Raw genomic sequence first — 267,277 nt, forward strand, 5'->3', positions numbered from 1 at the left:
AGGGGAGGTTCATGTTTGATGATTAAAATTAGAAATGACTTAAAATTTTTAAATGAACAATATTGTTTTGAAGGATCATTCATTGAAGTTAAGGACTGGAATTCAATCTTTATATCAGTATACAGGATTCCAGGCAATGACATAGATAACATATTTTTAGAAAAGTTTGAAATGTTATTAGACAAAATTGCATTGGAAGCAATGTCAAAAAATGTTTTTATAATGGCAGATACAAATATAGACTTATTAACTGATAAAGTAAGTACTGATAATTTACTGGAAATTTGTGATTGTTTTGGATTTAAACCTAATGTTTTTGTACCAACTAGGGTAAACAGTATCTCAAGTACGTGTATTGACAATATTATTTCTAACTTACAGACAAAAAATACAAGCAGTTTAGTCACAGACATTGGTGCATCAGACCACAAAGTTTTACTTTTGTCATTTGAGAAAATGTCCTCTTTAAGACTTGAGGGCGTGAATCAAAAGTTTATTCGGAAGTTTACAGAGACAAATTTTCAAACCTTTGAAAACACACTACACAACATGAATTGGAACCTTTTTGAAAACTTTAACGTCGATACCAATTATAATACATTTCTTACACTTTTTCTAAATTTATTCAATGAGGCATTCCCTAAAAAAATTGACTGTCCAAAGAATAAACGGAAGAAAAATAACTGGGTAACAACAGGAATAAAGATTTCTGCAGATAATAAAAGTAAGTTGCACCAAGAATCAAAATGGAATCGAAACCCTCAGTTTTTAACTTATTACAAAAACTACAGAAAGGTTTTCAAAAAAGTAGTTGCACTAGCAAAACTTAAAGCTAATGATGACTTTATTAATAAGTCTAAAAATAAAAGTAAAGCATCTTGGGTAGTAGTGAAAAATGAAACAGGACTTAATAAGCAAATATCTGATACCCCAGTAGAAATTAAATTCCAACATGAATGGAATACACAAAATTCTGCAGTAGCGGTAGCAAATAACTTCAATAATTTTTTTATTAATATTTCTCAGTATGCTAACCAGTCAACAGATAAATCTAAAGCCATTCAGCTACTAACTAAAAATCATCCACCTTCCAAATTCACATTTAAATTTAGAAAGGTTTCAATTAACGAATTAAGAAAAGTTTTTGCATCTCTCAGTAACACTAAGTCCTCAGGTTGGGACGATATTCCTCTTTTTGTCGTTAAAAGAGTCTTTAAATTTATCGAACATCCATTATGCCAAATAGTAAATCAGTCCCTTGACGAGGGTGTTTTTCCTGATAAGCTTAAGTTTGCTGAGATTAAACCGCTATTCAAAAAGGGTGATGTCAACGATCCTTCTAACTACCGTCCTATAGCAATTTTGCCATGTTTTTCAAAGATTTTTGAAAAAATTGTTAAGATTCAGCTAACAGAATTTTTGGAAAGTAATAATCTAATAAATCCGTCACAGTTTGGTTTCCGCCCAGGGCTTAATACTGAAAAATCCATAACAAAAATAATTGACTGCATTGCGAAAGCCTTGGATGGTTCGCAGAAGACTGTGGGTGTGCTGTGTGACTTATCCAAGGCTTTTGGCTGTGTGGATCATGATATACTTTTAGAAAAACTAAGTAAGCATGGAATAAAAAACACTGAATTAAAGTGGTTTGGATCCTATTTAAAAAACCGAAAACAAAGACTTATTGTACAAAAAATGCAGAGAAATTATAAATCAGAGTGGAACATAAACCCCTGTGGAGTTCCTCAAGGCTCCATTCTTGGCCCTTGTTTATTTATTATATATGTTAATGATCTATGTAAAGCTACTAAGATGTCTACCTTTCAATATGCAGATGATACAGCTCTAATTTGTACAGGACAGAACAATGATATCATACAAGCCTCAATAACTCAGGAATTTCAACTTCTCGGGGACTGGTTTGCAGTAAATGGTCTGTCCATGAATGTAGAAAAAACCCAACTAATTCAGTTTTCTGCATCCAATATTAACCAAGAAATCTGTTTAAATACAAACTTTAATTCAATTCACTCACAAAAATCAATAAATTATCTGGGAATTGATATTGATTCACAATTAAATTGGCAAAATCACATTAAAAACCTATCAAAAAGACTACGTTCAGCAACATTTGTTCTTACAATAATCAGGGATACTACTAATTTAAAAACACAAATAGCAGTATATCATGCATATTTTTCATCGATTATGAATTATGGAATTACTGTATGGGGCTCATCAAGTCAGGCCAAAAAAATATTTGTCCTTCAAAAAAGAGCAGTAAGAATAATGGCCAGAGTTCCCAATAGAACACATTGTAAAGATTTATTTATTCAGTTTAAAATTTTGACCTTTTTTAGCTCTTATATATACAAATTGGCATTAATGGTTAAAAGTGATTTCGATACATTCATGGACTGTCAACCATCTCATACACATAACACAAGATTCAAAAATATTATAAAACCAATTCAACATAGGCTTAAAATATTTCATTTATCTCCTCCAGTATATAGGGTCAAAAGTTTTACAATAAACTACCTGCTGAGATAAAAAACATTGCCTCAGTTTCTAAATTAAATCATCTTTAAAAAGTTTCCTTTTGGAGAGGGCATTTTACTCACTAGAAGAATATCTTGGAGATGTGATTACAATTTGAAAGGTATTACTTCTCCCATAGGTTTGTATTGATTGCTTTATTTGTTTTGTATTTTATAATGTAGATTTTTCAATGTATAATTTTATTAGACTTAATGACAAATCACCTGTCAAGAGAATTGATGTAATGTGACGATGTTAAAAAAAAAAAAAAAAAAATACCAAAGTACCCAAAATTTAGCTCAACTTAGAAAAGACTTAACTTAAGACAACTCAAAGCATTATAACAGCACTGTATTTGTATTGCAATTTGAGTTGTAATAATAAAGTGTTAACATTTTAATATACAATACTGTTGCAACAATATCCTCAAATATTAAATTATAAGATCAAGTATGGACAGATTGTATTGAACTAAATACAAACTTAATCATAAATGAGTTTATTAGAAGGGAAAGTTTTGTATGACTAATCAACCAACATCCTACAACAAAAAAGAAAAAGATTAATTATTTAAAATAATCCAAGCACAATTTAAGACAATAGAATTGTCTTACATTTGTGAAAAATACTGAAGAAATACTACACAATAGTTGGGGTTACGGCGTGCCGAGTAGAGCTTTGAAAAGTCCCCTCAAATCCATCATTGGGGATTTTCATGACTTTTTGCCTATTTCCATGATTTTCAATGACCAGAATTTTTTTCCATGACTATCCCTAACTTTCCAGAATGTGAACACCCTGCTATTTACCAAACTATATTATTCAAGTGTTACCATTAGATAAATTTTAAATAGTCATTAATAATTTGTTATTGAAACACTGTTTTTAGGACATAAAAGAATATTTTGACTTGTAAAACGTTTTATTAATTGTTTATTGTTTACTATATTGACCCAGCCTATACAGCATTGTATGTTTTCTGTACATTGGTGTTCTGGAATCCTATAGACAAATGATAGTATCCCACATAGTATGTCAAACAAACAAGATAAAACATTGATCAATTTAGTTGAAGCAATGTTGTAATGCACATTTAAAAAATAACATTTATTGTTTTTCCAATAATTTGTGCATTGAATTTGATAAAAATACACAATTTCAAAATTTATCTAAAGGATTTTGGTGTTAGTAAAAAAAAAAAACATTGGGTTCTGACTAGAAAAAATTCAGTTTTATTTCACAACTGGCAGTCTATTTGTACCGATCACTCGGTAAAAAAAACTTAACAATACATACAAATATATACAACATGTAAATTATTAATAAATAATCTTTGTGGTAGTCAACAGTCTTATAAACTATATAGTTGCATATGTGAAACAACAGACCCTCCACGGTTTAGCATTGGCTACAAAATGATACTATCTGGCACGATACAATTCAATTGAATATTTTGCTATTTTAACTAGTTTGTATATTATTAGAGTCATTATTTTCTTGCTTTGCTTCGGTTTTCTTTTTCATTTCAGACCTTGGAGTATAGACAGACTCTGACCTTTCATCTTTTTTTGCAGCATATCTAGCCCATGTGAACAGCAGATCTGCCAATCTGTAATAATTGGTAAATAACTTAGGGAAAAAACAACTACATTCAAAAGGCAAACAAAATTGGCAATTTGTTGCAGAATACCCATCAGCAATGACATAATTTATCTTATCTTTAAGGTCCGACAACTTTCAAGAATGAATATGCCTTAGTTACAACTACTCTCATAATTTTTACGACTGATATTGATCAATATTAAGAGTTGTTGATTTAGGCAGTTCAGTTATAAAACAACCAAAAATCTTTATGCATGGTCCTTAATTTTTTAGGGAAAATTAATAAACTAGACAATCTTTTAACTTACATCCATTTCACTGCTTTCAGTCAATGCAAGAATAGTATTTTTATCACATTTTTGTCAACCATTAATAATCATAACTAAAAACAATTTATTACATTTAAATTTGTTAATTTCTATTTAATGCTCTACATTAAACTTTAGTTCATTCTAATGGGAATAAGTATTATTTTTTCTTGTCTTCGGTTTTTATTTTTAACAGTTTATTTTAAAACTGATTTAAACTGATAACTTATTACCTTACTAGCTACACCCGCGGTCTTTGCCCCGTTTAACTTCATAAGTGAGCTCGTTCGCATGGCTCAATCACATCCTGGTTGAAGTTCGCTACGCTCACTCACCTTTAGGTTGGAGCTCGTTCGCTGCGCTCACTTGCCTTCAGGTTAGCTCGTTCGCTACGTTAACTCGCCTCCAGGTTAAAGTTCGTTCGCTACGCTCACTCACCTTTTGGTTGCAAGCTGTTGTCATAAATATAAAAAAATAATAGTGGTGCACCCTGTTGGTAAACCTAAAATCACGTCCTGATTGAAGTTTGTTTGCTGCGCTTACTCACCTTTTGGTTGCAAGCTGTTGTCATAAATGTAAAAAAATAATAGTGCTGCACCCTGTTGGTAATCCTATTAACTCTTTAATGCTATTGAACATCACACAATTAACTTGTTTAGTTGAACCAGCTGTTAAGATTCTTTAATTCCATATAAATATGAGTACTCATAAGGTTAACATGGGAAACTCCAGAGCCACTGGGGCGGAGCCCGAAAACCCAATCAGAATAAAAACTACTTAGTTTTCCTATTTAATGCCCAAAGAATCGGTGTACCCAATTTCAGCCTCCTAGGTAAATGGGAAGTGGGAGAATTAGTGATGAGATTAAGTGAGTGAGTCAGTGAGGGCTTTGTCTTTTATAAGTTTAGATTACCGATTCTTCATCTTTTACCCCATGGGGGATTTATGGCGTCTTTTACCCCATGGGGGATTGATGGTGTCATTAAAAACATAAAATCACTTATTTACACATATACAACATACAATTAACATATAATTAAAATTGAGGCTGTGGACAGACATACTTCAGCCTAGGCCTAATAGAGGGTCTTCAAAGTACTCCTTCAGCGAATAGTAGGCTTTGTCTTTGAGATACGCTGTAACCATCTTAAGGAGTTTTCTTTTTTCAAGGTGCAGGATGGAGTTTGGCAATTTGTTGTATATATTTATTGCTCCATTACTGAAGGCCTTCTGAGTCCTTGACAGCCTAACTCTAGGGACATCTGGTCGGGTACGATGCCTAGTAAGATGTTGATGTGTTGCTGCTCTGGTAGGAAACTCCTCGATATTGTCTAATACCTTGTATTTTATGCAGGCGAGGATATAGTGACTAAACACTGTAAGTATGCCTAGCCCAGCAAATATAGGCTTGCAGTGAGCCAAACCATCGCTGTGTGCTGTGTGTACGTGCTCAACGCTCAACGGCACAGTTTAATTTGTTGCGTGGTTGGTACTCACTGGCTGTGTCTCCCGTTTCTCAGATTTTTGGGTTCTGCCGAATGTTCTTCAGAGGCCGTTTTCACATCGCTCAGCATGGAGCACTTTTCTAGCTAGAGTTTTTCATCCACGGGGCGCAAGGGCGGTCCCGGGGGGGGGGGGGGGGGGTCAGGGGGGTCATGACCCCCCCAAAATATTTTTTATATACATAAACTATTATACCAGGGAAACATTAATAATTTTTATTGCAAATCGTTTTACCAAATTGAAATTCGTTGTAGTCTTTACACTTGTAGCGAACAAAAGGACTAATTACAAAGTCTAACCTAAAACTTGGGATCGTTCAAGTCTGATTATGTTTTTGTACGTTATGAAAAGTAGGGAAGATCGGCAGACAACGGACGCTTTCAGCCATATATGGCAACTGCAGTGTCCGATGCTGACGTTCGACGTTCGGCTGCATTCTTCTTATTTAATTTTTCGGCATTTAATGTTATAATTCATTTTAACCCAGATGATTGAAAACTTGAATTGGGTATTGGATAAAGAAAATAAGTTGTATCAATAGTCAAAGTTTGAAAGGTAGTTGAATATTAATTTATCTGAGTTCAGCGTTAGGAATTTGTAATTACAGTAATGTAATTCAATGATTACCGTAGCAAATTTCAAAACTTTCAATATTAAATAGTATTCATATTTAGAGCACCTGATATCATATTTAAGAATAACACAACCCAATTGGCATGTTGCTAGCCACAAAACAACAACAAAATGGTATTGTCTCAGACTTAGATGCGGAAGGGACGGATTTAATTCCTGGCACAATTACAAAAACGTTGCACAAATGCCACTGGCACTAGCATAGAAAAAAATAAGAACACTGAGAACCAATTCTTCAGGCGGTAGCAGTGACGGGACGCCGACGCAACGTTAGTTGGGTAGTGTACTTTGTGTAGGTTAACTGTTGCTTACTGGGCAGGTATAATGCAGTCGTGTTTGGTGCAAGTTCTTAAACACTTCTTAGATAAAATAAGTTCTCTTTTTCGAAATCTTGGTCTGATTTTGGATATTTTCTGTTTAGCATGCACATCGGCACCAGTTGAAAGGGTGTTTTCGCAAATCAATAATGCTTGAATTTGTTGTAATGTTGCGGTATTCCTTTGATATTAAAACCACAAGTCTCAATAATGCAAAAACATGACATTATACAAGTTTATTTTTAGACATTTCTTTGACCTTTAAATAAACTGGGAAGCTTGAACACATTAAACTAGGTCCTCAAAATAGCTTAAAAACCACTCATTTTAGCATGTTATTTCCAAATTTTTTCCGGGAGGGAACCCCCAGACCCCCCTCCTTTGCTGGGGGGTATTCCATACCCCCTGGTGATCGCCCCCAAAATATATGTCTAGGACCGCCCTTGCCACGGGGTCAGTGACTCCATCTGAAGCCTGCCACCATTAGAATGCTAACAAACTGCACCACGACGAGCATTCTCCCAGACTGATGGGACTGCGCCACACCACTGCCTGTGCACCACCTGCTGTTGGCGATACCTACACAACTAGGCCTACATCTACTAAACCAGAAATCAGAAATCCTTTATTGTCCTTCAGCAAAACAATCTTGCAATAGACATAGTCACATATTATGGTAAAATAGGGTTACACAGTAACCCAGTCAGACTAGATTAATAAACTAATATCACAGACAATAACAGGTAAAAATTTAAAAGTTTAAAAGTAAAAAGAAGGCTGTAGGCTGGGTGGAGAATATACTAGATAAACTATTAACCCTTCCCGGACGGGTGACGGATATATCCGCATAAGTCATTAGCGATTAAGGACGGGTGACGGATATATCAGCCTATGGTTTTTTATGTTCCGGACGGGAAGCGGTTATATCTGCCTTCTTTTCAGACAGACTGGCAGGTACTTAAACAGTAACCAGATGTTTTGCGGTACCAAGGCGCCACTTTCCTGCTCTATCCATGGCTGCGCTCTCTCTCGCACTCCCCCTCTCTCAGGCGCTGCCCCTCTCTCCCGCGCTGCCCCTCTCTCCCGCGCCGCCCCTTTCTCCCTCACACCAACCACCTCTCCTACACCCCCCACGACGTTTCGCGCTCAACACCACGTTGTCTGTGTGTTGGCGCCAAACGTTACAGTTGTCTGTCTAGCAGAATGAGATAGTGATGCACGATGGCTTATAACGTAAATAGTACTAGTTTTTCTGGTGATATTATTGAGTTATTGAACAAGAGTTTTTCGGAGGGTGATGTTGCTGTTGATGGAATGGAAGTGGACGAAGATGACAACATATCTGTGCGTAGTTGTGATGTAAATAATGCAAATATCGATGGAACTGATATTGATATAGTAAATGGTTTTGTATCCGAAAATGACAAAGACGCTGATGTTCCTCAAGATGAATGTAATGTGGTTCAAGTGGAAAGTATTAGTGATGAACAAGTTAGTGAGGACGATATTGGGAATGCCTCAAGTTTTATTGACTCGGAAAAAGAAAGCCTTCATAGTTCAACCAATGAATCTACAATGGCGTCCAAAAAGTCATTTGCAAAGAACTCTAAAAAGCCATCTAAAAAGAGGTCTACAGAGGCACAACAACCAAATCTAACTAAAGCTAAACTCCTTCGTATGAAGTGGGATAAGGAGTATGCTTTTGTGACCGACAGTGACAGTGGACCTGTAAGTACTATTCCTATTTATAACTGCAATTACGGTCGTAATCTGCCTACAGAATTTGATCTCACTTCAAAACCAATTGATTTCTTTTCACTTTACTTTCATAGTAATCTAATACAATTGATTTGTGATGAAACCAACCTATATGCTCAAAGTTTGCCTATTCAAAACCAAAGGAAACAAAAGGTTTGGGCTGATACAACAACCACAGAGATCCGAGCTCTTCTCGGGGTTGTACTGAATATGGGACTTCACCCGTTGCCTGATATAAAGGACTACTTTTCATTGTCCTGGGTAAACAAGATGCCCTTTTTTTCCGATATTTTTACTCGAGATAGGTTTTTGATGCTGTTTTGGAGATTACACTTTAGTCATGAACAGGGAAGCGCACGTGACCTCAAAATAAGAAATATTGTAAACACAATTCAAGAGCAATGTAAACTATTCTATACGCCAAGCTCGTATGTGTCAGTGGATGAGAGCACTATTTCATTCAAGGGCAAGATTTCATTCAGAGTTTACAACCCCGACAAGCCTGTAAAATTTGGGCTAAAAGTGTTTGTTCTTTCTGATGCTCTGAATGGGTATATTTACAGTTTTAGCCCATATTACGGTAAAAGTGATGGTAACGAGGATGAGCTTTTGAAAACAACAAATACTGTTCTACAACTCTGCGATTCTTTAGTAAAAGATCCCCTGGACCCTCCATCTGGTCACCATGTATACGTCGACCGTTACTACAATAGCCCTGAACTGGCTAAAGAGTTGCTGAAGAAAAATATGTTTGTTACGGGAACGGTTATGAATAATAGAAAGGAAATGCCAACACTAAGCAAACCGCTCAATTGTGGTGATGTAGAAGCACGAAGAAACAAAGACTTGGGTGTTATTTATTGGAAGGACAAAAGAGTGGTAACTATGCTTACAACCAAACACAAAATAAGCCGGAATGAGATGACAGAGAAGCCCAGCAAGTGGCCAAATAAACCTCCTGTTCTAAAGCCTGATGTTGTCTTAGATTACACTAAACACATGGGTGGAGTTGATCGTGCTGACCACGTGATATCTAGTTATCAGTTTATGAGGCGTACAAAAAAATGGTATCGCAAACTTTTCTTTTGGCTCCTTGAAGTGTCTACTATAAACTCTTACATTTCATATAAATCCTTGCAAGAAGACAACAACAGAGTAGCAATGTCTCACAAACAGTTTAGACTTAGCCTTGTGGAAGATTTAGTAAGAGACTACGTTCAGGAGACCTGCAATTATGCAAGAAGACGACCAGGACGACCGAAAAATGATATTCAACGGCTGAACGGAAAACTCCATGTTATGGGCAAATCACCGAAGGGGTCCTTCAGATGTCATGTTTGTGCAAAGAAAAAAGTACGTAAGGAAACTGTGTACTTTTGTAAAACATGTGACGAAAAACCGTACTTACATCCAGACACATGTTTTGAGGTGTACCACACCCAAAAAGACTATTTTTAGAAGAATGGACTATTTACAGGCACCTTGTAAACTCCGTAAAATGATTTTGTAACCTTTTGAAAACTGAAATTATTGTTATTTATTCTTGTTTTATAAGAATGGACTATTTACAGGCACCTTGTAAACCCCGTAAAATGATTTTGTAACTTTTGGAAAACTGAAATTGTAGTTCAACTTTTTCTTGAAGTGTTATTTTCTTGAAACAGTTTTATATAATAAACAACGCAACAACATATTGTTCTTTATTTATTACCTAACGTTGTCATAGTCATATCTTCAAAGAGGGGTGGCGGATATATCCGCAGCTTTTCTACTCATCTGCGGACGGGGAGCGGATATATCCGCATAATTTTTTTTCAAATAAAAACGAGTAAAAAATTATTTGGACAGTATGAAGTGTTCCATTGTGTTTATTTTATGTATATTCGTATAATAAAACACAAAAAAGGAAAATTAATTTTTATTTTTTCCTATGATTTTTGCCCGTCCTATGTCACGATTTCGCCCGTCCGGGAAGGGTTAAACATCAAAACTTAACAACTTTTACATAAAAAAACTCTTTAATCACATAATACCCCTGCCGCAGCAAACCTGCAGACTAAGCGAATTTCAACTTGTCTGGTTACATTTTTACTAAAATATTTCCATAAATAAGACATAGGTATATATTTCCAATTTAAATAACATTAGATTTTCCGAGTGCTTAGGTTTGCTGCTATGGGGAAGGTAAAAAGTGTTTTTTGACCATTATGTCAATAGTATAAGATGAAATAAATAAATTTGCCAAATTTTATCAACATTATATCCATAAACAAGTAAATTACAACAGTTTTCATTTTCTCCATAAGAATAACATGGGAATTTTAAATTAAACTTTTTTTTAATTTTCTCCGTGACCGTTGGGCATACAACAGCGCTTCAATATACTAAATTATTTCTTTTTTTTAAGCTCTACAAAATGTGTGAGAAAGAAATTACAAAATTTTTTGTTTTTAGGGTAAAAAATGGGAAAACCCCATTTTTACCACATAAAACCCCCCATAAGCCCCAATTTCCATGGTCCGATTATGCTGGTTCGCGAACTTGTTTGAATAAACGTAGGTTTACACGTTTGCACCAAATATCATCAAAATCGGATCATTTTTGCTCAAGTTAACGCGCTAACGGACACATATATAAATATATATATATAGATATAAATATATGTATATGAATTTGAAAGGATGGTGTTTTTGGCCTCTGAGGACCTCAAAACGAAAAAGTCAATCGGTCCCGGGTCTAGGTCTTACCATGAGACCTACGGTAATAGCTTATTCCCTATATGGGAAATTCGCTAAAAAAGGATGTTCAACAAGCCAGTTGTATAGCCTATCTTTAAAAACCAACTAAGGCAACGCTCTTTTATTTATTTATTTATTTCCTCTCAACGGTTACACCATTTTCTCTTGACCTTCACCATGCACTCTTGACTCAGAGTGCAATACATTGAATAACTTTAACACTTAAAGTGCCGTTGACATGTTTGAACATGAAAATTGCATTTATTTCAATGTTAAGCAATGGCGGGAATTCCCATCATCAGCACCCAACGTGTTAAGCTCATGATTGAATGGTTACTGGCACATTTACTTAGTCTATGGGACGGAATTTCAAGTAGAGAGTTAGATCTAGTGTAATGAGAATGGAAATCTTTTCTAACAGCCAAGTCTCCTAATTTTAATTTAACATCAAGTAAACACACATAGGTACATGTTAATGACAGTCAATATCCTAGTTTTTATAAACGAAGGTCTACAATGGGCTTTGAGAGCTGATTTGGTTACTATTCTAAGTGCCTTTTTCTGAAGTAACAAAACATCACTTATAACAAAACATCACTTATATTATTACCGTTACCCCAGAGAATCAGACCATAGCTTAACACTGCCTCAAAAAATGCAAAATAGGCTGCTCGGATATATTTCTCAGAAACAACAGTTTTTAACCTATTCACTAAATAAATAACTCTTGACAGTTTTTAACATACTAAATCAATGTGAGCTGACCAAGAAAGGCTGCTGTCAATCAACACACTCAGGACTTTTATGGGCCTAAGAACCTCTTTACAAATTACACCTGAGCCCAAATCTTTGTTTTTAGTATGGCAAACTAGGTGTTGTGTCTTATCTACATTAAGAAGGAGTTTTTTGGCACTAAACCAATCCCCAGCTTGTTTCATTGTATGTTCTACAGATAACTTTAATCTATGGAGATCAGGGTGAACAGTTGGGAACGTTGTATCATCTGCAAACATTGTGGTTTGAGAACCCTCAATACTAAGTGGCAAATCATTGATAGAAATCAAAAAGAATAGGGGACCAAGGACCGAGCCTTGGGGAACCCCAGTTTTAACTTCAATGCACCTGGAATGCACACCCTTTGCATCAACAAGCTGTGAACGACCACTTAAATAAGACTTAAAAAATTGGAGAGGACAACCACGGATGCCATAGTGCTCCAATTTACACAGCAAGAGACCATGATGGACACAATCAAAAGCCTTGCTCAAATCACACACAGTCACCTGAGCAAGACTCCTTCCTTCAAAAGCTTCCAAAATCCCAGAAACAAAGCAATCAATGGCATCCGTAGTTGACCTTCCACTCAGAAAACCAAACTGACATGCAGAAATCTATCAAAGTGTGTACATACCTGGTGCTTTACAATCCGTTCAATTCATTTACCTACAATATGCACTAATGACACTGGTCAATAATTCTTGACATTACTTTTGCAACCCTTTTTGTGAATAGGAACCACTCGTGCTATTTTCAGTGCTTCTGGGAAAACTCCCTCCCTAAAAATCGCATTGATACACAACACCAATGGAAGCAATATTGCACTCAGAATATACCGGATTATGTAACCCGATAGGCCGAACACATCTTTACTTTTTGAGAGCAAAAATGATCCGATTTTGATGAAATTTGGTACAAACGTGTAAACCTACGTCTATTCGAACGAGTTCGCGATCCAGCATGATCGGACCATGGGAACGGGTGTTTACGGGGGGTTTTATGGGGTAAAAATAGGTTTTTCCCAATTTTGACCCAAAAAACATAAAATTTAGCAATTAATTTCCAAACCATTTTGTAGAGCTTCAAAAAACAAATAATTTAGTATATTGAAGCGTTATTATGCGCCTAATGGTTACGGAGAAAATTCCAAAAAATTGTAAATTTAAAATTCCCATGTTATTCTTATGGAGAATGAGTAAACTGTTGTAGTTTGCTTGTTTACGAACATATTTTGATCAAATTTGGAAAATGTTTTTATTTCTTACTAACTATTAACATTTTACAAAAAAAAACAGTTTTACCCTCCCTAATGCAGCAAACCTAAGTACTTGTTAAACTAATTCTATTTAAATCGGGAATAAATGTTATATTTTTAAGTAGACATTTCAGTGTAAATCCAATCAGTCAAATGGAAATTCGCTTAGTCTGCAGGTTTGCTGCGGCGGGGGTATTTGAAGCTTTCATGGCCCGCACTTCACTTATAACCTCCTCACTGGACACATTTCCATTCAAGGTGAGCTTCACAACGACCGGACCTACGAAGCAGTTCCTCTGAAGACACATCGGGTTGATCGATGGTACTGGTTCTGGCTTCCTCTACTGAGCTGATGAAGAAGTTGTTAAACTCCTCAGGGGAAATTCCCACCTCGACATCCGGAACATTGTTGGTTGTGCTCTTCTTGATGATGTTCCAAGCTGTTCGGCATTTGTTGGAAGCGGACTCGATGGATCTGTCGTTTGCATCTAGTTTTGCCTGGTTGACTGCCGATTTGTAAATCTTCCGACTGCAATTGTATGCCTTAAGTGCCACCTCGCTAGGAGAAGCTTGAAGTATTGTACGATAGGCCATAGTCCTTTCTTTCATTTTTCTCAAGTCCGGTGTGTACCAAGATTTTCCTGCACCACTCAAAGTTTTGTTCTTTCTTAAGATTTTCTCCGGGCAACTTGAGTAAAAAACATCCAGAAGAGTGTAGAAAAAAACATTAAATAAGTCCTCAGCAGGTAAATTACCAAAGTTTAACAGAGGCAGCCAGTCAATTTGTAGTTAATTAGATTTAAACTCTTGTAAACGCTTCAAAGAGACGTCTCTATTGACAACTGTAGGTATTTCTGGTCGAGTAGAAGATTGGACCAACTCCACTGTAGGCTCCAGCCCATCATGGTCAGACATAGCAAGGTAGACCACTTTAGAAGAATATAACTCTTCCGAGATGTTGGTAAAGATGTTGTCGAGACAGGCGTTGAACCTAGTTGGCGCTCTGTTAATATAATATAATGACAGTTAAATTGTTCCAGAGTGTAGACAAGCTGTTTCACGCTTTGTAGTTTATTATTTACATCAAATTTGGCATTGAAGTCACCACCAATTATTATATTACTCTTGAAACGATCTAAGAATATTAATAACAGTTCCAAATTAGTGAGAAAGATGTTGCTGTCCCCAGATGTTGAATGGTACACCGATACTATAGCCAAATTAAAAGCCTTGATAAATACACCAGAACATTCAAAATTCTTTTCAACACAGAGCCAATCCAGTTTTAAATTCTTAAAACTTATCAGGCTGGATACAAAGATACCAGTACCACCCCTAATGAAATTCTTCCGACAAAAAAACGCTGCACTTCTGAAGCCGCCTAGGTTAAGGAACTCCACTTCTTCTTCAACGAGGCAATGTTCATTTAAACAGATAATACTATACTCATTTTCAGTAGATTCCATTACTAACATATTTAGCATGCCTTGTAATCCTTGAACATTTAAGAATAAACATTTCCTTTACGCTGTAGGCCTACGACATTTGACTTACAATGCAGTGATGTTGAGGTAGGTAGGCCTAGGCCTAGTTACATATGAACTTTAGGAGGTGTTAGTTCTTTTTGCGTTGCGGTCTCGCATTCCATAAAAAACTCTTCCTGTCATTGTAGAACGGTTTAGGTCTACGTGATGTGTACTCACACACAAGTACACCTTCAGGCCACAGTTCCGGCTTTATAATATTGTCTACGTCTTCCGGGTTGACTCCTACCTTATAGGACTTGTAGCCAGGGAATTTAGTCCTAACTTCTTCACAAATCACGTCACTAGTATTAATGCCCACCTGTTCTAAATGTTCCTTGATGTCCTCGGGTTTGCATTGTAGTGACAATCGAGATACAAACGAAACACCCACTCCTTCTTCTGAGTCAAAATCAAATTGGAATTCTCCACACTAGGCTTAGAACCCACGACAGTTTTCTTACTGTGGTTAACTGATAACCTCTTCTCTTTTTCGCTAAGTTTATTTAACTTTCCACGGGGGTTAGGCTTAGGCCTACCCAGAGCCTTGGTATCTTGATTGGTAGTCTTATTTAGGGCTGCTATTTGTGCATATATTTCGATATCATTTGTAACATTTATGTAGAGAATCTGTGTGACTGGGTGATACTACTTGAATTGGTTCAGCATGTCTGTGGAATAAGTTAAGGGAAGAGTGGTATGGATGAGTGAGGATTGTGACAAGAAAATATATATTAATAATAACTATGAGGTTGAGAAATTAAGAAGGACTGTTGACTGTCTATTATAAAAGAAGGATTTTACCATGAGGTTGATCGTGCCCATCGCCGTTAACACCTTAAGCCAGCTTTTGATGAGCTGTGACTTTGGTAATTTATAACAAGTAAATCTTATAACTAACCCACTACCTAAATATGTAAGAATTGCATCTACAAGATTACTAATTAATGAACTAACAGTGTAAAATGGAAACTGATAGAAGTAAGGTAATTTAGCAATGAATTAATCGAATTGACAGCACATAATTATTGAACAATTTAGAACATGAAACAATTAACAACAACGTTGAACAATTGAACAATTGAACATTTTAAGTTGGAAAACCTACATCACAAAGCCCCCTGATTTCTCCCCGGCAACCCCTAACTGAACTTAAACTACTTCATGATTGAAATTGGTTTCCCTGATAAATTAATGCAATTACTTAGATACTAATACTTATGTTTTAATTTGGAGCTGTCAGCAAGCATTCAGGCGCGTTCAAGAGACGAAAACGTACGAGAGAGATTTCTCGTATGCTCATCGCTTTTTTCCTCTATTCCATTGGCTGCTGATATGCTTCGGCCAGTAAGCTGTTGCCCGCGCGCTGAGTATATATATATAAAATGACGCGCACGGCACACATTGGAACCATCAGATTTTTTTTAACACTAGAAACATTTAATACTTCGATATTAACATTTTCATTGTTTATAACATTTGAATCGGATGTGCAACAATCACTTTCGTCTGTAGTGGTAGGCCTATTCACAATAATGTTTGGGGTTGAAATCGATTTGCTAGAGCTTTCAACTTGTTTCAGCCGCTCATCTATTTTAACGTAATTAGTTTGAATCAAGTCTAATTTATCCCACATCAATTTTAAGCTGGTATTGTCATTGGTATTTCCACTCAAATGTTAATTTTTCAAACGGTCTATGAAACGTTTAACCTCACTTTCACATGCAGAGCAGAACCACATAGCTTTACCCTTCAATTCTTCAAATTGTTTGCATTCTTCTTTAGTTATTTTGCTACATTTGAGGTGAAACCACTTTTCACATATACCTCTGCAAAAAATACCTCCCGTTTTATTAGTAACTTTAAAATTACATTCACCACAATGCTCGTTGTCTTTACTTCCACCCGCCATTTTTACAATGATAAATTTTACTCCGGCCTAATACCGTGCTGCAGTGTCTAGGGAGCGGCCACCATGCCCTCGGTCCAACTTCTACTTCCTGCTACCTGGACGACAGCAAGGTTTTACGGTCAGGTCAGTCCAGTCCATTTGGAGAGTCTCATCCATCATGAAGAAATCTAACTCAACATCACCGTTTTGATTTAACTTATATAACAACCCCTGTAATCTTTTTACCTGCAATTTAATTAATTAGGCTTTCAGCTCAAAACTTAATTTGACTTTAATATTTTATTCCATTCTTTTAATTCTGCTTCACACCCCTTGATTGAGGGTAAAGCCTTTTTTTTCCCTTGACAGTTAATTTTACCGCTTGGAATATATTTTAAAGGCTTTGCGAGGCGACCACATTTGTTGATAGTGTAAATGTTTTTCATGTTTGTAAATGTAAAAATTATTTATTTTAATGTAGGCAAAGGTCTTAATTTAATTGTTTTTAAATAATTTTTATAAGGTGGCCACCTAACCTAACTTAAGTTAAATTTGTTTGAAATAGTACATTTAAATGTTTTCGCTTTATGGCAATTTTAGCCCTAACCAAAATATAGCGTTTCTATTTTTAAATTAAAATGTTTTTATTAAAGAAATTTTTAAATATTTTAAAAACTTTAATTATTATCTTGGCTAGGGCAATGCCTATTCATTATGGCTATTTATTATTGTATTGTTATATCTTTATATATATTTTGAATAAATGAAATTATATTTGTGTCCAGCCAGCTCTTGTGTTGTTATTGTTGGTCCTCCACCTCAGCAATATTGTGCCGGAATCCCACCATTGATTTTGCGCTTCCAAGGGCTTCACCCTTTTGATCAATGGAGTTGGCAATTCGGTTACAGCTGTTTAAAGGTCATTATTCTCAGAGCTCTCTTTTGCAGGATCAATATTTCTTCGGTCATGGGTGCGTGTCCCCACAGCAAAATACCATAGCTCACATGGCAATGAAACATTGCGTGATACACGCTCAGCAGGTATTTACTGCTCTGTGACCAGATATCTTAGTTTTAGAAGCAGGAAGCATACCCTCGATAGTTTACTGTAAACTTGGTCTATATGGTCACTCCAGGTTAGTTTTTGGTCGAGTGTGAATCCCAACAACTCACCGGATCATTCGGAGGAGCACGTTTGGCTAGACTGCAGACAAGAGTCTGTGTTTTAGTTTGGTTCAGCTGAAAGCCATTGGCCTCAAACCAGTTCGAAGCTTCTAGTAAGTGTTGCTCCGCTCCCGCTACAGACTGATCAACATGCAGTCCTCGTGACACAAGGGTGGTATCGACAGCAAACAATACAACATTTCCAGTCTTGTCAAGATCATTAATCATGACTAGGAAGAGAAGTGGCCCAATGACAGATCCTTGCGGGACTCCATAAGCTACCTCTAGAGGTGCTGAAATCGCCCCCTCAATGGAGACCAACTGCTGCCTACCCGAAAGATACGACTCAATTGTCTTGAGACACCTACTCCGTGTCTTTCCAACTTCCTAACAAGTAGAGTATGGTTGACGCAATCGAATGTGCGGCTTAGATCGCACAATGTGAGGGTGACTGTGTTACAAGCCTCAAATGCCTCGCCAACCAAACCTGCCAGCCTCATTACCGCCCCTGTTGTGGATCGGCCCTTACAGAATCCAAATTGACCATCCGTCAGCAAGTTGTTTGACTCCAGGTGTTCGCAGAGCTGCTTAGTCATCAGAGCCTCCACGACTTTACCAAAGACTGGTAAGATAGAAACGGGCCTGTAGCTGTCCAGTCTATCTCTCTCTTCCTTCTTGTAGATGGGGCAGCGATAGAGGTTGAGAAAGTTTTCCTTTCACCCGCTTCAACCAAGTTGTAGACATACCGTAAAAATCAGGGCTATTTGGATTCTTAAAGCTCGCGACAATTTTCTCTATCTCGGTTGGAGTAGTAGACTGCCACGATACAATTATTTGGGTACTCACCTCAATATTCAGCAATACCTCATTAGGATCTGAAGATTTCAAACAGGCTACAATACTATCCACAGAATCAATAAAAAATCTATTAAATTGGTCTGGATTATGTGGGGGTTTTTGTATCGCCCGACTGCTTCTTGTGGCCGTTATTGACCACATCCCAAGTTGCCTTACTTTGATTTTTGGCTGATAAATTCATCTTTCTTGGCTTCCACAATCTTTTGCTTGTAGACCTTTTTGGAGTTTAGGTAAGCTGCCTTGTCCGCCGCTTGGTTGGTCTCGCAATCCTTCAGGACTAGCATGTCCTGTTTTAGCCTAGACAACTCGGGACTATACCAGTCAAGGCCAGACTTTGACCTCTGCTCTCACATTTTTTGTTAGACTTCCAATGGGGGCCCACCTTAGTCTTGGATGGAAAAAAACATCAAACAATTCCCTTGCTTTGTTGAAAAACACGTCAAAATCTTTTCATTGCCTTTTAGGATGTTTAACCACTTGACTTCACCTAAAGGAACTAAAAATAAGTCTATCAAGCTTAAGTCAAGTTTTCTAATGTTAAAAACATATCTGCTATGCCATGAATTCAAAGGAGGACTCACCACATTAGAAGAAGTATTCCATTTCATTACCACTGCTGAGTGAGTATAATCTGACTGATTTAAAAAGGTCAAGATGGTATCTAGTTTTATTTCTTCGTCTGAAACTACTCTTTGCTGTTCCTTGTTAATTTGCTTTGGTTTGCATTTATAAAAAATATATACGATATTTACAATATATACGAATATTTTTACGACTTGTAAAAAAAGTAATTAAAATAGTTTCAAATTTTTAGGCTTTTGGGTAGGGGTAGTCAAAACCATTCAAGTTTTTATGTTTTGCAGCAATATTATTTTCATAATAAATCTAACAATAATTTTCAAAGAAAAATCAGTATTCAAAAAATAGTTTTTTATCTTTTTAGTGGCAATTACTTACTAAGGAAATTAAAATGATCATTACCTGTTAAAATACACCTGGATTTCTTTGTCTAACCGGCCGTCTTGAACCAGAGGCTGAACTGATCGCTCTGCCCGACGACAGATAGACCTTGCCACATGAAGTGATGTAGAGGTCTTGCCTCCTCCCTTCAACAAAAATATTACAGTAGTTAGGTTCAATGCCTCCATACAGTACAAGTGTTATCTAATCATCAAAAGATGGGATTTTCATCAACAGTGAGAATGAGGTGAGGACATCCAACAAGGGGGGGGGGGGTTCTAAACTTTCAGGGTGACTAAAGTTGATTGATACAGTGTTCAAGATAGAATGTCAGTTAATTAATGACAATAGATTTACAACAAACAGTTATTATATAGTTATTGAATTTCAATTAGCTAAAATAGCTACTGTATGTTTAGGATTCGTGCAGGAAGTTATTATTCAAGCTCAGCAAGACATGAGATCCAAGAGGAGGTCACGGAATGGCTCCACTAATGCGATAGATAAAGATAATAACACGTGGCACAGACACAAGCTACACCCCGACTCAACACAGTATGCTTTGTCGACATAAACCTCATTAAAATACAATTAAGTAGCATAAGCTACAATACTTTAAGTAGACACTTGATTACCTGAGTTTGAAGGGGGGGGGGGATCATAAAAACTACGGTTAACCCAATATAGTATAAAACACATGACAAACCCATTAAAACGCTGTAATACTGTGTAAACAGCCATTAACAATTTGCACATTGTCATTATTGCACAATCATTATTATTGCTTAACTAGCAACAGAGCCCGTTGTGGTTAAATACAACGGTCATTAGAATCACATACTTAAAACATAAGGAACTCACTTTAAACACAAATGCAAACTGTTAACAACATTTAATCAACGAAAAATCAATTAAATAACAATATAACAATAAGCTGTAAAAATTATTAACACATGTTTTGTATGATTAGATTATGCATAGGCCTACTGGTAAACCAATTATTGCCATCTATAAAAATTATTGGTTTTTCTTTTCCGAGTCGGGTTAGCTCTTCTACCCGACCGATTTTCAGCATTTTGGCCTTAAACTAAAGGTATGGACACACCACAGATTTGCCATCAAGCATCAGCATTCATTTTGACCTATATTTCGAGTTATGCACAAAATGATACTTAACACTACTTTTTTCAAGTTATTTTATATATCTTTGTCTTAAAATACTTCAAAGGCTTTCACTTGAGCTTGAGATATTGATAGTTTTAATCAGTTAAGTTAAAGATACTGTGCTCAATCAGAAAATATAATTTTGATTATATCTTGGATATGGAATTTAGTTTAAGATATATTTACTCAATTCTAATTAGGTTATTCTATTTGATTTGACCTAAGAACCTTCAGTGAAATACCATATATGAGGCGTTGAGAGGCCAAGGGAGATATGTGACTTTTAAAAAAATGTTGTCATGGTAACGGGTTTTGTTAAAAAAGGGTGGAATTTCAACAAATAATTCACTTATATCCCTTGGCCTCCAAACTAAACACCTAAGAGTTGGAAGCCAAGGGGTATAAGTGAATTTATTTTTATTTTTATATTTTTTTTATGACCATGAAAAAAATACAATGACATTTTTTTAAAAGTCACATATCTCCCTTGGCCTCTCGACGCTTCATATATATTTGAAAAATATATATTTGAATATATATATACAGTATTTGAAATATATATTTGAATATATTTGAATTATTGATTACTAAGATCGGACGTACCTAAAGCACCCTGGTAAATCACGAACAACCTAAATTGCTAAAAAAATGGAGTTATTTATCATCGATTTATAGTCAAACGATCTTGCTTGCAACCTTAACAGTAACTGTCGACGTGATAGGCTTAACCTAGTAAATCTTAACCTCTTACTGCCCGAATTTTTAAAATACCTTAGAAAAAAGTTTTTCTTAAAAAATTGTGGTTATTTATGTCTTAAAATGACTTGGAATTTTTTGCAGATTTTTCCAATGCTGATTTGACATATTTTGGGGTTTGTTACTAAAACGCAACATTGGGCAACAAGCGATTTCAAGCACCACAGGGGTTTGTAATGAAAATGCAACATTGGGTTCTAAAACATTTTTATTGTAGACAAATTGAAAAAACAAGGTAGACTTAGATTTTAGTCTTATAGTTAACAACAGTCTTTGATTTCAATGGTACTAACTTATGTATGAAAGGATGATGAGAAGCAATTTCTGTTTTTTGTTAGACATAGATGCACATTGCATTTAGAGCACTTTACAACGGTGATTCCTTTGCAGGAAGGCTTGTTGCATCTCTGGCGGTCTTCTGTGATCAGGGGCCAATGACCAACACCATCATGTCTAATGTTGTACTCAGGGATGGGTTTCGTTGGCCCACGTTTTTTCTTTTGTTGAAACTCAGCATCAGTTTGGTCACTCGATGGTCGACCCCTTTTCCTCTCATTGTCTTTACCTTGCCTTAGCAGACTTTCGGCAACATTTGATTTGAAATCTAGCAGGTCAAGAGTATGCTTTTTGGGAAAGTTGTTATTCCTACAGTCCCTCCTGTACAACAACCAGGCATTCACAACAGTTAAGTCTAGGAAGTGGAAAATGAATTTGAGGTAATACTTCTTGGACCTTATTTTAGTTCTATAGTGTGCAATTAGTCCGTCTAATAGGTCCACGCCTCCCATGAACTTATTGTAAGTTACAATAGCCTTTGGACATGGGACTTCAACTTCCTTGGAGAGCTTTCTGTCAAACCGCTTTACATTAGTAATGGGCAAACTGCTTTCAAACGAACTCACCACAACAACACCACGGTTGTCAAACCATTTTATTGCTCTTATTTCGACATCAACTGGTTCATAATTGGGAAAATAAGAGGTGATGTATCTCTTTTCTTCAAAGGTTCCTCTCCCTAAGGCCTTCATTTCTTTATCTCCCGTGAAGTTCATTCCAGGAAATCTGTCGATTCTGACTGTTGATAGAGCTCCTATTCCTAACTTCCACAATTCAAAGAATAATTTCAGGGAAGAGAACCAGTTATAAAAAAATAATAGATAGTTCCTGTCTCTCGGTATCGTTTCTGCCATTCTCAAAACTATATTGGAACTAGCACCCAAATCAGGGAAGCCTGGTACTGGCTCAATTTGGCCTACATACACTTCAAAGTCGTAGATAAGACCCTTGGTATCACACAGAGCAAAGATTTTGTATCCCCACTTCCGGGGCTTTTTTGGGTTATACTGCTAAAGTAAATGATAAAAATCAATAGTTGTATGGAATTAAAAGTTGTATTGAAAACAATGTAAAAAACTAAACTGTTTACAAAACAAAAATAAACAATAATAATTCAACATATGTAAAATTATTAAGTTATTAAAACAAAACAGACTTGATGCTAAAGACCAGAAGGAAGAGTAGACTACACACTCCCCCCTAGAATGAGTCCCTCACTTTAAGTGAGGAATTATTCACCACACGAACAAATCTTGATCTTTGAGCCTTGTGTGGTTTGTCTGCTGTGGGAATGGACTTATTTACATTGTCGGATTGTCTTGTGACATCTCTTTTTTGTTTTCCTTTTTCGGGGATGTAGTCTTCAAGAAGGAACGCTGGTTTTAAACGATCAATTGAAACTTTTGTTTTTTTTCCGTTCACTTCAATTTCAAAACATTTTTCATATCTTGTCAAGACCTTGTGGGGTCCTGAAAAATTAGGGTTAAGCGAACCAAACGACATATCTTGCCGGAGAAACACATGAGAAACAGTAAATAGTTCTTGTGGAACAAAAGTCTTAGGTGAACCATGAGTAGAAGTTTGTCTTGGCTGTAGTTTACTAATCACACTTTTAAGGTTAAGCATAAACTCTTGCTGACTAATGCATTTGCTTGTATCTTCATTAAAGAAAACGCCAGGGAGTGTTAGAGGTGATCCATAAACCAGTTCAGCAGCAGAACATTGTAGGTCATCTTTTAATGCAGTACGCATACCCAAAAGAACTAAAGGTAAGGCTTCCACCCATTTTGTGTTGTAGAAGATGACATTTTAGTGCTGTTTTCATAGTCCTGTGTTGTCTTTCAACTAATCCATTTGATTGAGGATGATAAGCTGAGGTACTAGCATGTTTAAATCCAAAATACTTTCCTAGGGATTGAAAAAGTTGACTTTCAAACTGTCTTCCTTGGTCAGTAGTTATCTGAGAAGGTATGCCAAAACGAGAAAACCAAGTGTTTACCAACGCTTTAGCCACAGTATCAGCAGATTGATCTTCAATAGGAACAGCCTCTAACCAACGAGAGAACCTATCAATTGCTGTCAACACATAACGAAATCCTTTGCACAAAGGCAATGGACCCACGATGTCGATGTTGATGGACTTAAACCGTTGATCCGGAACAAGGAAGTTTGTAAGAGGTGATTTAGTATGCCGTTGGATTTTTGTTTTTTGACAGTTTACACAAGTTTGAGTCCACAGCTTACAATCTCTCTTTGACTCTCTCTCTTTGATCTCTCTTTGAATGACTTGACATTTGGCCATATAAACCTTTGAGTCACCAACTTAGTTGTGCTTCTTACTCCCGGGTGGGACAGAGAATGTATAGCGGAGAATATTGATTTTCTATAAGGAAAAGGGATGTAAGGGCGAGTAAATTTTGTAGATACATCACAGTATAGCTCTGTAGATGAATTTGGAAGTTGAACTTTAACTATTTTCAAACTAGAACTTTGCTTTAGATCCAACAACTCAGGATCGTCTTTTTGACTGTCCGCCAGAGTTTTATAGTCTACAGGGCAAGGAAATGTAATGGACTCTATTCGGGACAAGGTATCTGCAACGATATTGTCATTACCCAAAATGTAACGAATATCTGTTGTGAATTCACTAATAAAGTTCAGTTGTCTAGTTTGACGAGGTGAAGTTTTATTTAAGTCCTGTTTAAATGCAAATATTAAAGGTTTGTGATCTGTAAAAACCGTAAAGTTTCGTCCTTCGAGAATATATCTAAAGTGTTTTATTGCACTGTAAATTGCTAGCAGTTCTCGGTCATAAGCACTGTATTTAGTCTGACAGTTAGTGAGAGATCTTGAGAAGAAACATAATGGAGTCTTAACACTATCGATCTCCTGATGAAGGACTGCGCCGATTGAAGTATCAGAGGCATCTGTTGTTAATGTCAAATTGGCATTTGGATCAGGATGAGCCAACATTGTTGCTTTGCATAAGGCGTCTTTTAAATTATCAAAACTTTTTGAAGCCTCCTCACACCAAGCTAAAGGTTTAGAACTGTTCTTCTTGTGACCATTTAATATCTGATTCAATGGTTTTTGGAGTTGGGCACAGTGAGGAATGAAACGGTTGTAAAAGTTGACCATGCCTAAAAATCTCCTTAATGCAGATGCTGAAGTAGGGACAGGAAAATCTACTATTGACTTAACCTTTGCTTGGAGTGGTTTTAGACCGCTAACACTGACTTCATGGCCTAGAAATTCCAAAGACTTGACGCCAAAAATACATTTTATTTAACATTGATGCATAGACCATAGTGATCGAGTCTTTTGAAAAGTGTCATAAGGTGAATTTTGTGCTCTGATTCATCCTTTGATGCAATTAAAACGTCATCAAGATAACAAAATACAAAATCTAAACCTAATAGTACCTGATTCATGAACCTTTGGAATGTTTGAGCGGCATTTCGTAAGCCAAATGTCATATATGGGAACTCAAATAATCCAAATGGAGTGGTGATAGCTGTTTTTTCAATGTCTTCTTGACGGACAGGTATCTGTTGGTATGCTCGGACTAAATCAATTCTGGAAAATATGTTTGTGCCATGTAAAAAATTAGTGCAATCAGTTAGAAATGGCAAAGGATACTTATCAGGAATTGTAGCTTGATTTAATTTTCTGTAATCACCACATGGTCTCCAGTCTCCATTTTTCATTTGAACGAGATGAAGAGGACTTGCCCAGCGACTGCTAGAAGGCCGACATAGTCCTTCTTGCAACATGAACTGGAATTCATGTTTTGCAGCTTGGAGTTTATCTGGAGGTAAGCGACGGGGTCGGGCTGTGACTGGAGGACCTGTAGTTTCAATAAAATGTTCGACTTTATGTTCAACAATCTTTTTGTTTATAGGACTAGGTCTTAATAAATCAGGAAATTGTGCCAATAAGGAATTGAATGGATTACTTGTATTCAAAGAGAAGACTGAAGGGTTACGGTTTGAAGACATTTTCTGGGGAATGTTTCGAAGTGCACCATCAATGAGCCTGTTTTTCTTGGCATCAATAATAAGATTAAAATGTGATAAAAAATCCATACCTAATATAGGTTTGTTAACATCAGCTACTATAAAATTCCATTTCAAAAGCTTGTTTAGTCCTAAATCAATCATAAGTTGTTTTTGGCCATAAGTTTTAATTTTTGTACTATTAGCAGCAACAAGTTCAAGTTTCTGTGGGTGATTTTTATCCTTATTGGTAGCTGGAATCACAGAAAAATCAGCTCCAGTGTCCACGAGAAATTTGGACAATGATTGTCTATCATGGACAAATAGGCGACTCACTTCTGCCCCCTTCGGTCGTGTCGCCGAAGAACCTGGGGGCTGGAGTTTTCCTGTTCCAAAGGTAACTGAGATAACAAACAGGGAGGTGTGCATTTGCGAGCATGTCCACCAAAATTAAAGTGATAGTAACACAAAGACTGTTGTGGAGAAGATTTCCTTGTGTCTGTGTTGTGAGAAACACATTTGGATTGACTTAGATTGTTTTTGTAGATGGATTGAATTTCATTAGACAATTCTGATAATTGATTTTGAAGATTAGTTATACGTGAATCCTGTGTTTCTATGGAAGAAACAGAGGTAGTGGAATTTAGATGATTAGTTGTGATGTCAATAATTTTGTCAGCCATCTCCGATAGTTTAGATAAGTTTTCATCACAAATTGAAAGAGTAGTTTAAGCACTGATTGGTAGTTGTTTCAACCAAAGCGCTTTTAGAAAATCGTCACTCACCTTATTCAGAGCCGGTGACCTCATTCTACTCAGAAGTTGCGAGGGTTTTTAGTCCCCAAGTTCCATACCTGTCAGAAGGGTTTGTATTTTCTTTGTATCACTTTCTTCATACAAGGATATTAATTTAGTTTTTATAGCTATGTATTTGTTCTCTGCTGGTGGATCTGTGACAATCTCAGAGACTTGAGATAGAATATCAGCGTCAATAGAACTTACCACCGTGTCGAACTTGGCTTGATCTGAGACGATTCTTGATCTTCGAAATTGAGCTTCAATTTGAACGAACCAAATTTTTGGGTCAGGTTTCCAAAATTGAGGAACTTTTATAGACAAGTTGGCTATTTCTTGGGTATCCAAATCTTCATTAATGTTCATGTTGTCTTATAAGGGGTCACCAATAAAGTAAATGATAAAAATCAATAGTTGTATGGAATTAAAAGTGGTATTGAAAACAATGTAAAAAACTGAACTGTTTACAAAACAAAAATAAACAATAATAATTCAACATATGTAAAATTATTAAGTTATTAAAACAAAACAGACTTGATGCTAAAGACCAGAAGGAAGAGTAGACTACACTGCCTTAATTTTGATTTACCTTTGAAGGGAACTATCTGCTCATCAATAGATAGATATTGTTCTTTAGGAATAGCCCTGAATTTGGCTTGCAAGTGGTCCACCAACGGTCAAATTTTGAACAGCCTATCACGCTGTGGATCATTCATGTTGTAATGGGCATTATAATTACAATGGAGGTTCGATTTGATTTCTTCCCACCTGTTTCGGCTCGTTGTATCAGCAATCTTATCAATTCTTGTTAGAGCAGACAAATAGTTATTTTATATATCTTTGTCTTAAAATACTTCAAAGGCTTTCACTTGAGATTGAGATATTGATAGTTTTAATCAGTTAAGTTAAAGATACTGTATTGCTCAATCAGAAAATATAATTTTGATTATATCTTAGATATAGAATTTAGTTTTAGATATATTTACTCAATTCTAATTAGGTTACTCTATTTGTTTTGACCTAAGAACCTTCAGTGAAATACCATATATATATTTGAATATATATATTTGAAAAATATATATTTGAATATATATATTTGAAATATATATTTGAATATATATATTTGAAATATATATTTGAATATATTTGAATTATTGATTATTAAGATCGGACGTACCTAAAGCACCCTGGTAAATCACGAACAACCCAAATTGCTAAAAAAATGGAGTTATTTATCATCGATTTATAGTCAAACGATCTTGCTTGCAACCTTAACAGTAACTGTCGACGTGATAGGCTTAACCTAGTAAATCTTAAAAAATCAAACTTTCATAATTATTTGCAAATATACACGAATTAGGCTTTCCAATGACCTATTAATTAATAAAATTGGTTCAGTAGAACTGTAGATTTGATTGTAGAAAGTTTAACAACAACATCTTTAATTCAGTATTTTGGCGCCTCTATAAATTGGGAGGTTGCTTAACATTTTTGCAAATATCTTTGAAATGGTGAGGAAATCGACCAAAGTGGAAGGTGATATTCTGTTAGAGAATAAAATTTCATACAAATTATTGTTATGCATTTCTTAAAAATACTCAATAAAGGCAGCCAAAAGCTGGCTGGCTACAAATAGAAACTTGAAAACAGAAACTTGAAAAAGCAGTTTTTAATTTATTTTTTGTAATTTTTACTTTTTCACCACAAATATTTAATAAAATTACACTTTCATAATTATTTGCAAATCTACATGAATTAGGCTTTCCAATGACCCATTAATTAACAAAATCGGTCCAGTATAAGTCTAGATTTAGTTGTACAAAGTTTAACAAAAATATCCCTAACTCAGTATTTTCTCTTTACTATAAATTCAGAGGTTGCTTAGCTTTTTTGCAAATAACTTTTGAATGGTTAGAAAATCAACCTAAGTGGAAGGCAATATTCTGAAAGAGAGTAAAATTTCCTACAAATTGATACCATGCACTTCTTGGAAATACTCCAAATAAGCAGCCAAAAGTCGCACCCAAATAAAAAGTGTGAAAAACACAATTTTCAATGTATTTCTTATGGAAAACATGTTTTTTTAATCTTTTCACCATAAATCATAACAAAAACAAACTTTCATAATTATTTGCAAATCTACACAAATTAAGCTTTCTTACGACCTATTAATTAATAGAACTCTAAATTTAGTTGTACAAAGATTTATAAAACTGAATTATATATAGAATGTTTAGATTATGCATACTGGTAAACCAATTATTGCCATCTATAAAAATTATTGGTTTTTCTTTTCTGAGTCCGGTTAAAGGTCTTCTACCCGACCGATTTTCATAATTTTGGCCTTAAACTAAAGGTCCGACGCACCACAGACTTGCCATCAATCGTCGGCATTCATTTTGACGTATATTTTGAGTTATGCAAAAAATGCGTCCCTGTGCATTTCTTATAAGAGTTAAATTTGTTTTTTTTTAGTTCGTTTGGCTCTTCTACCAGCCTGATTTTCATAATTTTGGTCTGAAAATAAAGCTATGCAAGCATATATTTGTCATCAAGCATCATTAATTTATCTAAAGTATTACTCAACGAAAAAATATAAATTTGATTTTTTTTTTACTTCAATTAAAGATGTATTCCAGCAGTTCTAATTACATTACCCTATATGTTTTCGTCTAATAACCTTTAGTGAAATACCAGCTTTCATTTGAGCTATTCCAATCTTAATAATCCTACCTAAAGCACACTGCTGAATCACAAATCAACAATAATTATAATCGTTTAGGTACTTATCTGCAATCAATGATACCTAACTCAAATTTTATTTCAGTTATTTTATAGGTCTTGGTCTTAAAATACTTCAAAGGCTTTCACTTGAGATATTGATAGTTTTAATCAGTTATGTTAAAGATATCCTGAATCGCTCAATCAGAAAACATAAATTTAATTATATCTTGGATATGGAATTTAGTTTTAGATATATTTACTCAATTCTAATTACATTATTCTTTTTGTTTTGACCTAAGAACCTTCGGTGAAATACCAGCTTCCGTTTGAATTATTGAATTATGTTAGCACACTGCTAAATCACGAACAACCCAATTTAAAAAAAAAAAAGGAGTTCTTTATCATCGATTTATAGTCAAACGGTCTTGCAACAGCAACTTTGACGGGTTTCACCTAGTAAATCTAAAAAAATCAAACTTTTATAATTATTTGCAAATCTACACGAATAGGCTTTCTAGTGACCTATTAATTAATAAAATCGTTTCAGTATTAACTGTAGATTTAATTGTACAAAATCTTTAGTTCAGTATTTTCTCACCATTATAAATTGGGAGGTTGCTTAACGTTTTTGAAATGGTAAGGAAATCGACCAAAGTGGAAGGTAATATTCTGATAGAGAATAAAATTTTCTACAAATTACTATTATGTATTTCTGGAAAATACTCAATAAAGGCAGCCTAAAGTTTGCTACAAATGTGTAACTTGGAAATATAAACTTGGAAAAAAGGTATTTTAAATGTAACTAGTATACATGTTGTTCGAAATCGAGCAATTGCAAAGAAGTACAGGAGTTGTTTATAAACAAATGACTTGTTTAAAAACTAATAACAGTCATAATTGTCGATGATTTTGAAAGAGTCGACTAAAAGATTATTAACTACAGTCATAATTGTCGATGATTTTGAAAGAATCGACTAAAAGATTATTAACTAACGGAAATACTCACAATTTACATAACAGTCCTATTCCAGTTTAAAGAGGGTTAATTTTTAACTATCAAACTGCACATGGACGGGAAAAGGTAAGCTTACATTTTAAGTCAATGTAAAAAGGCTGTCAGCTAAAAAAAGTCTCTCGGGAATCCGCCCTACTGGGTCTCAAAGTTTCAATGTAATCCTTATGGAAGCAGTATTTGACACACAAATCCTACTAATATTATAAATGAGAAAGTTTGGATGTATGTATGGATGTATGTTTGTGACAAGTGAACGCGAAAAATACTGGTTGGATTGGGCCCCAGTGGCTCTGGAGTTTCCCATGTTAACCTTATGAGAAATGGAATTATTGAATCTTAACAGCTGTTTCAATTAAACAAGTTGGTTCTGTTCTATGATGTTCAATAGCATTAAAGTTACAAGGATTACCAACAGGATGCAGCACTATTATTTCTTTTACATTTATGACAACAGCTAATTTGCAACCAAAAGGTGAGTGAGCGTAGCGAACGAACTTCAACCTTGAGGCGAGTTAGCTTAGCGAACGAGCTAACCTGAAGGCAAGTGAGCGCAGCGAACGAGCTCCAACCTAAAGGTGAGTGAGCGTAGCAAACGAGCTCCAACCTAAAGGTGAGTGAGCGTAGCGAACGAGCTCCAACCTAAAGGTGAGTGAGCGTAGCGAACAAACTTCAACCAGGACGTGATTGAGCCATGCGAACGAGATAATCTTGAAAATTAAGAAGTTAAACGGGGCAAAGCCCGCGGGTTACAGCTAGTAAAGACATATGTTTAGCTGTTGACTTTTGAATGCAGTAAATAAAGAAATAGCTTATAGCATTATTCCACAGATATTAGAACAGAAACGGTATGGATCATAAATATAATCAAATGACGACACTAGCTTGAGGTCCGTGATGTAGGATGTGGTGAAGGAAGTAGTAAAGGTTAGCAGTCTGGAGTGTGGAAACTGTTTATGACGATTAGATTAAGGTATCTGCATTCCTAAAATTCTATGGGAAAGGATGAAAACAGGTCCACGAAGTAGGAAGTGGTGAAGGAAGTAGTCAAGGCGAGGGGTCGCCGGAATTGTACCCCCCTGGAATTGTACCCTCCGGCGATCGTTGACGCCATTTTGACGTCACGCCTAGGGGGGGTACAATTCCACCCCATACACTTTGATTTGAACAAAATCTAATCTATTTAATGTGGGCAGGCCGCTCGCGCCGATGTACCAGCGCTACGTCACTGAGGAGGGGCGGGAGAGGGGAATTAGGATCAGGCGGTGACCGCTAACATCAAAGGAGTGAGCCAGCCCTTGTATATCTGTAGCCCTGATGGGAAGGGAGGAAAACAGGTCCGCGACGTAGGAAGTGGTGAAGGAAGTAGTAAAGTCGAGCAGTTCGGAATGTGGAAACTGTTTATGACGATTAGATTAAGGTATCTGCAATCCTAAAATGCCATGAGAAGGGATGGAAGCATACCCACGACATAGGAAATGGTGAAAGAAGTAGTAAAGGCTAGCAGTGCGGAGTGTGGGGGATGTTTGTGGCAATTAGATTAACGTAAACGTACGTACGTACGAGCCACAGGCGACTGTGGAGAGATTCTCGTGTGCAGCAAAGGCACTTGGCGCTCGTGTTACACAATACACATTATATTTTTCCAACATATACTCTGATTAACATAATCTGAATAATCTGTAATACGAGGTCATCTTGGAGAGTGGTGGGGGTTAAAGGGGAGCCTCTGATTCCAGTTGAAGAGTGTATACATTATGTTGTGAGGGAAACGGACACGGACCTCGGTTCCCGCGGAGAATGTCATTTTATGCCACATATGTCACACCGTGTGCAATTATTCTCTAGCATCGAACACAACGTTTTCGGTTGTATTTGGATCCGAGGTCCCGCACCAGGACCTCGAAACCAGCGGGGACCTCGGACCCATTGTGGAAAATCACATCGATCGCCTCGGAAACGGCCTTATACGCACGCACAAACTTTTAGTATTATTAGTAAGATGAAACTATTGATTGGCTAAGTTAAGCTGAAATAAACAATCAGAATCCTGAACACCAAGGTGGTTTTTTTTTAAATTTAAACTGATGTAATTGTTTATTCTGAGCTATAGCAACTGTTATGGCCCAGCAACTATGCCAGTAACAAAAATTAAAGTTTCCAATAGTCAATGATATAATATAAATGGAGATTTTTTTTATATCTCCATCGTACTCGTAATAACAAGCTAGCCAAAAAATTGACGTGAGAGTTATTAAAACTAGCACTAAGAATATCTATATAAATAAAATTAGAGTTTTGTCTGTACATTGCTCAGAATCATAAACTTTTAGGTTATTTTTACGTTTTATACATTAGAGAAACCGAAACAAAACTCATCTAAATTTCTGTCTGTCTTCATGTCTGTTACGACCCAAGAGCCATTTTACGCGGCCTACTCCTAAAAAACGAGAGTACCTATCAAGTTCCAAATCATTTTAATGTATTCACTGGATTGGCGAAATTGTCTTTAGCCATTGAAATATGGCGTCACCACTTTGTAAATAAAATGACGGACGTTTAAAAACCCAATTTTGTGCGATTTTTTGTAAAGTTTTTTCCCAATGTTTAGCACATATTCTTCTATGAAATAACGAACAGCTGTTCAAATCAAGATTATTTCTTCTAGCTGTCACTGATATGTTTACATTGAATTTTGTTTACAAATACCGCAACCATTTCCGATCACGTTTTGAAAGCAAATCCAAACCAACTAAGATTAAAAACGTTTTTCCTTACATAACGGATTTAATTAATCGCAAGTGCAATAATATGTAGGGTAACAGTAAATGAAAATAGAGATTCTTTGTGTATAAAATTGTTCTTGAGTTTTGATAACCGGGAAATAGACCTTGAATCAGTGTTGTATATTGCTGGGAAACTTACATTTTTTAAATGAGCGTTTTCAGTCGAGACTCGGCACACGACCGACGCGTGTCTACTTGTCTATAGTAAAAATAAAAGTAGGCCTACTGTGTATTTATGTTTTATTCGTCATGTGTATAAGTGTACAGTTCGTGTATGTGTTTCAAAAACTCCAAGACAAACTGTACAAGGGAAACCTAATGGGGAAGCTCAAGACCTTTAGGACTGATGATGGCGATTTAATTTCGCTTTATGCATCTCCTGTAATAGGATACATTAGGATCGACCAGCGGACACAGGTAATTTAGCCTTTTATTTATTGTCATACCGATCCGGAACAACAACAAACGACATAAAATGAAGTTATGTATAATAAATAGTTTGGCCAGCATATCTGAAAATATGCAAACCAACTGCTGTTCTTTATATAAGAAGGTTTCAACTGATTACTATAAGATCCCCGTGTGTAGAACGGGTACACAGCTAGTTACAACTCTAAAAGTTGTTGCGTTATTGCCTGTCTGTATAGTGTATAGCCTTTATTAAATACAAAATAATACAAATTTATATGAACACAACTCTTGATACATGTTTATTTCTTAATAATAAAAGGTAAACATTGAATTATTTACAATATGAAAATTATTCCAGTCATATGATTAATATTAAAGTAAACGATAGATTCTTTGAATATATAACAATTCCTCCCTACTTATTTAAGAAGATCATTCATTTATAAGTTCATCCTTTTAATCGGTTTTCTGATTCTCATTGAACGGCGAATTTTAGGGACATCTGGTTGTGAGTTTGCATTGGACCCTTCAGCGTCTTGTTGTATGATTGTCCTCTTGTTGGCTGCTTGTACGATGGCTTGTACCTGACGCTTCATTGTTAGTTATAGGGCTTTTTGCCTCACTATCAGGCATTGAGTTTGCTGTAGGACTCGATGTTTCAGTGTCCGTAGTTCCTTCCCAGCTCGGGGTGCTACTTGAGACATTTTCTGTATCATGTGACCTTTTTGAATTGCCTTTTGATTTTCTTAACATGCCGTACCTTGTATGTCCCACGAATGAAGGTTGTCTTGAACAATTTTGATTGGTATTTTGGAATATTAAAGTTCGATGAGTTTGCGTAGGTGGTACTTTGGCTATTGGGTCGCATCGGTTGTTTGAACTTTCTTGCCTTGTTTGCTTCAATGAGCTAGGTAGAGGGCTTTTGTAATGAGTAGGATCTTTTGGCACTTCACAAGCTCGAAGCTGATTGAAGTGACGTTTTATAACATACCCATCATCAAGTTCCACGAGGTAGTGAAGTTACCCCAGCCTTTCCACCACAGTTCCAAATTTCCACAGAATGGATCCTACGTAATTTCTTGATTGTACTCTCTCCCCAATATTGAAATGTTTGTTAAATATTGGTTGTTGGGCCTCATTTTTGTCATCTTCACCAGGCCTTAAGAGATCTAGCTTGGTTCTCAAGTTCCTGCCAAACATTAATTGTGCTGGGGATGCACCAGTACTCAGTGGTGTAGCTCGGTACCGAAATAATAGTGCACATAGTTTTTCATGCAAAGTGCCCTGTTCAAACTGCATGCACCTCGGTTTTGTCTTGAGTGTTTGGCAAAATCTTTCCGCCTGACCATTAGTAGAGGGGTTTCCTGGTGCAATGAATTGTTGTCTTATTCCTTGGCGTTTTCAGAATGCTTGAAACTCTGCTGATTTGAAAATTGTAGCATTGTCACTGACCAATATTTCTGGTAGGCCATGGTGACTGAATATTTCTCTCAGGTGATGAATAGTACTGGCAGTTGTTGGTTTATTGGATATATTTCTGGCCACTTTGATCTGGCATCTACAACAATCAAGAAGTTGTGATTTAGAAAAGGTCCTGCATAATCCATGTGGACTCGCTGCCAATTGCGTTTTGGTATTTCCCAAACATGGGTAGGGGCCTTCTCTGGGTTTTTCTTACTCTCACAACATGCCTTACAACTTGCCACCATACTCTCAATATCTGTATCAATGTTTTTCCAGTAACAGTAGAACGTTGCCGTTTACCGTTTAGAGATACGTTCATCATCATTCTGTCATCTCCTTCGTCATTCTTCAATACATTTATGATCCACTAGCTGTAACCCGCGGGCTTTGCCCCGTTTAACTTCTTAATTTTCAAGATTATCTCGTTCGCATGGCTCAATCACGTCCTGGTTGAAGTTTGTTCGCTACGCTCACTCACCTTTAGGTTGGAGCTCGTTCGCTACGCTCACTCACCTTTAGGTTGGAGCTCGTTCGCTACGCTCACTCACCTTTAGGTTGGAGCTCGTTCGCTGCGCTCACTTGCCTTCAGGTTAGCTCGTTCGCTACGCTAACTCGCCTCCAGGTTGAAGTTTGTTCGCTACGCTCACTCACCTTTTGGTTGCAAATTAGCTGTTGTCATAAATGTAAAAGAAATAATAGTGCTGCACCCTGTTGGTAATCCTTGTAACTTTAATGCTATTGAACATCATAGAACAGAACCAACTTGTTTAATTGAAACAGCTGTTAAGATTCAATAATTCCATTTCTCATAAGGTTAACATGGGAAACTCCAGAGCCACTGGGGCGGAGCCCGAAAGGATTTTTGAAATAAGAATATGCCTATATGTTAATCGGGAATGTGAGCTATCATCATGCCAAATTTCAGCCCAATCCGACCAGTATTTTTCGAGTTTACTTTTCCCATACACACATACACACATACAGCAACCACCTCTTTTTTATAATCTATACAGGGTGAATTTTAAATGAGTTCCCCCACTACTTTTTTCTACATTTCTTAAGATATCAACTTCGGACCACGTCAGATCATTGTAGTGTAGTAAGTACTTCATTTTGACTGGGTAAACATTTTTGGCCGCCATCTTGGATCCGCCATATTGGATACAACATTTTTTTTTTAAATGTAAAGGTAGGGTTGTGACCCATTGTTTCAAGCTAGAATTTTACGCTGATTACAATGCCGCAATTAGTTTTTAAAAATCTTGATTCGTTCTAAAGTTATGAGGACTTTTTATAACTTTATTTTTAGCCCATTTTAACATTGTGCATTTACAAATTAAGACCATAATCCCAAAATAGTGCTAGATAAAGACCATAAGTAATAAGTATACACCACCATTCATTGTCGACCTATTATCACTTGGTTATGACGGATTTATTTTTTTCGGCCGCCATCTTGGATCTGCCATTTTGAAATGTGATAAATTAATTTAAATATGAAGGTGGTGTTGTGACCCATCATTTCAGACTACTTTTTTATGCTGAATTTAATGCCGCAATCCGTTTTTGTTTCTCAGGCTTTCTTGATGAGATATTAAAATTATCTTACTTGAATTACCAATATTTCAAAAAACAAATATGAAAATGCAAAGAATTGCGGCATTAAATTCAGCATAAAAAAGTAGTCTGAAATGATGGGTCACAACACCACCTTCATATTTTAAATTAATTTATCACATTTCAAAATGGCAGATCCAAGATGGCGGCCGAAAAAAATAAATCCGTCATAACCAAGTGATAATAGGTCGACAATGAATGGTGGTGTATACTTATCTTTATCTAGCAATATTTTGGGATTATGGTCTTAATTTGTAAATGCACAATGTTAAAATGGGCTAAAAATAAAGTTATAAAAAGTCCCCATAACTTTAGAACGGATCAAGATTTTTAAAAACTAATTGCGGCATTGTAATCAGCGTAAAATTCTAGCTTGAAACAATGGGTCACAACCCTACCTTTACATTTAAAAAAAAAAATGTTGTATCCAATATGGCGGATCCAAGATGGCGGCCAAAAATGTTTACCCAGTCAAAATGAAGTACTTACTACACTACAATGATCTGACGTGGTCCGAAGTTGATATCTTAAGAAATGTAGAAAAAAGTAGGGGGGGAACTCATTTAAAATTCACCCTGTATATATAATACGTGAAGCCGTATTTTGTTAACGCAACTCCTCCCTTATTTGTGGACCAATTTCAACGTTTAAGGTGTCAAAAGATTCTTCTCAATATGTAGTTTTGCAATAAGGTTTTAGAACTTTAAAATGTCTACTCTTAAGGGCGCGAGACCCTCTAAAAGGTCGGGTTTTCCCCATAAGAAATACACAGAACAAATTTAAAAACAAAAAACAGCTGTTTATAAAAAGAAACTCATTAGCTTTTTGGGTGTAAATATTGATGTTTTCATATTCAGTAGGTTAAGACCAAGTTAAACAGTTAATCAGTTTTGTTGGAAGAACGGAAAATGCCTGAAGTTCACAGAAGAAATATTGAAAACGGGAGGAGGAGACAATAAGGTATCTTATGCGTATTAGGAGAATAGAGAAAGAGAGGCCTGGTCTAACAGATACACATCCATATACACATTCACTTGGTGAGATGAATAATATTTGCCAGTTCTGCTATGCAACTTACTTTGGAAGTGAAAAAATATACGAAGCACATAGTGTTGTCACGATGGTAAAATAAACTTGCCTAATGTCAGATCAAATGAATGCACGAAAGACATGTTTACTTCTGACACTGACAGATCTCAAAAAATTTAGTACAAACAATAATAATGCCTTGACTATGATAAGTTCAATTAGTAAGATTATACCAAATCTTGGTAGACCTTATGTTTTTATTGTAAACTTTTGTATTACTCGCTCTACTTTATTGAGGAAAAACACAAATGGATTGTTTACTTCTAGGTTATGTTGCCAGTTCCTCGGACAAACTTATACAAAGTTTTTTGACTGAATTTTAGTGGTAATATTAGACATAAGTGAAGGAATTAGTATTTATGTATTCAACGATCGAGTAGTTACAGTCAAGTTTATTTTTATGATTCAGGAGAGGCAAATAATATACGCTGTTCAAAAAGAGAAAATGAAAATTGCTATCCAAATCTTATAGCTACAAGAGTTATCCAACCTATTTCGACAAATGAATCCATACTTTCAAAACTTTGGGACAGGTAGCCTATTAAGAGAGAACGTTCTGATGCGGGTCATATACTGTGACTAACACACAACACGTTAAAATACGTTAACAAACTATCAATGGTGTTGCTGCTTTAGCCTATTCAAAGCAGATTATGGCTTTCCAGTTGATAACCCAGAGTTTGTGGGTAAAAAATGGAGCACATTAAATGGTTCATACATATCATTCCAATTTTCAGGATTCTCTACGGAGAAAATTCGTTTGATTAGGGGGATGTCTAGGCAACAGTTTTCTTAAATTCTCAATGCTGGAAAAACTTTGTTGCAACATGTTAGCTCGAATTGAAGCAGATCGTTTAGCATTCATTAGAAGTTATCAGTTAAAACTGAGAGCAGAAATAATGTAGGTGAACCTTGACGACACAAAAAGAGATATTTAAAATTAGTTTTCTAACAAGTGTGTTCTAAGAGGTGTTTAAACAACTCTAATATGTAACTAGAATTACTCAAATTTAAGCATAACGTTTTCCTCGGCGTTATGTTTCATACTATGCGGCTCATTGAGCCGCACGGGTTCTCTAGTAGTATAGATTGAACGTTGTATTCATTTTCAGAATCAATTTCATCAATTCTTTTTACATTTTTCCTTGAATACTGTAATTCCAGTATTCGTTTCGCGATACAAACCTTTTCTATGTGTCCATCTTTATGACAATACCTGCAATTTAGCTCATCTATCAATCGGCAATTTTGTGTTTCATGGTTATTCCTTCCACAGTGCAAACAGACGTCTGAAAATCCCAGTCTTTGTAGCCTTTTGTTTTTGTTGTCTTTCTTTTTGCTTGAGTCATTGTTGAAATAGTTTATGGTTGATAAATTTTTGTTTTTAGGTAGGGATGGACGAGATTGGATTTTTAGTTCGAGACGAGACGACATTTTTTATTTCTCATAAAATTTCGAGATGGGATTTCCCTTCTCATACACAACGGGAAATGCACGTTCAAAATTTTTACCTGATTTTGTAACATTGTTAGATGACTGTTTAAATACAAAAATAATGATAATAGGCAAGAATATTTACAATCTTTTATTAAAAAACATCAGCATAAAATCTTTTTATTAATCACGCCTAACTAATTAAAAATGCCTACGATTAGGAAACATAGTAATATCAGTTAGGATAGAGTTCAACTTATCCTAAAATAAAATAAATCATAAAATAAAAGCAATATTAATTTTTATAAAATAGTTACTTGTTTGGACTTTTTATAGTAATAAAACATTCCTCACACTGCTTACACTTAACAAAACTTCTTAAATGTTATTTAAGTAATATTTACATTTAAAGAATTAATTAAATAAGAACGCCTTCGTAAAGGAAACGCAACTACAACACGCTCCTGTATTGCGGGTATTGCATTGACTTTCTGCAGGCGTTTTTAATTTTTTTTTTTTTTTTTTTATTCTCGTCTCGATAAAAATTTCGGCCAAAAAGAAATCTCGTCTCGTGTAACGAGACTTAAAATTTCCCGAAATTTCAAGACTTGACCATCCCTATTTTTAGGTCCAATTTTGTTCTTTGTTGTTTTACAGATTTTGTGAATGTCATTTTGATTATTATTAGTATTTAAAATCTGGTTGTCAAGTTTTGATGCCCCTATAGCCAGGGCGATTTCTAAGGCTTTTTCAAATGATATTTCACCCAGTTGTAAGAGTTTTTCTCTTATGTCTGAGTCATATAAACCTCTGATGAATTGAGCCCTGAGCATAAGATTTATAACTGATTTTGTACATTTTCCTTCATTACACCCAGATTTGAAATCTGCTGAACAAGCCAGTTGTTTGAAGTCTGTAACATAATTTGTGATTGATTCATTTCCATCTTGTAAACGTGATAAGAATTTGTGCTGTTCTGTAAGTATTTTCTTCTTTGGGCTTAGGTGCTCATTTAGTAATATCAGTTAACTCTTGATATGTTTTTGAGTCTGGTTTGTCTGGAGATGTTAGACTACAGATCAGATTGTAGTGCTTAGCCCCTAAGCAATTGATTTAAAATAAACCTTTCAATTGTTCTGTCTCTGAATCATTGTCTGTCAATCCTTTTATTTAAAAAAATATATCTAAACGCTGAGTGTAGCTTTCAAACGTTTCCTTACTTTCATCATAAGCATCAAACATCAAGGCATTGCTCTTTAGTAGTTCCTTGGTACTATGTTTTGATCTAGGCTGTTCTGTCTGTTGAATTGAATGTTGTGTCATAAATGTCATAAAATTGTTCAAAGTAGGTATAAGGTCTTGTATTTCAGTCATTTTCTTCCTCGTCGCCAAATTATTAAATACAAAATAATACAAATTTATATGAACACAACTCTTGATACATGTTTATTTCTTAATAATAAAAGGTAAACATTGAATTATTTACAATATGTAAATTATTCCAGTCATATGATTAATATTAAAGTAAAAGATAGATTCTTTGAATATATAACAGCCTTCATCTCTGGCGACGCAATGCCCGCCCGCATCTTAGACCTTCCGGGACTCAAAAATCTTAGACCTTCCGGGACTTGAATCTTAGACCTTCCGGGACTCGAATTTTAGACCTTCCGGGACTCGAATCTTAGACTTTCAGAAACTCTCATTTTATAAATATTTATTTACAAAATTTACATTGTGCGCCCAAGGTCTAATCCCGCAAGGTCTAAAACAGTATCAGTGGATGAGTTTTTTGCATTGACTGTACTCTTAGACCTTCCGGGACTTAGACCTTCGACATACTCTCAGATTAGACCCTGAGCTAACAAGTATCAAAGTGTGTCGAAGGTCTAATTAGACCTTCCGGGACTTAGACCTTCAGCATTACTCCCGATACAACAACGCTTCAATATACAAAATTATTTCTTTTTTAAGCTCGACAAAATTGTTTGAAGATAAATGATGAAATTTTGTGTTTTTAGGGTCAAAAATGGGAAAAAAATAATTTTTACCCTATAAAACCCCATAAACCCCCGTTCCAATAGTCCTATTATGCTGGTTTGCGACCTCGTTTGAATAAACAGAGGTTTACACGTTTGTACCGAATTTCATCAAAATCAGATAATTTTTGTTCGAGTTATCACGCTAACGGACACACATATGGGAAATTATTGCCATATATATGGGAAACTCGCTAAAAGCAAGATGTAAACAGGTGTTTGACACAGTTTGTTGTTCTACTTTGGTAAATTTAAATAAAACATTACTAAGTTTACATAATAACTTCTAACAAGATAACATTTTTTAAGCGGAGTAGAGGCCCCCCGCAATCGTGGACTTGGCCAGTCTGGGTCTGACTGGAGTCACTACTCTTTGGTAAACATTAAAGAAAAGTATGCCATCAAGATGGCTGCTTGTTGCTGGTTTGTTGGTCACACTGTCTCGACATGGTTGGACTCGTTAAATAACCCCATCTGATTTGATATAATTTTACAGCTAACCAACCAATCAATCATATGACCAACATAACAACACAAAAAACTGCAAAAACCAGTTAAAACAGAGGCATAATTTTAAAAAACAGATTGGTGACTCCAGTTATAATCCATTTATCTCTATGGAAGGGGTCGTTATATCGAGATAAAAACGAAGACAATTCGTTAAGCCGAGGTTACGTAGGTACGCTATGTAGTTGCTGGCAATAATAAATTCCTTATAATGAGGTGACTTATATTAGAACAGAATATAAGTTTATTGTCACAATAAATATACGTTTCAAATGTTGAAAAAAATATCTAAAAATGGATCGAAATAGATCTATAAGTTACCAAACAATAAACAGTAATATTAACAGTAGTACTTACCGGCAGTAGGTAGTTTTCAGCAGGTGTTAGATCCTTGGAATATAATACAATCCACTCCTCCAGTTCTTTGGTATTCTGGGAGGAAAATGTTGCTTTGTTTGTTTGTTTGCTGATCGCTAGCACTATGTCTACCAACATGGTTTGTATCCTCGTCAACTTGTCTGTGTACGGGTGCTGACTGACAATAGCATTCTCTCGAGCCAATCTATAAATAAATACATGTTGATATGAAGTAGTACCATTGACTATTCCTTCATCATCCGAAAGACCATTCAAATTAGTTAATTAGAGTAACCATTAGTGAATTTGAGAAAGCTTAAGTTTCTGCAAAATGTTAACACCAATTTGTTGCCACTTCCCAGTACATTTTGTTTGAAGTTAATTTTTGGTTATGGTGAGTATACACTACCTAATTAAGCCGTTATTGTGGACATTTTCTGTCATGACTATAATAACTATCTTTGGGTTATACTACTGTCATTGAGATGGCGAATGTCCTCACTAATGTCTTAGGTAACGTTGCTAGTACACTAGTAACTGAAGAGAGTGAATGTGTCCCCCCCTCCACCAGTGCCAGCATTCAAGTCTGGTTAAGGGCTGTTGGAAGAACCCCTTACACCAACGTTGCAGTCCGAGCTCAGGAATAGTGCTTCTGCGTCAGGAATATCTTGATGCAGAGTAGCATCGGAACCTGGCTCCGAGACATGGAGGAGACGATTAAAGCTATGCTGGGCACCTTCCGGATACAGAAAGCTGTAAACCAAGTGGTAAAAAACGGCATGGCCAAACTAGGGGATGACCTTGGTTTCGTCTTTGCCTGCTGGCTGGTGAACAAGGCGGCCATGGAGAAGATGATAGTGAAGGTAGTGTCCATGCCTGACGACAGGGTGCTGCCTTCCAAAAAACGCATAAGGTCATCCACTTCTGAAAGCCCTCCAAAAAAGGAAGAGGTTGTCCAGACCACAAGGCCTAAAGTTAAGGCTAAAGCGATCTGGATAGACAGCGTCTCCCGCGCCCAGGTCTTTCTCGAATGTAGTTGCTTTCTCAACAAAGCGTCTGCACCCTCAGCAACCCGTGACCCTTCCTTGAGTAAGTTCCCGTAAGGGGTCAGTCATTGAGACACCATCTGGGGCTGTATGTATCGGCTGTACCATCGGCTTCTTACTCGAAAGGACCAACATTGCCCAAACTGGGCCCGGATTGGCCCCCGCTCTTAAAAAGTCGCGGCCAAAAAAGCCCAGGATGGTAGCAATCTTGGTTAAACCCTCATGGGAGAGATCATTGCCAAAGTCTTGGTTGTAATAAGAGATACCAGTGACCTTTGCATTTCAGCAAATCGGCACCCACTATTTGCCAAGGTCTGTCCGGATAAGGAGTTGGTATCAGCGGCTCAGCTCTCGTAGCGCGATTTTCTGCACATATCTTGCAATTTTCTACTAGTTCTTTGATTTGTTGAGAAAGACGAGGCCACCACACAGTCAGTTTTGCAAAAGTAAAAGATCTACATTTTGTTATGCCTTGATGTCCTTCATGAATACTTCTTAGTACATTAGCTCTTAAAGAATTTGGTATTATAATACGACTTCCAAAAAGAAGTATACCATTTTGCTCACTTATATCTTCTCTATGATACCAGTAGGGCAATACATCCTCTGAAATCTTAGATTTTTCTGGCCAACCTTTCACACAATACTGTGACACATGTTTTAGAGTTTCATCTTTCATAGTTTCTTGATTTATTTCTCTCAACCTTTCATCCGATACTGATGGTCGAGTAGTGTCAATATTTTGTATATATGCAAGGATTTCCTCTGTAAGTTCCCATTCCTCTTCTTCAGAGTTCTCTGTGTCTCGAGACAGTGCATCAGCCAAAATCAACTGTTTACCGGGCGTGTAGGTAATATCATATGTATATCTCATCAGTCGGAGTCGTATTCTCTGAAGCCTAGGTGTGGCAAAGCCATAACATTTCCCAAAAGACTGTTTGTAACATATGTAATTAATACCAGATATTGTGAATATAAATACCCCCGCCGCAGCAAACCTGCAGACTAAGCAAATTTCCATTTGCCTGATTGGATTTACACTAAAATGTCTACTTAAAAATTTAACATTTATTTCCTATTTAAATACAGTATTAGCCATAATAAACAGTACTAAAATGGAAACAGCTGATTCAGTTTCAGTACTGTTTATTTTGGCTAATACTGTAGAATTAGTTTAACAGGTACTTAGGTTTGCTGCATCAGGGAGGGTAAAACTTATTTTTTTTGTAAAATGTTAATAGTTAGTAAGAAATAAAAATATTTTCCAAATTTGATCAAAATATGTTCATAAACAAGCAAACTACAACAGTTTACTTGTTCTCCATAAGAATAACATGGGAATTTAAAATTTAAATGTTTTTGTAATTTTCTCCGTAACCATTAGGCGCATAGTAACACTTCAATATACTAAATTATTCGTTTTTTTAAGCTCTACAAAATGGTTTGGAAAGAAATTGCTAAATTTGATGTTTTTTGGGTCAAAAATGGGAAAAACCTATTTTTACCCCATAAAACCCTCCGTAAACCCCCGTTCCCATAGTCCGATCATGCTGGTTCGCGAACTCGTTCAAGTTTATCCCGCCTTACACCTTCAAACCAAATTTGATCAAAATCGGACAAAAATTACTCAAGTTATCGTGCGGATGGACATATATATATATATATATATATAGATATATAAAAATTTGAACGAATGGTGTTTTTGGCCTCTGGGGACATCAAAATGAAAAAGTAAATCGGTCCCGGGCCTAGGTCTTACCATGAGACCTACGGTAATAGCTACTTCCCTATAGGGAAATTCGCTAAAAGAAAACAATTGAGTGGTACTAGTTGAACAAATAGCAAGAAGATGATGTTAACTGAAACTTAAACTACTTTAATTGTCAAAAATAAAACTTATTTCACGCTTCTACATTTATATACTTACTTAATTTAGAACAAAACTTATAAATCCGCGACAATTGGTAGCAGAGCTGGAAAATGACCTCAAGACTACTGAAGAAGATTGATACCTTGAGCAAGAGATTGGGCAATACCATTACCAAGGCCAATTTACTTCTACAAGGGGAGGACTCTTCCAAACGTGACCTCCTAGGGACACTGACGACTTTAGACGGATATCGTAGGCGTCTGGAAGACTTACTTGAACAACTTGATCAGATCGAAATCGATGACTCAACGAATGGAGGGACAAGTACGTCAGTGGGAGATCCATTTGAACTAGTTCTGAATTGCGAAGAAGTAGTTGCAAAACTACAGGTAAGAATAGATTCCTTCACACCTCATTATGCAGACAAACAATGTAACTCCCATGATCAAACTGTAGTTTCAGAACCTAAACGTTGTTTGGTCAAACTACCTAAACTTGTCATCCCAACCTTTGATGGCGACGTCCTCAAATGGCAGGAGTTTTGGGATTCCTTTTCCTCCTCCATTCATAGCAATGATGCTCTTACTGTGATTGACAAATTTAACTACAGTATTTGAATTCATTACTTGAAGGGGAAGCTAAACGTTGTATATCCGGACTCCCACTAACATCATTAAACTATGATACAGCAATTTCTTTACTGAAGAGTAGGTTTGCAAACAAACCGATAATTGTAAACTCACACTACAAGTCACTAATAGAAATTCCTCCTGTTAAGTCTAATGACACAAAATTCTTGCGTCGTACCTTCGACATAATTGAAAAACATATGAGATGCTTACAAGCCTTAGGGGAGGATACAAATTCAAACTACTTCCTCACACTTATTACTAGTAAGTTACCTCTCAATGTTCTACTGAAGGTTGAAGAACTAAACTTAGGCGAAGAATTAAACGTAAATCGACTTTGTAATACAATTCAAAACATTCTAATCGTTAGAGAGAAATCAGAGATGCTGTTGGGAATTTCTACTAAGTCTAGGGATGTGACTGTGGAGCATATCATTCATAAACCTACCTCAACTGCCGAGACCCTGTTAACTGGTGGTGTGATAGGTCCTGCAATCTAAGACGATGTATATTTTGTGAGAAAGACCATTGGAGTGATTAATGCACAGCATTCAGCACAGTAAGTGAGCGTAAGGACAAAATAAAGGGGTTATGTTTTATTTGTTTAAAAAGGGGACATAGCCTTAAAAATTGTAAAACTTTCAAGGCTTGTGTTTTTTGTAAGCAAAGCAAAAATCACCACAGGAGCCTTTGCCCTAAACAGTTTCCACCAGGTATCACCAAAGATGCTGTGAATTCCCAGACTGTTCCTACGGGACGAGAGTTACAAGTACCAAAACCAATTGGAGGCTTGTCACACTTGACCACAACTCAACTAAAATCAACTAAGTTATCGTCTCTTCTTGCAGTTAACGAACAGGTAATTTTACAAACTGCAATTGTAAATGTTACAAATGAAGTTAACAAACTAACTCACACTGCTAGACTTTTATTCGATTCAGGTACTGTAGTCAAAAGTCATACATGTCAAAGATATTAGCTTCTAAGTTACAATTAAAATCCGAACAACATCAGATTTTAAATGTGTTCACTTTCGGAAACAAAAGTTGTAAAACACTTGAGACACCTGTTGTTTGTGTTGGTATATCGCTTTTAAATAAAGACACAATCAACCTACAAGCAAATGTTGTGCCTCACATAACTGGACAAGTCCACTCAAGCGGGATGATAGATATTATTGATCAAATAAAATCAATATATCCGAACTTAACTTTGGCTCAAGGTCAACACCTGAACTCCGAAATTGACCTTCTTATTGGAAATGACTATTACTTGGACTTTATAAATGACGACAAAATTGAGGTAAGCAATGGACTTTTCCTTTTAAACACTAAATTAGGCTGGGTCATCAGCGGAAGGAGCTTAATAAACTCTATTGAAACTGACTCTTACTCAACTTCATTCTTAACTACGGTCCAGCCATCTAACTTGTTTGTTCCTAAAGCTTACTTTCATTCTGCAGATTCTGAACTTGTAGAACAACTTGACGTCAAAGACCTCTGGAGTCTTGAAACTTTAGGTATACATGATAATCCATTTGAAATTGATGATGATATTGCTCTAAAGCAGTTTAATAATACTATCCAATTAGTCGAGAATAGGTATTCGGTTTCTTGGCCATGGAAAGAATACCCCCCAAACTTGCCGGATAATTATTTTCTCTCATTAGCTCGACTGAAATCGCTTGTGAAAAGGTTATCAAGTCAACCAGATTTGCTTCAAAAGTATGATAACATAATCAAGGAGCAGAGATTAGCGGGAATCATTGAACAAGTTCCGGAAAATGGAAATGCCATTGTTAAGCATTATATTCCACATCATCCCATAATTAACGAAGCAAAATCCACAACAAAGGTAAGAATAGTGTACGATGCTTCAGCCAAGTCAAAGAAATCTTCTAATAGTTTGAACGACTGCCTTTATCGTGGCCCAGTAATACTAGAGGACTTATGCGGATTGCTCATACGTTTTCAACTCAACCCTATAGGGATAATAGCTGATATAGAAAAAGCTTTCCTTCAACTGAACTTAAACATACCTGATAGAGACGTTACTAGGTTTTTATGGTTTAAAGATTTGTCAATGCCAGTGAATCAAAACAACATTGAGGAACTAAGATTTTCCAGAGTTCCGTTTGGTGTTATCTCTAGTCCTTTCTTATTAAGTGCTACTATAAAGCACCACCTGTCCAATAGTGAACTAACAGAAGACACCAAGAAATTGAAAACTTCATTCTATGTTGATAATATGGTAACTGGAGCCAAAACTGATGAAGAGGCTCTTGGTTTGTACGACTTTGTAACTGATTTGTTTTCACAAGCAAACATGAACCTCCAAGGATGGTGCTCCAACTCTCAGGCGCTCAAAGAGAACATACCTCATGGTAAGCTCACAAAAGAAGATGAATCAAATGTAAATGTCTTAGGTGTAAAGTGGGATACTACAGAGGACACTTTAAGCATAAAACCAATTAACTGTATAGAAGATATTTGTACAAAGAGGACTGTTTTGAAACTCGTATCCTCAATATTTGACCCTTCTGTTCTATTTATCCTAGTAACATTGAAAGCGAAGCTTTTTATTCAAAGTTTGTGGGAAGAAAATTTGGACTGGGACGTGCCCCTAACCGAGTACAAATGCAAGGAGTGGCAAGAAATAAAACGTGATATTGTCAGCATTTCTAATGTTTCAATACCAAGATATGTTGGTTTAGAACCAACCTCAATCGAGTTACACTGTTTCATCGATGCTTCGAACATTTGCTATGCAACTACAGTATATGTTCGTGTGCAAAACGGATCAGTTTCAAAATCTAAACTTGTATTTTCCAAAAGCCATTTAACTCCTAAAACTAAAAAAAACATCTCTGTGCCTCGTCTGGAACTACTTGGGGTTTTAATAGGTTCGCGTGCCTTAAACTTTGTGGAGAAGAATTTAGAACAGCCAGTTTCAAGAAAGTTTCTTTGGACCGACTCCCAGTGTGTCTTACATTGGATTAACACAACTAAGATTTTACCTAAATTCACTGAAAGAAGAGTTTCTGAAATAAAGGCAAATAAAGATGTTATATTTAAATATGTTCCATCTGAAAATAATCCATCAGATGTAGCAACTCGTGGTTGAATGTTAACAAACTTTGCAGCTGTCAAATGTGGTGGTCAGGACCTCAGTGGTTTAATCTGCCTGAAAACCAATGGCCGAACTGGAACTTTAATCCCACTGAAGAAATTCATGAAGTTAAAGAAGAATTAACAGCGTTTAATGAGACAGCTGAAGAAAGGATCTTAGAACCTCCATATGGAATTGATGTCAAACGATTTTTGACTCTGAATAAACTACTACGAGTAACAGCGTTCTGCGAAAGATTTATTTCTAAGTGTAGAAGACAATCCATTGTTCATACCACAACTAACGTGACTGCTGAAGAAATCCAGTTGGCTAAACTAAGATGGGAAAAATATGTTCAAAGGAAACACTTTTCCGAAACTATAAGTAACATCGAAACCAATAAAGGAGATCCACTTCAAAAACAATTGAAACTGTTTCTTGACTATGACGGCCTGCTTAAATGTTCTGGAAGGCTTTCATATGCTGAACTTTCAATACTCCAGAAACACCCTAAACTTCTACCAAAAAATGAATACTTCTCAACTCTAGTAATACAACACTACCATAATGCTTCATTTCCTGCAGTATGTTGGAGTTCAACATACTCTGGCAGAAATAAGAAAAGAATACTGGATTTTGTGTGGAAGATCTCAAGTCTACAAAACTATCAAGAAATGTTTAACTTGTATTCGTTGGGAGGGTGGTCCATACAAATTGCCACCCATGCCTCCACTTCCAAAAGAGAGGGTTACAGAGCAGATCCCATTTAGCAACACTGGACTCGATTACTTCGGCCCATTATACGTTAAAGACTATCACAACAATGACTCTGGAGATTTAAGGAAAGTTTATGGCTGCATATTTACTTGTCTTACAACAAGAGCCATTCATCTAGAGCTAGTTATCGATTTAACAACTGAAGAATTTCTTCTATGTCTCAAACGGTTCATAAGCAGAAGAGGTAAACCAAAACAAATATTTCTAGACAATGCTCCTCAATTCAAACTCGCCGCTTCATTTACTGAAGATATTTGGAGAAAAAACTTCAACGACTCTAGTGTTTTATCTTACATACATAATGAGGGATGTGAGTTCTGTTTTATTCCTGAACTATCACCTTGGATGGGCGGTTTCTATGAGCGACTTATATCCCTAGTAAAGAGGTGTTTAAGAAAGACAATTGGTCCGACAGTACTTACATTTACTCAGTTGGAAACTACTTTAACTGAAATTGAAGCGGTATTGAATTCAAGACCTTTAGTGTACGTCTCTTCTAGTAAAGCCAGTTTATCAGATTGTATCTTAACTCCCGGTCATTTCCTGAATTTTCACGGGAAAAATGGAATTGAAATGAGTGGAAAGACAACTAATCCAGACCATAAAGCTATCCAACACTGAACATTTACTTCAAACTTGGAAAAAAGGACAGAACCTCATAAACACATTTTGGGTTCTTTGGAAGAAAGACTACTTAACTAGTTTGAGAGAAAGGACTCAATCTGAAATCAAGCAGAAACGTTGCCGGTCTTCACAATTCCCCAGTATTGGAGATATTGTCCTTATTCACGATAATTTACCCAGAGGATGTTGGAGACTTGGTCGAATTAATAAACTACGCTCAAAGCAGAGATGGAAATATCAGAAGCGTAACAGTCACTACAAGCAACAAAAAGAAAATAATTCGACCTTTAAAATTACTCTACCCTCTTGAAATTAACCGTGATGAGACTAACCAGGTGTGTTGAAGAAATTTCTCAAGTGGCCGGAGTGTGGCAAAGCCATAACATTTCCCAAAAGACTGTTTGTAACATATGTAATTAATACCAGATGTTGTGAATATAAAAAGAAAACAATTGAGTGGTACTAGTTGAACAAATAGCAAGAAGATGATGTTAACTGAAACTTAAACTACTTTAATTGTCAAAAATAAAACTTATTTCACGCTTCCACATTTATATACTTACTTAATTTAGAACAAAACTTATAAATCCGCGACACTGGGAGTAATATTGTCCAAGTCTTTTATCTTGAATATGGAGAGCAAGGGCTTATGGTCTGTCTCAATATGCAAATGCAGCCCTAAAATGAGGTGTTCAAATCGTTCACACCCCCATGCAATCGCTAGAGCTTCTTTTTCTATTTGAGCCCAATTACGTTCGGCTGATGACAAACTTCTCAAAGCATAGGCCACAGGACGTTTAGTTCCATCTTCTTGAAGCTGAAGTAGTGCAACTCCAATACCGTATGATGAGGAATCCGCTAAAGGAAGGTTTCTTTAGACATGCTGTATAAAGCGAGACACGGTTCGGACATCAATGACAGTTTAATCTTTTCCAAAGCTTGGTCTTGATCAGGCCCCCAAACAAATTCTGTATTTCTTTAAATCATGTAGTGGATTTATTCGTCTGCAGTGAGTGGAATTGTCCATGGTTCAGTTATAAGGATTCAATATTTTAAAGTATCTAGTGAATTACAAGGTTAAGTTTTACATGTATGCAGTAAAAACATTGGGGAAGTACTATTCTAGTAACTGAATAATCAATCTTTTATTTTATTTTTGTAAATAGTTTGATATTTAAGAATTAAAGTACTCACTTTTCAGTATGTAGAAAAGCACATGTTTTGAAGATCATATTTAACTGTATAGAACACCATTATGGGCACTGCACCAGTAAAGTTAGAGTAAAATATAAAATTTTTACTTGTAAATAAATAAGTTGAAAACTTAAGTGATATTATTTTACTCAGAAAGACTCTATAAAAACAATAAATATCAGTCAGTTTGGTTAGAGTAGTAATTTCCTGGAGAAACATTAAAAACAAACTGATCTTTTTCACGGCAACTACATCTTATCAGTTGTGGCAACTACAGACTACAAAGTTCAGGTCTGTTATCAGAGCTGGACTACATAAACTGTCAACAATAGATTATAGCTTATCGTTACTGACTACCTGTGAAGTCGAGTTATTTATGATTATAGTAATTAATTGTTGAGCTGGAGCTCAACATTGTTGCCATTTTCAAAACAAGGATATTTAGTTTTTCTGAGAGTAAACCAATCAATACAAATCAAAGAAAATTAATTCAAATGCATAACAAAAATTAAAATAAGCTTATTCAACAGACAAAAATGACCAAAAACCCGTGTGGAATTTGTAAAAGAGGGGCAGGGTCAGGCTCCGTTTTTTGCAAAGGTTTCTGTGGTTATTGGTACCATAAAAGATGTATGAAGGATATGACGGATGTGCAATTCCGTGAAATCTGCAAAGAGGGTACTCAACATAAATGGAAATGTTATAACTGTAAGAAATCTGAAACTAATCAGGAAAACATGACAATAGATGTTGTAAAAGAAACAATCAAAAATCTTGATATAAACAGCAACTCAAATGAGGACCTGGAACGCTCACTTACAATTGCAGCAGAGGCTGGCAATTTGTTGTTAACGGAGAATGAAAAGTTAAAACAAGAACTACACAGCATGAAGTTATCCAAAACTTAGTATCTGAATAGATTAGAAGATAGACTACAAAGCTATGAAGATCAAATAAATAAATCTAAGTTAGAAAAAATAAAGGCAGTTAATGAACTAACAGATGAGATAAAATTTTTGAAAGATAAATTATCAAAGAGTGATGAATTTAGAAATAACTTGGCTTCACAGTTGGATAGTGAAAGAACTGTTGACTTAAGTGAAAGTAAATTACTAACACCTAAGGTTTTACTGTTACAATAATTATCTTTTATTTTACTGAAGTACACACACACACAACATTTTTACTCAAACATAACTTATTCAACAATTCTCATTACAATAAAAACAATCCTAACTATTTACACATGATCAGCTGTTACCAACATAAATTAAATTAAATACAGGACAAGTAACAGCAAACATATTATATAAAAATAAAATTACATTCAACACCTTCCCTTAATTTTAATTTTATATAAGAAACAAAAAATAAATATCTCGATTATCGTCTTCTGTTCAAGATTTTGGATAGTTGATCAAAGCTTTGCTAAATTGATGAAACTTGACATTGTTCAAGGGTTTTGTAAACATATCCGCAACATTCTCGGATGTAGAAACAAAAGAAATGTTTATTTTACCTTGCCTTACATTTTCAGTCAAAAAATGGTAGCGAACATCAATGTGTTTGCTTCGCTTATTAAAAATTCCATTTTTACAAAGCTTAATAGCACTTTGATTGTCCATGTTTAGGTTTGTTTCAACATTAGTTCCACTCAACTCTTGCAAGAAAGTTTTTAAATATAACACTTCTTTGACACATTCCGCCGCTGCAATGTATTCTGCTTCAGTGCTGGACAAAGCTACAATCGGTTGTCTTCTTGTACACCAGCTTATTGGGTCTTCTCCATACATTATGACAAATCCAGTAGTACTTCTTCTTGTATGCTTGCAATTTGCATAGTCTGCGTCACAATATACATTTAGGCAATTTTCTCCTGATGCTGAAAATAATATTCCTGCGTCTTGAGTACCTTTAATATATCTTAAGGTTCGTTTGACATTTACAACATCTTCATTGATTGGATTCTCAACACATCTACTTTCTAATCCCACAGCAAGTGTAAGATCAGGTCTGGTTTTATTGGATAAGTACAGCAAACTTCCTACAACTTCTCTGTAAGGATAATCTTTTGTCAGGCAGCTTACTTCTTCATCAGGTTTGCTCGTTTTCACTGGACAAATGGGAGTGTCTACAGGTTTACAATCTATCATTCCATATTTTTCGAGAATACTGTTTGAATAGTTCTTTTGTGTTAACAATATCCCTTCCCTTGAATATAAAATTTCCATTCCAAGAAAGTTTGATGGGTTTTCGTCTGTTTTTATTTTAAAATCTCTAGACAGCTCGTTCAAAAGTTTCTTCATCTCTCTTTCATCTGAACCAGCAAGAATCCCATCATCAACAAATATAGCTAGATGAATACTGCCATTTGTAAAAACACAACGGTCAGACTGAGTTTGTTTTAAGCCATATTTTAGTAAGCAGTTTGTAAACAACTGGTTCCATTTTAATGGAGCTTGTTTAAGTCCATATAAAGTCTTTCTTAATTTCAAAACTTTATCTTTATGATCAAACCCTTCAGGTACACACATATAAATTTCTTCATCTAAATTTCCATAGAGAAAAGCAGTTTTAACGTCAAATTGCATTAATTTGAGATTTTGTTTGGCAGCTACTGAAAATAACAAACGTAAAGTTGAATTACTTACAACTGGGCTGTAGGTTTTTTCATAGTCTATACCTTTTTCTTGGGCAAAACCTCTTACAACTAGTCTCGCGTTGTATTTTCCGTTATCCTTTCTTGTTACACTTGTTACTTAGGATCTTCTTGTTTAGGCTTGCTTTTTGTCAACCACTTCCCACGTTTCATTCTCAATAAGGGAGTTTTTCTCATCCTCAATTGCTTGTAGCCAATTTTTTTTTATCTGGTCCTTTGATTGCTTCTTCATATGTCAACATCACAAAATCCTTATATCTTTCAGGTAGTTTATTTTTTCTTCTTAGTTTGATGCTTTGTGTAGTATCAGTATTACTTGAACTTGGCTGTTCTTCATTGATTTCATTTTTGTCTGAAACCAACTCAAACTCTATTTCATTATTACTTATCTCACTTAGATTATCTGCACTCTCAATATCTTCATTTTCAGTTTTGTCTTCTTTCTGGTCATTTTCATTTTCATTTTTGTCTTCTTTCTTGTCATTTTCATTTTTGTCTCCTTTCTGGTCATTCTCTGTTGTATTTTCAGAGAAAGTAACCTCATCACCATTATTAGTTATTGCAGAAACAGACAACAAGTTTTTACTGAGTTCAGGAACATATAGCACATTATTCAGGATACATTCTTTGGATTTTACAGTTCCACTCGTTGAAGCTAACATGGTTTGATTTTTCTTTGCAACATATATTTCAGAAGAAATATTTTGTTTATTACTTAACAAATCTTCACAATTTGTCATATGTGAAGATGTGCCTGAATCAACAACCCATTCAGATACAAAGTTTACAGTCCCACTATTACCCCAAACATTTTGTCCATCATCATACGACAAAAAAGACACAGTTTTACTAGCGACATTTAGGTTCTGGTTTTTTCTAAAGTAACAATCTTTTTCATTATGATTTGACTTTTTACATATATTACAAAATAAATTTGGCTTTACATTTCTTTTTTCAAACTTGTTAACAAAATTTTTTACATTTCCACAGGTGTTTGCTAAATGACCAACAGCATTGCATTTAAAACATCGCCTTTCATTATCAGAGTTAGCCCAATTGTGTGTAGGTTTCTTGCAGTATTTTGCTTTATGGCCTGGAATTTTACAGTTGTGACAAACAACTTGGAATGCAAGATTTTTCTCTAGGCTTACCTCCTTTAACTCACTTCTTGACTCTTCTGCTAACAGTCTCGCTGTTAGATTTGCCAATGTCTTTTCTTCATTGGGCATTGATTCCCAGGCAGTTACAAAATACTTAAATCTATCTGGCAGACTGACAAGAATTTTTGATATTATCATTTTGTCATCAATATCTTGTTTTAAAGTTTTTAGTCTGTGTGCTATGTTTTCAATTCTACTTAGGCCTATGTGAGAACTTATATCAGAATTAGGCTCATACCTGAGGTTAAAGAATTCTTGTAATAACGAGTACTTCTGCTGCTCCGAGTCTCTTTCATAAATATTACAAAGCTTCAAAAACATTTCTCTTGAGTTCTCACAGTTAATAATATGTAACATCGGTCCCTTCTCAATAGAACTAACTATACACTCCTGAGCCTTGGCATCTCTTTTAATCCAATCAGCCTTCTTCTTTCCATCGCCCATATCTTCAAGTTTCTCAGAACCGTCAACAATACTCATCAAATCACTGGATTGAAATATTATTTTAATCTGAAATTTCCACAATGGAAAAGTTTCAACTCCTTTGAGTTTTTCTACGAAATCATCTTCATTTACTGATGCCATTGTTAGTCTTACTTTTACTTTTTCACTCACCTTCACTACACTTTAACTCTTAGGGTTTTACTAGAAGATTACTTCTTGTTTTTACAGTTATGGTTGAATTAATGGATTTTTCTGGGCCCATAACCTGTTGACTTAAGTGAAAGTAAATTACTAACACCTAAGGTTTTACTGTTACAATAATTATCTTTTATTTTACTGAAGTACACACACACAACATTTTTACTCAAACATAACTTATTCAACAATTCTCATTACAATAAAAACAATCCTAACTATTTACACATGATCAGCTGTTACCAACATAAATTAAATTAAATACAGGACAAGTAACAGCAAACATATTATATAAAAATAAAATTACATTCAACAAGAACAGAGTTCAAAAACAAAACAGAGGATTTATTACTACAAAAGGCCCAACTAAAAACCAAACTTATGGAACTGGAGAATACTGCAACACTAACTGAGGGGCAAACTGACAATGCAACTAAAGTTGCTAAGCTTTTGAAAGCGGATGACGCAGCTTGGTCAAGAGCTAGATGGTTGGATGACACAATACTTCAATCATACTTTTATTACTACAATCAGGATCCCACAAACACAGGATCATCGGTACTACTCTTAGGTCCACTCCCAACACAAATTCTTAAACATTCAAACAGTGAAGATATTAAATCTGAAATTAACACTCTGCAATTTAACACCTTCAAATATGTTTTATGCTGTCTCAATAATAGTTTGGACCCAATGGTGGATGACTCTGGCTCACATTGGAGCCTTCTAGTCTTTGATAATTTCAGGAAATGCGCTTACCACCTGGATTCAAGCTCTGGATTAAATAAGCTAAGTGCCTTGGCACTTATGAAGAACATGGATTTTCAAGGAACTCTATGGGATATTCCTTGTTCACAGCAGCAGAATAGTTTTGAATGTGGAATTAATGTTTTGGTTAACTCAAAAATAGTTACTGAATTCTATTGCAAAAACCCAATTAATCAAAAGTTACCATTGCAAGATTGGTACAGGTTATATATGGAAGGACGAGCTGACCAGCGCAGTGAAACTCTTATTGACAATTTTAATCATAAAACAAGTAAAGATGATGGGGAAATTTCCCAAAAGGATCAAGAAAAGGATAACTGGATCAAAGTAGGCCAAAAGCAGAGAAAAATTAAAAAGTCTAAATCTAAACAAGGAAGGTCTAAAACGACAATCAACCTAAAAAATACTTTCTCTCCACTTACAGAAATATCTTCAACTGCAAGTGGAAAATTAGATCAGGATAACATGCAAGTTAACCAAAAGAAAGGCAAACATAAAGACTGTGAAGAAAAAGAGTCACAACCTATCAGAAGAAAAACAAATGTAAATCACTACAACAAAACAAGAAAATCCAACACAAATGTCTTTGAGATAACCAGCAAAGCCAACGATCCATCTACACTTCAAGTGGTGTCGTCTACTCCAATAAGGAATACAAAGAATGTTACAACTAAACATGAGAATAATTCTAAAATAAAACCCACATTTTACATAACAGGAGACAGCCATGCAAGAGACATTGCAAACCTACTGAGACCACACCTTCCTCACTACAATGTTACATCAACCTACTACCCAGGAGCACACCTAATATATATACTTCATGAATTAGAAAAACATAAATTAAAATTTACTAAAAATGATATAGTTTTAATTATTGGTGGTACTAACAGAACAGACTCCTGGCACCAAAATCAGGTGTATGCTAAGCTTTGTTCTATCATTAGGAGTTTCAAATGTGAAATTGTATTGACGGAACTGCCCTACATCTACCAGCAGCCACATAATGGTAGAAAGTTTTTTGAAATTGAGACCTGCAACTTAGAACTATTGGCTTTTTCTTTGGAAAATAACACCAAGCTCTTATTATTTAATCATAAATTAAATTCCTTTGAACATTATGCTAGGAACGGATTACATCTGAACTCAAACGGAAAACAGATAGTCTGTAATTGTATCGCCTCCTGGTTAAATGGGTCGAAGGATTTGGGGAAAGTATGTAATTTGGATGAGTCACATAAGTCACACAAACAGAGATGCGCAAGGAAACAGACGATTGACAACGCCAAAAGCATTCAAGTGGTAGAAGAAGATATGGCCAAAATGTTAGCTGACTACAGTAAACAGGAATTCACTGCATTTGCTCATTGTATTTCAGCAGACATATACCATGAGAAAAATATGTCAGAAGGCGTAGCGGTGACGTTTAAGGAATTCTGTGGTAAACCATCATCCGCTGACTTAATTCAACCCAATCTTGCATATACAAAAATTAGTGAAATATCTGGCGTTTATAGTTTAATCACTAAAGAAGATTATTTCAAGAAACCTTCAAGATCTAGATATGACAAAGCATTTCATGGTTTGATAGAAGATTTCAAGAGTAGAAAATTTAAACATCTGATATGCTCCCCAATGGGATGTACTAGGGATAAAATAAAACTAGAACACTTTATATGCAACCTAACAAGGCTTCAAAAGGAAACAGGTGCACGGATTACAATTGTAGTCCATGAAGAGGCAGTAAACAGTCGGCTGAGAAGAGGTCTGTCCCACTCCGACTTTGTGAAGAGGCTACAGCAACTGGTACGTAAGGAGCAGCAAACTCCAGGTCAGCCCGAGACGTCAACTAAGAATAAGAATAAGAATAAGAATAAGAATAAGAATCCTTTATTGTCATTAGACACAGTTGTGCAATAGACATTGTCAAAGAAAACTATAAACTAGAAAATGTAACAGAGTCATGAACATTATCACAGTAGACCTTATATAACATACATGTAAAACTTAGCCTATATCACAGAAGAGATCACAGTTGTCAATTGAGAATAAATATCATAAAATAAAAATTGTTGAATAACAATGCATGTTACTTAAAATCTATAAAATCAGTAGCACTCAAATGCAAAAACTCATTAACAGAATAAAGTGGGTGCTTTAGAAGACCATTTGTTACAACAGTTTTAAAATTAGCAAAGGATTCAATATTCTTGACATGATGAGGTAGTATATTGTACAGTTTAAGCCCTATAACTTTAGAGCTTTTGGCTGCTTTGGTCAATCTACAAAAGGGAATGTCAATTTCATGCTTGAGCCTTGTGTTGTGGCTATGTACATTTAGCCGTTTCAACAAGAATGCAGATTGTTTTTTTACTTCTAATAGAACATACAAAACATATAAACTAAAGACAGTTAACACTTTTTCATGGATAAAAATAGGCCTACAGTGCTCTGAGTAGTCAGCTGAAGCTAGTATTCTGACAGCTTTTTTCTGAACCAGTAAGACATCATGTACTCCAGCTGCATTTCCCCATAAACATATGCCATACAGTAAATTACTTTGAAAGAAACTATTGTAAGCAAGCTTGAGATATGACTTCGGGACATTTTTATCTAAAGATCTTAGTAAATATACAACTCTTGAAAGTTTGTTACAAATATAATCCGTATGAAATTGCCATGTCAATTTTCTATCAAGAACTAAGCCTAATAGTTTAACATTACTTAACCCTAATTGATCACAGGAGGGAGAATCACTAGCCTTGACATTTTTATTACTAAAAACTATGGTTTGAGTTTTGTCATTGTTAAGTATGAAACCATTGGTACTGAACCAGTTGGATACACTTTTAAGGGCACTTTCAGAATTCAAATTGACAGTTTTTATATCAGAACCAGCATTAAACAAAGTAGTGTCATCAGCAAAACATACAGTCTCAAATGGTACATTAACATCAATGTCATTAACCATGACAAGGAATAAAAGAGGTCCAAGAACCGAACCTTGCGGCACGCCAAAGGGTACAAGTCTCTTACATGAATACTGATTATTGACACAGACTATTTGTTCTCTATTATCTAGGTATGAGCTAAGAAGTGACAGAGTTGTATCAGTCACCTTGTAGTACTTTAACTTAGCCAGCAATGTCTCATGACAAACACAATCAAAGGCTTTACTGAGGTCACATAAGGTGACACCAGTATCGGCTCTGCTTTCAAGGTTTGCTAGGATTGCATCTACAAGATAGGTCACAGCTTGAATTGTAGATTTCCCAGTTCTGAAACCATACTGTATAGTTGAAAACAAGGAATTATCTTCAAAATAATTGTACAGCTGGTCATGTAAAATTCGTTCAAAAACTTTGGCAAAGACTGGAATTAAAGCTATTGGCCTATAACTAGCTGGGAGATCTCTGCACCCTTTCTTAAAAACAGGAACAACCTTAGATAACTTAAGCTTTGCAGGAAATACACCTTCAATAAGACAACTATTTATACAATAGGTTAAAGGCTCTACAATCACAGGTAAAATAGACTTTAGCACATCACTAGACAGGCCATAAATATCACGACTTTTAGAACTTTTTAGAAGCCGCACATGCCGCGCTACCTCCTCACATGACACTAACTTCCATTCCAAACCGGGTGCTGCAATGCTCTTGGTTTTGAGAAGATCCACTGCAGCCGAAGGAACGCCACCAGATTTCTCCGCCACCTCCAACACCGAGTCAATGAAGAAGTCGTTGAAGTCGTTTGGTTCCACAGAAGTATTGGGTAGATGTTTGCTCGAAGATTCTTTCCGAATGGCCTGCCAAGCTGCTCTACACTTGTTGTCGGACAACTAACCTTCCATCTGGCAACATTCAGCAGACTGATGACAGGAGACTTCACCAGCAACACCAGATGTCGTCAGACCTTCAGCATCAATGCAGCAGCGATGTGTATGTGTCTAGTGCAGTGAGAAGTAATGCCTGTTTACTCCCCTCCACTATTCTTGCACCAGGCCCTCTTTCCTTTTGTGAAGCCGTAGTCCAAGGCAATAGAAATGGTAGTGTCAGTGAGATAATGCATAGTGGTGAGAGAATGCTTCCTGGAGGTTCCAATAATAACTACATTCACATTGATGATGCAGAAATGCACTTTCCTTTTTTAGGAATAATCCCAAAGAGAAACCAACTTCTCTGAAATCGGAAATAGTTACAAATAAAAAGCTTTTACACCCAGCCAGTGTCATATAGGGTTTCTAACAACAATAAGAAGAATGTGGTTCTTCATTGGAATCTCCAGGGTGCAAATGGAAAAATGGAGGAGTTAGAATTGTTCATTTTAGGTTTAGAATGTAAAGTAAAAATTATATGTATTAATGAGCATTGTATAAGAAAAGATAATAAGTATATTTTAAATAAAATGTCAAATTTCTGTTTAGCTGACGGCTTTTTTAGGGAGAGATCTGAGGGAGGTTCCTGTATTTTAATTCACAACTCTCTATCATTTATTGTTCGAGATGATCTCGCTGTATTTAACGAAGAATTCTTGTTTGAGGGTTCCTTTGTACAAATAATCTCATTAAATCTACTAATCGTTTCAGTCTACAGGATTCCAGGGAATAAAATTTCAAAACTGTTTTTAAAAAAATTAGACACTTTTTTAAGGTTTGTAGCATTAAAAAATAAAAACTTAAAAATTTTATTGTCCTCTGATTTTAATGTAAATTTACTAAAAAAGGATACAAATTCAAGTAGGTTTTGTAACATTGTTAAAAAATATGGTTTTTATATTCACTGCAAAGAGACAACTAGAATTACTCCCAATACAGCTACTTGCATTGACAATTTTCTTACGAGCAAAAACTTCTATGGGTCCTTGATTTACAATATTAAGCATGATCTTTCGGACCATAATGTTCTAATTATGTCTCTTCCTAAATTCCCTAATAAAGTAAAAGCTCCCAGAATTTATAGAAGATTTTTTTCAACAGACAACTCAGAGAAATTTTTGATCGTACTACATCAAAAACTATATAGTTTTACTCTTTTAGAATCGTGCAATAGTAGTTATGATAGTTTTCTACATTTATTTCTGACATCCATGCATGAGTGTTTTCCATTAAAACTATTCATAGAAAGGAAAGAATCCAAGGCTTTATGGGTCAACGATGAAATAATGAGGTTAGCTCGTAAGAAGAGGCTATTACATGTTAAATTTAAGGAATTTAATGATGAAAATTCAAAGTTAAAATACAAAAAATGTAGGAAAGAATTTAAAGCTTTAGTAAATAAGAGTAAAAGAACAGAAAACAATAATTTCATTGTCAATGCAAGAAATAGAATGAGGGCCACCTGGTCTGTAGTCAAGAAAGAAATAGGAATTAGAAAAGACGACAAATTTGTAGATGTGCAATTAGAAGTTGAGGGTAGTTTGTTAGATGATCCAGGAGTCATAGCCTCTTGCTTCAACAATCACTTTATAAACACAGTTGATATTTTAAATGTCCCGGCCCCGTCTTTCATAGACATCAAATCCCCATCAGCTTTGTCATTTCCAGTGTTGATGGACCTGTGCCCAACACAGGGCTCAGAAATAGGCAAAATTATACAGAGCCTAAGCAATTCTGGCTCTGTTGGTTGGGATGAGGCTCCAACGAGGTTAATTAAACTGTCCCAACACTTAATAGCCCCGGTCATTAGCTTAATAGTCAACCAATGTTTTTTGTCAGGTCAATTTCCAGATAAACTTAAACTATCAGAAGTAAAACCAATTTTTAAGAAAGGAAAAAGAACAGATATTAATAATTACAGACCAATTTATATTTTAAGCAACTTTGCAAAAATCTTTGAAAAAGCAATTAATTTCCGCTTGACAAATTACTTAGAACAGAACAATGTATATTCACAATCACAATTTGGATTCAGGAAAAATAAATCAACCACAAAGGCATTAACTAAATTTGTCAACATGGTCTCTGAGGCGCTGGATGAGGGGCAGAGTACTGCTGGGGTGTTCTGTGACTTATCCAGGGCATTCGACTGTGTTGACCACAAACTAATTATTTGCAAACTGAAGAAAGTAGGGATTGTTGGTCAGGTATTGCAACTTCTCTCAAACTACCTATCAAATAGAAAGCAACGCACAGTAGTTTATAGGGATGGCCACAAGTTCTTGTCCGGATGGAATAATATCAGGTACGGTGTTCCTCAAGGTTCCATCCTGGGGCCAACACTATTCTTAATATTTATTAATGATATAGACTGTAATATATCAGGCGAACTCTTCTTGTATGCAGATGACACAAATGTTATATTAAAAGCCCCAAAAATACATCAATTGGAAATCATTGTTCAGAAATCAATAAAAGAACTAGAGGAATGGTTCTCTCAAAATGGACTACTGTTAAATAATTCAAAAACACAAATTATGCAATTTAAGGGGAAAAACTCTTCAAATTCATTAAATAGCAGCCTATTAATCCCGACAGATTCACACAAAGTATTAGGAATACATATTGATTCAAAATTAAATTGGGGAGATCATATTCAATATCTAACAAAAAAATTACTTTCTTTTCGCTATGCAATAAGTGTTACAATTGATGTAACATCTCTGAAAGTATGTAAATTAGTATATTGTGCCTATATTGATTCTATAATAAGGTATGGTATAGTACTCTGGGGATCCAGTCCCAAAACAAAAAAACTTCTTAACGCACAAAAATCAATTGTACGTACCATGGTTAAAGTATCAAAGAAAAACAGTTCTAGACCTCATTTTAAAAGATTAGGGATTTTAACCATCACAAGTATGTACATTTTTGAAATGGTTAAGCTATTAATTAACAATATAGATAATTTTGAAGAGTTTAAATTTACACATAACTATTCCACACGTCAGAAACATTTATATCAATTCCCAATACATAGACTAACTCTTTTTGAACGTACACCAAAATACAGTACATGGCTATAAAAATTTTTAATAAACTTCCAAAAAGAATCACCAACAATCCAAAAAACATACTCCTAGAAAAATTACATGAGTTATTAATTGAAAAGGCATATTATAAAATAGAAGATTTCTATTCTGATGTTTTCTAAACGGACAAGAATTGGGTTAATTTTGTAAACTAAATTCACTTTGAATACATACCTGATGGCTTTCATTGATTTTAGCAGGATTTTATCTTATTTGTTGTTTTTTATAATGGTAACTTTTACTTGATGTCAGTAGTAATAATTTTGAGTTTTGTGAATTAATTAGTTATAGTATTTTTTTAAATTCTTATTTTTGACGACACTCCTGTCTTTGTACGTTGTACTATGTAAGATGTTAAGAGTGAATAAAGAATTTGAATTTGAATTTGAATGAACTATGGTCGACAAATTATGAATAAACTTGGCTACCCTACGTAATTGACAACACCTAGAATTCTCCTTAGTTCTTTAACATTAGTTGGCGTCTTGAGTTTTTGGATAGCCTCAACACGAGAGGGATCTGGCTTAATACCATTTTTAGTTACAAGGTGGCCTAGTAAACTGATACTGTCATGCCGGAACACACATTTTGATCTATTAAGTGTCCAGCCCTGGAGCCTACACAAAACACTATGTAAGTTTTTGTCATGTTCTTCCATATCTTTCCCGTATAGGCCTATGGTTATGTCATCGAAATGGCAAACAACACTTTGAAGGCCTTCAAGTGATTCAGACATTTGACGCTGGAATACTTCTGAACCAGTATAAATCCCGAAAGGAAGTCGTAAAAATCTGAACCTTCCAAAAGGTGTGATGAAAGTAGTAAGATATGAAGCTTCTTCTGTTATGAGTATTTGCCAATAACCCGAGTTAGCATCTAGTTTCGAGAACACCTTAGCACCATCTAATTGTCCCAGAGTGTAGTCTACAGAAGGCACAGGATACAGTTCTCGTTTAACACTCTCATTAAGTTTAGTAAAATCTACGCAAAGTCTTATTGAATTGTCCTTTTTGGGGACAATGACAAGAGGTGAACACCAGTCAGTCGGAGTGTCTACTCTCACGATAACACCTTTATCCAACATTGCATCCAGTTCCTTTTTTACAGCATCTTTATAGGGTAGGGGAACATGCCTAGGAACTTTGAGAGAGTACGGTTCAGCGTTTGGCTTTAATTTTATATTATAATGAGCTTGTGTATCACCGAGACCACTGAAAAGTTTAGGGTATGATGTAAAGGGATCAAATGAGCCAGTTGAGTTGACTCGAAACATCCTTTTAACTAAACCCAAATTTTCACTAACTTCATTGCTCAAAAGGGTTCTATCAGCACCAGATATTACATAAAACTGAGCCTTACAATATTGATTCTTGTACTGGATTGTACCCTTATACATAAAAAGTTTCAACTTATAAAGTGATTGGGGCAAGACACAAACGTCAGCTCCAGTGTCTATTTTAGCTTGAATACATACTCCATTTAGTTTAACTTCAGCAGACCATTTTGCTTTAGAATTCTTTTGAGGATTAATAGACCCCACAAATTTGTCACTCTTATTAACTTCATCATCTTGAAGAGGATGTGAATTTATTTCCTTGACATTCTTGAACTGGCAACATTTAGCAAAATGGCCCTTCCTGTTACAGTTTCGACAGAAAATATTCCGGGCAGGACATTTTGGTCGTTCATGTTGAGCGTTACCACACCACTGGCATTGATTGTAGTAATTTGTACTGGACGCATTGGAATCAACTGGAGGTTTCTGAGCAAATTTAGGCCTAGTGCCCCAAGTCCTTGAAGTGACTTTATCTGCAGTTAGTGCATGTTCAGAAGACCTGGACCTCATCAATGATTGTTGCATTTTAATCGATTCGGCTTGCTTAACATTTGAGACAGCAGAATTAAGTGTTAGATCTGCATTCATTTGTAGTTTTTCAGATAAACTTTTGTCCCTAATCGCTACAACAAGTTGATCTCGTATAGCCTCATCTTTATAAGAAGCAGGAATATCGTATCTAGAAGCCATCTCATGAAGATCATGAATCAAACTCTCAACACGCTCTTCCTCATGTTGAACCCTAGTATGAAACATTTACCTCTCATAGATTACATTTTTAGAAGGAGCGAAATATTTATCAATTTTTTTTAAAACAGTTTTGAAACTTTTACTTTCCTCAGATGTCAAATTAAATGATTCAAATATGCTTTTGGCCTTTTCGCCCATCATATATAGTAAGGTGTTTACCTGATATGGTTCGTCTTCATTGGTGAGCCCAGATACCGCATTAAAGCGCAAGAAACGGGTTTTCCATTTAGGCCAGTTTTCTCCTTTAAAATCAAAATGTTCTGGGGAAGGAACACTAAAAACCTTTCATCCTTATGTACTGTATTGCTAAAACAATAAAAACCCGCTGCCACCATGTAGTGTTATTGTATGTTAAATTAAAATAGTTTTAATAAGACAAATACTTTATTTCCCAATGTTTACCAAACAAAAACTAAACAAATAATATTTTAACACCATATGTTTTCAAACACATATGAATAACAACACAATAAAGACTAAGGCTAAGTCGGAACAGACGGATACGGTTGTGCGGTCGATTAGACAAACCTGGGACAAGTACGTCCTCTTTGAACTGGGTAAGTTGAAAGAAAAAGCTGCTTATGCTGCTGAACTAAAGGCAGCCGTGGAGGGCCAAGGCACCGTCCGCGCACTCGAGCCCAAGACGTCAGTTGAGGTTCGAGACATAGATTGTGTGTTGGCAGAGAGTGAAGTAATTAAGGCCTTAAAGGAAGCAGTCCCTGAGCTTGCTGGAAAATCGGCTGTTCTTAGGTTGTAGCTCACAAAACCAAATAGTAGCTGTACTATTTGACTAAGAATTAAGTGAATGCACTGTTTTATGTCATAACTCAAACTCAACTAACTTTATTTACCTTTATAAAAACATAGAATAACAAATAAACATATGATAATAATTAATAGAAATTAACAGGTGTTATGAAATAAACTGTCTCACAACACCCTCCCTTTTAAGTTTGAAAGTTCTTCAACCAGCTTGGTTTTTGTATGTTTCTCTTTGGACGGTTGTATGGTTCTGTTTGATGTGTATTCGCTGACAAATTTTCTTCACTGTTTTCCTCTCTTAAATAAGGGGCAAGTTTGAGGTGGAATCGATTTCTTCTCACATTCCTCTTATCAGTTTCAACAATATATGAACGAGGGCTGTCCAGGATTTTCACAATCTTGCCATGTCTTCTAAGGTCCACAATCCAAACTGGGTCTCCTATATGAAGAGGATTGAGAGTTTGCACTTTGTGCCTTCTATCATAGTTGTGTTTGTACTTCTCACGATATCTTTCTTCTCTCCCTTTAAGATCCTTTAGATCTGGTTTTCCACAAAGCAAATGTCCTGTCTGAGGCAATGTGCTCCGTAATCGCCTGTTCATAAGAAGCTGAGAGGGACTGAACCCATTCCAGAGGGGTGTCGTTCGATAGGCTAGAAGCGCTAAATAAGGGTCTTCCACATTTTTCTTTAGAATCATTTTGGCGATTTTCACTGCCGCTTCAGCCTCTCCATTGCTTTGGGAAAATTTTGGGCTAATTGTTACATGCTTGAAGCCATAAACTTTGGAAAAAGTCTTGAAATCTGAATTTTCAAGGACTTGAAATTGAGACCCACAGTCAGACCTAATTTCTTCTGGAATGCCGTGTCGACAGAAAAAGGCTTTGCATCTCATTATTACTTCTCGTGATGTTAATGACTCTAATTCAGCTATCTCAAAATATCTGGAGTAATAATCTGTCACAGTCAAAAACCAAACGCCTTCAAGTTTGAACAAATCCATCGCAAGTGTTTTCCATGGCCTGTCAGGGAATTGTGTGGGAAGCAATGGTTCATGACTGTTCCTTGAATGTTTAATACAAGTAGGGCATGATTTCACCATACTTTCAATGGCTGAAGAAATTCCTGGCCACCAGACTGACTCTTTTGCACGTAAACGACACTTGGTGATTCCAAAGTGACCTTCATGTACTCTTTGAAGTGCCCAAGACTGCAGAGCTGACGGAATTACAAGTCTTGAACCTCGTAGTATCATCTCATTATCAACACTTAGCTCATCCTTAACTGAATTGTACGGTTTTAGGTCATCTCGCAATGATGTCTTAGAAGGCCAACCTTGGATGATTATTTTTTTCAGTTCACGTAAAGTCGGATCTTTATTTTGTTCCTCCAATACTTTAGCAACTATGCAGTCGTTTATATCGATGGATGACAAAACCATTTGAACAAACGCTTGAGTTTCTTCTTCTAACTCACGGTCATCAGTACCTGAAAATGGGAGAGGTGCTCTTGAAAGAGCATCAGGAACTAGAAGCTGCTTTCCAGGAATATAAGTAATTGAAAAATCATATCTCATGAGACGCAATCGAATTCTTTGAATTCTTGGAGACAATTCATCAAGATGTTTGGACTTCAAAATTTGAAGCAGTGGTTTGTGATCTGTTTGTATTGTTATTCTCTTGCCAATAATAAATTCTTGAAACTTTTCACATGCCCAAGCAACAGCTGTAGCCTCCCTCTCGATGTTTGCATAGTTTTTTTCAGAAGGAAGAAGGCTTCGGGATGCAAATGATACTGGTCGTATAGAACCATCATCTTGAACTTGAGAAAGAGTTGATCCTAGTCCTTGAAGCGAGGCATCACATGAGATAATTGTTTCCCGATTTACATCGTAAATAGCTAGGCAAGGAGAGTTGGTCAAAATGAGTTTTATTTCATCAAATGCCTTCGCCTGCTCTGGACCCCATATCCATGGAACGTTAGCTTGAAGTAGTGAATTCATTGGGGCCAAAATCATAGCTTTGTCAGGAATAAACTTACCAAGAAAGTTTACCATCCCATTGAACCTTTGAAGTTCTTTTACGTTTTTTGGGCAGTCCATTTTGAGAATGGCGGAAACCTTTTCCTTATCAACAGAAATTCCATCGGATGAGAGGAAATGCCCGAGGAATTTAATACTTGACTTCCCAAACTCAGTTTTGTCTTTGTTAAGTGTCAGGGGTGGAACATCAAAAGGCAACCTGGAAAGAGTACTCCTGAAGCAAAAAAGAGCAATTAGATGCCTTGCCGACCTGAACTACAGAGACAGTTGCCGAGAAGCCTTCAAGAACCTTAAAATTCTCACATCAATTTCACTCTACATAAGAGAAGTCATTATCCACACCACTAAAACAGCCCAGCCAAGACACAGAGACATACACCAGCACAACACACGACATGCCGCCAATTTTTCCCTCCCACAACACCATCTGAGTCTGTACGAGAAGAAACCATCCTACAAAGGTGCTCTGTACTTTAACAACCTACCAGAGCACCTCAAGAGAGAACAACCCAATCTGCTCAAGAAGCACCTGACAACATGGCTTATGGACCGGCCGTTCTACTCTGAGGATGAATTCTTAAACAATAAGCTACCATGAAAAAAAGAAGAAAAAAATTCTAATTGTAATTGCAAATTACTGTAATAGTTTACGTACATACTGTACATTTTATGTACCTGACGCATGAATGTTCTCTAGGAATATTTCAATAAAGATTTTGTCTATTGTCTATTGTCTATTCCTACATTTTTAAGCTTTTCAAGTAGGCTACTTGCCGAACAACTGTATCATGTTCTTCTTTCGTTTTGCCCCAAATCAGAATATCGTCCATATGGACTGCGACATTTGACTGGTTGTCTAAGATTTTGTTCATGCATTTCTGAAAATGTTCAGGTGCTGATGTGATTCCAAATGGAAGTTTGAGAAATTTAAAACGTCCAAAAGGGGTAAGGAAAGTAGTTAGATCCTGGGAATTTACATTTAAGGGGGCTTGCCAAAAACCACTGTTTGCATCAAGTTTTGAAAACCATTTTGCTCCTGAAATTGAGCTGAGAGACGTTTCAATTTTGGGAATCGGATGATAAGACCGCTGGATGGATTCATTCAACTTTGTTAAGTCAACACATATGCGGACATCTCCATTAGATTTAGGCACTACTACCATTGCTGAGCACCATTCAGTAGCATGCTCAACTGGTGTGATTACATTATTTTGGACCATACTTTCTAGTTCTTTTTTCACTTGACACATTAGGGGTAAAGGTACTGTCCTAGGAGTGGTTATTGCGTATGGCTTTGCGCCATCCTTAAGTGCTATTGTGTAGGGATCAGGAATGACGCCCAGACCACTAAACATTTCATGGTATTCGGTAAAAAAATCACTGTCTACCTCTGCAACTGAATTAACAAAAGTTAAAATTTTCAAGTCCTGTATTGCTGGACGACCAAGCAAGGGTGTTATGAGTCCCTTCACTACGTATACCATGTGATTTATTTTAACATCTCTGTATTGGATATTAGCTCTAACACAACCTACAGTTTCTAATTTTGTTCTACCAACCCCAAACAACTCAACTAGAGTTGGCTGGATCCTACTTGGATCAACTATGCCAGGGGGAATTACTGTTACATCTGCCCCTGAATCAATTTTAAATGTTTGTGGCTTTCCCTCAAATAGTAATTCTAGTTTCCAGGGCTTACATTTTGACCCATCCCCAAGTGTACCTATGAATACTTTATTATTTGAAGGTCCAAGTTCACTTACTTCATTTTCATCAGTTACTTCCTGTGCTTCTTTAGATCTGCAGACCTTTGAAAAGTGACCAATCTTTTTGCATAAGTTACATGTTGCGCTTTTTGCTGGACACGTGCTTCTTGGATGAGACGGTTTATAACCACACCAGATACATTGCGCTGGGTATTCTTGTTTCTTTTGACGAAACCTATATCCTTGATTTTGGTTTGAACTCGATGACGTAGTTGCTTCAATTTGAACTCTTTTCTCATCACATAAATCTGCCTTCTCTTTCTTTACGTTATCTGCATGTCTTATTACTGTAATGGCCTTGTCTAAATTCATCTCGGGATCTAGCAACAAGCGATCACTAAGTTTCTCATCATTTAAACCCAGTATTAGTACCATCAACACCATTTCATCATTAAGTGAACCCCAGTCACAGGTTCTAGCCAAGGAATGGAGACTAACTATAAACTCTTCAACTGTTTCATTAATTTTTTGTTGTCTCTTCAAAAACTTTGCTCTTTCAAAAATTAAGTTCCTCCGTGGAATAAAATGTTTGTCAAATAAATCTAAGACTTCTTCAAATGTTAGCGTTGATTCGGTTGCTAAATTAAAAGATGCAAAAATCTCATCAGCTTTCTCACCTAATGTGTATATATAAGTGTTGATTTGTTTGTTCTCAGACTCTTCAGATAGCCCAGATGCTGACCGATATCTTTGAAATCGTGTTTTCCATCTTGGCCAATCTGCTGGTACAAAGGAGAAACTAGCTGTAGGTTGAATTACTGAATGAGTGTTTGATACAATGATTGACTTCATAGTTGAATTGTTGTATTCATTTTCTCTGCTTCTTTCATTTTCATTATCTTCATAGTCAGATTGTTTCCTTCTTGGATTTCTCTTCTGAGGCATAGCTCTAAACCGCTGCCACCATGTACTATTTGACTAAGAATTAAGTGAATGCACTGTTTTATGTCATAACTCAAACTCAACTAACTTTATTTACCTTTATACAAACATAGAATAACAAATAAACATATGATAATAATTAATAGAAATTAACAGGTGTTATGAAATAAACTGTCTCACAACAGTAGCTAGCAGCGGTTGGAGGTCGCTGAAATAGCAGGCGCATAGGCAATAGACAATAGACAATTCCTTTATTAAAATTTCATCAAGAAATGTTACAGCGTCAAATTTAAATAAATAACATTGGTATAATAGATACAAAGTGAAATGGAAAAGCTTCTTCAGTGTTATGTGTGGTCTTGACATGCAAAGAACTCCTTTAGGGTGTAGAAAGCTTTGTCTAGCAGCCATCTCCGTAGCTTCCTCTTCATCAGCAACGGGCCTCCAATTTTCAAGTGGTCTGGTAGCTTGTTTAGCATCTTCACTCCTGTATACAGTGCTTACTGGCAGTGACGGTAGTACGCTGATGTCTTATTGATGCCTGTGTAAAGTCAGTGGCTAGCAGACAATTTCACAACTAACTAACTAGCCTGGTATGGAACATCAGGAAATCAGCTGTTTCCCCATCCTTGCTCGCGCGCTCGGCATTCGCCTTTGCCCTAGCATGTCTACAGCTGACTGCTGTAAAAATTGGATGATGCCTACAGCGTAATATTGTTTTATTCGTTGTGCTATTGTCCACAAAGTTTATCTCTGTGAAACTTAATACTACTCCTGCCATCGCTTATTAAGTTTAATAAAAACCACATTGATGATGTCTGTTTTATGGCATTGCGTGTTTTAAGAATGAAATGTACGTTTAAATTTACAAAACTGACTTTTCAAATATTGGGGGGGACGCGTCCCCCATGTCCCCTATGGTGGCGACGCCCGTGATATATACTAACTAAACAAACATTTAAAATACGTGTTTACATAGTTAACACCCTAATTTTCAATTATTTACACATATTTGAAATTGTCTCTATTATTATATACACGTCTATATTTGTAGCCCAACTAGCAGGTTTATTTATATGGATTCGATTTGAATCCTGTTTTATTCAAACTTCAAATTGCTCTTGTATTAGGTTGACCCCTTTAAATTTAATTGAGGGTTGGTATTTATATGAATTTTAAAGTATTTCTACTTCATTTACTCTATTTATATATATTTACTTTATCTTTCTTATAGTTTATTTATTTCGTTTATATGTAGATTTTTGTTATATTTTATGGAGTTTCTCCCTCACATTTAAGTTGTGCACACTATGACCAAATGAGTGAAGATATTTCGACATACCACAAGACGAGGCAGTTGGGCAACGATTGAAAGGTTCCCCGGGGCGTTCCTTTGGTGCGGGCGTAGACTCCGGGGTTGCTCGCTCGAGACACAAGGGTTGATCCAAGCGTAGTCCTTCCTCTCGTCGTCGGTCGCTCGTCCTATGGGCCGTCCTCTTCGGGTTGCTTTGGTCCTTGGTAGCGCGGTAGTGTGGTGGTGGCCTTTGGTCTTGAAGAAAGCCGTGGGGTTGTGTCCTCGTGATCTTGAGCTGGTCGGGATCTTAACAGGTGCTTCAGACTATCCTGTTAAGTCACTGTCCCTACTCGATCCGGGACTCCCGACGGTTTCTTCTTTGAAGTGCTACTTCTTGAGACCTCTCCAAGACTGATTAAAACTTTTGGTGTCCAAGACCTCTTTTCCCCCCTTCGATGTTTGGTTCTTCCCCCGATGTCTTCGGGAAACGCCTACCCTCCAATCACCGGTGGAATATCTTCGATCATCGTCCTCATTGGCTTCTCCCCTCATGACCAGCCTCCAGAGGGCGTGGTGCTGACCGTAAGTAAAATAATTTCTTTATGCATGTATAATTTCTTGGAATCGGCGGGAACAATATTGTTTCTCGTCGATTGTTCCCATCGGTTACAATTTCTTCTACCATGCATTCCAGATCGAAATTCAATCTATGCCTGGCTTGTTCTCAGCCAGGTCTTTGCCCATGAGAACGTGACTTGAACCTGAGATCTTGCGATCATCTTTACTTTTTATTCCTATGAGGGGCCAGCGAACGTTTTCTATTGTTCATGAGTTCGTAAAGATAAATAATTTTAATGAATTAAATTTTAAACTTCCATATGTTTATAATAAGCATTAGAATCATAGGAGATGGCTCAAAGGAATTGAACTTAAAATAGCTGAAAAAATAATGAATCAACAATTTTAAGTGAAGAGAACATTGGTGTAAAGATAAATATTGGTGTAATTAGGTTAGGTACACGTTGTTTTGTAATAAAGGGAAGTAAAAAAACACAGGGATGTAATTATAGGCATTTTCAGAGACCTGCATTTAGCCTACATTTTAATTTTGAACCCTCAGAGTTAGTAACCAACTTATTCTAAAACAGATCGGTAACTTACAGTTCTAGCTAGTTATAACCTACAAATCAACCCTTTACTAATTTACAGTTATGGATTCTACCATTTTGGTTACTGATAACTGCATAAGAGAGCTTTATGTGATGGTGAGTATATAAGTGAAACCACAAAATATATTATCGTTACAAAAGTTACATTGTCAATCACATTTGCATTGATTCAAGCGTTTAAACCATAAACCATTTGTTGCACATTAATAATTTGTATAATTCAATTTAATCGAAGACGAAGATTAAGCCGTCGAGTTTTGGCTAAAATTGTTGTGCTTCCTTGTCGGTCTTGACAAGATCGAACTATTTGCTACGAAGCGGCATTTCAAACACATCATGTCATTCACAATGATTCAAGAAAACCAGCGTATGGATGATATGTAAATTTTGTTAACATGTATGATTTTCATTTATTCAAACCAATTTATAATTTTTTTATAAAAGCTAAAATTTAAAATTCAGTTTTATCAAGTAAACCAATCACATAAAAAATGTCAAACAAGACACTATTATTTACAAAGCTGTATGTATTACCTTCAATTTGAATACACCTTCAATGTGAACCACAGTTTTTTGTTGCTAAGTTGGTTCAAATTAGCTGTCGTCATAAATGCAAAAAAATAATAGTGCTGCACCCTGTAGGTCAAGGGCGGTTCCAGAGAGGGGGCCATGGGGGCCATGCCCCCCCCCCCCCCCCCCGAGAATGTAGATAAACAAACTTAAACTCCAACCATAATAATTTATTTTTAAAGTTTTTAATGTGAGTAGGCTATCAAGTACAGATGTATTCATTAGGACATGAATAGGTAGCACAGGTAAGGCGGAGCTGGCATTTACGCGGAAAATAGTATGGAAGTGAGAGCGCGATAGTCATCGTCGTACTCAAGTTGTACTAGTCTGGGCCACACACATTCGCCACAGGTGCGTGGTGCCGCCAGCTCGCAGTTAAACGGGTAATGTTTTTAGGCCGGCGCGTAGACACATCCGATGACTCATCACCATCACGCCATGTGACTAGTAGCCAATAGCAAAAGAAAATTATTTTCTTTGCCAATAGCCGCAGTGCAGTGGTAGTAGTAGCGACCAGCCGACTACAACACTGCGACTAGCGACACTGAGTAGAGCAGCAGTGAGAGTGAACTGAACATCTGTGGAATTTATGCTACGTTGTCACTAGATGATTTATACCCTTGCATTGTGAATGGTTATTTATGGGTTCTTCGTCAGTATTTGAGTAGTAATAATGCAGTAATGGTAAGTTACCATTACTGCATTATTACTACTCAAATGGTAAGCACAACTTTAATAGATTATAGGTCTCTGTCGGTAAATTCAATGGACCATGGGCGCCATATTGAACCTACAATTTCAATTTCCTAAATTAGCCGAGCCTGAAAAAAATGTTTCAAGCTGATACCTTACAAGCATTTTGCAGAGGTTTGTTTTCAACGCAATACAATTGTAATTATTGAGCTCCCATATGCATTTAAGGATATTTTTAAAGTAGCCCATTATATATATATTAAAAAATATATATTAACAAGAATTGTTTAGTCGACACGAGACACTCTGGTGTGACATACAAGTACAGTACTACACCTTAAAACAAGCTTCACATTTTAACATTGGATGGGAAGTTTTTTTTTGTGTTAGCTTGTATACGGTTCAACATGCCTGATGAGTTCACTGGAACCACTACATGCGCCCTCCTTATATACCTGCCCAAGTCGGCACAAGGTGGTCAAGAAGTTTTATTGCATATAACCAAAATCATGCCTATACTATACACTTTTCTTGAATTGTATCAATAAACCTAACCTAAAACTAGGTTCGAGTTTGACTGTTTGCACTTTGTTGCCGAAGATATGTTCATGAAATTCCACAATTATTCTTAATAAGGCAAAAACCTCAAATGTGTGATTTTTTAAATCTTAAAGCTAGGGTCTCAAAATAGCTTTAAAAACGCTAATTTCAGCACATAATTTTCAAAAATTTCCTCCATATCCCCCAGACCCCCCCCCCCCCCCCGGTGACCCCCCATGTAATGCCCCCCCCCCCCCCCCCCGAAACTCAGCCCTGGAACCGCCCCTGCTGTAGGTAAACCTTAAAACCTGTTAATGCTATTTAATATCATAGAACTAACTTGTGCAGTTGAAACAGCTGACAAAATTCTTTAATAATTCCTTTAAATATTTATGGATATATTTTTATCAAACTTAGCAAATTTATTTATTCTATACTAAGCTAATAGTATTTTCCTAAAACCACACTTTGTAACCCTCGTTTCCACGGTTAACTCCAATATAATCTAACTCCATTTAAAAGAGGTAGTACCATAACTATTTAAGGTAAAAGGTAAAACTAAATTAAAGTTTGTACGATAATTTTGGCTACCAGTAATGTTAGGTGAAATCATATTAAAAGATTACAATGACCAAACAACAAAGAACCACTCAATCTTAAGCAGAAAACTTACCCCAGGTAACAAGAAAGCTCATCAGTGTTACCAATGGCATCAAATATTCTGTCATTTTTAGGCAATGAAACCTCATTAATTGTTGAGAAACCACTGTCTCCTTCTCGTGAAAATGGAGGATGGCTCTCGTTGTTTTCACCTGGTAGTTCATTTGACTGTGGAGGTTCAACTTTTGATGTTGAGCTAAAAAAGAAAAAGAATGATGAAAAGAAAGATTTGATGGGATAAGTATAGGATAAACATTTGCCGCACCAAACCTACGGACTAAGCGGATTTCCATAAACCCAATTAATTAATCTCTACTAAAATATTTCCTTAAACATCAAATTTATCCATAATATACTGTTTGAACTTATACTACTTATGTTATATTGCATTTTTTTACCTTAAATCTATCTATAGAGTAGACTGAGTGAGTATGGTGGAAGTTGGTGACGAGGATTCTCCCTGTGAAATTTGCAATATTTTAATTACTAATGACTGCAATGGTCTATTATGCGATGGTTTTTGTAAAAAATGGTACCACGCGAGTTGTGTAAATATAGACTCTAAGAAATACTCTGGTATTAATGAACTGGCAGACCTTATAAAGTGGTACTGCAAGCAGTGCTCTGCAAGGTTAGACAGGCTTATGTTAAGTGTTTGGGACGTTGATGATTTGATTAACACTCGTACTATCTTAGACAATCTTGTAAAGGTAGTGAAAGGAGTTGCAAACGACAACCTACAACTTAATAAACGCGTTGACGACGTTTGTTGTCAAGTGAGGTTAGGTCTGAATCTGAATCCTAGGTCTGTCGACACTTCAAAAATTGACAGTGTAAGGGCTGTAATTGAGACTGATGAAACTGTTATACAGTTTCCTTCAGAAGACCATTCTACTTTAATTGACGTGTCTAACAGTTCAGTGAACCTTGTGACTCCTGCTGTTGGTGATCTGAATATAGACAAACATTTTCCACCATTGCCGACAAAGACAAAGGTCAGTGCTCAAGCTTCTCCTTCTACTGATAACTGGCAGACACATGTATCCCGAAGGAACAGACGCAAGTCCCATAGGCCTAGACCAATTATAGGCACCAAGTCTGTGGATGTAGGTTCTGTCGCTAAAACTAAGGTTAAAGCCGTTGAAAAAAAGGCGTGGATCTTCCTATCTCGTATAGCCAACGATGTAACCAAGGAAGATATTGATAATTACATCTCTGATGATGGAATTTCAGGTGAGTCTATTCTACTAAAGTCGAAGTTTGATAGGCCTTATCGGTCTTTTAAAATCGGTGTCCAACCTGCGGATGCAAATAGACTTTTACAGGCTGACTACTGGCCTAAGGGTTCATTGGTTAAGGAATTTAAACAAAAATTTGTCCCGAGACTCAAGCCTCAATTCGTACAATCACGCACATTTTTAGGGAAAATGCAGCCCCGTCAAACTCAATCCTAGGTTATGGGCCTGAAATCTTGCCTAGTACGGGTAAATCTGCTAGTAGCCTGCTTGTGTGTGCTATAAATGTGCAATCTATACGTAATAAAATTGCTGAACTTGAAATACTTTGCTGTCAACTGGACATTGATGTGCTTTGTGTCTGAACATTGGTTGTTAGAGGCAGAAACTGCATACTACTCTAGAATCAATAGCCTTGACCTTGTATCTTGTTTTTGTCGAAAAACCCCTTGGGGGGTGTGGCAATTTATACTAGGTAGCGTTCGCAGAGGCATCCACAAAATTGAGCGGAGTCATCAAGAGTTTATGTTATATTATTTTTGTCGTACTACAGTAAAACAGTCGTTTTTAATGCATGCGTTGCGGGTCTAAAGTAGCAATTTTACTCTTAAGGGAGTAAAAATCGTTTTTTAGCCTCTATGGAGTAAGTATCAGCTGTTGTCAACTCAGTTGTAAATTTCAATTATAAACGATAGCATGTATCGAAAATATGTATCGATTCGTGCTTCATAATCATTTTTACCTACAGTTTTAAGAGATGACAACATTTGTGCGGATATAAATAATACAATAATTAGTTTGGCTACACATTGTTTTGTAGTTAAGGGGAGTAAAAACACAGAGCTGTCATTTTAGGTCTTTTCGGTAGCCTGCATTTACATTTCAAGTTTAAAACCTCTGGGGTGGTCATTAGCTTTTTCTCAAAAAGGGCGTTACAGTTCCAGCTAGTGATAATCTAGAAATCAACCCTTACAGTTTCGGATTCAACCATTTTGGCTGATTCAGTAACTGCATTAGAGGACTTCATGTGATGGTGATTATATAAGCAAAAACACAAAATATATGGCATTCTCTCAAATATGCGACCTTCATAACTACTAAAACATAACTAACCAGCCAATTATCTTAATATACTCGTTAAAAAATTGTATTTTTTACAATATTAAATATATAGATTGACTTAAAAGCAATTAAAAAAGCAATCCGGTGAGCACTACGGACTGCTCACCTTTACTACTTCCTCCAACACTTCCTACGTCACGGGCCTGTTTCCCTCCCTTCCCATAGCATTTTAGGATTACAGATACCTTAATCTAATCGTCATAAAAGTTTCCACACTCCGGACTGCTCGCCTTTACTACTTCCTTTGTCACTTCCTACGTCACGGACGTGTTACCCTCCCTTCACTTAGCATTATTGGATTGCAAATACCTTAATCTATTGATCATAAACCGATCCAAAACTCTGGACAGCTCGCCTTTATTACTTCCTTCACCATTTCCTACGTCGCGGACCTGTTTCCTTCCCTTCCAATAGCATTTTAGGATTGCATATACCTTAATCTAATTGTCATAAAAGTTTCCAGACTCCGGACAGCTCGCCTTTACTACTTCCTTCACCACTTCCTTCGTCACGGACCTGTTTTCCTCCCTTCCCATAGCATTTTATGATTGCAGATATCTTAATCTAATCGTCACGAACGGTTCCCACAGTCCGGACTGCTCGCTTTGACTACTCCCTTCACCACTTCCTACGTCGCTGACCTGTTTTCCTTCCTTCCTATAGCATTTTAGGATTGCAGATATCTTAATCTAATCGTCTTAAACAGTTCCCACACTCCGGACAGCTCGCCTTTACAACTTCCTTCACCACTTCCTACGTCACGGACCTGTTTTTCTCCCTTCCCATAGCATTTTAGGATTGCAGATACCTTAATATAATCGTCACAAACGGTTGCCACAGCCCGGACAGTCTTAAACAGTTCCCACACTCCGGACAGCTCGCCTCTACTACTTCCTTAACCACTTCCTACGTCGCGGACCTGTTTGAACCAATTGAACCTAATTGATAACCTAACATAACTAAACCTAACAACAACAACAACAACAAACAAACAAACCTAACATAACCTAACCTAACATAACCTAACCTAACATATAACCTAACCTAACATAACCTAACCAAACCTATCTTAAAACTTAACCAAGCCTAACCTAACAGATGTTTCGTCCTAAGTATCTCCGGTGTTTTTCATCGGATCCAAAAGATTCTTCCATATTCTTAATCTACACAATAGGCCTACTCCGCATATTGTGAGTAGGTACTCACATGACATATTTTGAGTAAAAAAAATAATTTTCCCTTTATCAGTTTTTTCGGTAGGCCTAATTTCCGGTCTTTTCCGAAAAATAAAATCGTCATTTTCGGATTCGGCGTGAAATTTAAGTCATTATGGAAAAAAAACATTTTCACTTTTGCGACTAGGCCTAGTTCAAGGATAACATTGAAACTTTGAGACCCAGTGGGGCGGATTCCTGAGAGACTTTTTTAACGCCATATAGATGTTGGCACTCACCGATATGTTCTTTATCACCATGCAAAATTTGAAAACGATTGATCCAGCCGTCTAGGAGGAGTTTGCGTATTACGAAATGCATAAGAGTCGACGTATAAGAGCTTCGCTCGCTTCGCTCGCTCCGCTCAATTAATACTAAATGGAACTACTCTTTATTAGACTTAAGTGAGTACTGTGAAGAACTGCATGCAGAATTTACAGGTATAATCATCTCTAACTTGAATCTCATTGTTGTCACCATGTATCATTCGCCTGGTGGTAGTTTTGAACGCTTTTTTTATTTACTTGACATGTGTCTAGTTTATTTAACTTCCCTGGGGTTAGATATTATAATCGGCACAGACCACAATGTGAATATACTTAACCATCCAAGTGAGGCCAGTGATTTCAGGAACATTCTCCGCAGCCATGATATATTCTTCAGTGTCAATGAACCAACCCGTGGTCTATCTCCTTTAGACACTGTTCTTACCAATCTTGACAGCTGGAGATACATGGCCCATGTAAGTGTAGATCAGATATCTGACCACAAACATGTTTTTTTTTTAACTAGATCTACCAGAAGGTGTATCCAAACGTGGTCTGCAGGAACCTGACTACTTAAATAATCCTGTCAAAACTGTAACTTACAGACAATTTAATGAAAGTACGCGGCCTTGGAGCATTAGGGTTCTAACTGACATTTTTGTCAAAATTGAGATTTTGATGCATTATGGTTCTATTTGTCATTTTACAGCTGTTTATGAAAGTTGTAATGGTGAATTGTGGGTAGTTTTTTTTATATAAGCAAAACAATTACGTTCCATTTCCAGAAAGACCAAAATCCTAATTGAAGAAGGTTCTATTTGGTAGTTAGAACCACATTGATCTTCAAAAACTCCACACAAAGTTCAACAAAGTCCTATGTCATACATGGAACCTTGTTGTTTTAATTTTGCTCAGTGGTCAGTGACATGATGGTTGTATCTTGCACGTCCTGTTGTTTGTTTACAGAGTGTAGATGATGAGTTGTTCGTTGGTGAGTCAGTTGGTTATTTACAGGTTTATTAATATTATGTCGATCTACCTATACATAATGATGAGTAAAATGTAACTTAGTAAAATGTAACTTAATAAAATGTAACTTAATGAAATTTAACTTAATAAAAAATGTAACTTAGTAAGATGTAACTTAGTATAACAAAATGAAACTTAGTAAAATGAAACTTAATAAAATGTAACTTAATGAAATTTAACTTAATAAAAACTGTAACTTAGTAACTTAAAATGTAACTTAATAAAATGTAACTTAAAGAAATTTAACTTAATAAAAAGTGTAACTTAGTAAAATGAAACTTAGTAATATGTAACTTAATAAAAAATGTAACTTAGTAAAATGTAACTTAATAAAATGTAACTTAATTAAATTTAACTTAATAAAAAATGTAACTTAATAAAATGTAACTTAATGAAATGTAACTTAGTAAAAAATGTAACTTAGTAAAATGTAACTTAGTAAAATGAAACTTAGTGAAATGTACCTTAATAAAATGTAACTTAGTAAAAAATGTAACTGAATAAAATGTAACTTAGTAAAATGTAACTTAATAAAATGTAACTTAATGAAATTTAACTTAATAAAAAGTGTAACTTAGTAAAATGAACTTAGTAATATGTAACTTAATATAAATTTAACTTAGTAAAATGTAACTTAATGAAATTTAACTTAATAAAAAATTTAACTTAATAAATTGTAACTTAATAAAATGTAACTTAATAAAATGTAACTTACTAAAATGTAACTTAGTAAAATGCAACATAGTAAAGTGTAACTTAATAAAATCAGGGTGTCCACAAAAAATTTGTCATTAATTTCCATGACTTTCCATGACTATCCATGACCATTTACCATTGATTTCCATGACTCACGAACTTTACACGCAAATTATAATATAACATACACACACAAATAATACTGCCTGGACATGTTATTTTGCAGAAAATACTGAAATATGTAATAACAGATAACAATGGAGTACAATAGGTACAACAATGAACTAAAACAAACCGAAAACTCATAAAATAATACAACTGTAATAAATTGAATTGTCGAACATTTGTGAAAAATCCTGAAAAATGCTCCAACAGTCCGGGGTACGGCTGACTAGAACATTAAATGGTCCCCTCAAATCCATCCATAATTGGAAATTTCCATGACTTTCGATGACTTCTTGCCTATTTCCCTGACTTTCAATGACCAAAATTTCTTTCCATGACTTTCCAGAATGTGGACACCCTGAAAATGTAACTTAATGAAATGTAACTTAGTAAAAAATGTAACTGAGTAAAATGTAACTTAATAAAATGTAACTTAATGAAATGTAACTTAGTAAAATACCCCCGCCGCAGCAAACCTGCAGACTAAGCGAATTTCCATTTGACTGATTGGATTTACACTGAAATGTCTACTTAAAAATATAACATTTTTATTCTCTATTTAAATAGAATTAGTTTAACTAGTACTTAGGTTTGCTGCATCAGGGAGGGTAAAACTGTTTTTTTTTTTGTAAAACGTTAATAGTTAGTAAGAAATAAAAACATTTTCCAAATTTGATCAAAATATGTTCATAAACAAGCAAACTACAACAATTTACTTATTCTCCATAAGAATAACATGGGAATTTTAAATTTACAATTTTTTGGAATTTTCTCCGTAACCATTAGGCGCATAATAACGCTTCAATATACTAAATTATTTGCTTTTTTAAGCTCTACAAAATGGTTTGGAAAGAAATTGCTAAATTTTATGTTTTTTGGGTCAAAAATGGGAAAAACCTATTTTTACCCCATAAAACCCCCCGTAAACCCCCGTTCCCATGGTCCGATCATGCTGGATCTCGAACTCGTTCGAATAAACGTAGGTTTACACGTTTGTACCGAATTTCATCAAAATCGGATCATATTTGCTCGAGTTATCGTGCTAACGGACATATATATATATATATATATATATATATAATATATAATATATAAATATATATATATATATGAATTTGAACGGATGGTGTTTTTGGCCTCTAGGGATCTCAAAATGAAAAAAAAAATCGGTCCCGCGTCCAGGTCTTACCATGAGTACTACGGTAATAGCTTATTCCCTATATGGGAAATTCGCTAATATTCCCTATATGGGAAATTCGCTAAAATGTAACTTAGTAAAATGAATCTTAATGAAATGTAACTTAATAAAAAATCTAAAAATGGTAAATCCTCATAAGAGAGATTGTGTAAACTTGACTTTTACAAGACTGTTTCTGGGTAACTTATAAGACTGCTAGTATTTTGGTGGCTGACTGCTAGTCTTTTAATTACTTAAGATGTGTTAGATTTTAAGATATGATATTTCTGGTAGCAATACGAGGGTTAAACTCTGTAAAATATGCATTAAGACCAAATAATTATCATGGTTTTTGTAGTAACAATTAAATAATTGTTTGAATTTCTATGTACAAGTAAACTTATACAATAATATGTTTTCTTAAATACTTAAGATTTTTGTATGGTAATTAGTGTTTTATTAAAGCTATTATTCAGTATGATAAAGAGTTTTAATACCTTTTTTTCTACAAATGGGTGACTAAATTTAAGTTATAAAAATATATATTGTTACAATTAATTATCAATTAATTAACTTTTCTTTAGTAAAAGGGTCATAATATTTATGTTAGATTATACCAAATTCTATAAGGTTCTAAGTAAAAGATATAACGTTAAAATGCATTTTAAATCACATCAATTTTGAATCATAAAGGTTCCATCTAAGAGCAAGAACCTTAATGTATTTAAGAAAGTGATTTGATAAATCAATAAGGTTCCAACTTTGAGATGGAATTATGTTGAATTTGACTACCAAACAGGCTTCAAGCAACAAAGTTCTACCATATTTTTTAAAGTTATTTTTAAACTATATAGTAATAAATTAAGGACATTTAAAAATATGTTTTATCTAGTTAATTATAAGATGATTCAGAAAAAACATCTCTGAATATTTTAACATTGATCTGTTTAATTTCTGCAGTACCAGATTTTTGATTTTGCTCTCCTGTAAAGTTAAGGTTTTGGCAGTTAGAACCCTAATGCTCCAAGGCCGCGAGTAACTACTGTTACTTTCAATGTGTATTGACTGATCTGGCAGTAAAGTGGCTCTCTGAAATAGAATCATTTAATGCTGAACAATCCTTTGACTATTTCTTTGATAAGTTTAGAAAAGTTTTTGACTATTGTTTTCCCTTAAGAAATAAAACCTGCAGGACTGTGTCTTCAGCCAAGGCAAATGCTGGGTGCAGTGTAAACAACTGGTACACACCTGAACTCTCTGCCTTTAAGAACTTTATCCTAGGTATCAGTGACTTATGCAAGAGTAACCCACAATTGCTGCCCTACCTCCGTGATCTCAGGAAGCATTATCGTTTGAAGGTAAGGGAGGCGAAGCAATTTGCTACTGCTACTGCCATTGCTACATCTCCAAATGCATGCAAGGCTGCCTGGAACTACATCAATAGGCATAAAACCCCTACTACTGTTCCTGCTAAAGACTTTTGCACTGCTGATGAGTTTAATTCATATTTTCTTGATTCTGTTGATGAATTAATCCTCTCTTGTAAACCTGATCCATCTGTTCCTTATGATTGCCTTAATTTTGTTCTTTTTGTTCCCACTAATTTTTCATGGACACCTGTTACTGTTGATAAGCTGCTTGTACCTGTGTACAAAAAGGGACCAAAGGACAGTACTGTAAGTTACAGACCAATATCTATCATCCCCATCTTTGGTAAGGTGCTTGAAGCAGTCATGTTAAACCAGCTGTACAGCTACTTTGAGAGGCATCGCCTTATTGTGCCCGCTCAATTTGGCTTCCAAAAAGGAAAGTCCACCGTTCAGGCTGTGGACTGTCTTGTTCAAGAAATCTTAAATGGTCTAGAGATTAGAAATTCTACTTCCGTTATAATGTGTGACCTATCCCGCGCTTTTGACTGTGTGTCACATAGTCTCCTGTTGTCAAAGCTCGAAAGGCACGGGGTACGAGGCGATGCTCTCTCAATCTCATTGATTAAATCTTATCTTGAAGGGAGGTCTCAAGTTGTGACTTGGAATGGTAACTCTTCCAGTCCTCTGATGGTGAACAATGGAGTCCCACAAGGGTCTATTATGGGTCCCTTCCTTTTTGTAATCTCAATTAATGACTTGTATCACAGTGTTGCAGGCAATGTCCTGCTATATGCAGATGATACAACTCTCTTTTCTAGTCACTCAGACTTTTCTGCATCTAAAGTTGCTGTGCAGGAATTATTAGATGTAGCTTCTATCTGGTTTCGCAACAATAAATTATGCCTGAACCAAGCCAAAACTCAAAACATCACTTTCAGTCTTTCTAGGGAACTGAGGGAAGAAAACACTGTAAAGCTGCTGGGCTTCACCCTTGACCCTCAGCTTGATTGGAACGATCATATTGAAATCGTGTGTGGTAAGCTAAGTCGTGTAATCCATTTGCTCAGATGGTTAAAGGCTGACATGCCATTTGAATTTGTTTGACTTGCGTACTTTGCTTTTTTCCATGCTCACATTCTGCATGGCACTAGGCTCTGGGGTCACTCCCCTGGAGTGAAAAAAGTCCTCAAACTACAGAAGAAAGCTGTCAGGGTCTTGTGTGGAGTCCATCAGCTGGAGCATTGTAAACCTCTGTTTGTTCAGCATGGTATAATGCCTGTACACAATGTATTTATTTACCAATGCCTGTTAGAGATTAAGAACAATGAATCAGCTTTTCCATTGGTTAATAATGTTCATCATTATAGCACTAGGAACAATGAAAATATTTTTAGAGATAGAGTTAGACTAGATTTAACTCTCAACTGTTTTCCTGTTGCAGGAATAAGGTTCTGCAATGCCTTACCCATAACTGTCGGACAACTCTTACCGAACAAGTTTGCGACCCCACTAAAAGCTTGGATGCTTGCCAATCCATTTTATTCCATAAAAGAGTTTTGGAATGCACAGCTTGTTACTATTGGGTTGAACCCACAGTAGTCTAGTAGAGGTATTACGAAATTGTAAATTTATTTTTCTCTGCCTTGCATGGCTTGCAGCACGTAGTTTTTATTTTTTTTTTTTCATTTTTAGTTGCATGCATTGCTTTGCATGTTTTATATTAAACGAGATCCTGCATGTGTTTATTTCAGCTCTATTGTTTTTGTTTGACGTAGCCTATTGTCTGTATGTACTGAATGGCCAAATAAATCTTTTGAATCAAAATAAGGCTATTTTAAGTAGGCTACTATTTTTCTTTGGAAATTTTGGGGGAAACGACTATTTCACCCTGAAACTCACGTTTGAGCATCACAAAAGCACTAGAAATCAACAATTTTTGGAACTTGAATTTTTTTTTTACTTTTTTGAAAAAAAAACCTTAAAATCTTTTTTCTTATTATTTAGGCCATTTCAAACACTTTTTCCTTTGGACACTTTTCCGGCACATGCCGTTTTTACCCAGAAAACAAGGTTTGAAGTCATTAAAAATATCAGTGCCAGAAAATGGCAGATTTAGGGTAAACCAAGGTTAGGTTGGGTTGGGTTAGGTTAGGTTTAGTTAGGTTAGGTTCGAATCATTAAGTTAGGTTAGCTATTGACACTTACCGGTTAAATGTGCCGGTCAAAATCTGTAAGTTAAGTGCCCACAACTCCAACACTTTTGTTAATATGAACATTTAAGTTTACAAAACGTAGCTTTTCAATGACAGAGTACTTTATTTATTTAGTAGAATGGAAGCATTTCCAGGTACTTACGACGACATTGTTGTCGGTCTTATCTATCTGTCTGAGAGAGATAACGATTCGCTGTAGCGTCGACAGCACCGGCCCGCAGTAATAAATCAATTAGCCTAATTTTCGTTCTAGGCCTAAGCGAAGAGTTGGGTTGACAAGTTAAGTTTGTTTTGGGTTAGGTTAGAACAGTGTCATCTATCCTAACCTACCAACCAAACCAACCAAACTTCTTGGAACAGAAGTTGATGATCAAAACCTTTTCTAAATATTGTATTTTGTATTAAGGTCAAGTGGGGTAAGTGGACGCCCAAAATCACATAGGTAGTACAACTTTGAGCACAGATTAAAAAACGCATGTAGGTGCCTTATGCTATACAAATAAAATTTGCTGAGCTTATTCTTTGGAACTTTTTGTATAGCCTATGTGGTTCTTTTATTTTGTTAAAAATATAAATTTTGTGTTTTTGAGAATTTTTTTTTTAGAATAAATCGCTCTTGATTTATGTTTAGACGCACACGTGGTGATTTTATAGTCGAGAAATGAATTTTTTCAAGAGTACGTTAAGCTGTCCTAAAATGGATTTAGTTGAATTAACCTGTGTTTGTGCTCTTCAACTTAGATCAAAGAAAAAAGAAGACAAAGTAAATAGGTGGGTTTGTCCGATAATAAGTCAGAGACTTTTGAATGGACTGTTTTATTAACTGTAGGTACACTTGTTTACGTGATGACAGTAAAAAGGTCTTACCTACTATAGAATGTCTGTTGAAAGTTTTGATAAACTATTAATATTATATTCTCGATTTTCAGGGTGAGATAGGCCAAAGTGTTTTCCCCCAAAAGGGCCAAAGGAAGAACTATTACCTTTAAATCCATTCATTAGGTTAATCCAGGCAACTATCCCCAATTGATCTAGAATCTAGATTAGGTCGATGGAGGGTTAAGTTACTGAAGCTAAGTAGGCCTAGTGTTGGGTATCAACAGTCGGTAATTATTCCGACGTCGGGACTAGTCGCAAAAGTAAATTTTTTTTCCATAATGACCTAAATTTCACGCCGAATCCGAAAATGACGTTTTTATTTTTCGGATTTTTATTAAAAGACCGGAAATTACTGAAAAACCCGAAAAACAGAAAAAAATATTTTACTCAAAATAGCCTACGTCATGTGGGTACTCAAAATATGCGGAATATTGTGTAGATTAAGAATATGCGAGAATCTTTTGGATCCGATTAAAAACACCGGAGATAGGACGAAAAATCGGTTAGGTTAGGCTTGGTTAAGTTAGGTTAAGATAGGTTTGAGTAGGTTAGGTTATGTTAGGTTAGATTGAGTTGAGTTAGGTTAGGATAGGTTTGGCTATGTTAGGTTAGTTTGAGTTAGGTTAGGATAGGTTTGGTTAGGTTAGTTTTCTTAAGGTTAGGTTGAGTTAGGTTAGGTTAGGTTGGATTAGAATAGGGTTAACCCTAACATAACCAAACCTAACCTAACTTAACCAAACCAAACCTATCCTACACTAACCAAAACCAACCTAACTCAACTTAACCAAAACTAACCTAACCTAACCAAACCTATCCTAACCTAACTCAACATATCTATCTGTCTGAGAGAGATAACGATTCGCTGTAGCGTCGACAGCACCGGCCCGCAGTAATAAATCAATTAGCCTAATTTTCGTTCTAGGCCTAAGCGAAGAGTTGGGTTGACAAGTTAAGTTTGTTTTGGGTTAGGTTAGAACAGTGTCATCTATCCTAACCTACCAACCAAACCAATTGAACCTAATTGATAACCTAACATAACTAAACCTAACAACAACAACAACAACAAACAAACAAACCTAACATAACCTAACCTAACATAACCTAACCTAACATATAACCTAACCTAACATAACCTAACCAAACCTATCTTAAAACTTAACCAAGCCTAACCTAACAGATGTTTCGTCCTAAGTATCTCCGGTGTTTTTCATCGGATCCAAAAGATTCTTCCATATTCTTAATCTACACAATAGGCCTACTCCGCATATTGTGAGTAGGTACTCACATGACATATTTTGAGTAAAAAAAATAATTTTCCCTTTATCAGTTTTTTCGGTAGGCCTAATTTCCGGTCTTTTCCGAAAAATAAAATCGTCATTTTCGGATTCGGCGTGAAATTTAAGTCATTATGGAAAAAAAACATTTTCACTTTTGCGACTAGGCCTAGTTCAAGGATAACATTGAAACTTTGAGACCCAGTGGGGCGGATTCCTGAGAGACTTTTTTAACGCCATATAGATGTTGGCACTCACCGATATGTTCTTTATCACCATGCAAAATTTGAAAACGATTGATCCAGCCGTCTAGGAGGAGTTTGCGTATTACGAAATGCATAAGAGTCGACGTATAAGAGCTTCGCTCGCTTCGCTCGCTCCGCTCAATTAATACTAAATGGAACTACTCTTTATTAGACTTAAGTGAGTACTGTGAAGAACTGCATGCAGAATTTACAGGTATAATCATCTCTAACTTGAATCTCATTGTTGTCACCATGTATCATTCGCCTGGTGGTAGTTTTGAACGCTTTTTTTATTTACTTGACATGTGTCTAGTTTATTTAACTTCCCTGGGGTTAGATATTATAATCGGCACAGACCACAATGTGAATATACTTAACCATCCAAGTGAGGCCAGTGATTTCAGGAACATTCTCCGCAGCCATGATATATTCTTCAGTGTCAATGAACCAACCCGTGGTCTATCTCCTTTAGACACTGTTCTTACCAATCTTGACAGCTGGAGATACATGGCCCATGTAAGTGTAGATCAGATATCTGACCACAAACATGTTTTTTTTTTAACTAGATCTACCAGAAGGTGTATCCAAACGTGGTCTGCAGGAACCTGACTACTTAAATAATCCTGTCAAAACTGTAACTTACAGACAATTTAATGAAAGTACGCGGCCTTGGAGCATTAGGGTTCTAACTGACATTTTTGTCAAAATTGAGATTTTGATGCATTATGGTTCTATTTGTCATTTTACAGCTGTTTATGAAAGTTGTAATGGTGAATTGTGGGTAGTTTTTTTTATATAAGCAAAACAATTACGTTCCATTTCCAGAAAGACCAAAATCCTAATTGAAGAAGGTTCTATTTGGTAGTTAGAACCACATTGATCTTCAAAAACTCCACACAAAGTTCAACAAAGTCCTATGTCATACATGGAACCTTGTTGTTTTAATTTTGCTCAGTGGTCAGTGACATGATGGTTGTATCTTGCACGTCCTGTTGTTTGTTTACAGAGTGTAGATGATGAGTTGTTCGTTGGTGAGTCAGTTGGTTATTTACAGGTTTATTAATATTATGTCGATCTACCTATACATAATGATGAGTAAAATGTAACTTAGTAAAATGTAACTTAATAAAATGTAACTTAATGAAATTTAACTTAATAAAAAATGTAACTTAGTAAGATGTAACTTAGTATAACAAAATGAAACTTAGTAAAATGAAACTTAATAAAATGTAACTTAATGAAATTTAACTTAATAAAAACTGTAACTTAGTAACTTAAAATGTAACTTAATAAAATGTAACTTAAAGAAATTTAACTTAATAAAAAGTGTAACTTAGTAAAATGAAACTTAGTAATATGTAACTTAATAAAAAATGTAACTTAGTAAAATGTAACTTAATAAAATGTAACTTAATTAAATTTAACTTAATAAAAAATGTAACTTAATAAAATGTAACTTAATGAAATGTAACTTAGTAAAAAATGTAACTTAGTAAAATGTAACTTAGTAAAATGAAACTTAGTGAAATGTACCTTAATAAAATGTAACTTAGTAAAAAATGTAACTGAATAAAATGTAACTTAGTAAAATGTAACTTAATAAAATGTAACTTAATGAAATTTAACTTAATAAAAAGTGTAACTTAGTAAAATGAACTTAGTAATATGTAACTTAATATAAATTTAACTTAGTAAAATGTAACTTAATGAAATTTAACTTAATAAAAAATTTAACTTAATAAATTGTAACTTAATAAAATGTAACTTAATAAAATGTAACTTACTAAAATGTAACTTAGTAAAATGCAACATAGTAAAGTGTAACTTAATAAAATCAGGGTGTCCACAAAAAATTTGTCATTAATTTCCATGACTTTCCATGACTATCCATGACCATTTACCATTGATTTCCATGACTCACGAACTTTACACGCAAATTATAATATAACATACACACACAAATAATACTGCCTGGACATGTTATTTTGCAGAAAATACTGAAATATGTAATAACAGATAACAATGGAGTACAATAGGTACAACAATGAACTAAAACAAACCGAAAACTCATAAAATAATACAACTGTAATAAATTGAATTGTCGAACATTTGTGAAAAATCCTGAAAAATGCTCCAACAGTCCGGGGTACGGCTGACTAGAACATTAAATGGTCCCCTCAAATCCATCCATAATTGGAAATTTCCATGACTTTCGATGACTTCTTGCCTATTTCCCTGACTTTCAATGACCAAAATTTCTTTCCATGACTTTCCAGAATGTGGACACCCTGAAAATGTAACTTAATGAAATGTAACTTAGTAAAAAATGTAACTGAGTAAAATGTAACTTAATAAAATGTAACTTAATGAAATGTAACTTAGTAAAATACCCCCGCCGCAGCAAACCTGCAGACTAAGCGAATTTCCATTTGACTGATTGGATTTACACTGAAATGTCTACTTAAAAATATAACATTTTTATTCTCTATTTAAATAGAATTAGTTTAACTAGTACTTAGGTTTGCTGCATCAGGGAGGGTAAAACTGTTTTTTTTTTTGTAAAACGTTAATAGTTAGTAAGAAATAAAAACATTTTCCAAATTTGATCAAAATATGTTCATAAACAAGCAAACTACAACAATTTACTTATTCTCCATAAGAATAACATGGGAATTTTAAATTTACAATTTTTTGGAATTTTCTCCGTAACCATTAGGCGCATAATAACGCTTCAATATACTAAATTATTTGCTTTTTTAAGCTCTACAAAATGGTTTGGAAAGAAATTGCTAAATTTTATGTTTTTTGGGTCAAAAATGGGAAAAACCTATTTTTACCCCATAAAACCCCCCGTAAACCCCCGTTCCCATGGTCCGATCATGCTGGATCTCGAACTCGTTCGAATAAACGTAGGTTTACACGTTTGTACCGAATTTCATCAAAATCGGATCATATTTGCTCGAGTTATCGTGCTAACGGACATATATATATATATATATATATATATATATATATATATATATATAAATATATAAATATATAAATATATATATATATATGAATTTGAACGGATGGTGTTTTTGGCCTCTAGGGATCTCAAAATGAAAAAAAAAATCGGTCCCGCGTCCAGGTCTTACCATGAGTACTACGGTAATAGCTTATTCCCTATATGGGAAATTCGCTAATATTCCCTATATGGGAAATTCGCTAAAATGTAACTTAGTAAAATGAATCTTAATGAAATGTAACTTAATAAAAAATCTAAAAATGGTAAATCCTCATAAGAGAGATTGTGTAAACTTGACTTTTACAAGACTGTTTCTGGGTAACTTATAAGACTGCTAGTATTTTGGTGGCTGACTGCTAGTCTTTTAATTACTTAAGATGTGTTAGATTTTAAGATATGATATTTCTGGTAGCAATACGAGGGTTAAACTCTGTAAAATATGCATTAAGACCAAATAATTATCATGGTTTTTGTAGTAACAATTAAATAATTGTTTGAATTTCTATGTACAAGTAAACTTATACAATAATATGTTTTCTTAAATACTTAAGATTTTTGTATGGTAATTAGTGTTTTATTAAAGCTATTATTCAGTATGATAAAGAGTTTTAATACCTTTTTTTCTACAAATGGGTGACTAAATTTAAGTTATAAAAATATATATTGTTACAATTAATTATCAATTAATTAACTTTTCTTTAGTAAAAGGGTCATAATATTTATGTTAGATTATACCAAATTCTATAAGGTTCTAAGTAAAAGATATAACGTTAAAATGCATTTTAAATCACATCAATTTTGAATCATAAAGGTTCCATCTAAGAGCAAGAACCTTAATGTATTTAAGAAAGTGATTTGATAAATCAATAAGGTTCCAACTTTGAGATGGAATTATGTTGAATTTGACTACCAAACAGGCTTCAAGCAACAAAGTTCTACCATATTTTTTAAAGTTATTTTTAAACTATATAGTAATAAATTAAGGACATTTAAAAATATGTTTTATCTAGTTAATTATAAGATGATTCAGAAAAAACATCTCTGAATATTTTAACATTGATCTGTTTAATTTCTGCAGTACCAGATTTTTGATTTTGCTCTCCTGTAAAGTTAAGGTTTTGGCAGTTAGAACCCTAATGCTCCAAGGCCGCGAGTAACTACTGTTACTTTCAATGTGTATTGACTGATCTGGCAGTAAAGTGGCTCTCTGAAATAGAATCATTTAATGCTGAACAATCCTTTGACTATTTCTTTGATAAGTTTAGAAAAGTTTTTGACTATTGTTTTCCCTTAAGAAATAAAACCTGCAGGACTGTGTCTTCAGCCAAGGCAAATGCTGGGTGCAGTGTAAACAACTGGTACACACCTGAACTCTCTGCCTTTAAGAACTTTATCCTAGGTATCAGTGACTTATGCAAGAGTAACCCACAATTGCTGCCCTACCTCCGTGATCTCAGGAAGCATTATCGTTTGAAGGTAAGGGAGGCGAAGCAATTTGCTACTGCTACTGCCATTGCTACATCTCCAAATGCATGCAAGGCTGCCTGGAACTACATCAATAGGCATAAAACCCCTACTACTGTTCCTGCTAAAGACTTTTGCACTGCTGATGAGTTTAATTCATATTTTCTTGATTCTGTTGATGAATTAATCCTCTCTTGTAAACCTGATCCATCTGTTCCTTATGATTGCCTTAATTTTGTTCTTTTTGTTCCCACTAATTTTTCATGGACACCTGTTACTGTTGATAAGCTGCTTGTACCTGTGTACAAAAAGGGACCAAAGGACAGTACTGTAAGTTACAGACCAATATCTATCATCCCCATCTTTGGTAAGGTGCTTGAAGCAGTCATGTTAAACCAGCTGTACAGCTACTTTGAGAGGCATCGCCTTATTGTGCCCGCTCAATTTGGCTTCCAAAAAGGAAAGTCCACCGTTCAGGCTGTGGACTGTCTTGTTCAAGAAATCTTAAATGGTCTAGAGATTAGAAATTCTACTTCCGTTATAATGTGTGACCTATCCCGCGCTTTTGACTGTGTGTCACATAGTCTCCTGTTGTCAAAGCTCGAAAGGCACGGGGTACGAGGCGATGCTCTCTCATTGATTAAATCTTATCTTGAAGGGAGGTCTCAAGTTGTGACTTGGAATGGTAACTCTTCCAGTCCTCTGATGGTGAACAATGGAGTCCCACAAGGGTCTATTATGGGTCCCTTCCTTTTTGTAATCTCAATTAATGACTTGTATCACAGTGTTGCAGGCAATGTCCTGCTATATGCAGATGATACAACTCTCTTTTCTAGTCACTCAGACTTTTCTGCATCTAAAGTTGCTGTGCAGGAATTATTAGATGTAGCTTCTATCTGGTTTCGCAACAATAAATTATGCCTGAACCAAGCCAAAACTCAAAACATCACTTTCAGTCTTTCTAGGGAACTGAGGGAAGAAAACACTGTAAAGCTGCTGGGCTTCACCCTTGACCCTCAGCTTGATTGGAACGATCATATTGAAATCGTGTGTGGTAAGCTAAGTCGTGTAATCCATTTGCTCAGATGGTTAAAGGCTGACATGCCATTTGAATTTGTTTGACTTGCGTACTTTGCTTTTTTCCATGCTCACATTCTGCATGGCACTAGGCTCTGGGGTCACTCCCCTGGAGTGAAAAAAGTCCTCAAACTACAGAAGAAAGCTGTCAGGGTCTTGTGTGGAGTCCATCAGCTGGAGCATTGTAAACCTCCGTTTGTTCAGCATGGTATAATGCCTGTACACAATGTATTTATTTACCAATGCCTGTTAGAGATTAAGAACAATGAATCAGCTTTTCCATTGGTTAATAATGTTCATCATTATAGCACTAGGAACAATGAAAATATTTTTAGAGATAGAGTTAGACTAGATTTAACTCTCAACTGTTTTCCTGTTGCAGGAATAAGGTTCTGCAATGCCTTACCCATAACTGTCGGACAACTCTTACCGAACAAGTTTGCGACCCCACTAAAAGCTTGGATGCTTGCCAATCCATTTTATTCCATAAAAGAGTTTTGGAATGCACAGCTTGTTACTATTGGGTTGAACCCACAGTAGTCTAGTAGAGGTATTACGAAATTGTAAATTTATTTTTCTCTGCCTTGCATGGCTTGCAGCACGTAGTTTTTATTTTTTTTTTTTCATTTTTAGTTGCATGCATTGCTTTGCATGTTTTATATTAAACGAGATCCTGCATGTGTTTATTTCAGCTCTATTGTTTTTGTTTGACGTAGCCTATTGTCTGTATGTACTGAATGGCCAAATAAATCTTTTGAATCAAAATAAGGCTATTTTAAGTAGGCTACTATTTTTCTTTGGAAATTTTGGGGGAAACGACTATTTCACCCTGAAACTCACGTTTGAGCATCACAAAAGCACTAGAAATCAACAATTTTTGGAACTTGAATTTTTTTTTTACTTTTTTGAAAAAAAAACCTTAAAATCTTTTTTCTTATTATTTAGGCCATTTCAAACACTTTTTCCTTTGGACACTTTTCCGGCACATGCCGTTTTTACCCAGAAAACAAGGTTTGAAGTCATTAAAAATATCAGTGCCAGAAAATGGCAGATTTAGGGTAAACCAAGGTTAGGTTGGGTTGGGTTAGGTTAGGTTTAGTTAGGTTAGGTTCGAATCATTAAGTTAGGTTAGCTATTGACACTTACCGGTTAAATGTGCCGGTCAAAATCTGTAAGTTAAGTGCCCACAACTCCAACACTTTTGTTAATATGAACATTTAAGTTTACAAAACGTAGCTTTTCAATGACAGAGTACTTTATTTATTTAGTAGAATGGAAGCATTTCCAGGTACTTACGACGACATTGTTGTCGGTCTTATCTATCTGTCTGAGAGAGATAACGATTCGCTGTAGCGTCGACAGCACCGGCCCGCAGTAATAAATCAATTAGCCTAATTTTCGTTCTAGGCCTAAGCGAAGAGTTGGGTTGACAAGTTAAGTTTGTTTTGGGTTAGGTTAGAACAGTGTCATCTATCCTAACCTACCAACCAAACCAACCAAACTTCTTGGAACAGAAGTTGATGATCAAAACCTTTTCTAAATATTGTATTTTGTATTAAGGTCAAGTGGGGTAAGTGGACGCCCAAAATCACATAGGTAGTACAACTTTGAGCACAGATTAAAAAACGCATGTAGGTGCCTTATGCTATACAAATAAAATTTGCTGAGCTTATTCTTTGGAACTTTTTGTATAGCCTATGTGGTTCTTTTATTTTGTTAAAAATATAAATTTTGTGTTTTTGAGAATTTTTTTTTTAGAATAAATCGCTCTTGATTTATGTTTAGACGCACACGTGGTGATTTTATAGTCGAGAAATGAATTTTTTCAAGAGTACGTTAAGCTGTCCTAAAATGGATTTAGTTGAATTAACCTGTGTTTGTGCTCTTCAACTTAGATCAAAGAAAAAAGAAGACAAAGTAAATAGGTGGGTTTGTCCGATAATAAGTCAGAGACTTTTGAATGGACTGTTTTATTAACTGTAGGTACACTTGTTTACGTGATGACAGTAAAAAGGTCTTACCTACTATAGAATGTCTGTTGAAAGTTTTGATAAACTATTAATATTATATTCTCGATTTTCAGGGTGAGATAGGCCAAAGTGTTTTCCCCCAAAAGGGCCAAAGGAAGAACTATTACCTTTAAATCCATTCATTAGGTTAATCCAGGCAACTATCCCCAATTGATCTAGAATCTAGATTAGGTCGATGGAGGGTTAAGTTACTGAAGCTAAGTAGGCCTAGTGTTGGGTATCAACAGTCGGTAATTATTCCGACGTCGGGACTAGTCGCAAAAGTAAATTTTTTTTCCATAATGACCTAAATTTCACGCCGAATCCGAAAATGACGTTTTTATTTTTCGGATTTTTATTAAAAGACCGGAAATTACTGAAAAACCCGAAAAACAGAAAAAAATATTTTACTCAAAATAGCCTACGTCATGTGGGTACTCAAAATATGCGGAATATTGTGTAGATTAAGAATATGCGAGAATCTTTTGGATCCGATTAAAAACACCGGAGATAGGACGAAAAATCGGTTAGGTTAGGCTTGGTTAAGTTAGGTTAAGATAGGTTTGAGTAGGTTAGGTTATGTTAGGTTAGATTGAGTTGAGTTAGGTTAGGATAGGTTTGGCTATGTTAGGTTAGTTTGAGTTAGGTTAGGATAGGTTTGGTTAGGTTAGTTTTCTTAAGGTTAGGTTGAGTTAGGTTAGGTTAGGTTGGATTAGAATAGGGTTAACCCTAACATAACCAAACCTAACCTAACTTAACCAAACCAAACCTATCCTACACTAACCAAAACCAACCTAACTCAACTTAACCAAAACTAACCTAACCTAACCAAACCTATCCTAACCTAACTCAACATAACCTAACCTAACATAACCTAACCTAACATAACCTAACCTAACATAACCTAACCTAACATATAACCTAACCTAACATAACCTAACCAAACCTATCTTAAAACTTAACCAAGCCTAACCTAACAGATGTTTCGTCCTAAGTATCTCCGGTGTTTTTCATCGGATCCAAAAGATTCTTCCATATTCTTAATCTACACAATAGGCCTACTCCGCATATTGTGAGTAGGTACTCACATGACATATTTTGAGTAAAAAAAATAATTTTCCCTTTATCAGTTTTTTCGGTAGGCCTAATTTCCGGTCTTTTCCAAAAAATAAAATCGTCATTTTCGGATTCGGCGTGAAATTTAAGTCATTATGGAAAAAAAACATTTTCACTTTTGCGACTAGGCCTAGTCACGTCGTCGGAATAATTAGGCTACCTACCCAATAGTCGATAAATCAAAAATATCGGTTTTGAAGCTGATAGTCGATGTTTTTTCCATCAATAGGTGTCTTCTGATATATTTTAAGTAATGTATCGATATTTTATTCATTTATTCATGGAAATTGTCACAAATTACACCATATACAGAGGAGTTTCCTCAATGGTAGATGACATGTCAAAAATATGATACAAAAATGTTAAAAACTAAATTAATGTAACTTAAACATAATGAGAAAACAAACTCTCCACATGAACCATTTTACAAACCACTATTACTATATAAAATGAAATCCTCTACTGAATAAAACATATGGCTCTTTAGATAGTTAACAAGTTTTCTTTTAAATGCTTTGGCAGAAGATTCATTGCGAATATGAGAAGGTAGTTTATTAAATAATCGGCTGCCTGTATAGAATGGTGTCTTTTCAAAAGCTGCTGTTCGATGTACCGGCAAAGAAAGATTACAATTACGTGTAGGATAGTTATGTGTAGATTTTGAAAGAGTGAATTTGTGAAAATTTTCTTTAACAAATAGAAGGGTATGTAGAATGAAGATGCAAGGTAAAGGCAGAATATCTAGTTTCCTGAAAATGGGTTTGGCTGATGCAGTATAGGGGGAATTTGTCATAGCACGGACAATGCTTTTCTGAACCTTAAATATTGCTGGAGAAGACTGTGAGTTGCCCCAAAATATCACTCCATATGTTAAGTTTGAATAGATATATGCATAGTAAACCATTTTCAAAATGTTTATCTCCAGGATTTTTGATAAGTCTAGAATTAGAAAATGACCTTTATGGAGAATTTTTGATAAAAAATTTACATGCTCATCCCGGAGTCATACCTAGGTCCACCGCGGTCAATCTCCCCCGCGCTAGTTTCCGCAAGGTCTTCGGCCGGCGGAGCATGAGACCAACAATCCCTCCCACTTGCCTCTGAGTCGCACAGTTTGGTTTGGCCGACCTAACCAACCGGTGCGGCGGACAACTGGAGACTACTTCACTCGTAACTACGCCTGTAAAATGTAGGATACTTTACCAAAACACTGCTGTATTGCGGGCTGACTAATGAGACAGTTTTCTGTAAAGTAGTAATTGTATAAATTACCGTACACTTGCTTGGCTACGAAAAATAATTATTCAATTATCATATCTATTCCACGATTATTAATGGTTTTGAAATCCATACACCACTTTACTCACTAATATTAATGGTACAGATTAAGCGCATAACATTAGAATGATTATTTACTTTAAACACAAATGCAAATTGTTAACGACAACATTTAATTAAAGCCAAAACAATCAAATAACAATAAGCCGTTTAATTACTAACACAAAAGGTTTCGTATGATTAGATTATGCATACTGATAAACCACCTATGGCCATCTATAATAATATTTGGGGTTTCTTTTCCGAGTCGGGTTAGCTCTTCTACTCGACCGATTTTCATAATTTTGGCCTCAAACTAAAGGTATGGACGCACTACAGATTTGCAATCAAGAATCGGCATTCATTTTTATTTACGTATATTTCGAGTTATGCACAAAATGTGTCCCTGTACATTTCTTATGGGAGTTAAATTAGTTTTTTTTTCAAGTTCGTTTGGCTCTTCTGCCCATCCCATTTTCTTAATTTTGGTCTTAAAATAAAGTTATGCAAGCAAATATTTGTGATCAAACATAATCATTAATTTTTCTAATGTATTATCCAACGAAAAAATTTAATTTTTTGTTACTTCAATTAAAGATGTATTTCAGCAGCTCTAACTAAACTACCCTATATGTTTTTGTCTAAAAACCTTTAGTGAAATACCAGCTTTCATTTGAGCTATTAATTATTAAGATTCCGATCTTAATAATCGTACCTAAAGCACTGTTTTAATCAGTTAACTTCAAGATACTGTATCGCTCAATCAGAAAACATAAATTTGATTATATCTTGGATGTGGAATTTAGTTTGTGATATTTTTACTCAATTCAAATTACGTTATTCTATTTGTTTTGACCTAAGAACCTTCAGTGAAATACCAGCTTCCATTTGATTTATTGATTATTAAGATCGGACGCACCTAAAGGACACAGCTAAATCACGAACAACACAAATTGTTCAAAAAAAGAGTTATTTATCATCGATTTATAGTCAAACGATCTTGCTTGCAACCTCAACAGTAACTGTCGACTTTGACGGGTTTCATCTAGTCAATCTTTAAAAAATCAAACTTTCATAATTATTTGCAAATCTACACAAATTAGGCTTACCAATGACCTATTAATTAATAAAATCGGTTCAGTAGAACTGTAGATTTAATTGTACAAAGTTTAACAACAACATCTTTCATTCAGTATTTTCTCACCACTATAAATTGGGAGGTTGCTTAACGTTTTTGAAAATAGAGTAACGTTTAAATGGTGAGGAAATCGACCAAAGTGGACGGCGATATTCTTGATAGAGAATAAAATTTCCTACAAATTACTATCATGTATTTCCTGGAAATACTCAATAAAGACAGTCTAAAGTTGGCTACAAATATAAACTTGGAAAAAAGGCGTTTTAAATGTATTATTGTTTATTTTCATTTTTTCTCCTCAAAAAGTAATAAAATCACACTTTCATAACTATTTGCAAATCTACACGAATTAGGCTTTCCAACGATTAAGTAACAAAATCGGTCCGGCAGGAATTTTAAATTTTATGATTTTTAAATAGATTTGTTTTTCTAACAAAATATATGGATGAAGTATAATTTAAAACATGCTATGTAAATTAATGGTATGTTTAGGGAATACATAGTTTTATTTTAAAACGAGCTGTTGGCCCGTCCTACGTACGGGAATCGAGCAGTCCATTAAAATTGTATATAGTTATATCAATATGTCTATTCCTAATTCAAGCTTAGTTTAAGCAGTTCAAAGTTTATTGTAAAGAAAAAGCTACCAAGATTAATTAAAACTTCTGGTCGTTGTTACTTTCTCAACCTGTCCTAAAAAATTCGGGTGGTAAAACAATTGTCATAAGCTTTTTTTTGAAGTCTAGTGAGCTTCGATTCGTATAAAGCAATGGTTATAGAATCTTACTTAATTTCTATAATCAATGACAAAATCACAGAGTAATTAAACTAACCTCATAGTTCTTAGAATATTTGTATATTCAACCAGCTGTTAGTTATAACAAATTATATTGCACTAAAACAAACTAAAGATTTTATAGACTGTTGAAAAAATAAATTAGAACATCTATTATTTTAATTTTACTTTGTATATTTAAATTATCTCTCGTCCTCTAACCGAATAAATAAACGTATCAATTATTAAAGCATTACACATAGTATAGAAAGTCAACCCTACGTATGTCATTTCATTTTCATCCAAATGCTGAATTATTTGTGTCGAAAACGCAGATTGTTTACAGATGTTACGATAAGCAAATTGTATTATACCAAAACCTAGAGTAGAATGTTAGCGTCGGCTGCTGGACTTTTTAAAATTTTAAACTTAATTTAAAAAAACTGAAACCCTAAACTAAAATTGTGTTCGACATTCCCTAGTTCCCAAAATTGGCTTCTTTCAAATCTTTCTTTTGACGCAAAAATGATGAAAATCCGTCAAGTGGTTAGTGGTTGATTCAGAATCGTGAAATAAAAAAACCCTGTTACGTTTTAATATATAAGATTACGTACACATTTTTGTAATATTCCTGGAATTAGTTTGGATTTTTATTACTCGATACTTAAATTATATAAATAGCCAAAGGCAAGACAACGTCTGCCGGCTTCAGCTAGTTTTTTGATAATCCTATCTCCTCTCTGGCATTATTTAATTCGAAAATGATTACATTGCATTATAAAGTGATTTCATACGTTGTAGGCCCACTTATTATGTCTTACAGTATGCTCCTTCAATCACGGCTAAAAGATCAAATACACCTATAAAGAGTTATTAAATTGTGAGTGAAAATAGAATGATAAGTATTTGTTATTTAATTAGAAGAAGATTTACCTAAAAATGGGGCCCATTGGCTTCCTTATGGGGCAAGAATAAGTGACCCAATGTTCCCAGTCCCAGTGTCAATGAGCAAACTTTTTTTAATTAAAAGAAAACTGCTTTTCGGGGTGGGCCCTCCATAATAGTAGGCTATTTTTAGGACGCATTCATCCCTTAGCCACCTTCCTAAGATAAATAAATTATTACATATGAGATTACGAATTTCAAAATGGAAAAGAGTGTTTTTTCAGCGTGTAGATTCTTAATATAATAATAATACGACATATTATAATAACGAATAATATGACAGATTAAAGTGTTTTCCGTACGTAAATGTGAGTGAGTGTATGTATAATTGAAATACTGTAACATAAATTATGGAAGCAGCCAGATTGGGTAAAATAAAATATGTAAAAACAACAATTCATTTAATTTAAATAACAACCCCTAATTCGTTCCACAATGGAATGACATGCCGGGCACGTTATCGGTACTCTTACTTGAGTACCATCTCCATTAATAGAGAATAACTGTTGAGAGACAAATGCCACCAAACACCTACTACAAAACACGGGGTGGCCACAGGGGGTGCAAAGCCTCGTGGGCTGCATAACACCGCAGAAGCGGAGCGACGCGGCGGTTCGATGACCAGAGGGTCCAGTTTTGCGAGCAAGAGAACAAAGAGTTTGCGTTCCTTGAAACCCAAACAAAGACTGTTGTGTTGGGGTGCGAGCTTTCTCTCGGTGGCAGGTAGCTACAGCCGCGACAAGGGTCGCTGCAGTTGTAGCTAAATAATATCATCGACGCATTGACGGTAGTGGATAGATATTGTTAAAATAAAAATGAATTATAATAATTATCATAGTTCAATGTCCTAATTAAGAGCTTAATTTTTACGCAAAAACCTTATATCAGACAAATGTGCTTTATGGACAGATTTCACGTTTAAGTCCCTACCACGTGCAACACTTTTAGCAAATTTCCCTATAGGAAATCAATAGTTTCTTAGCAAACGTATTGACTGTTTACAATTAACATATGTTCTTCTTCTCACTTTTAGTTTCTGCCAACAGTGGTTGGAATTTCATAACAGTGTTTGTTTCCCATGTTAATCTTATGGAGAAATACGAAACTTTAAAGGACCGGCCTCACTCTCTAATTATTTCCCTAAGCAGAAAGTTTCCTGCACAACTTCACGTTACGCTCTCTCCAATGATACCAAAAACATGCCAATCGGTTCAGTAGTTTCGGAGGAGTAATTGTCACAAAAAACCTGCTTGCGTATTAAATAAGTAAATAGATATACTGTTATAGTGTCCCTGTTGCTGATTTCTTTTTAGTATATCAATTCATTCAGGCTCTCTCTCTTTTTTTCTATTGTAATATTTGCGCCAACCCAAATTCAAATCTTTATAATTAATACGCTACATGAAACTTTGTCGGTTGAAATCCTCCGCCATTTCTTAACCGATTGTATCCATTGACGTCTCATTGGAAAGAGCGTGTCGAGTAGATTTGCAAACTGGCCTTACATGTATGAAAAAGTCCCTTAAGCTCTGCCCCAGTGGCTTTAAAGGTTCCCATGTTTTCCTTATGAAGAACATAATTGTTTACATTTTGATCAGCTGTATAATTTAATTGCTGTTATTTATCTTTCAATTCAACGAAACGCATTGGGTTCATTTACTGATTTTGGTTGAATAGAAATGAAATAAATGTACTACTTTAATTGACAATTTAAATAATCGAGAAAGCCTTGGCAATTTGATATATTTTACCTCCTATATAATGAAGAACACCTACAGCACAGACAATGGAATAAATGGAATTAAAGTATTATATTGTCTGTGCCTACAGTATGAATATTCCCACAAAAAATGAACAAGGATGTTAGTCGAAGTGTTACTATTTTGTAGGAATCACGGACTTAACTTTATGATTATTGGCAAAGGAAAACACTCTAAGGCTGAATTAAACTGTTACGGCAAGGACATTAAATATATGTTTTATTAAAAGTCAAGAGATTTTAAAATAATATGACTACATCCAAAAAACTTTAAAAAAACTTTCATTGAAGGATTTGCATTATTCACATTTAAGGGGAACAAAAAAACCATCTGAACAATATTAGGCCTTTCAATTCTGCATTCTTTCAGGGAAATTTATCCATTGAGTATACACGTATATAATTGAATATACGTGTACTCAATTATATAACATATACGTTATAACAGTAACTAGCCAAATTATTGCCAACGAGCTGTTGGCCCGTCCTACGTACGGGAATCGAGTAGTCAATTAAAACTGAATATGATTCAGAACAGCTAGTTTACAACTTGGTGGCCGATTCACACACACTGGCTTTGAGTACAGTAGCTACATACCACCTTCCACTGCATAGGCCTACTATCACTTACCGTACCTTATTTTACCACCTTGGCCACTGAAACCTCTAAAATGATCCTGGCCTCCCGTTCTCCTCTATCCCCTGCCATTTCTGGATGACAGGAAGATACCAGTCTGAAGATGTCTTTCATTACTTGGTCTTCCAAGTGGTCGTCTACCTTGTAGTACTCCTTGGAATACACTTTTAAAAGTTGAAGTATCTTCTCTCCGCCATGCAAAGCCTGCCCAGCCCATCCGAGATCCGAGCCTTTTGGTCTACTTTTGGAATGTACCCCTTTATCAAGTTTCTGAATCATACAGTACTACTGGGATAGTTATGATATGGTATGAATCGATTTTGGTTTCTACTGACACCCTGCAGCTTACTGGTCAGTTTTCTGGAGACCTACTACACCGGTTGACATTTTCATTACGAATAAAATGTGTACTGTATGCAGTCATACTTATATTTAAACATCTAGAAAAAGATGTATCAACACGTAACCTATATCTTAAAGGATTAAGCACTTATACTTAGACGGATTGCATTTATGACAAAACTTGATTATACGTTTAAAAAGTTTAGTTCAAAATTACACAATCTCCTGATAACAACGGTAGAAAATAAACTGCATTTTAAAGTAAAATAGTGTGTAGGCAAACTCTGACGATCAATATTTTTTTGTATACAAACAACTTGTAACATAAACATTTCAATGACAGTTAGAAACTAGCTGTTAGTTAAACCACCACTAAAACGACTTTAACTCGTCCGTCGGCTGCTAGACTTTTTGAAAATTAAAACTTAATTTCTAAAAAACTGAAACCCTAAACTAAAATTATGGCTTCGACATTCCCTAGTTCTCAAAATTATCTTTCTTTCAACACAAAAATCATAAAAATCCGTCAAGTGGTTGATTCAGAATCGTGAAATAAAAAAACCCTGTTTCGTTTTAATAATTATATAGGATTGAAGCAAATACAATTGTGATAGAGAGGTTATGCAGAAAATCAGGCAGTTCTTAAGTAATGTAAACAAAATGTTATCGTTGTAAAAAAATTACAGAAATTTGTAAACGTACTGGCAACAATGGGTAGTACCATGCAGACTACATTATCATTGACGAAGATCAACATGGACAACCTAATGCGGCTATAAGTGGGAAATATTTGTAGAATACACTAAAAAACTAGATCAGCTTTTGAAAAATGATAAAATATTTACAAGAAATGTTGATTATATGGAACTGTTAGGTACGTGATCTATGAGTTGAGTCTTTTAAACTCATCGGAAATTATGACTTTTATTAGGTTTTAAATAAGTTATTTGTTTTTAAACAACTACCGTACTTTACTTCTTCGCAATTGCTCGATTTCGAGCAACATGTACACTTGTAGTAGGTAAATTTTTCATTTCAACCAAGTGTTTGTAGCAAACTGTTAAACTGTCAAACTTCCATTACTATCCAAACTATCCATTATTTCGTAAATTGCCCTTTAAGGTCGTAATTCATTTCTAAAGCGAACTTTCCATATACCTAATGTTAAAAATACCTTAGCTGTACTTATTTGTTTGTTATTCTTTCAATTTATTTCCGTATTAAAATAAGTGTGATTTTTTTGTATTAGGTACTGTATCCTGTGTTAAAACATGTAGCACATGAAATGGTTGATATCACCCCATTTTTCAGGATTCTCTACGGAGAAAATTCGTTTGAGTAGGTTGGTGTATGTCTCAAATCAAAGAAATAAAATGACTCGACTTAAATTACTTAACACAGGTTATCAGTAAGGCATATAAGGTTTTCTTAAGTTCTCGATTCTGGAAACACTTTGTTGCAGCATGTTACCTCGAATTGAAACAGATCGTTTAGCATTCATTAGAAGTCATCAGTTAAAACTGAGAGCAGAAATACCAGTAATGTAAGTGAGCCTTGACGACGCAAATAGAGATATTTAAAATTAGTTTCTAATAAGTTTTCAAACAACTCTAAGATGTATCTAAAACTATTCGAATTTAAGCTTAATGTTTTTCTTGGCGTTATGTTTCATACTATGCGGCTCATTGAGCCTCACGGGTTCTCTAGTACTATACAATAATTGAAAATATGATGTTTTCAAAACTACAACATAGCAGCGCATAAATAAAATATTATTAAAAGCAACAAAGATTAACAATCCATTGATTAAATGAATGGAAAAGGCGTTCCTATCATCCCACAATACGGCGGAGTTTGCAAAAGGTATACTAGTTTTTGCAGGCGTTGTTTCGTATGGTACTCAGCCATACATATACAATAAGTGCCGGCTATGTATAACAAGCTTTATTTTTACATTGATTTCCTTGTAAAATCAAATAACTCAATTGTTAATATAAGTGTAGTAAGAAGATTCGTTCACTTCGTTCACTCATCTATTATTACAATTAATACAATAATAGCATTCCCCAAAAATTTAAGTTGCCTTTTTTAAAATAAAACTTATTATGATATCTTCTGGCCAAAAGTTTAATTATCGTTCTGATTTTAAAATATTTTATTTAACATTACAAAGTTTAAAGTAAATTATTCACCTACTATAGGAGGGTTTCGAAAAGGGTAATTAACTTCAAAAAATACAAAAGGATTTTTTTATTCTAAGAAAATAAGCAGAAACCAGATTTATTTATCTTAGTAGCAAAAATGCTATACAAATATATAGCACGGGTTACTTTTGTATTAGTCTTACTCTTATCCCATTTAAATACTATAATAATGATAGTATCAATAAACAAATGCATATTAGTTATGTAAAGGAGACTTTGTCCTGACCGCACCAGCCTAACAGATGCGTTGGCCACTGACAACAAGGTCTACCGGCAGCAAACACGACTACATCCCCTTCACCCGTCACGGAACTGGTTCAGCTCGGACATTTCGCACCACCAATCGTAGGTCAGGTTGGTGGTCGTAGACCTTGTTGGCCGCGGACCTTGGCGCGTCCCCGCTCATCCCACTTCAAAGAAGGATCAACCTGTAACCCTAAGAATTTATAACTATCTGCTGTCTGCAATAAGGGTTTGACATAAGAGTCATCAGAGTATTTTGAATTGGAGTAGTTGGAATGAAAATTAATAGCAAAAGTTTTATTTTTATTTAAAAGAAGGCCATTAGCTTTAAACCAAGAATTCATAGCAGATAAGTCATTTTCTAGCATTTTAAATAAATTAACCCGGATGGGGTGTTTACATAAAAGAGTAGTATCATCTGCATATGTTATTAATTTGGAGTTATGAACTGCATTTGGTAGGTCATTAGCAAAAACTAAGTAATGGAATGGTCCCAGAATTGATCCTTGAGGGACACCAGCTTTAACAATGGAATAATTACTTTGAACAATATTATTTATTTTGACTGATTGTTTCCTATTATCCAGATAGGACTGAACCCAGAGAAGTGCATTACCACTCACCCCATGTAGTGATTCAATTTTTTCATGAGCAAGTCATGGTCAACACAGTCGAAGGCCTTCGACAGATCACAGAACACTCCGGCTGTGTACTGCGATCTATCAACAGCCTCCGAAATGCCCGAAACAAACTCATAAATTGCCTTAGTTGTATTTCTACCCTTCCTGAAACCAAACTGGTTTTCACAAAATATGTGATTGCTCTCAAAAAAATAAGATAATCGGTTTAAAGCTACCTTCTCAAATACTTTAGAGAAAGTAGGGAGGATGGAGATAGGCCGATAATTGTCCAAAACTGAAGAATCCCCTTTTTTTAAAACAGGGTTAATAACACTATATTTAAGTATATCTGGGAATTTATGATGGTCAAAAGATCTGTTAATAAGAATTGATAAAGGATAACAGAGATTATCAGAACAAGCCTAGCCTTAATCTACGTCTATCTACGTTTAGCGAGACCTTATGCTTTTTTTACCTTGATATTGTTACTATTGATAAGTTATTTCACTCCAATGTTTTTGTTAATAGCGTAAGTTTTATATATTTCTAAAGGCTATAACTTAGTATATTTTACTCCGATACCTATTAATTTTTTACTATCACTTGTTACAGCCATCGGTGCATCAGAAGTAAGTTTAGGCCTAGGATAATTATTTCTCTAGTTTAAGACTGAGGTTAAAATATAGTAGGGCCATAAGTAGTTTAAACCACGATTGTCAGAGTTAATATAGGCCTCCTAGATTTGGGGAAAGCGGCCCTTAGGGGATAAGTCCGATAAGTACAAAGAGAGGCAAACTTTTTTGGTATTGACTAAGTATAGGTTAAATATACCTACAGGTAGCCTAGGTAAAATATTGTCAATGGTTATACCTACATATGTATTTATTCTCCTGTAGGCCTAACCAAAAAAATTTTAATGGAATTGAGATTTAAATTATATATTTCATTATTTAGAAGTTGGATGATGTTTTAAAAATTTGGTAAAACATCGACCAAATGCAGGTACAGTTTCTTAACTGGGCTATGCTAATATCGATTGAAATTATCGAATTGAAAATATTGATTTAATAATCGATATTTTTAAATAGGCCTATATCTATTATAAATTTAAACTATCATAACCTAACCTAACCAACCAAACTTGCTGATGGTGAAAAAATCGCATGAAGGTTTACTAATTGAATCGATAGTTTCAATCGATATTAGCATAGCCCAGTTAAGAAACTGTACCCCCAAATGCAAATAATATACTTACCTAACTTAGATACCGTATTTTGTACCTTCTCCAATATTTATCGATACGGTATTTTGATTTCGATATTTGGGTACACTTCTTTATCTGTTGGCACAAACAACCAAATGAAAATATCGATCGATATATCGTTTGGTTGATTACGTAAGGTTAACCTAACCTAACTAACCAATCGCTATACTTAAGTTATCAAATGTTTCATTCGGTTGTTTGTGCCAACAGATAAGGAAGTCTACCCCGATATTTTTTTACATCGATGTTAAAAAGGCCGATATGACTATCGATACTAGGCCTAATATCGATGTTACCGGTTCGATGTTCCAACACTAAGCTAAGTGAACTAGCCTAGTTTGTTTACTATAGGCCTAGGCCTAGGCCTTATAGTGAAACATTTATTATGATTGTTAATGTTAACCACCATAATATTATTTTAATATCTAGAGTTTATTTTGCTGAAAAACTATTTATAAGTTACTTACTATCTGGCGGAGAGATATCTAATTCCTGTAGGCACAAAGTTTTTTAATTTTGATAAAGCTTCCATTTAACGTCGTTGATTGATAGTACAAACATTAACATGACATTCTTATTCTTTCTATGGTTGGTTGAGGTTGGTAAGATTTGATAATTGATTTGTTCAGTTCACTCTACTACCATTCGCAGTCGCGGAACGAACAGTAACAATAACTGACGGAGCCCGGTTGAGTAATATAACAAGGCAATAACAAATAACATAACATAACGACTGGGACGGGTGGCGTGGGCGTCACGAGACCTTAGGCTCGTTTCACTCACATCCACATCTACCCGACCCGGCATCAGCGAACACATAACAAAATAGAAGCGCTACTCGCAGCGCAGGAGCGTGGCAGTCTTACTAGCCGGCGAAACAGACAAAGATGGCGGCGCTAGTCTACCTGTCGAGTATGTTTTCTGTGCTGTCGGGGAAATAAATATGTGCACTCGAGTGTGAGCCTATCAGAGATGAATTATCCAATTTTGGCGAAACAACAATTAAATATAAGCTGGATTAAATACATTTTACGTGGTAACAATAACAAAAATTCCGCTGACCAGAAAAATTTATACTGTTGAAAGATCCTAAAAAGTACCGGTTTTTTAAGAAACTCTGCACTAACACTGAAGTTTAAAATTTAATTGTAAACAAACCACTGAGCCAATCTTTATGAAATTTTTATGGCTGTGTGAAAAAAGCAATGTCAGTGTGATGGCCAATCCTACTGTTTTGTACTGTTTGTACTGTTCCTACTGTAGGTATTTGTTTAGTAGGTACACATCGGCAACGTCGCAGGTTCGCACGCGCTACTGCCCGACTGGGAAATATCGTACAAACACCAGGGGCCCATTTCATAATAAACTACAAGTTACAAGTTACAACTTGTAACTTGTAATTTCCATTAGATTTGCATTGGGCGATCAGCTGATTTACTAATAATATTAGTTTGTACTTTATTATGAAATGGGCCCCAGGGAGAACGGCCCGCGGCGCGATTTATAAAGAACCTCTTTGCGTTACTAATTACTCCATTAGTAAATCGCATTGCCATGCGCTGGTGGCGCTGCCTACGGATTGACACTTGACAGGCAAAGCTCTCTCAAACCGCTTAATGCTTTTTACCATGCGGTTGGCATTCTGGGTTAAAGTAGTACGTTTTCTGTGATTACACACGACTAGAGAATTGTATATGAAATTGCTTGGTTACAAGTTGAAGATCATCTCATTAAGCTACAATTTTGTCACTTGAAGTTTGCTTCTGACAAAAAAATAAAAAAAAATCCTCGCTTAGTAACTTTTTCATGTCAAGGTGTGATATTTGTTTAACATTTTTAGTTGTTAAAATTCGAATTACGATTTAAATAAGATTATATTTATACTGTCAGATTCTGCAGTTAATGCAGATTCCGAATATATAGCTTTCATTGCAGTCAACCTATTGTATGCACGGCCAGGAGCGTATTAACAACCGCGTGCAGGGCTTAAGGAACTGACATATCTGCGTCGAGTCCACCTTTGTGGTGGGGGAAGGTTGCTGAAACGGCGCGCTTTTTATCCCAAATCAAATCTCCTATCTACCCGGTGTTCCAGTTGTGTTATATAATTCGATGGGTGCATCACGGCATGGGCACACGGGAGGGACTAAGGCTAAAGGTGTAGTGACGTAATATCTCTAGTGGCTAATGTCTACTCTTGAGGCAACACGATTACCGTAACGAAACAATGTGTTGTCAGCGGCGTTCGTGGCATTGTTAGTAGCGTTTCGATTTGGTGTTCAGGAGGTCCCGGGTTCGAATCCCGCTGGTAGCACTAACTTTAGGTCAACAAATTTTTCATATCAGCAAGTTTGGTTGGTTAGGTTAGGTTATGACAGTTTAATTTTATAATACTAAATTTTAAAATTAATTTTATAATTAATAAAAAATTATAAGTAATCATTAATTAGATTTTTATCTTATACAGTTTTTATATTATCAGCAAGTCTGGTTGGTTAGGTTATGTTATGACAGTTTTATTTTACAAATTAAAAATTTATTTTATAATTTAAAAGCAATATTTTATAATTAAAAAGTTAATTTTATAACTAAAAACAAAATAAAAAAATTTCAACTTAGCGGTTCTAGGGCTGCATTTTACTTAAGGTCCTACGCTCATTCGAATTAAAATATCGATTATTTGATTGTTTCATTCGATATATCCTTTGGTTAGTTAGGTTAGGTTAACCTTACCTAACTAACCAAACGGTATATCGAACGAAACAATCGATTAATCGATATATTGATCGATATTTTCATTCGAATGAGTGTAGGACCTAAAGTAAAGTGCAGCCGGTTCTAGCGGCGAACGCTGACACTACAAGATATGTTAGCCTTAGTCCCTCCCGTGTGCCCCACCGGGTACATCACACGTCACTTCACTAGTTTCAGTTCAGTGTTCAGTTTGTGTTTGTGGTGAAGATGATGACAGGTTTTGGAACTGTCAGAATTTCAGATTCAGAGGTTATGTTTGGTTTGTTTCATGTTTGCTATGTTTAAAGAAGAAGTTAACCTTACCTTTGGGTTTAATGCACTGTGATTAACACACACTGTCAAGTGCGAATAACACAAGAATTATTCTGTGTTTGGAGGTTGATGAGTTGGTAACCATAATATTGGGATATTTCATAACTAATGTGCACTGTGCAGTCGTATGTAAAATATAGTGTATGTTAGTATTGACCATTAAGAATGAAACGTCGAGTTGTTGTTACAGGCATAGGAATGATATCTCCTTTAGGTAAGAATACGCAACAATCTTGGGAAAGCCTACTATCAGGGAAAAGTGCAGTAACAGTTGTTGAAGGAGATGAATACATACAAATTCCATGTAAAGTTGCTGCAGCTGTAAGTGATGATGTGCTAAATAAAGAATTTAATCATTATTTTACTATGAGAGATTTTAGGAGTATGTCTCGTGCAACAATTATGGGAATTATCGCAGCCGAAGAAGCCTTAGCTGATTCACAGTGGAAGCCTACAACAAAGAAAGGTCTAGAATCAACAGGCGTGTGTGTAGGAATGGGAATGTCAGATATTGCACATATCTCTGAAATGAGTAATGCACTAAAGCTTGGATATAATAGTGTGACACCATTCTTTGTGCCCAGAATTTTAACAAATATGACTGCAGGACAAATTAGTATAAAGTATGGTTTCCAGGGTCCCAATCATTCAGTTTCTACAGCTTGCGCAACTGGTGCACATTCAATTGGTGACGCTTTCAGACTCATTCAAAATGAGTATGCAGATGTAATGGTTTGCGGAGGTGCAGAGGCAAGTATAAATCCACTGTCTATTGCTGGCTTCAGTAGGATGCGAGCCCTTAGTACAGACTATAAACATAAGCCACTAGAATCTTCAAGACCTTTTGATGTTGGGAGGGATGGCTTTGTGATGGGCGAGGGTGCTTCAATCATGATTTTAGAAGAATTAAATCATGCACTATCCCGTAACGTAAAGATTTATGCAGAAGTGATCGGATATGGAATGTCAGGGGATGCATCACATCTAACCGCACCTCATGAAGATGGCAGAGGTGCAATATTGGCAATGGAAAGGGCAATCAAAGATTCAAATCTTAGTTTGAAAGACATATCTTATATTAATGCTCATGCAACTTCTACTGTATTAGGAGATGCTATTGAATTAAAAGCAATTAGAACTCTGTTTAAGGACCACTGTAAAAATATTGCCATCTCCTCAACTAAAGGGGCCACAGGTCATCTATTAGGAGCAGCAGGAAACTTAGAAGCTTGTTTTACAGCTTTAGCTTGTTTTTCGAGGGAGATCCCACCCACAATTAACTTGCAAAGTGTTTGTGAAGAAGGTAAAGGGCTTAATATTGTTGCAAACCATAAACAAGTTTGGGGAAAAGCAAAAAGGATAGCCTTAAAAAATTCATTTGGTTTTGGGGGAACAAATGCTTGTTTATGTCTTTCAAGCTTTTAAAAATTTTAGAAGGAATTTAGTTTTAAAAGTATAAACATATTCGAAGACTATTCTTGTTTTATAATCTCTTCTTTTGTCTTATGATTAGGCCTATCTTAAGATGTTATCAGAGACATTAGGCCCCTCATCTCATGTTACAATGACCTGTTAAGGATTTCAAAATAAATAGAACAATACATATGCACAGCATTTATTTATTTTTGATGCCTGGAAAACCCAACAATTCTGAACTTTTAAGGTTTTACTGTTACTATCTCTAAAAAAATATTTGTTGAGCTTAATGAATAAACAAAGCTTAAACCATTGACTATACACAGTCAATGCTTAAACCTACTTACCGCTATTTTTTTCTACTATTTTCGTTACTAATCGGTACTGATAATCTGTACTGATCATAATGTAAATCCTCGCTTTTACCCAAATGAGGTAAAAGACTTTTAACACATTCTTAGGAGCTTTGACCTGTTTTTTATGCAGATGAAGCAACTAGAGGAGAATCTGCACTGGACACAGTCATAACCAATATTGACAGCTGGAATTACAGTGCTTGTGTTAGCTCTGACCAAATATCTGATCACAAGGCATGTGTTTTCTAGATCTTGGACATTAGCTTACCAAATTAGGCCTAAAATCTGATCAAGTGGTTAAACCTACTAGAACTGTCTCTTTCAGAGTACTTAATGACATAAACACAAACAGGTTTTTAGAGTGCTTGATCAGGCCATAGTGTGGTATGATGAAATATTGTCACAAAGTTCTATTTTTACTTTTGACAACTTCTTTTAAAGCCTTAAAGAGATTTATGATTTTTGCTTTCCCCTTGTCTCTAAAACATCCAAGTCCAAGCCCGAATGTAGGCATAAGTAGAGGTGTTCCTAACTCAAATAACTGGTACACCCCTGAACTTGCCAAATTTAAGAACCTAATTTTAGTTATTGCTGACTGGTTCAGAAGCTCGCCCCACCTACTGCCTGAAACTGAACTACGGAAGCTGATAAGGGAGTAGGCTACTGTGCCTACTCTGTAAAATGTAAAGGAAGCCAAGCAGGTGGCTGTGGCCGCCTCCATCTGCGAGTCACCCAATCCCTGTAAGGCTGTGTGGGATCACATACGGAGGCTTGAAGGTCCTACTTCCAACCCGCCCAGAGATTTTTCTAGTGCTGATGAATTCAACCATTTTTTTTGCAGAGTCTGTTGATGATTTGGTTAATACCTATACCTCCCACACCAAATTACACCAACCCCGCTACCCTTGATTCTATACCTACTGCCCAATCATCAACTGGCACCCTGTGGGCCCTGAGACAGTGATTAAAATTGTAAAAGGTTTTAAAAGCTCTAAAAGTGTAGACTATTATGATATGAATGTTGAGCTCTTAAAGAAAATTGTTTATGTCATTGCTTCTATTATAGCTCATTTTATTAATAGCCTACACCTTTTGCAAATGGTATTTTTCCTGAAACTCAAAATTAGTCGAACAGTTCCCATTTACAAAAAGGGCTCATAAGATGATCTTAAAAGCTACAGACCAATATCCATAATACCTATATTTGCCCAAATATTTGAGGCCATTATGCTTGAGCAATTGTATAGTTACTTTGAGGAGCATAACCTTCTCACTCCTGTTCAATTCGGTTTTAGAAGTTGTTCCTGTTGGTGACCTCGATTTGTTATTCGACTCGCTTGAACAACTTATTTTGCATTTGACGAGTCCTAAGTGCCCAGTAATTATCTGCGGTGACATCAACATAGACATTGTAAAGGTTTAAATGACCCAGCAACAGTGAATTTGCAAAACATGCTACGAAGCGCTGACTCCTATTGTGCCAATAATAAGCCAACTAGGGGTCTGGCGTGCCTGGACAATGTCATCACTAATCTGCCAAGACAATCAATATCTGTTGATGTAATGGAACATATATCTGACCATTCTGCCCTGGCTGCTAGGATTAGTACCACCTCAGCTTTAAACGATGTCGCTCCAGAGAAAATAACAATCCGCTGCTTCAGTGAAAAAATACAGATAAGTTCTTAAGTTTTTTATACAATGTAAATTGGGATGCTGAGTTACCATTTGCCGAATCAGGCTATTTTGACAATTTTATGGAAATTTTTATTGATGGTATGAGGATATGCTTTCCTTATAAAACTATAAATGAGAAGAAATCAAAATGTGTCAGTGTATTTTGGTTTAGCCGTGAACTCCTTGAAATGAAAAAAGAAGTGGACAGCTTACACAGCAAGTTGCAGTGGGCACTACGCTACAACACATGTAGAGGAAATGAAGAATAGGTATTCTCTAGCCAAATCAAGGTATAAAAAAGCTCTTCATCTAGCCAAAATTGAGGCTAACAGCAAACTCATCGATGCAGCTCCAAATAAAGTGAAGAAGGCATGGGAACTCATAAATGCATAACGGCAGGTGTCTCTACGTCAAGATGACTGCTCACTAACGGCGAGGAACTTCAACTCCTATTTCACCTTTTTGGTTGCTGACATCACCAACCAAGTCGGCTGGTCCCTAGCTACTGCCATGGATCTACTGACCAACAACATAGGCCATGCACCTCAGTTACGTTGGAAGACAGTGTCAAGTGCCCAGGTGGAGGGGTATGTGAAAGAGATGAAGTCAAGCCAAAGTAAAGATATATAGCATAAGTTCAAATTTGGTTAAAAAAAAGTGTTGCCAGCCATACTTATCCCTCATACAGCTTGTGTAAATCAGTGCCTCCAGTCTGGGGTGTTTCCAGAGTCACTTAAAATATCTAAAGTGGTTCCAATCTATAAGAAGGGTGACAGGTCATCTGCCAGTAGCTATAGGCCCATATCGGTTGTACCTATAGTATCAAAAATACTTGAGAAGGCAGCAAAGCAACAGGTATGTGAATTTTTTGTATCAAATTCACTTTTTTCCAAACTTCAATTTGGTTTCAGTTATGGCAAGAAATGTTCAGACGTTAATTGAACTGGAAATTAAAATCAATCACTTTTATTTTTTTCATGGCTGTTAATTTGCAAATAACCTTGAGTAAACTTGACCAGGTGATGTCACACACTTTTTAACATGACTTCAAATTTCATCACATCACTCACTCCGAAATAGGGGTTGCTGGTGGGGTTTTGATTTTTTAAAACCAACTGGTAGGGTTTTGATTTGGGGGTGGGTGATGGGATCTTGTTAAAAAACACCATGGTCACGTGTTATGTATTGTCAAAATGTGATTTGTTTAGTGGACTCAGAATAGAGTTTTTGCAAATATCACTTTTATTGTTGTAAATTTCACTTGAATATAAATCATCAACTACTAATAATCCATTCCTAAAAACCATGTAAACAAAGAATCGGTAAACAAGGTTTTTTTGCGTTTCATTCAAGTTTTATATCTTGAATCAAAAATCTAAAGCCTTAAAAATCTGCACACCTGTCACCCAGACATGTGTTTTGATATGTGGGTAATACAGAAAGACTGAGTGGAAAAACTCAAGAGATGCCAAATTATACACAAATACTTGTTCTACAGCCCGAAAACCAATTTTTTCTTTATGTTTTCTTTCCAATTTAAATCCGTCATGTAAGGAAAAACGTTTTCAATCTCACTTGGTTTGGATTTGCTTTCAAAACGTGATCTGAAATGGTCGCGGTATTTGTAAACAACATTTAATGTAAACATAACAGTGACAGCTAGAAAAAAAATCTTGATCCAAACAGCTGTTCATTATTTCATAGATGACATTATGTGATAAACATTGGAAGAAAACTTGACAAAAATGGGTTTTTGAACGTCCGTAATTTGATTTATAAAATAAGGAGGTCATATTTTAATGGCTAAAGACACTCTTGCCAATCCAGTGAATACATTAAAATGATTTAAATCTTGATAGGTACTCTCATTTTTCAGAAGATAGCCGCGTAAAATGCCTTGAAAGCCGTGACAGACAGACAGAAATTGAGATTAGACTTGTTTCGGCTTATACAATGTATAAAACTTAAAAATTACCAAAACATATATAATGACATATATAATTCTGAGCAATGTACAGACAAAACTCTAATTTTATTTATATAGATTGGTCGCTATTCACAGTCAGCAGCTATTCAGTGTAATAAACAAAAGTAGCCTATTAGTTTTGGATGAAAATGGCTAAATCAATAACATTTTATAGTTACGAACAATGCACATTCAATATAGTAAATATCGATCAAGTCTAGATGTAACTGATATTAACCGATAGTAATCTTAATGGCCCATCATGTAAAAGAGGTTGCTTAATAAAAGTGAAGAGCATCCACTTGTTCATTTATACTTAGGTTGAATCCTCAGCCACTGACAGTTATACAATACAAACAAAATATATGCAAGTTTAAAAAAAATGCATTTCATGTTACAGTCAGTGGTGTAGTGGAAGGGGTGGAAATGGGGTACCCAAACTGCTTTTTCCTAAAATCCTTAACATCAGTAGATGACCTGTGCTTTTTCCAATATGGCAGTGAACGTTCCCAAACGAGAAGATTTTTGACTACGCCACTGGTGATAGTACTACCAACTAGGGATGAGCATCGATAGGTCAACCATCAATGTTCACCATCGACTTAGCAATAACATACAGTGGAGTCCCGATAATCCGAACTTCGGTAATCCGAAAGTCCGCTTAATCCAAAACAAAAAAATATATTTTTTATATATAGCCTATATTTTTTTTTAATTAAAATTTTTTTGAAAATTTTTTGGAATTTTTTTATTAAACTTTTAACACAGTTAGCTGTACCTTGTCAAAGTATTCTGTAGCGGCCGGGCGAGATAGACTTTTTTTAGAGTATTTTAGTAAATATTTCACCATTTTTGTTATTAACATTTTTCATTTTCGTCCCGGGTTCCAATCCCGCCAAATCACAAATGGATTTTACTAAGTGATAATGCTGCAGCCTCTAGGTCTAGCCTTAAGTAATGTGAAAAACAATCACGGGCTTGTGCCTGCGTCCTAAGACAAAAAAAAATTCAAAAAATAAAAAAAATTAATTTCTTTTTTCAAAATAAAAAAAAACAGAAAACTTTTAATCTAAAATATTTGGTGATCCGAAATGGGCCCAGTCCCAACCATTTCGGACTAACGGGACTCTACTGTAATAATAATGTTGCGAAAACATTGATGTTTTTCAATGTTTTTCGTCTTCTTTTTGTACTCTCCGCTGATGGAAAACATCATCTCTATACTTGGCCAAAAACATCAGTAACCTACCATCGATGTAAAAAACATTGACTGTCAATGCTCATCCCATCTACCAACACAATTACTTTATTTTTAACTTTTAGTATAAACGTCTCCCTGTAGCGTGCCAGACATGACTTACATAAGGGACAGAATAGGACACTAACATCTGTATAAAAAACAATTTATTCATTGTTGTAGCCTCCGGAAATGCTGAATTATAAGTAATCAAGGTTACTTATCTTACTCAGTGAAGGCAATTCCTTTTTCTAGTACACTTGACTACGTATACATTTCAGGCTAGATCAATCCTTAAGTAGCTGTACTTTCAGGTCTAAGGAAACATGAAACATCCTCTTCGCAAATTTGTCACTTATGGGTAACCACACATACATAACAAACGTTTGAACATGAAATTGAGCATTTAGAAAAACTTTTAACATTTAGGTTGTGAAGCAGTTCACTTACTCTAATCATTGCTAATCACTTAATCTATTGCTTATGTGGACCTAATGATTAGGGTTTAATCCAACCCAAAATGTATTCATATAGTCAAGTGTCCTAGGATAAGGAATTGCCTGGACTTAATAAGGTACCTGAACTTTATTACTTTAAAAATAAAACTTAAAATTGGGCTTTTTATGAATGTGACTCTCATTCATGAGAAAGGAGCCAGTGGCCTCGAAATATTCAGTGTTTCCTTCGTGTTAGTTACTTTAGTGAAGTGGTATGCCTACAACTTTTAAGGTAAGCCTGCTTATCCTATCCTTTGTCTCCTTATTTCTCAAGCAAAAAACCTTTTCTAATCAAACCTAACCTTAAAATAGGGCCTGTAATTTAACAGTTTGGCAGGGATCAGTCAAAGATAAACATTTAATAAGTTTTTGTCCTTCCATTAATAGGCAACACCATAACAAGCTCCCATATCTCCTAGCCACAAGAATCAAAGACCTCAGCATCCTCAAATGATATGGCGTGTTCAAATATTCACACCATGATTAAAGTTGTGGTCTCTCTCACACAGGTCTATCAGACCACACAGGACAATACTGCACACTGGACCTTCCAAAAACAAAAGCAGCAACAACATATACATCACGACGGAACCTTAACCACAACAATCTGCTGATCTTAAAAAATGAGCTTTCCACTGTAACCTTGGAACCTGTTTTGAGAACAAATGATGTGGAAGAGGCCTACTTTAACTTCAACCAAACGCTCCAGCTTGCAATTGATAATGCATGTCCAAAAGAAAAAAGATTTTGGACTTCACAAAAAAGGGGCAAACGACTGATGTATGATGAAGAAACTATGATACTTAAAAAGGAGTTTTTATCAGCACAAGACAAATTTCTCCTAACTGGTCATCCTGATGACAAGAAGATAGCTACAGATAAGAAGAAATCTTACGACCAAAAATTAAAAAAGGCAAGGCAAGAAACAAGTGCTGCATACATTGAACAAGCAGAAAACAAATCTAAAGCCATATGGGACACCATCGATAGTGAGAGGAAATAGCTTGACAACATTTCTACAATAGAATTAAATGACAATGGAATGAAACTTATTGACCCTAAAGATGTAGCAAACCGCTTTAATTATTATTTTTTAAACATAGCTGAGGAAACATTAAAACAAAACAGCAGATACAACACACCACCAATAGCTCAAAATCCTCCAGCTACCACATTTAACACTCTCTTCCTTCCGTCCAACAACACCTGATGAGATAGGCAGAACCATTCAATCATTAAAGAACTCCACATCATCAGGCATTGATGATCTTCAAAAATCCTTAAAACCAGATAAATTAATAATGCCGCTAATGAAGATTGTAAACATTTCAGTGGCAGAGGGGACTTTTCCAACCAAGTTGAAAACAACCAAGGTATTTCCTAAACACAAACAAGGGGACCTACAAAACATCTCTAACTACCGACCTATCTCGCTGCTCTCATCTGTCTCCAAACTCATAGAGAAGATTATAAAAGTAAGAATCCAGGAGCATCTTAGTTAAAACCAAGCATTGACAAACAGCCAACATGGGTTTGTTCCTGGAAATCAACCACTACTGCTCTGATAGACCTTGTTGAATATATCATTGAGAACATAGAAAATGGCAACACTATCACCAGCCTGTATCTTGACTTAAGCAAGGCTTTTGATTCCTTGGGACATGATCTTATTCTAACTGAACTTCAAAATTTAGGAATCTAGCGAACAGCTCTGAAATGGTTTGCAAGTTATCTAAAAGGACGAAGCCAAATGTTAGAAATAAAACACACAACAAAAGGGTTTACAGATACTGTCAGATCAGAATTGCTACCGACTAACAGGGGAGTTCCCCATGGCTCTGTCCTAGGGCCAGTTCTGTTTGGCCTGTTTATTAATGACTTCTCGGAACACCTTGAGGAATACAGCAAGATGGTTATGTATGCAGACGACACTGTGCTGCTTACAGCAAACAGAAATGAAATGAAATAATACAAAGAAACATAGATCAACTAGAAGTAAACACCTATATAGCTTTCAATATGACACAGGACTACTGTATGAAAAATGACTTAGTCCTCAATTAAAGTAAGACCAAGCAAATTACTTTTAGAAAAAAAAGTCTACAGTATCTGAAATACCCAACCTGACAGCAGCTGAAGAAATCAAACATCTAGGTGTCATAATTGATGAAAATTTATCCTGGGATCGTCATGTAGCTTGTCTTTGCCAAAAACTCGGGCCAGCTTGCTTTGCTATAAAACGAATCAAAGAGACTAGTGCCCCTGAGGCAACGAGGACTGCATACACCGTACATTGTTTGAAAGCCATGTACGCCATGTGTATTACTATCTGGTGTGGATCCACTATGGACAATCTTAACCGGGTCCTGGTTATGCAGAGAAGGGCTATCAGAATAATAGCAGGCATAAGTAAAGAACAAAGCTGTAGAGATGCCTTCAGAACATCCTGACGGTGACTTCCATCTACATCCTAGAAACTGTTTATTACTGTGTAACCAAATACCCGCCTAAACAGAGAGATATACATGAATACAACACCAGATATGCAGGAAACTATGTGCTGCCTGGCCACAGAAAAGCAATGTTTGAAAAGAAACCACTGTATACAGGAGTGAAGATGCTAAACAAGCTACCAGACCATTTGAATTGAAAATTGGAGGCCCTGTGCTGATGAAGAGGAAGCTACAGAGATGGCTGCTTGACAAAGCTTTCTACACCCTAAAGGAGTTCTTTGCATGGCAAGACCACACACAACACTGAAGAAGCTTTTCCATTTCACTTTGTATCTATTATACCAATGTTATTTATTTAAATTTGACGCTGTAACATTTCTTGATAAAATTGTAATAAAGGAATTGTCTATTGTCTATTAACTATAGGACCATGTTGGTAGATAATGAGTACAAGGTATAATAAAACCCATAAGTAATACAACGCTCGAGTTACACAATTCTGTTGGTATAGCATAGACATATCACTATTTCCGAGTACTAAGCAAAGCAATGAACGAGTCATCTTACATCCTTGAGTTTCAAAAACAAATTTGCTAGGCCAGTTGGAACTGTGCAAAGGTCCACAATGATTTATTGCTCTAATTTAGTACAACATTTCATCATTTGGTGCATTTATCAACTACAATAATCAAAATTAATTTCTTTCAGTGTATGTATATTTTAATCCAATCAATTTTTTTTTCTATTGAAATTGGCGTATTCCTAGATTAACGTTGACAGAATTCTACTGTATAAGATAAGAAATTAAATTTATTTTGCTCTAAAGCTAATGAATGTAAAATACTTTTATGCTACACTACATTATTTTGACGAACTTCCCATGCAAGGATTTAGTCCAGAAAACAGCTGTTTGCCGCCAGCTTATTCAAATGGGGTTTCATTGCGTACTACTGTACTGTAATGAGTTTTAACGGACACTAATCAGATGATTATACTGTATTTAGGTGGCAATGAGTGGTTATAAACAAAAACATAACCTCTCTTAGAGGTTATAACTAGTGATTTTTAGTCCTCGAGTTGGTGGAAATATACAAGGATTTGTACAGATTTAATATTATGGCGTAAACTATCGTACGTAACTCGTCCAAAATGTGTGTACCGAACTCGTATGGTAAACACTTATTTTCAGGAATAGCAACGTAATATACTATTTCACTACACTACTATGAGTTAAGCTGTTTAGAAAAAGAATTGGATCTGGGATAATAAAACGTTAGTGGGTGAATAAACCTTTATATTTGAACAATGAAACAACAGGGCTTTGTAAGGTATCGACTCCAAAGTCTCACAAAGAACATGAAAGGAATGTAACTGTATCCTTGGGTTACGCTACACTAACATGAAACACGCAACGGTAACAATGCCTTGTTTAGGATCACAAGAGTCTGTTGTAAACTTAGCACCGTTTGGCCGTATAATAACAACATTATAAAATATATAAATCTCCCAATCACACGACACGGTTACACTCTAGTGACAACAGCTCCTCGCATGGTAAAAAAATACACAAACAAAATGGATAAATGGACTGTACAATATAATGAAAACTTTAATAAAAGTACCGAGTATAAATATAATTAACAAATTCGAGAACCCTCAACAGCATGTATAAGAGCCCAAAAACGGCTTTAACAAGTATAATAAAATAGACTTACAAAATAATTACCTTTTCAATATGAACAATTACAATAACTTTTGCTAGCTTAGCTACAATATGGTCTCGACGACTGTGACTGCGGTCTGTTGACTAGTGAGGGAGCCGACAGTCCAGATGTGTTCAATCTTGGTGCTTCAGCTGACCCATCTGACACATGAGAGCGAATCTCTGCCGTAACATGTGTCGCAACTCTTGCCTCTTCTCTGTCACATGTGGCCGTTTGGCCATGAACTTCTGCACTTCTTCAAGAGGTATGAAGCTCTCTTCATCTGATGAACAGGATTCCTACAAAAAAAAAGCTTTTCACTATGTTACAAACTTACTTTGTAGCATTACAATTGTACAGTTGCAAAACCTCTAAACATTGACAACTTGGGGTAGCGGATTTCTACCCCCGGATATTTACCCCCATGAAAAAACGCCTACGTCATTTTGACGTCACGAGGGGCGGGGCTTATACACGATCCAGAAACAGCCCGCGACTGGAAATCTACCCCCGGATATCTACCCCCAGACATCTACCCCCGGATGTCTACCCCCGGACATCTACCCCCGGAAATCTACCCCCGTGGTCAGCTACGCTATGTATCGGCCAAGATGCATTGTTGTAATTGATTTTATTAATTGGTTTATGTAAATAAACGGCTCTTTGGTTATTCATTAGCTTCTAATATCCAGTATAAAGCATGCGATATGTCGTTGTCGTGTTTAACATGTACATCGAATAGGTACAGTATTTTACATATTTGATTTACTTAGCTTAATAAGGTTATAACAAATAACATTTATCTTATGTTATTGGAATTAAAACAACTACAAGATTATGCAGTTTTGAAAAACTAGGTATTCTGAAACCAATATGTTTTTTCTAAATATGCTATTATGAAAATATGCTTTCTTATTATTTACTTTAAAATATTTTTGATGATATCATCGTTTTAGTGACACACCTGTTGTGTTGACTGTTGTGTTGGCAACGACTTGGGGTATTTTATTGCCCAAGAAGAATAAAATATTTTTTGAGTTTTCGTTTTACAACAAAAAAAAATTATTCGCATAATAAGCTAATGAATAACCGAAGAGCCGTTGACTTATATAAACCAATTAATGAAATCAATTACACCAATGCATCTTGGCCGATACGTAGCGTAGCTGACCATGGGGGTAGATTTCCGGGGGTAGATGTCCGGGGGTAGATGTCCGGGGGTAGATGTCTGGGGGTAGATATCCGGGGGTAGATTTCCAGTCGCGGGCTGTTTCTCGATCGGGAATAGGCCCCGCCCCTCGTGACGTCAAAGTGACGTAGGCGTTTTTTCATGGGGGTAAATATCCGGGGGTAGAATTCCGGCGACCCGACAACTTGAACATTCCTTTAATTTTAAATTAGACAATATTAAATATAGTTGAATTACCTTAGCAGCAGTTAGTCAATCATTGATATATTGTCAACGGCAAACAAATTGCAGATCTTTGAACATTGATTCATTGCAATTGATAGTACATTCAAAGCAATAGAACGCTCTCCTGTATTGTAAGAGAGGGTCTTCTATAAATTTTGTTGTAAAATTACCAAACTAGTAAGATATGAAAGACAATACACAATGTCAATACAATTGGTGATGGGTCGGTACCACTTTTTCAAAGTCGGTACCGGTGCTGGTTCCTAGCAAAAATCGGTTCTCGGTTCCGGTACCATAGGTATCTTATTTAAATTTTTTAGAATAGGCTTAGGGGTCTCAATCTCGGGCTTTCAATCCAATCCCGGGATTTCGGGATTCGTCTCAGCCGATCCCAGGATATTTGATGATTTTAACTTTTTAGCCATTTCAAATTTTTAGGCCAAATTCAAACCAGTCAGAAAGAGTCAATCGTAATTTAAAAATAGCTTTAAAAATATTTCATTCGCAAACACAAAAGCGTTGGGATGAAAATATCGCATTTCTAAATATGGGTTTAAATTCAGCTGTCCACGAATCAACCAAAGCGACGCCTGCGCGAATTTTCCTGAGCTGTTTTGATGTGCTATTTATATGTATAGTGTAAATAGTATTTAATTTGTACTATTTATAATTTGGGGCGCTTTCATTGCCTCACCCTGTATTAAGTTATCTATTTTATGAATAAAATTCTTTTACAATTTGTTTCTTTATTGGATTGAAATTATTCTTAAAGTAATTAGTTACCTAGGTTGATTATCATGTTGGTGAGGAGGGAGAAAAGGTAAGTATAAATAAAATACACAATAACAAGTGTAAATTTAATGCTGCAGCCAACAAGTAGGCTAGGCCAAATTTTGTAGTGTAGTATTAGGCCTAATACTAATAATTTAAATTTGAAGATTTGGTGTATAACTTACTTAAACTAACTTACCTATTTAGGCCTACGCCTACTTTATGCGCAACTACACGACTCGACTCGTTACTCGAGTTTTTACTCAAATACTCAACTTGATCCGAATTGAAAAATCAGGACTCGCCCACCCCTAATGAAAATTAAAGGGTACTTAACAAGTTTGAGCTTTTTCATTACAAAAACAAAATGCCAAAGGTTTGTATGAAAAAGAAATATATAAAATTCTAGTGATGGTCGGATCCAGATATCGGACAACCGGATCCGCCAAATCCGAGCTGGAACCGGCACCGGATCGGATCCAAAAAATTCCGGATCTTGAGCTGGATTCGGTTTTGATGGAAACGATTTTTTTGCTAACATAAAGCTGTATTTTTGTATCCATGTACAAGACCAGTTTCTTCCCGATTTTTTACAAACACAAAGCTGTCATTATCCATGTACGCTCATCCGGACTAAAGTGGCGGGCGTCCGGTCCGGATTACGAAAAATCCGGACTATCACACAGTACTGTATATAGAAGTTTTTTTCAATTTTGTTCCAGGTCCACCACAGTAATAAATAGCCGGGCATATGCACTTCAACCGGTAATAATTTTTACCACCGAATTTTGTTCCAGGTCCACAGTAATAAATACCTGGGCATATGAACTTCAACCGGTAATAATTTTTACCGTTGAATTTAGTTCCAGGTCCACAGTAATAAATAGCCGGGCATATGCACTTCAACCAGTAATAATTTTTACCGCCGAATTTAGTTTGTAATGATATTTATAGTTTGAATTTATAGTTATAAATTCGACTATTTAAATATAAATATAAACTATTTATATTTATAGTTCGTATTAGTTTAGTAATGATAGCTGGGCATACGCACTTACACCGGTAATAATTTTTACCGCCGAATTTAGTACCAGGTTCACAGTAATGATAGCCGGGCATATGCACTTCAACCGGTAATATTTTTACCGCCGAATTTAGTTCCAGGTCCACAGTAATGATAGCCGTGAATATGCACTTCAACCGGTAATAATTTTTACCACCGAATTTAGTTCCAAGTCCACAGTAATGATAGCTGGGCATATGCACTTCCACCTTTAATATTTTTTACCGCCGAATTTTGTTCCAGGTCCACAGTAATGATAGGCGTTCACATGCATCTTCCACCGGTAATAATTTTTACCGCCGAATTTAGTTCCAGGTCCACAGTAATAAATAGCCGGGCATACGCACTTACATCGGTAATAATTTTTACCGCCGAATTTAGTTCCAGGTCCACAGTTATGACAGCTGGGCATATGCACTTCCACCGGTAATATTTTTACCGCCGAATTTAGTTCCTGGTCCACAGTAATGATAGCCGGGCATATGCACTTGAACAAGTTAATAATGTTTGCCGCCGAATTGATTTCCAGGTCCATAGTATTGATAGCCGGGAATATGCACTTTAATCAGTAATAATTTTTACCACCGAATTTAGTTCCAAAGTCCACAGTAATGATAGCTGGGCATATGCACTTCCACCGGTAATATTTTTTACCATCGAATTTTGTTCCCTGGTCCACAGTAATGATAGGCGTGCACATGCATCTTCCACCGGTAATAATTTTTACCGCCGAATTTTGTTCCAGGTCCACAGTAATAAATAGGCGGGCATAAGCACTTCAACCGGTAATAATTTTTACCGCCGAATTTAGTACCAGGTCCACAGTAATGATAGCCGGGCATATGCACTTCAACCGGTAATTATGTTTACCGCCGAATTTAGTTCCAGGTCCACATTAATGATAGATGGGAATATGCACTTCAACCGGTAATAATGTTTACTGCCGGTATAATTAATTTTAAACAGTATGATTTAAATTGGCATTCTGTTAATTATGTTTTTTTTACCCGCACTTATGACAGTGTTTATCTTCGGATCCGGATCCGGTACCGACATTTTCTTGGATCCGCCCATCACTAAAAAATTCTTATACTAAGTCTTCACTATCATATTATTTACCTCAAGCATTTGCTGTAAAGAGAGTGTTTGCATTGAATGCCTTAGACGTTTGATTTTCTCTCCTTCTTCAGAATTGCATTCACCTAGAAAAGAAATTTTGAATAAGAACACACCGTGGAAGATGATTAAGTAAATATGCTTATATGTTGGGATATTCTGCTTTTTACTAATTGACATTGCTATTATTTATATCTGGATTTTCTAAACAACATGAAAAAGAATAATAATATTTCAGGTAGTGATACCTGCAATGGTCAGCAATAGGTTGCTGATTTTATTGGTTCGGTTCCTGTTCGTTTTTTTTATCGGTTTTTCGGTTGTTTCCCTTAAATAACTTATTTAAATACAAATTTTCTCTCTACTCATGTAAAAGTAGTACAGTAGAGTCCCGTTAGTCCGAAATGGTTGGGACTGGACCCATTTCGGATTACCAAATATTTCGGATAAAACGTTTTATTTTTATTTTTTAAAAATAAAAAAAAATAATTTTTTTGTCTTAGGACGCTAGGCATGAGCCCGGGATTGTTTTTCACATTACTTAAGGCTAGACCTAGTGGTTGCAGCATTATCACTTAAAATACATTTGTGATTTAACGGGATTGGAACCCAGATGAAAATGAACAATGTTAATAACAAAACTGGTGAAATATTTACTAAAATACTCTACAAAAGTCTATCTCGCCCGGCCGCTGCAGAATACTTTGACGAGGTACAGCTAACTGTGTTTAAAGTTAGGCCTAAATAAAAAAATTAAAGTTTTTAAATTTAAAAAATGTTAACTTTTTTTATTAAAAAAATATATTTACAAAATTCCCGGCAACTAATATAGGCTAATTATAAGAAAAGCCCAATAAAAGTTGTGTAAACAAATTAAAATAACAGATATTGGTAGGGGTGGGCGAGTACTCGACCTTCGAGTAATTACTCGAGTTTTTTCAAATTACTCGACCTCGAGTCGAGTAGTAATTACTACTCGAAAATTCGTGTCGAGTAGTTATAAATAGTGCCACTTCACGATTTTCTACACTCAAATTTAATAAATTATATCTTGTTTTGTGTTGATGCCTTATTTAATCCCCATTCCTACAAAAAAACAACAATCTAAATTCATATAGGTTAGACCAGCGTAAACCAAATGTTCAACAAACAAACATCGTCAGTCGGCAGAGCTAGCAAGAGGACTACTTAAGACTTTCACTTTCCTACAACAGTCAACAATACATTTCGATAACGATACGGATACAGTAAGTCGAAATAAACGAACTACAATAGTCGATAGTCAACAAGGGAGTCTCGTGACTAGTATAACATAGGCAGACGATTATTGAAGATATTATAAAGTACAGTATCAGATTTAGTTTGAACTGCCATAAAAATATTTTATACCAAAATATAGAAATACAACAAATAAAAATTACCTATGCATAATATTTTTTCAATTTAATCGGTGTTTAGTTTTACAAACCGATAAGTTACTTAAGGAACATCAATGCATCTGACTGACGCAATCTCATTGGGTCTTGGCAGAAAGAGAAGATCAGTTCCACTTCAAACTCAGTGTTGCCAGATGGACGATTATTTTTGTACTTTTACAACTAACAGTGGTATTGGCATAAACAAACTATAAGTATAATTAATTCTCTAATGAGTTTACATAAACATGATTTAAATTAGTCAAACTATTAACTTTTTTTACAAATTAAAAGCTATAGCAATTTTATAATAATTTTGCCGACATTCACCATAATAGTGTAATGATAAATATGGCAACGTCAGCCCTGCAAAACAGCTGTTTGATGGGAAAACAAAGCAGAAGCAGAATGAGCAGAGCAGACCGACTAGACTGACTAGAGAGAGAGAGAGAGGATAGAATGTCGACCGCATAGCAACAATAACAAAACAAAACAATGGATTGGAGTGAAGTTATGTCAACGTCAGTTTAGAATGTTTTTACTTTGAAGAACTTTGAAGTGAATTTAATAAAATTAATTTTGTTTGGTGGAAGTTTAATAGAAAGTAAAATAAAAATATTCTGTTTATGATTTTCATTGTGCAATTTTGAATCTGGTGGCAGAAACATGACAACTACAGTTTGAATTGTAACTAAACCTAGAAAGATGTGATTTTATTAAAGAAAGGCCAAATAGGCTATACCGGGCTACAAAGAAATGAAATGTGTTTTCATTTTAAAATTAAGTGTTTAATGTGGGATTTTATTTTAAAATAATAGGCCTACTACGTTTTTGTTTAATCTTCAGTCTGTCAGAGAGAGTGACTTGATTATTCTTATGTAAATGGATAGCCCTAGTACCCATAACCTTCAAACTTAACCCTCCGAGTGTCCATAGTTTAGGCCTTAATGTCCGCCTATTTTTGGCGCATTTGCAAAGTTTTATTAAAACGGATCTGAGAAGCTTAAAACAATGTTAATTCTACTGTTCTATATACCATTTTGTTTGGAAAATCATGGGCTTCAATATTATACATAAAACATAAGGAACATTTGTTTCAAAAAAATTTTTTAGGTAAAAATAAATATTTTGGAAAATTAAAAAAAAAAAAATAAGTTTGCGCTCAATGAAATTGTATAAATTATAGGCCTATAAATATTTCTACAATTACGATCGGCTCGGAGAACATAAAGCGCTTAGAGACAGACCTCTGGAGAAAGCTCAGAATCTAACGAAAAGAACGATACCTAACTCGATCCAGTTCAATCCGATTCAGTCAGTCATAGAGCCTTCGCCGTAAACGATGTTCGTGCGTCGAAAAATCGACGCGTGACACTACACAAAGTGTGTCGTGCGTCGATTTTTCGACGAGTGACGCTCGGAGGGTTAAGGCAGATTAAGTGCTTATCCAAGTCATTATTTTAAAATACCTTATTGCATATTGATGTTTTTAACATATGATACAATATGTAGTTTGATATTAGTTTTCTGTTTTATAAATAAATTTATGTTTACAAATTCTGTTTCTTAATTGAATTGAAATAATTAGGCTTAAAGTTACGTTATAAAGTTAGTTACCCAGGTTGATTATCATGTTAGTGAGGAGGAAGAAAATGCAAGAAAAAATAAAACACACAATAACAAGTGATGTGTAAATTTAATGCTGCAGCCAACAAGTAGTCTAGGCCAATTTTTTTACTAGGCCTAAGGTAACAGGTACTAATAATTAGTAACCATATAATTTAGAAAATTTTGTATACTTAAACTACCTATTTAGGCCTAGGCAGGGTCAAATTTGGCTAGGATGAAATTGGTTTCAGCAAAATGCTGCAAACTCTCAGACAACTAAGTTAACTGTAGGAAAAATATTATTCAATAGAGTAAGCATTTAAAACAAATATCCCAGTAGGCTAGTATTACATAGGCCTATGTTTGAACATTAAGTTACATTTTCAATTTTATTTGTATAAAATTTGCTATAGGCCTAGCCTGGAAAACTAAGTTATGTAGTATTTTTAAGTTGTGAATAGCAAGATGCTAAAAATGCTTCCGCAGCTTAAACCCTGGGTCTAGGCCTACTTAACGCGTAACTACTAGACTCAACTCGATACTCGAGTTTATAGTGTTTTCACTCAAATACTCGACTCGAATTGAAAAATCACTACTCGCCCACCCCTAGATATTGGTAAATAATTAAAAACCCACATAGGCTACGTTTATTAGCCCTAAAGGTAAATTAACTCTTAATATTCACTCGACAAACTCTGCAAATTAAGGTTAAAAATTAACATCAATGAGTTTGAATCAACTTGTAAGTACTGCTGAGCTAGGCCTCCTGAAGCAGTTTTGAACTGACGAACGTTACGATTTTCGCCTTATATTTGCCGATAAGTTACAGTACTTATGATTAACTGTAAACCAGTAAAAAACCAATAATTACAATAAAAACTTATAGTATATTTTTCAAAGTTAACATAAATGTAGTACTTTAAAACAAAATTCGTGGTAGAAAATGGTATTTTTAGAAGTTCATCGCAGATGAAAATTACATTTCCTATGTAGATTTTAATGAAATATTAAACATTTTCTTTACACCAGAAGTCTAATTCAAAGGGGGAAAGAATGTATTATGAATTTTCTAGTCCTATAGACATTTTTTAAAAAGCTTGAATATGATTTTTTGACAAAAAACATGGTTGATTTGTGGGTTGTTTCAGATTATTCAAGGCACATTATTTATTGTTTTGTATTGTATTAATAACCTTTTTAAACATTGAATTTTGTCTTAAAAGTGCCCAGATATGTACAATACTAGTTACAAAGAACATTTTTTAAAGGCCTATTAAAATACTCTTCGGCCCGGCCCGTTTATCCTTAATTTTGAAAGGTTAGATTATTCACTACCTTCGGTCATAATTCATTACTTTTTCACAACTTTTCCTGACCTTTTAAAATCCCTGTCTTTTCCCGAATTTCCCGGAATTCTCGACTGGTAGACACCCTGAGCTCCCTCCCCTTTCTCACTTAACATAAAAACAAATTACCAATTAATTGATGGTGCAGACTCTAGGTCGAGGCACGTCACATATAGCTTATTCTGCATGCCTCCATGGATAAAAAACAGAATTCCTAATACTTATATTTTACTTATACATTACCTGTACCATCGTGATTACAGAATCCATCAGAACAGGCCACCTCTGAGCCCTCAGGGGAGCTCGGCCCACTAGGTCCTGTACTGCCGAGGTTGTTCTCACTAGAATAACCGTAGTCTTGAGAGTGATCACTAGACGACCAACCTTTCTGTGCATCCAGCAGCTCCTGTCACAGAACAATAATGGTTTATACCTACTGGATGCAATGGAATGTTAGAGTTCTATACTATTTTCATGATTGGGTCACAACATCAAATTTGCTAAGGCAATGTGCATGATTGAAGGCTCTTAAATGACAAACCTTTTTCACAACTGTTATTTTTGGAAAGCATTGCTTAACCGGTTAGACAACGATCCAACAAGATCCTACTAGTCTATTAGGTTTCATTTTGTCATTAGTGAAACTCAAGGAGTCAAAGGAAAAGATATACTGTTAGCTACTACCACAGTTCTGCTAACAGAATCTCATTTTCCTTCTCCAGATGGGACTTCCCCGGCCCCCCACAGAATTCAGAGTGGATGGTTATACATTTTTGGATGCTTAGGCAAATCAGAAAAAGAAAGGAAAGTCAGTTTTTTTAATGTATTATTGCAAATTGTTTGGTTTGTTTACTAAAGAAGAATCACTAATCCAAAATAATTCCACTATATAAAATACTCCCGCCGCAGCAAACCTGCAGACTAAGCGAATTTCCATCTGAGAGGCCTGATTGGATTTACACTAAAATGCCTCCTTAAAAATATCACATTTATTCTCTTTTTAAAACGTTTTTATTAGCTCGCTTTCTTGTCCGGTACAAATTTTGCAATCAATTTTATACTAACTTCCCAATGAGCTAGAGACTTGAGACTTGAAACATAGCTCACAAATGGAAGACAGTGCAATATTATATCATTTAATTTTCATATTTCCCTTGGGCCAAGCCCCATGGGCTTCTTTTTATTAGCTCGCTTTCCTACAAATTTTGATATCAATTTTAAACAAAGTTCCTGATGAGCTAGAGACTTGAAATTTGAAACATAGCTCACAAATGGACGACAGTTAGGGGTCTGCGGTGCACTGAAAAAGTCGGTACGGTACAAGCTTAATTACCGTCATCGGTTCGGTACAGCATTTAACACACAGCCTATTATAATAATAAATTACTTTCAGTTTACTATCAATTAGCAGTCCCAAATCCATTAACATTTTATGACGACAATAATTATTGTTGTATTCAAGTACTTCCAATAAATGTTGAGTTTTATCACTTTTATTCCTTTATGACTTTCCCCAATTCTATTTTATCATAAAGATAATAGTTTTATAATGACTGTTAAATTTTATCTCTAACTCAGTCAGTATTTTCGTGAATATTAAATTTGCCGCTGGCCATTGTCTACAGCCATACAACTGTTTATGGCTACATATTAAACTTGTAACTAATATACAATCTTATTTTATAAGCTAAAATATTTGTTATGGATATTTTATCTTTCTATTGATTAAACTACAAGCATAGTTGTTGTTATTTGCATAATTTTTTTTTCGTTATGCAAGCCTACTCAGTCTCAAATTATGTCATTGCATGTTCTGTATCTTGTTGTGTTGTGTTGTATCATGTTGTTGTTGTCTTGTTGTGTTGTATTGTTGGATGTGGCTGTTAAGGTTTAAATGCTTTTTGTTTCCTGTATTTTTCATTGTGTGTGAAGGTACTTTATGCAATCTAAATCTTATGAACTAGAATTATGATAGTGATTTTGCTACCCTCATTGTAACCTAATAAATTTATATAGGCCCTCATAAATAGTTAGGTCTAGGCCTGGGTCTTTTGATTCTTTGGAAGAGCTTTAAAATATACTAAGATAATTGGATTGAACCTGAGATAAACTAATTATTGATATGTGTGGGTGTTAACTTTGTAAATGAAAAGACAACAATCTTACTCTGTGATAATCCAAATTTTAGTTTCAGAATAAAACTTTGAAAGAGTTGTATCCATCTTATAGTTAGTTTTGAAGCTTATAAAAAAGGATGCTCTTTGCCATTACTCCATCATAACCTCCAGTTTTTCATTGTCGTCTGCTGTGAACAGCTGGCAACTACACTGTCTTTGTACTGAATGCTTTTATATGTTTTTAAAAATCTAAAAAACAACGAGACATTGTGTTGGTTGGAAATAATTTACCAGTTGTGTGATATTATCTTGTCAATTAATGCTTCAAACATGTTTATTCCTAAAAACTGTTATCCTAATTTTAAAACCACTTTATCATGGCTATTCAAAGTATCAGAGTAAAATAGGTAAAGCCTTTATCTTAACTGTGATTTTTCCTGACACAATCCTGGTAGTAGTAACAGGTTTTTGTTATAATGTGTGGTACAGTAATTGTTGTTAGAAAACCATGAATGCAGGATACTATCCTTTTTCATAGTAATGTCAATATATTAAAATTTAAAATAATGGTTTAAATACAGTTCTAAGAAGAAAACCACAAAAATACGGGTAGCCACGTACCGTACCGATTTTGTACCGAGAACCGAGGTACAAAATATTTTACCGCACCGAACCGTACCGACCTTAAATTTTCTGTACCGCAGACCCCTAATGACAGTGCAATATTATATCATTTAACTTTCGTATTTCCCTTGGACTACACTACGCCCCATGGGCTTCCAAATTTTCCATGTTTACATTTTGAAAAAATGTAAATATATCAATTAGTTTAAGTCAGCTGTAAATACTTAAATTTGACAGTTTGAAGAGCAGAGGTTAACAGGGTGTATACTATTTTATAAAGTGAAATTCCAGGTTTTTTCATGGTTTTTCGAAGTTTTTCCAGGTTCCCGCGTATTTGTTTGGTTCCACTTAAACTATAATCAATTTAAGACTTGCAGCTTAAGAACACAATATAAACTTACATCAAATTTGTTTCAAAGTCCAGTGAGCTAGTGTTGAAAAAGTAATAATCCTTATTATAGTAATAATTTTCATTATCATCATTACTTAAGTCCACGGAAACATTGTCTCTCTCGATAGCAGCAAAATCACGAATATTATCTTCATTTTTTATGAACACATTATCAATGGCAGCAAAGTCCTGAATATTTCCTGCGGTCGTGTGGTCGCTTCCCACGGTGACGAAAACCTCATCACAGTCTTACGTTATCATAGAAAAATCCTGGACATATCCCGCGGTATGTATACATTATCGCCGTCTCTCGCAATCACAGAAACGTAATCATCGTCATCCACAATCGCGGCAAAATCATGAAAATCCACCGCGGCCGTGTGGACATCATCATTGACTCCCGCGGTCACGGGAACGTCATCGTTGTCGTGCGCGATCTCGGCAAAATCATAAATATTTCCCGCGGCAGTGTAAACATCATCGTTGATCCCGCGGTCACGTAAACGTCATCGTCGTCGTCCGCGATCGCGGCTAAATCATGAACATCTGCGGCCGTGTAGACATAATCATCGTCGTCTTTCGCGGTCACGGCAAATCACGAATATTTTCCGCGGCCGTGTAGACATCATCATAGCCTCCCGCAGTCACGGAAACGTCATCGTCATCGTCCGCAATCTCGGTAAAATCATGAATATTTCCCGCGGCCGTGTCTACATCATCGTCGTCTCCCGCGGTCACGGAAACGTCATCGTCGTTTCCCGCGGTCACGGAAACGTCATCGTCGTCGGCCGCAATCACGGCAAAATCATGAGCATATCACGCGGCCGTGTAGAAATCATCATCGTCGTCTTTCGCGGTCACGGCAAATCACGAAAATCTTCCTTCCGCGGCCGTGTAGACATCATCATTGCCTCTCGCAGATATAGAAACGTCATTGCTGTCGTCCGCGATCTCGGCAAAATTATAAACATCTGCGGCCGTATAGACATAATCATCGTCGTCGCCCGCGGTCAAGGAAACGTCATCGTCGTCGTCCGCGATTTCGGCAAAATCATGGATATTTCCCGCGGCAGTGTATACATCATCGATGATCCCGTGGTCACGGAAACGTCATCGTCGTCTCCCGCAGTCACGTAAACGTCATCGTCGTCTCCCGCGGTCACGGAAACGTCATCGTCGTCTCCCGCGGTCACGGAAACGTCATCGTCGTCTCCCGCGGTCACGGAAACGTCATCGTCGTCTCCCGCGGTCACGGAAACGTCATCGTCGTCTCCCGCGGTCACGGAAACGTCATCGTCGTCTCCCGCGGTCACGGAAACGTCATCGTCGTCTCCCGCGGTCACGGAAACGTCATCGTCGTCTCCCGCGGTCACGGAAACGTCATCTTCGTCTCCCGCGGTCACGGAAACGTCATCGTCGTCTCCCGCGGTCACGGAAACGTCATCTTCGTCTCCCGCGGTCACGGAAACGTCATCGTCGTCTCCCGCGGTCACGGAAACGTCATCGTCTCCCGCGGTCACGGAAACGTCATCGTCGTCTCCCGCGGTCACGGAAACGTCATCGTCGTCGCCCGCAATCGCGGCAAGACGCATTTTACGACTACGATCTTCTACCGGGGCTATATTAAAGATCCCGGAATCGGTCCAAAAATCCCGGCTTTTTCCCGGTTTTTTCCAGGTCCCTTCAAATTCAAGGTTATTTCCCGGTTCTCCCGGTTTTCCCGGTTGGTATACACCCTGGTAAGAGGAACAGGTTATGCTCCCAAGAGATTCTTTATACAAACAAACATTTCAAAATAAAGATAAAAAATCTGATTGCAGATATAAAGGTGTTTGTCAATTGTTATTTATTTAGTATTCTATAAAGTAAACAATAAATTAAAATCGATTGATATATTTATAGTTAGTAGGTAGGCCATACATTAAATCTAATACATAATTATATGAAAAGAAAGAAACTCAAATAAACCTTAGATTTCCCACATGCCTCTGACTTAATCTGATATAGATGCTTTGAAATAGATCCACACACATTATAAACTAAAAAGTAGAAAATAATTTATAAATATGTGGAGAGAATAAATACTTGTAAGATTTAAAACGAAAAACGTGGGGTGCATGCAATTGATAATAATATATTAGTTCAATAGGTGAAGGTATTTGTAAATACGTTTTTCGATTTAAAGCTTACAAGTATACTCTCCACATATTTATAAATTATTTTCTACTTTTTAGTGCGTTAAAAAACGTTTTGATTGAAAAGTTTTTTTTTTAATTATAAATTATTTAAATAGAATTAGTTTAACGAGTACTTAGGTTTGCTATAACAGGGAGGGTAAAAAAGTGTTTTTTGTTGTAAAACATATAAACAGTTTAGTAAAAAATGAATGTATTTTCCAAATTCGATCAAAATATGTTCATTAACAAGCAAATTACAACAGTTGACATATTCTCCATAAGAATAACATAGGAATTTTAAATTTACAATTTTTTAGAATTTTCTCCGTAACCATTAGGCGCACAATGATGCTTCAATATACTAAGTTATTTGTTTTTTTTAGCTCTACAAAATGGTTTGAAAAGAAATAGTGAAATTTGGTGTTTTTAGGGTCAAAAATGAAAAAAACCTATTTTTACCCCATAAACCCCCGTTCCCAAAAAAATTGCATGTGTTAAACTTCTTATTATTGGATAATATAACCTCACAGGGTAGATAATTGATTGTAGTGCTTAAACAAATGCTAATGGAAAATAACTCAGCCAAATGATCTTTCATTACTAAATTAATTGTTAACCCCCCAGAAATACTTTAAAGTTAAAGTGTTAAAGTTTATTAACACACAGTACTAAACAAGTTTGAATAGCTGTCTTCTACTTCTTGATACCAATTACATTTTTTTTCCAAAATGTCCTCCGTTTTCCCTGATACACAGCCAAGTTTTTTAGCACGTGGCGTCAACAGTAACTTTAAAATACAACGTTCCTCTGACTAGTACATCTGCATTTATTATCTGGTTGTGAATTTCCTGATTATCGTTCACTGAAGATGAGTAGACCATGTAATCCACATAGCCACACAAAAAAGTCCAGTGGACTTGAAGGTCTAGGAACCTTGCCAAATGATAGGTTATTTACTTTCCGTGGATTTCTATTAAGCAACTTGGATGTGAGTAGAGTTGATTCCTCACAAACTTAAACTTTAAGAAAACTTATTAGAGAGATAGATAACATACCTGGGCATTTACACAAGATTCACATGGACTTAATGAGTTTAAGTTTTTGTTTTTCTCTGTGCTGACTATCGCTGGGAATTCTAGGTTCTCTGCTTGCCCAGCACATTTTGATTTACTCTTTGTTACACTATTAGTCACTTTCACTGCACTTTTTTTGTTTTTTACACAATCTGCACATGAACAAGTCGGTGATCCTTTCATCTTCCGATCCAGAACTTGCAGCTGAAAAAAATCATCTATGAAACAATATACTTTTGGAATAAAGGTTTAAGCTATACACTCAACTAGGTAGGCCTACTGATAAACCGGGATAAAGGAGGGTTGAGGCTTACCAGATACGTAAAATCGTGGATAATCCGCAAAATACTATTGAATAGGAATTGGCATTAAAATAAAAGACAGTATTAAATTAAGGTACCTAACATAATTATATTGCATTAAAACATAACTGAATGTTGTATTTGACAGGAATTTACAATGACAAGTATTTGAACCCAATGACAAACGTAAATACAAAGAAGATGTAGTCTTTAAGATCAAATAAAATATAATTTACAAGACAAACTACCGTGAATTAATTTCCTTGAAAATAATCTGTGGCAGTTTTCTGTTTTTGAACAGAGAAATATCTTTTTTTTACTCTAATTTCTTGTTTCGTTACACAATTTTGTCTGCAATAGGAGTATTGCATTGCAAATGGGAGGTATAAGAGGGGAGGGTCATTGACACCCGAAGGCCTGCTGGAGACAGTGATATACAGTTTTTTACATCCTGCTGCACTTCTTTCTGAGAAAAAGACCCTGCAGTTTAAAAAACAATGACTTACAGTTTAAAAACATTGACTCGTGTTGCTAATTATGACTGTCTGTCTGCATTTTATTAGAATTTCCTTTAATGTAACCCTGTTAAGCCGCAACGCGGATAATGCAAGTACGGTCCATTGGGAGTTTAGTGTAACTTAAATAAAATATTTTGTTTGGAAAACACAAATTTAATTATAAAATTTAGCACTAACCAGTACTTAATAGGGATGGTTGGGTCCCGAAATTTCGGGAAATTTTCGGGAAAAAAATATTCCCGATATTCGAGACGGGATAACATTTGGTTCGGGAATTTTTAGGGCCGGGATTTAGTGCGATCGTCGGCGATTTTGCCGCTATCGCGAGAGATGTTCCGCGAACGCAGGAGGCGAAGTCAATTCGAAGATTGCGCCGTGACCGCGGAGTCCTACCGATGTTCCCGCCGAGACCGTGGAGTCATACCAACGATCGTCCCGTGACCGCGGAGTCATACTGACGATCATGCCGTTATCGCGAGTCATACCGACTATCATGCCATGACCGCAAGTCATACCAACGATCCCCCCGTGACCGCGGAGTCATACCGACGATCATGCCGTAATTGCGAGTCATACCGACGAGCACCCCATGACCGCGGAGTCATAACGATGATCGTGCCGTGACCGCGGAGTCATAACGACGATCGCGCCATGACCGCGGAGTCATACCGACGATCACGCCGTGACCGCGAGTCATACCGACGGTCACCCCGTGACCGCGGAGTCATGCTGATGAACGTGTCGTGACCGCGGAGTCATACCGACGATTGTGAACTGTATATTTTACAGCAATTTGGGTTGTACCATTCTGTTTGGATTCATAATGACCATAACATAAAATATGTCATGGACAGTTTTAAAAATATGTCAAGATTACCTTACTTACTAAAGACCTTATCTCACATGCGGGGGAAGACTTAATAATTTAAAACATTTACTAGACAGACACACAGCTAAGCGTACACATCAGCTACAGTGCTACAATTGGAGCAATTCTCTTCACCAATGATGTCACTAAACAGGGAGATGCCTCATACCGGTATACACATGAACTAGGGAGCTATACGCAAAAACAGCCTTAAGTTAAAAAAACAACAGTCGTACAATTTGTTTTCCTAAAAGTGGAAATTGGAACTATGTGTCTTTTTTTAAACTACAAATTTAAAACAAATTTCCTTTACTATTTTTTATTTGTAGGTAAAATCAAGTTATGAATGGCACTCTAAAATATTTTTAGTAAACTTCCTGTGTATGTAAAACAATTGATTTTGGACCATAAAATTAAAAAAAGACAGTTCAATGGCAAATAAATCTTACCACAGTATCTACAGATCTACAGTAAAAGATACGTCCCAGGAGGGAACTTTGCTTAAAATAATACACATTTTACCCAACAGCAGGTAAGATATTTTTCAAAGATTTTTCACATATTTTGAAACATAAACGAGTAAAAATGTTACAAATTGAAGAAGTGTCATATACCTTCTGGCGGTCAATATTCTTAGGATTAGGCTTGTCTACAGTACAAACACAGTCATCTTCTGTATGTCCACAAACATCAGGTTGATCTTCTGACTCGCACTGTAAATATATGCATATGTAATTAAAATTATTTAGGTAGGCCTAATAATTAGAATCTGGGATGGGTTGGTTTTTAAAGTAGGTTGTCGGTTTTAGTTTACTGGTGGTTATGCAATAATTTTGCCGTGATCATGGGTGAAGATAATAATATTTTGAGAATGAAAGAAAGGAACCCTAATCTCCTAAAAAACGTATCAATTCATAAAGCTTATGTACAGGCAAACCTAGCCTATGCAGGGTTATTCCTAAAGGGGGTTGTTAGTTTTAAAATGTATAAACTAATACACTTGTATCATAAGTTTATAGTGAGAAGGGGTTCTAGCAATAGTCCCTGCAAAAAAAAAAAAAAAAAAAAAAAAAAAAAACTACCACCACCAAAAATAAACTTAACACATCGAAAATTATCATTAGTATGGCTAAGGCTAAAAATATAAGTGGGTTTTTATCCTTCAAATATTTTATCAATTTAAAAGAGAAAATAAAAAAGGAGAATTGATAACAAAAAACTAATAAGTGATCAAACAAAAACCGAACCAATAAAAATTGCATTAAATTGAAGCCGTGCAACTATATCCAGGGTGTCTAGTTTTTTTTTAGTGATGTGTCGATACCAAAAATTTATCGATCCCCGGTACCGATGCCTAAAAAACCAATTCTCGATACCGATACCATTTTTACTGAATTTCCCTAAGGGGAAGTAGCAATTATCGTAGGTGGTAAAGTAAAGACCTAGGTCCGTGGCCGATTTAGGCCTCTTTTATGCACGGCGTTTTCGGTCGGGCGAAATCGTCGGGCGAAATCGATGTTCCTTTTATGCAGTTTCTCCGCCGAGCGGAATCCGCTGATGCCCGTGGTGGGGGTGGTCAGTGCTACCAGCTTCGTTCATTTTGCCATCGTCAGTGACCCAAGATGGATCCTTGTGTATTGGTGTACAGTACACTTATTTGTACATGAAGAGAAATAGACGACGGCGAAGGAGATGGGCTGTACACCCGGTTAATGACAGTCGTAGGGTGGATGGGGCTTTCACAAACCTATATGGGTTGCTGCGAAATGATGGGGAAAAGTTTGAGAAGTTCCTACGAAACAGTAAGTTTGTATTATTCCGCGGATTTAAACAAAAATGTAATTAATTCTCATGCAGTAATTTTTTCCCTAATTACATCACTTTATTTGTACTCTTCAATCAATTACAATGAATAATGATATTCTATTTACAATGATTACCGTAGGTGATTTCAATACTGTAGATGACAGAGCGTGGGGTAGGTTGGCAGCACTACATTCCGCCCGACGGAAAATGCAGTTGCATAAAAGGGTTCCATTTGAACCTATGTAAAAACACGCTCCACGAAACGCCGAAACTCGGCGGAGTCTAAGGCCTCCGACGGAATTCTGAAATGCGACGGAGATTCCGTCGTGCATAAAAGGGTCCCATTTGATCCCATGTTAAAACACTCACCGACGGAAAGCCCGATAGATTCTAATAGATTCCGCCCGACGGAAAACGCCGTGCATAAAAGAGGCCTTACTTTTTCATTTTGATGTGCCTAGAGGCCAAAAACACCATCCGTTCAAAATGTTATATATGTATATATATTATGGATATTACGGTGATTAGAGCTCTTATGTTGATATATAAATACATTATTAAAAACTAAGTACCCTTTTCAAAGGATGCATTGCACGACGTCCAAGTGCCACGACGTCCAATAATATTTATTCAGTGCCACGACGTCCAAAACATAATTTTTGAGTTGTTGCACGACGTCCAAGTGCCACGACGTCCAAAAGTACAGTAACTGCCAAAAATATAGTCTTTCTACAAGCTTTGGACGTCGTGGCACTTGGACGTCGTGAAACAGCGCACTATATAATTGTAAAAAAGTAACATTTGCGGGAGTGTTGCACGACGTCCAAAGTCACTGCCAGTTGCACGACGTCCAAGTGCCACGACGTCCAATAAATATTTGACTGTTGCACGACGTCCAATATAGCTCAGCGCTGTTGCACGACGTCCAAGCTCCTTCATGATGACCGGCTACTTGCCGAATAGTGTTCTCTCGTGTAAAATGCTTATGGAACGTTTATTAGTTATATATACATGGGTATATGTTCTTGTTCAGAAATATATATACTATGAATATTTGAACCATTAATTGAAACATGATAAAGTAAAAAAAAACATAAAAAGAAAAAAATAAACAAGGCAACCGTTGGAAAACTATAAGGTTTACATGGTTTGAAAAATGATGACATTTTGTAAACAACCGATCAACTTCATTATGTTTGGAGTCTGCTTTTAAATAGCCTACTTATTTTTTCAAGACTAGATGAATGTACATTGATCAACATGGTCTTTGAAAACTATTTTTTATCCCCTCATTTTAATTTTTACTAGTATAAAGAATAGAATGCCTTTTCGAACGGTTTTTTAGGCTTCAATGTCTTTATGTCGTAAATATGTTTATTAATAGTATTCACTTAACATTGACTTAATTTCATTTCAATAAATTTTGTGTTTGTGTTTTGCTACACCACTTATTAAATTGCAACCAATGAGAATCTATATAAATAAAATTAGAGTTTTGTCTGTACATTGCTCTTAATCATTCATTTGTAGGTTATTTTTACGTTTTATACTCAAAGAAGCCGAAACAAGTCTCATCTAAATTTCTGTCTGTCTGTCTGTCTTTCTGTCTTTCTGTAACACTCAAGATGGCATTTTACACAATCTTCTCCAGGAAAACGAGAGTACCTATCAAGATCCAAGTCATTTTAATGTATTCACTGGATTGGCGAGAGTGTCTTTAGCCATTAAAATATGGCCTCAATAATTAGTAAATAACATTACGGACGTTCAAAAATGCAGTTTTGTGCGATTTTTGTCAAGTTTTCTTCCAATTTGTATCACATAATGATCTATGAAATAACGAACAGCTGTTCGGATCAAGATATTTTTTCTCGCTGTCACTGATATGTTTACAAATACCACAACCATTTCCGATCACGTTTTCAAGGCAAAGCCCATCCAAGTGAGATTAAAATCGTTGTCTTATATAACGGATTTAATTAATCGCAAGTGGAATAATATAGTGTAACCGTAAATGAAATTTAATAACATCATCCAGGTTAGGAACCAGAGATTCTTTGTGTATAAAATTGTTCTTGAGTTTTGATAACCTTAAATCAGTGTTGTATAGGGCTGGGAAACTTGAATTTATTAATGATCGTCGCCAATAGCTTACTAACTCATTGACGGCGCTTCAATGGTGGTTGTGTAAAGTGTAAAGTGTAAAGCAAAAAATCACAACTGCAGTGGGTGATTGTAACAGAGGTTTACGGTTTATGGATGATGCTAAACTCGCTTTTCCAATGTGTCACTTTCTGTTCCTATTCACCGTATGATGCAATCGCTGGACGATACAGCCAATAGGCCCATAGCCCATCTCTTGGGTACTTACGCCTACCCAATTATTCATAACAACCTTTTCGACGACGATCCTTGATACCGGCACTTTTCCCTAGAATACACGGCCTCCCTACTTAAGAAATAAAATTACAAACGTCCAAAAACCCAGCATTGCGTGATTTTGGTCACATTTAATTCTAATGTTAAAAGATATACCAATCATTGTTTAGATAATAGGCCTGCGTAATCTATTAAATAACAAACAGTTGTTTTTATAAGGTTGTTTTTTTTTTTCAAACTGACGCCAATAAGTTTACATTAAAAGTTGTTTACGAATAAAGCAATTAATGGGAAATAATTTTGATTGCCGATAACTTTTCACGAAAAAATCCAAAACCAAGAAATCAATAACCTTGGGACTTGATTAACGCATTTTATTTGTCGGACGTAATTCTTAACTGTAAACGTTGGTTTTTGGTACTGGTTTTTTGCCCTTAGAACCGTTGGTAGCAGCAAGAATCATTTTTACGTACCAACACATCACTGTAATTTACAAATTAGTTATCGTTGGTGTTGCACCTTATTTATACAGTGGTATTACAGCCTTATTCAATTTAATTTATGTCTTAACTGTATAAGTTTTGCTTTTTCTGTCTGGATTCCAAAATGTTAGTTTATGCTAAGAAAATGATAACTCATTTAAGTAAAACATTTTTTTAGCAAACCATTATGAATTGTTTACGATTTACGTTGTTTATGTATCAATAGTTCATGGCCTATTTTGGTAATTTTTATTATAGGTTAAATTACCAATCTAAATTGTCTATAGTACTTCATTTTATGAAGTAATCCGTCATTTCATCAGCATTTCGCGTCATCTTCGGTCCAAGCAAATATAAATTGTTATGATAAAATTTGATGACATTGACAAAGATTTCAAATTCTAATTTTATATGTACTTTGTTATGCTTAAAACGTAGCAAATTCCTTAATTAAGTTCTGTATTTTTGTGTGTATGTCTGTTGGTAACGCATTTATGTACTTATTTCTCAGTGTCACGAAAAGGACAAGAGCACCTTGATAATGAAAATGTCAACCCGAATAAAGTGTTAAATGGAGAGGTTGAGGTAGTACTTTAAATAAATACCTTTAACCATTGTGGGAAGTAACTTTCAACTATAGGCCTTAGGGCTATGCCTCATAGATCTAGGCCTATAAAGTTTTTTTTAGTTTAATCATTGGATTTAACATATGGACCAACACGATCCGGGTGACATTTAATTGCGAAGCATTTGTTTTGGCTTGAAACTGTCAGATACTGTATTTGCAAAGGTTTATATATAATAGTTTTGCCAGCATATCTGAAAATATGCAAACCAACTGCTTTTCTTAATATAAGAAGGTTTCAACTGACTACTTTAAGATCCCCGTGCGTAGAACGGGCACACAGCTAGTATCATATAAATAAGTTGTACACAGGGTTCTTTTGTTTCCCCAACTCTAAAATACAACGCACATGAATTGAAAATGTTATAGGTTTAATAGTACTGTAGTGAATCGAATATCAATAAAGTTAACGTATAACAATAAATTTACATATTCCTAGATTATAATTGAATGTGTTTACGAAGGAACACCACAACCTCAAAATTCAACATTACAATATATTTACTCAAGATTTATTGTTTTCATATAGCACAGTTGATGTTGCCAACTAGCGTGGGAGCGGAAGTCCTGATAAAGGCTGGTTCTCGGAAAAGTAATTAACTTGTAGTTTGAATGAAACATTTTTTTTTAATTTTGTACAGGATTCATGGGATCCTCAGCATCAAGTACAGTACAAACTGCAAAATGTGTGTCGAAGGTCTTTAGACCTTCCGAGATTGAACCTTCCTTCAGCAACTGATCCGTTTTTTACCTTCCTTTAATTTATTCTTTTTCATCTTGTGCTTCATGTAACATACATAGACCAGAGGGCCGCTCATGCCCTTGACAAATAAATTAACATTTTCGCACTAATACAAATCAATATCGTCATTAGACAAGAATTAAAAAATAAAATTTATAAACAAAACCTACCACGACATATTCTTGAACAAGTATGCCTACAAACCTACGATAAGCATGTTTGTTATTATTATACTTAACCTACAAATGCTATGACTTAGGGCATACCTGCTTTCCTAGATAAAACATGCGAACTAATTGCGAGTGCGACGTGATCTTAGAAAAAGACTAGTAAGAATTTACAACTGTGAATTTCTCAGAATTGATTGACAGTTCAGATGAACCTATGGCCACAGACTACGGAAACCTACAGTATTATTGTATTAGTATACTGTATTTGTATTATTGTGTTACTAGCAGAGTACCCGTCCTTCGTACGGGGTTGACATATAAGTATAAATGCTTATTGCAGTTATAGGAGAGGACACGATTAAAAAAAAAAAAAAAAACTGGTCTTTTAATTTATACGGTATCCTATTGTGTAGCACACATCTACCAAAGTCCTGATGTTCTACCACTGCACCTAGACCATGGAAAAAAGTAAAGTTCTCATTGTGTACCACAACTTTTTTTTGCTAGTTGGTTCAAATTAGCTGTGGTCATTAATGCAAACGAACAACATAATAGTGCTGCACCCTGTTTGGCAAGCCTTATAACTTTTAATGCTGTTTAATATCATAGAACCAACTTGTACAGTTGAAACGGCTGACAATATTCTTTAATTTCTTTTAATATGAATTCTCATAAGGTTAACTAGAGAAAGTCCAGAGCCAGAGCCACCGGGGCGGAGACTGAGAGAATTTTTGATGTAAGAATATGTTAATCGGGGATGTCATCTATCATCATACCAAATTTCAACCTTGTCGGTTTAGTATTTTTCGCGTTTGCTTGTCACAAACATCCATCCGTCCATCCATACATCCATGGTTTGCACTGTAAACAAAAAGCTATCACAATAGTTTCAAACCGACAAATAGGAAAAATAGGAAAATATAAATAAATATGGAAAATAGGGTAATTTTCTAACATATTTTAGTGAAATTATATAATCAGGCAAATGGAAATTCAGTCTACAGATTTGCTGTGGTAGGGGGATTATATTACGGTTTACACAAAAATAAATCAAAACATAAACCTCATAACACTCAGGAAAAGGGCCTAGGTTGATAGGGCAATGATTATAGAATCTTAATTATTTCCTATATCCATGATGAATGATTTCTTTTAAAACGAATTATTCCCACTGTTTCACAGGAAACATTTTTAACCATAGTATCATTTTTCATTAGTATCATACATTTTTAACCATTAGTAATATCATTATAGCTTAAAAAGTTGATAGTTTACATAATATTTAGCACATTTTACGGATAAAACTTTTTTGAATTTATCATATTATAAGTGTATGAAAATTCATATATCTGTGTATCAATATCTACTTATCTCATTTCTGTTCAATGGAAGTTATACAATTTCAATGATACCGGTACTTAAATGGGAAGTCTTACAGCTGTTATAAAACTGTGCATACATTTTATCTTACGAGTAAATTTGCTACCAATTGATATAGTATGACAATTCTATTCTACTGCAGTACTTAGAATTCTACCACTACTCACATTAAACCAACCATATTTACTTTTGGGCTAGTGATTAATTTTTTTGTATTAATCATACAATATAGTGAATAGTGTAGTCATTTATTTATTTCGTTTCTATGACATAGCTCTATTTTGTAGAAATCAATTATGCAATCATAACAACAGAAATACTGCATCATTACATTATACAGTGACATAGTATTTATTTTACATATAAAAAATTTAAGCTAACGCAATAATTAGTTCAATTAGAACCATTGAATATTGAATAATTTAAACATTAATCGAAGACGAAGCGGTTGACAACTTTCAAACAGTTGACTAGGCCTAGTTGCCTTCAATAATTGCAATGCGAACTGTATGCACTGAGGTCGGCAAACAGTGTTCACAGTGTGCAGGCACTTTGGACGTCGTGGCACTTGGACGTCGTGCAACAGTGAAATATTGATTGGACGTCGTAGCACTTGGACGTCGTGCAACTGGCAGAGGCTTTGGACGTGGTGCAAATGATACTTCTTTACAATTCTACAGTGCGCTGTTTCACGACGTCCAAGTGCCACGATGTCTAAAGCTTGTAGAAAGACTATATTTTTGGCAGTTACTGTACTTTTGGACGTCGTGGCACTTGGACGTCGTGCAACAACTCAAAAATTATGTTTTGGACGTCGTGGCACTGGAAAAATATTATTGGACGTCGTGGCACTTGGACGTCGTGCAACACTCCCTTTTCAAATGAGTTTTCAAAGGGTACTTAAGTTTTCAATAATGTATATATATATATATATATAGATATATATATATATATAGATATATATATATATATAGATATATATATATATATAGATATATATATATATATAGATATATATATATATATATATATATATTAGCTGTGTGCCCGTTCTACGCACGGGGATCTTATCATAGTCAGTTGAAACATTCTTATATGAAGAACAGCATTTGGTTGGCATATTTTCAGATATGCTGGCAAAACAGATATTAGGCCTATATATATACCTTCGCAAATACAGTATCTGACAGTTTCAAGGCAAAACCAATGCTTCACAATTAAATTTCACCCGGATCGTGTTGGTCCATATGTTAAACCCAATGATTAACCTAAAAAAATGCTTTATAGATCTATGAGGCATAGCCCTAAGGTAGGCCTATAATTGAAAGTTACTTTCCACAATAGTTAAAAAGTATTTAAGGTACTACCTTAACCTCACAATTCAACACTTTATTTGGGTTGACATTTTCACTATCAAGGTGCTCTTGTCCTTTCCGTGAAACACTGAGAAATAAGGACATTAATGCGTTACCAACAGACATACACAAAAATACAGAACTTAATTAGGGAATTTGCTACGCTCTAAGGATAACAAAGTACATACAATTTAGTATTTGAAATCTTTGTTAATGTCATCAAATTTAATCATAGCAATTTATATTTGCTTGGACCGAAGATGACCCGAAATGCTATAAAAATTACGGCTTACTATGTGAAATGAAGTACACAGACGATTTAGATTGGTAATTTATAATAAAATTACTGAAATTACCACGAACTATTGATACATAAACAACGTAAAGCGTTTAAACAAATCATGATGGTTTGCTGAATAAATTTTTTACTAAAATTTTTGAATCCAGACAGAAAAAGCAAAACTTATACAGTTAAGACATCAATTAAATTGAATTCGCCTGTAATAAATAAGGTGCAACACCAACAATAACTAATGTAAAAATGATTCTTGCTGCTACCAACGGTTCTAAGGAAAAGAACCAGTACCAAAAACCAACGTTTACAGTTAAGAATTATAGTACATCCGACCAATTATATGCGTTAATCAAGTCCCGAGGTTATTGATCTCTTGGTTTTGGATTTTCTCGTAAAAAGTTATCGGCAATCAAAGTTATTTCCCATAAATTGCTTTAATTGTAAACAACTTTAATGCAAACTTATCAGTGTCAGTTTAAAATAAAACAAACTTATACAAACAACATTTTGATATTTAATATATTACGAATTCCCTAAACAATGATTGGTATATCTATTAACATTAGAAGGAATTGTGACAAAAATCACACAACATTGGGGTTTTGGACGTTTGTAATTTTAGAGAAAAATTATCGTCGTCGAAAAGGTTGTTATGAATAATTGGGTAGGCGTACGTACCCAAGAGATGGGATATGGGCCTGTTGGCTGTATGGTCCAGCGATTGCATCACACGGTGAGTAGGAACTATTGACTATATATATAGCCAATGGTAGGAACAGAAAGTGACACATTGGAAAAGCGAGTTTAGCATCATCCGTAAACCTCTGTTACAATCACCCACTGCAGTTGTGATTTTTTACTTACACTTTACACAACCACAATTGAAGCGCAGTCAATGAGTGGAAACCTTGTTCCTAAGCTATTGGTGACGATCATTAATAAATTTAAGATTCCCAGCCGTATACAACACTGATTTAAGGTCTTCTTTCTGGTTATCAAAACTCAAGAACAATTTTTTACACAAAGAATCTCTGGTTCCTGACCTGGATGATGTCTAGTTATTTACTTTCATTACGCATTATCGCACTTGCGATTATTAAACCCATTATGTAAGAAAAACGTTTTAAATCTCACTTGGTTGGGATTTGCTTTCAAAACGTGATCGAAAATTGCTGCGGTATTTGTAAACAACATTTGTAAACATATAAGTGACAGCTAGAAAAAATAATCTTGATCCGAACAGCTGTTCGTTATTTCATAGATGAATATGTAATTTTATTTATGAAGTAGTGAGGCCATATTTTAATGGCTAAAGACACTCTCGCCAATCCAGTAAATATATTAAAATGACTTGGATCTTGATAGGTACAGTGGGTGGCCAAATTATTAGACTAGACATATGTACTGTAGTTTAATGCATTTTTGACTTAACTTTTAATTTGGTTAGAAAACACGTATAAACTAAAATAAAACTGCCTAATTTGGTATGGACTACAGTATAAAACTAATTTATATTATTCTTGAATGTTTTGTAAAAGAAATAACAGCTGATTCAGTGCTGCCAATACCATCAGAATCAATACAAAAACAATACAAAAACATTCAAGCATAATATAAATTGATTTTATACTGTAGTCCATACCAAATTAGGCAGTTTTATTTTAGTTTATACAGGTTTTCTAATCAAATTCTAAGTTAAGTCAAAAATGCATAAAACTACAGTACATATGTCTAGTCTAATAATTTGGCCACCCTCTATACTCTTGTTTTCCTGGAGAAGATAGCGTAAAATGCCATCTTGAGTGTTACAGAAAGACAGAAATAGAGATAAGACTCGTTTTAATGTTTTAAACGTAAAAATGACCTAAAAATATATAAATGGTAGAAAAAGGAGGATAGCAGCTAGCTTACCTTGAAAGTGTGGGTAGGCCATAGAACAAGTAGAAAAATATTTTGCACACAATATTTCGTCCCCTAAGGGACTTTGTCAAGTGTAGAGAGAGTTTATAAATTACAAGATGGCTGCTGTCATGGCTGATGGCTGTTGTCAACTCAGGGTGTATACTATTTTATTAAAGTGAAATTCCAGGTTTTTTCCTGGTTTTTCAAAGTTTTTCCAGGTTCCCGCGTATCTGTTTGGTTCCACTTAAACTATAATCAATTTAAGACTTGCAGCTTAAGAACACAATATAAACTTACATCAAATTTGTTTCAAAGTCCAGTGAGCTAGTGTTGAAAAAGTAATAATCCTTATTATAGTAATAATTTTCATTATCAGCATTACTTAAGGCTACCGGAAACATCGTCTCTCTCGATAGCAGCAAAATCCTGAATATTATCTTAATTTTTTATGAACACATTATCTACGGCGGCAAAATCCTGAATATTTCCTGAGGTCGTGTGGTCGCTTCCCACAGTGACGTAAACGTCATCACAGTCTTACGTTATCATAGAAAAATCCTGGACATCTCCCGCGGTACATTATCGATGGAGACATTATCGCCGTCTCTCGCGATCACGGAAACGTAATCATCGTCATCTCCGCGATCGCGGCCGTGTGGACATCATCATTGACTCCCGCAGTCACGGAAACGTCATCACTGTCGTCTTCCGCGATCTCGGCAAAATAAGGAAAATGTTCCGAGGACGTGTAGACACCATCATTGACTCCCGGGGTCATGGGAATGTCATCGTTGTCGTCCGCGATCTCGGCAAAATCATGAATATTTCCCGCGGCAGTGTAAACATCATCGTCGTCTCCCGCGGTCAGTGTTGATCTGCGGCCGTATAGACATAATCATCGTCGTCTTTCGCGGTCTCAGCAAAATCATGAATATTTCCTGCAGCCGTGTAGACATCATCATTGCTTCCCACAGTCACGGAAACGTCATCGTCGTCGTCCGCGATCTCGGTAAAATCATGAATATTTCCCGCGGCCGTGTCTACATCATCGTCGTCGACCGCGATCTCGGCAAAATAATGAATATTTCCTGCGGCAGTGTAAACATCATCGTTGATTTCGCGGTCACGGACAGGGCCGGATTTCCCAATAGGCCCGGTAGGCCCGGGCCTATGGGCGCAAGGTCCCAGAGGGCGCACGGCTGAGAGGATTTTTTTTATATATCTAAAAATAAAAATAAATAGTCTTAGTTGATAAAAAATATGCTTAATACAGAGTTGTGATTCTGAAGTTCATAAAAAGAAATAATCGTTAGGAAATTTAAACTATTTTTCAGAATAACGCATCATTTCGTTACACAATTGGTAACGAACCTTGGTTAAACGGGAGTAAGCTGCAGGGATGTTGACGTTGACGAGCGCCCAAGGGGTACGCATCGTATTGCCACTGCACTGCCACTCGGTACTACCGATCACAGTGATTAGGGGCGCATGCGTGCTAGACATTGTTAACACCCTCACCTCACAAAACAGTTATTAACTAATCTTTTGATTAGTTTACAACAATCTGCAGGATCAAGTTAAAATATATAATAGCAATATTAAATTTAATATATTATGTTGTGAATGTTAAAACAACAATGAATTTACCTTTAAAATTTACAAAAAAATATTAATCTCAGTTTGCATTAGATATTAGAAAAAATCAATATCCTCCAAAGCACCATAAATGCTGTCATTTTCTCCTCAGACCTAAGGATCGGTATGGTTGGCCGGAATATTATGTTTTGCTTTGGAAATATAACCTAGATGCAGTACAACCATAGATTAAATATAACCATTGACTATTGGATACAGAAGTCTATAATGCTATTGTATTAATAGTCAAAGATATAACACAAGTCGACTTATTATGGCATTGTTAATTCAAATTTTTTTCATGTCTAGTTAATTTTGGTGACACTGGACGTCAGTTTGGACGAATTTTTGTTTTTGTTATTTTAATGTTAGTTCTATGATGTGTGTTTTAATTTCTTGTAATACAAACAGGAGACGACCTATTCATTGTTAATGATTAGATTGTTTTATTTTGGATAAACTAGGTTCAAATAACATACATAAAACATACTCCTTAAATAACAAGAATTGTTTTCAGCTAGGCTAATCCAAAACGATGACAAATCAACTAAAGCAGTATGATTAATCTATGGTATCACGTACTGTATGGAGTTCATGTTTTTGGGCCTGGAATTGGAATCAATTCAATGTTTTTTTGCAGGAATGCTCGGTGGGTTGAGTTTTTTGTTTCAGTCCCACGGCCACAAACGTGAGCATTTATTAAAGGCATAAAATTGCGAAAAGTGTTTAAATCGGCATTTTGTTAAGGCTGTAAAAAAAAAAACTTGCAATGATTACGACGAGGAGTGGTATTCAAGCAATTAACTTAGGCCTATGGGCATGATATAGTTTTTAATAAAGGTTTGAAGGAAAGTAACTGTGACCAGACTAGGGGGCGGAAAATTATTTGGGCCTAGGGGCGCAAAAATGCTAAATCCGGCCCTGGTCACGGAAACGTCATCGTCGTTTCCCGCGGTCACGGAAACGTCATCGTCGTTTCCCGCGGTCACGGAAACGTCATCGTCGTTTCCCGCGGTCACGGAAACGTCATCGTCGTTTCCCGCGGTCACGGAAACGTCATCGTCGTCGGCCGCAATCACGGCAAAATCATGAGCATATCACGCGGCCGTGTAGAAATCATCATCGTTGTCTTTCGCGGTCACGGCAAATGACGAAAATCTTCCGCGGCCGTGTAGACATCATCATTGCCTGTCGCAGTTATCGAGAAACGTCACCGTCGTCGCCCGCGATGTCAGTAAAATCATGAATATTTCCCGCGGCCGTGTCAACGTCATCGTCCTCTCCCGCGGTCACGGAAACGTCATCGTCGTCTCCCGCGGTCACGAAATGGTAATCGTCGTCGCCCGCAATCGCGGCAAGACGCATTTTACAACTACAATCTTCTACTGGGGCAAAAATAAAAATCCCGGAATCGGTCCAAAAATCCCGGCTTTTTCCCGGTTTTTTCCAGGTCCCTTCAAATTCAAGGTTATTTCCCGGTTCTCCCGGTTTTCCCGGTTGGTATGCACCCTGAACTATGCAGGGTTGCCACATCTCATTAGTCTATTTACAACTATGTACACAACTTTATATATACACACACATATAATATTTTATATACAAACTAGGCCTATTATGTATTTAGCTAGCTGCTTGGACAGGTTTATGTTAGGTTAAGGTTGGGTGGAGTTCTGGAATTGGTTATATACTGGAATGCCTTCTTAACATGGAAGGGTTGCATTCATCCTTTGGAAGGGATTTTATTACTTTAGTTGTGAAGCAACTATCAAAGTCCATGTTGTGATAGTTGGCATTGTTCCAAACAATCACAACATGGACTTTGATAGTTGCTTCACAACTAAAGTAATAAAATCCCTGGACAAAAATCACGGACACATATATATATATATATATAAATCTATATATATAATATTTCTATCTATATATCTAATTCCGTAAGCCCAAAATTTTACAATGAAATTGTGAGCGAACGGGAGGCCGTGGGAAGCTGGGAGAGGTATCATTTTAAAGGTCTGGGCATGAAATTTTGGGGAAAATTATTAATTTTTCTTAATTATGCACCAAAAGGTTGTTACAGAATAAAATAATTCACATTTAAATAGCATGGGAATCTAATTTTATGTCTTTTTATTTAGTGGAAACACAGCTGTGATTATATAAATTGAAGCAATTATAACCACACCTGAATGTGCATTATTTTGTTATTGTAAAATTGTTAGTGAAGTAGTAAACAACACAAAGTGGAACTTAGATAAAATCTTTTGAACAAACAATTTGATACTTTTAAACTAAATACTTTACAATGGATTGTTCTTTTGCACCGTAATGTATAATGTCGGAAGACTACCACCAGTGTATACTCAATGCTACCACGCATCGGTATTGTTCATCGAAATGAGAACAACAGGCACCAGATTTGGCACGATATTAATGGAAGAAGAATAAATGAGAATCGGATGAACATGAATTTATTCCTGTTTATAGATTACCACTTTTAAATGAGATTGCATTACACAGCGTAGGACCAATGAACGATGGGCGCATTCATTGTGGTACATTGCACAATTTAATTTGGTGAAATTATGGCGCAAGGCACACAACCGAACCTTCACAAAAGTTGGCATTCATTTGAAAAACCCAGTTTTAACCATGGTCAACTTTATGTTGCTTTTAGATAGGTAAAGAGGCCAGATGATCTTAAAATAGTACTAGAACCAAATAAAGACCAAGGAATCGACCAAAATGGATACCATACAACAAGTGTTGTTTCAGAGAGAATTTTGTTATAGAATTAGCATTTTACAATTTGGATGATGACATTATCTCTAAGTGTTTTTCTAAGAGAATTTGTCTATATTTAAAGAAATCTATATTCAAGGTAGGGTAACCCATGAGACTAATAATTTGTACAAAATAATTACTAGAATATAGGGACTATTGCCCCTACAAGCCACTAGTATATATATATACATATATACAAATTTGCAGTGTTGGGAAGTAGCACGCTACAAGTAACGACGCTACAGTAGCGCGCTACTTTTTTTGTAGCGTTAGCTGTAGCTACGCTACTTTTAAGATTTTGTAGCTGTAGCTGTAGCTAGCTACATTTTTAAAGTAGTTGTAGCGGAATTTTAGCTACTTTTCTCGCTACATTATCATTGTTTGAGATAGTGATTTTTATCATAACCTCAACCTTACGTGAAACCTCTTTCAAACTGAGATTTAAAAAAAAATTAGGCCTTACTTTCTTGGCTTCATACAGCTGGTTGCACCCGTTTCATTCCCTATTACAACGTTGTGTGGACATGGAGGCCACTTACTGGATACTGTGTTATCCACATTTTTGGCTCTCATTTCCTTAATTTACTACTCTATGATTACTGTCAGATAAAATAAAATCGCTAGATGCAGACGACGTTTAAACGTTACCGGTGACAAGAGAAGCTATTGAATGCTTGCAAGTGATTGACAGGGAAATTAGTAATCAATTTAGTTTGTTTATTATACCGATAGTGTTTCAACTTAGATTTTAATGGAAACCAACACTAAACCTTAAAATAATGAGAAATCTGGTCTATCAACCTTTGCTTCAGCTGTTGATTGTGGTTCATCATCACAAGCCCTTCCTTGGTTAGATTACGAAGATTTTTCAAAGGTTTACTAAATTAACAAAGAGGAAATTACCTGATGTGATTTAAGATATGTATAGACTAAATGATAATTGTAACAAAAAAATCTCCATATAACATGAAACTTACATTGAAAAAAATAGCATAGTTTGCTCCTAGTAACAGCTCTTGTATAGGACTATTAATTCCTAGGCTATGCTATGGTTTAAGACGAATACCAAGTCCCAAGTTCAATTATTAGGAATATATCTGTTTAGTCCTTGCAAGAACAAGCCTACTATAGCCAACTTGTTACATAGCCAAGTAGGCCTAGGCCTACATGTTATTTTTACTTTACAAATTTCAACATGTTTAAATTAAAAGCCGATTTCAGGATAAGTTACTGGATACTGTTTTCTGTACCAACTAGGTTGAAGCACAATTTGCCCTATGCATAATGACAATAAAGGACGATTTCTTGACATTGAAAAGTGTTATTCATAGTACAAGTAACTTATCACTTAAAAGTTTATAGCAATGTCGTTTTTAACATTAAAAGAAAAGCAATAAACTCCAATTTCAGTAGGCTAGGCTCTGTAACACAAAAAAGTATTTTTAAATAATCGTTTTACAGTTTTATTGGTCTTAATTATTGATATAAGACATCTTTAAATGAATCTTTATTAAAGAAATAAAATGAGCTTTTAAAATATAGTTTGGTTGTATGTCCTTTGAACTTAATGAAATTTACATTTAAGATGCTTAAAAAGGTGTGCGGTTATCCAATAATCGGGTCGGATTCGGTTCGGTTCGGATATCCGTATCCGAACCGAGCATAAGTTTGATATCCGATACTATCCGTTATATATCCGACTTTTTCGGATAGACAACATATTTTGACGTTTTGGACAGAAAACTAAATCTTCATAACCATCATTAGTTTCCCTGGACAAAATTACAGCAATACGTTTCCAACGACGACGACGTAACATCAAAGGACAAAGAAGCCGTATGATGCAATACCGATGTCTAGTTTAGTCGTTATCAGCTGTTTTGCTTTATGATTAGATTCGTCTGGAACGTTATCAGCTGTTTTGCTTTACGATTAGATTCGTCTGGAACAAACATACATAAAGCAGAAAAGAACTTCCATGGTCAACTCGTGCTTGTCTCTTGATACTAGAGGCGCTATGCGTAATAGTTTTTTTTACAGTACTGTTTTAAATCATAAAAATCTAGCCTACTTATGTGCTGTTACGTAAACAATAGATTTAATGTTTCCCGAAAAAAAGTCAGAATAGAAACAATAGAAAGGCAACACAATAGAAGGGTGGGAGGGGTTGGGCAATGACCTCGAAAGGAGCCCGGGTAACGGGTAGCAACAGTGAGTCCAGTAGGCCGTGAGGGGGGAAGGGGTGGGTACGACCTTGAAGCTATATATAGACTTGCACTACTTCCCTAAATCTAAAGGACTGGCGAGTGGTATTCCAATCACAGGACAAGATATGTTGTTTTTTGAGTATTCATTGCCCGGTTTGACTTTGGATTGTCTTATTGTGTAGAAACTTTGAATAATCAAAAATAAAATTAGAACTAACCACGATTATTTAGTAGGCCCCTATTGATTGTGTATATTAAATGATTAAATGATAGGGACCAGGGGAAATATACAAACTTTTGTCATGATTTGAATTTCAACATCAAAATACAATATTGCACAATCAAGATATTTTAGGTCATTGACCTTTATTATACATCCGGTATTGCTGTTTCAGGAGAAACACGTTGATAAATTATAAATTGATATTCCCGTGGTTAAAAAGAATTATTTTATAAACCTATAAAACAAAATCATAAAATCTTACATAAAGATAATAACAATAACAGCAATTGTAAAAAGGGTATAAAGATAACAACGTCATTATACTTTCTCTTTGTTCTTCTATTTCTTGGGTTTCCCTTCATCACGCATTCAACAAGTTGCCTAGTTGCCCATGTCGTTATCAGCTTTTGTGACATAGCACAGCAGGGGGTAAAACTTGACGAAAATCGGTTAATTTTTACCTATTATTTAATTACCAATGTACTTGATTGGTAATTTATTAATAAATTGGCCGGTTTTTGTCAAATTTTACACCAAATTTATTGGAATTTCAAGGTGAATATCAATAAAACAATTATTACCAAATATGTTTATTCATTTAAAAGATTGATTTGTGGTATTGGGTTCCCCACTGAGTGCAGCCGAGCGGCACTAATGAGGGTTGAAGTGAACAATAGACGGCTTATCAGACCCGACCCTCCCAAGTGGTCTGGAGAAAGCTTGTAAAAAAACTATTGTTGCACATGCAGTGACTTGTTGACCTTGGGCTGCTTCAACTTTAATTTTTTCAAATGAACTGTGATGTTTCAAAATCAAAAACAATAACTTGGGACCATACTGCATAACAATAATAGACTGCAATAATTTTTGAATTTAAAATCCATTTTTAACAAACTTATAACTTTTTAACTTTTAAAACTTATCTTGGTATTTTACTTGGGGTAATGAAGTTATGTAGGCTAGTGTAATTCTTGGTTCATCAAGGTTCTACTGAATTAAGTTTGGCAGTGAATAAGTGTAGAATGAAATTTATAAATTCAGGGATACACACCTTTTACAGAGTTATAAAGCCTAATTGCTCTAATTAACTTGCCACAACATCAAATCTAGAGCCCAGTTTAGTTTTATTAGTGATGTTTTCTAAACTTGGCAAACCCCAAGAATGCCACTTAAGGCCAATAATCTGTTCCAAAAACGTAAGGAAATACAATGTGAAAATAAAATTGAGATAGAAATCCTTGTCTTGTGAGAACCAGGAAACAACATAAAACATAACCTCAAGTAAACAAACCCAAACGTTTTGACATCAGTCCTGCTGAGCTTAAGTGTTGTGTGAAGATTTCGGCTGCTAGTGTACTTAATTCAAGCAACCAACTTTTGAAAACAGATGTTGTGAATTGTGATTTTCAAGAGAGAAAACTGTGAACTATCCGAATCCGAACCTCCCAATATCCGATCCGATCCGAACCGAGCCTCAACAATCCGATCCGAAATGAAATTTCACTCAAAATAATGCAATATTTAAAAATAAGTACTAAATATGATGGGACACCGAACTATTTGGTTCTGTTGTTGTAATGTTAGGTTTATAATGTCAAAAAATTAAATACAATATAGGAATAATTTGTTTTCCAATTAATGTTAGATACAATACTGACATTTTTTTAATGTTTGTTCAGTAAAAATGTAGTTGCAATTAATTTTACATTTACCTAATGTGCGTGGAATAAAAAGTAACGTCTTTGGAAAAGTAGCTAAAATTGTAGCTGTAGCTACATTTCAATCTAGCTGTAGTTGTAGCTAGCTACTTTTGCGGAACTGTAGCTGTAGCTGTAGCTAAGCGACTTTTTTGGAAATGTAGCAGTAGTTGTAGCTAGCTACATTTTAAAAGTAGCTTCCCAACACTGCAAATTTGAACGAATGATGTTTTTGGCCTCTGGGGACATCAAAATGAAAAAGTAAATCGGTCCCGGGCCTAGGTCTTACCATGCCACCTACGGTAATAGCTACTTCCCTATAGGGAAATTCGCTAAAAGTAAGTTAATTTCTTTAAAACTAAAAAAATATTTTTTTAATAACATTTAGTCTTCAGATTGTTTATAAGATAAATGACCAACTTACTTCACAGTTTTCTTTTTCTTCCAATCCAGCTCTTTTCTCTTTCCTTTTTCTCTTCTTTAGTTTCTTGTGTTCTTTTCTTTGTTGCAACAGCTGCTCTTCCTTTGTGATTTCTTCATAGAGTAGTTCTAGTTGGGTCTTGCCTCTCTTGCACTCAACAGCTTTCTATTAAGTCATAAGCTATTTTATTAATTTTTAACATAAGTTGAAACCAACTTACATTTTTTTTTCAGTGTTTGGGTTTCTTTAGGATCCCTTCATGTAATAACAAATAGAGGATGCGGAATACTACCAAACCAAACCCCCCCCCCCCCCCCCCCACCGTGGTGAAACGTGACGTCACAAAATCTGCCAACTATCCCAAAATGGAAGCCGTGTCCGTGACTGGAATACTACCCCCCCCCCTCCTAGCAAAATGTGATGCTATGTATTAAAGTTAATTTCATACATAATAATTATTGTAAATTTTAGTAATTCCGTTTGATAACAGAAAAGGCATATGAGAAATATCAAACAGAATTTTTCAATGTTACAGCAAGTTTGGTTAGTTAGGTTAGGTTAGTTAAGAACATTTTGACAACCAAAAAATCCTGCTTGGGGGTAATTGTCTGGGGGGCAGTCTTCTGGCGATTCAACAAATAAATCAAATACTACCAGCTTGGTATTTTATTAAATACATTTCAAAACCTTTTCTGTAGCTGCAAACCTAAGTACTTGTTTAACCTAATGTTATTCAAAAGGAACTCAAATGTGGAATGTTAAAAGAAACATATTAGTCAAAATCCAATCAGGCAAATGGAAGATCACGTGATCGCTTAGCCTGCTGGATTGTTATGGCTGAGGTAATTAACAATACATTTTTATCTAAGTCAACAGCAATGGTTATACCTGAAAGTTGCGGTTGAGTGCGTCAACAGCGATGGCAGCCAACACCTGACAGGTACACTCCTCCTCCCTCAGTCTCAGCTGTATGCGGTGGAGCCTCTCATACACACAGATACCCAGACAAGTCAACACCTCCTCCTGGGCAATCTCCAAAGTCTTGGCATGTCTCTCCCTGCGACTGTACATAGGATATCACTTAATATATGGTGGAGCCTCTCATACACACAGATACCCAGACAAATCAACACATCCTCCTAGACAATCTCCAATGTCTTGGCATGTCTCTCCCTGCAACTGTCCATAGGATATCACATAATATATGGTGAAGCCTTTCATACACACAGATACCCAGACAAGTCAAAACCTCCTCCTAGGCAATCTCCAATGTCTTGGCATAGGCTGTCTCCCTGCGACTGTACATAGGATATCACATAATATATGGTGGAGCCTGTCATACACAAAGATACCCAGACAAGTCAACACCTCCTCCTGGACAAACTCCAATGTCTTGTCTCTCCCTGTGACTGTACAAAGGATATCACACAATATGGTGAAGTATCTCATACACACAGATACCCAGACAAGTCAACATTTCCTCTTGGGCAATCTCCATTGTCTTGGCATGCCCCGCCCTGTGACTGTAAAATGGATATCACATAATACAGGGTGATTCACCTAAAGTGTTACAATAGGTCATTTGTTAGGCATTTTTTTACAGAGAACTTTAAACAAACAATTTCCCTTATTTTTTTTTTTTTGTAAAATTTTACAACATGCTATTTTTTATTTAAAATTTTGTCGCCATTTTGCAAAATTCAAAAACAAAAAATTTTGTTCATTTTGCAAAATGGCGGACAACTTAATTTTTTTCAATTTCAACCCCCATTTTTATGATATTTTTGGATTCTACATAAAATCTTAAGACATTTTAACTCTTGTCAATTTTTTGATACTCCTGATAATAAACCACACAAAACCATGGAGATAAAAATGACAGCAATAATGATGATCTTCATTTACAAAACAAGAATCTATAATATTAAAACGTAACAGGGTTTTTTTATTTCACGATTCTGAATCAACCACTTGACGGATTTTCATGATTTTTGTGTTGAAAGAAAGATAATTTTGAGAACTAGGGAATGTTGAAGCCATAATTTTAGTTTAGGATTCCAGTTCTTTATAAATTAAGTTTTAAATTCTAAAAAGTGTAGCAGCTGACGCCAACATTCCAATCTAGCTTTTGGTATCATTTAATTTGCTTAACATAACAGCTGTAAACGTTTTTTGATGATGGCAAATGGCATCATCAAGGGAAATGGCCTATTCAACAGGATAGTAACCGGGGACGAGACTTGGGTGCACATTTGGACGCCCGAAAGCAAGCGGCAGAGCATGATGTGGAAGGGAAAGGACGAGCTTACTCCAAAAAAAGGCAAAAGTTGTCGAATCAGCTGGCAAGGTCATGGCAACGATCTTTTGGGACTCAAAGGGAGTATTGTTGATTGATTACCTGCCAAGGGGAGAAACAATTACAGCTGAACGTTATTGCGAAGTGCTACGTAAGCTGAGAAGGGCGATACAGAACAAAAGGAGGGGAAAGTAGACCAAAACAGTGCTTTTGTTTCACGACAATGCTCGCCCACACACCGCCCGTTAAACACAAGACCTTCTGGAATCCTTCCGATGGGATGTTTTCGGCCATCCACCTTACTCTCCTGACTTGGCGCCGAGTGATTTTCATCTCTTCCCGGAGTTGAAGCGGCATTTAGACGGGAAGCGCTTCGAAAACGAAGACGAACTGAAACAGGAGGTGGAACAAAGGCTAACCAAAATGGCGGCAGAGTGGTATGATGCTGGACTAAAAAAACTGTTGCCACGTTATCAAAAATGCCTTGAAAAAGATGGCGACTATGTAGAAAAATAGTCTATGTATGTATCTTTTAAAATATACCCTTTTCTAATCAAATTTGGCTTTTCATTTATTTTGGAAATAGGTGTAACTTACTTTTGAGACGACCCTCGTATCAACTGGCTGGAAATCTTTTCTGTTGTGAGATAGTTGATGTAGTATTCATGCAGTAGTTGTTTAGTTATTGTTTACTAACCTGCCCATCAATTCAGGTTCTGCCCTGGTGATGAGGTCACTGATGTACTCTGTGTTGGTCTGCAGATGGATGTGTTTGTCTGGCAGACATCGTTTGATGCCAGCATACAGTGCCGGGACATAGCCCTTCTCCTGTACAGGCTCCGGTTCTTCAACCAACAAAGCATAAGCACGCAACACCTTGGTGCGACACTCGCCACAGAACCTGTCAACCAATTCTTTAGTAACAGCAATTTTCAAGTTGAATTTTTTTAACTTTCTAAAGCTAATAATCATCATAAATTTATACCAAAGTTGTAATCATAGTCAGAAGAATTTCTATTGTGATTTAATCACAAAAAGTTAATATTCATTTTAAGAGGAGAGCTTTTCATTAAAAAGGAAACAACAAAAAATGGGAGAGGATAAAGGTCAAAGATAATGTAAAAATGGTTTGCTTTAAAATTATTAAATCTTAAGTAAGAAAAAAAGGTTAATATACAGTAGGGGTGGGCGAGTACTTGACCTTTTCCAAATACTTGACCACGAGTCGAGTAGTGACTACTTTTTGAAAATTCAAGTCGTTTAGTTATAACAAAAAACACCTGACAACTGTGGACCACTTCGAAGGTACAGGGTGTTATAAAATTATATCAGTAAATTAAATACTACTGTTCCTTGGTGAACATTTAACGACACTAACATTTTTATCACAGACAATTGTAATACAAACATATATTTAGTAATCATCATAGAATTGAACCTTTAACTACTTATATAACACGGGGTCTACAAATTAACCTGTGGCTCTTGCCCTAATTTTATATTGGGCAAAGTGCAGAAGTTTTCACCAGCATTTCAAAGAACATCTCCCCAAAGAGCACCCAACCAGCTCATCAACCTATTCCGAACATTTAATTTCAGAAAACCATTCCTACGACTCAATAGATGCCAACCTAGAAATCTTACATAAAGCCCCAAAAAACAAAAAGTTATGAGTTTTTTTTTTTTTAATCAACGTTGGCGGCAATATTGAAAAATGGCGGCTAAAATTATTATTTCAACTTTACCAAAATCGTTTTAATAAACAATCCAAGGAAGTTACAATTTAACATTTTTATATCTCTTATAACTTTTAACCCTTCAAGACGTTTTGACGTACGTGATTCGCTTTTACTTTACAGTACTTTTAAGCCCGCTGCAGCGTTTTGACGTATTGCGTACATTCTCAGACTTTCGTCCGATGCTGCTACCTATCGGGGAAATCCGCAAACATCTGGACACGATCGATATTGTAGTGCGTTGAGGGATAGATGGGCTACATGAAACTACAAAAATACCCGGTTTTAGAAACTTTTGGTTGCCTTTGGTGAAGGTGAATGAACTGTATGTTTATTTTGGCCTAGTGATGCTTATGGGTATTGACCAAAGGCCTAGTCTTAGAGCATACTATTCAAAAAATGGTTTGTTACGTACTGATGTGTATCCAAGTACAATGCCGTTGGAGCGGTTTCAGCTCATTTCCAAGTACTTGCATTTTTGCGATGAGACAAAACTCAGTGAGTACAATGGACAGAAAGGTTTGTTTAAATTTTTTTCTATCATTGATCATTTGAATAATAAGTTTCAGGCAGCATATAGCCTTTCCCAGAATATTTCAATTGATGAATCGTTAACTTTGTGGAAAGGTCACTTGGGGTTCAAACAGTATTAATTTGCCGCTGAAGGCAGCTTAGTTTGGTATTAAGTCTTTTGAGATTTGTGAGTCATCTTCGGGGTATACCTGGTCATTTCTTATATACAAAGGTAAAAGCATCGTTTTTGACAGTCCTGTTGTCCCACCAAAGTCAAACAAATCCATTGCAATTGTTTTATCTCTAATGGCGCCTCTTCTCGATGAGGGTTTTACGCTCTGGATGGATAATTGGTACAACTCACGGAACTTTCAAAGTTATTGAAAGAAAGGAAAACTGACACTTGTGGCACCATGAAACTGACCAGGAAGTGTGTACCTGATAAAGTAAAAAGTCAAAAGTTGGATAAGGGTGAAATAGTTGTATTGCATAGCGAAGATGTCATAATCATGAAATGGTGCGATAAACGAGTTGTCTCTCTTATTTCAACCTTCCATTCCCATGAAATGGGAGTGAAAACTAGCAAGACTGGTAAGCAAGAAATTAAGCCAGTTTTGGTACTTGAATATAATAAACAAATGGGAGGGGTTGACTTGAGGGATCAAATGCTACACAGTTATCAGCTTGAAAGAAAGAGGGGGCAGAAATGGTATATAAAGATTTCCAAAAGGCTGCTAAATGTTACTGTTTTGAATTCCTATCTTATTTGGAAATGTACCAACCAAAAAAGTGAACATTTTGCCTTCAGATTAGAACTGGTAAAAATGTTATTTGAAACCTATGGATCCCAAGTGCAGAGAAATGTAAGTGGTAGACCATCGATCGAACCCAAACCAGCTCGGCTAACCGAAAGACATTTCCTTTACCTCATTCCACCTACTGCAAACAAAGTGAATGCTCAAAGAAGATGTCGTGTGTGTTCCAAGAGAGGAATTAGAAGGGACACTAGGTACTGGTGCCCAAAATGTGAAGCTGGAGGGAGAATGTTTCGAAGATTACCACACAAAACTCATCTTTTAAGGCATGAAAAACTTGTATAACTGTCCTAGACTTTTAATGTAGGCCTATTATATATTTTTTTAAAGCCAGTAATTTGCTGTTTAATTTGGTGAAAGAATTGTTAAAATATAATTATAGTTATATGCGTTTATTGTAAAAATGTTCCGAGCCTGCTGGAAAGCCAAAAAAACCCACGCAGCAGGGTTGGTCTTTATTAAAAAAACTCGCGCGTTGAAGGGTTAAATAAAACAGATGGCAAACTTATATCAATCACCCTGTATATAACGCTACCAAAACCGACCCATCCCTCATACAAAATGACCAAAGAATCTTCGCCGCTAACATCAGGTTTGATTCATTAATTTAAATAAGAAATAAATAATACAATAAAATACTAGATGTACAATGCAGATGTTTGCTTGAAATATTGTGCGGAGCTAGCATATTAATCCAAGTACTTTTCTAAAGTCAATGCTACATCTGTTCCTTATAAAAGAGATAAAATACTTGCAGTGTCCAATGTCAATGATATATTTGGTTCACGTAAATGAATTGTCTACTTGCAGCAGTGGCGTAACAGATTTTTACGGGCCCCCCTGCAAACTTACTTTTTGGGCCCTCCTCTCATGAGTTATTTTTAGACCACCAGATACAACATAATGAAAAGCCCTCCCCCCAGAGTTATTTTTGGACCACCGATACAATGATAAAACAGATTAATCATATATAGAGTGGTAAATAAATTACGGGTTATGTTACATAAAAGGTTTTGTTAAGTATTTCAGTCATGGTTTGATGAAAAAGTTACATCACTACATCATTATATCAAAATCAGTGTTTGTAAATAGTTTTGAAATAAAATAAAAATACCTTATTTTCCATCCTTATCAGAATGTTTATATCAAGGAGGTTTTACATTTATTTATCACACATGTTATCAATTTTTATTATCCTGATAATTAGACAAATTCGTTAATTACAAGGTAAAAATGTGGTTCGAATTCCCCTATAAACTGTAAGCCTCTTAGGCGCGATTACACCAAATTCTCGCTAGCGATGGTTTAGTTAAACTTCGGTTAAAACTAACCGATGATTTAAACCACAGTTAAGGAAATCTGGTTTCACCAACAAAAATGCGTCGAAACTAACGCTGGTTTTATAAACGAGAGTTTAGAGTAAAATCCAGTTGGGGGTGGCAGTTAACTGTCATAATACCGGACTGTTACGGGAGCAAGTAAACATAACCTAGAAAATAAATCAGTGTTTATGAGGTAGTGAAAACAAAACTGAAGACAGCAAACTTACAGGAATACAATAGATTCTGAGCAAAATAACAACAGAAAGCAAGAATAAATACCAAAACAATTAACATAAGTAAATAAAGGCAAAGCAATGCTGACCAAACATATTCGAGGAACAAATTGATTGAGTTTTGCAGTCGAGTCGAGTCAAGACTCAAAATCCAACTTTTTACAGGGATGTTCAATATTCTGTTTGTTCACTAACCAGTTTGGTACATTGTAAGTAGTGAAAAAAAAAAAACTGGGGTCAAAAGAATTACAAGAACGAGACACAATATAGATAACGCCAAAATAATTATTTTCTATAAAATACTAGCTGAATAATGACAACTTAGGTTCAGATTTTGCTTTAATTACGTCTGACCGAACGCAAAACAATTGTTTGAACGTTGGGTTAAGGTTACCCAAAGCCGGGAGAAGGAAAAGGAAGCCTATTTTTTCGAACAGTGTTTAAAATAATAAATTTGATAATGTTGGTAGAAGAGCCGGGACACTATTTTTAGCCGGGATAAAAGAGTACGGCTCTTGGTCGCCAATCAGTTCAATGCGGTCGCTGATCACAGATATATGCCTTAACTAAAAACCTTGTGGGATAACCTAAAGCAATGCACTATGTGGGATAGTCTAAACACAGTAGTGGTTTGTATTCATTTCCTAAAGAAAAAGGCTAAACGTTTTTGATAGTTCATATCTAATTAGTTATGTGGGCCGGTTAAATACCCAGTGGGTAGGTAAATATAAATTGGGTATTTACCCCAGGCCCGGGTAAATACCCAAAAACTGGGTATTTATAATTTGTATTAAAGTTAGAGAAGATTGAGATTTTTTTCGCAATTATTACCCTGTCAGGATAGTAAAATGATTATAAAATGTGTTAAACAATAATTTCATATGGTCACTACTAGCATTTTACTTCTGGGTATAATAGCCATAAATACTAGGGTGGGCTGAAAAAAAAAATTATTTTTTTTCCTTAATGCTATACCGAAAAAAACTTGTCTCTATGATGGGTTATCAAAATGCAACAAAGAAAAAAAATCTATACCTAACCTCCAGCTAGCGCGTTACACTTGAAATTTCAAAATTTCACTCAAATCATAGGATTTTTATAATTTTTTAAAAGTATCTAAACCTTTATATATTAGTTTGCTATAGTGAAAATAATTTATTTTAGAGTTACAAATAGTCAATAAACTATAGGAAGTTTTGTATTTTTTTAATTTGAGGTGGCACAAAGGCCTTCAATATAGTAAATTTGTGAAGTTTTTAATGCTAACCAACTGCAGTGCAGTACATTCTCTAACTTTTTTATACCCACTACTAATGGGTTTTTAGATCTATAATGTTGGTACTTACTTAAATTTAAAAAACCTCTTGGAAAATTAAATAAAGATATAAGCAATTTACATACATATATCAAAATGGATTTAATTAATACAAAATAGATTGTTAAATACAAATTTCAATTCCCAAGCTGCAAAATTGTATTTGACTCTCACAGAATAGTTATTTGCATATTTGGAACCTTGAAATCATGTTTGCTTGTAAAACTTGGCATTGAAGCTCGTGATAGCAGTGTTGTTCGGATGAAACCATCTCTGTTCTTGACGCCAACAACTTTTGAGGAGGCTTCAGTTATTTCACACAGCGCTCAACTGCTTGTGTGTGACACGGGAATTTATGAAAGTTCCATTCTTCTGCTGTGCTGGCAGTTGAAATCTTGGCCCACATTTCTTCTTCGGTTACTCTTCGTAACAGAGGTGGTGGATAAATAGCTGTAGTAGTCCAATCAATAATTTCTTAATATTCTTTTGCCTGGAAGTTGAGTTTTGGACATTTAAAAGTTCGGACTAGCTTTTTTTTGGAAGCCACAGCTCTTGATTTAATTACTCTTCTAAACCCCAACTCTCTGATATGAGCCCTTTCATCAACGGTCATACTCAGTAGCAAGTTTTCTGGATGTGCGAAAAAAGCATTTCTTTCGATCACAGGATCAACTTACCTTAATCAAGTTTTCTGGCAGGAATCTTGACGATGTTATTAAATCGAAAACATGTTTTGGTCCATCAGTAAGGTATTTACCGGTACTTTTTAGCGAATTTCCCATATTACCTATTACCGTAGTACTCATGGTAAGACCTGGACGCGGGACCGATTTTTTTTTCGTTTTGAGGTCCCTAGAGGCCAAAAACACCATCCGTTCAAATTCATATATATATATATATATATATATATGTCCGTTAGCACGATAACTCGAGCAAAAATGATCCGATTTTGATGAAATTTGGTACAAAAGTGTAAACCTACGTTTATTCGAACGAGTTCGAGATCCAGCATGATCGGACCATGGGAACGGGGGTTTACAGGGGGTTTTATGGGGTAAAAATAGGTTTTTCCCATTTTTGACCCAATAAACATAAAATTTAGCAATTTCTTTCCAAACCATTTTGTAGAGCTTAAAAAAAAACAAATAATTTAGTATATTGAAGCGTTATTATGCGCCTAATGGTTACGGAGAAAATTCCAAAAAATTGTAAATTTAAAATTCCCATGTTATTCTTATGGAGAATAAGTAAACTGTTGTAGTTTGCTTGTTTATGAACATATTTTGATCAAATTTGGAAAATGTTTTTATTTCTTACTAACTATTAACATTAAAAAAAAAGTTTTACGCTCCCTGATGCAGCAAACCTAAGTACTTGTTAAACTAATTCTATTTAAATCGGGAATAAATGTTATATTTTTAAGTAGACATTTCAGTGTAAATCAAATCAGTCAAATGGAAATTCGCTTAGTCTGCAGGTTTGCTGCGGCGGGGGTATTTTAATCTTAAACCATACAGGCATGTATGATTTAAGTATAAATTGTACCAACGTTTGGTGTTCTTCAGATGGATTCTCAACACTTAAATAGAGACGCAGTACTCTGTTTGCTGTTGTCAGCCATCGAGAATGAGAAATAGGACCTGGTTCACGAACTGCCAAGTCTGCCAAGCAGGTGCCTGATTTTATAGCCGAAATTATGTCCAGAAGATACTGTTGGTCTTTACTTAAGATTTTCTAGGGATGGACGAGATTGGATTTTTAGTTCGAGACGAGACGAGATTTTTTATTTCTCATAAAATTTCGAGACGAGATCGAGACGGGATTTCCCTTCTCATACACAACGGGAAATGCACGTTCGGAATTTTTACCTGATTTTGTAACATTGTTAGATGACTGTTTAAATACAAAAATAATGATAATAGGCAAGAATATTTACAATCTTTTATTAAAAAACATCAGCATAACATTTTTTTATTATTCACGCCTAACTTATTAAAAATGCCTACGATTAGGAAACATAGTGATATCAGTTAGGATAGAGTTCAACTTATCCTAAAATAAAATAAATCATAAAATAAAATATTAATTTTTATAAAATAGTTATACTTGTTTTGACTTTTTTTATAGTAATAAAAAACATTCCTCACACTGCTAACACTTAACAAAACTTCTCAAATGTTATTAAAATAATTAAAGTAATATTTACATTTGAAGAATTAATTAAATAAGAACGCCTTCGCAAAGGAAACGCAACTACAACACGCTCCTGTATTGCGGGTATTGCATTGACTTTCTGCAGGCGTTTTTAATTTTTTTTTTTTTTTTTTTTTTTTTTTAACTTCTCATTTTGATAAAAATCTCGGCCAAAAAGAAATCTCGTCTCGTGTAACGAGATTTAAATTTTCCCGAAAATTTCCCGAAATTTCGAGACTTGACCATCCCTAAGATTTTCCTATCAATTTCTGGTATGTCACAATCAATGCTTTGAAACTGTACAACTGGAAGTTTTTCACAATTTTTGAGTTTCGAGCCAATATAACCACTAAAAGATGGACCAGTCGTTTCACCATCCAAAGTTTGAAACAAGTGCCTAAACGGTAATTCATTTAGGTACAAAAGGCGTACTCCCCACTGCAGCTGCAGTGGTCTTTTAATTTTCTCTTCGATTTTGCAGATTACACCAGTTTTTCAGCCGGTGTTTGTGACAGTACCACCACATCCAATCACATCAAGCTCATCCAGCGAAAAATTTTGCTCATGTAAATAGTCCAAGACAGCACTGGCAATGTCCTTTAAAGTTCCAGTAGTTGGTGATACATGGCCAACATAAATTGAGCCAGGTTCCTGAATGATAGAGTAGTGTTCCTCTTTTACAGTTCTTCTAAAACACTTTTGATTCAGTTTGTCAATCTTCAATGTGTTATCCTTTCGGCCATCAAAATATACAGGGTGTCTACTACATTCTGGATAAAAAATTCATGGACAATTCCCGTACATTTAAGGACACTTTGCCGTAACCTTTGTCGGTGTCATTAGGCCTACCGAATAATTTTCCTGATTTTTTCAAACTGTATTAATCTTGTTATTAACTGTAGTTGTACCAGAGAGAAAAGTAAATAATAATAGATAAGAGTTAAAAATTTCAAAATAGAAATTTATTGAAAGTAAACAAGCATAGGCCTACCTATACTTTAAGTAAAGCTTTTATACTGTAACAGAGAAACGCAATCATTGTCTCCTGCGATAGCGACAAATATCTCCATCGGTCACGTAAACTTCATAACATAGCTTATCCGATCCAGGCGGATTAATTTGGCATGATTCGTCCTAGCACAACGTTAGGCTCTCGACTACTTTTGAAAAAAAAAATCTTTAATGCACATTGTTACTCAGTTCTTAGTACAAAATCGAGGTATGGTAAGCGGCTACCAATAAGCAATAAGCACAGAGTAAGATTGTTGTATTTTCATTTGCAAAGTTAATATCGACACATAGCAATCATTAGTTGTTTATCTAGGCTCAATTACATTTTCTTAATATATTTTACAGCTCTTTCAAGAATCAAAATACCCAGGCCTAGACCTAATTATTTAGGAGGGCCTATATAAACTGGGTAGCAAACAATGAGGTTATAATAGCAGCAAAGTCACTATCATCATTCTAGTTCATAAGATTTAGATTGCTTAAAGCATACAACTCTGTTCTGTATTTAATTAATTATTACTATATTTATTATCATAATTATTGTTCAATTAGTGATAGCTTATTTCCAAACCAAATCTGTATTTTTAAATCTCATTTCAATTTCATTAAGTATTGTTGTATCAAATGTTAGAGTCTCACTCTCACAAGCCTACATAAAACACACACACTATCTCGGCTGTGTTGCCCGATGCAGGACGAATCCTATTGGTTAAAAAATGTGGCGTGATATGGACATGGATAAATTTGCGGTACCCCTCTAAGAAACATTGAGGTAGCGTCCCTTCCCCCTCCAAAAATAATGTTCAGTTGAAATGTAACTCTCCTCGGCTGAATACGTGCATTGCGCCGTATTTCGTTAGTCTTTCTCTATTTATAAACTTTTACCTCTAAAACCGCTTCTCGGACTCTCTAACGCTCTTCTATCGTTTGTCACGAACAATTAATAAAACTTTCTCAACGTCAAACTCTGTAAAAGGTGTTTTTCTTAAATAAGTTATTTAGTACGTTATTGCTGCCGCCGCTAAGCAGTTACGTCCGCCGCTTCTTCGTCGCGAGTGCCTGTGTCAAGTGCCAACTTTAGTGGATTAGGATTACTGGATTCCCCACAAGTGTTCCCCAAAAGTGTGCACACTTCCCTCATCTCTACTCAACCTACAAGTTGGCTACCCTCTTCCCAAGACGTCGTCTTCCACCATCCACTCACGGCTTCCGCACATGTGCCACCTCTACTCTCTAGTGTTTCTTGTTACTCTTCACCCTTGGATTATTGGTGAGTCATATATTACCCTTTTTACGCCCCATTTAATGAATAAATACATGGGAAACAAAAAACATTGAAACCTGAATAGCCAACAATATAAGACAAAGATACAGAAAATGCAATGACATAATTTGAAACCAAGCAGGCCTACATAGTGATAAAACATTAATGCAAACAACAATGCTTGTGGTTTTGTCAATTGAAAGATAAAATATCCATAAAAAGGGATTAACTTACAAAAGACTGTAGATTATTTACATGTTTAATATGAAACCATAAACAGTTTTATGGCACTAGGCAATGGCCGCGGCATATTGAATCTTCAAGCCGAAAGTACAAGTAAGAAGTGAAATTTAACAGCCATTATAAAGCTATTATTTTCACGATAAAATAGGTTTGGGATCTCAAAATAATTCCTCATAATATAATCTCATAATAAGCCCTAGTAATAAAAAAAGAAGTTGTAAAGGAATAAAAGTGATACCTACAACTTTTATGAGCTAGCTAACTGAGTCAACAGTTCTTGGAAGTACTTGACTTTGACACTTGATTGTCGTGATAAAATATTAATGGGTTTGAGATTGCTAATGGGATTTTTATTGCATAATTACTCTAGTAATAAATTATTAAAATGTAAACAAACATCTGATAAACCTTTTATGTGCTCCTAATCAATAAAATTATGGCCCATTAAAAATTTAAGGACATAGTCTGGCATTTAAGGACAATTCCCGTACATTTCATGGCCAGTAAAAAATTACAATACAATACAATACAATACAATATTCTTTATTGTTAATTCGTCAAGAATTACAATAGTGTCAATACAATAGTGAATTGTACATGTTAATTTTCATAAAATTCCTTTATTGAGTAGAAGGGTCTTGCGATTAGCCACTTCTTCAGCTCCTGGTGTAGCTTGTTGCCAGTCAGGTCTCTCAGGTAGTCAGGTAGATGGTTCCTCAGCTTGCAGCCGGTGTAGGAAGGTTTTTTCTCCCAAAGAGTTGTTCGGTGAACTGGTAGTGCAAATTTGGAGCCATGACGGGTGTTGTAGTGGTGCAGGTCTTGGTTTCTTGGGGGGTTTATTTCATTCACATACTTAATGGTTTCAAGTATGTAGAGAGACACCACTGTGAGGATTCCTAGGTTTACGAATGCTAGTCTGCAAGTCTGTGGTGGTACAAGGTTGGCGAGGGCTCTTATGGCTTTCTTTTGAAGGACAAGAATTTGATTCATATTTTTTGTTGAAGTTCCTCCCCACACTGTCAAGCCATATCTAAGATGCGACTCTACCAGTGCGAAGTAAGCTGTTTTGGCCACAGAGAGTCCGCCTATGTAGTTTATCCTTCTGACGACATATATTCCAGTACTGATTTTTTTGCTTAGGTGGTTGATGTGCTCTTTCCATGTTAGTTTGTTATCAAGGATAACACCGAGAAATTTTGTGTAGTTTTCTATTGTTACATCCTCTAATTGAGGGACTATGTCTTTTTTCTTACTGAAATTCAGAGTTGTAGTTTTTGTGGGGTTTATTGCTAAGTCATTGTTCTTTGAGTAGAGGATAGCTTTATTTAAGATCGATTTTGAATTAAGGTAAAGGCTTTGGGCTGTGTTGTCCTTGATCAAAATGGTTGTGTCATCTGCATACATGATTGCAACAGCATTTTCACTCTCAATTTGTTTGGGGAAGTCATTAGTCAATAAGATGAATAGAATCGGGCCTAATACAGAGCCTTGTGGAACTCCTCTCGTCAGCTTGCTTTTTGAAGATTTGAAACTTTCTGTGACTTGATTTGATGAGTTTTTCAGTTCCACGACTTGTGAACGTCCCGTTAGGTAGCTTTTGAACCATTCTAGCGCAGAGTTTCTTATACCGAGTCTTTCAAGTTTCTTGCATATCAGGTCGTGGCCCAGGCAGTCAAAAGCCTTACTGTAATCAAGGAAGATGGCGGAAATGTATTGTTCGTTTTCTATCTGGTCTAGGACGTACTCAATTAGTGCTGTTATAGCTGAGGATGTAGATTTATTCTTCCGAAAGCCATGTTGGTTGTCAGTTAAGAGTTTGTTATGATTAAGATGTGCCATTAATCTAGCCAGAGCAATTTTTTCTATGATTTTAGAGAAACTGGAGATGAGAGAAATGGGCCTGTAGTTTTGAGCATTTTCAGTTGGTCCTTTTTTATGTTTGGGGTATATTTTACTGACTTTTATGGCGGATGGGAATTTTCCTTCTTTAAATGATTTATTTATAAGATAAACCAGAGGAGAGATGAGTTCTTGAGAGCAGTGCTTTATCATCTTAGAGGAAAACTCATCTATTCCACTTGATGTTTTGGCTTTTAGGGAGTTTATTATCGTTTTAACTTCTTTATAGGATGTTGAAGTTAGGGTAAGGTGTATTGGGCAGACTGGTTCCTCTCCACTCAGCACTGTTTCAGGGTCTATAACGATTGCTCTGTTTTGGTCAAGGGTATTTTCTGCTATATTTGAGAAGAATGTGTTGAAGTGTTCGGCCATTTCTTTTGTGTTGTTTGTGAGTTTGCCATTTATTTCTAATTCTGCAAGGGTTTTCTCTTCACATTTTCCTTTCCTTTCTTTGTTTATAACTTGCCATAGTGCTTTTGGTTTGTTGTCAGCTTGTTCTATGAAGCTAGCTGTTGAGGACATTTTTAGGTTTCTTAGTTTCATGTCGTATATCCTTTTTCTATTAATCATTTCTAATTTGTCTTCATTTCTGTTCGTTAACTCAAACTTTTGCAGAGCTTTCAAAAAGTTCTCTTTAAGGTATTTTGCTTCAGGATCGTAGTACTTCATATGTTTTTTGTTTTTAATAATTTTAGTTTTCTTTAATGGGCATGTATAATCCAGTGCTGTTTGAAGAATATTATGAAATTTGTTGTAGGAGGTTTCGAGATTGGGTGAAGAGTAAACATGTTCCCAATTTTGTAGATGGAGGTGGGCCTTCAGATTGTTTAGGTTTGTGTTGTTTAGGCTTCTTTTCATTACAAATCTTTGGGAAGTGTCTTCTTGGTGTGTTTTCAGCAGGCACAGCTGCGCAGTGTGGTCAGATAGACCAGTATGCACAACTTGTCCAGTAATATACGCACATGGTATGTTTGAGCATATACAGTCTATTGAAGTGGCTGTGTCATGGGTTATTCTGGTGGCCTCTAGAGGAAATCTCCAGATGTTTTGTGTGGTTAACTCTTCTTCCAGCATGGTGTTTTTGGAATCTTGGGTGAGCCTGTCGATATTTATGTCACCGATAAGTATTAGGTTTTTCTTGTGTACTTCTTGTAGTTCTAGCGTGTCTGATAGGAGGTCAAGGGCAATTCTTGCATTTTCGATTGGTGGTCTATAGATTCCCAGAATGTAGATATCCTTTTTCTTTGTTGTCTGCATGCGAATCATTGCTGCTTCGAAAATTAACTCCTGGCATGTGTTTGATATGTTAATAGCTGATACTGTATCAGCAAGGGATTCCTTGGAATATATTGCAACACCTCCAAGTTTATGTTCTTCTCTACTAAAGTGGGTAATTAAAGAGTAGCCGGGAATTTTTGTAGCTTCTAGCTCTGTTTTTTTCAGTCCGTGTTCAGTCAAGACTAGAATGCTTGGTTTTGTGTCATTGAGAATATGGTGTAGTCTGTTCGTCTTTGTAGCAAGTCCTCTAATATTTTGGTGCATTATTGCTCAGGGTGTCTAGTTTATTTCCATTATAAAATTCAAGACTAATTCCAGACTTTTCAAGACTAATTCCAGATTTTTCAAGACTAGTTTTTCAACAATTATTGGGCGTTGATACCAAAATGTATCGATTCTCGATTTTTGATACCGATACCAATTTTTATAGCTTAATAAAATTTTCTAAATAATACTACACCAACCCCAGTCTTTGTCATAAAGTAGTATTATGATAATGTGGAGTTTTCAAGTAAAGAAATAATGCAGCAATAAAAAATTATAACCAGCAAATTTGGTTGTTTTTTTATCATGAAATCTTCCGCGTACCGTACGTTTAGACATCATCATTGACAGCAGCGGTTACAGAAACGTGATCGTTGTCATCCACGATTGCGGCAAAATCATGAACATTTCCCGCGGCTGTTTAGACATCACCGTCGTCTCCCGCGGTCACAGAAACGTCATCGTCGTCATCCGGGATCGCGGCAAAATCATGAACATTTCCCGCGGCTGTTTGGACATCACAGTCATCTCCTGCGGTCACGGAAACATTATCGTCGTCGTCCACGATTACGGCAAAATCATGAACATTTCCTGCGGCCGTGTAGACATCATCGTTGTCTCCCGCGGTCACGGAAACGTCATCGTCATCTCCCGCGGTCTCGGAAACGTCATCGTTGTCGTCCGCAATCGCGGCAAAATCATGAACATTTCCCGCGGCTGTTTGGACATCACCGTCATCTCCCGCGGTCACGGAAACGTCATCGTCGTCGTCCGCAATCGCGGCAAAACATTTCCTGCGGCCGTGTAGACATCATCGTCGTCTCCCGCGGTCACGGAAACGTCATCGTCGTCTCCCGCGGTCACGGAAACGTCATCGTCATCTCCTGCGGTCACGGAATCGTCATCGTCATCTCCCGCGGTCACGGAAACGTCATCGTCGTCGTCCGCAATCGCGGCAAAATCATGAACATTTCCCGCGGCTGTTTAGACATCACCGTCATCTCCCGCGGTCACGGTAACGTTATCGTCGTCTCCTACGGTCACCGAAACGTCATCGTCGTCTACCGCGGTCAAGAAAACGTCATCACCGTCGTCCGCGATAACGACAAAATAATGAAAATTTCTTGCGGCCGTGTAGACATCATCATTGACTCCCACAGTGACGGAAACGTCATCATCATCTTCCGCGGCCACGGAAACGTCATCGTCGTCTTCCACGGCCACGGAAACGTCATCGTCGTCTCATGCGGTCACGGAAACGCCATCGTGGTCTCCCGCGGTCACGGAAACGTCATCGTCGTCTCCCGCGGTCACGGAAACGTCATCGTCGTCCTCCGCGATCGTGGCAAAATCATGAGAACATTTCCCTCGCCCGTGTAAACATCAACGTCATCTCCCGCGGCCACGGAAACGTCATCGTCGTCTCCCGCGGTCACGGAAACGTCATCTTCGTCTCCCGCGGTCACGGAAACGTCGTCGTCATCTCCTGCGGTCACGGAAACGTCATCGTCGTCTCCCGCTGTCACAGAAACGTCATCGTCGTCTCTCGTGGGTACGGAAACGTTATCGTCGTCTCCCGCGGTCACGGTAACGTTATCGTCTTCCCCAGCGGTCACGGAAAGGTCATCGTCGTCTCCCGCGGTTTCGGAAACGTCATCGTCGTCGTCCACTATCGCGGCAAAATCGTGAACATTTCCCGAGGCTGTGTAGACATCATCATTGGCTTTCGCGGTTACAAGACGCGGCGCAAGATGACGATCGCGGCAAAATCATGAAAATTCCCGACTTTGAAATTAAATTTAAGACTAAATCCCGACTTTTCAAGACCACTTTGGAATTCAATACTAATTCCCGACTTTCCCGATTTTCCCGACTACTAGACACCCTGTTGCTACACAAGAATTATTTGGAGATTTGCAGATTTTTCTTTTGCTTTTTTCAGGCTGTTTGTTTCTAAAAAAGGGGTTATAGTATGGGGCACTGTAGAGTTATTAGATTGTTGACTTGAATTGGGTTCTTGCAGCTGCTCATGTTTCTGTTCTCCTTGAGAAGAGAGGCAGTCCATCTCGGTCATGTTTAGTCGCTTGGTGTGTGACAGAATATTCTTTTTATATAGGTCTATATTTTTCCAAAAGAAGTCTTCAATGGTCTCTCCCGGCTTAAGAAGCTTGGCGGTGATCGGGGGTTTCCCTGTGTTCTTTGGTTTAGTTGATTTGTTTGGGGGAGATATAGTGCCCTTGAAAGTAGAGCAAACTCCTTTTGGAATTTTGATGGCCTTGGGTTTTTTAATATTTTGATTTTGTGTTTGTTGTGGTTGACTTTGGTGTTCTGGTGCTTCTTTCCTCAACTTGCTTTTTGCTATTTGCAAGGAAACACTGAAATGGGTTTTCTTAGTAGTTGCCAATTTGTTTTTATTATATGAAACTCGTCTTGGTGTGTTAATTGGCTTGCAAGGAGTCTCCTTTTTCTCAGTTATTAGTTGCTGGGAATCTTCTACTGTTATTTTATCTTCTAATTTCTTCATTTTTGACTCCATATTATTCTGTTTTTCTTTTAGGGCCTTTAGTTCAAGTAGAATTAGTGTTTCTGTGTTTGATGCTTCTGGATTTTTGCTGTCTGAAACTGTGGTTTTGTTTGTGAGGTCCTTCGCCTCTGTAGTGGTTGTCTGTGTGCTTGTCTCTCTGAATGATTTTGTAGATTCTTCTCCGGTGATTATTCTGCTGCATGTATTTTTTTTGCCTAAGGCATTTAATTTCATTCTCCATGTCCTTTATTTTTGTGTTGAAGCTATTAAAAGTTTCTTCCCTGTCTTTGTCATAATCTTCAAATGTTTTTGTGAGAGTGTTTCTCAGGCTTACTTCCTTTTCCAATTGGTGTTCTAGTTCAGTTATTGTTTCGATTAGGTCGTTGTTTCTAATTAGAATAGTATTTTTCTCATCTTCTAGTTGTTCAATTTGAGCGTGGTAGTTCATGATGTCGATGGTTTGTATGTTTGTTAGTTTCTGGGCCAGACTCGAGTTTTGTTGAGTCAGGTTGAGTACTTCTTCTCTTAGTTTGCTATTTTGTGCTAGAAGTGCGTTTCCAACTTCTGCTGCAAGTGTTAGAGAAGTTTCTAAATCAGGATCTTCTGAGTTTTCTAGTTCTAGAATTTTGTTTTCTACCTCGCCCATTTTGTTACCCTGACTTTCAGAGGATATTTGATTTGGGGGTGTGGGAGTTTGGTCTTCTTTTAGTTGTAACGCTGGCTTTCCAGAGGTGAGGGAAAGATCACTACAATTGTTACACCTCCATAGGAAAATGTCTTCTTTAGAAAGGTTTTTTAATTGTTTTTCTGTGATATTGACACATCCACCATGAAACCAGGAGTTGCAGGGACCAGTACATTTTATACTGGAGTATTTTACACCGATGTTGCATTCACCACAGGGATATTTTGAAACTTTTTTGTTCTTCGACATAGTTCAGGTGTAAAATTGTATCAGTTTTGAAAAATTTGGCTGGTTCTTTATGTCAGGAATCTTGAGGTTCAGGTTAAAAATTATATCAGTTTTGAAAAGTTTGGCTGGTTCTTTATGTCAGGGGTCTTGAAGTTCAGGTGTAAAATTGTATCAGTTTTGAAAAGTTTGGCTGGTTCTTTATGTCAGGAATCTTGAGGTTTAGGTTAAAAATTATAACAGTTTTGAAAAGTTTGGCTGGTTCTTTATGTCAGGAATCTTGAGGTTTAGGTTAAAAATTATAACAGTTTTGGAAAGTTTGGCTGGTTCTTTATGTCAGGAATCTTGAGGTTCGGGTTAAAAATTGTATCAGTTTTGAAAAGTTTGGCTGGTTCTTTATGTCAGGAATCTTGAGGTTCAGGTTAAAAAATTATATCAGTTTTGAAAAGTTTGGCTGGTTCTTTATGTCAGGATTAGAACTATTTAAATAAATAAATAAATTTATTTCTGTTGTCAAAAATTTGTGTAGAGTAATGAAGAATACAGTGTTGCACTGTATTGCTGGTTGGTAGTAGGTTGTAGACACTGTTAGAAGTGGCAGTGTCTGTGGTCAGTTTGCTGAGCGTCCAGTCAGCAACTCTCAGTTCAAACACTCCCAGGCAGCAGGTGTCGTGTTGGAAGTGATGAATGTGTAAAGCTGTGAGTTGGCTGTGACGTCACTGCTTGGTTGTCAGTTTGATATATTTGCAGAGTTTAATTTAAAGAATTTGGGCACTTGTATGTAAAATTGAAACTTTTAAACTATGCAATGTTTACAAGATAACCATCTGCTCTATGAATTTTTGAGGTAAATGTTATTTTTGGTATTAAACTTGTATTAATAACTTACAGTCATGTTCATTGTTCAGTTAGTCATATTGGCTTTTCATGAGATTTTCTTGAGGGTCACTTAAAATCTTGATTGTCTTAAAATCACTTGATGAGTTGTTGTTTGTATGTGTGTTGTTTAATTAGTAATTTTGTTGTTTTTTACCACTAAACTACACTTTAGATATGGGAGCACTTTGCAGGTGATGCTAGATGTCCGCCATCTTGGTTGTTATTGAATCCCTATAACAATTAAGTACAATTCCCGGTTTTCCCGGATTTCCCGGTTGGTAGACACCCTGAATAGCCCTTGAATTACGTCCGGCTCATTTTTAGCGAATTTCCCATATAGGGAATAAGCTATTACCGTAGTACTCATGGTAAGACCTGGACACGGGACCGATTTTTTTTTCGTTTTGAGGTCCCTAGAGGCCAAAAACACCATCCGTTCAAATTCATATATATATATATATGTCCGTTAGCACGATAACTCGAGCAAAAATGAACCGATTTTGATGAAATTTGGTACAAACGTGTAAACCTACGTTTATTCGAACGAGTTCGCGATCCAGCATGATCGGACCATGGGAACGGGGGTTTACAAACGGGGGGTACACCTGCGCATCGTTTTATAGGGTAAAAATAGGTTTTTCCCATTTTTTACCCAAAATATATACAATTTAGCAATTTCTTTCCAAACCATTTTGTAGAGCTTAAAAAAACAAATAATTTGGTATATTGAAGCGTTATTATGCGCCTAATGGTTACAGAGAAAATTTCAAAAATTTGTAAATTTAAAATTCCCATGTTATTTTTATGGAGAATAAGTAAACTGTTGTAGTTTGCTTGATTAAGAACATATTTTGATCAAATTTTGAAAATGTTTTTATTTCTTACTAACTATTAACATAAAAAAAAAACAGTTTTACCCTCCCTGATGCAGCTTGTTGAATAAGTACTAGTTAAACTAATTCTATTTAAATCGGGAATAAATGTTATATTTTTAATCTTCATGATGATGATCTTTGATCTTCATGATGGCTTTATATTTTTAAGTAGACATTTCAGTGTAAATCCAATCAGTCAAATGGAAATTCGCTTAGTCTGCAGGTTTGCTGCGGCGGGGGTATTTATTCTATCTTGGAGATTCGATCTGAATGATTGTTTTTCCCTTCTAACCTTGTTCTTATCTATTATGAGGGAATCGTCCTCTTTAGTTACAGGACCTAGGTCATGAAGTACACTAGAGGCAATAGCAGCTGTTGCTCTGTCCGAAACCCCAAATCGGTCACTTGCCAATACGGTATTTTTTAATTGTATACGCATTTGCCACTGCTGTTTAGTAGAACTCAGAATAGGAATGTAGTCGTCATCAGACTTTTCTTTTTCCATTAAGATTTTGTCTGGATCTATGTTTGACTCCGTCACATTCTTAGAGCATGAAGGCTGGGAATATGAAACTGGTGGAATGTTAGACGACACAACCCGATTTTTTATTTCCTTACGTTGCAGTCTTTTGATTATTTTTTTCGACTCCTTCTTGTCTACATTTCCAATTTTTCCTTGTCCAAGATAACTTTGGAAATACATAAACTTAAGTTCAAGCACGGGAATCTTTTTGTCTTTTTCACATTTACATGAAATTGACAAAGGGCACTCACAGATCTCAGGGACTTTTTTGCAGTTGCATGAGTATGTTATTTTACATTTACATACAGATACATCAAATAGTGATAAAGCCTTTTGCCTGAACTCTTCAACTTTTTGTTTGTACTTCTCTTTTTCCTTGTCACGCTTAAAGGACTTCATTAGATTACGGTAGCTATCATGGTATGAGTTTATTAACTGAACGATTCTGTAAGGCGTCACTGTTAATATTGATGCTTTGTCAAAGACTGCTTTTACTTTTGGAGCAACAATATTTGATATCTGAGAGAAACTAACAGACTTGTTACTTTCTAATGCTAGTACATACTGTTCATGGAAACAGCCCTAATAACATCCTGGTAATTTGGAAGCTTACTTACAGGCAATTTCCTTGGACAGCCAAACAATGGACAATCAAAGTCACTCCGAGTCACTTTCTTTGCAACGGCCATTACGCACAATAAACTTAACTCAAAAAATTATAAACATAATTTACAAGATCAACTTACAGCAGCTAAACGTCAATCCAGAATCGTACACAGATGTAAACTGCCGAGTGACAGGCCGTCTCAACGTCTCCCCGCGAAGTGCATTGTGGGTGTGTGGAGAGTATGGGTGGGGGAGCCCGGCAAGGCCGCCGGGTCATCGCCCGAACTCGCAGCTGTCATCCCGCACTTGACTCAAAAATGTGTCATTGTAATGACTATTGCGCTACCTCAGATTAATACAATTAAACTTCTGCAATTACTTATTGTATTTTCAAGGCTCTGTTCTAACGTAATATCACTATAGCAGTCCAATATGCAGGTATTTAGATGCTTTAATTACATTTACAAAAGCTTATAATTTGAGTGAAATTTCAAGTGTAATGCGCTAGCTAGAGGTTAGGTATAGATTTTTTTTCTTTGTTGCATTTTGATAACCCATCATAGAGACAAGTTTTTTTCGGTATAGCATTAAGAAAAAAAATAATTTTTTTTTCAGCCCACCCTAATAAATACCCAGGCCTGAGCATAAAGCATAATCGGCATAAATGCCCTGGCCGCATGGTCTTACTGGTCCTGATAACTTATGATTTTTTAATTTCTATGATAGATATGATTGTGGATTGTGATTCTAGAAGTGATTGTGAACCTGGATTCCTTACTGTGAGACCAGGCCTCTCCTCTACTCTTCCCATACGTATAAGATTTCCTATTGATTGTCTCATCCTCCTGTTTTCAATATTCCTCCTTTAAACTCAAGAAATTGTCTGTTCTTCCAACAAAACTGATTGACTGTTTAGATTTGTCTATAACCTCCTAAATATTACAAACATCAATATTTACTCCCAAAAAGCTGGTGAGTTTCTTTTTATATACAGCTGTTTTTGTTTTAAAATTTGATTTTAATGTAATTCTTATGGGGGAAATGCGACCTTTGAGAGCGTCTCGTGCCCTTAAGGGTAACAGTTTCAAATTCTAAAACCTTTATGCAAAACTACGAATTGAGACGAATTATTTGACAACTCAAACGTTAAAATCGATCCAGAAATAACGGAGGAATTTTGTTCACAAAAAAACAGCCCTCACGTATTAATATAAGAGATCCTTATAGCACATGTCTCCAATTTTAGTATAACCAGCTGTTTCAAATATTTGTGTCCATTTCAAAGTATTCATCTGTTCAAAATGTAAACTAACATTTTCTCCCTAAGAATAACATGGGAACTTTAAAGGCCACTGGGAAAGAGCCCTGATGGAATTCCCAAGTGTTTTTGTTTGATGGCAAAACTACATGCTAAGACCTTTCTAACGACACCTTGTGCATGGTGATCAGTAGCACCACCGCTCTAAAACAATTATGACAAAAATATGCCTAGCGTATTAAATATATAGATATTGTCTTGAGTTTTGTCTGGAACTCTTTTCTTGGATAAGTTAGTTGTGTAGTTATATTTTCTTCCTTGTACTCTTAAGTGAAGTGCTATTTACTCTAAAAAGTACTTATGAATGTTATAACATGAGTATTTAAGTTAAACATTTTGAATATAATTTGACTTTTGGTCTCAGAGAATTCATGAATGAATAATTGTGTGACTAACCTGTGTTTACGCAGGTAATTCTCTAATGTAGCCATTAGAGTGGTTGCCTCGATGAGCACGACCTCATCTCGACACTGAGGTCGCATCACTGACCACACATCCCTCCAGGCAGTAGACAACACTCGTGTGCGCTGAGAGTCAAGCGAATGTAGCAAGCAGCGGCGAGACTTTTTGGAGCGCAGCTGGCTGTCTACCAGATCATTAAGATGAGAACTGCAAAGAATAATTCACCAGATAAAATATTTAAGCACAATGTTCATCTAATGTTTCCTATGTTAAGTTCATTAAAGTGAGTACAGTAGACCTCTTAACCGACCCTAATAGGACCCGCTCTAGGTTGGATAACTCAACAGGTCAGTTAAAAGCAGCAATCCCAAAAAACATAACATAATGAAGTGCTATTCATTGGGAATTGAATAATCATTATTTTGCATTGTTTATAAATGAACTACAATTAATTATCTCCTTTTTCGAAGTGAATTTTCCATATAGGGAATAAGCTATTACCGTAGGTCTCATGGTAAGACCTGGACCCGAGACCGATTTACTTTTTCGTTTTGAGGTCCCCAGAGGCCAAAAACACCATTAAGTTTAGATTAACCGTTAAAATATCTAAAAAATATATATTAAGGATTTATGTAGGCCTACTTCATATATATATATATATATTTAAACATATATAAGTAGGTAATATCATGTTACTTCTAGGCCAAAAAAAGTACAAATTCAATAATTTAATGAAACTAGTGTCCCTGTTGCTCGAATTCGAGCAATTGCTATGTATTACAGCAGTGTTTCCCAACCAGTGTGCCGTGGCACACTGGTGTGCCGGGAGGCCTCTGTAGGTGTGCCGCGAAATTTTAAGTAGTTAAACAATTTTTTTCAAGAAAGAAACTTTTAATGAGCAAACATCGAGCACAAATTTCCCACTAGAACTCAAACCAGGGTTTATTAAATTTTTCTCACTCATTATTGGTAAATTCATACAAAATTTCAATCAAGCTCAATGTTTTATTATTATTTAAAACTTTCCACTTAATAAACACTAAATAATGTACGCATGTTAGATAACGAATGTGAGTTTTATATTTTTTACCTTATATATATATATATATTTATTAGTAAAAAATAGGTTTTACGGAGTAAGATTTAATTGAAAAAAAGAGTTTTTTATGCACTTACTAAACGTAATTTTAACCAACGATATTTTGTAGACAAGTGTGCCGTGACTACAAACTTGTTCTAGTTAGTGTGCCCTGAACGGAAAAAGGTTGGGAAACACTGTATTACAGGCATTATTTTAAAACAAATAACAGTCATAATTTTTAATAACTTTAAAAGATTTGACTCGAAGATTATGGAACACTCAAGATGTACATAACAGATCGAATAATCAAAATTTCTTGTAATCTTATCATTTTTCAAAAGCTGATCTTGTTTTTTAGTTGTTTTTAGCCTTACTCATAGCCGCACTAGGTTGTCTATAATAACGATTATATATAAAAAAAAACACACATTATTTATATTCCTTCTCCTTGGTGGTGTTCGATGACTCCTATGTTTCCATAGTTTGCAAATCGGCTCTTTCAGTGGTTACTAAGAAATGCAGCACAGCGTTAATTCAGTTTTGTTTTTAGTATATCAATTTATCCAGGCTCTCTCGTTTTTTTCCATTTTAATATTTACGCCAACCCAAATTCAAACAGTAAATATTTTATTTCAACCAAGTAAGTAAATTCCTGTAGCAAACTAACTTTTAAATTAGCAAACTTATTGACTGTTTACTAATAACATATGTTCTTCTTCTCACTTTTAATTTCTGACAACAGCGAGTTTCATAACTATTTCTTTCCCATGTTAATCTTATGGAGAAATACGAAACTTTAAAGGGCCTCACCCCCTAATTACTTCCCTAAAAAGAAAGTTTTCTGCACAACTTCACGTTACGCTTTTTCCAATGACACCAAGAACATATCAATCGGCTCAGTAGTTTTGGAGGAGTAATTGTCACAAAAAAACTGCTTGCGTATTAAATAAGTATAGATTTGATGTTTTTCAATACTAATATGTTAAAATTTCGCCTCTTTTAGGCCATTTTCATATTTTTCAGGAAAAAGTATACAATTAAAGAACTATCTAATATATAAAATTCTCGTGTCACAGTGTTTGTCTGCAAACTCCTCCGGAACGACTTCACCGATTGTTATGAAATTTGGTGTGTAAATTCTGTAGGTATGCGAATCGGACGTAAACTATTTCCCGTTTCGAAATTCTTAAAAGGGCTCCGCCCCAGTGGCTCTGGAGTTTCCCATGTTAACCTTATGAGAAATGGAATTAATGAATCTTAACAGCTGTTTCAATTAAACAAGTTGGTTCTGTTCTATGATGTTCAATAGCATTAAAGTTACAAGGATTACCAACAGGGTGCAGCACTATTATTTCTTTTACATTTATGACAACAGCTAATTTGCAACCAAAAGGTGAGTGAGCGTAGCGAACGAACTTCAACCTGGAGGCGAGTTAGCGTAGCGAACGAGCTAACCTGAAGGCAAGTGAGCGCAGCGAACGAGCTCCAACCTAAAGGTGAGTGAGCGTAGCGAACGAGCTCCAACCCAAAGGTGAGTGAGCGTAGCGAACGAACTTCAACCAGGACGTGATTGAGCGATGCGAACGAGATCATCTTGAAAATTAAACGTAACGGTACTTTCTTTCCATCGGTCTGTCTTAGGGGAAACCTATAACTTAGGCGATACGAAGTTCGCCGGGTCAGCTAGTCTATATATATAATACGCTAAGCCGATTTTTGTGAACAGAACTCCTCCCTCATTTTTGGACCGATTTTGATGATTAAAGTGTCAAACAAATCGCCCTGATCTGTAGTTTTGAAAAGTGTTTTTCGTTTTTTGATATCTTTGTTAGTTTAGGCAGGATCGTCCATCAAAGTTGGGTTTCCTCCCATAAGATTAACATGGGGAATTCTAAATATTTAATTGGAAACTTTGTCTCCACTAATTCGAGAGAACGGCTGGGCGTAGAAACTTGGGAGATGTGTCCAAGGAAAGGTCTTGGTCTGTAGATGAGTTATCAAAAGAAAAACTAAGTAAATTCGCTTAGGGCTCTGTCCCAGAAGCCTTTAAAGATCCCTCCACAGATTTGTTTACATTTTGGCCATGTGGATAATACTTTTTAATGAAACAGCTGTTAATTTTAAAATTGTATTTTAAACAACACACATTTTATTGGGAGTTACTGAATTGTCCAAAGTATTATTTTCTGTTTTTAAAATTGATTTTCCTCTGTATCATTTGTGTTGCAATATAAAGTTCCATTACGAAATCAGTGGAAAATCCTTTTATCACAATAACTCCTACAATTGTTTCTTATTGAACTATCTTATATCTATTTTACGTGTTGGTGTCTGCCTTTTTCATACCTTTTCCCTATATTTTATCATATTATTCTAGACAGATCATCATAGGTTCATGAGATTGTTTTCATGCATGCTTTCAATCATTGAAAAAATCTTCGATTGTGTAATACAATACAAAATAATACAAGTGCAGAAGGGCACCCATTTGAGCCGAGTCCATATTTTGTTAAACTAATAGTGTAGTTTACAGCAACTGGATAAGACATTTTACAATATTTATGTAGAAATATGTGCATGATTTAGAAAGTCATTAAGCTGGAAAACTGCAATATACTGCAGACTTTTCAGGGGGGTTACTTTGATGTATTCATTCAGCTTAAAAAACATAATATAGATATGTATGTATGTACAAATAAGAACTTGAATTCTTAGAGAGCCTTAGAATGTTATTAGACTAACGAAAAGGGTTGTACATGTTTACTAGCGCTACTCAGCAACAAAAACCTTTTAATTTATCTCTAAAATAAATATTCTTAAAGTGCACTGAGCAGCAGCAAACAAAATATATGTAACTTCCCAAAAAAGTTACAAACTGCTCAAACTCGCATTGTGACATTTATAATTCGGCTTATATTTCTCCAACAGATAATTCATCTGCAGAAGAATTTTATTGTGCTCTTACCGTGTCTGATAACATCTAAACACAGAAACCTTGCATAAAATGGTACCTATCTTGACAAATTATTTGCAGTGGCCTATCCTATTATTGTGACCATGGCCCACTGGATTGGTAACATTATTGAAAATAACACGACATTTTGGCTGTAAAAATGGCCCAATGAGTATTTAAGCAGTTACTGTCATGACAAAATGGTCTTATCCTTTTAAACTAGGTCTGATCTATGATATGAACTGACACGACGTGACGAAGGAAAAATCAAACTTAGACTGTAACGGATATATCTCTCTTTGAAGTTAGTACGTGTCTTCCCAACAAACAGATTTTTTTTTCAAATAAAATCATAGATTAATCTGCATTACACTGATGAAATCACGGAAGTGTTTTTAACTACAAAAAATCCACCAATACGATTTTTATACTGTTTAAAGGTTTTTCCAAAGGAAGAGATACCAGATAGTATACTAACAACTCCAAAGACGTACATTATGGGATATATGTTATTCATTGAATGATCAACCATATTTGGTAACTAAAACAATTAATATCATTATTGTTTTTACACTTATTAATCTTTAAACAATGCTATATGCTCAAAATATGTATAATTTCACTAAATTTAGTGCAGTTAGATGAATTAGCGTGAGCCTTGAAAGTAACCGTCGATTTCGGCGGGTTTCACCTAGTTAAAGATATTAAAAAACTAATATTATTTTTAAATTCCTTGTTTAAAAACTAATGCAATTTCAGTCTATATTTCATTTTAAATAATTTTAAAACTTAAACATGAAATAAAAGAAATGTTATCAAAAATGATAATCTTAAGATAAAAAGATAACAATTGATTTAAATTGAAAATAAATATTACCAATGAAAATCTTATTAAAAATTGATGCTTGCTATCTATCTATCTATCTATCTATCTATCTATCTATCTATACTATTATAAAAAAGAGGTGGTTGCTGTATGTGTGTATGGGAAAAGTAAACTCGAAAAATACTGATCGGATTGGGCTGAAATTTGGCATGATGATAGCTCACATTCCCGATTAACACATAGGCATATTCTTATTTCAAAAATCCTTTCGGGCTCCGCCCCAGTGGCTCTGGAGTTTCCCATGTTAACCTTATGAGAAATGGAATTATTGAATCTTAACAGCTGTTTCAATTAAACAAGTTGGTTCTGTTCTATGATGTTCAATAGCATTAAAGTTACAAGGATTACCAACAGGGTGCAGCACTATTATTTCTTTTACATTTATGACAACAGCTAATTTGCAACCAAAAGGTGAGTGAGCGTAGCGAACGAACTACAACCTGGAGGCGAGATAGCGTAGCGAACGAGCTAACCTGAAGGCAAGTGAGCGCAGCGAACTAGCCCCAACCTAAAGGTGAGTGAGCGTAGCGAACAAGCTCCAACCTAAAGGTGAGTGAGCGTAGCGAACAAACTTCAACCAGGACGTGATTGAGCCATGCGAACGAGATAATCTTGAAAATTAAGAAGTTAAACGGGGCAAAGCCCGCGGGTTACAGCTAGTTTCATATATTATAAGTTTCTCTATGATGAAAAATAGTTGAAATAAAATAGTTTAATGTCTTAACTTAAATTAATGTCTTAAGTGAAACGGGTCCAGGTCTTACCATGAGTACTACAGTAATAGCTTATTCCCTATATGGGAAATTTGCTAAAAGGCCACCAATCTCTTAAAAACAAAAAAATATATATAGCCGTGTGTGATCGCTACTTACGATGGTGGCAACGCCATAATAATTGCAGTCACGTTATTCGTGTCTTACACAATTGCGGCAACATCCGCGATAATCTCCTGCGATTATCTCAGCATCCATGACTATAGGCCTAATTGTCCATATCTCTGATCATTATCTCAATCGCGACGAGAGTCGTGATGATTTTACGTATCGCGGCAACTAATAACTTCTATCAGTTACTTTTTAAACTAACTAACTTCTAACTTCTATCAGTTACTTTTTACGGGACTAACTAATAACTTCTAACTAGTTAGAATTTTTTACTAACTTTCCCAACTATGTTATTGTATGTCATTAAAGTGTTATAAAATCTCTACAACTTAAGCTATATGTCGTTTTGTACTGGTTTTGTTAAATCTATATATTAATTTGAAACTGTTTTTCTTTGTCATAGCTATTTTGAGAGAACGGCTGGGCGTAGAAACTCGGTAGGGGTGTCTAAAGAAAGGTCTTGGTCTGTAGATGAGCCATCAAAAGAGAAACGTGGTAAATTCCCTAGGGGCTCTGCCCCAGTAGCCTTTAAAGTCCCATCCCATGTTATTCTTATGGAGGAAAACGGGGTTTTTGTCACAGCTAATTTGAGAGAACGGCTGGGTGTAGAAACTTGGTAGGGGTGTCTAAAGAAAGGTATTGGTCTGTAGGTGAGCCCTCAAAAGAGAAACGAGGTAAATTTCCTTGGGACTCTGCCCCAGAGGCCTTTAAAGTTCACTCAGCAATTTTGTTTACATTACGACCATATGGATAATTTTACACTACTTTTAATGAACCAGCTGTTAATATTAAAATTGTATTCAAAGGTCTACTGAAACTGCAAAAATTAAATGTTTACATTATTATTTATGATTTTAAATGGATTCTCCACTGCATGGCAAGTTTTTTATAGTTTCAACAAAATGATGAATTTATGATACGTTTTAAATGTTTTGTTCAAAAATCTATGCTTAATTGCTCTTAGAAATTTTTTAATTATGAAATAAGTGTGATATATCAATTTAAAAGGAATATATAATTATTCCTTATCGGGTTAGCTTATATTTATATTGTAAGGTTGGAACTTGCCTTTTTTTCCCTACTTTCAATTACCATTTAATTTTTAATTTAAGAAAGAACACCAGAAATTCATTTATCGGTATAAAAGTTTTTGACAATCGGGTTAAAAATTGTGTCATAGATGAGTACGTTGAGGATGAGAGCTCAGTTCAAGTTTTGGAATAGACTAACTACGGAGTATGTTTCATCCATGGTTTTGGTGAAGTAGGTGAACTAATGTCAATTCAGGTATTTAAAAACATGTGTACAGGGTTTTTACTTTGCTGTACACATGTAACAACGCATCTAAACCTCTCTACATACAAAGCATTCGGAAACACAACAGTGTCATCACATCTAATCGCATTTGCATAATTTGTTACCAAGGCTGGACTAGGTTATGGATTTGGTTCCGCAAATGTTCAAGATTTGTGATAAAATTTCCTACAATTATGGTTCATTCCATCCACGAAATACATGCACAGCTTTATGTTATCGATCTGGCCAAGGCAAAACTATCCCATAAGTTAATGAATTATCAAGTAAGAACAGGATGATTAAATACATGGGTCGATGTGGCAAGAGAAGGAATTACAATTGCTTAGATCGAAGTAAGAATCTTACTGCTTTCTAGAGAATCAGATATTTTTATCAAATACAAAAAAAAAAGATTTAATATGCTGATAAAATTCTGTGTTTTTATGACCAAAGATGAAGATTCACTTATAAATCCGGATACAATCTGCATGATTTTCCTAAAGCAGATTGAATTAGTTGTTAGTAATAAATATTAACTCTTTCCGTAACATGATAGACTAATTATATGAACTCATTCTCCCATAAAGTGAAAGTGGCTTTGACATGAAACAAACTCATGAACAAACAATTATAAGACTCCTAAAAAACCTTTTGGGCAACCTAAAGCCGATAAAAAGGTAGGAAATATTGTGTTAAACGAATTCATCAATCACGTTTTTTAGAGAACACAATCGTCATATTTATTTATGTTTATCCTCCCTTTATTTAACTACGATTTTAATGACTTCACTCTATCTATCGCAGTTAGCTGAATTTACATAAAACCAAGATTAACCGTCGATTTCGACGGGGCTCTACTAGTATAAGTAAATACAATCTTGTCAATTTATTTGTAACTATTTATTTTCCACTAAGGCTACTTAAATGAGAGATTTTCAATTATATGAGAGATTTACACTAGCTGTGTGTCCGTTCTACGCACGGGGATCTTATAGTAGTCGGTTGAAACCTTATATAAAGAACAGTAGTTGGTTTGCATATTTTCAGATATGCTGGCCAAACTATTATATATAAACAAATATTTTCAGATATGCTGGCCAAACTGTTACACATAAACAAATACAGTAGCCTATCTGACAGTTTCAAGTCCAAAAAATGCTTTATAGATCCACTATAGTCATAGCCCTAAAGTAGGCCTAGAATTGAAAGCTACTTTCCACGATGGTTAAAAGTAGTTAAAATACTTCCTCAACGTCACCATTAAACTAGAGATGTGCGAGTACTCGAGATTTCGAGTTCAGTAGAGTACGGCCTTGAAACTCGAGCTTATTTTTGAACTCGGCAGTTTCGAGTGGTTTAAAATTGTAAAAAATCAATATTTGTTCAAATGTAACTTGTGTTTACATCAAATGCTTTATAATGTGTATTACTGTAGATTCTACGGTAATACAAATATTTCTACAGTGTAGAAATAAGCAAGAGGTAGTTGTCCTAACCTATTTATATAGCTGTCACAACAGAATAGGTCAACTCAAAGCAGTCGCTGGCGTCTGACTGGCAGTGGCAATGGCATAATCTGGACTTGACACAGAATCACATGATCGGTAGTGATTTTGTTTTAAAGTACTGTTTCACAATAGAAAATTCCACTACTGAACTGTTAAGTAAGCAATAAATCTATGTTTAAAAAAGTCAGAATAAAGGCAAAACAATAGAAGGGAGGGAGGAGTTGGGCAATGACCTCGAAATGAGCGGCATAGCAACAGGCAACAGTGAGTGGTGTAGGGGTTTGGGGGGGAGGGTGAGACCTTTGAGCTATATTTAGACCAGACTTTCACCACTTCCCAAAATGGCTGGGTAGGGGCAGTGGGATTACAATAGCAGGTTTTTTCCTTGCCTGGTTTGACTTTTGTCTTTTTGTGTAGGAGATTTGAATCTTAAAAAATACAATTTGAACTGACCACAATTATTTAGCATTCAACAAGCAACAATCCACATACAATCTGCAAGGGACCAGGAGAAATATTATTTGAATTAGAGTTAATGCCATGATTTGCATTTTTACATCAAAATACAACATTGCGCAATCATGATGTTTTGGGTCATTGACCTTAATAACGCATCTGTTATAAGTTGATAATTATAAATTGATGTTCCCGTGGTTGAAAATAATTATTCTGTAAACTTGTAAAACATTAGATAACTCATAAATAAGTATAAAATCATTCATAAAGACAATGGTAGCACTCCTAAAAAGGATTTAAAGATAACGACATAAAAATATCATTATACTTTCTCTTTGTTCTTCCATTTTTTCTTGGGGTTCCCTCCACGCATTCAACAGGTTACTATAATCACCCCATTCCCATTAGAGACTTCTACGCATTACTCATAATCAGCTGAGATGTTATCATCAGTTATTGATAACAGATTTTTTTTTCTTATTGTAGCTATTAGAAAGTAATAACATAGACTAAGCAAAGTATTTTTTATCTATGGTAATAAACAACAAATGTTTCTGTTACTAAAGCTTACAAATATCTCAAAATAATTAATTTGGCTTGGCCTAAATCTAGGTTACATAATATATAGTTTGTTTTCCTTCTTGACAACTTACATTAATGTGGTTAATGTGCATGGAATACAATTGATTATAGTGAATTAGCCCTAAGTCTAGGTTTCATTTGATTTCTATAACTACTATTAATTATATGGGCCTATTACATTATTCAGTACAATGTTCAATCTACAATTGTTTTGTTTAACAGTAAGGTAGGCTACTAGTATGTAGGCCTATTTAAGTACTTTATTTTCAACATACATTTTGACTATTTTGACAGAATGTTTGTTTAATTGTTTTATACAAGATGAAAAAAATTTATTTTATTAAATTTAAAAAATTATTTTTCCTTTACCCACTGCCAAACCAATGGAAATTTTGTTGGCCTACTGTTGCAAAAACCACACCAACTAAGAATAATAGTAATAAACTTACAAAACTAAAGGTGAAAAGGTACGAAATAAGATTTCAAGTTTTAGAATAAATCTCTATATTGAACTTTATATTGCAATTGCAACCTTAATAACTAATAGATGCAAGTATTAAGTAATTTTAGCCAAGTATTATTCAATATTACTTATCAATAGGGATTAATGTAGTTAATTTTTAGACAAATAAATATATGCTCACTTGCCTATTTTTCACAGAAGTAGAAGTTCATTTATGAGCTCTATTGTTGTTGTTTTAAAATTATTTTCTATGCATTATATTGATTTGTTACTGCACAAATATACTACTGTGCGACTCATGAACATTGACATTGAATCAATAACTCACTGGGCCACAAACAACGGACTTAAACTCAACATTGACAAAACTCAAGCAATGATTGTTGGCTACCCCAGATTAATGACTAAAATAAACTTACTCACTGCACCACGACTTAGCTTTGACGGAAAAGACCTTACCTACTGCGACAAAGTGAGAAACTTAGGACTCATAATGAATTAGTCTGACCAAGCAAATTCCACTTGTAACAGGGTTTTTGGGGCTATTCACACCTTCAAACGTTTCGCAGAATACCTTCCACTGAACTTGAAAATCATGTTAGTAAAAACTCTCATCTTGACTCATTTCAACTACTGTGATGTGGTGATCAATGACATGACTAATGATGTTTCTAGCAGACTTCAGCGAGCACAGAATTCCTGTATCAGATTCATATTTGGCCTTAGACGATGACCATGTGACTCCCTATTTCAACCTGCTTTCATTAATGAGACTAAATGAACTTCGGGAATTTCACACCCTCCGTCTTCTACACTCCATTATCAACAGTAAAATTCCTAAGTATTTATCAGATAACTTCCATTTCATTTCTGACATCAGTACCCGTTCCACTCGTAGAGGCTCTCTTCTTTTATCTACACCAATTCACAGTTTTTAATAAATCTTTCTTAGTATCTGCAATTCGAATGTGGAATTTTCTTCCTGACCATATAAAATCCATAGAGAACCGTGCAGGGTTCGGGGCAGAGATAAAATCTATGATTTTGAGTAGAGGCATGAATGAGTCTCTGGCGCTGGTGTGGCGGGTTGTTGGCGGCTTGTGTGAATGGACTTTTTGGGTTTAAATTTAATTTCAACATGTTTATAATATGGTACCTTAGATTATTTAATTTTATTTATAAAGTGGATAGTTTATTTATGTTTTAGAGGTTAAGTGGTAGAGAGGACTTGCTAGTCCTAACTTCGCCTCTTAAATAAAGACATTTTTCATTTTTTTTTCATTTCATTTCAAATATAATTAATTTATTTATAATGTACTTCAGCTTGTAACAAGGTTTTTTTTCAAGTTACATGCTCTAGGCCTAAGGAGTTACTTAAACTTACACATCCTTCGATCTTTTTGGTTCAAACTCGACTCGAACTCGAGAATCGAATCCTTTGCCAATTACTCGACTCGAACTGAAAAACCTGTACTCGCACATCTCTACATTAAACATTCCGGTTGAAATTTTCACTATCAAAGGTGCTCTTGTCCTGTCCATATGGAACACTGAGAAACATGCGCTACCAACAGTTGCAACTGTTGTATGTTGTTACTGTTTACAAACTGTAATAAATAAGGTGCAATATAATGCAATATAATAACTATGATGCATCGTTGGATAACTAATTTGTAAATAGTAATGTGTCGGTACGTAAAAATGATTCTCGCTGCTACCCAACCACCGGTTCTAAGAAAAAGAACCAGTAACAAAAACCAAAGTTTACGGTTAAGAACCATAGTACATCCGACCAGCTTAAGGCGTAAATCAAGTCCCGAGGTTACAGATCTTTCTTGGTTTTGGATTTTCTCACAACATGTTATCAAAAATCAAACTTATTTCCCACTAATTGCATTATTTGTTAACAACTTTTAATGTTAACATATTGGTGACAGTTTAATCCCAACAACTTTTTGTTATTTAATAGAAGACATATTCTATAAACCATGTTTGGTTATCTAGTTAACATTTGAAGGACATTTGAAAAAATCACACAATGTTGGGTTTTTGAACGTTTTAAATTTATTTCCTAAGTAGGTGGGCCATGTATTCTAGGTAAAAGTATACCGGTATCAAGGATCATCGCCAAAATTTGGTTATGAATAATTGTTTAGGCCTACGAACCCAAGAGATTGGTCATATCATCTCTCATGGCAATTGGTCTATTGTCTGTATGGTCCAGCGATTGCAGCACATAGCGGTGAGAAGACACATTGGAAAAGCGAGTTGAGCATAATTTGTACACCTCTGTTACAATCACCCACTGCAGTTGTCACTTTACAAAAAATTAGTTTTTTAAATTTTTTTATTAAAAAATTTAACTGTCATAACCTAACCGAACTAACCAAACTTGCTGATGATATAAAATAAAAATCGAATGAAGGTTTACTATTTAAAAAAATAGTTCTTTAAAAAATAAAGTGAAAAGTAAAAAAATAAGCATAATCTTGGACAAAAAGTTAATGTCGCCGGCGAGACTCGAACCGGACACACTTCGATTACCAGTCTGAGACGCTATCAACTACGCCACGAACACCGATGGACTCTAAGCGTCTCACGGTATTGGTGTTCCTCAAGAGTAGAGGACGTCACGCCCCCCACCCCTTCGCACAAGAGGTTCTCGCCAGTTACTGATGAGGAACAGGAGATGCTAAATGTAAAGTACTCTTCGTTGATATTTTGAAATTTATCACCCACCTTTAAAATAGGGGTTGCTGGGGCTAACTTAAAATGTTTAAATGGCAACCCCTATCAAGTAGCACATAATTTTAAGGAGCATTAAAAAAAGAAATTAATGCTGCAAATTCAACTTTGATACGACAAATTTTCCAAAAGTTATGACAAAAAATGTTAGACGTTAATTTGACTGGGACTTGACATTCCATCACTTTTATTTTGTTCATGTCTGTCAATTTTCAAATAACCTTCAGTACAAGTGACCAGGGTGATGTCACACACCTTTAACATGATTTTGAATTTCATCACCCACCCCAAATCCCAAATAGGGGTTGGGGAACCCACCATGAAAAAAATATTGGTTGATGGACTCAAAAAACCTCTTGCTTTATAGTTTAAGTAGGATTTATTCTACATAGCCACCTGTGTCCGTGCAGCAGAGTACAAAGCAGGTGTGGCCAGTCTAGGTGGTCCTCTTGTAGTGTCAAGTAGCCCTCAGGTAACACCACTAGAGGAGAGAGTGCTGGATGGCCTGATTGCATCAACTGATAGAACAGCCTCTCCACACTGTAAAAACACAAACAAGAACATTTATAAATACAGTAGAACCCTACTAATCTGACATCATCAATTGGTTACACTTAACAAGGATATCGTGGCATACAGCCCATTTCCCATGGGCACGTGGACATTATCACCGCCCGCCCCCCCCCTGCCGCCATTGCACCAAAATTAAAATCTTGTTTATCCCCCAGTCACAAAAATATCATTGTCCCATGTGAACGCAGCAAAATCTATCAAAATCTAAAGCAGGACATCTCCTGCAGCAGGGGAAACATTATGATTGTCAACAGCGATCAAGAAAAATCCCTCAGTCATGGAAAAAAATCGTCTTCGGTGATTGCTGAAAAATATTTAACATTTCCCATTTAATATTTACCAGGCAAAATATTTAACATGTTCTATTGGTGACATCAACATTGTCTTCCATGTTGGAATTTATTTATAATCTTGTTCCTCATTGCCTTCTTGGTACTAAGTTAGAAGCAGCTGTCATGTGTTAATTATATGCCATGTGATTGCTATGTTTATTAATTTGTTGTAAATAAACATCACTTCCACTATGGACTTTAGAAACCATACTGTGTAGTCATTTTACTCCTATTATTATAAAGGAAAATCAATTATAAACAAGTGGTTATGGGCCCAGTTTCACTTTTATTGTAACATATTCTCTGTGGCCTATTTTGAACAGTTTAATTTTTGAAGAGAAGTGTTTAAGAAATATTATAGTAAATTTCATTGAATGAACACTTATTAATTACTATGATGGGAGACAAAGTTATATACTCCACATCAGCCCCTGGAATTTCTAAGTTGAAAGGGTCAGCCAACTATGCAAGTTGGAAATTTGATATGAAGATGGCTCTAAAGTATGAGGGATTGTGGAATTGCATTGAACCACGAAGGACTACTGCAGAGACGACACCGCTAACTGTGGATCCAGACAAAGATGAGAGGGCACTCGCCAAGATTGCCATGCACCTGGAGGCAGCTTCAAAACTACATATCAGGACAGCCACATCAGCGAAGGAAGCTTGGGACATTTTAGCAAAGCAGTATGAAGTCAAGAGCACAAACAGGAGAATATTTCTGCTGGACCAGCTTTTAGATTTAAAGTTGGAAGTATGCAACAGCATGAGTGAGTATATTTCTAAATTTCTTGACCTCAATGCTCAACTTGCTGACATAGAGAAACCCGTGGATGATGAAATGAAGGCGTGTATACTTCTAAGAGGTTTGCCTGAGTCTTACAGGGCATTTAGGATGGCAGTCGAGAGTACAGATAAAGTAGAATATAGTAAAGTACTAGAAAAATTAAATAGCATGGCTGAAAAGGATACCACTGAGTCCTCTGTAGTATTTTCAACTTTTAAAAGCAGTACTGGGAAGCCTTTTCTATCAAAATCAAATACTAATCAAGGTAATTCTAATAAAAGCTCAAAGACAAGGAAGCCTTTTATTCCTACTTGTTACAAATGTAGAAAGGCAGGCCATATGATGAGGGATTGTCCTGAAAATAATCAAGCTAACATTAGTAATAGCTCAAACATTAGTAATAGGTCAATTTCCAAAATTGGTAAGTCAGATGGTCTAAACAAAAATAAAAATGTAAGTTGGATAACTGATCTGAATGTAAAGGTAGAACCTGAAAGCTGGTACTTAGACTCGTGTTGTTCTGACAATCTTTCTAAAAGTAAAGAAAGTTTTCAAACGTTTAACTCGAATGAGGGAGTTAAAGAGGTCACTGTCGCTAATAATACCAAAATTTACTCTGCGGGTTCTGGGAAAGTTTCTGTAAACCTTAAAAACTTTGGTGAGAGAGTGATATCGAATGTGACATATGTACCAGATTTGTCTACAAATTTGCTATCTGTGAGCAAAATAGCTAGTAAAGGGCAGGTTTTAGTTTTTGATGACAAAGGGTGTAATATTTACATAAAAGATGGGTTTTCAGTAAGAGGTGAAATCTGTGGAACTGGAACAAATGTAAACGGACTGTATCGGTTGGATACAGAGAGTAAATGCTGCATTAATCCAAATGATGGAAATTTAGCTATGTCTACTCAAGTTGACCAGTCAGTTAGTGTGGACCTTCACAATTTATGGCACAGAAGGTTGGGTCACTTGAATCATGTTAGCATGGGTGTTTTGAAAAAGGGGATGGTTTTGGGTGTTGATTTTCCTAGTCAGAGGCCAGAATCGTGCATTCTCTGTGTGGAGGGGAAACACTCTAGAGAATCTTTCCTAACCACTCCAAGTAAGAGAGCTGAGGCAAAACTAGAGTTAATCCATATGGATGTCTGTGGGCCTATGAATGTCCAGTCTCTTCAAGGTAATCGCTTCATGCTAATATTTGTTGATGACTTCACCAGAATGACCTTTGGTTATTTCTTGAAATCAAAGGATGAAGTAGTTGATTGTTTTCTCAAGTTTAAGACTTTAGTTGAAAATCAGACCAACCAGACTATAAAAACTGTTAGGTCAGATGAAGGCGGGGATTACATGAATGCGAGACTAGAAGAAGTGTGTAATATATTTGGAATAAGACACCAGGTTACTACTCGATATAGTCCTGAGCAGAATGGGGTAGCAGAGCGTGCAAATAGAACTATTATTGAAAAAGCTAGAAGCATGCTAAGTGACTCAAATTTGAGCAAGGGTTACTGGCAGTATGCTGTGGAGGCAGCTATTTATCTTAAGAACCGAAGTCCTACAAAAGCTGTTTTTGGAGTCACTCCACAGGAGAAATGGACTGGATCGAAAGTGGACCTCAGTCACCTTAGAGTTTTTGGGTGCATAGGCAATGTACATGTGCCTAAGGAGAGAAGGACCAAATTGGACTATAAGAGTGTTCCTCACATTTTTGTAGGTTACAGTGAGGATGTCAAAGGTTACAAATTGGTCGATCCTAAGTCTCCCCGTAGATTGATTTATTCTAGAGATGTAAAGTTTTTTGAAAACTTATTTTATAATGGGCGTGAAGAAAATAATGGTGATGAAACTATACAACCAGTCGAGACCATAGTAAGCATCCAGACCGCCAAACTCGATGAACCCTGCAGGAATCCTGAGGCAGAAGAGGAGAGCTTCATTCTTGATAATATTGACATTGAGCAAGATGGTGACGATGTTGGAACTGGAGGATCCGCTGAAGGGGATTCGGGAAATGATGAGGAAGTTGTTGAAATCAATGTTGGGAGTAGGTACCCTCTAAGAGTAAGAAAACCTAAAATGTTTCCTGATTTTGTTACCTACATGGTTACCTGTGAGGATCTAGAGCCAAGTAGTTATCAAGAGGCAATAGAAGATCCGAATAAGAATTTGTGGAAGCATGCTGTGGAGGAGCAAGCTGATGAAGAACCTCTGCATGGTTTTGTTGATGCCAGTCATGGAAACTACTTCGATGGGAAAAGTTGTACGGGACATGTTTTTAAACTGAGTGAAGGACCTGTGTCTTGGGGAAGTAAGAAACAGAGATGTATGCCTGATTCCTCAACAGAGTCAGAGTTTGTAGCGATGGTTCAGAAACATTTTGAGCATGTAAATTTGCATTGTGACAACATGCCAGCAATGAAGATTTTGCAGAAGAGAACCGTGAATACCAAGACCAAACATATAATTCGTAAACAGTTATTTGTCAGAAGAAAACTAGTTGTGCTGAATTACGTTCCAACTTCCAAGATGGTAGCGGACATTTTGACAAAATCACTTGGCAAAATCAAGCATGATGGTTTTATGACCGACCTTGGTCTTACCCCAATGAAGGATCAAGATTAAGGAGGGGTGTTGGAATTTATTTATAATCTTAAGTTCCTCATTGCCTTCTTGGTACTAAGTTAGAAGCAGCTGTCATGTGTTAATTATATGCCATGTGATTGCTATGTTTATTAATTTGTTGTAAATAAACATCACTTCCACTATGGACTTTAGAAACCATACTGTGTAGTCATTTTACTCCTATTATTATAAAGGAAAATCAATTATAAACAAGTTTCCACAATAAGGAAACTTTATCCGGGTTGTCTGGGATCGCGCAAGGCCACACTAAAGAAACAGGCCGTGATGCTCGTCAAGCATGACGTTGTAGCCAAGGGGAAGACGGCAATGACGTAGGTATTTATTAATTTTTTCCCCAAGGAATGATTAAAACAAGCAGCTGATCACAAACGGCAAACATTACGTCATTGCCGTCTTCTATAGTGACGTCATGCCTGACGAGCATTACGGCCTGTTATTTTAGTGTGGCCTTGGGTCGCAGTAAACTTCTGGATATCTCCTGCAGTAACAGAAACATCATCCACGTTTACGGGCAAATCCTAAACATGCTGCTCAGAATAATCTGACCTTTTCACTGTTCCGACCATGGTCTTAGTCACATAGATGACGGATTTAGCAGGATTTTACTGTAGTGATTATCTTTATACATCAAACATTCATACTTATATTTCTCCAGTAGGGTTTAATCAATCAGTAAGCCTAAGTAATTAATGTTGGATGGTATTAAAATTGATAGCTGCTACTGAACAGTCCTTAAGAAACCTCATTATGATAGGAAATAAGGTTTTTATATTTCCTATAGACATTGTGTACTTTAAAAGTTTTTCTCATTTTGTTAAGATAAAACACAAATTGAATAAACACGATGCTCTAGAAGGACAAAGACCTTACCATAAACATAAAATGTTGTTAATAATTAATAATTTATCACTTGACCTAAGTAAATCCCTAATAAAAAGTATATAGGTTTAAAAAACTTAGGCCTAATCAATTAATCTAAAAAGCAGACCGGATTTGCTTATAAGTGTACCAGTTTGTCCAAAGTTGGTAGATTTGTCTAACTAAAAATATAACATAATTGTTTAAACCTACCTTCTTCTGCAACCAACACATGGAATAGTGTTGCTCAAAATGTTCATGAGATCCTTTCGGCTGACTTGAAATGCATATCGGACTTCTTCTGGGGAAAGTACTTTATATTTAGCCTGAAATTCATCGAGTTCCTTTCCTTTGACAGTTGGGTTGTTTAGGTCCAAAATCCACTTTACAAATCCCATGCTGTTCAAATCCATTACCATCTATAAATGAAACAATAATATCTTTTAATAGAATAACTTAGAGGACTTAAGCCTACCTTGGACAAATGGGTGTTCCAAGAAGGCTACCTTTTTAGTATTGCAGATAGGGTGGCATCTATTTACCATAGGCTAGGTCTGATTGGTTAGAACCATAATCACAGACCTCGTTGGTTATAGACTATAATTGGTCAATAGTCTGTGCCATAATCTATGTTGATTAATTGTACGGTTACTGGCTAGGGAAGCAGTAAAAGCTTTTTTAGCAAATGAAGTAGCTATTACCGTAGGTGGTACACAGTAGCGGTTCCAAGGGACAATACACAACTAATAAAACAATATTACGCTATAGAAAGTTGTACCCATCATCCAATTTTTACAGCAGTCAGCTGATGACATGCTATGGCAAAGGCGAGCGCCAAGCGCGCGAGGGAGGGTGGGGGAAACAGCTGATTTCCAGATGTTCCATAGTTAGTTGTCAAATTGTCTGCTAGCCACTAACTATAGGCATCAATCAGCAATCAGCGGGAGCACCAGTAGCCTATACCATTGACTATATGAAACTAGTGTTAAAGTTAATACTACACTAGTTCAGTAAGAGTCAATGCTATTACTGAATTTGATATTTCGATACTATACATATTGTGACCTATGAAATGGAGAAAAACTTAAGGTTAAAAAACGTGTCTACTTGCTTGCATGATATATAACAGGTGAAATGGCAGGGTTTAGGACAATTCCCTAGTGAAAAAAACAATAGAAAATCATTAGACATTTAAATGATATCACTACATATTGTATTGATATCATTAGATACATAGTGATGTCAATAGATGTCTAATGATATCAAGTGGTATCATTAGAGAATCTAGTGACATTAGTCACTAGACATCAGTGAACTTGAAGTGATGTCTAGTGATCTCTGTTCGTCTAGTGACTTTAGTATTGATATCATTAGGTGATCCATTGATATCATTTGGTTACTTAATGATATCATTTGGTTACTTATTGATACAATTAAGGGTGTAATGATATTAGTTCAAATCAGTGTCTAGTGATCATCTGCTACTTAATTTTGCCAAACATGAAAAAAATTGTTTTTATAATAGTTTTACCTAAAATTAAGAACTCAGTTAATTTTTATTTATTTATGAGCTAGGAAAAAAGTAAGATTACTATGAAAATTCAAGATTTTTCTTGGGTCTTTTTCAATAATACTGGTCCTGTAAGTTTTTATTTACTACCTACATATTTTTTTAAATATTTATCTTTTAAAATTGAAAAGTAATCTCTGCTTGGAAATTGTAATATAACATCATAATTTTAGTCTGGGAGGCAGTGTAGAGTGTAGGTTGTAGAGTTGTAGAGCATTTTGTATTTTTCTGAATGTAGGCTATACTACACATTTCAAGAAGGGGACATATGCATTTTAAAGTTGAATATATTTTAAAAGTAAAACTCTGAGGGTTGGCAAATAATTTATTATTACTAGTAAATACAAATACAACGTAAATTTAATTTATTTCAAGAGTAATATAACACTAAAAATATGTTAAGTCTCTAATTTGGACTTGACTTGGCACACTAAACTGGAGTCAGACCGTCACGTCAGTCAGACGACAACATTCAAATTCAACTGTCAAGTCAACGCCGGGTGGACTCAGGACTGGAAAGGATCCAAGGCAACCGTAGCCGTCCTCGGCGAGTTTATTTATTTCGGTATTTATTTGCAATCAGATTCAAAATTATTAGAGGGAAAAAATACAAGATCTAATAAGTGACAACCACCTAGTTCGTTATGGTTGAGTACGTTAGTGAAACAACTATGGAAGCTACATAAACATCAAGACTACAAGAAAGATAACCTCAAATTATTACAGTTCTGTGTCAGTTTCAATTATGTTATGAGTTGTTATTTCGTGACTGAGTATTGACATAGCCTACATCTTTTCACGTTTTAATCCTTAGAGCATGTAAGTATAAAAGTGATTATAAGTTAGTACTTTAGGACATTAGGCCTAGACCTTGCAAATAATTAAATACAAGAAACCTCAAAACAGGTTTTAAGGATAGTTACAGTTTTTACTTATGTACACCTGACCAAATGTATAGGCCTAATGTTGTATAAACTTACAATCTACAATTATAGGCTAAACTTAACATACTTAGTCTATATCAATTGTATGTTGTAGGCCCATTTTGGGGCGAATCATTAAACTGCAGAACTGCTTTAATCTAAATAACTTAGAGAAAGAATTATTCTGCTCACGAATTGGGCGTTTTTAAGAGGCAAAATGAATGCATTTACATATAATTTACAAAACCTCCTTATTGTTTTAGACAAGATACCTGTGCAGTTTTGGTGGAAGTAAGTCTGTTTTGGGTGCAGTGAAGACGACTAAAAATCCTCCTGACTCCTTACTAAATTGCTGTCCAGTAGGCCTATATAAGTTGGCTGGAGGAAGGATATAAGTTATTTTATCTTTTGCAATCTGCATGAAGTCAGCTAACTTGCGTAAGTTACTTTAGCAAATTTCTCCATAGGGAATAAGTTATTACTGTAGACACGGAAAGGCCTAGGGATCGATTTACTTTTTCATTGTGTTGTCTCCAGTTGCCATAGCCTATTGTTCTTTGAGTTTTTATACAACCTATCCATGGCAGTATTAAGAATGCATTTTTTTGCTATGTAAGTTATGTGTGTGTGTCCGTAACTCGAGTAGTTTTGATCCAATTTTGATTAAATTTGATATGAGTGTCTAAAGATGACAATAGACTTGAATGAGTTTGTGAACCAGAAAGGTCAGGTTATGGGAACGGGTTGTAATAGCGATTATAAGTTTTTAGTCAATATGGTAAAGTAAAATTAAAATTAGATTTACTGTACCATATCGATTAAAATTAAAATTCAAAATAATAGGGCTTAGGCTATGCTACGTTTAATTGTTGAGCAAAAATCAGAACGGTGTAGGCCAAGAATTACCTGCACCCCTAGTAAATATTAATGTAGGCCTAAATAACTCTACTAAAAATACATTTAGGCTAACGAATAAACTGCATTAGACCCGGTGGCCACGTCTTTTAGTTCTGGGCCAAAATTAATTTGTGTGTGTACATGGAATGGGCCACCGCTACAACAATAGGCCTTACCTGTTATTTGTTAAATGTATTTTTGGGTAAATTGTATCTAGTGACAGTTTTATTTTTATATTTATGACAAAGCTATTGTGGATGCCTGAAGATATCAAGATGTGTTGACTAAAACGCATCGCAAATCAGCAGTGAATGGGATTGTCAGAAGGTAGTAGGTATACAATTAATTTTTATTTATATTTGACATTCCAGTAGTAGTAAATGAATGACCACTAGGCAAACTTTCAACTTTTGAGTTAAAATTTTGCTATAAATTGCTGCCCAAAACCCTTTTAGTATTTAATAGCGTGAATTTCTTATTCACTCTGTAATAAATGGGTTAGCCGAATTTTTGTTCTGGTGCGTTGACAATACAGTAGAATCCCGCTAACTCGGCACTCGATAACCCGGCAGTCTGGAAAACTCGGCCATCACCTGGCTAAGATAATTAGTGATTTTTTTGTGTCCGAGTTAAACATTGACTCAAGCCAGGTCAAGTCATATAATTCACAACTCTACCAAGGATTTGTTGTACTATATCTGATCACTTACTTAATACTGGCTTTTTATATAAAAAAGGCGGTTAAAAAGCTTTAAAATTGTATTGATCTTATTTTTAACCCTAGTTCCCAATAATCCGGCATTTCACAAACTTGGCACCCTTCCAATCCACATTACGCCGAGTTTGCGGGACTCTACTGTAGGCCTATATAGATTTCAAAATATTTTTGATTGGTCATTTTTTATTTTATCGGTGTATGCCTTTTCAGGACTTTTCTGTGAACGTTTTCGAGAGGAGGTCCTCCACCAACAGAAAACGAGGTGGTCCTGCGTTGTGCTGCAGTGAAAAGTTATATCTCACAAAAAATGTCATAATCACCAAAAAATCCTAACCCTAATAGGCCTAGTTAAACACTAATTATGAAAAACAAAAGTAAACTTTATTCTGATTCTTAAATCAACATATTTTATTTAGCTTGGTTTCATTTTAAAGATATAATTTTTTTATTGAGCAAATTCCTGCTAAACTGAAATTATGGGGACAGAACTGTCATGTACCGTGTCTGTAACTAATCTTCCGAATAGTCAGGGTTTGATGATTTTTGTTATCAAAACCCATCTGTTTGTTTTATGAATCAAAGTACGTAGGTACTATAGGCCCTAACTGTGCAATCTTAGTCACATATTTAACTTTTTGCTACCTTTGTTACTACATTACTGATAAAAGTTTAGAAATTTGTCTCTAGAAATTTTTTTCTGCCTATATCATCACAAGTTTATGTCTGTGTAAGGGTCAACATGTTATCCTACATGACACTGATCGTAGTAAGTGTTACTTAAGAGCAACATGTTATCTTCTTGACTATCTTAGGGTGAGTAAGACAATAAGTAAGTGATGTCTGACGAGATTTGATTACATCATTTGTCACCACCATGCCAAAATCAATAGACATCACTATGCAAAAGATCACTCAACATTACCTAGTGATACGTAGTGGTAATTGGGCCAACTAGACATCACTACGTTACCTAATGATCATACATTACCTAGTGATACGTAGTTGTAATTGGGCCAACTAGACATCACTACGTTACCTAATGATCATACATCACTACGTTACCTAATGATATCACTAAGTACGTAGTGATGTCTAGTTGGCCCAATTACAACTACGTATCACTACGTATTTTTTTAATGATTCTCTAATGTTTTTTTCACTAGGGTGGGCACAGTTCTAGCCGTTAGAAATGGCTTTAAAAAGTCACCAAACGGCTTTCAGGTGATATAGCTTCGTAGTCTACGGTAGGCTTATGTTTTGAAATTCATGAATGTAAGTTCGACATAGTTTGATTTTTTTAATGTCTACTTGCTCATGACAAAGACAAATAACAGGGGAAATGGGAGGTTTTTGGACAGTTGAACACAGTTTAGAAAGTCAGTAAACAGCTTTTAGGAGGATATGGCCGTAGCCTACAATATGTTTTGAGATTTCTGAATGCAATCATCATAGTTATTTTTTTTAATGTCTACTTATTCATTACAAACTAGTGGTCGTCCATTGGTCGAAAACTCGACCAAAAACATGTAATCTTGTTTTGACTATTGGATACTGAAGTAGACATCCCATTTATATGGACCAGCTGTCGCAATCCTTTTTTAAACACATAGTTGTGTGAGCCAGTCACCGAATATGTGTCTTAAATTCTATTTTCTACCTTATTTTTTTGTTGCTGACAAAGTTGATGGGTCATAACAGTTTCTATAGCTCATAATAAGTCATTCCATAAGTTTTACTTGGTAAAAAACATCGAGAATCCGACAGAAATTAGTCATTTAGATCAGCGCAATCGGCTGGTGGCTCACATTAACTACGACGAATTTAATTTTAATAAAACTGGTGACAACTTAAACATGGGGATTACAGGCTTATGCTGTAAATAAAACATGTGATTGTAATTTATTCCATTTGGTTTGATTTTCTGTTTATATTTTGTTATTTCGTTGCCAACATGGCAACCCATAAAGCCCATGTTAATTTTTTTTTAATTTCAAATCCATTTTTTGTGCTTATATTTGAGGAGCCTATTTCAAGTTTCAAAGGGATTCTGCACTTCTACAGGAAAATATCTTTCTAACGGTATGCGTAGATTTTCCCTATGATGCACACGAGCTGAGAAAAAAGGTTTTAAAGAAACGTGCTTGCCTATTAATATATAGATAAATGGGGAAATGGGAGGTTTTGTACACAGTTCTAGACGTTAAAACTGGCTGTAGAAAGTCACCTAGAGGCTTTTAGGAGGATATGGCCATAGTATACAGTGTGTTTTGAAATTCATGAATGCAATCGCCATAGTTTAATTTTTAAAATGTCTATTTGCTCATGACAAAAGATAGGTGAAACGGGAGCTTACGGACAAATGGGCACGGCTTTAGGTGTTAAAAATTGCATTAGAAAGTCACCAAACGGCTTTTGAAAATTCCAAATTTTCCCAAGGGAGGACCAGCCCCATATTAGTAAAGAGAGTGTATGCAGTACTAATAGGTGTGACCAGAGTCACCCCACTCGCGGGGTGACAATGGTCAGCCAAAAAAGATTTTTTTCTCCAATCTCCTTTCAGATTAATTTTTTTTCTATAATGTCCAATAAGCAACAAGATTGCGGGTATAAATATATACCATGAACATAGAATTATGTTAAGAATTAACAAAGTTACAAATGAAAATGTGCGTTTTTTGACCATAGTTACCCCGCTTGACTTTATTTTCCTTAAAAGCTTATTAAACGTTATTTATCAAATAACAAACCAGAGCCGACACACTCTCATCGCCCCTTCCATGACTTGCATTCTTGGGAATGCCATTCCGAAATACGAACTTACCTGCCATGATTAGCCCCTCCACATTCCTACAGTATATAACCATGACATAATTCTGTCCTTGTTTATATTGAATTGAAATATACAAAATACCCCTGCCGCAGCAAATCTGCAGAGAAAGTGAATTTCAACTTATCTGATTACATTTTCATTAAAATATTTCTATAAATAAGATATATTTTTTATTCCCGATTTAAATAACATTACATTTAACAAGTACTTAGGTTTGCTGCTACAGGGAAGATAAAAAGTGTTTTTTGACCACATGTCAATATTATAGGGTGAAATAAATAAATTTGCCTAATTTTATCAAAATCAACTGCAACAGTTTTCATTTTCTCCATAAGAATTTCAACATGGGAAATTTAAACATGGGAACATTTAAAACCAACATGGGAATTTTAAATTACTTTTTTCTATTTTCCCTGTGACCGTTAGCCATACAACAGAGCTTTAATAAGTTATACTAAATTATTTCTTCTTTTTAAGCTCTACAAAATGGTTTAGAAAGAAATTGCAACATTTTTTTTGTTTTTAGGGTCAAAAAAGGAAAAACCCTTTTTTACCCCATAAAACCCCCCGGTCCCATGCTCCAATAATACTGGTTCGCGAACTTGTTTGACTAAATATTATGTAGGTTTACACATTTTTACAAGATTTCATCAAAATCGGATAATTTTTGTTTGAGTTATCGTGCTAAAGGACATATATAGATATACTAGCAGAGTACCCGTCCTTCGTACGGGGTTGGAATATAAGTATAAAATGCTTATTGCAGTTATACTCAAGCTTTGCGTAGCAATAAGGGAGGACACAGTTCGATAAAATTTGCTTTTTTAAATTTACAGTATTCTATAGTATTACACATCTACCATAGCCATAATGTTCTACCACTTCACCTAAACAATAGAGAAAAATAAATTATCAACAATTCGCAAAATATCACAAATTAAGATATTTATGAAATGAAAAACATAAACATAACTGTAAACAATCCTACTTTGACAGTTCTCATTGCGAATCACAGTTTTTTGTTGCTGCTTAGTTCAAATTAGCTGTTTTCATAAATGCAAAAAAATATAGTGCTGCACCCTGTTGGTAAATCTTATAACTTTTTAATGCTTTACCATATCATAGAACTAACTTTTTTAGTTGAAACAGCTTGGACTAAATTCTTTAATTCCCTTTAAATATGAATACTCATAAGGTTAACATGGGGAATTATAGAGCCACTGGGGCGGAGCCCGAAAGGATTTTTGAGATAAGAATATGGCTATATATGTTAATCGGGAATGTAAGCTATCATCATGAAAAATTTCAGCCCAATCCGTCCAGTGGTTTATGCGTGATTGAACTTCAAACACACAAACAAACACACAAACTTTCACATATATAAAAGGCAAGCCCTCACTGACTGACTGACTGACTGACTCACTCATCACTAATTCTCCCACTTCCCATTTACCTAGGAGGCTGAAATTTGGTACACTGATTCTTTAGGCATTAAATAGGAAAACTAAGTTGTTTTTATTCTGATCGGACTCTCGGGCTCCGCCCCAGTGGCTCTGGAGTTTCCCATGTTAACCTTATGAGTACTCATATTTAAATGGAATTAAGAATCTTAACAGCTGTTTCAATTAAACAAGTTGGTTCTGTTCTATGATGTGCAATAGCATTAAAGTTACAAGGATTACCAACAGGGTGCAGCACTATTATTTTTTTTAAATTTATGACAACAGCTAATTTGCAACCAAAAGGTGAGTGAGCGTAGCGAACGAACTTCAACCTGGAGGCGAGTTAGCGTAGCGATTAGCGAACGAGCTAACCTGAAGGCAAGTAAGCAAAGCGAACGAGCTCCAACCTAAAGGTGAGTGAGCGTAGCGAACAAACTTCAACCAGGATGTGATTGAGCCATGCGAACGAGCTCACTTATGAAGTAAAACGGGGCAAAGCCCGAGGGTACAGCTAGTTTACAATATAAGTAAGAAGTAAGATAAGATATGTGAATTTGAACAGATGGTGTTTTTGACCTCTAGTGACCTCAAAACGAAAAAGTAAAAAAAATCGGTCCCGGGTCCAGGTCTTACCATGAGACCTACTGTCGTAATAGTTTATTCCCTATATGGGAAATTCGCTAAAGCATACAGAGGGCAACTCAGCCCATCCCCATACGTACATGACTCACATTCCTGGGAATGCCTAAATACCAGCTGATCTAGTGAGATCATCCCCTTTACAACCATGATTTAAATCCTTGTTATTTTCAATGTGCTAAATCTTTTATGAGATATACAGTAGACCCCCTCTTAATCGACCCTAATGTTAACCCCCTAGGTCGGATAACTCAAAAGGTCGGTTAATACAGGCAATCCCTAAAATTATAACATAATTAATTTGGAATTATATAATCATTATTTTGAAGTCATCCTTGCATTATTTATAAAATAAACTACTCTTATCTCCTTTTTCGTATTGATAGAAAAGTCACATATAAACACAAAACACGGTTAAGCCAAATAGGCCTACTTTCAGTAGAATATATTATATTAGACAAGAGTCAATAAAAATTCATATTTTAATAACTTTAGTACTGTAATATATTAATTTATGCTTTTCAAATCCATCGTAATTCAGTACAGGTACAGAACCTTTTGTCGAGATTAAAGATACAAGCAACTATTTTGTTGCAAGACAGGATGTTTATTTAGGTATAGCCTCTCACTGGAGGCTCGAGGCACAAAAACTATCCTAACCTTGGAGTTGTTAACCCCCCTTCCCTGCCCTCCTTACAAGTTGTGTTGTTTGTTTACTTCAGCGATAAGATAATCAGTTCTCAAAATCGTAATGCACTTTACGATGTTATAAGTTTTCCACAAAGATAATAAACTGATAATAGGCCTATGCTATATTTTTGGTGATCAATACAAAATAACTTATTCTCAGTCATATCCTGTGGAGATAAGAGTATGGTTTAGTTCTCATCGCCCAGCGTGGGAGCGGAAATGCCGAGATTCCTAGAAAGCGGGGGTTAAACCGAACTGCTCTCAAAGCATGGTCGAATAGAACAAACTGTATTATTTTACGATCAAAGGTGGATAATCCGATTATCGGTTAATACGATGACGGTTAAGAGTTAACTGTAATTTAAGAATTAGGCCTAAATGAGAATAAAAATTGCTTCAACACGTTTCTGGGCTTCCTGAGCGCCGGCAGGATTGCTGTTCGGTAAAGTATTAGGCGGCAAAAATCCGGTATAAGGAAATTTGAATCCGGTAGCCTATTAGGCAGTTTCAAAATATTTGGTACTGGTTGAAAAAAACACAATTGAGGCTGTAGCTGATGACTCTGAAAGCCAGCTGGTGTCACTAGGCCCTTTCAGCATCATGGACAAGTGCCTACGCTGACAGCAGCCAAACATAACCTAAACAAGACCTTTTGTGTAAAACTTTAGGACAGATCCTTTGAGAGGAAAATCGCTGTATTTTGCTTCCTTGTGTCTTTCAGTACCTATAAGTTAATCTTTGACAATTTGCATTGGTGTATTTCAGTTTTTATTCTTTGTTTAGCTATGACTCTTAAAGTCAGCTTGTGCCACCAGGCCCTTTAAGCATAGACGACTGCCAAGGCAGACAGCCAAACATAGCCTCTAAAATTAAACAGCGATTAAGTTATCTCAAAACATCAGTTTTCGACATAGCAGCTACAGCCTCAATTTCTGGAAATATATATTACTAGGCTATTATTGACTTCAAACACTGAAAATTAAATCATGGAATAGGCCCCACTACTGTACCTAAAATTATATTTTACAGATTAATTCTTAACCTAACCTTAACTGTCCAGTATTCGCTGTTTACTTTACTCATGGTGAGCCTTATTCTACCAGTTGGGAGTGGGAGGAGCTTAAGTTAACTTGGACCAAAAACATTACATAAACCAAGTGCCTCTGAGAGCACATTCCAGTTAACTTAGCTAGGTAATTATTTAGATAAGGGTGACCAAGCATTCTATCACAGCCACCTCTAATACAAGGCCGCGGCGAGCGAAAAGTGGCAACGTTGCATCCGTGTCTTGATGCGCGGTCGTCTTACCATTACAGTGAATGGAGGAGTCGCGTACTTGACGTACATAATCGCGTTTCTAATACCCTTAATCATTAGTAATGACATTGAACTTGTTACTACAGCATGCCAGATAGATGTGATGTGCCTGGATGCAAGAATAATTACGAAAGCTCAATTAAAAATGAATAATACATACAGTGTTCTAAGATTCTACGTGATCCGCCGCATAAGCAACAATAGCTTCCTGCTATTCTTCAGTCAAATTAGACATCTTAAAACAATTCTCGTTTTTGTGTGAAACATTTTCACAAATATGAACTTAAATTTGTAAAAAAATAACAACATAAGAATAAGACAATGATTCATGTAAATATACACGCAAGAAGCGAGTTTTAGGTATGAGAAAGCCGTACTATTTCCTTGTTTATTTGTCTATCTATTGATAAAAGCTGTTGTTAAGTGATTAAAATAACTTAAATAACTAGCACTTCGAAGAAATAAACCGGTGTTTCTGTTAAGTAGGCCTACTAGTAAAAAATATGTACTACACCATCTAACAATTAAAGCATCATATTCTCCGACTCCAGTCTGAATGTTGATGTGATAAAACAATTCTATTAATATTGTGGAAAGCCATATGGAGGCCTAACTTCTAAAATCGTTTACAAAATGAAAAGCGTTTTGCTTAGTAATTATTCAAAGAAAATAAATTATTTATAGTCAGTATGCCTTCAAAATGAAAACTTAAAATTTTGTTGTCGCTAACTAATGGTTTTCTCAGGTAGACTAAAACATAATATTCCTATTAAAAATTGAAAATTAATTTTATTCAAACAAATTGTTAGATGTTAGTCTCTACAAATCCCAAAGTCTCTACAAATATTGAAGTGGCAATAAGTTAGTCAGTCTTATTGTATTACCATTCTTGGTATACTAGCTATATGCTATACAGTAGAACCCCTTTAATCCGAACTAATTGGGACCGGGGGTAGTTCGGACTATTGAATAGTTCGGATTACAGAACATATTGTTGTTTTTACATAACAATTCGGAAAGTGAAAAATGCTTTATAAAGTAAAGTACAGTGTTTATTTAATACAGTAGTAAACATAGGGAATAAACAGTACGGTACATTACAATAGAATTACGGTGCGTATACCAATAAATACAGTATCCAATGAAGAACTACTGTTCTCTGTATAGAGTACAGCAATGAGGCGTTCGGATTAGTGGACGTTCGGATTACAGGGGTTCGGATTAAAGAGGTTCTACTGTATTTTGTAAAATTTAAGCCCAGTCTGTCTAGTAGTTTTTACTATATTGAATAACACACATACAGACACCATGAGATTGTTATATAATAGTATAGATTATCAAATTAACAAAGGAAATATGTAAAGTCCATCTATTTCCACATTTATCGTACTTACAATACGATAAATGCAACCAAAAACATTATGTTAGTATTTTTAGTTTTAGACATATTGTGGTATGTTGCAATTTTTCACTAAATAAAAAAACCTAGAATCTAATTTGTCTATTTTACCATACCGTGCCCTAAAATCCATTAAAATATATAATTTAAATACTTTGATTCATTGATACAGAGCAGCAATACTCTCAATGATGTTTATAGCCTAGCACGAGTGCCGGACTCAGGCGGCGGGTGAGTGCGGCGTTGCCAGTTCAAACGTCGCGGCCTTGTATTAGAGGTGGCTATGGTTCTATAGTAAGTTATATATCATTAGAAACTAGATTTTTACCTGAAAATAATGGTGCAAAAATTTTTCTGCTGCTAAAAAACTAAATTTACTACGATTTTTTGAAGTTTATTTTAATATTTTATTAGGAACATTGAATCTGCACTTACTAGCCTACAATGTTTACACTGTAAAATTAAAGTTAATAGCACAATTCACATTTATTGATTGATTATATGCCATTTTAATGTAAATATTATCCTCACAACCCACACTTAGAAAGGTAATTATGTTAATTGAAGTAGGCTATAACTTATGTATTATTTGATTAAAATTAATTAACATTAATAAACACCTCTAGTTCGGACATATTTAATCTGGATCTGGGGCCTGGATTATGAAAATTGAAGAAGGAATTCATTTAGTTCTCCTCTTCATCTAACCGAATGGCTTAGCTTAGGTTTTGACCATGTAACCGTTATGTCCCATAAGGATAATAGTGTAGTGGCAGTTTTAATAAAATGAATAAACAACAAATTGACACTATTCTAACCTAACCTAACCAAACTTCTCGTACAGTTTAAAATTTGTTTATAAGTTGAAAAAGACATGTGAGGTTGGTAGGTTGGACGTTATGTGGACTTGTGACTGTATTAACCCTTTGAGTGCCAAAAGCCGACTAGATCGGCTTTTAATTACATCCCGAGAAGTGCCAACTGCCGATGTGATCGGCATCACCTTCCGTCGCGAGAAATGCCAGTCTGCGCGAGAAATGCCCGCCGCCGATCTAATCGGCATTTTGTAAATTCATTGTAGCAAACACATATTTACCAGTAAACGTTCTTACCACAACTCAAATTAAAGCTAAAGAGTTGTAGTAGTTGGAAAAATATGCGTTGGTAAACGAAAAAAGAGCGTATTAATTTCATATAGCATTCTAAAGTCATGATTGTTGAGGTTATATGGATGGCTGTGGCATTGGGCGTCACGCTGTCTGCCGCTCTCAGACTGCGTGGAACCAATTTTTTTTAACATGTGATTTGTCAATCTAGCGGGAATACCTTATTATTATTATGCTTTTGGATGTTAGGTTATGGCTTAGGCTTATGTAGACCAGCGTGCCTTGTGTTTGTTTATACAGTATTGTATTGTGTGTTTCCCGAGCATTACTGGTGGTTTGTTTCCAAATGAATAGGCCTAGTAATAAACGGCCACATTCTCCTGTAAGTGAGGGAACGCTTATATGCGATTTGTGTGAAAGTGGTGTGAATGTGAATGATGTCAACAATGACAATACTGATGTCGAATTACTAGATGACATTGACTCTTCTGGGTCAGGGAGTAGTGATGAAATGGTCGACTACACAGACGAGGACCCAGATTATGACCCAAGAACTACTCCAAGGCCTCGATTCCAGCTATCCTTGCCTCGTCCAAGAATCAATTTTGATTTGGACCTCCCCGGGACCTCCAGGGATGGACATTTTTCAAGACCTGATTTGGATGACTCTGACGAGGATGCAGATGATCCGGCACCTGTAATGCCTCCTATTTATAACTAATTCAAGAGGCTGTTCAAACCTACGAGGAAGAGCTACAGGGCGTGGTAGGGGCCGTCATAGAGGAGGTAGCCATCCAGAAATTCGTCCACAAAGTCCAGAAAGTAGTGATTGGGAAGAAGTGTTTGATGACGTTGACCGTGGATATGAACATTCGTTTATTTTCAATGGCAGAAAAGGTATTCCCAGACAGCTTCGAGGGAAATATGATGTAGAGAAGAAGGTGTACGTCCGAAAAGGGCCAATCCTACAGATGACATATAGGGAAAAACCGACTAATAGGACACAGTTCATAATAATGTCAACTAATGCCAAAGCCAAAAATGTAAGATATACAATTAGGAGATCTGGAAAAGTTATCATCAAAAACAAACCCCAAATTGTATATGAATATAATCATGGGATGGGGGGCATCGACGGCACAGATCAGATGTTGCACACTTATTTGGAAGAGAGGAGGACAATGAAGCACTGGAATAAAATGGTATTTAACATTTTTGGAAGAATGGGCCTGAACAGCTATGTAATTTATAAGATGAACACAGACAAACCAATGTCCAGGCTACAATTCCAGATAGCTGTCATTGAATCATTAGCAGATGTTTGGCTTTCAGAAAAAAATCAAGCACGAGGTGAGAACGGAGGAGGAGATGCGCCGCAAGGAAATCGAACGTGTGGAGTGGAAAAGTTAGATGGAAAAAGGGAAAAGGATTGTATTGAATGTAGTGGATCTAAAAACGAAGAGGGGAAGAGGAGGCGCTCCAGGACTGTCTGCGTCAAGTGTAAGAGAGGGCTGCACTTGGACTGTGTCACGCTGCACAACTGCAAGTTTTAGTTCGAAAAAAAGAAACAAAAATGTACAATATATGTAAATAGTAGATATTAAGGAAACGTTTTATTGACTTGACATTTTTATTTTTGTGAATTTACTTTTATTTAGTGTTTCTCAAGATTTTAAGTGAACTTACCTCAAGAGTTTCCAAACTTTTGTCCTCCAGTTCTTGAGCCGCTTTCACTTACATGTAAGTAAAATATGTTTTTTTTTTATGTTGTTTATTTCCTTAAGTTTTATTTTTTACTAAACGTTCATTATATTTCAGCAACAAGAATATAAAAAATACAAAAAACCACATGTAAATGCCTCGCACTATTGAGTTTTATGTTTATTTTAGGGTGTAGGCCTATAATGACAGATTTTTGCAATAACGCTACTTTTTTTCTAAAATATTTTTTTATTATTATTTATTGGTCAACGTTAATGAAAATTGGTGTACTGTGACAAAACAACATAGTAAATCGAAATATAGTATTGGTTAATGAGTTAAAAGTGTAATTTAGACCAAATTTTATAGTTTGAAAAAATAAATATGTTATATTAAAATTTTTATTCTATATAATTTTATTAGTTGTACAACAATTTTTGACCAGTTTTCATTGAAATATATATCATTGTTTAGAGCACATATTTATCTTTAAAACATAAAAGAAATAAGGTTCTATCCATATTATATGGGAAGTTATAGTTTTTTTTTTTTTTAAACATTGCAAAATCACATGATTTGGCCTGGCAATTCTGGTTGTCATATGGCTAATAGCCCTGGCAGCTGAAGGTTACACACAGAAAACTCAGCTGGCCGTTCTCGCACAGAAAACAGCAAAAGTGCATGGCATTCAAAGGGTTAAGTCCTTTGAAGTTAGGTTAGATTAGGGAAGTTAAAGTTTAGGTTATAATGAATCAAGTTGTTGATTTACCTATATTATCTCCAGATTGTTTATGTACTTTGTAAAAAGTACTTCAAACACAATAAATAATCATTTCAAAAATGCACACATTTTTGAAATTAGGCTATTATTTATTGTGTTTGTAGTACCTACTTACTTTTAACAAAGTGCATAAACAATCTGGAGATAAAATAAATCAACAACTCGATTCATTATAACCTAAACTTTACCTTCCTAATCTAACCGAACTTCAAAACACTTAATACGGTCACGAGTCCGCATAACACCTAACCTACACATGTCTAAATAAGCACTGAAGTAGTTCATAATCAACGCTCAGTTGAATTTATAAATGCCTCTTTGTCCTCTTTGTATAAACTTACTCTCCGTCATACCGTAAAACGGGGTGACTTGATACCACTTTTGAAGTTTACACCATTGCATGTTTGTAACTAAGCACATTAGAACTAATATTTTTATATACTTATTACAGCCTTAGCTTATACTAACTATTTACAAAGTAATATATTTTTACCATGGTTACAAGTGAAAGAAAAAAAAAATATTGCCGGTTCAAGTCACCCCTGCAAGTGGGGTCACTTGATACCAGCCTATATGATTGCATGTGATTTCAATGTAATACAATATTAGGCTTATTTAAGGGGTGATTTGAGTCCATCTTTTTGTTCTGAATATTTTGATATTTTTTATATATTTTTAGCATAATTATTACTGAAGTTATTAATAAAATTATAAACCAAAACGCGGGGTTTGTTGGTAAACCTATAAAAAAATCTGTAAAATATAATATTGGACCAAAACACAGTATTACTTAGGTACCTTAACATAAACTAGAAGAGTCGTGTGTTCAAACAAAATAATAACCAAAATTTTAATTACTTATTTTACATTTTTTTCTTCTTAGTGAAATGTTGCAATTTAACACGTCGCCGCAGTTATACTTATTGAAAAAGTGGTTTAAATTTAAAAAATGTTTCTTTCTCAAATATTCAAGAACTGTCAGCTTTAAAGTAACTTAATTAAATTGTTCATTATATACAATATTTACAGGGCTTCTTAAACACATTTATTCATTGATTTTGTCCTTCAGCCTAAATTTTTTCATCTCGAGGTCTGCGAACATTCCCCTCACGTTAATAATGGGTAATGGAGGTTTAATGGTTCTTTCTATCACATTTGTTATACCAGCATACATCTGGATTGGTAAGTCATTTAAAATGGTTTGGGCCACTCATTGACATTGAAGTTATTTTTTAGTCCTCCCCAGAAACTAAAATTGGGCTATTGTAAGAAAGGCATCTATCATGTAGCCTACAGCCAATGCGGTATCAAGTCACCCCGACGACATGAAAATTATGTTGAGTTTTGATACGACGAGGTTTATGACAATCCTATAATAGATAAGAGATAAAACTATGCTGATAATGTAATTTGAGAAGTTGAAAAAAGAGAAAAAAAATGCCACAGGTTTCACAGAGTTGTTGTTCTGAAAAAAAGTATAATATTATTCGGGTTAAAATTTTCGGGAAACTTTTTTGCTTTTAAATTTTTTTATTTTCTTTTACATTCAATTTTGTTTCAATTGAAGATATTATTATACCATATTGAAGCAGCTACCCCAAGGTAGCCTATTAGGCTTCAAAAAAAGTTGAAGTGTACAAGTAGGCCTAATTTATTAGTAAGTTAATTACGGTACAAAATTAAAAGTTTAAAACTTTTTTTAGCTTATGGTTTCAAGTCACCCCACAGGCCTCAAGTCACCTCATTTTACGGTATTAGGTTTCTTCTTCTTCCCTAGACGATCCTTTCAATTTCAATCGTTCATGTTTGTATTGGTCAGTCAATTCACAGTAAAGTTATGGCAACAGAGACCAGCCGACAAGAGGCATTACAGTAACTTAATAAACTTTAAAAAACGTAGTAACTTAGATTCAGTTTTTGTGGCAGCAGAAAAACTTTTGCACCATTATTTTCAGGTTAAAATCTAGTTTCCAATTATATATAACTTACTATAGAACGCTTGGTCACCCCCATCTAAATAATTTCCCTTAACTCTTTAATACATCGTAGGTTAGGCCTAAGTGTTGACTAATCTTTGTCACAAATCCAAGGGATTGTGGCATGAAAGTTAACTTAGGCCTATGTCATTAATTCATCAACCTAATGAGTTTAGGCCTCCAGGCCTAATAACTTAAGCCTAGCCTAGGCCTATTAAGTTGTTGTGTCTCCGTTATACCATAGACAAAAAGAATTAAATATAGACTGTCAGCCGTGCTGCAGTTACCATAGGTTCCGGCGCACACCGCTGTAGTTTACGTAGCGCGTACGCCGTAACTACATGGCGCTCCAAGCGGTGTGCGCCAGAAGCTATGGTAACCGCAGCACAGCTGACGGTCTATATTTAATTCTTTTTGTCTGTGGTTATACTAACCAACAATTTGTCTTGCTGTCCTGCTAAAAGCTAAATCTTGGCCAATCGTCTATCTGATAGGTATTTGACTAGGCCTAGTAAGAAGCATAGGGAAGAACCGTAGTATCAAACCGAAAAGAAATGATTAATTGGTTTAGGGTGAATTACTAGGCCAGCATTCAGGACAAGATTATTCTTGACAGCACACCTGACTGCATCAGAAGTAGGTTTAGACCTTTTAATTTTTAAATAAACTACCTATTTCGATTGTTGGAATAGATTATGCTAAAAAAAACTCGAGGAACTACAAAACCAAGCCAAGCAGGCATGACCAACTTTCCATCCAGGAGAGGACCCACCTACCTTCCGTAGCTGAAATCAGGACAACTTACCGTGAGGTTTTCATCGATTTGTAGAGGAAGTTGTCTTCGTGATAGTTTTTGATCATTGTTTCTGTAAACGTCAACAAGCTTTGCCATGGTTTACAAACAAATTTACACCTTAAATGTAATAATATTATAGAACAAATTTTCTAAAATTCACTGAGATAAGAGATCATCTTCCACTTCCTCTACTCTCTCGACTCGAGTTATGATCAGTGTTTCCATCCGCAAGAAAAAAATATCCCTGAGCCAACGTAAAAAAAATCCCTAGTTATCCCTAGTCCGTGTTCTAATAATCCCTCCAATTATCCCTCTTCATCAAATCTAGATAACTTTATTTTTGCAGCAATACCAATGGATATCATGCATAGCCACCTAAAATATGGTAACTGGTGATAGTATTCTTCAATATCCCATATTATTTATAAAGTAATACTATATAAAAAACATTTTTGTACCATTAAAACCACAGCCATCTTTAACTCCAGGCAGGCCGCGGCCCAGTAGAATTGGCAACGCTGCAAGTACCGTAGTATTGTTTAGCGCAAGACGCCCTATAAGTTAACATGGAAATAAAACATAATATTATAGAATCGAAAACCAAAGCAATATAACAACGTTGCCACTTCGAAGGCCGCGGCCTCCAGCCTGGAATTAAAGGTAGCCATGATTTAAAACTGTCTATGTTGTACAAAACAAGATTAATTAACTAAAAAAATGAAACAAATAGTTATTTTTAAAACGTATAAACTAATAATTTTTATTTATAAGTATTTACAATTGTTTCAAAAATATTACTCAAGTGTCCAAATTTCAAACTTAATTGTCTTTTTCAAACATGGCCACCATGCCTTGGTGAAAAGGTTACACCTACACCAAGTTACTTACTAACCAAAAAACACCACAGAAATCACCGGCAAACAAAATCAAAACGAAAACAAACATTCGACATTGACACAGGGCACAGGGCTACTAAGAAAGTAACAAATTACAGTAATCTAGATCCGCCATTCCATTCCACCGGCCGACTCCAGCCCTTTGCTTGTTTCTTGCAGTGTTGGCTGTTACTCTTCCCCTTGTGTGTTCGTGTTCCGACTTTGAAACACTACGTCACTACCACTACCTACAACCATAGATAAAACATACTCCTTGAGGAGTATCTTTTATCTATGCTACAATCGATTTGTTACCAAAACCTAGGGAAAAAGTAGTATGATCAATGTGTTATCAATACCTTGCAAAATTAGCCAAAATAGGTCCTTAACGTTGTTGAAATACAGCCATAATGTATTATTTTATCAATATTTCAATTTTATAATGTCAAAGGCCTGAAATCCCTAGAAAATCTAAAAAAATCCTTCAATTTCGCTGATTATCCCTAGTTATCCCTCAATCCCTTTTCAATCCCTCGAAGGCCCTAAATATCCCTAGAAAGGGATTTTTATCCCTCAAATGGAAACACTGGTTATGATGTTAGTTCAGGTTCAGGTCGCTGGTCGCTGTTCTGTTCTTGGTTCTTCTGCTCAGTGTCAGCCAGCAGTGTTCTCTAAAGCGCTAGTTGTGCTAAGCAGTAAAGTAACAGAAGTAAGCTAAGTAGCTAGTGTTCTACGTGTTTCAGTTTCACTGCCACACTGCCTGAGTGATTTGATTGATAGCGGTACCAACTCGAGTTCCCGCAAGGCTCACGGGACGCTCCTTGACGTCATAGTAATGGCACGTTTTCTATATTTCAGCTGTCTGTGACAGTGTGAGTGTCGGTGGTAGATGTAGTTGTCGTCTGCCTTTGCAAATGTCAAAGTAGTATCATACGTGGGGTCCCAGTTTATCGACATCCCAAAAGATCGACACTGAAATAGTCTCACTTTGTCGACAACTCAAAATGTCGACAGTGTCGGTAATATGGGATGTCTGTAAAGTGGGATGTCGGTTATGTGGGATGTCTGTTATGTGGGACGGTTGTGTAAATTTTCCCACTTTATCGACACGCAAAATGTCGACAAGCAAAACAGATCGAAAAAGAGCGGGAGATTCAAATTGAAGGTGAACAGCTCTTGCTGAACAGATCAGTTGAGTATAATGAGAGTCGTTCTTTTTTTAACTCCGAACGACTTCTATTCACGGCGCTTGCAGTATCCTTCAAATTTGTCAATGCTATATCAACTATCTTGTGTATATAATATGTGTTCTGCCGTTTGAAGGCTTTACAATAATTTGACATTTGTTACACTTGTATTATGATTCGTTATACTGTTTTTTTTTTCGTGTAAGAAGGTACCTAGTTAAAACTTGCTACCTAGGCCAAACTTAGCTTGAGGATGAATATGGTATCCATCTAAAGTGTTTTCAATCATAAATTTATTTGAAATATACAGGTGTTCATTTGAAAACTTTCCATATCTCTTGTGTGCAAAGGTAAGGCGTTTAACACTTGTTTGTTCACATTTCCCCCTAATTTGGACATGCAAAATCCAATAAAATAATTTTTAATTTTGAAAAATGCCCCAAAAGGGCCCAATTTGGGGGGTAGGGGTGCTTTTTGAGAAATTTTCAAATATAAACATGGGTTGTGTGATACATCAATTTAAAGGTCTAATCACCCCGATCATTTTTGTGCAAACAAATTTTATTATCTTTAACCGTATTTACAGGGTGGATCAAAACGTTTTACAAAAGGACTATGAAGTTAACTACCGTAATACCCTAACTACTGAACGGAACAGCGCCAAATTTCTTTCCAATCTTATTCATGAGCTACTCTTTAAGATAACTTGTAGTAAGGGCATTTTCCATGTTATTTTCTAATTCTAGAAAGCTGAAAACTCAAAACTGTTAAATAGCAAGCTAGGCCTATAACAAATCTTCTATAGATATAATATCCAATGTATGTTTGTTTGTATGTATGTATGTTTGTTTGTCCTTTGTGGACTCCGAAACCGATCGACAGATTGTAATGAAACTTTCAGTTATTATTAAGCATTATTCAAGGATGGTTTGTGTGAAGTTTGGTGTAGATCCGTCAAAAGGGCTCCGCCCCAGTGGCTCTGGAGTTTCCCACGTTAACCTTATGAGTACTCATATTTAAATGGAATTAAAGATTCTTAACAGCTGGTTCAACTAAAGAATTTAATTCTATGATGTTCAATAGCATTAAGAAATTAATAGGTTTACCAACAGGGTGCAGCACTATTATTTTTTTCAATTTATGACAACAGCTAATTTGCAACCAAAAGGTGAGTGAGCGTAGCGAACGAACTTCAACCAAGACGTGATTGAGCCATGCGAACATGCTCATCTTGAAAATGAACGAACATTTGACATAAAACCACATTAGGACAGGACGACGTCTGTCGGGCCAACTAGAAATATATAAAAGAAAGTTGTGTTAGTTACAGCGTTTATAACTAGAAAACTACTGGACCAATTGGCATGAAAATTTACAGGGATATTCCTTAGGTACTAGAATAACATAATAGCCTGTTTCCGTTTCAAAAACCCTTAAGGGTAGCGTCCTAAGGCCCTTTGCAGTTTACATGTTAATCTTATGGAAGAATGTTTTATTTTGTTTACTATGCCATGTTTGTCATTTCTTGATTAAATTAAATTAAGGAAACAGCTGTTGTAATGATAACCTAACTTTTAAAAACAAATCTATGCATAAAAAATGAGAGCTATCAAATAGGTTTCTATTCCATTTGTTTTTTACGAATATTTGTTGTCAAATGTAACATAAAATATTACATTATGTTGTTCAATATTACATGTTGTTCCTTGGAGGCAATTCTGGAAGCAACCACCCCCTTCATACATTGCAATGTAATTACTAACGTTGATTGTTATAACTCTTATAAGCCTTGACTGAACTCCAATATTCGCTTAAAAAGTGGAGGATAAAAGTCAACGAAAACAAGTCAAAACATATTGTTTTTACTCTGAGAACAGAGTACAATCCTCCAGTAACCATTAATAATATGTAGCCTTAACGGAGGCAGACAGTGTAAAATATTTAGGTCTAACTCTTGACAAAAAATTAAATTGGAAATCTCATATCTGGTGCAAGAGACAGCAAATGGAATTAAAAATTTGTAAACTCAATTGGCTACTAACTAGGTACGAATTCAAAATTATCATTGGCTAAGAAAATTTTACTGTATAAAATTATGATCAAACCAATTTGGACATACGGAATTCAACTTTGGGGGACCTCGAGCAAATCCAACATCGAAATTCTTGAACGATTTCAGGCTAAGACGCTGAGAAGAATTGGCGCACCTTGGTTCGTATCCAACACTACAATTAGGAATGAATTCAAAATTAAATCAGTGAAAGAAGAAATTACAGACCTTAGCAAAAAGTATCAAGAAAAATTAGAATATCATCCGAACAGTCTTGCTGTTAATCTGCTGGACAATAGTCAGTGCATTACCAGATTAAAAAGTGTTATGCATGTGCTGGACCTAAGCTACAGATTTCTGTAAATATTTATGATTGATCCAATTTTTGGCAAGACTTGTTGATGAACAGGTGCTTGCTTCCTGACATTGTTTTGATAAATGTTTTACTTATTGTTCTCATATTTGTTTGACCAGATTGTAATAGTATATTTCATTACTAGGACCGAAAGTGGCATTTTCCGTCGCGCGCCCAAGTTTTTGTGTGAGTCACACAGGGAACCCCAATTTCACGTGCGAGGCGAAGCCGAGTAAATGAGAGCTATTTTCAGGACGGGAATAATGGAGCAAGTGCCGGATAATAACTTTCGGTACGAGTTATGAACGATACTTTTCATCACGACGCAAAAATACACAAACACAGAATAGCAGACCTCAGTATATTAAAACAATTTGATTTCTCAATTAATTTGATTGAACATCAAAATAAAATAAAATCTTCTAAAAAGAAACCTACGTATATTTCTCAATAAATTTTGTTTAAACATCAAAATAAAAGAATAACACAACTTTTAAAAATACATACAGCTGATTAAAATCATTAAATTAAACCGTAACAAAACACTGGCGCGCGTAGTGAATAAATGGAGAACTAATTGAGAGCGAGGGAAAGTAAATTTAGAGCGAGGGAAAATCAGCTGATCGATTTTCCCTCGCCCTAAATTAGAGCTTGGGAAACGACTACTTTCATTGATATCAGCTGTTATCGAAAATAGTTACTTTCGTTAAGGAGTGATGAAAAATAAATTCTGATAAAAAAATGTAACTGAAGGCAAGTGAGCGCAGCGAACGAGCTCATCTTGAAAATGAACGAGCATTTGACATAAAATTACATTAGGACAGGACGACGTCTGTCGGGCCAGGTAGTTAAATATAATGTGAAATGTCCTTTTTAAACAAACATTTTACGTATTTAAGTTTTCTTTCTATCTCTTACCGTAAAAATTGCAGTAGAAAAACAATCTTCTATGGTAAAATTATAACTAGTTGTCTAATAAAACACATTGCATTTGCTCAACGATGTAGTAGGATTAATTACAAATTGATCTACTATTTTTAATTGTGTCAGTTCATCTTAGACCATTCATCCTGTCCCTTTGTCATTGGTAACTGAGAGTAACTGAAAAACTTCCTAATTTAATCATTTACAGCTATTATGACTTCAATAATCTCGTTTAAGTGACTAATTCAATGATATACGGTTTAAAGAAAAATAAAAAGTGTTTGTCAAATGACTTAGAATAGGCTATATGAGTTCCTGTTAGGAAATGTAAATTAATTAAAAGTGTTAATCTATTTCGATTATTTTATTTAAAAATCTAAAGATCAACTGTTGTATGAAACATTTGTACATATTCATAAACAGGCTGTTATTGCCGTAATGTCTTATTTGAACCGTTTACCTATTAACTTTTACACTTATTGTAATAATCATGTGATTGCGTTTACCAAAGTTTGTTTAGTGCCTAAGCTAAGTTAGACAATAAACAACAATGAATTTTTAAATTTTAGCTAATAATCTAGCTCATAGAATACTTTTTCGATTCTCATTTTTTACTATGTTATAATTGATGATTAATGTCTCATGGCACACTCTCTTATATGTCGCTCTAAACACAGATTGTTTAAATTCCTCTTAACGCTGATGTTTTGACACTAAATACACAATTTAAGCTAGTCGGACGGCAATAACCCATTAAATTTAGTAAATAAATTAGCTTTGATGGACGAAGCAACCAACCCCTTCATACATTGCAATGTAATTACTAACGTTGATTGTTTCAACTCTTATAATTTAAACCAAACAACTGTAATGCTATATATGATTTTAAAATATTACACCAAAACATAAGAAGTTATGGTAAAAACATTGACGAATTTCTAGTTTTATTGCAAGGTATTAAATGTAGATTTAATTGTATTATTCTAACGGAAGCATGGTTGAATCATCAGGGTGATCTTATGCATGGTTATAATACTTTCAGAAGCTATAAACAATCTGAATCAAAGTGACGGTATCGTTGTCTACATCGATGACTCGTTCGTTATCAGTGTCCTGCAATCAGCTGCTTGCTGACGTGGCTACGAGCTTGTCCTTGACCTTCGACTGGGCCGGAGCTACCGTACATGTAACCTGCTTTGTGTATACCGTAGTCCGAATACATCTTTACAGATTTTTTAACGACAACTTGAAATAATTTTTAGAACTTAACACAATAAGTTCTCAGATAAATGTCTACGCAGGGGATTTGAATTGCGATATCATTCAAACTAATTTTAACTCACAAGAAGAGCGGTACCTCGATATCCTGTCCGACTTAGGATTCATTGCTTGCATTGATAAAGTAACACGTCCTGCTAGTAAGACATGCATTGACCATTTTTTCATAACTTTGCCACCATCTTTCACAGCTTCCTCGGCTGTGTTGGAGACAGAAATAACAGATCATTTTAAAACCTATCTGGAATTGCAAAGCACCAGGTCGAAAAATATAGAAATAAAAAATTGTACTTCAAAGACAATCAATTGGCAAAGCATTGGCGTGGAACTAAATTCATCCAATTGGAACAATAGGAATTAAATTCGGTAGACGTGGACGAAGTTTCAGAAATGTTTAATAAGATTTTAGGGCAAATTTTAGATAAATATACAATTATTGAAAATAAATCAGCCAAAGCCTCTAAACTAAAACCATGGATAACTAAAAATGGGCTCCTAAAGTCAATACCGGTACGCTATCGAGATAAGTTAAGTAAGCAGCTCCGACATCATCCTTTCAGCACGCATTGCGGACAAGGTTTACTAGATACCGGAACATATTAATATAATTGATAAAGAAAGCTAAATACAGGTTATATAACACTAAAATTGATTAAGCTAACGGTGACTCAAGAAAGTTCTGGAACATTGTGAATGAGGTCGCGGGCCGCCCAAGTAGAAAGGAAAATGTCCCAGTTGAGGGTTTCTGCGCGCACGGTGACTCTGCTACAGCTGTTTTCTGTGACCTGACACAATAAAAATTGTCAGCGAAAATTTCAATAACTACTTTGCCTCAGTTGGCGCGCAACTTGCGAGTACAATTAAGACGGACGGGCCAGCCGAGGTCGTGACGCCATTTACGCCACAGATAAGGTTTTCTCCCTGAGACATGTCAGCGAGAACTCTGCGATGTTGTGAGAACTATAAAGAGGCAATTAAGCTGCCGGATGGGATGACATTCCATCGAAGCTTATTAAATATAATATTGAAACTTTGAATAAACCACTTTTACATATACTTTCTTTATACTTTTCTTTGAAATGGCGACCATACAACGAAGGTATTTTAAGCCAAGTATGAATGGAGATCGGAGATGAGTTTATGATGAGTGGCGCGATCTTGTAGTCTTGTTAGTGACTAAGGTCGACATATTCCTTAGACACAGCTGTTAATTAATAGCCTAAACAGCTAATGGCGACTAAGGGACCTACAGATTTATAGTGGAATCCGAACCACTTTTTTCCTTAGTATATACGAATTGGTCTAATTATCAGGATAGTACTGCGGATAGTGCGTAGTTGCCACCCGTCCCAGTCTATAGGTATATAGTAATACAGTAATAGGTACACTATAATACAGTATAATAATGGTGTTTTTGGCCTCTGGGGTAATCAAAATGAAAAAGTAGATCGGTCCCGGGCCTAGGTCTTGCCATGAGACCTAAGGTAATAGCTACTTCCCTATAGGGAAATTCGCTAATATATACAAAATTCCTTATCCTGCATGCCATAAGCTATTTACATTTGGTTAACATTTTACATTTTGTTTGGAAATTCACTCATTATGCTCATGTAAAAATCTTTATCTCTTATTCTTATTACCTCCATAAACTCCCGTTCACATTCACGTATTCCAAATGTGTTGGTTCGCGGACTCATCGTTGTAGGTTTTCACGACACGTTTGTACAAATTTCATCAAGATCGGATTATTTTTGCCATGAGACCATGAGAGATTTTTCGCATATGGTAATAGCGTATTACCTATATGGAACAGTCACCAAAATGTTTTTTACAATATCTTTTAAAGAAACCACATTGAGAACTCAGAGCAGCCATTTTTGGCAAAGGGTATGGTATGGTAAAATGGAAAACTCTATTAAATTCATTTACATAGCTAATGTGTTTATCAAAATATATCCATTGATATTTAGTGGTATTTCTCATGGCTAAGTAGTTTATTTAATAATAATTAGTGAATCCGTTTGCTCAGAACAGTCTTCAATTTATCAAAGCTTGCCTCCTTGTATTACAAATCAAAATAAAATCAAATCAAATATCATTTAATCCATGAAAATTAAATGGTTACAGAAATTACAATAATTTTTAAAAATAATGGAAGATCCCCACATAGGCAAAGCCTGTGCGTTAGGAACGAGTACATCAGTCCATCCATATTCTATAGTCGAAACATTGTTACATAGACAAGTTGCATTTACAAAAGGAGGAGAAAAATAATTTTACCAGGAAGCCACAGCGGATAACGTTAACACTATGAAAAATAACTAGCAAATTTAAATAAAAATAAAAATAAAATTAAGAAAGTGCAAGGAAGTATAGAGCTGGCAAAATCGGAAATAGGGAACATATGCTACAAGCTAACATAGTACGATTTTATTAATGCTACAAGTTTCACAACTCCATTAACGCTCTATTATAAATACTCGAATAAATTATAGATTTGATTGGTTTAACCCATAATAAGCCTAACAAATATGCATGAAACATTAAGTTTCATTCAAAAGTGTTTTAGAAATATAAGAGATTACGTTAGATTAGAACGTTAACCAGAAACGTTTACCAATTCTTGGACATGAAAGTACATACAGTAGTTGTACAAATCCATCCCTGATGTTAGGCCCCATTTGATATGGATCCATATATGTTCATTGCAGCAAGTGTTGCAAAAGTTGTAATACCGGTTAAGCGCATTTTGCTGCATAGTACAGTATTACATTTTGTGTAACAACAAATTTTTTTCTTTCTACCACCTAGACTACTGCATAGTTTTACCATGTTTGACAGAAAATGACCCGCCAGTCATTTATATACATGTCAACGATAAAATTATTTAAATTTATAAATACGTATGTTAAGCCTATATTGACTATAATATTGTGGTATAATTACCTTTTATATTGCCCAAATAAACAACAAAATAATAAAATACATGCATATTTTATTTCGTGCAACATGGGGTCACCACATTTGATAATAATTATATAGTTGTTAAAACGACGGATAGTTACTGAAAAATGTGGATTCCACTATAAACGGTGGGTCCCATAGTTGCCATTGGCTGTATGGGCTATTAATCAACAGCTGTCTCTTTATAGTCCAGGAGCTAAGGGGGGTTGAGCATGCATGAAAGTAGTACGCAATGTTATTGCTGATTATTGTAATATGGACTGTGGTGATCAAAATTACGTATGTCGCCTATTTCAAAAGTGGTCGATAAGGTGGGGGGGAGGGGGCAAACATGGCGGTTTGCGCTATGCGTTAAAACGCTGATAGTTCGAAAACGGTAAAAGATAGAACATCGGTTAAAACGTCGTTGTAATCCTAAAAATGTGGACAACAATAATGGTCATTGGGTCCGAGGTCGTATCTCTATAAATAAACAAGTTATTGTATAAAATATGTAAAAATGGACTTTTCGTGTAGATTTTTTACCGAAAGTAGAATTAATTTGTGAGTGTCGCAAAGAAGTAATATCAAATATCTTTGCTGATAGTTGTAATATGGACTGTGGTGATACAAAATACGCATGTCGCCTACTTTTCAGGTGGTCGAGAACTTGGGGGGAGGGGGGCAAAGGTGGCGGAACGCGCTATACATCGAAATGACTGTAGCTCGAGAACGGTACGAGATAGGACATCGGTTAAAACGTAGTTTTAATCCAAAAAATATTACCAATAGAAAAGGTCATTGGGTAAAAAGTCGTATCTTAACTAATAAAAAAGTTATAACAATAATAAGTTTAACAAAATCTACATCGTACAGCTATTTTTTTCGAAAATCGTATGGATTGTTGATAAATAATAGTGTAATTACTTAATTACTCGGCTAAATATTAACTAGATGCATTTTCTTATAAGAAAAAAATATATTATTACGAATACATTTGGTTTAAAATGTAAAACACGGCCTCCAAACTACATATAATACTTGGGGTTTCGCAGCAATCAAAATAATGCATAATACAGACTACCACTACAAATCCAATTTTAATTATTATAATGTTGTAGGTTATTACAATATGATTATGTAACAGATTCTTATTTAATACAGTTATATGAAATAAAAAACATTACTACAAAAGTAAATACCTTATAATAAAAAATACGGCAAATCTCTTCATTCTATCCATAACAATTACACTGGTTGTTCATATTATTTGTTGAATTTAAATAGGTACCTTTTTAATTTATCTTAGCACCTGTAATACAAATAAAAAATTGTAAATATTTTCTTTGATACAAATGTATATACATCTATATATAATTAATGCATTAGAGCGGTCAAGAAATTTAAAGTTTATGGTGTTTATATTTACAATGGAATTAAACTACTATATATTATATTTCATATTTAATTATTATCTTATTTGTTTGATTATTTATTTATCATTATTCCATTTATATACTCAGTGTATAATGAAATACAAAATACAAGCAATCATTATTTTAAAAACAGCAGCAATTATAACGCAACCTAACGGACGAACCCCAAGGCGTTTGGTGGCCGTGTTTTACATTTTAAACCATGTATTCGTAATAATATATTTTTTTCTTATAAGAAAATGCATCTAATTAATATTTAGCCGAGTAATTAAGTAATTACACTATTATTTATCAACAATCCATACGATTTTCGAAAAAAATAGCTGTACGATGTAGATTTTGTTAAACTTATTATTGTTATAACTTTTTTATTAGTTAAGATACGACTTTTTACCCAATGACCTTTTCTATTGGTAATATCTTTTGGATTAAAACTACGTTTTAACCGATGTCCTATCTCGTACCGTTCTCGAGCTACAGTCATTTCGATGTATAGCGCGTTCCGCCATCTTTACCCCCCTCCCCCCAAGTTCTCGACCACCTGAAAAGTAGGCGACATGCGTATTTTGTATCACCACAGTCCATATTACAACTATCAGCAAAGATATTTGATATTACTTCTTTGCGACACTCACAAATTAATTCTACTTTCGGTAAAAAATCTACACGAAAAGACCATTTTTACATATTTTATACAATAACTTGTTTATTTATAAAGATACGACCTCGGACCCAATGACCATTATTGTTGTCCACATTTTTAGGATTACAACGACGTTTTAACCGATGTTCTATCTTTTACAGTTTTCGAACTATCAGCGTTTTAACGCATAGCGCAAACCGCCATGTTTGCCCCCTCCCCCCCACCTTATCGACCACTTTTGAAATAGGCGACATACGTAATTTTGATCACCACAGTCCATATTACAATAATCAGCAATAACATTGCGTACTACTTTCATGCATGCTCAACCCCCCTCAGCTCCTGGACTATTAGGAACTGTTGTGAGAACAGTTTATTCCATAACACCTGTTAAATTCTGTTAATTATAATCATATGTTTTTTCGTTATTCTATGTTTTGAAAAAAGGTAAATAAAGTTAGTTACATGATATGACTATTTATTTTCCCAAGATCTTTCACTGGGGAGATTCTTGGTCAAGTAATTTACTTATATTATGCCTTTTACTAATTGTTCACAGTTGTACTGAACAGATTGTAAAATAAAATAAAGTTAAAAAAAGAGTTTAAGTTATGACATAAAACAGTGCATCCACTTAATTCTTAGTAAAATATGGAGGTACATGAACAAGTCGGCATTTTAGTCATTGACAAGACTACGAGATCGCGCCACTTCCTACACTCATATTTCGGTTAAATTAAAATACGCACAGCGACTTCCTCGTCTTAAATAATTGATCATCGATAATTGATAATTAAAGTTAGAATGTGCTTCAGCTTCACTGACCACTAAATGTGTATAGTTTTTTTAAACTTCTATCTTTACAAGTATAGTTAGTTAAATCTTCCCCATAATTTGAGCCGGACTTCCAATTATAATCAAAACAGTCAGCGTTTTGTCATCGCATTGGAAGCCGGGCTCGAACGGGAAATTTCGTTCCAATATACTGACTACATCACTGCATTTACCTAGCAGTGTAGCCATGCTGCGGGAGGAAAGTTGAAATCAGGGGCGTAGTCTCGCTGAATTGAATTTAAAATCATTATTTAGCCTTAGCCAATCCATTACCGTCATCGTCCTACCGTCATTATAATTATCGTACCAAAGCTTACAAAAAAGGTTTCCACTCATTGACGGTGCTTCAAGGACAGTTGTGTAAAGTGCAAAGTAAAAAAATCACAACTGCAGTGGGTGATCGTAGATGTTGCTGCGATCTTGGAAGATCTTTCTGATTTCGCTGTGGTCGTAGCTAAACTCGCTTTTCCAATGTGTCACTTTGGTTTCTACTTACGGTACTTACATTTCGACAACGATATCGGTACTTTTCCTACTGAAGAAGTAAAACTACAAACGTCCAAACCCCCAGATTTGTGCGTTTTTTGTCACATTTCCTCCGAATATTTGCTAGATATATGTACCGATTATCGTTTGGAGATTACATAATCTTTTAAATAAGAAACCTTTGTTTGGATAAAGGTGGTTTCTTCAAACTGTCATTAATATGTTAACATTAAAAGTTGCTTACAAATAATGCTATTAATGGAAATTATTTTTAATTTCGAAAACTAAAAAAAAATTCATATTAATAACTTTGGTACTGCACCACATTAAGTGAACAGAGTGAGCAAACCATAGTGAGTTAAAGCTTTACATTGTTAACGTTACATGTTACATGTTTTGTGGCCTGTGTATTTATTTATTTGCCAACGGATTACCACCTATAATACAGTTTGATTAGAAGGACAGTTTGAATTGGTTGTAAGTACTAGCCTATAGTTCTTTTCTTAAATGTAAACGTTGGTTTTGTACTGCTACTTTTCCTTAGAACCGGTGGTAGCATTAAGAATCATTTTTACGTACAAACACATCACTATTTTCAACTATAGTTATCGTTTGTGCTGCACCTTATTTCTTATTAAATTTAATTGATGTCTTACTGTATAATTTTTGCATTTTCTGTCTGGACCCCAAAATGTTAGTTTATGCTATGAAAATGATAAAACATTAGTGAAAGATTTGTTTTAGCAAACCATCATGAATTTAACGTATCAATGTTTTGTGGACTGTGTATTTATTTACTTATTTATATATTTGCCAACGGATTTACACACCAATTTTACAGTTTGATTAGGCCTAAAGACGATTATCATAAAATTTGATGACACTATCAAACATTTCAAATAATTATTTTGTTTGTAATTTGCTTTGGTTAAAGCGTAGCAAATCCCCTAATTCAATTTTGTATTTGTGTGTGTCTATTGGTAACGCATTAATGTCCTTATTTCTCAGTGTTTCGTGGAAAAGACAAGAAAATTTCAACCCGAATAAAGTGAGTCGGTTGCTCAGTCGGTAGCGTCGCTGACTTCGGGCCCAAGGCAGCGATGTCGTAGATTCGGGTTCAGATCCTGGTCACTGCCACTAAAATTTATCAGTACAGTCCACCTTTGTACTGTACTACCTTGCTTTGCTGTAAACGTTCCAAGCACGGGCGGTTAGTCTATGTGGACGAGCAAATGCAAGGTTAAAAGAGGCCGCCAACCTCTTTTTAAAAAGTAAAGTAAAGTGTGCAGTAGTGAGGTTGAGGTAGTATTTTAACTACTTTTACTTAGTGTCAACTTACTTTACTTAGTGTCAAAAGTAACTTTCAATTACAGGCCTACCTTAGGGCTATGCCTCATAGATCTATAAAGCAATTCCTTTTGTCATTAGATATATGGACTAACACGATCGGGTGACATTTAATTGCGAAGCATTCGTTTTGGCTTTGAAACTGTCAGATATTGTATTTGCGAAGGTTTAAAGGTATTCCTATACAGTAATAGTTTTGCCAGCATATCTGAAAAAATGCACACTAAATATGCAAACCAACTCCTGTTCTGAATACATATAAGGTTTCAAAGATTCCCGTACGTAGAACGGGCAAACAGCTAGTTTATAATATTTAGTAAGATTATTTATATCATTTGCTTATTGTTCAACTTGAACAGATTGTAAATTAATTAAAGTAAAAAACTGCATATGGGCCATAATATGGTTTGCCGTGCTGGTGACGAAATAACAACGAAATATAAACAGAAAATCAAAACAAATGGAAGAAATTCCAATCGAATGTTTTATTTACAGTGCGGGTGGAAATATAGAACTCTGTACCTTATAGATTAATTTGGTCGAGTTTTTGGCCACTGAACGACCTCTCTCGTATATGGTATACATTATATGGTAGGATAGTTGTAAAGTTGAATTAACGTAACACCATCGACTATTTAACACTTAAGTTTTACTCAAATTATATTCATATATTACGCGTTTTTCACAAAGGCCATTCAACTTATAGTTCTTGGACCAGAAGAAAAATTAGAAAGAAGCTCTCTGTTTACGTACGCCTGTATGTGGAGTCTGTGACTTACCCAAAATTCCCTGATGAAGGCCTTATTCAACCAAAAGGCCTTCAATTTTAATAAGGATAGGTACTAATTTTAATATTAGTTCATCTATGGCTATAGTTCGCTGACGCAGAATTTCCAGACATGTGTATAAGCTTGGTGTGTATTTGGCGAGAAGCAATTTAGGTTCTATGTATTTTTCATGCAATGTATTATCAACCTTGACAATGTTTGTTATTTAACAAATAAACAAAGTTTTACCGCGTTGGATAATTTAAATACCGTACTTAAAGATTAAAAGTATGCAAACATTAGTATTAACGGGTACCCCAAAAAAGGGCTGTCGGTGCAATCGTAGGTACTAATCCCTGACCATAGGTGCAATCGGACAACTACAGGAGGAATAGTACACTTACTATATTGTTAAATGAAAGCAATACAGATTACGTTAACTGCGTGTTTTATTGATTTGGCGAATAAACCCATCCTGACCTTTTTACTGACACAATTCTTTATATGGAGCTTTAATTATATGTTGTAATTGATAATTGATAATAATAATTGTATTGCTGTATTTTAAATGTACAATTATTAAGGGGTTTCGAAATTATATCACTCTTCTTTTCGTTGGACAAAATATTTCATATTGTAGGGTGTAATATTAAATTTGTTCTTTACTGAAGTAGAGTTATTATTTCGACGCCACCATATGTGAGTATTTTAAGGAAAAGATAAGGGAACAACTATATTTAAACAATACAATTGACTAGTCAATGACAATACATGCTCATATCCTGCGTACAGTCGGGAAACGGTCCTTACTAGACCTAGTCAATTTGAATAGTACAGTACTGAATATACATAATATACTGAATAGTACAGAAAAGTACAGTACGCCGTTGGGAGGCTCACGCTCACATCGTTGGGCGAGCTTTTATGATATCAATGGTATTTCCGTTCGGGCATTGTATAGTGCTGGAGAGATAGACAGCAATTGAGATAAGGCTTGTTTGAGTTGTTTCGGCTTCTCTAATGTATAAAATGTAAAAATAATCAAAAATATATAATTCTGAGCAATGTACAGACTAAACTCTAACTTTATTTATGAAGATTTATTGTTTGTTTGTTTAGGCCTACTCTATTACCTTTGACTCACGATATTTAACAGTGCTTTGAAATAATAATTATTAGAAAAATCTTTATTGTTTCAATATTACATAGAACTGTACAATTCAGAAATATTACAGTACACGAAACAATAACCACCAAGGTTAATCAACCTGATTTGGTGGATTTGCACAATCTACTTTGATACAATAAACTCAAAGAGTAATGGTGGGCGGCACACGGTCAAATAATTCTATTTATTTATAAACACACAAAAAAAAACATGAAAACTTCTGCACATTATCTGATTTTTTAAACATAAACACTATTGTAAACATTTCCAAGATTTATAAATATTTCTATCTACATATTATTAAAACTATTTATTCTATTAGGTCCTACACAACAGAGTAAAAGAAATAATCAATATTTTCTATTTCTAAAAGATAATTCCATAAATCACCAATAAGCTTGTTTTTGTTTTCACATTTTTTAAGTCTTGTAGGCAAACTATTAAAAAATTTCGGGGCTAAGTACAAGTAAAACTTTTTAAAATGAGTTAAATTTGGTCTGGGGATTGCTATGTCATAACGGTTTCGTAAATTCACAGATCTATAAGTTTCCTGAATAAGCGCTTCTTGTAAAAATATTTTAGCATTTTTTGGACCCGGCCTTATTTTTTTGTGTTTTCCACAAATGTTTCCCGAATTAATTATGTTACCAGTAAACATTTCTTGCGCGTATTTATTTGATCTGACTTTAGGTAGGTTTACTAAAGATTACCTTGGTGACAGATTGTTACCACTGTGACAACATGATGTGTATATTCTTCATGGTTTTTTTTAAGTTGCTTAATATATCTGGCAAAAATGATTCATCTCCCGAAGTATGATTGTGTACCTGGATTTACTGTGTGAGACCAGGCATCTCCTCTACTCATCTAATACGTATAATATTTCCTATTAATTGTCTCCTCCTCCTGTTTTCAATATTTCTCCTTTAAACTCCAAAAATTTTCTGTTCTTCCAGCAAAACTGATTGACTGTTTAGATTCGTCTATAACCGCAATCAAGAATCAAGAACTTTTATTTCCACAAAATGGCATTTTGAAAATGCAGTTATATTACTGGAAAACGTCAGTACAACTACAGCTAAAATAAAACTAAAATAAGAGAATGGTACAAGGTTTCTTACCAATATCCTATCCTAATGAACAATGTTTGCTTGTATGTATGTATGCATGTATGCTTGCACCAAGATCTCAAAAACGGCTCCGACGATTTTCTTCAAATGTTGTAAATAGTTTATTACTGGCCTAAAAACGAGTTTACTGCAGTTAGAACTGCCAACAAAAATCTAACTACGTAGAAAAATGAAACTGAAAGTCACATTTTTTTAACATTAGTCTTATGGGTTGCTTACTAACCATCTTGGCTGAATTAAATAACAAGGAAAAAGTAAACAAAAGACTTGTAAGTAGTCTATCCACAGTACTAGCAATTACAAAATACAGTAAAAAAGGAAAAACATCAGTTGTTACTATTAAGCAAAGATTATACGATACATTGTAGTCAAGGGTAGCAGTGTGGAGTGTGAGATCTGTTTATGACGATTAGATTGCGGTATCTGCAATCATTAAATGCTATGGAAAGGGAGGGAAACAGGTCAGCGACTAGGAAGTGGTGAAGGAAATAGTAAAGGCGAGCAGTCCGGAGTGTGGGAACTGTTTATGACGATTAGATTAAGGTATCTTCAATCCTCAAATGCTATGGTAAGGGAGGGAAACAGGTCCGCGACGTAGGAAGTGGTGAAGGAAGTAGTCTAGGTGAGCAGTCCGGAGTGTGGGAACCGTTTATGATGATTATATTAAGGTATCTGCAATCCTAAAATGCTATGTAGAAAAGGTGAGCAGCGTGGAGTGTGGGAACTGGAAACAGTTTGTAGCAGTTAGAATAATGTATTTGCAATACTGAAATGCTATGAGAAGGGATGGAAACATGTCCACGACACAGGAAATGGTGAAAGAATTAGTAAAGGCTAGCAGTGCAGAGTGTCTGGGAATGGATTCATATCTGCAATATTAAGACTGCTTTTAGAGTAAACTAATGATTTTCCCCGAGCGGTCTCCAACAAATATTCTTCACATTTTAAGTAATTCAATCAGCTGATTTATTTATAAGGATTCTTCTAAACAAACTGGAAGTGTGGAGAATCTTCTTTTGTAAAGTAGCTCATGAGTAATATTTATAAAATTTATATATTACTATTCCATATTATTCTATAGACTACTAGCTGTTGTACGTTGTACCCGTGCTTTGCAACGGGAAGAGGATACAGAACAGAAACATTTTAATCTTTACATCTGTTGCATATAATAGTTAGTTACACATCCCCCAACGCTTTTAGAAACAAAATTCAACGTTTAGAAACATTTAAGTTATGACTTTTAAATCTGGTAAGTAGTGGATACCACCATTTTGGTTTTGATTAATTTTAAATCTTGTGTTGGCTGATATGCGGAAAACTGACCAAATCCTCAAATAAAACTTTGACATACATTATTTACCTTCATCTCCCTATAGTTACATATATCTTTTAATTTATTATTGACATTTTCAATTTCAACTTTGAAGTTGCAAAAAAACTAATTATTAGATTTAAATGACAATTTTTTTAAATTTAACTCTTCTTTATATTAAATCACAAATCCTTCCATCTTCAGTTTCTTCTCTCACAATAAATCATTAGCAAAACTAAGTAAGCTGTTATAAACTTTAGAAATATTGCTGTGCCTTATCAATACAGTCTTTTGAAATATTAAAGAAACTATATATATAGGTACTATAAAAAATGTTAAACAAATAATTTAGTGTTAAAGACAGCAGACAAATTAATATGATTATCAAAGCATCAAGGACTAAAAAATGTAATAGCAAATACAGTATATGTTTCATTGCATCTCTGATTCTACTCTAAAAATATCAAAAACCAACTTAATATACAAACCAGTTCCATCATCCATTGCCTTTACATTTTCACACTTACCATTAAGTAAACATATAGTCCAGGCAACGAATGCAAAAAAAAGGGTATAGAGGGAAAGTTTTGGAACACAATTTCTGACTTCGCAGCGTTGTTTAGCATAGTTAGGAGGTGAACATATCAAAAGTCCCCGACCCTAGCACCTGTGCTGAAGGGGAGGGGGGGGCTCGAAGGTACAATTTTTCAGTTTTTTGCTGATATCTCGGAAACCATGCGTCCTAGCTAAATTATAGTAATAGGCAAAATGAAAGCTTATTAAATTTCCAGCAAGTTTGTAATTTACTTTTTTTCAATATCTCCTTTAGTTTTCGTGTTATCGCCACTTAAAGTCAGAAAATATCAAAAATATTCAGTTTTTCCTAAACAATTTGGTCTTTTTTGACCATATAACTCTCTATCTATGTATAAAAAAAATAAGTGCTGGCCACAGGATTGTAGGTAATTAAATTCCCTTCAATAATATACCTTACTTTACGCTTTTACCTATTTCCCTTCAGTCGTAAAAGTAATTATAATTCAATGTTGAAAATTTTCAAATTATAATTAAATCAGAAAAAATAGTTTCTGTGAAAAATAGAGTTTTGGGACAGCTGTTGAGTAATGAATCTTCCAATTTATCACCCTTTCAAGATAATGTAAAGGGCTATTCAAAATTATGGACCAAACTTCATGTTGTTGTATCTCGTACTGATTTTACTAAATATACAAATTTATAAATATATTTACGTTTAGTTTCGCTAACCAGATTTATTAACAAACTAATTCTAGTATATTATTCACTAGGTTCATGATCTAGATACTATTTATGGTGAAGTAAGTTACTAAATGACCATATTTGTGCTTATGAGTGCCTATAAGACACTGGGAATATTTTATAATAATTCGAAAAAATAAATTTAAGGAACGTTGTTTAACATGGTAAGTGAACAATTATAGCACGTAATATAAAAAAGTAAAAAAAGTCATTTATTCCATCTTACAAAATTTAATATTGCCGGCCTAATGAAGATATCTAATATGACTATATCAATTAGACTATATCAATAAAAAAACTTAAAAAAATAAAACATAGAAAAATAGGAACAATAGATAAACACGATGAAAAAAACAACACGTTCGGAGCACAAAATGAACAGTTGACAAAATAAATTCACATTAAACATAATTCTAGAAATTAAATTATGTTAGGGGTTCGTAGGGCAGCGTTCTAGCCTACCAAATTTAGTAATACTCCTCACAAACTTTAACCGAACTTCAAGGTCTTATTACAGAGTCAATTTCTTGCTTTCTTGGCTCGAGGTCCTTCATTCTCTTCTTCATTTGTATCATCATTCATTGCTATGCCTTCTTTATCAGAACACTCTTGGAAAGCGGAGGGATCCTCTAGTTCTTCTTCATCGTCAGAGCCATCTTTAGAGACTCCATTCCGGCAGTTCCCTTGACAGTTTTGGCATGCTAGTGAACATTTGAGATTTGCCTTTTTGCAGCTACACTTTGCACTGGTACAGTCTTTCGTGCATCGACAGAAAATCATTTTGAGGATATCTTCTGGTGCAGCTGCTAACTCACTGTGCACTGGAACCAGACAGTTATTCTCCGTCTTCCACCCATACATCTCAGGAGGCAGGTCATTTCCCAGCCACTGCTGAACTTGGTGGAATGTTCTTAGGGAATGCTGTTTTACAGATCCCTCGGTGGGAGGAAGACATGAAATATCAGGCTTAATAGTAGCCACTGATTTCAAAAATGTCTTGTATCTGTATGCATTAAGGGAGACCTCTTTCACTGGAGCACTATACCATCTCAAGATGCAAGTTTCACCTGCTTTTTGTAATTGGGCGGTGGTGGAGAACGGGTCTGAAAAGACCGCTGCTGCTTTCTGGACCTCTGTTGACTTAAGATAAAGCTTCACAAATCCGACCTTGCTTTTGCGAAATGCAGAAGACGTTGTATCGCATCCTGTGAAGGCGTGTAAAAACAATATGTCGTCAAATCCTTGTTTCTTAAGCTCTTGGGACGAGAAGAAGGAATCCCTTATCTTTCCACGTCCAGGCTTGATGAAAATAATGTCCTTATCTGCATCAGATTTTGCCATCAGGAGAACTAGAAGGTCAACATCTTCACCCACAATGCCTACAGCTGTTGAACCAGACATGTCGACCGCCGTGTCCACGATCAGAACGTCTGCATCACCTTCTGCCTGAAGAGTCCTGATCCCACTGTACTCAAGCTTCATTTTAAGTATGTTTATTAGTCTACTTTTGTTTGACTTGTTTGATAAAAAATCTTCTTGTTTTACATGTATCTCTGTGTCTTCATCGAAATGGATATCAGCAGACTTGCTTAGTCGATATCGCCTTTGTTGCTCAGCTACTTTTGTGCTGGTGGTTGACGAGGAGTAGCCATCAAAGACTACGGTACATCCTATTTCATGGTAGTTTTTCAGGATAAAGTTTATGTACCCTTGGCAGATTGTTGAGATCCTCGCACCTCTATGCCAAATTACTTTATGTAGGAGGAGCCCTCCATCAAGTACGATGTATAACTGCGCAACACATACATCTTTTGTCGCAGTGTTAAACAGTTTGTACAGAGCTGATTTAGGAGATTTCCTCATCCCACCCTCACTGAATAGGGCTAGCGGGAACGGGGCTAGTTCATACTCCATGTACAGCTTGAGATCTTCGTCTGTTTTCTTGCTAATGGATATACGTCGGAACAGCAAGAATGGGTCCACAGAAATCTTTTCGTTGTTGATTTTGATTGACGAACTGACTGTTGATAGGGGAAGAGCTCGATCTTTTCGAGACAATTTGACATTAGAGAAAGCCAAATTTACCATTTTATCCATCGCTTGCTTACCAACGGCAACAGCTTTGTAGCAAGTGATCGTTGTATCTCCAACAACTCCTGTTGCGATTGACATGATTTCACTGGTCTCTGGAAAGGGAGGATATTTCACAAACCAATTGTTGAGCTTGACAGTGTCAGCTGCATCCTTTTTTTGGCGGGATTGTCCAAAATCCACATGCTGCTCACTGGTAGAGAATAGAACTCCACCAAACTCTTCTAAAGAGGTGCAGATATCTTGAGTTGCACTCATCCCTAATACCCATTTGCTAAGAGTGCTTTCTGTGATCCCTCTACCACGTGTCATACCACCCTGGCTAGAAAAAGAACGCATTAAGGTGGTTTCAATTGTCATATCTGACCAGACTCCGGCCCAAAATCTTTCTGATCGGCGCATTGTGAAGTAACTCTCTTTAACAAACTTGTGGTATTCATCGGGTGATAGTTTTTCATGTAGACGTTCCATGTCTTGTAGGTATAGGTGACAGGACTTTGCATAGGGGAAATGTCCTGCTGCATGGAAGTACGGGACCATTTGTCTTACACATTCAAGGTGAACATTAAAGTCTCCAGATCTCTCTGCATGTATATATTTCTTCATTAGGCTTACCATTTTAAAATACTGTATCCACAGTTGTGCGGTAGGTCCTTTGCTGCTCAGTAGCTTTATCGCTTCACCAAATTTCTCAGATAGTGCTTTGAGGTGAGTGTTTTGGTTTAGTGAAGACAGAGATGGGGGCTCTTCCATAAAACTCACTGTAATGTTTTTGATGCAATTCACTTCATCTTCAGTAAACTGGACGCATTTCAAAATCACTGTAGCCAGAGAACATGTTGCTAGTAAGTGGGCTCTTATAGCTCTCGCAAAAGCATGGCCTTGCATGATCTTTTCCACAGATAGAGGTGCATATATTGTGCTTAAAAGTTCATTTAGACCACTTCCAGACATGAGGTATCCAATGGTCCCTAAGAAGGACATTAGTAGATGAAAACCACCCAAGCGAATAATGTATGTTGATAGTAATGAATCAGCAGGAGCACCTGCGACTATCTCTCTCGCTTTCCAGTAAAGTGGCTGGTCAAACGTTACTATTGTCGACTTTTGTGTGAGGCCATCTCCACAATTTCCTGCGTATTGTAGTGCTGTATAAATTGTGTCGTAGCTAGATGGACTTATTAAAGGCGTTTATAAAGGGAAGCGTTATAACTTTTGTCTTTTGGCTGAATTGTCCTGTGGTTATACACTGCATGTACCCTTTCCACCCGGGCAATTGCAAACCTTGCTGTTTAGCCATATACCAAAGGATTTCATAAGGATCAGGATGGTTAGGTTCTTCTGGGATAATTAATTCTTGCACAATCACTGAGTGTAATCCCACTTCCTTGACCTGTAGTGATTGGAGTGGAATAACACCGAGTTTTTCAGTCTCCAGGGAAGTAGGCATCTTGGCCAGTCTGGGAAAGCCTGATCCTGAACGCTCCACATCAGTGGCCGGTGTAATACATTTAATGCCACCCATGGCATGGAAAGAGTTGAGTCCGTCTATGGTACATGCATTGAAGTCGGCGTTATCAAACACAAATTGGCTGAATGAATTCGACTTGACATTTGGTTGAGCGTTTAGAAGAGCAGACATTTCCAACCTTTGAGCTTCGTGGTATGATGCGCAAAACCCCATGTTTGCCAAGAGGTCAATCAATCGTCGTGAGCCAAATTTCCTGTGTAGGAAAAGGGAGAGGCCACTGAGTACTGAAGATGTGTAAGTACGGGGTCTGATTACTGAAGTTATTGCATGAGCTATCGTAACACTCTTTCTCTTGGTTTCTGGTCTTCTCTTCGTTTTGTTCATCATTAAGATTTCAAGGAAACTTAGTAGGCATTCTGGAAGATCTTCTACATCTTTAAAGAAATCATCGACTGGAGGGTATTCCTTGTGATTGAACATTTACTCTGAATATCTTCTCTAATGATTTCGGCCGCTTTTTTCACAATCCTCATTCTTTCCTCACTTTCATTATTCTTTTTTTCTTCATACCAAGCATCACGTATGATTTTTTTGCCGGTATCCATCAAACACAGCACTGGAACGCCAAATCTGTTAGATCCTTTAGAAACTATTAAACGAGACCCATACTTGGCTTGAAGGTGTAGTTTTATTGTTTTCCATACAGGTTTCTCCCCGGTAATTGCATCAAGAATTTCAGTCTGTGAGAACTGGCAGTCTGTATTATTGTCAATGAAGGCATAAACATCATCCATAGCTTTTGCTACGTACTCGAAAGAGGCACTTCCTGATTTCTCATGAGCATACAAGGGCTTGGTGAATTTCAAACGGCAGTCATTATGATAAATTCCATCTTCTGCAACAAGATCATTAACACCGTTAAGGCGAATGATCACTTCTTCACCCCAACTATCACTCCTTAAGTTGGCTGCAGACATAAAAACTTTATGGAAATCAAGAGTGCGAACTGGATGTACTTTTCTCCTTCTTTCTTGATTCTTCTTAGTTTCATCTTGAATGAGCTCTCCACAGATAAAACATTTCTTCTTGAAGTCGAACTTCGGTGATGCAGATCGCAGCACTAATGTTTCAGGTTGAGTAGATGTTGATGCATCGCATCTTCGTTTTTTGAACGCCGTAATAGACTGGATTCTAGTGTAATTTTTTCGACACAGCGTGTGGACGATAAGTGAAGTCACATTTCCTAGTTGATTGATTTTGCAATCACCTCTCTCTTGACTGGCCAATTTAAGGGAGAATATCCCTTTTTCACCAACATTAGAAACATCAGGACTTGAAGCAGTAACTTCCTCGTCACAGACAAAACACTTACTGTTCATTTTGAGGAACCAACACTCAAGACATTGTTATATATGTCACATCAAGACATCTCACTGAAAGAAAAAAAGAAAACATATTTTAGGGCTCTATGCGTGACTACTGGCAGCAATTATTTTGTTTACCTTAATCAGTTTTTTCTTAGAAATTATATACCAGCATATCTTAAATGTAATTGTAGTAAAATGAAATAAAATATACCTATTACTTACGATTCGTTCAGCTTTAGGCCTAACCAGGTAAACATTCAAAATCTCAACAATAATAGACTTGTACTGAATCAGCTATTCATATTTTTGTAACTATATAATTATTAAAATACAATAAAACTATGAAAATAATAGGCATAATCACTTCCATTCATAACAACTCAAAACTAAACTAATTGTAATAACAATTAAACCATATGTTCAATCTAACAGTATCAGAAGTATTGTATATCATATGATCCAATATTACAGTAATGTAGGAGTAATTGTTCAGAACCTACCTTTTAAGCGGTTCTCTAGTGATTGATTTTCATTTGGTTGATATCATGTTTTGTTATACGAACTCATATAAACATCGTAGTTCACTTTCCAATAAGTACTAAGTAATTCTTAATGTTAAATTTAAACTAAATACTTTTAAAACACCAAATAAATGTTGCCTAAAAGTTTAAAAGGAAATAGATTGAATGGTATAACAGTTTAATTATTAAAGAAGTTTGAATTTTCACATCCCTATTTATTGAATACCAATGTTATGCTACGTATTAAGGTTCACTTACCTAAGTCAAACAACGTTCCTTAAATTTATTTTTTCGAATTATAAAATATTCCCAGTGTCTTATAGGCACTCATAAGCACAAATATGGTCGTTTAGTAACTTACTTCACCATAAATAGTGTCTAGATCATGAGCCTAGTGAATAATATACTAGAATTAGTTTGTTAATAAATCTGGTTAGCGAAACTAAACGTAAATATATTTATAAATTTGTATATTTAGTAAAATCAGTACGAGATACAACAACATGAAGTTTGGTCCATAATTTTGAATAGCCCTTTACATTATCTTGAAAGGGTGATAAATTGGAAGATTCATTACTCAACAGCTGTCCCAAAACTCTATTTTTCACAGAAATTATTTTTTCTGATTTAATTATAATTTGAAAATGTTCAACATTGAATTATAATTACTTTTACGACTGAAGGGAAATAGGTAAAAGCGTAAAGTAAGGTATATTATTGAAGGGAATTTAATTACCTACAATCCTGTGGCCAGCACTTATTTTTTTTATACATAGATAGAGAGTTATATGGTCAAAAAAGACCAAATTGTTTAGGAAAACCTGAATTTTTTTGATATTTTCTGACTTTAAGTGGCGATAACACGAAAACTAAAGGAGATATTGAAAAATAGTAAATTACAAACTTGCTGGAAATTTAATAAGCTTTCATTTTGCCTATTACTATAATTTAGCTAGGACGCATGGTTTCCGAGATATCAGCAAAAAACTGAAAAATTGTACCTTCGAGCCCCCCCCCTCCCCTTCAGCACAGGTGCTAGGGTCGGGGACTTTTGATATGTTCACCTCCTAACTATGCTAAACAACGCTGCGAAGTCAGAAATTGTGTTCCAAAACTTTCCCTCTATAACATTTCGTTGCCTGGACTAATAGTAACAGATATTTCATAGATTTTTAGAAAAAAAAGAATACTGTGTACTGCAGTTTTATGATACCGGTATTTTCCTTGGTTTAATTTAATCAGTGTTGTTGCAAAACACTAATAATAAATGTATCAAATAAAGTAAATATGAGCTGAAAGCTATGCTAAGATAAAATAAGAGTATGTTGTATTATTAAATTCAAATTGTAAATATTTCATTTCAACCAAGTCAGCAAATATTTGTAGCAAACTGTTTTATTAGTAAACTTATTGACTGTTTACAATTAACCTATGCTCTTCTTCTCACTTTTGATTTCTGACAACAGCTGGAGTTTCATAACAATTTTTGTTTTCCATGTTAATCTTATGGAGAAATAAGAAACTTAAAAGGGCTCCAGGGCCTCACTCTCTCATTATTTCCCTAAAAAGAAAGTTTCCTGCACAACTTCACGCTACGCTCTTTCCAATGACACCAAAATCATGACAATCGGTTCAGTAGTTTCGGAGGAGTAATTGTCACAAAAGACCTGCTTGCGTATTAAATAAGTATATATATATAGATAGACTTTAAAAAATTAGGAACATCAATCTCCTTAAAACCAAATCACCACAAATCCTTCAACCACTCAAAAGTCACAATACAATAAATCATTAATAAAAACACAAACATTAGCTGTTATAAACTTTAGAATATTGTTATGCCTTTTTAATAGTGTGTCATCAAAATATATAAAAAAACAACATTTCATTTCATATAATTTTATTCATTTCAGTACATCAATACAGAAATAGCGATCTATACTATATAAAGTTGGAAATGATTAATTTACCAAATATCGAAATATAAGAAGGTTTCAACTGACTTATACGATCCCCGCCCATAGATAGAACAGGCACCCTGCTAGTTAAATATCAAGATATCTCTTTTCACCCAAGACAAGGTCCATTAGTGGAAGTAATCATTTTAACAAACATAATAAACAGTTTTGTTTTTTACCAGACAGAAGTACAAACAGATATTAAAAATTTAAGAAAACATCTTTATAACATTTTCTTAATTAAATAATCTAAATGAGAAAAAAAATGTAAATAAAAGTATACTGGTATTCAAAATAAATATTAAACTAATCATTATAATGAATCTAAACTGATTTGTCTTCACTTCTTCAGCCTTCTCTCCCCCAACCTCCATGCCTCCATCGCCATCCACCCTGTCATCAGCCTGGAATATAACAGAACAAAAATTAATACAATCTAACCTTGATATAACGAACCTCGATATAACGAATTCCTTGATATAACGATTTTTTTTAAATCCCCTATAGAACTCTCCATAAGACACAATGTATATTTTACCTCTACATAACAAACAAACCATAACAACGACAACGATTTTGATGAAATTTGGTACAAACGTGTAAACCTACGTTTATTTGAACAAGTTCGCGATCCAGCATGATCGGACCATAGGAACGGGGGTTTTTATGGGGTAAAAATAGGTTTTTCCCATTTTTTACCCAAAAAACATAAAATTTAGCAATTTCTTTCCAAACCATTTTGTAGAGCTTAAAAAAAACAAATAATTTAGTATATTGAAGCGTTATTATGCGCCTAATGGTTACGGAGAAAATTCCAAAAAATTGTAAATTTAAAATTCCCATGTTATTCTTATGGAGAATAAGTAAACTGTTGTAGTTTGCTTGTTTATGAACATATTTTTATCAAATTTGGAAAATGTTTTTATTTTTTACTAACTATTAACGTTTTACAAAAAAACAGTTTTACCCTCCCTGATGCAGCAAACCTAAGTACTTGTTAAACTAATTCTATTTAAATCGGGAATAAATGTTATATTTGTAAGTAGACATTTCAGTGTAAATCAAATCAGTCAAATGGAAATCCGCTTAGTCTGCAGGTTTGCTGCGGTGGGGGTATTTTATTGTTGTTTTTAAATTGAAATATTTGTATATCAGCTTAGAATTAGGAAATTTAACGTCATCAAACAATGTTTATGTTGAGGGTAGGTTAAGTTAAGAGGAACTTGGTTGAAAATATACATATCATGACCATGAAACGCTCATAAAAAGTTATTCATTGAATAGAATGTGAAATCTACAGAAAGTGTCAAAAGTTATAATATAGATAGGTAGTAGCTACCTCTGGATTAGAAAACATCATAACTAATCTATGGGTAGTAATATGAAATTAGGATTTAAAAATTTGTGAAAAGGCAAATGGTGTAAACAATATTTCTCTCAAAATTGCAAAAATATACAATTAATTATCTCCTTGAGAAAAAGTTTCAATTTTTAAGGTGTGTACCCTACTCTTAACACATGTTAATTGTTCAAAAATTTTAAAATGATTCAAGTAAATGTGAACTTTATAATTTCACTATTTTTTACACCAAAATCTTTCAATACAATTATTCACATTAGCGAAATTTGTAATAATTAATTAGGGTTAGATACAACAACAGATATACAATCTCACTTATTTCATAAAATCAATAATCAATGAACCATCAAATATAAGAATAAATAAACATGTCACATTTTATTTATACTCCTTACAGACAGTTAATGAATCTAATCAAAAGAATAGTCCCTGCTCGTATTGATTCATTGTACTTGTTAACTGCCGATGAAATAACCAATATTTATACAATCAATATTCAAAAGTAGGCCTAAAAAGCAGATATTCTGATAATGTCTTTGAATATTAGCTTTGTATTCTACAAGCAGAAAGACAACAATTAACGTGCGGGAGACTACCTGACTGAGGGTAGAACGAAACTTGTTCGCAAACGGGACTCCTTCCCAGGTACCTCACCCCACAGCCAAAAATTTGTTTGCAAACGGGACTGTTCGCAAATGGGACTGTTCGCAAATGGGACGACACCATTCCCACCACCCTCCAACACTCACTCGCTTGACAGGGTGGCAAAGAAACCCGTCAAATAATTTTGTTTGTCAAACGCCCTGAATGACCTTTTTTATTTCTTAAGATAACAAATTGGCCTGGTGGGCAACATTTTATGTCAAATGATGAGGTCATCACTGAAACAGAAGAGTATTTTTGAAGGCTTTTCATGTTTGTAGGGTGCTATTTATTTGGACAGCATTTGAAGGAGGTTTTGCAAAACTTTAAGATAAGTGTATAGAGCTAAATAAAAGGAGATTATAACAAAATAAATCGAATTTATCACAAAAAATTGTGTTATTATATATTTTTCTAAGGTCTTATTGAACCACGCTTGTACTAAATACCTTATTGATGTATGAGAATTTTTTGTTTCAACTGCTTCTGTTGACAGGGGCTTTTCCATTTGTCTTAAAATGATTGTTGTTTCAGTACTTACCAAATGTAAAAACTATGACATATTCAGAAAAATTATAATTATGGTGTCAAAAAATATAGCCTACATTTCCTAAAAAACAAAAGCAAATTTTTGGGCACCTCTCGAGTTAAAATGCTGGTTAAATACTAGTAATTCAGGAGGGTTATGCGAAATAGGCTTGGGGGCAATGGACACGGCCCTGGATTTATAAGTATTAAATTTAAGTAAATGGCAAAACTTACCATTAGTTAGTTCTCTTCAATCTTAGTCTTTACTTCGCCCCATCCTCAATCTCCTCTTCCTCTGACACCTCTCCCCTGTATTCTCCAATGTCGGAGGATATTAATTACAACGCCCCCATTTTACTTACTGGTAGGCTTCAGTTCTGTACAGAAATATTGCAAAAAATAGTGTTATACAAATAATTTTAGTCCAACAAATAATACAAGTGTGTACACTCCTTTCTATATTTGCGATATTCAAATAGGTACAGCTAATAGGAAAATGTTTGAGCAAATCTGGGTCAAGTAATAGAATATTACTTAATAGAATATTAATAGAATATATTAATAGAATATTCTGGGTACAAATATTAGAATTTGTAACAATAATTTGGTTTAGACAAAATAAATTGGTTTAACTTGTTCGCTACCACAATTATATGGAATTTACGTTCGCATAGACCACCGACGCATATTTGCGTCAGCTGATCACGTTGAAATAGACTAACGACGCACACTTGCGTCTGTGTTCGATGTTATTAATCAGCGTATTTCTTAGCAACGGTCTATTTTAAAGCCCTGATTTTATCGTATCGGTCTAGAGGGATATCTGCCGCAAATGTGCGTCGCTTGGTCTGTGGATATGACGATTGGTTACGTCACACAACAGTTGGCAACATTGTTGTTTACATCGTGCATTCCGCGACATCTCAGAACAGATGTAAACGTTATAACCCTTTGCAGTTTTGGCGAGTGGTGGAGTTTCTTTATTTGTTTGTGTAAAAGCTTGAAACAACCAAATTTACAACGACGCTTAAACGTGTGTCGCCTGGTCTATTGAAACGAAAATGTAGGTAATCTTTTTATCTAGATTTCATTAAATAAACTGACCGACGCATATATGCAGCGTTTTAAAAGTTGCTCCAAACGATAATTAAAAACAATATTTATTGCTTACTAATTCACTTAAGGTTAATATGAAGTCAATTCGTCCATTTAAACGATATTTCTCTTTTGGTCTGTTGGCAATGTTATTCCTATATCACTTGGTCTGTAAGCAACGTCATGATCATTCCTTTTGGTCTGTAGGAGTGACCGGACCAACACATATGTGCGTCGCTCAGTAGCGAACGTGTTAAACATTAATTATTTGTTATTTCCCAATTTGCAAAAATGCAAGCTCTAGCCTAATTAAGACATTTCCAAACAACATGTTTCGAGATGTATCCAAATACATTTTAAGTAGGGGCCTAGTTTTAAATTTTTATAAAAAAACTATAAATTTGCATAAAGATTATAATTAATTATCCTTATGTTCCACCAAAAACTATTAATAATAGTTTATTTGTGTAGGTAACTAGTGGGCGAAGTGGCACTTTGCTACACATAAGAGAAATGTTTACGCACGAGCCGTAGGCGAGTGTGGAAAGTTTCTCGAGTGCAGCAAAGTCAGTTTGCACTTGTGTTATACATTATATTTTCCCTAAAGTTACCATAAAACATATAAATAATTAGTTGTTCAAACTCTGTTCAACACTAAATGCAAATGATTCAGTTTGGATCAGTTTCTATGGTTGTCGATAATATGGAACCCACCCAAATATGGACAGTAGGCCTAGGACATAAAAATGTTCTTTCCATTTATGATAACCCAACCTAACATAACCGCCGCAAAGCGCTGTATAGCCTATCTGTAGCCTCCGGATAATACTTACCAAAGTACCGATTTGAACATTGAATAACTTAGTTAACAAACATAGCCTAGAATGTATCACAAAGGGGAAAGAATGTTGACTCACCTCACTTAAGTTATGGTTAGACCAAGTAACATTATCACGGCAAAATGGTAATTGCCTCCAGGGTCCACAACTCTGGTCTCTCTTTCTCTCTCATCTGCAGTGATGTCGATGGCAATGTCGTCCAGAAAGGTTAGTCCTCTTAACTTATTGGTTCAAGACAATATTTAAAATAGAGACCAATTTGGGTTCAGGTCAAATTACAGCCTTTGCTCCAGGATCATCTATAAAATTAACATTGATGTCATCAGCAATGAATTATATAATCCAAGTCTAGTCTTACACCAAATACAAACAGCTCTAGAATATTTGACAGCACATAATTTTACGTCCTACACTCATTCCAATGAATATATTTCTTTAATACTTTCTTACTTATTACTTGGCGACCATACAAAGTAGGTACCGTATTTTAGGCCAAGTATGAATGGAAATGAGTGTAGGATCAGGATGAGTGGCGCGATCTTGTAGTCTTGTTAGTGAATAAGGCCGACATTCCTTAGACACAGCTGTTAATTAATAGCCCATACAGCTAATGGCAACTAAGGGACCTACGGTTTATTGTGGAATCCGAACCACATTATTGCCTTGGTATATATGAATTGGTCTAATTATCAGGATAGTACCGCGGATAGTCGTAGTACTCACTCGTGCGGACGTTAATCCACACCAGGGAGTATCGCATCCACAGTGCATGCCTATAAATATCCACAATTCGTGACCTCCTACTAGCTGGATTACAGGACGACGCCACCTGTCCCAGTCATATTGATTATTTCATTCAAACAACTTAGGCCTATATCAATTTTGGGTAATGTTAGGGTAAAACTTAACCTAACTAAGGGAATGAAATATTCAAAATATTAAATAGTCTTGTATAAATATCTTTCATTTGAATGAATGTAGGACATAAACTAAAGTGCAGCCAAATATTTTTACATAGCCTAAACAAATTCTTAAAGTTGACAATGGGTCAGTGTGAAACAGAGACAATCCTAATAGCCTAGGGATAATGCCTATTCAAACATTTGCTACAATATTGCTTGATGGTCCAGAATTAGCCTACGAATAAGCTGTATCTTAGGTTCTTGTTGGTGACTAGGTGACTTACCTAAGTTAGTGTCTGGTAGGCCTAGGACTACTTAATGTTATTAAGTAATCATGTTGATTACGTTTTTTATCCTATAAAAATTAACTTATTTCACATTATTCCTTAAAAACTATTGTTTGTAACACTCGAGTCATCTATTTTCTTGTAAACAAGGAAAGAAATAAAAAAGATAAAAGTCATAAAAGTAATAAATATTTACAATATAAAAGTGTTTAGTCAATAAATGGCCAGCTTGAAGATGTCCGTCGGAATTCGGAATCAAATATTGCGACTCGTGAGTTGAGGAACTGAACGATGAATTAGAACAACTCCTTTTCAGGAGTAGCTCCGAAGAACGGGTGCTTGTCGATATACTGGGACTATTTCAGTGTCGACAAAATGAAACTATTTCATTGTCGACAATATGGGATGTCGACAATTTGTGGTGTCGATCATTTGCGACGTCGGTTATTTGGGATGTCGGTTAAGTGGGAATATTCCAGTGTCGACAAACTGGGAATAATTCAGTTTCGATCAATTTCTACGGTTGTCGATATTATGGAACCCACCCGTATCATAGATAAAACATACTCCCTTTAGACTAACCAACACAAGTAGACTTCTCATCCCATTGTAAATTTTGAAGCTCGTTTTTCATGTCTAGTTCAGGTACGCCACACTGGGCGCTAGTGTCGACGAAATTTGGTTTATATTATTTTAGGGTTAATTTCTTGATTTGTGCGTTACTGTTTGGTTAAATAACTAGGGGACAGCTTATTGTTTATGATTAGATCGTATTATTTGGTTAAACGAGCTTTTAAATGACTGTATTAACGGGAAACAAATTGTAAACAAAACACGACCTCTAACATAAACCGTACAGAACTAACAATAAAATTGTCTTCAGCTGTTCCATTAGGATGAGAAATCTACTAAGGGAGTAGTATGTTTTATCTATGGTAGTATCCAATAATCCAATAGTCAATGGTAATAGCTATTTACGTTAGGTACACGTTACGCAAGAGCATGTTTACATCACTTAGGTGAATTATGCAACTCGCTTCCATTCGTTGCTTCCATTCACCTGCGTGATGTAAAAACGCTCTTACTACACTTGTAACGTAAATAGCAATTACAGTTCTTGAAGTGGTACGGTAAAATATATACAATCAATTTTCGAATAAAAATAACTAAAAAATATTGAAGAGCTCTATTTGTAAGCTTGATAACCTCTCCATCTCCACTTTTAGGGGCGCGAGAAGATCAATCCATACTAAAAATATTTGGTAACTTAGCCTTAAAAGATGTGATTTTGCATAGCCTTATGACGCTTATCTCTGTTATACTCGAACATTTTTACCAAATTTATTAAATATTTCATATTAACTTATTTACATAATTTAAAGCGTCAACAACTTACTAGATTTTCCCCCTTAAGCTTTATTCCTTTCTAGGTAGTTTTTAAGAGAGCTTAGAGTAGTAGTATGGCGTAAAATATCGTCCCGTCACTCGTCCAAAATGTGTTTGAATCCCGCACTCGACTTCATTTTGTTCTGAAACCACTAACCAAAACATTTTTTGTTAACACAGTTTTATTTACAATCTAATTAAATAAATTAAATGGCCGTTTATCAACAAATAATGCATACACAGAGTAAAATAAAAGAATTTTAAAGAAGGAAGTAGGCCTACAAAGACCTCATGGTTGTGTGGACAGAATTTGCCATTTTATTACCGTTGCCAATTAGGGGTTATTTTTATTTACTAACGGGAGAGGCACACTATCTTTATTTATGATTCCTGTGAACACACTTTCAGTAATGGGGGTTGCACACTTTTTTTATTAATGATTCCTGTGAGCACAGTTTTTGGCATGGTTCATTGATCTGTAGCTGAAATGGGCGGGCTGTGTCATTTTATTACTCTTACCAATTAGGGGTTATTTGATTAGTAACGGGGTGGCATACTTTTTTATCAATGATTCCTCTCAGCACACTTTCAGCACAGGTTTTTGGCATGACTACTCCATGGTCGACATTACTTCCACAGGGAAAAAATTAAAGGCAATATACATATAAAACCATGCCCTAAAATTAAAGATGACGAAGGATACGACAAATGTCGACCGAAGTCGGGAACAGCCACACATCAGAGCTCGTAGCCGTAACACATGCACAACGCATGCGGTTGGTATCACTGCTGCGCAATGTTCAGAATTGTTGATAGGGCGCAGCACTGTACGGTGAATAACCTTCTTTTCTCCCTCTACTTCCGTCTTGCCGGGTGGAGCCCATGTAACGGTCTCAGTCGTTCTCCATCACGTGTGTGAATAACTGTTCGTAACTCTAGTTCGTCTCTCTCTCTCCCTTTGCAGTCGCGATGACCTTCCGGTAATATTTATTATTGTAACTATTGAAAGTAATGTAACAGTATAGTGTAGTATAAAGTGTAATCCTTAAAAGTGTAATTGGCAGCTAAATTACTTTTGTATAATAAACCATCGTTTTTCTCTAATCTTTTCGAACTCGTTATTAATCCAACATCTCCCACTGGATGCCTTGATGAACAACGAGAGCTCGAGCTACAGCTAACCCATTTTACTCAGTTAAGGACTTCATGAAATATAAAATTAAAGCGGAATCATTCATACTGTAAATCAAGAATTCTCAATCGTCATTCTCAATCTTTGTTACTTATAGATATGAACATGTTTAGTAATATTTTATCTAAAGTAATTTGACAATGCCTATTCCTATGTACAACTTGGTCAATGGCAATAAACTTTCTTATTCTTAGACTTTTAGCACAGTTTTTTTGGCATGGGTTATAGATCTGTAGCTGAAATGGGCGGGCCAGCCGTGATTCTGGCCTGCCCAAATACAATTGATTATATCATAATTATTAGAAGAGCACACATTTTTAAAACCTGTTATAAAGAGCATACTTTTACTTTCTTCCCCTATACCATAGTGGAGAAAGTATTGTTTTCGTCAACATTTTCGAGTTTGAGTTTTCAGTGGATATATCCGTTTTGGGTCCCCCTGGACCCAAAAAAAGTGGTTTTTGAAGTGATGTGTGTGTGGGGGGGGGGTGTGTGTGTCTGTGTGTCTGGATGTGTACAGAGCTAGGGACTACACCTGTGGTCCGATTTCGATGAAATTTGGTATGTAGGTTTCTAATCCATGATATCTACATGTGTTTTTTTCATTTTTTTAAATTTTGATTTTTAATGGGGATTTCCCATAAAAACCCATAAAAACCGGAAAATCGGATTTTCTCAAAAATGGTCAAAACTATTTTGATAAAAATTTATTATGTTGTAGCCCTTTAAATTCTGAACAAAATGGTACAAATTCCGTTTCTGTAAAAATTACGGTTCAAAAGTTATGGTAAATTATGTTATTTTCCCATAAAACCCCATAAAATAACAAAAAATTGGATTTATGACAAAAACCGGTTTTGATTTTACATAGCATGTATGGTCCTTACAATTTTGATCGTTTTTTTTTCATTTTTAGAAATTTTTATTTTTAATGGGGATTTTCCCATAAAACCCCATAAAATAACTGAAAAATAGGATTTTCCCGAAAATGGCCCGAACGATTTTGATAAAAATTTAGTATGTTATAGTCCTTTATATTTTGAACAAAATGGTACAAATCCCATTTCTGTAAAAATTACGGTTCAAAAGTTATTGTAAATTATGTTATTTTCCCATAAAAACCCCATAAAATAACGGAAAAATCGGATTTTCCCAAAATTGGCTCGATCAATTTTGATAAAAATTTAGTATATTATAGTCCTTTCAATTCCGAACAAAATTGTACAATTCCCATTTCCGTATACTAGTGTACCTCTTGCTCGAATTCGATAAATTGCGAAGCATTACAGGCGACTCACGAAGATTATGGAAATACTCACGATCTACACAACAGTTAGACATAATCAAAATCTTTTGTAAATATCTTGTCTTTTCTCAAAAAGCTGATGTTGTTTTTTAGTGGTTGTAAAAATTTTTCCCTCTCATAGCCGCATTAGGTTGTCTTTAATAACGATTATAAAGGAATAAAAACATTATTTCTTTTCTTCTACTTGGTTGTGTTCTATGACTTTTTCTATGTTTCCATTGTTTGCAAATCGGTTATTTCAATGATTGCTCAAGAAATGTAGCATATTGTTAATTTAGTTTTATTTTTAGCCCATATCAAATTGTCCAGGATTTCTCGCTTTTTTCCATTGTAATAATTTCACCAACCCAAGTTCCGTCTACAGATTGAATACGCCAAAGAATATCATCTACGTACAATCTCCAAGAAGTGGTAAAAAAGGCAGAAACCAAGCCATACAATAGATATAAGTTAACTACATAAGAAATAATTTAAGAGTTACTGTGATATTAGGATTTTCCACTGATTTGGTAATAGAACATTATATTGCAAAACATGACACGATGCAGAATAAAATCGATTTTAAAATCAGAAAAACCCATTCCCATTGCAAATACTGTACTTCATTTTGAAAAAATTCAATAAAACACAATTTAAATATTAACAGCTGTTTCATTAAAAAGTAGTGTTGAATTATGCATATGGTAAACAAATTTGAAGATGCAACTTTAAAGGCTTCTGGGGCAGAGCCCCAAGGGAATTTGCCTCGTTCCTCTTTTGATGGCTCATCTATAGACCAAGAGTAGAGTGGGAGTAGAGTGTCATGGCGGATGGTCTCAGTGATCCAAATTGTGGCTCTTGCTTTAAAATAGTAAAAAGTAATAGTAATGGTCTTTTTTGTGACGGTTTTTGCCGCAAATGGTATCATATCGCCTGTGTAAATGTAAACAAAAATGATTATGACTTCTTGTGTCAGTTGGAAGATCGCTGCAAGTGGTTTTGTGAGTCATGCGATTCTAACCTAAAACGACTGCAGAAACGTATTTGTAATATTGATGAGTTTCTTAATTTAAATTCTATCGTGGAAAACTTAGTACATCTTGTCAAAGGAGTTGTTGATGATAACTCACAGCTAAATAAAAAGCTCGACAGGTTAATGTACTCACAGAGGCTGGCTCCTGATTCTGATTCAAATCAGATTTCTGCTGGCTCTGAAGAAACCGAAGTTGTGCAGATAAAATCAGCGTCAGGCCTAGGCCTAGTAAAATCTAAGACTGTAGATACTAGTGTACCTAGAGCCCTCAACTCAAACCCTGCAAAAAGTGGTAGCCTAAAACTCAAACTAAGTCATTCGAAGGCAATAGGGCTAGTTTTGCTGACAAAGTAAAATCCCTCCCTGTGCGAAAACGGTTTGCTGGTAATAAGCCTATGCCTATGATAGGAACAAAGACTTCAGTTGAAACTGTAAATGGCCTAACCTTAAAAGTTGTGGAGAAAAAATCCTGGCTATTTGTCTCAAGAGTACAGCCAGATGTTAATGTTGAATCCTTTCCGGACTTTATGAAAAAGGGTGGTATAGAAGACGTTGTGTGTGAAAAACTATCTACGAGGTATCCCTCGTATGCCTCTTTTAAGGTAGGTGTCTCATCCAGTGACTACGATAAGGTATGGAAGGCTGGCTTCTGGCCCAAAGGGACCTTTGTGAGTCAATTTATTCCAAAACGGCCTATTAGTTCTAACACAAAGACTTTTTTAGGGAATCAAAACCAATAAAATCAGGGACCTTTGGTGATTCTCACAAACTCTTATTCTGTAATATACGTAGCCTTGACAAGAAATCTGATGAACTTGAAGTTGCTTTGGTGAGTAATCCACACGACTTCATCTGCTTATCTGAACATTGGTTGAGTGAAGTTAGTCTAGGTGTTAAGCGGATTAAAGGCTTTTCCCCTGTTAGTTCCTTTTGTCGCTCAGATCATAAAGGAGGTGGAGTTGCGCTGTATGTGTCTGATCAACTCTTAAATAGTGTTAAGGTTATTAACGTTACACAATTTTGCCTTGAAATGCATCATGAGTTTGCATGTGTAGCACTTGTAGCGCTTAAACTGCTTGTTGTAGGTGTTTACCGACTTCCAGCTGGCAATATGGATGCTTTTATCTCTGCCTTGGAAATGCTTGTCCTTAGCCTTGCAAACTTAAGGAGTAAGTATAACCTCATTGTGGGAGGTAATTTTAACATTGATGTGCTGGACCTTGCAAATCCTAGGACTGTGCGGTTTTGTGATGTTTTAAGATCTTTAAACCTGTATTGCACAAATTTTCAACCTACTAGGTATGATGCATGCTTATATAACGTAGCCACAGACTTGAGTCATGGACGCTTTGGAGTTGACGTGCTTTCCTGGGCGGTAAGTGATCATGATCCTGTATCTTATCTTTTGCTGTTTCTAGGGTTCAAGAAGACAATTTCTCTCCATTAGAGAAACAAACTATTGTTGCACCCTTAACTCAAGCAAGAGTGTTTGATTTTACTGAGCAATTCAGCCGGGTGAACTGGCACAATTTGTTGACGTACTCAGATGCTGAGAAAAACTTTAATACATTCTTTAATGTATTTTTAAACCTTTGTTTTCCTGTAAAGTGTGTTGTGTAAGCCAAAAGAAGAAGTCTAATTCTCAGAGGATCACCCCTGAAATCTTAGCAAAGAAAAAGTGGGTGATCACGGCTTATGATGTGTATAAAGTAAAAAGAACACAGCAAGCAAAGACTACTTATAACAACTTGAAAAAGGAGTATAGACTAGAACTGCAGGCAGCTAAGCAGAACTTCTATGGTTTACAAATTCAAACAGCTACCAATCCTTGTTCGGCTGCTTGGAGGATCATTCGTTCCCAGACCAAGCCCTTAACTACCAGGTCGACTAACGTTTCTCCGGATACGTTTAATAACTTCTTCCTAGACTCTGTCCAAGTGGTAAGAGATGACTTTGGTACTCCAGAGGTTACTGCAGTTCAGCTGATGAGCCAATCTCCCCAGGTGCAGACCCAACTTAAATGGAGGCTAGTGGGGTGTGATGACGTCATAAATGTGGTCCGTAGTATGAAAAATACTAAGAGTAAGGATGTTCATAATATCTCTAGTGAATTCTTAAAATGCATTATTACTACCATTGCCTGGCCTTTAACGTATTGTTTTAATCATTGTATGTTACAAGGTGTTTTTCCAGCTTGCCTGAAGAAATCGAAGGTCGTGCCTGTCTATAAGAAAGGTGCGTGGGACGAGCCCGGGAGTTTCAGGCCTATCTCTCTTATTCCAATCCTGTCTAAAGTGTTCGAGTCCTTGTTGAAAACACAGTTGTGTTCACATTTTGAAGTCAACGGGTTGTTCTCTGCCTCCCAGTATGGTTTCCGGGCCGGTCTATCCACTGTGGATGCGGTGGACAGCCTGATTCAGCATGTCTTGAGCTCCTTTGAGTCGGGTGGCTTTGCTGGGGCCACCTTGTGTGACCTCAGTAAGGCTTTCGATACTGTGGATCATGACGTGCTGCTCTGTAAGTTATATCATTACGGAATCGGAGGTGTCGAACTGCAACTGCTCCGGTCATACTTGGGGGGACGTGAGCAGCTGGTTGTTGTGAATGGCCAGTGCTCTCGGTCTCGTCCTGTTGCCCATGGTGTTCCGCAGGGGTCTGTCCTCGGGCCTCTGCTATTTATAATAATGATGAATGATTTGCCCAGTCATGTTGAAGGTGGTGTGGTCTGTTATGCAGATGACACCACACTGGTTCATAGCTCAAAAAATTTTCAAAATCTTGAGGAACTCATGGAGCAATCCCTTGTACAGGCCTCGGTTTGGTTCCATGCTAACTTTTTGTCTCTCAATGAAACCAAAACACAATCTTTGGTCTTTACGCTGAAAAACATTAAACAAGATGTGACCTCTGTTAAGCTCCTGGGTATTTGCATTGATACAAAACTGACTTGAAGCCCTCATATAACCTTGGTTTGCAGTAAACTTTCCAGAGTTATCTTCCTTTTGAGAAGTCTAAGTAGTTGTCTAAATAAAAACTGTTTAAAAAAAGCCTATGTAGCTTTTTTTCAAGGAGTTCTTTTGTATGGACTCAGACTCTGGGGTGGGTCTGCTGAAATTAATGAGGTATTGCTAATACAAAAAAGAGCTGTAAGAATCCTAGCAAACGCTGAGTATGATGCCCCTTGCAGACCTCTCTTTGTAAATGAGGAAATCATGACTGTATGTAGTGTATGTTTTTGTTTCAGTTGTGCATGTAAAAAATGATCTCCAGTCACTTAGTCGTAGGGGTGATTATCATATGTACAATACCAGAAATAAGAACAATATTGATGTACCTTATGTTAGGTTAAGCAAAACAAAAAGAAATTCCAGTCAGTTAAGCATAAGGCTTCTTTTTTTTTAACTTTATTTAATTTACAATCTGTTCAAGTTGAACAATAAGCAAATGATATAACTAGTAATACAAAAATAACTTGAAGAACATGAGCTAGTGATTGACCACCGTCAACACTAGCAAACAAAGAGAATTTTGATAACACTTAGCCGAATCTGAATGGTAGGTCCAATATCGTATGTCGCTTCAGTCTGTAAATGGTGTTGTGATTGTCCAATAAATTAAGTGCAAGATGATTTGAATGATTTTCCAATTTCATAATGTATTTTTCACTATATTTTGTAATTTCTTCTTTTACTGTTCGAATTTGAAGATCATTGTGAAGTGTTCTGTTGGTAACAAACCAAGGAGCGTTGACAATTTTACGTAATAATTTTGATTGGTAACGTTGAATAATTTCAATGTTTGAGGTACTTGCTGATCCCCAAAGCTGAATACCATAAGTCCAAATTGGTTTTAAAACTGTTTTGTACAGTAACAATTTATTTTGTGTACTGAGTTTTGATTTAGATCCAAGAAGCCAATTAAGTTTAGTTGTTTTTAAATTTAGATGTTGCCTTTTAGTCCAGATATGTGCCTTCCAATTAAGCTTTGCATCTAAGTGCATGCCCAAGTATTTTATTTCCGTTACTTGAGGGAGGTGAATATTGTTCATGGATACTGGAGGACATGTAGCCTGATTTAAGGTAAAAGTAATGTGTGCTGATTTATTTTCATTAATTTTGAACCTCCATGTTTTAAACCAATGAGAAATTTCATCCAAGTTTAGCTGTAAATTTGCTGTAGCTTGAGCTGGATTGTCGTAATAAGGCTTCTTAATCACATTTCTTGTACAGCTTGGAACCAAACCAACAGAAAATTCAAAAACAATTTCCGGGCACTTTTATTGGCTTTCCCACTCTATAAAACCAGTGATTTCTTCGACATTCCCAAGGAGACTGTGAGAGAGTTTTTCCTATGTACGTAAGTAACAGATTGTTTTGTTTTGTCTTGACAGTAGTTTTGTGCATGGTTTGTTTTTGGTTTTGTTTGCTGTGTGATTTTTGCATTTTAGTTCTAATTTTTATGAAAATTGTATATTGTTATTTGTTCTGACGATGCCTATTGCATTTCATGCCTAATGGAAAATAAAGCATTTCATTTCATTTCAAGACCTTTCTTTAGAGACCCCTACCAAGTTTCTAGGCCCAGCCGTTCTCTCAAATTAGCTGGGACAAAAACCCAGTTTTTCCTCCATAAGAATAACATGGGATGGGAATTCAAAGGCCACTGGGGCAGAGCCCCAAGGGAATTTACCACGTTTCTCTTTTGATGGCTCATCTACAGACCAAGACCTTTCTTTAGACACCTCTACCGAGTTTCTATGCCAGGCCGTTCTCTCAATTTAGCTATGACAAAGAAAAACAGTTTCAAATTAATATATAGATTTACTCTCACTGCTTACACATGATAAAGGTTGTTGACAAACTTATGGGAGAAAGTATGTGTTAGAATGCTAATACCGTTTATTATCTATATATGTTAATAGCTAATAACGTCTTCTTCGTCTGAGTTCGACGTAGTAAGCGCACTTAAGCATTAATACCCCCGCCGCAGCAAACCTGCCGACTTAGCGAATTTCCATTTGTCTGAATTGATTTTCAGTTAAATATATTTTAATAACTTTAGGTTTAACGAGTACCTAGGTTTGCTGCTACAAGGAAACTAATAAAGTGTGTTTTTGAGTAAAATATTGATAGCTTAGTACAAAATAAATAAATTTGCCAAGTTTGGTCAAAATATATCCATAAACAAGCAAACTACAACATTTGACAATACAGTATTCTCCATATAAGAATAACATGGGAATTTTAAATTTACAATTTTTTTAATTTTCTCCGTTACTAATAATCGAACAAAAATTCTTTTATATACTAAATTATTTTTTTTTTAAGCTCTTTAAAAAGGTCTAAAGAGAAATCGGGAAATTTTGTGTTTTGAGGGTCAAAAGTGAGAAAAACCAATTTTTACCCCATAAAACCCCCCGTAAAGCCCCGTTCCCATGGTCCGATCGTGCTGGTTTGCGAACTCATTCAAGTTTATCCCGCTTTACACCTTTAAACCAAATTTCATCAAAATCGGGCAAAAATTACTCAAGTTATCGCGTTCACGGACGTATATATATATATATATATATATATATATATATATAAGTCTATATATATATACATATATAAAAATTTTAACGAATGGTGTTTTTGGCCTCTGGGTACATCAAAATGAAAAAGTAAATCGGTCCCGGGTCTAGGTCTTACCATGCCACCTACGGTAATAGCTACTTCCCTATAGGGAAATTCGCTAAAACAACGTAACTGCACTAAATTTGCACTCCTCTGATTGCACAATCACAATAGACGCAACTGTAGTTGTAAAACAGTCACACCGTGTGCGGACAGAAGTTTTGTTTCAGTTGCAAACTGGTTCCAGACGCAACTGGTTTGCAACAGTTGTTGTAAAACAGTCACACCGTGTGCGCCGGGCCCATCTAAACAGCTCCATTAAAGATATACAGTGAAGCTATTACACAAATAGCTGTTATCGCAGGAACTGTTCCAAGTCCAAGGCCTTCTGTGCATGTGGAAGCTGAGATGCTCGTGGGTACAGAACGTCGAGTGTCTATAGTACCACTACCGCTCCGCACGATTTTTATTTCAGCTGCAGTTTTTTAATACGGACAAAATAAGAGTTTAAAAATTAGAAATTTAAAAAGAATAATTATTATAGGCCTAAAACTAAAAAAAATATGTAATTAATTTTTTAATTAAACTGTCATAACCTAACCTAACTAACCAAACTTGCTGATAATGAAAAAATTGAATAATGGTTTAATAATAGAAAAAAATAGTTCTGTTCATAAAATAAAACTATAAACGCCTCAAATTAAATTTTATATTTTTTAATTTTTTAAAATTAAACTGTCATAACCTAACCAAACTAACCAAACTTGCTGACAATGAAAAAATTGAATGAAGGTTTACTAATCGAAAAAATAGTTCTGTTCATAAAATAAAACTATAAATAGCTCAAATTAAATTTTATAAGGTTTTAATTATAAAATTTAACTGTTATAACCTAACAAAACTAACCAAACTTGCTGATAATGCAAAAATCTTAGACAAAAAGTTGGTGCACCCGATGGGTTTCGAAACCCGGCACCATAAGTTTGGTAGCCCGGCACGCTATCCACTAGACCACCGAGGCCGATGACTTCTACCCGTTTCATTGCGCTAATGGTGTTCCCTCAGCCAATAGGATGCTCTCATTTTGTTCTTATTAAAATAACTGCAGCTGAAATAAAAATTGTGCTACCGCTCCGCTACGCTGAATTTTTATTTCAGGATTAGTGTTGCCTTGAGTATTATTTTGAGGCTTCTGATTGGCTGAGGGAACATCATTACCGCGACGATACGGTAGATGCCAACGGCCTCGGTGGTGTAGTGGATAGAGTGCTGGGCTGATGTGATGATCCGAAGAACCCGGGTTCGAATCCCACCCGAAGCACTATCTTTTTTGTATTGGATTTTTTTCATTATCAACAAGTTTGGTTGGTTTAGTTAGGTTATGACGGTTTAATTTTATAATTAAAACATTATGAAATTGAATTTGACCCATTTATGAACAGAAATATTTTTTTCGGTTAAACCTTCATTTGATTTTTCATTGTTAGCAAGTCTGGTTAGTTTGGTTAGGTTATGATAGTTTAATTTTATAATAAAAATACCCCCGCCGCAGCAAACCTGCCGACTAAGCGAATTTCCATTTGTCTGAATTGATTTTCAGTTAAATATATTTTAATAACATTAGGTTTAACGAGTACCTAGGTTTGCTGCTACAAGGAACCTAATAAAGTGTGTTTTTGAGTAGAATATTGATAGCTTAGTACAAAATAAATAAATTTGCCAAGTTTGATCAAAATATATCCATAAACAAGCAAATTACAACATTTGACAATATTCTCCATAAGAATAACATGGGAATTTTAAATTTACAATTTTTTTTATTTTCTCCGTTACTAATAATCGAACAAAAATACTTTTATATACTAAATTATTTGTTTTTTTAAGCTCTTTAAAAAGGTCTAAAGAGAAATTGGGAATTTTTGTGTTTTGAGGGTCAAAAGTGAGAAAAACCAATTTTTACCCCATAAAACCCCCCCTAAAGCCCCGTTCCCATGGTCCGATCATGCTGGTTCGCGAACTCATTCAAGTTTATCTCGCTTTACACCTTTAAACCAAATTTCATCAAAATCGGACCAAAATTACTCAAGTTATCGCGTTCACGGACGTATATATATATATAAATCTATATATATATATATATATATATAT

At 35.5% G+C, this 267,277-nt stretch overlaps 3 protein-coding genes across 3 annotated transcripts; 1 reads left to right on the top strand and 2 right to left on the bottom strand.

Moving 5' to 3' along the window:
* Nucleotides 1-3,749: 3,749 nt before the first annotated feature.
* Nucleotides 3,750-109,710, bottom strand: LOC129004930 (corrinoid adenosyltransferase MMAB-like). The gene is made up of 5 exons (XM_054433643.1): nucleotides 109,487-109,710; nucleotides 76,231-76,413; nucleotides 42,314-42,518; nucleotides 19,850-19,974; nucleotides 3,750-4,150 (listed from the first exon to the last, which is right to left on the bottom strand). The coding sequence occupies exons 1-5, from the start codon at nucleotides 109,549-109,551 to the stop codon at nucleotides 4,003-4,005; spliced, it is 726 nt and encodes a 241-aa protein (XP_054289618.1). The 5' UTR covers nucleotides 109,552-109,710; the 3' UTR covers nucleotides 3,750-4,002.
* A 2,258-nt stretch (nucleotides 109,711-111,968) lies between these two features.
* Nucleotides 111,969-113,682, top strand: LOC129004943 (3-oxoacyl-[acyl-carrier-protein] synthase, mitochondrial-like). The gene has a single exon (XM_054433664.1). It carries the CDS (start codon nucleotides 112,251-112,253, stop codon nucleotides 113,508-113,510), a length of 1,260 nt encoding a protein of 419 aa, XP_054289639.1. The 5' UTR covers nucleotides 111,969-112,250; the 3' UTR covers nucleotides 113,511-113,682.
* Nucleotides 113,683-122,964: 9,282 nt separating this feature from the next.
* LOC129004931 (gametogenetin-binding protein 2-like) lies at nucleotides 122,965-221,737 on the bottom strand. The gene is made up of 12 exons (XM_054433644.1): nucleotides 221,554-221,737; nucleotides 202,973-203,178; nucleotides 197,963-198,106; nucleotides 184,707-184,919; nucleotides 163,287-163,490; nucleotides 161,182-161,356; nucleotides 160,297-160,458; nucleotides 140,808-140,906; nucleotides 138,488-138,709; nucleotides 132,367-132,529; nucleotides 127,758-127,840; nucleotides 122,965-123,689 (listed from the first exon to the last, which is right to left on the bottom strand). The coding sequence occupies exons 1-12, from the start codon at nucleotides 221,638-221,640 to the stop codon at nucleotides 123,525-123,527; spliced, it is 1,923 nt and encodes a 640-aa protein (XP_054289619.1). The 5' UTR covers nucleotides 221,641-221,737; the 3' UTR covers nucleotides 122,965-123,524.
* Between the last annotated feature and the right edge of the window lie 45,540 nt (nucleotides 221,738-267,277).

Source organism: Macrosteles quadrilineatus, unplaced genomic scaffold (assembly GCF_028750875.1).
Source record: "Macrosteles quadrilineatus isolate MER2022 unplaced genomic scaffold, UCM_ALF_1.0 Scaffold_13__1_contigs__length_4303367, whole genome shotgun sequence".
NCBI lineage: Eukaryota > Metazoa > Arthropoda > Insecta > Hemiptera > Cicadellidae > Macrosteles > Macrosteles quadrilineatus.

Excerpts from the sequence above, each read along its gene's own strand:
- LOC129004931 (XM_054433644.1), bottom strand. The coding sequence starts at position 221,640 with ATGGCAAAGCTTGTTGACGTTTACAGAAACAATGATCAAAAACTATCA. Across the intron at positions 198,107-202,972 it reads TGTGTTGGTTGCAGAAGAAG|TGTGGAGAGGCTGTTCTATC; the intron begins GTAGGTTTAAAC and ends GTGTTTTTACAG. Across the intron at positions 160,459-161,181 it reads CACTCAACCGCAACTTTCAG|AAAGCTGTTGAGTGCAAGAG; the intron begins GTATAACCATTG and ends ATGACTTAATAG.
- LOC129004943 (XM_054433664.1), top strand. The coding sequence starts at position 112,251 with ATGAAACGTCGAGTTGTTGTTACAGGCATAGGAATGATATCTCCTTTA.
- LOC129004930 (XM_054433643.1), bottom strand. The coding sequence starts at position 109,551 with ATGGAAGCTTTATCAAAATTAAAAAACTTTGTGCCTACAGGAATTAGA. Across the intron at positions 76,414-109,486 it reads AGATATCTCTCCGCCAGATA|CTCAACATCAAAAGTTGAAC; the intron begins GTAAGTAACTTA and ends TTTCTTTTTTAG. Across the intron at positions 19,975-42,313 it reads CTGAAAACTACCTACTGCCG|GGAGGAGGCAAGACCTCTAC; the intron begins GTAAGTACTACT and ends TTTTTGTTGAAG.